The sequence below is a fragment of the Pristiophorus japonicus genome, chromosome 6 (genome assembly GCF_044704955.1).
Source record: "Pristiophorus japonicus isolate sPriJap1 chromosome 6, sPriJap1.hap1, whole genome shotgun sequence".
Taxonomy (NCBI): domain Eukaryota; kingdom Metazoa; phylum Chordata; class Chondrichthyes; family Pristiophoridae; genus Pristiophorus; species Pristiophorus japonicus.
The window spans coordinates 21,521,780-21,770,832 of NC_091982.1; the positions used below are offsets into that span (position 1 = coordinate 21,521,780).

The 249,053-nt window shown below is 44.1% G+C and overlaps 1 protein-coding gene across 2 annotated transcripts; it reads left to right on the forward strand.

The window, feature by feature from the left end:
• Window positions 1-84,562: 84,562 nt before the first annotated feature.
• Window positions 84,563-238,978, forward strand: arhgef9a (Cdc42 guanine nucleotide exchange factor (GEF) 9a). 2 transcript variants are annotated; one of them, XM_070881994.1, is made up of 9 exons: window positions 84,563-84,688; window positions 114,565-114,756; window positions 119,083-119,262; window positions 122,624-122,856; window positions 123,803-123,932; window positions 149,503-149,634; window positions 197,020-197,263; window positions 225,174-225,242; window positions 238,797-238,978. In XM_070881994.1, exons 1-9 carry the CDS (start codon window positions 84,563-84,565, stop codon window positions 238,976-238,978), a joined length of 1,488 nt encoding a protein of 495 aa, XP_070738095.1. The 2 variants fall into 2 exon arrangements, with proteins under 2 accessions (XP_070738095.1, XP_070738096.1); XM_070881995.1 differs by lacking the exon at window positions 149,503-149,634.
• Window positions 238,979-249,053: the final 10,075 nt, after the last annotated feature.

Below are 249,053 nucleotides of genomic sequence, written 5' to 3' on the forward strand. Positions count from 1 at the left end.
GCAGAAAATAACAATTCCAAATGAAGTTGCTGACTGCATGTGATTTTGTTGCTGAAGTTTTCATGCAATCCAAATTTATTTGGAGGAAGCAAAAGAGTACCTGCCAATCATGGTGCTTATGAAACTCTATTCACACTTCTAAAGCAGTTAAACATGCAATTTAGCTTGTATAAATAGTGAATATGTCATCCATCCAGTTCCATAAAGCGTGGTTCGAATGGCACAATGACGAAACCTACTCGTCGAAGTCAGGGATTTAACTTATTGCAGGTGGTCGGTTACTTATTGGCGCAATTAACATCGTTAGGAGACGTTAATGAGGTGTTTGCAAGTTGTTATTAACTTGGCTCCAAACTTAACATGTACAGCACGGGTTTTCCGGGGCTCAGGAAACTGACCAGGAAACAGATGAGAGTTTTGAGCAGCAGTTCAGGTGGTTATTGAAACCTGTCATTGTCCGATCTGAATAAAAGCTGACTTATTGCATCTGGTGTCTCGGTTCCCTCTGGGCAAACCTTTGGCAGAGAGTTTGTGTATGGATACAGCTTTTTTCAACCTTGGAGGCTTCCAAAGTGACAAGATCAGGATGGGAGGTGCATTGGATGTGTTTGACAGCACATCAGAAGAGGACGGCCATCACCATCCATGGCAGCAATGATATGCTTTGGTGGGATCAACATGTGCACAGGAGGGAGATGCACAGGAGAGGAGCTGAGGTCACAGGAGGCACAACTCCCGTCATAGTTCACAGACAGAGGCTCAGCTTCCTTGATTTCTTGGAAGAGCAGTGCTTCCACAGACTGAGGAAGTCTTGTCACGTGGTGGCAGACTCCCTGCTGGACCTGGTGGTCATGCATTACTAATGGATGCAGAAGTGTCTACCGCCTTAAACGCCTTCACCTCTGGCTCCTTCCAGCGTGCTACCAGAGACATATCTATGTTGGCTGAACATAAATGCATAAGGCAGGTCACTGATGGATTGTTTGCCAGAGTCTACAATTATGCAAATTTCCCATGATAGCCAGAATGAGCGAATTCACCTTGCTGGTTGGATTCCCACAGGTACAAGGTGCCATCGACTGCACACACATGGCAATCCGAGCACCGCCACAGCAAACAGAAATACTTATAAACCACAAGGAATATTCGTCCATCAATGTGCAGCTGGTATGCAACCATATAAAGAGGTTCATGCAGGTGTGCACCAGATTCCGTGGGAGCTGTCACGATGCCTCCATACTGCGGCAGTCCAACATTCCAGACCTTTTCATTCCAGGAAACAGATTTAAGGGCTGGCTCATAGGAAACAAGGGATACCCACTTCAAACATGGCTCATGACGCCTATGAGAAACCCCACCAATGGATCGCAGGAGCGCTACAACCAGAGTCACATGACCACCAGGCGTGTCACTGACCAAACCATTGGAATGTTGAGGAAGCTTCAGGTGCCCAGATAAATCTAGGGTACTCGCCAGCGAGGGTCTCCAGAATGATAGTGGTATGCTGCACCCTATACAACATTGCGTAGCAGAGAGATTGTAGGTGGAAGAGGACGAAGAGACTCATCACACATCTTTGGATGAGGAGAACATAGAGGAGAATGAGGGGGATGATGATGAGGAGGATGGGCCACTCATTGCCAAACCAGCTACTTACATTGCTGCCCAGGGGATGCCCTAATATCACAACATAGAAACATAGAAACATAGAAAATAGGTGCAGGAGTAGGCCATTCGGCCCTTCTAGCCTGCACCGCCATTCAATGAGTTCATGGCTGAACATGCAACTTCAGTACCCCATTCCTGCTTTCTCACCATACCCCTTGATCCCCCTAGCAGTAAGGACTATATCTAACTCCTTTTTGAATATATTTAGTGAATTGGCCTCAACAACTTTCTGTGGTAGAGAATTCCACAGGTTCACCACTCTCTGGGTGAAGAAATTCCTCCTCATCTCAGTCCTAAATGGCTTCCCCCTTATCCTTAGACTGTGTCCCCTGGTTCTGGACTTACCCAACATTGGGAACATTCTTCATCTAACCTGTCTAACCCCGTCAGAATTTTAAACATTTCTATGAGGTCCCCTCTCATTCTTCTGAACTCCAGTGAATACAAGCCCAGTTGATCCAGTCTTTCTTGATAGGTCAGTCCCACCATCCCAGGAATCAGTCTGGTGAACCTTCGCTGCACTCCCTCAATAGCAAGAATGTCCTTCCTCAAGTTAGGAGACCAAAACTGTACACAATACTCCAGGTGTGGCCTCACCAAGGCCCTTTACAACTGTAGCAACACCTCCCTGCCCCTGTACTCAAATCCCCTCGCTATGAAGGCCAACATGCCATTTGCTTTCTTAACCGCCTGCTGTACCTGCATGCCAACCTTCAATGACTGATGTACCATGACACCCAGGTCTCGTTGCACCTCCCCTTTTCCTAATCTGTCACCATTCAGATAATAGTCTGTCTCTCTGTTTTTACCACCAAAGTGGATAACCTCACATTTATCCACATTATACTTCATCTGCCATGCATTTGCCCACTCACCTAACCTATCCAAGTCGCTCTGCAGCCTCACTGCAGCCTCATAGCATCCTCCTCGCAGCTCACACTGCCACCCAACTTAGTGTCATCCGCAAATTTGGAGATACTACATTTAATCCCCTCATCTAAATCATTAATGTACAGTGTAAACAGCTGGGGCCCCAGCACAGAACCTTGTGGTACCCCACTAGTCACTGCCTGCCATTCTGAAAAGTCCCCATTTACTCCTACTCTTTGCTTCCTGTCTGACAACCAGTTCTCAATCCATGTCAGCACACTACCCCCAATCCCATGTGCTTTAACTTTGCACATTAATCTCTTGTGTGGGACCTTGTCGAAAGCCTTCTGAAAGTCCAAATATACCACATCAACTGGTTCTCCCTTGTCCACTCTACTGGAAACATCCTCAAAAAATTCCAGAAGATTTGTCAAGCATGATTTCCCTTTCACAAATCCATGCTGACTTGGACCTATCATATTACCTCTTTCCAAATGCACTGCTATGACATCCTTAATAATTTATTCCATCATTTTACCCACTACCGATGTCAGGCTGACCGGTCTATAATTCCCTGTTTTCTCTCTCCCTCCTTTTTTAAAAAGTGGGGTTACATTGGCTACCCTCCACTCCATAGGAACTGATCCAGAGTCAATGGAATGTTGGAAAATGACTGTCAATGCATCCACTATTTCCAAGGCCACCTCCTTAAGTACTCTGGGATGCAGTCCATCAGGCCCTGGGGATTTATCGGCCTTCAATCCCATCAATTTCCCCAACACAATTTCCCGACTAATAAGGATTTCCCTCAGTTCCTCCTCCTTACTAGACCCTCCGACCCCTTTTATATCCGGAAGGTTGTTTGTGTCCTCCTCAGTGAATACCAAACCAAAGTACTTGTTCAATTGGTCCGCAATTTCTTTGTTCCCCGTTATGACTTCCCCTGATTCTGACTGCAGGGGACCTACGTTTGTCTTTACTAACCTTTTTCTCTTTACATATCTATAGAAACTTTTGCAACGGTTCACCTAGTGCAAAACATAAGAAATTAAATCCTGCAGTCCGCTGCCCCCACCCCCCAGTGACGTGTTGCAAGGCCATGGATATAGAATCTGTCATCCTGTTCAAGGCAGCAGACAACTCCTGCATGACCGTGGTCATGGCCTACATGGACTCATTTGAGTCCTGCTAGAAGCTCCATGGAGGTGGCCACTCTATCCTTGGCAGACATTCTCACAATTCCCTACGCCACCAATCCACTAGTGATCGAGTTGGACAACTCCATCCTCTCCACTATAGTTGCGAGTGTGCATGGCACACCTGTCAGTACCTGACTTAGTTACTGATACACCTCTAGCATTCTCCTTCTCAACGATAGCCCCCGGGTTCAACATCTGTGTCTGGCTGAGGATTGTGCCTCCCGATGCGGACTTCTCACAGCTGCCTCTGCCACCAGTGTCTGCTCGTGCTCACTTGTGAGTTGTGAATCACCAGATGAAAACCCAACTAACTGTCTAAATGGACCCACCCAAGTGTGAGTATCTGTGTGGTGCATGGCTGTACATCCTGTGATGGTGCACCCTCAGAAGGAATGAGGTCATCTGAGGAATCATCCTCTTGGATGTCCTATGGCATTTGCTGTATGTGTGAAGGCCCTAGAAGACAAAAAAAGGGATATGATTTCGTCGTGGCAAAGTCACAACCTTACACTCACCATACTCAGTCTTCTCAAAGTTCAGTCATTGATGAAATAAAGTCAGCATGTGTGTGTCAGAGTTATTTATATTTTGTCACTAGCTACCTGTGAGCTCCCTGTCTCTCTATCTCCGACAAAAAGACGCAGATGTGCCATTTATCACCATGGCATCCTCCTCTGAATCTGTGTGCTGGGCTATTTGTGGTGGCCCACCTCCAATCCTTTCCCTCTCCCTTGCACTTTGCTCTCTCTTCTCCTACAAGGGTGAAAAAATAGACCTGTGAGTGAGTGATGGCCAGGTGGATGCAGTGCATTTGGTAAGGGTGACTATGAGACACGTGCATCACGTTGCATAAGGATTGTGGCGAGTGTCAACGGTGGAATAGTTAAATGGGGAGGTAATGAAGTGCAGAGAATGAAGGGTGCATGCTGCTGAAAGATGTATGGATGTGAGGAGTGATGGAATGGAGAATGTTTAGCAAGACAGAGTGGAGGATGAGTGGAGGCGGGAGGGGGGGCAGAGGTGGGTGGCTTATAGCACTGGATATAGTTGAATCAGCAAATGTACTCACTTTTCCTGACATGGTTAGGTCATTAAATCGCTTCCTACATTACATCCATGACTTGGGCACAATGCTCCTCCTGTTGACCTCCTGAGCTACCTCTAACCATGCCTTCTTGGTGAGTGCTCCAGGTTTCTTCCTCCCACTGCTGGGGAAAGGTATGTCTCTTCTGCTTCTGACTGCGCTCAGCAGTAATTCCAGCGATGCATCATTGAATCTGGCTGCTGCCCTTGCTCTATGTGCACCATCCATCCTGAACACCTCCAATTTCCATCTGTACATTGTCATATATAGATATATTATATATATATAAATATATAGAGCTAAAATCGTGTCATGCGGCTGCGCATCACGTCCATCCTGAACACCTCTGATTCCCATTTGTGCCCTGTCCCTTTTCAATACAGCTGAGATTGTGTCACGTGGGTTCACCCACTGTGCAGCTTGGAGATGCAAAACCTGGAAATCAAGATTAATTGGTTCAATTGAGTTGCGATCGCTGATTGGACCCGCACAGTTGACTTCTGTTTTTTTGCCCATCCCCTGTTCGGAAGCCGCCATCAGATTAATATCTGGGCCCATGTCCTCATTTTTATAATATTTCGATTTGATATCATTTATAGGTAAGTAGCTATATTTGTGACAATTTGAGAAGTAGAGAAGTGGAGCTGATTGGAACACAGGAGTTTCTCAGTAGTACAGGCTGAGGAGCGCGGAGACACAAAACTGAGATGCTACAGCACCACCACTGGCAGGAGACTGTAAATGTCATTATAATTGCAGACTTTGGAATATATAATAGGAAAAAAGTTGAAACAAAAGTGAGATAAGTTTGGACACTAGAGCATTTTGTAGATAAAAAGATAACAGATTTTTAAAATATTGTATAACCATATATAGATCGATTATAAATTTTACTGATGCTGGCTCTGGAGAATGGAACAGTTTCCATTTCGGATAACCAGAGTCAGCACCAAATATTCTCAGGTCAAGTATAGCTTACCTAGATGTATAATGTGTTTTTACCCCCACCTCAGTTCCATCCATTAAATCCAAATCTGAGGTGAAAGAACAATGTGCGCATATTAATTTGTTTTACATCACTGCATTTGCAGGGCTATTCAGTGAGGCCTTGCACACATACATTTTAGTAGAGCAGATGTGCTAAACTGAGTTGCTTCAGGGTAATTTACCTACTGTGTGTTCATTTTATAATGGATACTCACAGGACCCAGGAAGTGCAGTGCAGTTACCTCAACACTAAATTATGAACAGAAATGATCAAATACTCAGTGAAACAATCACATTGGTGCTGCTGGGATCACAAAATTGTCAACTTTAAATAGCAACATATCAGAGTTCATTATGGAGCTATGAGCATAAATAGGCAGTCTGAAGTTTTCATTCTTTATATTTGTGAGTCAAAGAAAAATTTTGAGGCTCTTTCCTCAGGAGATTAAATAACATGCTACATTCCTTGATGGGGCAGATTATAGATAGTTTCTGGCAGAAATGATCTCACTAGGTCAAATTATCTTTTCTTGTCTTTGTTTGTTCTCTTAAACTCTCTTTGTTAATTAGAAGAAGACTTTTGTTTATTTCATCTTGTCTTCTTCTGGAACCACTTTTATGTAGCACATGCAGAAAGGTGCCTTCACAGATACAACGTATTAAGGACAGAGAGATGTTAGAGAAATAATGTGGCTATAGCAGCCAATTACAAGCAGAGGTAAATATGTTGGACTGGATTTTTGGCTTTTGAGAGTTTGGGCAGTAATGGCAGTAGGGCGGTCCTGATACCGCCTGGAAAAGGTTTGCGCCTGATCTGCAAAATTCAGCAAAAAATGAGGTTCCATGATCGGGTAGCAAAATCAAACATTACACAAGGAAGTTTTTGCACCCCAGCCGAAAATCGTGGTGTTAAAAAAGTTTTGCTGATTTAAGCACCTTCAATGTTGCTCAGTGCTCTGCAACATAACCTTGTACATTGTATGGTTTTATTTTGGTGGGGGGAGTTTTTGTAACTTTGTTGCAGTAAAATTTATGATTTATCCTTTGCCACTGGTGTCTGGTGTATCATTCCAACATGCACTGGAGGTGTGTCTTTATGGGGGCACATAGCGTGTCCAGTATTAGCTCCATCTCTCAGTTTCCTCCATTTAGGAGAGCCGGTCCATTATGAGCTAGTGATGTGATCTGGCAGTATCGCCATGCTGTCTCCCCCCGTGGATGGTGTGGCTATCCAATGGGGGCCTCGCCAGGCTCCTCTACGTCATACTTATGCTTGACAAATCGTCATAATCATGCTTGACAAATCTTCTGGAATTTTTTGAGGATGTTTCTAGTAGAGTGGACAAGGGAGAACCAGTTGATGTGGTATATTTGGAATTTCAGAAGGCTTTCGACAAGGTCCCACACAAGAGATTAATGTGCAAAGTTAAAGCACATGGGATTGGGGGTAGTGTGCTGACGTGGATTGAGAACTGGTTGTCAGACTGAAAGCAAAGAGTAGGAGTAAATGGGTACTTTTCAGAATGGCAGGCAGTGACTAGTGGGGTACCGCAAGGTTCTGTGCTGGGGCCCCAGCTGTTTACATTGTACATTAATGATTTAGACGAGGGGATTAAATGTAGTATCTCCAAATTTGCGGATGGCACTAAGTTGGGTGGCAGTGCGAGCTGCGAGGAGGATGCTATGAGGCTGCAGAGTGACTTGGATAGCTTAGGTGAGTGGGTAAATGCATGGCAGATGAAGTATAATGTGGATAAATGTGAGGTTATCCACTTTGGTGGTAAAAACAAAGAGACAGACTATTATCTGAATGGTGACAGATTAGGAAAAGGGGAGGTGCAACGAGACCTGGGTGTCATGGTACATCAGTCATTGAAGGTTGGCATGCAGGTACAGCAGGTGGTTAAGAAAGCAAATGGCATGTTGGCCTTCATAGCGAGGGGATTTGAGTACAGGGGCAGGGAGGTGTTGCTACAGTTGTACAGGGCCTTGGTGAGGCCACACCTGGAGTATTGTGTACAGTTTTGGTCTCCTAACCTGAGGAAGGACATTCTTGCTATTGAGGGAGTGCAGCGAAGGTTCACCAGACTGATTCCTGGGATGGTGGGACTGACCGATCAAGAAAGACTGGATCAACTGGGCTTATATTCACTGGAGTTCAGAAGAATGAGAGGGGACCTCATAGAAACGTTAAAAATTCTGATGGGTTCAGACAGGTTAGATGCAGGAAGAATGTTCCCAATGTTGGGGAAGTCCAGAACCAGGGGTCACAATCTAAGGATAAGGGGTAAGCCATTTAGGACCGAGATGAGGAGAAACTTCTTCACCCAGAGAGTGGTGAACCTGTGGAATTCTCTACCACAGAAAGTTGTTGAGGCCAATTCACTAAATATATTCAAAAAGGAGTTAGATGAAGTCCTTACTACTAGGGGGATCACGGGGTATGGTGAGAAAGCAGGAATGGGGTACTGAAGTTGCATGTTCAGCCATGAACTCATTGAATGGCGGTGCAGGCTCGAAGGGCCGAATGGCCTACTCCTGCACCTATTTTCTATGTTTCTATGTTTCTATGTTTCTATACTCTCCTGAGGTGGGCCTGCAATCCCCACTGGCAATGCCTGGTCCCCCATGATGGCCAAGTTGTGCAACATGCAGCACACTACGACAAATTCAGAGGAGTCTTGAAGGCTGCCTCCAGAGTGGTCCAGGCATCTTAGGTTGCTGAGAGAAGTAAGGATAGAAATTAGAGGTGCTGGGGACAATCTTCCAATCCTCTTTAGATACAGGCGGGTTGCCAAAGGACTGGAGGATTGCAAGTGCTACACCCTTGTTCCAAAATGGGGAGAAGGATAAGCCTGGCAAATACAGACCAATCAGTTTAACGTTGGTGATGGGGAAGCTTTTAGAAACATTAATCGGGGAGAAAATTATCAGTTGGACAAGCATGGACCAGGGGCCAGCACGAATTTAAGGGCAAATTGTTTGGACTAACTTGATTGACTTTGTTGATAAGGTAACAGAGAGGGTTACCTCATCAACAAGGCAGTGCAGTAGATGTTGTGTATGTGGACTTTCAAAATGTGCTTGATAAAGCACCACATATTGGGCTTGTTGGGAAAATTGAAGCCTATGGGATAAAAATGGGGAGTAGCAGCATGGGTACAAAATTGGCTAAGGGATAGAAAACAGAGTTGTGGTGAATGGCTGTTTTTGGACTGGAGGGAAGTATACAGTGGAGTTCTGCAAGGTTCAGTACTAGGATCACTGCTGTTTTTGATATACATTAATGACTTCGTCTTGAGGCTACAGGGGCACAATTTTGAAATTTGCAAAACGTGGAAGTTTAGTAAACAGTGAGGATGATACTAATAGACTACAAGCAGATATAGGCAGGCTGGTGGAATGGGTGGACACATGGCAGATGAAATTCAACACAGAAAAGTGTGAGGTGATGTTCTGGTAGGAAGAATGATGAGAGACAATACATGTAAAATGGTACAATTTTAAAGGGGGTGCAAAAAGAGAGAAACCTGGGGATGCTTGTGCACAAATGACAGGACAGGGGGAGGTGGGACCAGTACAAACTGGACGGTCTGCACCTGGGCAGGACCGGAACCAATGTCCTAGGGGGAGTGTTTGCTAGTGCTATTGGGGAGGATTTAAACTAATATGGCAGGGGGATGGGAACCCTAGTTGGTTCCTCGACATATTGGTTGGCATGCAGGTACAGCAGGCGGTTAAGAAAGCAAATGGCATGTTGGCCTTCATAGCGAGGGGATTTGAGTACAGGGGAAGGAAGGTGTTGCTACAGTTGTACAGGGCCTTGGTGAAGCCACACCTGGAGTATTGTGTACAGTTTTGGTCTCCTAACCTGAGGAAGGACATTCTTGCTATTGAGGGAGTGCAGCGAAGGTTCACCAGACTGATTCCAGGGATGGCGGGACTGACCGATCAAGAAAGACTGGATCAATTGGGCTTGTATTCACTGGAGTTCAGAAGAATGAGAGGGGACCTCATAGAAACGTTTAAAATTCTGATGGGGTTAGACAGGTTAGATGCAGGAATAATGTTCCCAATATTGGGGAAGTCCAGAACCAGGAGACACAGTCTAAGGATAAGGGGTAAGCCATTTAGGACCGAGATGAGGAGGAATTTCTTCACCCAGAGAGTGGTGAACCTGTGGAATTCTCTACCACAGAAAGTTGTTGAAGCCAATTCACTAAATATATTCAAAAAGGAGTTAGATGAAGTCCTTACTACTAGGGGGATCAAGGGGTTTGGTGAGAAAGCAGGAATGGGGTACTGAAGTTGCATGTTCAGCCATGAACTCATTGAATGGTGGTGCAGGCTAGAAGGGCCGAATGGCCTACTCCTGCACCTATTTTCTATGTTTCTATGTTTCTATGTTAACAAAGTAGTTAATAAAGCATATGGGATCCTGGGCATTATAAAAGTCAGGAAGTTATGCTAAACCTTTATAAAACACTAGTTCGGCCCCAGCTGGAGTATTGTGCCCAATTCAATGCACCACACTTTAGGAAGCACAGATGCTTTGGAAAGGGTACAGAAGAAATTTACTGGAATGGTTCTAGGGATGAGGGATTACAGTTACATGGAGAGACTGGAGAAACTAGGGCTGTTTCCTTAGAGCAGAGAAGGCTAAGAGAAGATCTGGTAGAGGTGTTTAAAATTATGAATGGTTTTTGTAGAGTAAATAAAGAGAAACTGTTTTCAAGGACTGAAGGGTCGCTAACCAGAGGGCATAGGTTTAAAGTGATTGGCACAAGAACCAAAGGCATAACAAGGAAAACCTTTTTATGCAACGAGTGATTAGGATTTGGAATGCGCTGCCTGATCGGCTGGTGGATACAAATTCAATAGCAGCCTTCAAAAGGGAATTGGATTAATAATTGAAGGAGAAAACATTGCAGGGATATATGGAAAGGGTGGGACTAACTGGATTGCTTTTCGAAACAGCTGGCGCAGAATCGATGGGCCGAATAGCCTCCTTCTGTGCTGTACTATTCTTCGATTTGGATGAAGAGAAGGGCGAGAACCAGTAAGAACTTTTGGAAACCAGGGAAGTGCAGAATCATCGCAGAAGGAGAGTTCCCACCCACTGCCAACCAAATATATATTGGGACATGACAGAAAGCAATGCCTTCAGAGGCTGCAGGTCACCAGGATCTGCCAGTAGCAGTGAAGGTGACAGCTAACTTACATTTTTTTCCCGCTAGGAGGCCAGTAGCATCAGTCAGTCTGTAGTGATTCGCTACATAAAACAGATAACGTGTTGTTTGCCAGCGCAGACAGTTACATCACTTTTCCCATGGACGACACGGATGGCAGAATTGCCAAACGTCCAAGGTGACATTGATGTTACCTGATAGCCCTACAGACTACTGCACACTGGAGTGCCCAGTACATGATTTGCAAGGGTTTTTAATCCATCAATGCTCGCTATGCATGCTACCATTTTCACCAAATTCTAAAGTTGAATATAAGTCTCCATGGCAGCTGTAATGATGTCTTCATTTTATGCCAGTCCACCATGCCACCATTATTTGCAGGTACCCAGCAAGCCAAGGGCTGAATCCTCAGAGACCAAATATGCCTGCTGATATCATGGCTTATGATTCAGATCAACATAGTCTGCTGCATTCCCCATAATTTTGCAATTTAAAGAGGCAGTTACGTGGAGCAGCTGGAGCAAGAGCTGCTGAGAAACGGCTAGAGGATGTCACTTAGGAACCTGACGAGTTCGAACACAACAGCACAAGCACCTTTGGCAGCTGCACAATACACTCAACAAACACTTACTATTAATTCTCTCATGGAGCCTTCCCATTACCAATCCTCCCTGAAGCTTCCCCACCCCTGCAATACATCACAATGCACAACATTTCCATTGCCACCTGCATATCTGCCAGGAAGACCATATCACTGCTCGTACTCCTTACCCTTTGTCCTTTTATATAAGTTATAAATCCTTCAATCCAGTATCCATTCTAGGTCACCACACCACATCAGACCTCTTTGGCACTGCGTGATCTTGCAAGCCTATATTAAATGAATGCATAACTGAACATGATGTAAATGCATTTTTTCTTGTATCACTATGATCTGCATGTATAGCAGAGCAAAAAATAAGTATACATTTTCTTTATTACAAGCACCTTAAAAGTGAACATAAGCCATCCTCTTTTTTCCTCACATTGAGCTTGTTCTGGATGTCTGAATGTACACTTCTTTCTACTATTCAATTGTTCAATCTCGCCATATTGGGCGGGAGTGTGGGAGCGGCACCAGGGCCTTGTGCCCCGATCTCCTGCACCCGGAGATCGTGATGTCATAGCCATGTGCATCGTCTCGGACCTGAAATTCCCTTCCGTCCCCTGCAGCAGCACCGGGTGAAAACACCGGCAGCTGCAGGAGGCGTGGATCCGACGGCCGGCCGCTACAGGGGTTATGATTAAAAGCAAGGTGGCCGAGGCAAGTTTAAAAAAAACGTCTCTTTGTTGTTGCCGTTTTCTTTGCGGGTTCCTGCCCACGTTCGTTCAGGCCAGCACTCGTCTTGAGTGCCAGGCTGATCGCCCAGGATCACCACGGCCTTGATGGTCCAGGTAGGTGACTTTTTAAATTGCAGAGCCTGCAGCAATGGCCCTTCCCTTTAAAGAAGGAAGTGGAGCATTTGATTTTAGCGCTACGCTTCATTCCTGGAGCCCGAAAGCCACTTTTTATGAAACCAGGAAGCATTAGCGCCTGGAACTAAGTTTCCCGGCTTTCAAAAGCTCCCATAACCAAATGGGGCGATGATGAATTTCATCCCCTAGATGTTGCTTAATTTGTCCCCTACTGCCATTAGCTCTGTGGAGCAGGCGGAAGACCCCTTTGAGGATGATGGTAGCCAAAGTTTTCCCTTACTTGGAAAAAAAAAAGCATGATTTTTCTTTCCGAGTTTTCCCTCCTTTCCTAAAGGTGCTCACTAATTCTGGGTGGGAATCAACGAAACCATCTTCTGACCACCCGAAGTATGAAGCCGGGGAAATTTTAACTTCAGGGCCTTATGTCGCAATCAGGCGAGGGGAGAGGCCCCTGGCAGAGGAGGCCCCAGGTATCTTTTTAAGCCAGAAAGAGCATCTTGGCCCACAAGGAATGTTAAAAAATTAAAATAAGGCACTTATCTAGGTCTCCTTTGGCCAGAATCCCTTCTACCACCAGCTTTTGCTGATGGGTAGGAGACTTTGCTGGCCTTAGTCAGGCCTATGGTTAAAATAGCTTGCGTGTTCTGATTACATCATCATTCTATGAATATCAACAGTCCTCTTGGATCTCATCAAAATACCCATATTTCATGTATTAATCTAGACAGGGAGTATCATGTTGGCAAACAACTTGATCATGGGGGAGTGATACAAGAACATAAGAACATAAGAATTAGGAACAGGAGTAGGCCATCTAGCCCCTCGAGCCTGCTCCGCCATTCAACAAGATCATGGCTGATCTGGCCGTGGACTCGGCTCCACTTACCCGCCTGCTCCCCATAACCCTTAATTCCCTTATTGGTTAAAAATCTGTCTCTGTGATTTGAATACATTCAATGAGCTAGCCTCAACTGCTTCCTTGGGCAGAGAATTCCACAGATTCACAACCCTCTGGGAGAAGAAATTCCTTCTCAACTCGGTTTTAAATTGGCTCCCCCATATTTTGAGGCTGTGCCCCCTAGTTCTAGTCTCACCGACCTGTGCAAACAACCTCTCTGCCTTGATCTTGTCTATCCCTTTCATTATTTTCAATGTTTCTAGAAGATCACCCCTCATCCTTCTGAACTCCAACGAGGTAAAGACCCAGTCTACTCAATCTATCATCATAAGGTAACCCCCTCATCTCCGGAGTCAGCCTAGTGAATCGTCTCTGTACCCCCTCCAAAGCTAGTATATCCTTCCTTAAGAAATGTGACCAAAACTGCACGCAGTACTCTAGGTGCGGCCTCACCAATACCCTATACAGTTGCAGCAGGACCTCCCTGCTTTTGTACTCCATTCCTCTCGCAATGAAGGCCAACATTCCATTCGCCTTCCTGATTACCTGCTGCACCTGCAAACTAACTTTTTGGGATTCATGCACAAGGATAGGACTGCTCCTGGGCACGGCCAAGGGTGCCATCAGCCGGTCCAGGCAGCGGGCGGTCGAGGGGGTCGTTCAACCTGACTGCCTGCCTCTCTTCCGCTCTTACATCCGGTCCAGGGTGTCCTTGGAGATGGAGCACGCGGTGTCCACCGGTACGCTCGCGGCCTTCCGCGAGAGGTGGGCACCGGAGGGACTGGAGTGCATCATCACGCCCGGCAACCAAATTTTAATTTGATTTTACGTTTTAAAGTTTAATTTGTTTTAATTGCCAGTGCTTTTAGTGTCCCCTTCCCTTTTATAGGGGGCACTGGAAAAATGTGATTTTAGCGCCCAAAAAAAAACCAAAAAAAGGAAAAAAGGGCCTTGTAAATGTCTGGTGTGTCACCCAGGTCGGGTGGCACGGTTTAATGTTTTATGTTTTGCAGGTGAACTCCAAAAAGAGTTTCATGCACAAGGACCCCCAGGTCCCTCTGCACCGCAGCATGTTGTAATTTCTCCCCATTCAAATAATATTCCCTTTTACTGTTTTTTTTTTCCAAGGTGGATGACCTCACATTTTCCGACATTGTATTCCATCTGCCAAACCTTAGCCCATTCGCTTAACCTATCTAAATCTCTTTGCAGATTCTCTGTGCCCTCTACACAACACGCTTTCCCACTAATCTTTGTGTCATCTGCAAATTTTGTTACACTACACTCTGTCCCCTCTTCCAGGTCATCTATGTGTATTGTAAACAGTTGTGGTCCCAGCACCGATCCCTGTGGCACACCACTAACCACCGATTTCCAACCCGAAAAGGACCCATTTATCCCGACTTTCTGCTTTCTGTTAGCCAGCCAATTCTTGATCCATGCTAATACATTTCCGCTGACTCCTCTGACTATCACGGACAATCGTGCTTTTCACCCAACATTCACAAACTGCATTTTTCAGCAGCGGTTATTTATAACAATCAGAAGCAGAAATCCGAGCTCTCTTCTCGCTTTCTCGGCTGAGGTTAATTGTAGTACCTATTGCCCCAAGATAAATCAAATAACTCAGTGCAGACCATAAATTGAATGTGGGACCTTTTTGTTTGAATGGCATAGTGTTACAGGATGCAGTGCCTTTTCCCCTCGGCCATTGTTTGCAAATGCAATATGTAATTTACATTGCACCCTTTCAACATTCGAGAAGGATGAGACTTGCATTAATGCTTAGCATCAAAAATATTCACAGATACGTCTCACCCTTTAACGTCAAATACTTAATTCACATTGAGAACAGGTGAGATTTGTTTCTGGTTTTTGCCTTAAAAGGTCACTTGAATAGAATTGGAATTGCAGATAGTCTAAAAAAAACTGTTTTTTTTTTTGTTGTTCTAAAAATAGACAGCTACTGAAACTCAGCAGGGGTCTTCCTTGTGCAGCCTGCACTGTGACACTCATCTCTATTGATGTGCAGATTTGTGACGCAGTCTTGCTGCCGTGTCCAAAAAACCTGTTAGATATTTTTGTGAGGAATGGCATATATTACGCTAACACCCGATAAGCTTAACACTGAGCAGCTCCTTTATTAGTCACACACCCAATTACAAATTCCTTTTTTTTTCCACTGAAAATGTTTGCACTCCACTATGGTGGCCACAAAAATTTGTGAAAAGGTGATTAAAATTGCAAAAGGTTTTTGCTTGCTGAATAGAAAGGACTGTGAATTCAGATAGAGTACACTAATTGAGTTGCACTGACATTTCCATGGGCATTTTCGGCTTCCCTCTGCATAATGTAATTTTAATGCCAATAATTTTGACTGCTAATAATGTTTTAAACAGACGAGAGTTAGATTTTCTGTCCTTGTTAATTATGCCTGAGCTGCAGAGAATTTCAGCACAAGTGGCAGGTTTATAGACTCCTTTCCAACATTTTCCCTCATGATGGAATGATTTAAAAAGCAGCTGTATGCTGTAATGGGGGAACTGTAGGTTCTTTCTGGATGAATGAGCGAGCATTAGCCGTATGGCCCTTCATTCTTATTTATGTGTTGATCTTGTTATTAAGACATTCTGTATGAGTGAATTTGAGGCTATGCTGAAATGTGGTACAGCTGTGCATTGTTGATTTGCTTTGTGCATATTTTCAGCGATTGGAATACTGCTATTTCCACTTCAATACTTCAAATTTACTCCTTAACAGCATGTTTCCGCTCTCCCCTGCCCCCTCCACTGGCACCATTTATTTTCTGTTGGCTTTATTTGTTTTCCTGGATGTCACAAAATCTAGCCATTCCCCCCACCCCCGCCACCCCAAGGTCACCTTGGGGTTCAACTAAACCAAAATTACTCTAAAAATGGTTCCAAAATGTATGGAATGTATTATGAATTTACCTACTAGATGAATGAGTGTTATCTCTTTCCGTCTCTAAAAATCCAGCCCAGACTAATGAGATTAAAGTCCCCTTGTCTACTATAATAATAATAGCTTTTATTTATATAGCTCCTTTAACATAGTAAAACATCCCAAGGCACTTCACAAGACAAAACAGATAAATTTGAGACCGAGCCACAAAAGAAGAAATTAAGACAGATGACCAAAAGCTTGTTTAAAGAGGTAGGTTTTAAGGAGCGTCTTAAAGGAGGAAAGAGAGGTAGAGAGGCTGAGAGGTTTAGGGAGGGAGTTCCAGAGCTTAGGGTCCAGGCAGTTAAAGGCATGTCCACCAATAGTTGAGCAATGATAATGAGGGAGGTTCAAGAGGCCAGAATTTGAGGAGCACAGACATTTTGTGGGGTTGTGGGATTACAGAGATAGGGAGGGGCAAGGCCATGGAGTGATCTGGAAACAAGGATGAGAATTTTGAATTTGAGGCATTGTTTAACCGGGAGCCAATGTAGGTCAGAAAGCACAGGGGTGATGGGTGATTGTGACTTGGTGCGAGTTAGTACACGGGCTGCTGAGTTTTGGATGACCTCAAGTTTACGTAGTGTAGAATGTGGAAGGCCGGCCAGGAGCGAGTTGGAGTAGTCCAGTCTAGAGGTAACAAAGGCATGAATGAGGGTTTCAGCAGCAGAAGAGCTGAGGCAGGGGCGGAGGCGGGCAATGTTACGGAGGTGGAAAAAGGCAGTTTTAGTTATGTCGTGGATATGTGGCTGGAAACTCAATTCAGGGTCAAATGTGACACCTAGGTTGCGAACATCCTCAGACTGATGCTAGGGAGAGGGATGGAGTCAGTGATTAGGGAACGCAGTTTGTGGCGGGGAACAAAGATAATGGCTTCAGTCTTCCCAATATTTAATTAGAGAACATTTCTGTTCATCCAGTACAGGATGTCAGACAAGCAATCTGACAATTTAGATATCAAGCAGGGGTCGAGAGAAGTGGTGGAAAGATAGAGCTGGGTGTCGTATGCGTACTTGTGGAAACTGTGTTTTCAGATGATATCTCCAAGGGGCAGCATGTAGATGAGAAATAAAAGGGGGCCAAGGATAGACCCTTGGGGGACACCAGAGGTAAAGATGCAGGAGTGGGAAGAGAAGCCATTGCAGGAGATTTTCTGGCTACGATTAGACAGATAAGATTGGCCATAGCGGTCAATGTGAATGATTGACAAAATATTTACAGCATAGAAACAGGCCATTCAGGCCAACAGGTCCATGCCGGTGTTTATGCTCCACATGAGCCTTCTCCCACCCTTTTTCATCTCACCCCATCAACATATCCTTCTATTCCTTTCTTCCTCAGGTACTTATCTAGCTTCCGCTTAAATACAGCTATGCTATTCGCTTCAACTACATCTTGTGGTAGCGAGTTCCATATTCTAACCACTCTCTAGGTGAAAATGTTTCTCCTGAATTCCCTCTTCGATTTATTAGTGACTGTCTTATATTTACGGCCCCTAGTGCTGGTCTCGCCCGCAAGTGGAAATATCTTCTCTACGTCTACCCTATTAAACCCTTTCATAATCTTAAAGACCTCCATCAAGTCACCCTCCAGTCTTCTCTTTTCTAGAGAATAGAGCCCCAACCTGTTCAATCTTTCCTGATATAACGTCTCAATTCTAGTATCATTCTATAAATAAGAAACATAAAGAATAGCAGGAGTAGGCCATTTGGCCCCTCGAGCCTGCTTCGCCATTCAATAAGATCATGGCTGATCTGATCTTGGCCTCAACTCCACTTCCCTGCCCGCTCCCCATAACCCTTGATTCTCTTATCATTCAAAAATCTGTCTAGCTTTACCTTAAATATATTCAATGACCCAGCCTCCACAGCTCTCTGCGGTAGAGAATTCCAAAGATTCACGACCCTCTGAGAGAAGAAATTCCTCCTCATTTCCATTTTAAATGGGCGACCCATTATTTTGAAACTAAACCCCCTAGTTATAGATTCCCTCATGACGAGAAACATTTTCTCTGCACCTACCCTGTCAAGCCCCCCTCAGAATCTTATACATTTCAATAAGATCACCTCTCATTCTTCTAAACTCCAATGAGTACAGGCCCAACCTGCTCAACCTTTCTTCATATGACAACCCCTTCATCTCAGGAATCAACCTAGTGAACCTTCTCTGAACTGCCTCCAATGCAAGCCTATCCTTTCTTAAATAAGGAGACCATAACTAGGTATGGTCTCACAGTTGTAGCAGGACTTCCCTACTTTTATACTCCATCCACCTTGCAATAAAGACCAACATTCCATTTGCCTTCCTAATTACTTGCTGTACCTGAATGCTAACTTTTTGTGTTTCATGTACAAGGACCCCCAGATCCCGCTGTACCTCAGCATTTTGTAATCTCTCCCCATTTAAATAATAATTTGCTTTTTTATTTTTCCTATCAAAATGGATAACCTCACATTTTCCCACATTATGCTCCATCTGCCAAATTTGTGCCCCCTCATTTAGCCTATCTATATCCCTTTGCAGATTCTTTGCAGCCTCCTCACAACTTGCTTTCCCCACCAATCTTTGTATCATCAGCAAATTTGGATACATGAAATCTTTTTTGTACCTTCCTCCAGTGTCTCTATGTTCTTTTTATAATATGGAAACCAGTGGGCCGAAATTGCCCCATGCTGGTTTTGGGACACTTAATTCGAGTTAAGTGATTTTTTTTCCTCCCCGCGGTAAGCGGACGTAAAAGCCCCGGAATTGGGCACTTTAACTTAAAAAAGTCATCCGCACGCTCTCAGGACAGGAGGATGACGCGGATATGCCATGTCACGCTGACGCATCGCAACATCCCTCCCCTTCTCTTAAAGGGGAAGGACGCTATGAACCATGGAGCTGGCTCCATAGCGCCCACTGGGCCACCAGTGAGGGTTTCGGCCGGGCCAGTGACCCTGTTGGAAACCCAGCCGAACTAGTGGCCGCCATTTCAGAATCCAAAAAGGTCATTTTAATTTAACCCACTCAGCGGAAAGCTAACCTGATTGGGTCAGCCATCCATTTTACACCCCGCTCGATTTCACTCTCCTGCATTCATGGGCAGTCACTCAGTCTTATTCATTTAGGTGAAAATGAGCTCCTATATCATTGATGTAAATTAGAAACAGCAGGGATCCCAACACTGAGCCCTGAGTCATCCCACTCAGTACTTCCTCCCTCCGTGACATCAGCCCTCTAACTCGTACCCGTTGTGTTCAACCCTTCAGCCAATTTCTTATTAATACACAAGGTTTGTTTTGTAAGCCCATAGCTTTGAGTTTAAATAGAAATTGTAAGTGTTGAATTTCATCAAGTGACTTTTGGAAGTAAAAGTACACAACATCATAGGGTTTACCACAGTTGACTTGGACTGTCATTTCCTCAATGAAATCAATAAGATTGTTCAGACAAAACCTTCCGCATCTAAAACCATGGAGCAATTAAGTGCTGTGCTATCAGCCCTGCTATAACCTTCACATTGAATCTGAGTCCAGCCAGGATTAGAATTGAAACAAGTGCAGTGTGGGGAGAAAAAAAGAATAGTGAATATATAGTAGGGAATTTCAAAATGTTAACATAATCTTAGGGCTCAGATGACAACTGAGATTGGGACCTTGAAGCTTAAGTTTTCTTTAAATTACATCTACTGTTAACATTGTCTATTCTCGCTGTTAAGTCTTCAAATAATAGCGTCAAGTGAAGTAAATGTGGCCATGGTAAGGCAAACCCTGGCCTCCCGAGCAGCAATGTGGTCGGGTGCTGATGCCCTGTGTCCTGTGCAGCATCAGGTGATTGTGGAGATGGCTGGTGTGGTTGGTGTGCCTGGTGATGCTGGTGTGCCTGGTGATTGATGCTGGTGTTGGGGCTGATCGTGGTGGGATTCTGAGGACCAAGGTGAGAGAGTTTCAAGGGCACCCATGCTGATGGAATAGATGGCAGAAGACAGAAGTGATCTATCAATGGTGGGAGAGGTAATGAGATAAGACTAGGTGGAGACGTGTGTAAAGATGAAGCATCCTGAATCTGTAGTGGAAATGCAGTTTAACAAAGCTAGTGGTTAAGGGCACATATCTCAATTAGCTGGGAGCTTTGACTTGGCATTTAAAGCTGACAACTCATCAGCTGATTCAATGGCTTCTGACTTCCCGTCACAGCTTCACAGACGAGATCTAGGCACAGCGGAAAACTGGTGGGCGACCTGTCAAATCCAAAAAGCTGGAAAAAAACATTGATAAGTGGCTGTAAAAAAGCCACTAATGATTTTAATTGCCTCCCCCGCTGCATTGTGTCGGATCTGCTCAGCGCTGACAGACCCAACATTTGGTAAAGGTGCATGGCAGCGGGGTCCTGACCCGCTGGTGAAAAAAAAAGCGCTATCCCACCTGACCCGCCACCGATTGCGCCCACTGATCCCCGCAAAATCCAGACCTGTTATTGCTTTTCAACATACCTTGCAATTTTGTATAATGTATCCAAAGTTTTAGCTCCGAGTTGGCATCAACAAGTGCATGTTATAAGCATTGTGCCATAAAAAATATATGATATCAACCATATGACTCTTTAAAATGGTAATAAACGGTTAGTTTATTAATTTGCTTTGATATTCCCAGTTTGGTGAAAACTGTCAGAAATGACTATCTTTAGCAATAAGTTAGGTAATCTTTAGAGAGGTGCTCTCCTCATATGATGGTAAAGTTTATATCATAAATATCCTTTTGGGACTACAGTTGGAAAATGAAGTCCTCATAGAAACATAGAAAATAGGTGCAGGAGTAGGCCATTTGGTCCTTCGAGCCTGCACCGCCATTCAATATGATCATGGCTGATCATTCAACTTCAATACCCCACTCCCACCTTCTCTCCATACCCACTGATCCCCTTAGCCGTAAGGGCCACATCTAACTCCCTCTTGAATATATCCAACGAACTGGACTCAACAACTTTCTGTGGCAGAGAATTCCACAGGTTCACCACTCTCTGGGTGAAAAAGTTTCTCCTCATCTTGGTCCTAAATGGCTTACCCCTTATCCTTAGACTGTGACCCCTGTTTCTGGACTTCCCCAACATCGGGAACATTCTTCCTGCATCTAACCTGTCCAGTCCCGTCACAATTTTATGTTTCTATGAGATCCCCTCTCATTTTTCTAAATTCCAGTGAGTATAAGCCTAGCCAATCCAGACTTTCTTCATATGTCAGTCCTGCCATCCCGGGAATTAGTCTGGTGAACCTTCGCTGCAATTCCTCAATAGCAAGCACGTCCTTCCTCAAATTAGAAGAGCAAAACTGCACATTTTACTCAAGGTGTGGTCTCGCCAAGGCCCGGTACAACTGCAGTAAGACCTCCCTGCTCCTATACTCAAATCCTCTTGCTATGAAGGCCAGCATGCCATTTGCTTTCTTTACTGCTTGCTGTACCTGCATGCCTACCTTCAGTGACTGATGTACCATGACACCCAGGTCTCGTTGCACTTCCCCTTTTACTAATCTGTCACCATTCAGATAATAATATGCCTTCCTGTTTTTGCCACCAACGTGGATAACCTCACATTTATCCACATTATATTGCACCTAGCATGCATTTGCCCATTCACCTAACCTGTCCAAGTCACCCTGCAGCCTCTTGGCATCCTCCTCACAGCTCACCCAGCTTAGTGTCATCTGCAAACTTGGAGATATTACATTCAATTCCTTCGTCCAAATCATTAATGTATATTGTAAATAGCTGGGGTCCCAGCACTGAATCTTGCGGCACCCCACTAGTCACTGCCTGCCACTCTGAAAAGGACTCGTTTATTCCCACTCTTTGCTTCCTGTCTGACAACTAGTTCTCTAACCACATCAATACATTACCCCCAATACCACGTTTTGCACACTAATCTCGTGTGGGGCCTTGCCTTTTGAAAGTCCAAATACACCACATCCACTGGTTCTCCCTTATCCAGTCGACTAGTTACATCCTCCAAAAACTCTAGAAGATTTGTCAAGCATGATTTCGCTTTCATAAATCCATGCTGACTTGGACCGATCCTGTCACTGCTTTCCAAATGCGCTGCTATTACATCTTTAATAATTGATTTCAGCATTTTCCCCACCACCGATGTCAGGCTAACTGGTCTATAATTCTGTTTTCTCTCTCCCTTCTTTTTTAAAAAGTGGGGTTACTTTAGCTACCCTCCAATCCATAGATACTGATCCAGAGTCCATGGAATTTACTATTTCTAGGGCCACTTCCTTAAGTATTCTGGGATGCAGACTATCAGGCCCTGGGGATTTATCGGCCTTCAGTCCCATCAGTTTCCCTAACACCATTTTCTGACTAATAAGCATTTCCCTCAGTTCCTTCTCACTAGACCCTCGGTCCCCTAGTATTTTCGGGAGGTTATTCGTGTCTTCCTTAGTGAAGACAGAACTAAAGTATTTGTTCAATTGGTCTGCCATTTCCTTGTTCCCCATTATAAATTCACCTGATTCTGACTGCAAGGGACATACATTAGTCTTCACTAATCTTTTTCTCTTCACATATCTATAGAAGCTTTTGCAGTCAGTTTTTATGTTCCCTGCAAGCTTACTCTCATACTCTATTTTCCCCCTCCTAATTAAACCCTTAGTCCTCCTCTGCTGAATTCTAAATTTCTCCCAGTCCTCAGGTGGACTCTTTATTGAGTTGCTTTGAAGAAGTTTTGTTGGAACTCCTCCAATGGCCTAGTGAGTACTGCTCTGTGTAGTATTAAACCAAGTTATTAGGTTTTATCCCCACTCTATGCGGAGTTGACTCATCTCAGCCAGGGCAGAAATTGTGGCACCAGCATCCTTGGGCTAGGTAGGGTGTGGAAAGATCAGTTTGGATTCCAGCTCATGAACAGGTCAATCCTGTCTGAAAAGTGCACTTGTGTAGATGTTGAGTGAGCATAGGTATGCGCTCTACAATTGAATAACTTGCTGTCGTTCAGAGCTGCATTTTACTCTACTGTATCACTCATAGGACTACTGCCAAATCCTTATCCTATGTCGATCCTTTGAGATTTTTTCCTCCCACCAGCAGGGATCTCGACTGCTTGCCTCTTGATGGATTAAACTGTTTAAATGATGGGGCCTGGGTTCGGGAACCTTGATGATTTCCCTCCCTTCCTGCTACTGTACCACTGACCCACAGTACGAACAGGTGATACTGATTCTGAAGTGAAAAGAAGATCGATGAAGAGGCTAAGTTCCTGGTCCTGCCTACCTCTCTCATGTCCACCTAATGCCGACTGGTTGGTGCATGCAGAGCCATTTGCACAGTTTATTTTCATCTTCAGGAGGTTTATGCCCTGTTTAACTGAAGCTCCTACCCACTTGATTTACCAGCTGTGAATTGGGGGCCTGCTTTGCAGAATGGAGTTACCACCAGAATCCCACTCTGCACATATAATTGACCTTGACCCAGGAATGTGGGTTGGAGTCACAACAGGATTGGGGTGGACCACGGCATGTGTAAGTAAGTCCTGGTTAACCCTCCTCCAGCAGTGATGCCACCTCAGAGGAACATCCAGCACTCACTGTCTAAGCATAGACATGAAGAATGGTCACTTGGGGGATGTATAGGAGGGATGCCAGTGCCTGTGGAATTGGAACCTCAGCAAGAGTCGGCTTTCAGAGGAGAATGGAAGAAAATTGGAGACAGTTGGCAAAATAAAACTTTCATGGATTTATTGCTTTGCACCACTATAGTACTGCATTTTCAAGTACTAACTATGCACTTGCAGAGGAACACTTTGTTGGTACACCACATGGAAGCAGACTTTCCTGGAACATTTTTTCAGAAGGTGCTCGTAGCATACTGCTGATGTCAGCACTCAAGACATAGGCTGCACCTCTTATAAAAATACTTCTCATTAATTTTAAATGCTGCTGTTTTTCCCTTAACAAACATGTCTTTTGTGATATTGATGCAGAGAATTTTCTAGAGTCTGAACTAGCCAAATATATGCTGCAGTAGCTTTAAATGTACAGAGAAAGATAAAAGAAAGAAATGTTTGTATCTATTTAATGTTGGCAAAAAAATGAATGAACTTCTTGAAGTACCATTAGTAATGTTATGAAGGCAAACATACCAGCCTGCTTTATACAAGGTCAGAAGTGGGGATGTTCGCTGATGATTGCACAATGTTCAGTCCCATTCGCAACTCCTCTGATAATAAAGCAGTCCATGCCCACATGCAGCAAGACCCAGCCGACATTCAGGCTTGGGCTGATAAGTGGCAAGTAACATTCACGCCACACAAGTGCCACACAATTATATGCACAAGGCAATGACCATCTCCAACAAGCAAGAGTCTAAACAGCTCCCCTTGATATTCAATGTCTTTACCATCACCGAATCCCCCATCAACATCCTGGGGGTCACCATTGACCAGAAACTTAACTGGACTAGCCTCATAAATACTGTGACAACAAGAGCAGGTCTGAGCCTGGGTATTCTGTGGTGAGTGTCTCACCTCCTGACTCCCCAAAGCTTTTCCACCATCTACAAGGCATAAGTCAGGAGTGTGATGGAATACTCTCCACTTGCTTGGATGTGTGTAGCTCTAACAACATTTAAGAACTCAACACCATCCAGGACAAAGCAACCCACTTAATTGGCACCCCATCCACCACCTTCAACATTCACTCCCTCCATCACCAGCGCACCATAGCTGCAGTGTGTACCATCTAGAAGATGCACTGCAGCATCTTGCCAAGGCTTTTTCGGCAGCACCTCCCAAACCCGCGACCTCTACCACCTAGGAGGACAATGGCAGCAGGCACATGGGAACATCATCACCTGCAAGTTCCGCTCCTAGTCACACAACATCCTGACATGGAAATATATTGTCCTTTCTTCATTGTCGCTGGGTCAAAATCTTGGAACTCCCTCCCTAACACCACTGTGGGAGTTCTTTCACTACAAGGACTGCAGTGGTTCAAGAAGGTGGCTCACCACCACTTTCTCAAGGGCAATTAAGGATGGGCAATACATCCCGGAACGAATTAAAAAAACTATGTTCAAGTCCTAAGCTGAACCTTAATGCAGAAGTCTTATCAACTGAGCTAGCTAGTACTCGACCAATCCCAATTAAGTTTACAATTAAGTTTCAATATCTATACTTTATTAAAAATCTTATGTCTGCATGCACTGGACTTCCTGCTCTCCTGTTATTGTCACACTCCTTCAGAAATTCCTATATCCACATTTATTACGGGCTTTCCTTATGTATATTTATCAGATTGTATGATTTGACCACAGGGGTCCCACAATTCTTTCAAAAAACTCTTTGAATTTTTTTCACTGCCATTTTTTCGCCAATAACTGAAATTTCTAGGTGGTGAAATTGGTCCTTAGCGATAGTGCAGAATGTGGAATAATTAATCCACAGGCCATTTTACACCCTGATGTCCTTTTCCGTTGATGAGGGTTTTTAAAAAAAATAAAGTTTAAAAACAAGGTCCCATGGCACCATTTATAGAAGATATGGCCAGTTCTTCCAGTATCCCTCAACCAACATCATTTACAAAAAAAAGCGCAGATTTTCTGGTCCTTTATCTTGTTATTTGTGAGACCTTGCTGTGCATAAATTAGTTGCTCTGTGTGTCTACAATGACAACAGTGACTACTCTTCAAAAATAGTTAATTGGCTATGAAATGCTTTGGGCTGTCCTGAGGATGTAAAAGAAGCTATATAAATGCAAGTTCTTTCTTTTATCACCCATGCCTGATCAGCGATGCCTTTCTGCAGGTTGGGATTTTGCCCTGAAGGTAGCCTTTTGTTGCATCAGCAGAAAAGTTGTCTCAAGTAGATGGAAATTGAAGAAGCAGATGCAGTGACAGACGTGCACAACCTATATGCCAACCTGGGTAATAGTAAGTGATGGTGTGTCATGTAGCTGGGTTGCTCTAAATTTGGTTTGGGTACGAGATTAGCTGCCCAGCGATCACGAGTTCATAATCGCACCTTTGGCAAGTTACCTGGTCATTTGTGAGCTTGCACCTTAAAAAGTGATCATGAAAGGTGCTGGATATTTGTTCTAAAAAAAGCTGGTTTATTATTGTCCTTCAGGGAAGGGAACCTTCCACCCCTACGCAGTTTGGTCTACATGTAACTCCAGTCCCACACAAAATGGTTTTAGTGCTCTCTGAGCAATTAGGGATGAGCAGTGAGTGCTGCCAATATTTAACCCTCAACCAACATCACTGAAATAAATGATCTGGTCATTACCTCATTGCTGTTTGTGGGATCTTGCTGTGCGCAAATTGGCTGCCGCATTTCCTTACATTACAACAGTGACTGCACTTCAAAAATACTTCATTGACTGTAAAGCACTTTGGGAATTTCTGAGGTCATGAAAGGTGCTATATAAATGCAATTTCTTTCTTTCATGCCATGACAGTGTTGCTCAGATCCTGAGAACAATTTAAAAAAACAAATTATGGCCTTGCAAGATATGAGTATGGACAGCTTTCACTTATACTTTGCATCTTGAAGGTGTGCCCTCTTGAAGTATGGGTAAATGTGAGGGCTTGGCTTTTGTGAGATGTGCAGGTGGAACAGGCAGCTCACTGAATTAGCTAATCTTTGGGCTATCAGTGAGATACATCGCACTGTTGGGTAGTGTTTTCTTGCCAGATTTTTTTTTGTGTGTCATCTTATGCATCATTTCCAGGACCTGTCGGTAGTGTACACAATATTGATCCTGCTGTCAGCAATAGTGAACTGATGTCCACTGGAGAGCGTGCCCTGAAGTGACAAATATCTGAAATTGATTTTGGAGCTTGATAAAGGCGGCTATAAATATTTGTCTCCAAATGCAGGCCAGACCCCTTTAATTTACATCTGCTGGCCAGAATTTCTGCTTCTCCCAGCAGGTTTGTTCCCTGCACAAGGGCAAGGCTGTATTGGCAGCTATGAATAATTATTTAAATAAGCTGAAGCAGAAAACTTGGCACAATCAGTTCACTGCTCCACTGGTGGATGATGGCACAAAAGCTGCAATTACACCGAAGTAGAATTTTGGGCTCATGGTTCATTGAAACTTACACAAGTTCTTGGCTATTTCACAACATAGGGTGCTGAGTGACAGGATGGAAAAAGTATTTTCATACAGCTAGAAGGAAAAATCATTCCTCTTTAGGAGGAGCGAGATTTGACATATTCAGTCTTATCGTTCGGGAATGTATCTTGCCGCAGCCCCCAGCAGCTCAGTTGGTAAGGGCAGCAGATAACTAAGTGACACACACTGGAAGGGAGCAGAATAAGTTCATGTTTTTTTTAATTCATTCATGGGATTGTGGGCATTGCTGGCAAAGCCAGAATTTATTGCCCATCCCTAATTGTTCTTGAGAAAGTCTGTGATGAATAAGCCGCTTTCAGCTGGAGTAGCATTCAGTTCAGGATGCTATTATTATCCTCCGCATCTTTCACCAGGGATGGGAAAATCCTGCTGCTGAATATTATACAATGACCTGTGCCGGAATGTGCAAAGGTGTGCATGTTACGAACCTACAAACAATGACGGACAGGTAAAGACCATTTGGTCCATCGAGCCTGTCCACCCAATTGTGGTACCTTGTGCATCACAACGTATACGCTCCGCCCCACCCAAAACCATGTGATCTCCTAGGAGAGGCAAAAAAAGCAGCTAAAAACCCAGGCCAATTTGGGAAAAAAGTCTGGGAAATTCCTCTCCGACCCATCTAGGCGATTGAAACTAGTCCAGGAGATCACTCTGGCCATTAAATTCCCTGCAGTACAGTACCTATCTTCTGTGAGAGGTGATCTCTGCCTCAGCCAGAAGCAACTCTAGCTTTTGCTTGAAGGAATTCAGTGAGTCTGCATCCACCACATGAAATGGCAGCTTGTTCCAGAGGTCCACTATTCTCTGGGAAAAGAACCACTTCCTGACATCGAACCTAGATTTAGCCTCATACAACTTAAAAATTTGTGAACCCTGGTCCTGCCTAACCTATTTAATTGAAATAAAATGGTCAGCTGGAACACTGTCTATTCCCTTCATTATCTTATAAACCTCAATCGCATCCCCCCAAAGTCTACGCTGCTCTAAGGTATAGAGTGCCAACACTTACCTTGATAACTAAGATTCTTTAGACTTGGAATTACTCTAGTGGCCCTCTTCTGCACCCTTTCCAGAGGCTCAATATCACCCACCATGTAAGGAGACCAAAACTGGACACAGTATTCCAAGTGCAGACTGACGAAGGTCTTGTACTCATCTTATACTCAATTGTCCTATGGAGACACCCCAGACACTCTATTTGCTCCAACGAATCGCTGCACTGCATTGCTCATGTACCTTTCTCTTCTTAGGCAGTCCCTCGGGGTCGAAGATGACTTGCTTCCACACTATGTGACTGATGAATCCAATGCGGGACTTACAGTCTCTGTCACAGGTGGGGCAGACGGTGGTTGAAGGGACGGGTGGGGTGGGGTTCTTGGGTTGTCGTGCGCTCCTGCCGCTGTTTGCGCTTGGCTTCCGCTTGCTCCCGGCAAAGAGACGAGGCGTTTTGTGCCTTCCTGGATGCTTTTTCTCCATTTTGAGCGGTCTTGGGTCAGGGATTCCCAGGTGTCGGTGGGGATGTTGCACTTTTTCAAGGAGGCTTTGAGGGTGTCCTTGAAGCATTTCCTCTGCCCACCTGGGGCTCGCTTGCCATGTCGGAGCTCTGAGTAGAGCGCTTGTTTTTGGAGTCTAGTATTAGACATGCAGATGATGTGGCCTGTCCATCGGAGCTGATCGAGTGTGGTCAGTGTTTCAATGCTAGGGATGTTGGCCTAAGCGAGAACACAGACGTTAATGCGCCTATCCTGCCAATGGATTATCAGGATCTTGCAGAGGCAGCATTGGTGGTACTTCTCCAGTGCTTTGAGGTGACTGCTGTACATAGTCCATGTCCCTGAACCATATAGGAGGGTGGGTATCCCTACTACTCTGTAGACCATGAGCTTGGTGCCGGTCTGGACATCCTGGTCTTCAAACACCATCTTCCACAGGTGACAGAAGGCTGTCCTGGCACATTGAGGACGGTGTTGGACTTAGTCATCGACGTCTGCCCTTATTGACAGTAAGCTCCTGAGGTATGGAAAATGGCCACGTTGTCCAAGACCTCGTCATGGATCTTGATAATTGAAGCGGGGGGGATGGGGGGGGGGGGCGCGGAGTCATATTGTGTGGCGGGAGCAGGTTGGTAGAGAACCTTTGTCTTACGGATGTTTAGTGTAAGGCCCCTATTCTCATACGCTTTGGTGAAGGTGCTGATGATGGTTTGGAGTTTGACCTCAGTGTGCGCAAACACAAGCGCTGTCTGAATATTGTAATTCAATGACAGAGGATGGGACAAACTTGGATCTGGACTGGAGGCGACGGAGATTGAACAGTTTCCCATTTGTTCTGTAGACTAGCTCCACTCCAGTGGGAAGCTTGCTGAGGAAGATCAAGAAGAGTGTGATGACACAGCCTTGCTTGACCCCGGTCCGCACGTGTATTGGGTCTGTGGTGGATCCGTTGGTCAGAATCACGGCTTGCATGTCATCATGAATCAGGCGGAGGATCATGACGAATTTTTGAAGGCAGCCGAATTTGAGGAGGATACTCCATAATCTTTCCCAGTTGACAGTGTCGAAAGCCTTTGTGAGATCAAAGGCGGCCATGTACAGAGGCTGGTACTGCTCCCTGCATTTTTCTTGAATTTGACGTGTGAAGATGATCATATCCATTGTGCCCCTTAGTGGGCGGAATTCGCATTGCGACTTTGAGAGGAGCTCTTCAGCAACGGGGAGAAGGCGATTCAGGAGGATCCTTGTGATGACTTTCCCTGTGACAGACAGCAGGGAAACTCCTCTGTAATTGCTGCAGCCGGACTGGTCACCTTTCTTGAAGATGGTCACATTTACAGCATGTCTGAGATCCCCTGGCATGCTCTCCTCCTTCCAAATAAGAGAAATCAGTTCATGGATTCGTGCCAATAGTGCTTCTCTGCCATGCTTTAGTGCTTTGGCAGGGATTCTATCTCCTGAGGCCTTGTTGTTCTTCAGTTGTCGGATGGTCTTTTCAACCTCATGCGGTCTGGGGTTATGCTGAGGTGGTGGTGGGTAGCATGCTGCGGGATGGAGTTGAGGACACCAACATCGACGACAGTCTTGTTTAAGGAGATCTTCGAAGTGCCCCTTCCAGCGGGCACTGACTGCCTCTCTATCCTTGATGAGTACCTCTCTGTTTTTGGCCAGTAGTGGGGTAGGACCATGGGTGCTTGGGCCGTAGGTGGTCTGGACTGCGCTAAAGAATCCACGCATGTCATGGTTGTCGGCTAGTTGCTGGATCTCCTGCACTTTTTCCAGCCACCATCTGTTCTTTAAGTCGTGAGTTTTATGTTGGACCTCCGCCTTCAGATGTCTATAAAGCTGCTTTCTTACTCTCGAGTTGTGTTGCTGTTTCCAGTTCAAGGCCTCCATAATTAGCACCTGTGAAGAGATGCTTGCGGCTTATTAGCTCATGGTTTTCTTGGTAGTTCTCGTCGAACCAGTTTTGTTGTTTCCTGCTGGAGTGAACCAAGCATCTCTTCACAGGTGCTAATTATGGAGGCCTTGAGGGCAGACGAGGCATTATGGGGGCTTATGCACTGATGACCAGAGCACACTTGTTCCAGGCTAGGGTGAACCAAAGGGTCCTGAGGCATTCATTTATCCCACAAGAGGCTCCCAACTAGCTCATTTTTTATAGCGAAGCCTACCCCATGAAGGTGGCATTCTTCTTCTGGTTTACCTTTCCAGAAGGTGTAACCACCGCCTTGTTCCTTGAGCTGGCCTTCCCCTGCCCACTGAGTCTTGCTTAGGGCGGCGATGCCTATGTCAAATCGTCTGAATTCCTGGGCAATGATAGCAGTACAATGTTCCGGTCTGTCGCTGTTGGGGTTGTCCATGAGGGTCCTGACGTTCCAGGTCCGGAACTTCATTTTAAAGTGAAGGACAGGACAGCGAGGTCAGGACCCAGGAGCAAGGTCCAGACCTTCATGTATCTTTAAGGGTATATGCACTAAAACGCCCAAATTTCTTTCTATCTTCACCATCTTTAATGCCTTTCCCTGGAGGGTGTAGAATGTTGAGCATTTGCCCCGCCCACTGCACTTATAAGTTATACACATTTTCCAGTTTTGTGCCCAATCTCTCAATACATGAAGATCTGCCTGAATCAGATGAGTCTCTTCTACAGTTCTAACACTTGCACAGATCTTGGCATCATCTGTAAATTTGAAAATTGTGCCCCCTAACCCCAAAATCCAGATTATTAATAAAAATAGTAAAACACAACGGTCCCAACACAGATTCCTGTGGGACACCACTGGTGACCGGTCTCCAAACAGATCCAAATCCCTCTAACTATTCTTTGCCTGCGTCCTGCCACCCAGTTCTGAATCCAACGCAATATATTTCCACTAATAACAGAGGCTCTGATCTTAGAGAAGCCTCTTACGTGGTACCTTGTCAAAAGCTTTTGGGAAATCCAAGTGGACAATGTCTACTGGGCTTCCTCATCCAGCAACTTTGTAACTTTTTCAAAAAATAGAATTAGACGTGAGAGACATGATCTCTTTTTTATGAAGCCATGTTGGGTGCCCTTAATATGTTCCTCCCTATCCAAGTATTCATGTATTGCATCCCTTATGATTCTTTCAAGCATCTTCCCTATTACTGATGTTAAACTGATGGGCCTATAGTTACCCGGGCCTGCCTGGTCACCTTTTTTAAAAATGGGGACTACATTAGCCTCCTTCCAATCTGTAGGAACCATTCCACAGTGCAGTGAGCTATAAAAATACATGCCAGGGGCTCGCACAGTACATGTCCCATCTCCCAGGGGACCCTTGGGTGGATATCATCCGGCCCGGTTGTTGTATCTATTTTCAAATTCTTAATTCTTTCTAAAACAATTTGCTTATCTATGTTAATGTTACTAGTAGTAAAACTAGTATTATTACATTCTAATATTTGAGCATCATCGTCCAGGGTAAAGACTGATGCAAAGTACTCATTTAATATTTCTGCCATACTCAGTCATTTGTAACCTGTCCTTGGAACACCCTTCGGTGGCCCAATACAGTCCTTTGATAGTTCTCTGACTCTTCACATAACTGAAAAAGCTCTTCCCATGACTGCCACAATTGTCTACAATCCTTTTTTCCATTAGCCTTTTTGCTGATCTAATAGCAGCCTTTGTTTTCTTTATTTGTTCCTTGTATTCAACCCTATTTATTTGAATGTTAAATGTCTTAATTTCTAGGAACATTTTTGCTTACATCTTATTTGTTTTGTAGATAGCCAATCAGCCACCTTGGCTTTTTTCTCATCACATTTCCCTTCTTTTTATTTTGGGTACTTGTTTGTTTACCATATTTTTAATCTTGTTACATAGAAACATAGAAATATAGAAAATAGGTGCAGGAGTAGGCCATTCGGCCATTCTAGCCTGCACCGCCATTCAATGAGTTCATGGCTGAACATGCAACTTCAGTACCCCATTCCTGCTTTCTCACCATACCCCTTGATCCCCCTAGTAGTAAGGACTACATCTAACTCCTTTTTGAATATATTTAGTGAATTGGCCTCAACAAATTTCTGTGGTAGAGAATTCCACAGGTTCACCACTCTCTGGGTGAAGAAATTCCTCCTCATCTCGGTACTAAATGGCTTACCCCTTATCCTTAGACTGTGTCCCCTGGTTCTGGACTTCCCCAACACAGATAAATGTTGGATGAGGAGAGGACTCTGCTGTGATGTGCTCTGCTGTTGAATAGACTGATGAAATTCACTGTGGACTATACACATGAAGAATGACCACTTGAGAGAGATCCTGGAGGGTGTTGAGGAAATACATCTTGAATAGAGTCAGTACCATCAGTAGTGGAGGAGGGAGATGTTGTGTTCAGAATAACTCCACAAGACTGTCTACTGTAAGCTCAAACTGTTGTGACCTTGGTCTCTTTAATGTAACTCCAGAGTAAGGAAGCTGCATGGTAGACTGCCTTTTATACCTGCTTGCCCGGGGTGTGCAGATGAACCTTGGGTCTCCAACAGGTGCGCCCTCTGGTGGCAAGTCTTACACACTAGTAAAGTATACATACATAACAGGAGAAAATTGAGAGAGGGAAATCTTTTTTTTTAAATGCCTTAAATATGGAGTAGAACTTCCTGTGATCACCAGGGAACTGGATGAATTGTACCTTCTAAGCCCTTAAGGAACTTGAGTATGTAAACCCACTCCAAAGCATGGATAATTGTTTACATCCGATCCACAAAACCACTATGGAACATAGTACTATCACATCTATAAATTCACCAAAGTATGCACTTTCTAAATCACTGAGCAATTTAGATACTTTGACCCACCAGCAAACAACTGATTGTTGGCATTTGGTGACATCCCTGGTCTAATGAATTCGTATTTGCAGCACTGAGTGAAAAAAGCAGAAATGCTTTGCAAGATGGGGTAACCTAGGCAACCCAAAGGAGAGCTTAGCATATCTCCATGCTAAGTTCCATTATATAAAGACACTGTCCAGCTATTTATCTGTCATTCCAGCTCCAAGAGCAATTGGAAGATTCATTCTTGAGGCTGATATATATCATATCTCTATGGATAATGTAGAATATACATTGGCTCTTCCGGGAGTAGGGACATGTATGTAGCACTGGAAATAATCACCTCAAACAGGTGGAAGCTCATTTTAATTTTAATTTGAGTGGGGACATCCTGTGCGCTATTGCCCAGTATTTAGCTGCGTGGGAAATAGGGGATGACTTTCCGTGGGATCATTCCCACTCATCCACTGTAACTTCAGTGGAACGACCATGGAAATCCTGGAAAAATGGTGTAAATGATGCTTATGCTATTTGTTATGTATGCAACACCTTGTAACCAGCATTTTGCCATCACCATAGGGTGCATCGGTTGAAGTCCCAAGGGATCCCAGCATCCCTTGGGAGCACTGCATATAAGCAGGCCTCCCATGCTGTGCCAGGACTCTGGAGTCAGAATAAAGAGACTAAGGTCACACTTACTCAAGTCTACAGTACTCAGTCACATTGCTTTATTTGAGACAAGACAACTGGCAACGAGTAATAGATAATGAACCATCACGCGAAAATGCAGAGAACTGCTGGGATCCTGGAGAAATTCTCAGAAGGTGATGATTGGGAAGCCTTTGTGGAGTGACTTAACCAATACTTCGTGGCAAACAAGCTGGAAAGGAATGAGAACGCTGCCAAACAACAACCTATGGCATCATGAAGAGTCTTCTTGCTCCGGTGAAACCAACAACCAAATCGTAAGAAGAACTGTGTACGCTGTTCCGGGAGCACCTAAATCCGAAGAAGAGTGTTCTGATGGCAAGGTATCGATTTTATACATGTCAACGGTCTGAAGGCCAGGAAGTGGCGAGCTATGTCGCCGAACTAAGGCGCCTTGCAGGACATTGCGAATTCATTGGATTCCTGGAGCAAATGCGAAGAGACTGTTTTATGCTTGGCATTGGCCATGAGGTTATCCTTCGCAAACTATTGACTGTTGAATCAACGAACCTGAGCAAAGCCATAATGATAGCCCAGGCATTTATGTCCACCAGCGATAACACCAAACAAATATCACAGCATAAAGATGCATTGGCAAGTACTGTACACAAAGAAACATCGTTTTCAGGCACGAAGGCATATGGCAGAACGTACACGCCTGCAGCTGCACGACCTCAGATGACTCAGAGTCCGCCATCAAGTGTGAATGCGAGGCAATCAATACCTTGTTGGCGCTGCGGAGGTGATCATCGAGCCCATCAATGCCGCTTCAAACACTATGCATGCAAAGACTGTAGAACAATGGGACACCTCCAGCGAATGTGCAGACGAGCTGCAAACCCTGCAAACCACCAAGTTGCAGAGGAAAACCGATGCATGGCAGATCAAACTGAACTAGAGACTCAAACCGAGGAGGCAGAAGTGTAGCGGGTATACACCTTCACCACGAAATGTCCACCGATCATGTTAAAAGTTGAACTGAACGGAATTCCAGTATCCATGGAATTGGACACGGGTGCGAGTCAGTCTATCATGAGCAAAAAGGCCTTCGAGAGGCTGTGGTGCAACAAGGCACAAAGGCCCAAGCTGAGAACTTACACTAAAGAGCTGATCCCTATAATTGACAGTGCAGCAGTAAAAGTCTCCTATGATGGAGCGGTGCACGAACTACCACTATGGATTGTACCAGTAGATGGCCCCACACTGTTCGGCAGAAGCTGGCTGGGAAACATCCCTGGAACTGGGACGACATCCGAGCACTTTCGGCCATCGACAACGTCTCATGTGCCCAGGTTTTGAGCAAGTTCCCGTCATTGTTTGAGCCAGGCATCGGAAATGTCTCTGGGGCGAAGGTGCAGATCCACTTGGTTCCTGGTACACGACCAATCCACCACAAGGCACATGTGCTGCCATACATAATGCGAGAGAAAGTGGAGATCGAGCTGGACAGGCTGCAAGGAGAGGGCATCATCGCGCCGGTCTGAGTTCAACGAGTGGGCCAGTCCGATTGTTCGGTTTCTCAAGGGTGATGGCACGGTCAGAATTTGTGGGGACTATAAAGTAACGATTAACCGTTTTTCGCTGCAGGACCAGTACCCGCTACCCAAGGCAGACGACCTATTTGCAACGCTGGCAGGAGAGAAGACATTCACCAAGTTGGACCTGACCTCGGCCTACATGACGCAAGAGCTGGCAGAATCTTCGAAAGGCCTCACTTGCATCAACACGCACCAAGGTCTGTTCATCTACAATAGAAACATGGAAACATAGAAAATAAGTGCAGGAGTAGGCCATTCGGCCCTTCGAGCTTGCACCATCTTCAATAAGATCATGGCTGATGATTCCCTCAGTACCCCTTTCCTGCTTTCTCTCCATACCCCTTGATCCCTTTAGCTGTAAGGGCCATATCTAACTCCCTCTTGAATATATCCAATGAACTGGCATCAACAACTCTCTGCGGCAGGGAATTCTACAGGTTAACAACTCTCTGAGTGAAGAAGTTTCTCCTTATCTCAGTCCTAAATGGCCTACCCCTTATTCTAAGACTGTGTCCCCTGCTTCTGGACTTCCCCAACATCGGGAACAATCTACCTGCTTCTAACCTGTCCCGTCCCATCAAAATCTTGTATGTTTCTATGAGATCCCCTCTCATCCTTCTAAACTCCAAAGTATAAAGGGCCAGTTGATCCAATCTCTCCTCATTTGTCACTCCGGCCATCCCGGGAATCAGTCTGGTGAACCTTCGCTGCACTCCCTCAATAGCAAGAACGTCCTTCCTCAGATTAGGAGACCAACATTGAACACAATATTCCAGGTGAGGCCTCACCAAGGCCCTGTACAACTGAAGTAAGACCTCCCTGCTCCTATACTCAAATCCCCTAGCTATGAAGGCAAACATACCACATGCCTTCTTTACTGCCTGCTGCACCTGTATGCCAACTTTCAATGACTGATGAACCATGACCTCCAGGTTTCGTTGCACCTCCCCTTTTCCTAATCTACCACCATTCAGATTATATTCTGTCTTCACGTTTTTGCCCCCAAAGTGGATAACCTCACATTTATCCACATTATACTGCATTTGCCATGCATTTGCCCACTCACCTAACCTGTCTAAGTCACCCTGCAGCCTCTTAGCGTCCCCCTCACAGCTCACACCGCCACCCAGTTTAATGTCATCTGCAAACTTGGAGATATTAAACTCAATTCCTTCATCCAAATCATTGATGTATATTGTAAAGAGCTGGAGTCCCAGCACTGAGCCCTGCGGCACTCCACTAGATGCCTGTTTGGAATTCGATCGGCCGCGGATATTTTTCAAAGGAACATGGAGAGTCTGCTAAAGTCAGTTCCATGCACCGTGGTTCTCCAGGACGACATATTGATCACAGGTTGGGACACCATCGAATACTTGCAGAACCTGGAAGAGATTCTAAGTCGGCTAGATTGTGTGGGACTCAGGCTGAAGCGCTCGAAGTTTTTTTTCCTGGCGCCACAGATCGAGTTTTTAGGGAGAATAATCGGGGCAGATGGCATCAGACCCACCAACGCCAAGACAGAGGCCATCAAGTACACGCCGAGACCACAGAACTGCGGTCGTTTCTGGAACTCCTCAATTATTTTGGTAATTTCCTTCACGGGTTAAGCACCTTGCTAGAATCTCTACATGTGTTGCTACGCAAGGGAGATGACTGGGTATGGGGGAAATCACAAGAGACTGCTTTTGTGAGAGCCTGAAATCTGTAATGTTCCAACAAACTGCTTGTTCTGTATGACCCATGTAAATGTTTAGTGCTAGCTTGCGATGCGACTTCGTACAGGGTCGGGTGTGTGTTACAACAAGCAAACAAATCGGGAACATTGCAACCGGTCGCTTATGTATCCGTGAGTTTGTCCAAGGCCAAAAGGGCCTACAGCATGATTGAAAAAGAAGCTCTGGAATGCGTTTACGGGGTGAAAAAAATTCACCAGTATCCGTTTGGGCTTAAGTTCGAGTTAGAAACTGACTATAAGCCACTCATATCGCTATTCTCAGAGAGCAAAGGTATTAATACCAATGCCTCTGCTCACATCCAAAGCTGGGCGCTCATGCTGTCTGCATATAACTATGTAATTCGCCACAGGCCAGGCACAGAAAACTGCACTGATGCTCTCAGTCAGCTACCATTGCCCACCACCGGGACAGAAATGGCACAGCCTGCAGACTTGCTCTTGGTGATGGATGCATTTGAAAACGACCAGCCAGGATCCTTTACTATCCCTTGTAAAAAACGGTGTCCTCCATGGGAACTGGTCCAGCGTCCCAGCGGAGATGCACAAAGAGATCAAGCAGTTTCAGCGGCGCAAAGACTAAATGTCCATACAGGCGGACTGTCTTTTGTGGGGTAATCATGTGTGTTGTGTTCCTAACACACATGAGATTGCACACAGGTAGGTTAAAGTAACAGTGACTGTTACTGCTGCCTGCTCTCTACCTGATCATGCAGGTTGGGGTGAACCAGTGAGAGTCTGGTTTTAAGTGTCCTTTTCATGAGTAGCTCAGCCGGGGGCACCCCTGTGAGCGAGTGGGGTCTCGTGCAGTAGCTGAGCAGTACTCGGGACAGGCGGGTTTGGAGTGAGCCTTCTGTGACTCGTTTGTGGCTCTGTTTGATTGTTTGTACTGCCCGCTCTGCCTGTCCATTGGAGGCTGGTTTAAACGGGGCCGAGGTGACATTTTGATCCCATTGCGGGTCATGAATTCTTTAAATTCGGCAAAGGTGAAACATGGCCTGTTGTCACTGACCAGTATGTCAGGCAGGTCGTGGGTGTCAAACATGGCCCTCAGGCTTTCAATGGTGGCGGTGGCGGTGCTTCCCGACATTATTTCACATTCAATCCATTTTGAAAAAGCATCCACCACCACCAGGAACATTTTACCAAGAAACGGGCCCGCATAGTTGACATGGATCCTCGACCATGTTCTGGAGGGCCAGGACCACAAGCTTAGTGGTGCCTCTCTGGGCGCGTTGCTCAACTGAGCGCACACGCCGCATTGCCGTACACAGGACACTAAGTCAGAGTCAATGTCGGGCTACCACACGTGGGATCTGGCTATCGCTTTCATCATTACTATACCCGGGTGTGCGCCGTGGACGTCCGAGATGAACGTCTCCCTGCCCTTTTTGGGTAGTACTACGCGGTTACCCCACAACAGGCAGTCCTTTCGCCGCTGGAACAGCTTGATTAGCTCTTGCATTTCAACGGGGATGCTGGCCCAGCTCTCATGCAGACACAGTTTTTTTACTAGGGACAGCAGAGGATCTTGGCTGGTCCAAGTCCTAATCTGGCAGGCCGTGACAGATGATTTATCATTTTCAAACGCTTCCATGACCATCAACAAGTCTGCGGGCTGCGCCACCATCAATAAGTTTGCAGGCTGCGCCATTTCCACCCCCGTGGTGGGCAATGGTAGCCGACTGAGAGCATCCGCACAGCTCTCGGTGCCTGGCCTGTGACGGATGGTATAGTTATACGCTGATAGCGCAAATGCCCACCTTTGTATGCGGGCTGAGGCATTAGTATTTATCCCCTTGTTTTCAGCGAACAAGGATATGAGGGGCATGTGATCAGTTTCCAGCTTAAATTTGAGGCCAAACAGGTACTGATGCATTTTCTTTACCCCAAACACATACACTAATGCCTCTTTCTTAATCATGCTGTAGGCTCTCTCGGCCTTAGACAAGCTCCTGGAGGCATAGGCGACAGGTTTCAACTTCCCCGCAACGTTAGCTTGTTGTAATACACACCCGACTCCGTACAACGACGCATAACATGCTAGCACGAGTCTTACACGGGTTATACAATACAAGTAGCTTGTTGGAGCATAAAATGTTTCTGGCTTTCTCAAAAGCAATTACTTGTTTTTTTTCCCCATACCCAGTTGTCACCTTTACGCAATAACACATGTAGGGGCTCTAAGAGGGTGTTTAACCCCGGTAGGAAGTTACCAAAATAGTTGAGGAGTCCCAGGAACGACCGCAACTCCGTGATGTTCTGTGGCCTGGGCACGTTCCTGATAGCCTCTGTCTTGATGTCTGTGGGCCGAATGCCGTCCTCCACGATCTTTCGCCCCAAAAACTCCACTTCTGTTGCCATGAAGACGCATTTCGACCTCTTCAGCCACAGCCCTATGCGATCCAGTCGCTGGATGACCTCCTCCAGGTATTGTAGATGCTCAACAGTGTCCCGACCCGTGACTAAAATGTCATCCTGAAAAACCACCGTGCGTGGTACCAAATTGAGTAGGGCCTTCATGTTGCTCTGGAAGATCGCTGCAGCCAACCGAATTCCAAACGGGCATCTGTTGTAAATGAACAGTCCCTTGTGCGTGTTGATGCAGGTGAGGCCCTTCGAAAACTCCTCCAGCTCCTGCGTCATGTAGGCCGAAGTCAGGTCGAGCTTGGTGAACATCTTGCCTCTTGCCAGCGTCGCAAATAGGTTGTCTGCCTTAGGTAGCGGGTATTGGTCCTGTAGCGAGAAAGGATTAATAGTTACTTTATAATAACCGCAGTTCCTGACCATGCCATCACTTTTGAGTACTGGAACAATCGGTCTGGCCCACTCGCTGAATTCCACTAGGGAGATGATGCCCTCATGTTGAAGCCTGTGCAGCTCGATTTCCACTCTCTCCCTCATCATGTGAGGTATCGCTCGCGTCTTGTGGTGAATGGGTCGTGCCTCTGGGACCAAGTGGATCCGCACCTTCGCCCCGGAAAAGTTTCCATTGCCTGGCTCAAAAAGGAAAGGAAATTTGTTAAGAACCTGGGTACACGAGGCCTCATCGACATGTGATAGCACTCGGATGTCATCCCAGTTCCAGCGGATTTTGCCCAGCCAGCTCTTTCCAAGCAGTGTGGGGCCATCGCCCGGGACAATGCAGAGTAGCAGTTCGTGCACCATGCCCTCGTAGGTGACCTTGACCATGGCGCTGCCCAGCACAGTGATAAGCTCTTTGGTGTACGTTCTCAGTTTCGTGTGGATGGGCCTCAGGGCTGGTCTGAGTGCCTTTTTGCACCACAGTCTCTCAAACATCTTTTTACTCATGATGGATTGGCTAGCACCAGTGTCCAGTTCCATAGCTATGGGTAAGCCATTCAATTTTACGTTTAGCATTATAGGTGGATATTTCATCGAAAATGTGTGCACCCCATGTACTTCAGCATCTGCCTCCTCTCTCTGAGGCTCGAAATTGCTTTGATCCACCATGGACCGATCTTCCTCTGCCACGTGGTGGTTAGCAATCTTCCTCTGCCACATGATGGTTGGAGGTGCCCCATTGTTCCACAGCTCTTGCAAACATACCCTTTGAAGCAGCATGAATAGGCTGAATAGAAGCCTCCATAACGCCAACAAGGTGTGAATTGCCTTGCATTCATCCTTTGTTGCAGAATTTGAGTCATCTGGGTCACCTGAGGCCTGCTGGCAGTTGCAGACTCGTGGTTTATGCCCTGTACATTTCTGCTCGCAAACACAGTTCCAGTTAATTTATGAACATTGCTAGCCCTTGTGTGATGAGAGATTTGTTTGGTGTTATCACTGGTGGACATAAACGCCTGTGCTATCGCAATGGCCTTGCTGAGGGTCGGTGTCTCTACAGCCAAAGGTTTTCGTAGGATCGTCTTGTGGCCAATGCCCAGTACATAAACATCTCTGAGCATTTGCTCCAGGTAGCCATCGAACTCGCATTGTCCTGCAAGTCACCTTAGCTTGGCAACGTAGCTCGCCACTTCCTGACCTTGGCTGGTACTTATAGAACCGATACCTCGCCATCAGCACCCTCTCCCTTGGGTTAAGATGCTCCGGAACCAGTGTACTTAGCTCCTCATACGACTTATCTGTGGGTTTCACCGGAGCCAGAAGATTCTTCATGAGGCTGTAGGTCGGTGCCCCGCAAACCGTGAGGAGGACCGCTCTCCTTTTTGCAGTGCTTCCTTCTCCGTCCAGCTTGTTGGCTACAAAGTACTGGTCTACCCATTCGACATAGGCTTCCCAGTCCTCACCCTCCGAGAACTTCTCCAGAATGCCCACAGTTTGCTGCATCTTTGCGTTGGATTCATGTACTCATCGGCAGTTGTTGTGTTCCTAACACAGATGAGACTGCACACAGGGACGTTAAATTAACTGTAACCTCAGTCTTTATTAAGACACTCTAGAGCGAGTAACAGGCCTTAGGGGCTGGCTTAGATACAGTGCTCCCAAGGGATGCTGGGATCCCTTGGGACTTCAGGGGATACGCTCCCTGGTGGCGGAACATGGGAGTGCATGCTTTACAGATACACATCAGTGTGGTTTTGCCTAAGAAAGGCAGGGAATCGTTCATACGTGATCTACACAGTACGCATCCAGGAATAGTAATGATGAACGTTATAGCCAGATCCCATGTGTGGTAGCTCAGCATCGACTCAGATTTGGAGTCTTCCGTGCGCCAATGCAACACTTGCTCTCAACTGAGCAATGAACCCAGAGAGGCACCGCTAAGTTTGTGGTCATGGCCCTCCAAACCGTGGTCTCATATCCACGTTGACTTCGCTGGCACGCTTCTAGGCAAAATGTTTTTGGTTGTTGTGGGTGCTTATTCAAAATGGATTGAGTATGTAATAATGTCTGTGAACACATCCACTGCCACCATCAAAGCCTCCGAGCCATGTTTGCTACACACGGCCTGCCTGATGTCCTTGTCAGCGACAATGGGCCGTGCTTCACCAGCGCTGAATTCAAGAAATTCATGACCCGTAATGGGATCGAGCACATCACATCTGCCCCATTCAAGCCCGCATCTCACGGCAATCCAAACCATCAAGCAAAGCTTGAAACGCGTGTCGGAAGGCTCCCTACAGACCCACCTGTCCCGAGTCCTGCTCAGCTATCGGACAAGACCCCACTCACTCACTGGGGTTCCCTCTGCCGAACTGCTCATGAAAAGGGCACTCAAAACAGGGCTGTCTGTAGTCCACCCTGATCTCCATGATCATGTCGCGGGCAGGCGGCCTCAACAAAGCATGTACCATGATTGCGCAAATTTGTCACGCGATATTGAAGTCAATGACCCTGTATTTGTACGCAACTATGGACATGGTCCCAAACGGCTTGCAGGCACCGTCATAGCCAAAGAAGGGAGTAGGGTGTTTGAGGTCAAACTTGCAAATGGACTAACTTGCAGAAAGCATTTGGACCAAACCAAACTGCGATTCACAGACAGCCATGAGCAACCTGAAGAGGACACCACCAACTTCGACCCTCCGATACACACACAAGTGGCAACCGACATCACGGTTGACCACTAAGCTGAACCCATCATCCCCAGCAGGCCTAGCAAGGCCCAGCCAACTCACCTGCACCTGTGTTTGTACTGAGATGAATGACGAGGGAGCGGAAAGCCCCAGATCGTCTCGCCCTGTAAATAAGTGTACTATTGACTTTTGGGGGAGTGATGTTATGTGTGCAACACCTTGTAACCAGCATTCTACCACCACCAGAGGGCGCATCTGTTGGAATCCCAAGGGATCCCAGCATCCCTTGGGAGCACTGCATATAAGCGGGCCTCCCATGCTGTGCCAGCACTCTGGAGTCAGAATAAAGAGACTAAGGTCACACTTACTCAAGTCTACAGTACTCAGTCACATTGCTTTATTTGAGACATAACACTATTTTTCCATGATTTCCACAGCTGTCTGTCGAAGTTAGGGCAACAAGCAAGACAACCCATGTGGAAATTTACCCCCAATTTCCAAAGGATTAATTTGCATCCAGTGTTGCCACGGGATCAGTCGTGATAGTAGCTAATTTAAATGGCACAGGCAAATGATTGGGCTGAAAATTGCGGCCTCGCCGGGTCCATATGAAGTGCGCACGAACCCGGCGAGGGCTCGCAAAAGCCGGTGCTCGGCGTGCAATGCGCATGAACCGAGAACCGGCTTTTCCGATCTGTGAAGATTTCTCTGCATCCTACGCATCCCCGGGAGAAGGACATCCGTGCGGCAGAGATTGGGCTATTTGCCCAACCCATGTCCAGCGAATATCCTTCAAACTTTTATGCCTGGTAAAAGCAGGCGCATAGCTTACTTTTACCAGCGTAAGAGTTTTAAAACATATAAAAATTAAATTTAAACACTCATTTTTATATTAAAAGTCCTGCCCATTAAAGTAAGTTTATTTTTAACCCTATTAAAACACATTAAAAAAAAAATCCCCCAAATATTTTTTTTTTCTAAAACATTTAATTACATTTAATTTCAATTAATTTGAAATATGTGAGGTGTCATTTATTTATTATACTGTGTTTCAGTGTTTTAGGGGTTTTTCTCATTGATAGTAATGAGAGCCAGTACAAACTGAGCTCCCATTTTTATCAGAGAATACTGCATAGTGATTGGCAGTCAAGCCCACGTGATTCCAACTTGTACGTACGTACGTACAAGCATGAAAGACATCTCCCATGCGCTGCACAGTGAATCTAGGCCTCAGACCGGAATCCTACATTCATACATGACCACCAAGTACTTTCGTAGATTTTTTCCAGGTTGCAGACATCCGTTTGAAGGAAGCCTCCAACTGCAATTTCCCCCACCAATGAATCTAAAAAAATTATGTTAATTCTTGACCTTTTTGATGATTTGTTTTATTTATTTTTCTGGGCCTTTGTGCCAAATGTTCCAATCATAGCATGACACATTAACAATGACATTGTATGAAAGAAGGCATGCCAGGGTGATCAACAGGTAGCATCATAATAATGCGGAAATGAATAACAATAATTGTTGGCTGCACTCACCAAGATGTCACCAACCATATCTGCAGGCCCTGGCACACCGATGTATTAATGACCATGAGCAACTGTCTTCACGGGATCCAGGCCAGCAAAGAACTAGATGCAGAACAGTGCCATCTGCTGCAAGACTACTTGTAGTTAACATGCCACCCAAGACAGTCAGCTGTAGCCTGAAAATTAGCTCTACTTCTTACAGGTATGCGTCAAATGCTGACCTCTAGGACTGGTGACAAGGAATGGTTACCCTCCTTGCTAGCACATTATTTCTGCATCACCACGTCTTCTGAGTCGTCAAACAGCAGATGGGGGTTAGGTGCTAGTCTAGTGAATCACTTGGCTGCAATCTTGTGTCTGGAGCTTTGGTTTTCTTATCCATCATTCATGACTGTCACTTTTTGTTCCCTTCCTCTACACATTGGCAATGGATTAAGATGCCTTCTTTGTCCCATAGAGGAGGGAATACATATACTTCTGCAACTTGGCAGATTGATCAATCCCAAGCAGCACTGTGCAGAGGGCATGGGTACAATGCCGTAAAGAAATCAATGAAGGCGGAACATTCAGTTTTGCAGAGAGACTCGAAAACTGGGTTTGTCTCATGAGAACAGAGAAGGTTAAGGGGAGATTTGATAGAGGTGTTCAAAATCATGAAGAGATTTGATGGAGAGACTGTCTCCAGTGGCAGAAGGGTCGGTAACCAAAGCACACAGATTTAAGGTAATTGACAGAAGAACCAGAGATGACATGAGGAAAAAATAATTACGTAGCAAGTTGTTATGATCTGGAATGCACTGCCTGAAAAGTGATGGAAGCAAATTCAATAGTAACTTTCAAAAGGGAATTGGATAACTACTTGAAGGGGAAAAATGTGCAAAAGAAAAGGAAAGGAAAGGAAAGGAAAGGAAAGGAAGGAAAGGAAGGAAGGAAGGAAGGAAGGAAGGAAAGACTTGCATTTATAAAACGCCTTTCATGACCACCAGACGTCTCAAAGCACTTTACAGCCAATGAAGTACTTTTTTGGAGTGTAGTCACTGTTGTAATGTGGGAAACGCAGCAGCCAATTTGAGCACAGCAAGCTCCCACAATCAGCAATGTGATAATGATCAGATAATCTGTTTTGTTATGTGGATTAAGGAATAAATATTGGCCGGGACATTGGAGATAACTCCCCTGCTCTTCTTCGAAATAGTGCCATGGGATCATTTACGTCCACCTGAGAGGGCAGACTGGACCTCGGTTTAAGTTCTCATCCAAAAAAATGGCATTTCCAACAGTGCCGCAGTCCCTCAGTGCTGTACTGGAGTGTCAGCCTAGATTTATGTGCTCAAGTTCCTGGAGTGGGACTTGAACCCACAACCTTCTAACTCAGAGATGAGCATGCTACCCACTGAGCCACAGTTGACACTATTAGGAAAGAGCACAAAGAGCCAGCTGAGAGTTACTCCAGTTCTGCTTAGGCCAGCGTATGTGGCCTCTGCAGAAAAACCTTCCCTAGAGGTAAGGAAATCGGCGCAGCAGATGCCTGGACACACTAAAAAAATTGAAAAACACGTAGCAGCAACTTACCTCCAACCCTGCCCAAAAGGCTCTCCGATCCCATTCTCGATCCCTGGTTCGCACAGAGCACACACACACACACACACACACACACACACAGAGTGTTTTTCAATTCTTTTAATGTATTGGGAACTGGCTGTGTGCTTCATTCTTCAGCCTCAGCTCACATTGTGTCCCTGGTTACCATGGCAGCCCAGTCTTTTTGGCACAGATCAAGGCTCCACCCCCAAAACTAAAGGTCAGGTTAGGCCACGCCAAAATGAAGAAATTCAACGGGGAAACTTAGAATATTTTTTTTTGCCGTACTTAGGCCCCCAAAAAATCGGGCATAACTCGTCAAGTACGGCAAAAAAATGCTTTGGGGAAAATTGATCCCCAAGAGTCCCCATTTTGCTACATTATGCATTGTCCAGCACCTCTCTTGCCCAGCTCCACCTCCAGTAGAAGCTTACAGAGGACACCTCTCTGCCAACTTTTGCCATAACCAGTACCTGAATGTTTCTGTCTGTACAATATCCTAATAGAGCACCCTGTCACATGGGTTTCAGGAAATTACATGCCACTGATTTCACCTGATCAATGCATACTTCTGCTACTTTAGGGGAAGGCATCACGTAACAAGAGAAAGTATGGCCCCAGAGATTTAGGTAGTCAGTTTGAGGAGTGTGTACTGACTGGGTTAACTAATGAGCATGAGAAAGCAGGTAAAGGAGGTACGTTCGGAGCATCCATCCACAGCTGATGAGGGCAGGGATGCATATCTCCAAGGCCCAACTTTTAAAAGAAAATGTTTTCGGACCACTAGGGATTGTTGGATTCATCAGAAGGCGTGCTTAGGAATTTTTAACACTCATCTGTGGGCTTCTCTTGCATGGCATAGAAAGTGTTCAATTAGTCTTTTTTAAATATTCATTCTCGGGATGTGGATGTCGTTGGCATGGCCAACATTTATTGCCCATCCCTAGTTGGTGGTGGTGGGCCTGCTTCTTGAACCACTGGTACAACGGAGTGGTTTGCTAGGTCACTTCAGAGGACAGCTAAGAGTCAACCATGTTGGTGTGGAACTGGAGTCACATATAGACATGATACGTAAGGATGGCAGGTTTCCTTCTACTCATGGACATTAGTGAACCAGTTGAATTTTTTACAGCAATCTGACAGCTTCATAGTCATGTTTAGTGATACCAGCTTTTAATTTACTTCCAAATTTTAAAAGATGAAATCCAATGGTGGGATTTGAACTCACATTTTGCCCGTTTATAAGTCCAGGCCTCTGGATTACTAGTTACACAATATTTACAGTGCAGGAGCAGGCCATTTGGCCCAACATGTCTATGCTGGTGTTTATGTTGCACATGAGCCTCCCCTCACTTTATTTCATCTCACCCTATCAACATATCAAGACAGTGGCTAGTTAAGTAACATAACCATTACACTGATTTACCCCAGTCTTGGAGCAAATGACACATCAAAGGACTTCTGCAGCTCAGTTTCTCATGACAGCTCTATTATGTCAGTCTTTACATATCTCACGAATGTTCAGACTTCGATACAGGTCTTGGGCTGCAATTTCAAACTCTCCATGCTAGCTGATCAGCTGATTGAAATGGATAGAGCCATTTGTAGGGACTTCAGCAATGTCATTGGTGCAATGGGACTGCAGATCCCAGATCAGAGGGCACGTGACCCAGCGACCAGAAACAGAGGCAGTCTGGACATAGGAATGCATGATATTGGCCTAGAAATTTGCGTGTGCCCATTTTTGGGAATGATTCCTGCACCTAAATGATAAGGTCTAATGCACTCTCGATATTATACCTCAACTCCTCCTGGCTTCATACTCAGTTAAGTATATTTTTTAAATTTACCTTTTTTTGCAGCCTAACAGGTGGTCCCTTTAAGGGCTGCCTGTTAGGTCGTATGTAGGCCTAGTTTTCCTGAGTGTAGCCAGCACCATCTGCCTCAGGTGAAACCAATGGCGACAGTGGTAACTGCATCTTTATTAAACTTACAGGTATTTAAGCCTGTCTTGTGATTATAACATGAGCAGACTTCAAGACAGTCTGATTACCCTTTCCTTACACTGACATACTCTTTCTTTTTAAAAAAAATCACCATTTAAGATAGCCATCCTGGTACCTCAACCAAGTGACCATTTACAAATGCAAATTGAGACTCTGGGGTCCAGAATTTCCACATGGGTGAAATCCGAAGTAGAAAAATGGTGGAACATAATTTGTGCCTGTCTGCTGAGAATTAGGCTGATCCCACCACAGTTTCCAGGCAGTCTGCTTGCCAGAATGATGGTGAGGTGTCAGCATTGTGGATGGCAACTGTTGAGAGCTCACCATTTGAGAGGGGCCATGGGAATTGAGTGCTACTATAGGATTTAAAGACCAATGGCAGCTTAAAGGGGCCACAGCATACAATATTTTTTTGGTTGCAAAACAACAAGCTTACTTCTTTGAAGAAGGCCTGTGAAGTCTGGTTGAGGTACCAAAAGCCTCAATTTCACAGTTTTGCAATGGAGGGACACATTTTCTGATGTAGAGCAATGTGGGACTGAAAGGAAAAAAGCACAGCAGCAGTGGAAGGAGATAGCCACAACAGTTGGTTCCCAATATAACACTGCATGCATGGCAACTCAGTGCTGGAAAACATATAATGATCTCATCAGCTTTGCCATGGTAATGAGAAGCCACATCTTTTTAAGAAAACACTGTTCCAAGTATGCCCTTACCTGGTCTACAAACACGCTTGCACGCACACACACGCACATACACGCGTACATGCACACATATATATACACATGTACACACATATGCACACACACGTGTACACACAAATATGTACACACACACGTACATATGCGCACATAGACACGCACACAAATGTACACACGCACACACATGCGCACGTGTGCACGTACACACACATGAATATACACATGTGCACACGTGCACGCACGCATACGTGTACACACACATGCACACGTGCACGTGCACTCACGCGCACACACACGCATACGTATACATGCACACACACATGTACACACACACATGTACACACACGTACAAATTGTGCATGCACACACGTGTACACACACACATGCACACGTACACACACACACGCACACACACGTACACGCACTTAAACATGCGCATGTACACACACACGTGTACACACACACGTGCACATATGCACGTACACACGTGCACATATGCATGTACACATATACACACACACGCACATACACAAGTCCTGCTTATTATTTTCTCTGCATAGCTCAGGAACCAAATGAAACCATGCCTCAGGTTCAAGTTTCCATTTTGTCACACCAGAGTGAAAGAAAAAAATTCCTCCAAAGTTATAATTGGCCTGGTTCTGCACATCACGTTTCAGTTCTGAATTTATCTCTGGATCCAATAATAATTTTTTTTAAATACTGTGGTGTGTGCTTCTCTTTATTCTCTTTAATAATCTTCACTATAACACTTGAGTGGTCTCACAGCTGTGCAAGTATGAATCTAATTCTACTCTCATGAAACTGGAATGAAAAATGTGTTTGTAAAACAACAGAAAGGGAAATCAGTGCCATCGATGGTCTTGTGGTTAAAGGCACTAAGGACATAAAGAGCAATTCCTACACCTTCAGATCCCTGTCCGTGCTGATGTAGCTGATTTCCTCTCAGGCAGCAGCTGAGGTTCTACATATGCACTTTAATGGCCCTAACCAAGGGATGTCAGGTGAGGACAGTTTTGGGCTTGGTTGCAATGCCTCAAGGTCGAGTGGTCAGCTTACATTCACTGTTTAGGCTCACACATTAGTAAGCATAAGTTTATTCCCCAACCTAGCTTAGTATATTTTCAGCAAACAATGCTCATTTCTTGTGTGTGTGTGAATGAAACATGCAACAAGTGTTATAAATTGAATGGTAGTCTGGAACAAAATTAATTTTCTGTTCATGAGTTAAAGTATAGCTCACCTGTAAATTTGTCCCATCTGAATTTTAGTACAGCTTTTATAAAGAAAAATTGTATGAGGCCATAATTCATTTACTTCATTTTTTTAAATTACCTCCAATTTTAGTAACTTCTTCTCTGAAAGCACTCACTCTCGCTGGGCTATAGTTCCACAGGTGTCAGTTGCCTTCCATTGCCTCACCTACTGGCCAGTCTTCAGGCAGAAGTATAGACAGTGAGGCTAAAGAACAGCAAATGGGCATCATAACCAATCCCATTCCGATCCCCACAAGGTGTTTCACCCATACACATTTTCCTGCAGGAATTATTGGGTAGAAATCAGGTGTGTGAAACCTGACTGAATTTCTTCTGCTCACTAGCCTAAGGGGACTGAAGCCAATTATATTTTCATGACTGCTGCCCCAGCTGAGATTAGATGATTTAGTTCAGACCCTGAATCAAACTTGGGACCTTCTGGTCCATCTGACTCAGATACAGGCTGCTTTACTAATTGGGTCATCACGGGAGCTTATCAAGCTTGTACAGCAAGCAAAAGCAGCTGTGGTGATGTTTCCTCAACTAAATTTTAGTTTGCAGAGGTGTTTCTGGCAATACATTTTTCACAAGATCACAGCACTCGAAGAGTTAACGTGGTGATGATTGTTTTGCATTCTGGAAGCAAGCAAACAAACTGAAATATTCCAGTGACATTTATCTGTTATCTTTCAAAAGGTACTTTGCATTTTTCCATTTGCCCATACTGTTAACTAGTCCCATCAACCACCCCCCTCTCCTAATGTTAGCTGATATGTGACGACTAAATATTCATGGCATTAGCTTTTCATACATGATTGGCAGCTGCATCCCTGCTTGCTTGGTCACTGAGTGATTAGCATGCGACGCCCGCCTCAGCTGTTGCCTCACACTGTGAGATACTGCTCACGGGGCTGTTATTCAGAAACTGGCACTCTCTCTTTCTTATCTACATACAGTGTGACGTGTAATCTCTGCCGAATGGGTTTTTGCAAGGAATTTAGTGCAAATGAAGCACTTGAGACTGATACTGCAATCAGCTGGAATGGAATGAATTAGAAGGGGAAGAAGAAATCTCATCTGGCATGGTGGATCTGCTGGACAATTTTAGTTCAGAGCCCAGGTTGACATCACAGAGTCTGCCAGATCCGCATCTTGAGTACTACAGTCTCCTGCATTGCACCATGACCTTGGATATACAGACCATTGTTGTATTTGCCATTATCGTAGTGTTGGTGCTGGTGAATGTAATTTTAATGTTCCTGCTCGGCACACGTTAATGGATGACTCTTGAGCTATTGGGTGACACAGCGCTTCGGAGGGACAGCTACAGTATGGCCCTGCAGTGATATGAATGACGTTGGTATATTATCTACCTAATCTTTTGTCGTGTCTTGTCTTTAATATGCCTGTAAGTCTAGTTATTTGTTGGCTAGATCTTGTGTAATTTTTTGAAAGAGAATAGAAAAGCTCTTTTGTGGCATTTTTCTAGCATTAGAAGCTGTGCTCTGCAGAAATTTCTAGCAAGCAATTATTGATGCTTTGTGTATTACTGAAGGCTTGTGTGTGTGTGTATGTGAGTGTGTGCAGTTTTTGAGCAGTTGTGGCTGGAAGATTATTCATTTTGGTATTTATGCAGGAAGAAAAAAGAATAGAAATTATAGGCCGTTCCCAAGAAAGATCTTTTGTGAAACTGGCAATGCCATTTGCACCGATGAATTTGCTGGTGGATCGATGGCCTTTTAAACAGCATGTTTAAATGTGAAGGATAGCATGTTTTTCTTTGCTTTAAAAAAATAGTTAACGGCGGTGGGGGAGGGAAATGATCTTTTTGGAGCTTGTTATGTACAATATGGCAGATTTGATTCTGTCATGAGTTGGGGGTACTCTGAAATTACAAATGCTGGCCTTGTCTTTTGTGCTGAGTGGGTGTAGGGATAATGTTTCAGACCTGAGAGGGTTAATAAACCTTTTGCAGATTAAGTCAAAGCCTGAGGCAAACCTCTCATTGCAGTGTTAATCAAAATGTTTTCAATTGTTGCTATTTCAGTAAAACAACATGGCACAGCTTTGCTAATCTGGCTTTCGTCATTTTTGAAATCGTGGATGAAAATTCAGACCTTATTTTGTGTCATTTCCTATGTATTTTGACTAAATTATTCTGGTAGAATTTATAATGATCTGCATTTTCCTTCAGCCATTTTTAATGTTTGAGCTGCAAATGTGATTCAACAATCTGGCAAGCTTGTATCCTTCGAAGATTTTAAAATTGTTTGTCGTTTAATAGTATTTTAAATGGAATAAGGGGTGTCAAATTATGCACAGGCTTTTTGTAGCCCACCTCCATGCACACTTTGCCTCCCCAGTACTGATGAACAATACATACACAATTCACCTTCAGGGCTATTACTGGGATCCCTGTGACTGAAGGGACCTGAGACGTGTTTAAAAATACCATCTAGTCAGAGCAAGGAGGAGGACCAGTCGTGATTCCTGGGAGCTGTAAAGAGATGTCAAGAAGCAAAAGGCAGGCCCTCTGCCCTGCTATCCTCGAACTGTGATGAAAGATAAGAGCATCAAATTTGGGAACATAAATAGAACGTGCATGTGAAAGAATATTTTAGCTAAGTAAATCTCATCCAATCTTGCCATAGTTTCTTGCAGACTTTCCTCCTGTGTCGTGATGGGAATTATTGCTTTGAAATTAGGTACCAATAGCATCTGTTGTAACAAAATACATTATTTGGATTTTCTTAGCGCGAGCACTATTACGACAAAATTCCAGATTGGTAGGTGTGGCATTCAGGTTGTCAATTTCTCCCACAAATGTTTTCAAATTAATTTTGCAATCAACTGATTGGAGGCATGACTCAACCATTGTAGCACCCATATTCCCTCTTCCCAAAATAGGACCTCTTTTTTTCCCCTTGGAGTGCTCTGTCCAAAAGACTGGTATAGAACTGGCAGAATTCACCTAAATGAGGTAACTGAGTTTGGGACTCGTAACCTTCTAGGTGCAAGAGATGAAACATTTAACCCTTTCTGGACTCTGAAAATTTTGCTTCTTTTTTTTTAGAAGTTCAATATTTTTGAAAAAAGTAAAAATATATAAAGATAGAAACTACTGGTAGTAATGTGTTTGACCAAATGCTTAACTCACTTTACTAAAATTTCTCTCTTTACTATGTTAGTGCAATTTTAAATGGACTAATGCTTCCAATAAAACAGCAGAGGGGAATTTAATACAGCATTACAGTATTTGCATTAAGAAATCAAAATTGTGAAGGAAAAGATTATTCTATTATTTTCCTGACAATTTTCTAGACACCACTCCTCCGTTCCTGATGGCGCTATCTGTTGCTAGGCTACAGTTCAATGAGCTTGATCATCTGCTAATATCTCATGCCAGTGTCCTTTCTCCATATATTCGTCCATACATGGGGATAGATTTTTTTCTATGTGGTCTTGTGAAACGGCTGCCAATTATGGAAAGTACCCAATTTAATTTCCATTGATTTCAGTGGGCATGAAAATCAATGGTTTCTGCAATGGGCGCTGATCTGCAATGCCAGTTTTATGTTCAACCAGCAAGTTGAAAATCTGCCCCGTTGATTCTTGCAGGCTGTTTCACCATGAGGGCATCATTCACATATATTTAATTCCAGGAGGGATGACTGGAAAGTGATTGAGTACTCTGGATGATTTTACCCTACTTAAACCTGGAGATACTGCTGAAAATTACAGTCCTAAATTACTGCTTCAGCTGATAGCACGTACAACCCTCTGAGGTCTCTGCACTCCTCTAATTCTGGCCACTTGCGTATCATCGAGTTCCATCGCTCCACCATTGGCGACCATGCCTTCAGCTGCTTATATCCTAAGCTCTGGAATTCCCTCCCTAAACTCCTCCGCCTGTCCCTCCTCCTTTAAATTACTTTTTAAAACCTACCACTTTTACCAAGCTTATGGTCATCTGTCCTAATATCTCCTTATGTGGCTCGGTGTCAACTTATGTCTGATAACACACCTGTGATACGCCTTGGGACGTTTTTACTACGTTAAAGGTGTTATATAAATGTTATTGTTGTTAATTGTACTTAATTCAGCACAGACTGAGGATGAACCTGGGACTTCCTTGAACAGGATAGCTTTACTATTCACTGTTTAAGCATGCTGAGCATTTGAGGAACTCCATTTTTAATGTTTTATGATAATAGCATCTACCCAACATTATATGAAACCATAAATATTCAGCAAGAATTTCTAGTTAAGGTGTCTTCACCGTGGAAGAAACTTACAGATTTTGAAGCTATTATATTGTTTTTGATGTCTGTGAATTGCCCTTCAGTGTTATTTCATTAACTACAATACCCATTAGGTTGGCTAAAGCACAAAGTAGAAATTCATTGTCTTATTTGTTTTTGGAATGGTAGCCAATTGAGCATATTTGATAGGCTGGGGGCTACTTGAGTTTTGACCCTGTATTTGAGACAAATTGTTTCAGAAAAACTTAAAGGATTGAGATGATACATGTTTTCTAATTCTACTGTAACATGCTCTTTTTAAATGTCCAACTGATTTTTCAGTGAGTAATGTTTGTAAGAAATGTATACTTAACAAGTTCCCGTGTGAAGTATATTGCAGCATACAGCCCGATTTATTTAATGTGCCTTTATATATTTTAATAATGTGTTGTTATAGCTCTCTTAATGGCCCTGTGGGTAAAGGCATTACGTACTATAGCACTAAACCATACAAACCAGAATGTCCCAGGATTGGTTCTCAGTTTATAGTGTGTTAACTACATTACAACAGCGACTACACTTCAAAAGTACTTCATCGGCTGCAAAGCGCTTTGGGACACCCTGAGGTCATGAGAGGCGTTATATAAATGCAAGTTTTTTTTAATTTTAACTGACTTCAGTTAGAGCTGTAATTGCAGCATTGAGATTAGTCTCAATGCTTTGGGGTAGACAAGGGAGAAGAAAAATAGGTTAAGGATCCTGCTCCTGAGTGTATAAGCACCAATCAGTGCAGAGGTGTTGGAGAGTAACTGTTACACCAGTGGTACTTTTTAGGGTTCAGTGCATTCCCAATCTGAGGTCTGTCATCATCTGATTATTGCCTCCGTCTGTTTCGGCTAACCAGCATGGCTCACAGTCTGCAATCCAGGCATTTGCAGCATGAAAGTTCATGAAGAGGGTCTTGGTTGACTTTTCACTTCTTTGTGACTGTGTGCTCACTTTTTGAGAGAGCAGCAGGGGCATTTAGTAACTACCCATACCACAAGGGACTGGCTGGCAGATCCTGTTGGTGGAAACTAGACAAGAGGCAGGGCAGGGTGGAGCTTCTCTCTCTCTCTCTTTATGTTGCTGTAAATAGATGCAAACTTAGAGGGAATTGCACTAAAAGAAAATAGATATGTGCATGCTTAAGGAGTCAACATGTCCATCCACCAGGATCATGTGGTGGGGGAGCAGAACTTGCCTGAGTAAGGCTGAATGACAAAACTAGTATGGGACAGTAAATCTTATTTTATGGTGGAAATAGATTCTGGGCCAAACCTGCTGGAGTGGGGATTCCCGTGACGTGTGCCGTTAGTTAGACTTTTTTCTGTACCCTTCAACTCAAAATGTTTTTGCGCTGTAACTTGATGGAAGTGCGAGCTTATGACTGAGCAATGGTGCATCTAGGATCTTAGTGAATGAAGGGACCAACAGTATATCTCCTTAACCAATGAGATTTAAGGATCGAGTAAGAAACAGAGCAACGATGGAGAAGGAGGGTGAATTAGAATGGGTGAGTTAGAGGCAAATCAGGTACAGAAATAGAAATAAAGAGGGGGAAAGGAAGATTGGATTAAGAGAGAGGAAGGAAAAGTAAGAAAAAAATAAAAACATGAAACATTTGACATTTTTAAAATCTCTAACAACAATTCACTACATGCAGGAATGTGATAGAAAAGTTTAAATTGTTCCCTTTCTGGGCCAGGGAGGTTGCTTGCCATTGCATTAACAATTATTATGTTGTTAAAAGGGTCCATATGCTATTAAGTTCCAGCCATAATTTTCTGCAGTGAGTTTAACGGGCAATTAATGTGCAAATCCAATAAGTTCTTAAAAATAATGAAATGCGGTGGCTAAGAACGAGATGCCTTATGTGAAGCAAACGCCAGAGTGGCGTAAATCAACCAGCAAGTTCTGGAGATTCGCAACTTATGGCATATCTCTTAATCCTCTGAACTTTTTGCGCATTAATATAAGCATGCGTTGTTCCATTACTTTTCCAGCAAGATCCAGCCAAATGCTTTAATGTAACGTGGGGTGAACCACAATTACCTTGCCATTAAGTCAGGCCTGTCAATGATAGAGAAAATGCACAGTTATTACCTGACCACTTCAAACCTATGATTTAATGATCTAAAGCTGGAATGTGTATGTCTGGACAGCAGGCGAGGGCAAATTCATGCTTGACTGTGACGCTATCTGTGACCAAAAGCCTGCCAAGGCTGACTCACACGTGAAGAATGAGTGGGACGCTATAGGCCACCAGCACCCTCTCCAGCAACAGTCGCTGTCGTAAAAAGCAAAGGGGAGAGAATTTGAAAAATAAAAGACAAGCTGCCACTGTTTAAGGAACAAAGAGGAATAACATTCACATTGAGACCTTTATGTTAGGTACACTGGTAGATATTGCATAATGAAGTGCTAAGTTCAGCCATTTCAATTAACAATTAGAAGATTAGCATTTATGATGGTGGAAATGTCACCATCAATCTTGAATTTCTGTGTATGGGCTATGTAAATATCTACTTCAATAAAAATTATCTGCATTAATTCCTGATGTGGAGCACAGCCAAAGTTGTCAACACCAGCGAAATATAAGGGGTGAGATTTATAATCAAAAAGCAGATCACAAATCCTTTTAAACACACATTTTAAGAGTGAGATATGTATATATATTGCATAAAGTGAGAAAGATAACTTTATGACTTTTTGATCATTTCTACTTAATAACTTCATATTTTCATGCATAAGAGTAACTTGCAGGTGCTTGGTGATAATCATTGCATCCTAAACTACTTCACTTAGCTTATGGGTACTGTCTCTCTGATCTTTAACTGAACACTCACTTTTTGGATTATCTGGAATTTTCTGAAATATAAAATGGATGAGGCTAGTTTTTTTAAGCCTTTTATCCACTTTGTTTCTGCGTATTATGATACAAAGGTATTAGTTGACAATTTCTCTCTTCTCATTAAAGTGTTGAAGATAATGGTGCCAGCCTTCGGTATCTCATTCAAGTAGCCATTCTTCATATTAAGGTTTTCAGTAAACTTTCATCATGGGCATGACAAGCGTCCAAATTCACGCCATGTTCCCATCCTAGTTTGCTTCTATCTGGCCACTCATCCGCCCATGATTTTGGCATAAATCCAATTTAAGGCCTGCGGTATTGGATCAAAGCAATAAATACCGTTACAGCATCTGACATCAAATATGAATTATTTGTTAACAGAGAAATCAAGTTTCTATTAAATAAATAGAAAAATATCCATGTGCTGAAAGTAGCAGTATTATGAGCTTTATTTATTTATTTATTAGTTAAAGATATAAGGGCCTAGACATTCGACCATGCAGCACCTGTTTTTCAGGCACTAAACAATCACCTAAGCCTCCAATATGGCAGACAGGAAGTGCACTCTCATTGCGGGCCAGAAGTGCAATACCCACAATATTGGTATTGGCAAAAAAAAAATCGGCATCCAGGGCCCACAATTGAAACAAGCATTAGGTCCTTTGCATATGCAAATAATGGGCCTAATGCCTATTTGAAGCCATCTCTACAATACTGGCATGCCCTGATCATAGCCGGCACCAAGATAGCTTTGTAAGGAAAACCAAGTCTACAAGTGACCTAACAGGTGGTCCTTAAATGGACCAATGCAGGCAGCAATCAACAAGGTAAGCACTTAAAATATACTTACGTATAGACAGTTTCTTGACCGATAAGGGAATAAAGGGTTATGGGGAGCATGCAGGGAAGTGGACCCGAGTCCATAATCAGATCAGCCATGATCGTATTAAATGGTGGAGCAGGCTTGAGGGGCCGTATAGCCTACTCCTGCTCCTATTTCTTATGTTATATTTACCTGAATATAGGGCCCACATTTGGACCCCACATTAAACAATGCGGGCCATTACCAATCACCGTGCCTGGATACTGACCCCCCACCTCCCCTTCCTCTCCCAATCACAACCGCTAATCTCCACCAATCACCACTGTTAAACCCCTGATCACTTCCGCTATCCCTCGCCATCCCAGCCTCTGCCATCCCTGATCACCGCTACCCTCCTAACTCGTTTGCCCGAGGTATAATAGCATGTGTGCCTCGGGCCTATTCATTTAGGCACTGGGGCTGTTCTTAGAATTTTTAAGAAAAGGAAAAAGGCTTGAGTCACGCCACACTTTTTCATTGGTTAACTATACCTATTCACCTTCTCACCACACCCCTCAATCTCATCTCTCTTCAGAAATGCATCCAATTTATACAGTTTGTTTCAATGGCCTTCCTTAGTAAACAATTCCACAACTCTATTAACCAACGCTTAGCATCACCTCCATCAAGTGGCAATTTGCACACCATTTCACATTGATGTTTTTGGAACTAGCGAGCTTTCCTCATATTAATTTATTTCCCATTTCAAATTGATATCTACCTTGTTTGCGGTTTAATTTTTATAAATTCACACATTATATTTTGTCAATGGAAGAAGAAATGAATATCCATTGGATAGAATACATGTTCCACTTATGTTATGACTATTACTTGTTTTTAAATTATAAGATCAGTAGGAAATGAATAATATTCCACAGCTCTTGAATTTATACTCAATGCTTTGAACTCAATACCAATTCTCCATTCAATGAATTTCACAATAACAAGAAAGTTATGGGTGAGTTCCCTCATAGTCATCCAGACACAAAAACCTGCACATCCCTATCACAGTATCCAACTGTTCCTTAAGTGATTCCAAGGTTTTTGCCTCAACTGTTCGAACCAGAAATCCATTCCATGTTTTAATTCCTCATTGTTTAAACAACATTCTGATATTGGTCCTCGAATTTGGCATTTGCCAGTTTCAGTCTGTACCCTTTGTCTTATTATCATGGTTTAAGTTAAAGTAGTAATCTATTAGTATCCTTTTATACCTTTTACTATCATTTATACCTCTATAAGGTCAGTTCTTAGTCACCCTTTTCAAGGCTGAAGAGCCCTAGTTTCTCTAGTTTTGCCTCATAACAGTCCTCTGGAATCAGGCTTCAGGCGTCAATGTCTGATAATATAAGGCAATGGTAGTAAATCACATGACTCTAATAGTAAATTACATTTGGAGACAAAGTGAGCTGTGAGGATTGAATTTGAGAACAATGCTGAACTTTTCCCTGTGGTCATCAAGGTGCAAGCTGTATATGTGCGGTGGTAGTTGTGTTGCTGACCACTGATCAGTTTTGGAAGGCCCAATGGCTGATACTATCACACAATAGCTTACTCCAGCTAAAATCCAATTGGGATCAGCCATAATTAGAGTAGAACATGTTTTGCATCAACTGGGAGAAATTGTGGGCTTTTAAAAATTATACCTACCTGATATTTTCACATAGCTGGGGAGAGGGGGGAATGACACCACAATAAAGGAGATCATATTTTGATTGTAAAAGCTCCATCAATCTGCATTTAAACATATTTTGAAGAATAAACTTTTGCAATCATGATATGATAACTGATTACTTGGATAGCTATTGAATCAGTACTCAAAAGATTCATACAGCATGAAAATATTAGAAAAAATTGTGTTGATACTATATGGATTTTCTATTACTTGCATTTCCATCTTTAAATAGTGATTTCAATCAGCTATAGTCTCATTGAGCTACTTTCATCTTCTTCCACCCTGTATCCTCACAACATTGAAACCCAAGGACTGATTCTGCAGTCGCAGTGGAGAGCACATAGCTGAAAATTAGCGAGAGGGACTTTCTATCCATAATTTTAATAGATGGAAAAACACAGGATATGCATCTAAGATTTTCTGCATTGCCCTCTTGCTTCTCGGTGGAAGCATGGGACTGCAGAATCATTCCACGTGACTCATCACATGTCCCACTCCAACTCAAGACCGCCGAACTATGGAGCACTGTGCCTACCACAGTCTCTTCTTCCTCGTACCATCTTGAGGCTTTTAAAATCATAGCTTGGTGACACCTCCTCACTGCTTCCTGATTTATCTCATCTCTTAAAGGTCAAATTATTACTAATGTTGTTATTGTTCAGATGTTTAATGTGCTCATATCAAATTCTTTGCTGATATTTTAATGGTGGCATTTACACATTTATTTTAGATGGGTTAACACCTCTGTTAAAATAGCAGAGAAAGGAATCTGGGACAAATGCATTAAGTGCTTGTATAAATTGTTGCCTTCTACCTCATAGTCTTTTCAATCAGCACTATTAACTATGGCCTTTTGCCTTGGTTTCTCAATAAGATTTTAAAAATCATGAATTATGAAACTTGTTCCACGTTCAAAAATAAATTCAAAATTGATATGATCAATTCAGAATGATTAGTCTTCAAACAAAGCACAGAACAGACATTTGTAAAGAATACAAAGATATTGGAAACGTTATTCAAAACCTTGATGTTAGACACAGTTGAACTGACAGCATATTCTTCTAAAGCTCATTGTTATTTCATGAAACATCATCTAGCACAGGTGCAAAGTGAGGAACAATAGCACTTACAGAAAAAAAATCTATAGCATTTTACTTCATAAAATCATAAGCCTATTTAAGAACAGGAAAAGACTATTCGGCTCAACAAGATTGGCCCCTGTTCACAATCCAGCTGCACCTCTGTGTATTTACATCATAATCCTCAATCTCCTTTTTCCAGAGAAACACATATCACATTTAGTGATTTTTGATCATTTTTTACATGGAAAGGATTTTGGGATTGTGTTATGCTTAAGGATCGTATTGTGAAACAATTCAGTGGCGGGAAAATTTGTGTGCGTCAATAGTATTGCCGGTATCACTGACAACTCAAGTTAATGGCCGACGAAAATGGTTGCAATACTACTTGTGAAAAATTCGTGCTGGGTTTGGCCATGTTGAGCGCAGTATTAACCTACCATGCTATGCCGTCCTGGTGGCATTAGTGGAGGGCTTCAACACAAAGTTCCCGTCCACAGTCGGCGTTGCAGCTTCTTACAGCATCTGGGAGCGAGGCTGTGGAGTTGGGCAATTAAAGGGGCGATGAATTAAAGGGCAATGCATTCAGAACTAATAAAAATTACAATGCAGTGAAAAAATGCAGCTTTCAGCCCTGGCTGCCTTTCAATAAAAAATTTACTATTGAATAGACATCGCAAATTGGATTCTTCAGCACTTAAAGCTGAATTTCCTTCCGAACCTCAAAAAATGGGAAAAGTGCTTCAACACTGATACAAGTGGCTCAGCAAGCCAGGGAAGGAGCACCCAAAGTCTCGCATGCAGCACTCCAGCTTTGTGCAGGGGGTCAATACTGCAAGAGAGGTCCTCTATCCATACGGGCCAGGAGGCCCTCCAGAGAGAGCGATGTGGGACCATATCACCAAGGCCGTCACTGCCAGCAGTCTCACCCTCACCACCTGGCTGCAGTGCCCAAAGAAGCTTCATGACCTCAAAAACCATCTCCTACCAACTGCATCACTTGTCTCACACATTTCTCAATGCACGACTTCCCCACCCCCCCCCCCCAATCACTCACCTACCAATAATCTGTACCAATCACGAGGCACATCTCCCAATCCGAGCACTACCATACCCACCTGGAGGAGACTGTGCTGGCCATTCTTGGCAGGAGTATAGCTGAGCCCGTGGCCAGCGATGGGGTTGAAAGGATACTAGATGCTGGTATCCTCATATGTTATCCTTCTTCTCGCATGCACCTCTTGCTTTCCCTCCCTCCCCTCACCACAACTCCACCCTTGTGCCTTCCTCATTTCAAACACCCAAGAAATGCAGCTTGTCTAGCCAGTGGTTGACCAAGAAGAGAGAGAGGAGAGCAAAGAATACAATTGATTTGACACTCATAGCCACCAGCTTCTCAAGGTCGACCAGCAAGGCCATTTGCAGTGTCCCCCACTGAAAATTAGCAGCCTTCTTCCAACCATGCTGCAGCCTCTGGCGCACTGCGTCACATCAGTCGGCTAGGCAAAGGCACACACAAGACAATCACGAAGATAGTGATGAGTAGATTTCTTGATGACCTATTGGATGGATAGATGCATAAAGTTGGATTGGGAATTTTACTTTATGGGGGCGGCTTTTATTTCAGCATTGTGGCCAAGAGGTTGTTGTGATGGTCAGTAACAGAGGGAAGGTAAGGTGTGGGACTAATGTTGAAAAAGGAGAATTGGGGTTATGGTCACTGCATCCTTCCATCTGCTTCTTCCTCTTCTATATCTTCCTCTTCGCTCTACAAGTGGATGCTGTAAATCTGAAATGACAACACAATGCTGGAAATACTCAGTTGGTCAGGCAGCATCTCAACTGGAGATGTGAACTCTATTTCTCTCTCCACGGATGTTGCCTGACCTCTTCAGTATTTGCAATACTGTTTTCGTTTTCTCAAAGGCCTTCCTTTACCATCCAAGGTCTTGCAAGCATCCATCAGTACTCCCCACACATTTAGAAAACTTTTAGTATCTATTGCAGCAAGCCACTACGTTAATAAAATCAAAACAACCCAGTCCAACAGGTTAAATGCAAGCTTACTTGAAAGACGTCCCTTTAGAGGTGTTGACAGCACTTCTGTCAGTCTGTTTGCACACTGGATTTCCCTGGCGTGATTATGATGCAGCGCTGAATTCCGTGCTAGGGTCGAAGTTGGCCGTGGTGACGTTAAGTCGGCATTACAGGCTGATTGACATCACCAATCCACCATTTTTTTGAAGAGTGCTAATAAGTACCAGCAGCACTACCGAGACGACGAAAATGGAGGACACTGCGGGACCTGCCACCAGCTCGTGAAATAGTCTGCCGCTCTTTCACCATTTTCTGACAATATCAAATGGTGTAAAGCCCTTGAATTTTTCTCCCAATCAATGATACAATGATGATCATTGAACGATCTTCCGAGAACTTTGCATTCCTCCAATTCTGGACTCTTGTGCATCCCCAATGTAGTTTGCCTCCCCACTGGTGGATGTGCCTTCAGCTGTCTAGATCCTAAATTATGGATTGATGTGTTAACCAGACAGTGTTGGACAGGCTACGGGCAGCAGAATTTTGGATGAGCTGAAGCGTATGGAAGGTGAAGACTGGGAGGTGGCCAGGAGAACATTGAAATAGTTAAGTCTGGAGATGCAAAGACATGGTTTAAGTAAAAGATGGCCTAAGGCAAATGTGAAGATGGGTGATGCTAACGAGGTGGAAGTGGCAGTAGCAATCTTTGGGATGAACATTATATGAGATTGAAAGCTGATGCCAAAGACAGTAGTCTGGGACGATGAATAGGGAGAGGGATGGGATTGGTGGTGATGGTATGGAGTTCATGGCAGGGGCCAAAAATGGTTGCTTCATTCTTCCCAATGTTCACCTGAAGGAAATATGACAGCATAGAGACAGTGGAGTGGTCAAGAGAGTTGATGGAGAGGTAGAGTTGGGTGTAGTCAGTGTACATGTGGAATCTTACTTCATGTCTGGAGATGATGTCACCAAGGTGTTGCATGTAAATGAGACAGAACAAGGGGGCCGAAGGCTGATTCTGGTGATAATGGTGTGGAGTGGGGAGAGAAGGTATTGCTGTAGATGCTCTGGCTATGTTTGGATAAATACTAGAGGAAACCAAGCAAGAGCAATCCAACTGAGCTGGACAGCAGAGGAGAGAGGTTGGAGGAGGATGCTGTGCTTGACTGTGTCAAAGGCTGCAGACAGATCAAGGAGGATGAGGAGGTTAAGGCACCATGCTCACAATCCCAGAGGATGTTAATTATTATTAATTTTTATATGCACTCTAAGGTTCTGGCTTGTTTTGGGTCACCAGCATTGCTGGCAAGCTGTTGATCCAAACCAACATAAACAGAAGAGGGACATAGATCATAATCCTAGCTACAAAAGACACCTTTAGGTAGTGCTTACATTATGCTGTGTGTGATGGTTTTGTCACTGTGTGCATCCCAGTGTGTATGAGTGAATGAGATGATGATGAGGGGGACAAGATATACCACAGGATAACTAGCCCTGAGCTTTACCAGGCCATACTCCCCCAACACCCTGACAGCCCATCATGTCTAGCATGGCCTCTTCAAAGGCAAATAAGGGCTTAAAGGTTCTGGGCCCTCCTCCAGTTGGGGACTGTGCTCTTTTGTGATGCTGAAGTTTGAAGAGCACATACAAAGGTTAATTATGCAATTTTGTGCTGGCAGTGGGGAGCATTTGTAGATAGGATTGTAGCCCTATCATTGGCTCATACTCCTGTAGAGTGTGGCTTCCCCACTGTGAGATTGTGGAATTAATCCTGGGGGCTGGATTTTTGGCTTTGCTCATTTCGGGACGGTAATGGCGGCGGGGCGGTAAAGTTTGCGCCTGGGAACAGTTTGCAGCCCCGAGTGTGGGTCGAAGCGCCAAGGGAGCTGTTGGAGCGCCAAGAGAGGATTATCTTAATGCCTTGGATGGAGATGCAGTAAAAGAAAAGAAAGGCTTGCATTTATATAGCACCTTTCACGCCCTCAGGATAACTTAAATTGATTTACACCAATGATGTACTTTTGAAGTGTAGTGACTTGCAATGTAGAAAACACGATAGCCAATTTCACACAAGTTTCCACAAACAGCAATGTGATAATGACCTGATAATCTGTTTTAGTGATGTTGACTGAGGGTTAAATATTAGCCAGGATACCAGGGATAACTCCCCTGCTCTTCTTTGAAATAGTGCCATGGGATCTTTTACATCCACCTGAGAGAGCAAATAGGGGCTCGGTTTAATGTCTCATCTGAAAGATGGCACCTCCAACAGTGCAGCACTCTCTCAGTACTGCACTGGAGTGCCAGCCTAGATTTTTCTGCTCAAGTCTTTGGAGTGGGACTTGACCCCGCAACTTTCTGACTCAGAGGCGAGTGTGATACCCACTGAGCCATGGCTGAAAAGAGAAACAAGTTATGAGGCATGCATACTTGAGACCACAAGTAAGCGTAGGGAGCTGTTGCTTAGCCTCAACTAGGCAGTTTTGTTCACTTCTGCCATCTTCTTGTGCATTTGGATTCACATCTTCTGAGTGTTTCACCCTGTCAGCTATCTGCAACCAAACCTGTTACACCATTCTTTTCTACTGAGTCAGCCTTTCACTGTCAAAGAGGACAGCCTCCTTTTTGTTTAGAGTGAATTAAAGTGCACCATTAGTGAATTTGGTGATGCATGGGCAAAAAACCTCTATTGTGCATGGATTTTGCTGCTCAAACCCCTTCCCTCACTTTGCAGGCAAGAATGCAGCAAAGTAAATTACTGTGATCCTGGTGCTAGTGCTCCATCAAGCCAATGGGAATTTGCAGAGAATAGGTAATATATACAAGTCCTGAATATTGAAAGCAAATTGCCATGCAAGTGCAGGCAATGGAAGCACTCGCTTTGTACTATCTGTATTTGCCTCTTTTGTGTATGATCTGGAATTTCCAAGATCTAATTACCTTCCGACCCTGCTTTTACTGCCTCCTTCAATGGTCTTGCCTTCTAACTTATTCCACAACCCGACTACTCTTTGGTAAAATAAACTTCCACTTGTCTTCTGTTTACTTATAACTTCCTAATTGTTAAAGAAAAGAAAAATATTCCGGATGCTGGAAATCTGAAATAAAACCAGAAAATGCTGGAAACACTCAGCAGGTCAAGCAGCATCCGTGGAGAGAGAAACAGAGTTAACATTTCAGGTCGATATTTTTCCGAATATTGGAAACAATGACGAAAGGTCATCGACCTGAAACGTTAACTTGGCTTCTCCCTTCACAGATGCTGCCTGACCTGCTGAGTATTTCCAGAATTTTCTGTTTTTATTCCTCATTGTTAACTTGAGTTCCCTGATATATGAACCCTTTACCATAATCAACAATTTATCTGTATCTTTTTATTGGCAAATCCCTTCATAAACTCAGAAGCTTCAATGAAGTTAGCTCACAGCCTCCTCTTTTCTGAAAATAAACCTAGGTCAGCTTCCATAATCTTTCTTCAGAACTTATATAATTGAAACTGGAATTCCTGATAAAGATGGTGGGCAAAATGCCAAATTACATTGTTTTTAGGCTATGTTGAACAATTTTTGTTTTTTTTAATCGTTTCTGATACCAAAATCTAAATATTAAACAGTCTCTTTTGAACTCATCCAATTTAAATAGCTTTGTGTGCTCAAAGATGCTAATCTAGTCCAACTACAATCAGACGGTCTTTTCTAGTTATCCTCCTTGAGCCATGATTAATGATCCTCAGGGATTGTTCTTTCTATTTTACTTGATTTTTCTTTCCTTGTACAATGGAACAACTTATACTTAGCCATGATGCCTCTGAAACTTATAAGAAAAATCAAGCCAAGACCAAGTATAATGGGATGAAGAGATGGTGCACAGAAGAAGGAAAGCTTAGCAGATACAGTTGGAGAGAACTGTGAGGTTGAAGACCAAAAAGCCATTCTGCATTGATATCCATTAAATAGGTACATGTCTATTATTATCAGGCTGCACTAAGCAATGAAGTATCAGCCTCAAAAAGGTCTGGTTTGAAAGTGCATAGGATATAGTGGGCTACCAGGGAAGCAAATTGCAATGGTTTGAGCCACAAAGCATGGCAGCCTTGGCACTACCTCAAATTTGTGGGTGTTTGAAATCATAATTGTTACTTTCTAACCCTCTGAGATTGGCACAGGGTTGTCTTCCAGGGTAATACACAGATGACCTAAACATTTTCCTTCATCTGTAACATGGTTCAATACTCACAGGATTTATACACTGAGAAAAGTCTGCAGTATACTTACTGTACATCACTGTCAATCCCATGAGTAGAGAGTAGTGCTCAGTGTAAAGTGCACTCATAATTATCTGTTTGCAATGGCCAAGTGGCAGATGGCTAAATCTATGCTCATCATGTTGTTATAATCATAGCTCTGTATTCCCAGTGGTAAGGAATTCGATCAAACTTTCTTCCAAATGTCTGTTTGGATCGATGTCTAGTGCTTTCCTTGACTCTTATATGGTCTTGCTTAATGAGGGAAGATGAAACAAAAGGGACAATTTAACTCTACCTGTCCGGTGAAAACCAGACGGGCAGGCAGTTAATGTCGACCGGGAGGCATACCCGTCAACATCCCACTCCTTTCTCGTCATCGTCAAATTTAACCTGCTCTCCCGAGCAGGCAGCAAGGATAATCGCCTGAAACTGGCGCCATTCTTCTTTTAAGTATACAGATCGAGTTCCAATAAAGTAATCGGGGCCTGACTGCTATTTTAACCGAGGGCCTAAGTAGGGAAACTATTGTGGCTTTCCCGCTAGGTGAAAATAGCAAGAAGAGTCGGGCCAACGAGACGTTTTTAATATTTTTTATACATTCCTTATGTGGCCAGGAGGCTAGAAATGCTCCTCCGTGCCCCACAGAAAAGTTCATGCCTCCCCTGCCCCGAGCTCCTGTCCATCCCGATCACAAGGCCTTCCTTAATCACCTACCCTCGCACCAGGGTCAGTAACTTCGGTCCAGACCAATGGCACCATGCAGCCTGACATCCGCTCCTGCCTGCTGGCCAGCTGCCACTTCCCATAGGTTTCAGGCGGGCAAACGGACCGGGGACACCACCCCCCCACCACCTCGCTGAGTTAAAATCACCTGAGCCTCATGCTGCCACAGGTAGGATGGCTTTTTGCTCGCCTCAGCCCCCGCCTGCCTGATTCCCACTCAGTTAAAATTGAGGCTAAAATAAAGATAACTAGCTTGTTGACAATGTCAGAGCAGTGCAGAGAATAATCTAAGTCCTATTGATCTTTTTCTCTCCTGAACTCATTGATTCCTCACAGGTGTTATTCACGCTGTACCTTTCCCAAGTAGCCATTATTCATGTATGAGGCTTGGCAATAAAGCCGTGGTTTTCAGAGACATCAATGGTAGCACAGGGAGGGTCAGAAATTCGTGTGGCTGGCCGATTTGCAATGCACCTGATTATTCAGTGGGAGATTTGGGGAAGTAAATGGTCCCTTGCTCCTGGCATGCAAAAGGCTGATTTAACTTAAATAATTCAAATTGTGCTGACTGGTTCTTTCAACTTTAGTGAAGCTCCATCCATAATGTGCACATCACCCATATAAGTGGGATGCATTCAGAATCTTGACACCTGTCATGCTCAAGTAGACTTCTTCAAGGTAGCTTCACATTGTACAATTATGAAAAGTCTTTTTTTTTGCATTTTTGATAAATATTGCTGCATTTTGCTCTGTACATTAGTTGGTTTTGCTGGATAGGACACTATTTTTGCACTTTATTTTCTAATCATTCACAGGAGTTGGGCATTGCTGGCAGGGTCAGCATTTCTTGCCTATCCCTAATTGCCCTTGAACAACTGAGTAGCTTGCTAGGCCATTTCAGAGGGCAGTTAAGAGTCAACTACATTGCTGTGGGTCTGGAGTCACATATGGGCCAGACCGGGTAAGGATGGCAGATTTCCTTCCCTAAAGGACATTAGTGAATCAAATGTTTTTTTTACAACAATCGGTAGTTTCATAAGGTTTAATTTTGGCCCACCCATTTTTCGGCACACTTACCGGAGATGCACCGCTTTGCTCCATTTGGAAGTGCGGCGAAAAAATTCCTCCCCACTTTGGCCGCTGTCCAGCCTCCTCCCTGTGGTTGCACAGCATGGCCAGTCGAGTCGGGGGTGGAGCCAGCGTCTTGAAAACAGTGCCGGGACATCTGCACATGCGCAGTGGAGTGTCCGCGCATGCACAGTAGCTCCTCGCCCCAGCCTCTCTGTGTCTTGCTGCAGCCACTGTGTGGGACCCGATGCCAGCCAAATGTTGTTGAGAGTAGGGGTAGTTGACTTGAAGCTTTAATCATCTAGAAATCGCACGGGGAGGCCACTCAGCCAGGGCTAGGGGCGGGCGGGCAGGAGAACTTAGAAATCATCCAGGCAGGAGCACTATAAGTTCTCCTGCCCGCCCGCCCGCCCCTAGCCCTGGCTGAGTGGCCTCCCCGTGCGATTAATCTCCTAGAAATCGCACCGGGAGGCTTCTCGGCCAGGGCTAGGGGTGGGCAGGCGGGAGAACTGTTAGTGCTCCTGCCTGGATGATTTCTAACAGTTCTCCCGCCCGCCCACCCCTAGCCCTGGCCAAGTGGCCTCCCGGTGTGATCGATTAAGTATAATCATTACAAACAAATAGTTGTTTAAATTAGTTGTGAGATTGGGGCCATTTAATTCAACTATCTTTTACTTCTTTTGTTTTTGTAGTTTAAGCTTCCATGAATGCTTCTGTTGTATAGTAAATTAACTTTGCGAAGTTTGTCATATGATGTCCTGTATAGCTGTTTGATCCTATTCACATTCTTTAGTTATTAAGTTTCTTTATTAGTGACCAAATTAAATTTTAGTCTTTTGAAACTCACTAGGCCAGGGCTAGGGGCAGGAAGCCAGCAGAACTGATAGAACTCCTGCCTGGGTGATTTCTATCAGTTCTGCTGGCTTCCCGCGCCTATCCCAGGCCGGATGGCCTCCGATGTACCTACCTGCACTGATTTCTTAACTCTCCGCAAGAGTTTTCTGAAATGGCCACATACGCTGGCCTAAGTTGATTTGGAGTAACTATTAGCTGGCCAAAGTTGCCTAAATGAGCATAACCGGCATAGGTGGCTGGTAACGCCCCGTTTTGAGAAAAAAAAACTAAAAAAAATCATGACTAACTCACTTACACTGGTACAAATTGAATGTGCAAAATGGGAATTTTTAAGCTATGCCAGAAAAACCATGCTACTCCAAAAAAAAACGGAGCAACTCCTGACCAAAATTGAGCCCATGGTCACAATTACTGATACATTTTATTTCTGCCAGTACTTGCCTTCATAACCTTTGGTTGCTTCCATTTAATAACAACGTACAAAGTGGTAAGATTGCGAATTCCTTTGGGGATTCCACCAGTGCAGGATGATTTAAATAATGAAGACAAGCTGATGATGGGCCGACATGTACATGTCCAATAATAGGTGGTGTTTTGCCTGCATCTATTTGTCTTGGGATCTGCATTTATAGAGCGTATTACATTAATCTGGACGTGAAAAGGGGCTATCATGATGTGCAGAAGAAGAACCAGGGACCTGGTTGTGCTTTGCCTCAACTTGTTGCTATGGCACACCCAGAAGGGCAGTAAAAGACAGGAAGTAATAGGGAGATCATAATGCTCTTTCAGAACAAGGTATGAGCTGAAGCATTCACAATATGATTGACTTCAGCTCTGCTTCAGGAACTGAGCAGATATGCGGAGATGAATTTCATGACTGACCTGCAGCTGGTATTTGCGCTCCTATGTCCGTATTTCCCATTGCTTCTCCCATATGCCTGCCCAAGAGTTCCAGGTTTTCTTCCTGATACAGGGTGAGAGACTAGAAGCTGTGGCTTCTACTTGAAGAAGGAAATAGAGAATGAAAAGGCACCTTTGACTGCCATCATATGAAATCTAGGCATGAGAAAGCATTTGTTAAGGGAGATGATAACAGGTGCGCAAAATTAACAAATACATATATGAGTCATTTGTTCCTTCCCTTCTGTGAGTGAAGGAACCCTTACAGGGCAAGGAAAAGCATGTGGAGATTATTGAGGTAACCTGTCTTCTTCTCCAGTGGCAAAAGACATTTCATTTCTTCCACTACTTTACATCCAGCAGATTGTGCTCTGGGTTTTTCCTTTAACAAAGTCCCATGTTATGTAGGCAGGTTATGAGCCTGACTCACAACTCCCTACCAGAAGAACTGACTAGATACAATGGGGGTTTGCAACTCCACTCCAATTGGATGCAAGTACCTTGATGGATATCAGACCAGTGTTTAGAGACTGGAACCCTCGTCTTCACTCATTGGGGCAGTTTGAAGTGGGGCCCAAACCCCAAACCTTCCAACTAAGCGGCAGGAATACTACCACTGAGCTAAAACTCACTTTGTGGTACCCTATTCAAATGTGAAAAATACTTATTACAATGAATTGTTATATGGTGTGATTATCTCCGCTGACCTTGTTTAATCTGGTGAGGTCATTGAACTGGCAGCCATGCAGAAGTTGATAGAGATTACACTCAATATCAAGGCCACTTCCTTCCACTGGGTATACACCAACATTAGTGCCTTCGATCAGGCCAACATCCCCAGCATTGAAGTACTGACCACACTTGATCAGCTCCGCTGGGCAGGCCACAGAATTCGCAAGCCAGACACGAGACTCCCAAAGCAAGTGCTCTACTCGGAACTCCTTCACGGCAAACAAGCCAAAGGTGGGCAGCGGAAACGTTACAAGGACACCCTCAAAGTCTCCCTGATAAAGTGCAACATCCCCACTGACACCTGGGAGTCCCTGGTCAAAGACTGCCCTAAGTGGAGGAAGCGCATCCAGGAGGGCGCTGAGCACCTCGAGTCTCGTCGCCGAGAGCATGCAGAAATCGTGCGGGTAGCGGAAAGAGCATGCGGCAAACCAGTCCCACCCACCCCTTCCCTCAATGACTATCTACCCAACCTGTGACAGAGACTGTGGTTCTCGTATTGGACTGTACAGTCACCTAAGAACTCGTATTAAGAGTGGAAGCAAGTCTTCCTCGATTCCGAGGGACTGCCTATGATGATACACCATACTTTTGGTTGGCCTCCCATCCTTAAATATCTGCTGCCTCCTCTGCTTTATTTTGAAAAATAATCAGAAAACTTGAGGTTGTGAAAATCCTAGAAACCTCAGGCAAAAATGTTTGCTATCTGCAATTCAATTCCTTTCTGTCAGATAATACCTGCCCTGCCACTTTTAGCTGCTGCAACCATTTAAATGCAGCAGTACCTGATTCCCCTCCCTTCCCTCCACCCCCAAAGGTGAGCCCCCAACAGAGGGCATGAAAAGTGCTGGGAACTTGAACTTGACATTAAAATGAACTGACCTTGGAATATGTGACAGGGCGAGGGCTAGCTCGCACTGGCAGGCTAATGTGTAGTCCTGATGCACTTCTGGTGCCAAAGCTGTCATGGGGAAAAATCCAGCAAAATTTGTTAAGCTGGGCCATTGACTACAAACCTATTTAAAGGATCAGCCTGCAGCTGTGATACCAGCTTTTCAACTGATTTTTGCAGGGGGGTGGGGAGAATGTTTGTTGTTTTTTTGCTAGGGTCAGCTGTGGATAAGGAGGGCTTGTGGCTTAGGTTTTGGTCAGCCAATTGTTTGCTACCAAACTACTAAATTACAACAGGGATATTTCTATGGGAATTACTCTTTACATTTATGTTATTTGAAAGAGGAGGAGAAAAAAGTGAAACCAGGCACATCAGATTAGACCAGAGAAGAATTGTGACGGCCTGCGATTCCCATCCTAACTGTATAGAGGCAAAAGTCGACTTACACGGGCTTTTCAGAGGTTTGTGATATCCAAGAGGTCCTTAGGCCAAATGTGGCCTGTGAGCTTGTTTGGTCAAGCTGGCAATGTTCCTGCCAGTTCCCTTCTTCTTTGCATTAGTGGATGAAGCTGATTTCAGTGCCAACAATACTCATTTAATGTTCCTAGGCTGAAAGACTGGAGTGGTGGATTTTGACTCATCAGTGAGCAACATTTATTCGACCTCCAGGCCCAGAAATTTTAAAGAGCTGAAGCATTCTCTCCCACTCCCTTTAGTGGCCCCAGCCAGATCACTTCGGTGTTCACTGAGAAAACTTCTGAAGTGGGTCTAATAATCTTCCTAAGGATATACTGCAATGTGAAAGGGGGAGAGAGAGAAAAATGGAGAGGAGAGGAGAGCAAAGAGAGCACCAGAGGACATAGAATATACACCACAGAAACAGGCCATTCGGCCCAACCAGTCCATGCTGGCATTTATGCTCTACTCGAGCCACCTCCCATCCTTCCTCATCTAACTCTATCAGCATAATTCTCTATTCCCTTCTCCCTCATATGCTTATCTAACTTCCCCTTGAATGTTATCTATACTATGTGCCTCAACAACTTCTTGTAGTAGTGAGTTCCACATTTTCGCCACTCCCTGGGTAAAGAAGTTTCTTCTGAATTCTCTATTTGATTTCTTAGTGATTATTTTATATTGATCTGACACGCATCCCGACTAAATCGCAAAAAAAAAATATCAATCGCACCCACCTCATGCAGTCATTCCTTTCTTAGTGTCCCGGGACAGCTCTGCATGCCAACTTTCTCTGGCGGGGTCACTATGGGGTCCTACGGGTGTCACGCAAACCAAAGTTTGCTTCCGTGTTGATACCGGGGGCGTTGCACATCGGCGCGACACTCCTGGGCGATATCCCTCACCGCCATCGGTACCGGCACACTGAAGTTGGCAAGTGGCACGAATGTCGACGCTCGCGGCTGCAAACCCTTTAGCACCCCTGTAGTGCCCCTCGCGAGGAGCGCTATCCAACCACATTTTTTCACCTCCGTGCCTACTCTATCAAACCCTTTCATAATTTTAATGATCCCTATTAGATCACCTCTCAGCCTTCTCTTTTCAAGAGAAAAGAGCCCCAGCCTGTTCATGCTTTCCTGATAGGTATAACCTTACATTTCTGGTATCACCTTTATAAATCTTTTTTGCCCCCTCTCCAGTGCCTCTATATCCTGGAGTATTGTGTACAGTTTTGGTCTCCGAACCTGAGGAAGGACATTCTTGCTATTGAGGGAGTGCAGCGAAGGTTCACCAGACTGATTCCTGGGATGGCGGGACTGACCTATCAAGAAAGACTGGATCAACTGGGCTTGTATTCACTGGAGTTTGGAAGAATGAGAGGGGACCTCATAGAAACGTTTAAAATTCTGATGGGTTTAGACAGGTTAGATGCAGGAAGAATGTTCCCAATGTTGGGGAAGTCCAGAACCAGGGGTCACAGTCTAAGGATAAGGGGTAAGCCATTTAGGACCGAGATGAGGAGAAACTTCTTCACCCAGAGAGTGGTGAACCTGTGGAATTCTCTACCACAGAAAGTTGTTGAGGCCAATTCACTAAATATATTCAAGAAGGAGTTCGATGAAGTCCTTACTACTAGGGGGATCACGGGGTATGGCGAGAAAGCAGGAATGGGGTACTGAAGTTGCATGTTCAGCCATGAACTCATTGAATGGCGGTGCAGGCTAGAAGGGCCGAATGGCCTACTCCTGCACCTATTTTCTATTTTTCTATGTTTCTATCCTTTTTGTAAGATAGTGACCAGAACTACTACGACAACTTGTATTTATATAGCGCCTTTAACGTAGTAAAACGTCCCAAGGCACTTCAGCGGAGTATTATGAGACAAAAAAAATTTGACACCGAGCCACATAAGGAGAAATTAGGGCAGGTGACTAAAAGCTTGGTCAAAGAGGTAGGTTTTAAGGAGCGTCTTGAAGGAGGAAAGAGAAGTAGAGAGGCGGAGAGGTTTAGACAGGGAGTTCCAGAGCTTAGGGCCTAGGCAACAGAAGGCACGGCCATCAATGGTTGTACGATTATAATCATGGATGCTCAAGAGGACAGAATTAAAGGAGTGCAGACATTTCGGGGGGTTGTGGGGTTGGTGGGGATGACAGAGATAGGGAGGGGCGAGACCATGGAGGGATTTGAAAACAAGGATGACAATTTTGAAATCAAGGCGTTGCTTAACTGGGAGCCAATGTAGGTTAGGGAGCACAGGGGTGATGGGTGAGCGGGACTTGTTGCGAGTTAGGACATGAGCAGCCAAGTTTTGGTTCATCTCTAGAGTACATGGAGTAGAATGGGGGAGGCCAGCCAGGTGTGCGTTGGAATAGTCAAGACTAGAGGTAACAGAAGCATGGATGAGAGCTTCAACAGCAGATGAGCTGAGGCAAGGGCGGAGACGAGCAAGGTTACAGAGATGGAAATAGGTGGTCTTAGTTATGCTGCGGATATGTGGTCGAAAGCTCATTTCAGGGTCAAATATGACACCAAGATTGTGCACTGTCTGGTTCAGCCTCAAACAGAAGTTGGGGAGAGGGATGGAGTCAGTGACTTGGGAACGGAGTTTGTGGCGGGAACTGGCTTCAATCGGAGAAAATTTCTGCTCATCCAGAGCTAGATGGCAAGCAGTCTGATAACTTAGAGACTGGAGAGGTCAAGAGAAGTGGTAGTGCGATAGAGCTGGGCGTCATCAGCGTACATGTGGAAACTGACAGTGTTTCCAGATGATGTTGCCAAGGGGCAACAAGTAGATGAAAAATAGGAGGGGGCCAAGTATAGATCCTTTGGGGGACACCAGAGGTAATGATGCAGGGGTGGGAAGAGAAGTCGTTGCAGGTGATTCTCTAGCAACGATTAGATAGATAAGAATGGAACCAGTCGAGTGCAGTCCCACCCAGCTGGATGACGGTGGAGAGGCGTTGGAGAAGGATAGAGTAGTCGACTGTGTCAAAGGCTGTAGACAAGTCAAGAAGGATGCGGAGAGATAGTTTGCCCTTGTCACAGTCACAAAGCATATCATTTGTGACTTTGGTGAGAGTCGTTTCGGTACTGTGATAGATGCAGAAACCGGATAGGAGGGATTCAAACATGGAATTGCGGGAAAGATGGGCACGGATTTGGGAGATGACAACACGTTCAAGGACTTTGGAGAGGAAACGGGAGTTGGAGATGGGGCGGTAGTTTACAAGGATGGAGGGGTCAAGGGTTGTTTTTTTTGAGGAGAGGTGTGATGGTGGCAGATTTGAGGGAGAGGGCGACAGTACCTGAGGAGAGAGAACCGTTAACAATGTCAGCTAACATGGGAACCAGAAAAGGAAGTTGTGTGGTCAGTAATTTGGTTGGAATAGGGTCAAGGGAGCAGGAAGTGGGTCTCATGGACATGATTAGTTCGGACAGGTCACGAGGGGAGATCGGAGAGAAATTGGAGAAAGATGTGAGGTCAGGGCTAGGGCAGGGGAGATCCTTCAAGGAAATTTGGCCCGATGGGCTAGGGGAAGGAAGGAAAGAGGCAAAGGCGGCCAAACGGATGGTGTCAATTTTCGAGACAAAGAAGTCCAAGAGCTCCTCACACTTATTGTCGGAGGAGAGGGGTTTAAAAAGACGGTTACCTGTGGAGAATAGAAGTCATGGTTTATCTTTACATTCCAGAATGATTCTGGATTAATGAGCAAGTTTGGCAGACGAGAGCAGGACCCGTTAATGCTTTATGTGGTCCAGCCAGATCTAACGGTGAATGGCTAAACCAATTATCCACCTTATCCATTCAAGTCTGCGTCCCTTGGGCTTAAGGGAGTGAAGATCATGGCTGTAGCAGGGGGAACGGCCAGGATGAGAGAGAGTAATTGTTCCAACAGGGACTAGGGCATCAAAGGTGATGGTGAGGGTGTGATTGAGCAGATCGGTGGCTGCAGAAATGTCATGGCGAATGGAGGGCCAAAGGCTGGACAGTTGGGAGTTCTTAAGTACGATTGTAAGAGAGTCGGGAGAAAGCTTTTCGAGGGGCGGACACAGAAGGAGGTAGGATTGGGGGGTGGGGGGTGGAAGGCGATACGAGGAAGTGGTCAGAGATGGCCTCATCTGCGATTGACACGATGGGATTAGTGAGGCCACGAGAGATGGCAAGGCACGAGAGATGGCAAGGTCGAGGGACTGGCCGTGAATAAGGGTTGGGGAGTTTACATGGAGGGAGAGATTAAGGGAAGGTAGGACGGTAGTGAACTCAGAGGAGAGAGAGCATGATGAATTGGATATGGAAATCACCAAGGATGAGAAGTCGTTCGGTGCAGAGGCTGAAGGAGGAAAGGAGTGAAGAGATATCAGTAATAACATTTTGATGGTACTTGGGTGGGCGGTAGAGATGAGAATTTTAAGTGAGAGGGGTGGAATAAGGTGAGATGCTCAAAGGAGAAGAAAGTGCCGGAGGAGTAGGGAGACAGACCAAGGTGTGATTTGCTGATGAGAGCCACACCGCCAGCACAGCGGTCTGAGCGGAGCAAGTGGTGTAAGGTATAATCAGGCGGGGAGGCTTCAATTAAGTGTAACGTGTCATCTCCCCTCAACCAAGTTTCCATCAGGGCCATGATGTCGATGTCATCATCCACGATAACCTCATGATGGGAAGGGCCTTGTTCGCAAGCAAACGGACATTCTGGAGCGAGATGCAGAGTAGGTCGGTGATGGCTGCCCCAGTGCAGCATCTACAGGGTCAGCGCTGGGGGGGGGGGGGGGGTGTTAAACGGGGAGGAAATTGGCAAAATTAGCCCCCAGTGGGTGCGCACAGTACTCCAAGTTTTATCTAACCAAGGTTCGATACAAGTTTAGCATAATTTCTCTACTTTTCAATTCTATCCCTCTAAAAATAAACCCTAGTGCTTGGTTTGCTTTTTTTTTAATGGCTTTATTAACCTACGTCGCTACTTTTAGTGATTTATGTATTTGTATCCCAGATCCCTTTGCTCCTCTACCCCATTTAATTTCGTATTTTCTAAGTAATATGTGACCTCCTTATTTTTTTACCAAAATGTAATACCCCATACTTATCTGTGTTGAAATTCATGTCAAAAGGACAGAGAGAGAGAGAGCAAGTAGGACCAGAGGTAAGGCAAAGACAAGAGCAGCAGGATGAAAGAGGGGACAGAGAGTAGATGCCAGAAGAGGGAGAAAGGAAAAGAGAGAGGGGACAGAAGAGGAGAGAGCGAGAGCGAGAGAGAGAGAGAGAGAGAGAGAGAGAGGCGTAAGAAGATAGAGTAAGAATGAAAAGAGGAGAACGAATGAACCAGGCTTTGGGAGGGGAAAGATGAGGATGAGAGCAAAAGAGGTGCAGAATGTGTGAAAGAAAGACGGGGAAGGATTAGGGGTAAAAGGATAGTGTAGTTTTTTCTGTATCGGATGTCTTGCCTTTTTATGTATGGGTGCTCGCATTATTGTACAATCATGTGCAGCCCACTCACTGGTTTTGACAAATGTATCAGGCTCGCAGCTCCAAAATGTTGGGCATCCCTGGCATAGGCTAGGGTTCACTAGAGGAGTGGCGATAGAATTTGTACTGCATGCTGTAGGGCCACACTGCTGTTAAGGCCACTTCAGCCCTGACTTTTTAAGCTTCAGTCTTATTCCAGGCTGCTACAGGCTGCCAAGCAGGTATGATGCATTATTACCAAAGTAAGCAACTTCATCACTTTCCCCATGGCCAACTGTTAATAACATTTTTTGAAATTGCAGGATTCCCCAAAATGCAAGACAACATTGATTGTACCCACATAGCACACAATAATTGTATTAATTAACTCCATTAATCTGAACAGGACCAAGCAGGCCAATGCTTACTTCCCAGGCAGCAGACATGATGTCTTTATTATAAGGAAATCCACTATGCTGCCATCATTTGACCCAGAAAGAAATGTGAAAGACTGGCTCCTAGGGGAACAAGGCTGCTCTCTGCAGCTGTCTAACTCATGACCCCTCTATTGCAGCCTGTACACCTGCTGAGCATGAGTATAATGAGATGCATCCATCTATTAATATCATCATTGTGCATACTATTGGCATATTAAAGCAGAGTCTCAGATATCTAGACAGATCAGGGGATGTACTGTAATATAGCTTGATTAAAGCTTCCCATATTAATGCATGCTGTACAACTTTTACAATTCAACAAGGCATCACCATGGAGTACCTGAAAGAGGAAAGTATTTTACTAAAGAGCATGCAAAAGATGTAGAGGGACTATTGATGTCCGTATTTGCAACTTAAGAAAATGCGTCCTGTGTTAGAACTTCTGCCACTGAAACTCTAGTTTGTATCTTCATCATCTCAAACCTTAACTTCTCCCATGCCTTTCTAACTGGCCTTCCCACATAAACTGTCACAAGCTTCCACTTATGCAAAATGCCACAGCCCTCATTCTAACCTGCACTAAATCCCACATTCCCATCATCTTGTCTGTACTCCTCCAATGGCACTTCTTTGGGGGCACTGCTCTTCCCTCCTCTTACCTGGAAAAGCACAGGCACTACATTATTGACAATGACTTCTCTGCTTACAATGTCATCTGTAATATACTCCAGCAGTCCATTCTTAATTATCTATATATCACACCTTGGTGAAATTATCCAAGGTTCACTGGCTCCCTGTGTCCCATCAAGCCGACCAGAGTTTTCTTCAATGGTTCCTTCAATTTCCCTTCCTAGTCTCTCTATTCCATTCCTCTTTCCCCATGTTCGGTGTCCATTATATCCCTTTCCTCCTTATTGTAAAATGATCTTAGTCACCTTCCTGTATGTGAGGAGCATTATATAAATACAAGTTGTTATTATCATTGTGGGTGCTTCATTACTTTGTTTATCTAGTAATGTCATTGAACATTTTTCTGCAATGGTTCCAGATATGTTGTGTCATGGAGGTAGCATTCATACTCATGGCCACCTCCTCCCATTCCAAAGAGGGACCGCCTCCTCCTTTACAAGGACAATCTCATGCTACCATTGGAGAATAGGCCACTTTATGGCCAACTCTGCTCCTTTTAGACATTGGCCTAGAAATTGGATACCTCTGTGCCCATTTTGGGGGCTCTAAATGGGAGCCTAAGCATCTAATATGGCAGGTCAGAAGCACATGCTCATTGGGAACCAGAAGTGCACCGCCCGCCATATTGCTGTTTGCAAAAAAATAGGCTTCCAGGGCACATCCAATGAAACAGATATTAGGCTCTTTACATATTCAAATAAGGAGCCTAATGTCTAATTGAGGCCTCCTCTGCAATATTGGCCGGCTGATTCAGGAAGACCAGGTCTACATGTGGCCTAACAGGCAGTCCTTAAAGGGACTATTGCAGGCTGCAATCAACAAGGCAAGTGTTCAGTATATACTTACCTGAAAATGGAGCTGGGAGGAGCAGGAGCACTCCCCCAGACTCCACACTGAAACCATGCAGGCCACTGCTTCTACCACACTCCCCCACCCCCGATCGCGAGCTTGAATTTCCCCAACCGCCACTATTACCCTCCCCATTCACTGCTGACTGCCATCCTCCCTCCCTCCCGATTGTTGACACTGCTACCCTCCCTCCCGTTCCTTCCCGGTCCCCTTTAAGGACTTACCCGAGGGCCATTGCAGCAGCCAATGTTTGAGTCCTCTGTTCCGGCGAGCTTTCTGGTGATGCCCATTTAGTCGCCACAGCTCGCTGGCTTGATGATAACGAGGCCTGAGGCAAAATATTGTATGTGCCTTGGGTCTATCATTCAGGACCAGGGATCGATCCCGGCCACCCCATATTGGGGTTTTTAACGAATTTTAAGATTACTGTTTCTACCAAAAGCTTTTCGATTTGAAAATTAACAAATCACAAACCCTTAATTTTAAAATAACGAAGGAAATTGATAAAGTAGTTTGAGGTAGATTAGGAAAAAGGGAGGTGCAACAAGACCTGGGTGTCATGGTACATCAGTCATTGAAAGTTGGCATGCAGGTACAGCAGGCGGTGAAGAAGGCAAATGGTATGTTGGCCTTCATAGCTTGGGGATTTGAGTATAGGAGCAGGGAGGTCTTACTGCAGTTGTACAGGGCCTGGAATATTGTGTTCAGTTTTGGTCTCCTAATCTGAGGAAGGACATTCTTGCTATTGAGGGAGTGCAGCGAAGGTTCACCAGATTGATTCCTGGGATGGCAGGACAGACATATGAGGAGAGACTGGATCGACTGGGCCTGTATTCACTGGAGTTTAGAAGGATGAGAGGACTGACAGGACTAGACAGATTAGATGCAGGAAGAATGTTCCCGCTGTTGGGGAACACAGTCTAAGGATAAGGGGTAAGTCATTTAGGACTGCGATGAGGAGAAACTTCTTCACTCAGAGAGTTGTTAAACTGTGGAATTCCCTACCACAGAGAGTTGTTGATGCCAGTTGATTAGATATATTCAAGAGGGAGTGAGATATGGCCCTTACAGCTAAAGGGATCAAGGGGTATGGAGAGAAAGCAGGAAAGGGGTACTGAGGTGAATGATCATCCATGATCTTATTGAATGGTGGTGCAGGCTCGAAGGGCCAAATGGCCTACTCCTGCACCTATTTTCTATGTTTCTATGTTTGTATGTAACCCCCTCCTGGTGGCGTTAGTCCCGGCATCAGTCCCGAATGCAGCGTCCAGTAGCAGCAATGAATCTCCCAACAGATTCTGGAAGTGAGAATATGATTTCGGTAGGCATGTGGGTTATTAAAAGGGCAATAGATTCTCATTTGCTTAAAAGGGCAATGCCTTCTGAAATGATAAAAATAAAAATGAAGTGAAAAAAATGCAGTTTTCAGCCCTTACAGCTTTACCGCCTTTTTAAAAAAAAAATTAACATTTGAAAAACAAATTCTCAGATGGGAATCTTCAGCTCTTTAAAGCTGAATTCCCTTCCGCACCTCAAAAAATGGGAAAAGTATTTTAGCACGAACACAAATGGTTCAGCAAGCCAGGGAAGGGACGCCCAGAGTTGTGCACGCAGCACTCCAGCTTTGTGCCAGGGGGTTAACACTGCAAGAGCGATCTTCTACCCACTGGGGCCTGGATGTCCTCCAGGCAGAAGGATGTGGGACCAAATCACGGAGACCATCACTGCCAGCAGTGTCATCCTCACCACCTGGCTCCAGTGCCCAAAGAAGCTTCATGACCTCAGACCACTGGTCGAGGTCAGTGAATGCACCTTCAACAGCCGTCTCCTACCAACAGCATCACCAGCCTCATAAGCTTCTTAATGCATGACTCCAAACCCCGCCCCCTCACCAATCACTCACCTACCAACAATCTCTACCAATCACAAGGTACACCTCATATTCCTAGCTTCACCTCATCCCCTTGGAGGAGACTGTGCTGCCATTCTTGGCAGGAGCATGACTGAGGCCTTGTCCAGCGATGGGGATGAAAGGATGTAAGATGCTGGTATCCTCATATGTTATCCTCCTTCTCGCATGCACCTCTTGCTTTCTCATCCTTATCTCACCACAACTCCATCCTTGTGCCTTTCTCTTTTCACACACCCAGGAAATACAGCCTGCCCAGCCAGTGGGTGACCAAGAAGAGGGAGAGGAGAAAGAAGAAGAAGAAGAAAAAACAACAACACCGTCACTCAGTTTCACACTCTGACACCAGTTCCTCAGGGTTGACCAGCAAGGCTATTTGCAGTGTCCCCCAATAAAAGTCAGCAGCCTACCACCAGTCACTGGGGTAGCACTGCGTGACATCAATAGGGTAGGCAAAGACACACACACAAGACAGTTACTAAGGGAATGTAGAAGGGTGATGAGTTGATTTCTTGATGTCACATTGGATGTATAGATGTATAAAGTTGGATTGGAACATTTGCTTTGTGATGGCTTTTATTTCAACATCGTGGCCAAGAGCATTCTGTGATGGTCAGTAACAGAGGGAACGTAAGGTGTGGGACAAATGTTGAAAAGGGAATTGGGGTTGTGGTCAATGGGACTGCAGGCGGATGAATCCATTCTGGATAACCCAGTCAGAAAGGGGCTTTCTGCATTACATTCTTCCTTCGGCTTCCTTCTCTTCTTCTTCTTACTCTTTGGCTTCTTCCTCTTCTGCCTCTTCCTCTTCCCTCTGCGAGCAGATGCTGTAAATTTGAAATAAAAGCATAAAATGCTGGAAATAATCAGCAAGTCAGGCAGCATCTCGACGTGAGACATGAACTCTGTTTCTAACTTGATGGATGTGGGCTGACCTGCTGAGTATTTGCAGCATTTTCTGTCTTCTCACAGATCTTCTGTCACCATCTGAGGCTTTACAAGCATCCACAGCGCTCCCTGCACACTTAAAAAATCTTTTAATATGTACTTCAACAAAATAAAAAATACCAGTCCAAAATGTCCAAATGAAAACTTACCTGAAAGGTGTGTGTGTCCCTTTAAGAGGTACTGACAGCGCCTCTGTGAGTCTGCTGAATGATGGGTTTCCATGGCGAGCTTAACATTAAGGTCCAAGTCCGCCGAGGTGACGTTAAGTTGTCGTGACATTACCCTCTGCCCAAGTTAAATTTCCACAGCCATTGCTTTTACTGGCACCGCTGCCGGCCCTCGGGAAAGGCCGAAGCTGCGGGACTTGCCACCAGCTGGCGAAAGAGCGGCGGCCATCGTGTTTTTGCAAAATGTTGACATTAACGGGTGACGTAAAACGCCCAAATTTTTAGCCTTTAGACTTTTGGAATAGACTAGCAGCTAATGACTAAAAACTCAGTTTAAACATCCAAAAGGGAAATAGATCAATTCCTGGCTCAGCTAATATTTGAGTGGTTATGGTATACATTTGGCTTAGACAGAACAAACTGGATGAATTTAATGGCCTATTTTTGTTTCTAGAAACAAAAGTTTTTATGACACTTTTCTCACCTTCCCTCCCCATGCTGGGACACCAGCTTCCCTCCAATACTTCACTTAAGTGGTCAATATTCATGTTAAACCGTGGCAGATTATTTAACCATGTCAGCTTCCCACTAGATGTTCACATACACACTCTTTCATCAGGGATTGCTGGATAATAATCAGGAGCAGTAACCTTTTTCATTTTTTTCTCCTTTCTAGTCCAGGAGACAAATTGGAGCATCCTCATTAACAACAAAACTGAGATTAACGAATTCAATACAGAGCCTTATGTATTGCCATCCCTGCTCTGAGTATAATTACATTCCTGCATGGACAGTTTAAATTTCCTAACTCTCGTTTCTTTTCTAACGGAATGTAATAAATCATTTTTGTTGAACGTCTCGGCCATATTTAGTTATATGTCTTTTTCACAAAAGAAGAATCTTTCTTGGCAGTAATTGTCTTTTCCTCTGTTGGGTTCTATTCACATTTTGTCAACTTTACCCAATCACTACATCATATAATTATCTAGCCAATCAACTGCCAAATAGAGTGTGATCGTATACCAGAGATTGTGTGTGAGATGGTTTATATTCATTTGTGATGATAATAACTTTAATCTCTTGTTATTTTTTTCTCCTCTTTTCTGTGTTTATTTTTAGCTGATCAGTGGCGGTTACATTGTCAGTGCTGAGGCAGTATGGGATCACGTCACAATGGCCGACCGTGAGTTGGCATTCAAAGCGGGCGACGTTATTAAAGTCCTCGATGCCTCTAACAAGGATTGGTGGTGGGGACAGATTGACGATGAAGAAGGCTGGTTTCCGGCCAGTTTTGTGAGGGTAAGTGAAGGAGAAAGAGACATTTTCCATTTATGGTTGATTGCTGCTTTCACGCGAAATTAACCACAACAGTGGCACACACTCACATTTTGTGAACAAAACTAAAAAAATGTCAGCGATAAACGGAACAATACTGCAAATGTTGAAAATGTGAAATAAAAACTGAAGATGCTGGAAATACACATCATCTGTAAAAAGAATTTAAAAAAATGTTTTTAAAAAAGGAAACATTTTAGAGGGAGACCCTTTTCAATTCTGATGAAGGGTCTATATTCCAAACTTTAGCCTTTCTTTTGTGTTCACAGATGCTGTATCATTTCAGTTTTTATCTCTTAAAAACCAAGGTCTGGCAATATTGTACCTACATTGTCATGATACAAAACAATAAATGTATCTTAAAACTAAGTAAATATTTAGGCTCACTAGTCACTTTCCTGGGGCAGTGTACAGAGGAAGTCAAGACAAAGGTTCTTTAATTATGCTTTACACTGAAGTGCTGTGCACCTGAAATACATTTATGATGGGTGGTGGATGGCAAAGTGGAACTTTCATTGACCAAATGCAGTAATCATTTTGCCACTTAATATATTGTGCAACATTTAAAAGGTTCAGGTCAGTCAACAGCAGTTCTCTACTGATTGGAAGAGTGGAAACAAATTAAGTTGTAGACTACTCCTAAACCTTACTGTTAATGACAGTGTCGAAGCTGGCCATAAGTGGATGCTTGTCACTAGATGTGCTGGACAGGCTACCTTTGTGACTTTTCTTTGGGTGACATTGGCTGTTACTAGTGGTGCAACTGAAAATTGAAAAATGCATTGAATGTAATTCAATGAGGCTGTCGCACAGACAGTCCTGAATCTGCGTGACAGTCCCATTTCGACCTGAATCTTTGGGGCTAGATGATGCAAATTAAGTCTGCAGTGTGTGCATCTTGCAAATGGAGGCAAAGCCCAAATAATTTTAATCTTGTAGATCTCTTACAGATTAATTGATGCAGAAAAATAGATCCTAGGAAGTTATGTTAGTACACTTTTGTATAGTTCCCTATCATAAAGAGTTGGTCTCAGCAGAGGTATTTTGCACAGTTGTTGTAGTAGATACTAGGCCAAGTGGAATAACACCAATCTTTCAACTCTGGGATCTCCAGTCAAGTCCCGCCTAGACTGATGGGATAAAAGTCTCTTCTGTATGGATCTTTTGTGAAATTAATTTGGGCAATCCAGTTTCTAAGGCATGGGCGCTCAGCACAAAACTGCCTATAATAGGGAGCTAAATTAGCAATTTTGCTTACAAAGCAAATGGCTAGTAGAACTAGAAAATTGTCAGGAGTGGGTGCTTTCTTGGGTTGGATCAATTTGATGGGATAGTTTTATTCTGCAGCTAACCATGCTGTGCTAATTAGGGAGTTATACAGCTGTTATATCAGAAGTAATGGTATTTCAGTATTGTAACAAATATTACAGAAAGAATGGTTTACCTATTAATGAAATTTAGAAGCCACTGCTTCAGAAATGTTCCTATATCAATGAGTATTTAGTGGGGTCCTAGGAGACTTGAAAGCAAGTAACTGTTCTATGGCTCATTGTCGCCATATTTACACACATATTTAATTTGATTGAACTTACTGTTTGAATATAACCATAGACAAATAATAAAAAATAAAATGCTCCAACAGCTGGGACTGGCAAATGTATTTTACTTCACAGGAGCATAAATGTTCATATAAGAGGAGAGATTGTCTCTCTGTTGGATTTGATTTTCTATTATAATGCTCAATAAATTAAATCCCTCTGTTTTCTACATAAGAACATAAGAATTAGGAACAGGAGTAGGCCATCTAGCCCCTCGAGCCTGCTCCGCCATTCAACAAGATCATGGCTGATCTGGCCGTGGACTCAGCTCCACTTACCCGCCCGCTCCCCGTAACCCTTAATTCCCTTATTGGTTAAAAATCTATCTATCTGTGACTTGAATATATTCAATGAGCTAGCCTCAACTGCTTCCTTGGGCAGAGAATTCCACAGATTCACAACCTTCTGGGAGAAGAAATTCCTTCTCAACTCGGTTTTAAATTGGCTCCCTCGTATTTTGAGGCTGTGCCCCCTAGTTCTAGTCTCCCCTACCAGTGGAAACAACCTCTCTGCCTCTATCTTGTCTATCCCTTTCATTATTTTAAATGTTTCTATAAGATCACCCCTCATCCTTCTGAACTCCAACGAGTAAAGACCCAGTCTACTCAATCTATCATCATAAGGTAACCCCCTCATCTCCGGAATCAGCCTAGTGAATCATCTCTGTACCCCCTCCAAAGCCAGTATATCCTTCCTTAAGTAAGGTGACCAAAACTGCACGCAGTACTCCAGGTGCGGCCTCACCAATACCCTATACAGTTGCAGAAGGACCTCCCTGCTTTTGTATTCCATCCCTCTCGCAATGAAGGCCAACATTCCATTCGCCTTCCTGATTACCTGCTGCACCTGCAAACTAACTTTTTGGGTTTCATGCACAAGGTCCCTCTGCACCTCAGCATATTGTAATTTCTCCCCATTCAAATAATATTTCCTTTTACTGTTTTTTTTCCAAAGGTGGATGACCTCACACTTTCCGACATTGTATTCCATTTGCCAAACCTTAGCCCATTCGCTGAACCTATCCAAATCTCTTTGCAGCCTCTCTGTGTCCTCTACACAACCCGCTTTCCCACTAATCTTTGTGTCATCTGTTTTGTGTCATTCTGTTTTAATGTAATTGTTAACCTGAAGACTGAATGCTTAAGCAGTATGTTACTTGAGGAAATTAAATCAATGTGTTTCTAATTCTTTGTATTAAACAGAAAAAAATATTTCTTTAGAAAATTACGCATTTTCTTTTCTTAAAGATAAACATTTTCTTTTGTAGACCTGAATAGGTTGGATCTCAAAAAGTTACAAAAGAGAACCTATTTTTAAAATTCAGAAAGCAGAGTGATAGCCCAAGGCTCATAGTGCAGGACACCAACAATGTTGAAAACATTCACCCGGAACGTACGGGGTCTATGATGGCCTATACATATTATACCATCGTAAATGCCGTGAATGTTCCCGCAAGTTCCAGATTTCCATGTGTGCAAAAACCCGGAACTTGCGATCTGCCAAGTTTCTCCTTGACGTATTGTCCGAATCTGCTGTAAATTCACTCTCGCTGGCGCAGTTTGGCTATTTGCCCAAATGCTGCCCAGTGAATACCCACAAAATCTTTAGAGCTGATAAAAGCAGGCATAAGGCCTTATTTTACCAGCGTAAGGGTTAAAATAAATATTAAAATTAATTTTTTTTAATGATTTAAAAATTCACTTACATATAAATTAGTTTAGTTAAATTGTGGCCCATTTAAAAACATTTACATTTATTTTTCAAAAAATTAAAATTTTATTTTAATAGTTTAATTAAAGGGTATTTTAATTAATTTTGAACCGGTTATCATTTATTTTTATTTCAGCGGTGGGAAATTTTATTTATTTGGGGATTTCTATTATGCTTATGGGGATTCCGTACATAAATGAAATCTCCATAAGCATAATAGGAATCCCCCCTTTGTCAATGGTTGGCCTGGTCCACGTGATCCCAGGGACGCTTGCGAACTGTCTGCGCCACTGAGATCCATGGGCCTTTACACAGACATATGTTTGCAGGCCCAGGAGCGCAAGAGTCCGAAGCTCCAGAGACACAAGGTAAGTTCGTAGTTTTCTTGCGGTTCGGAGGCATATGTGGGCGGCAAGCCTCCAACCGCAATTTCCAGGCCAATAAAAGAGATTAAGCATAATTCAGGAAGAGTTTAGATGATTATTTTAAAAGTCTGAAGATTGTAAAGAATCAAAAAAAACATTCTCGCTGCAGATCTTAACCACTTCAAAAATTACAGGGTCAATCTGACAAAATTAATGAGAAAAGTTGATACCAGCTCCCCAGGTGTCGGCTAAAGGCACTAAGTAGCTAAGTCCCAAGCTTGATTCCCAGTCTGTGTTGAATTCATTGATCTTGGTAAAGATGCTATAATTTGCCTCAATGCCTCGACTATAATTGCATCCATTTCTTTTGATACTATTCGTGAATGGTGGGAAATATACTCACCTTCACTATCCAGAATCCCTTGTTAGGTGTGTGCATTATAAACTGAAAATTCTGGAAATACTCAGCAGGTCAGGCAGCATCTGTGGAAAGAGAAACAGAATTATCGTTTCAGGTCGATGACTTCTCGTCAGGCCATCGACCTGAAACGTTAACTCTGTTTCTCTCTCAATAGATGCTGCCTGACCTGCTGAGTATTTTCACCATTTGCTGTTTATATTTCAGATTTCCAATATCTGCAGTATTTTGCCTTTGTAAAAGGAGTGTGCATGTCTGGCAAGATAGATTTGAGCACAGATATTAGTCCTAGCAGTCAAATAGCCCACTCACAGTCCAGATGTACGCATAAAGAATGGACACATTTTTTCAGATGATTAATTGTTGATAAATGGAACTGTCCACCGACAAAGATGTGCACCTTTGGGAGAAGAGGAGGTAATGGTAGAAAACTAGCAGAAAAAGGAGGGAATAAAAAGAAAAATCAGTATTCTATTATTGTAAAAGGCCATTGCCAGTTGACAGATAAAGTAACAGCATTTGTGATGGTTACAAAAACACATCAAAAATAAAAACTGCTGTCAATTAAAATGTTACAGAATTTAGGAAAGCATTCAAAGTTGCTAACAATTGCTTAAGACTGTTTTTATGGTCATTCCTTGCTAACAAGCTCCCAATTTTTTGTACAGCGCACATCCATTACGGGCTAAAAATAACTCCTGGTTTCACCATCTACAACACAATTCTGTACCTGTTGTTTCTGATCGTGAATCTGGTTATTTTGGTGATGTATAAAGCTTTTAAAAATTGAATCATTAAAAATATGACAGGGTTTTGATTGATGTTACCACAAGAAATGTGAACACAGAAATGAGGACTAATATGAGTTAATGACACCAGGCAGTTTTGTGAGATCAGTAGACTCCAGTGAAGATAAGCCTGAATTTTGCTGAACGCATATATTGCAAACAAAAAGGTGCAATGTGGCACCTCATGAGGTTGTCTGTTCATTTTGTAAATTCACTTAAAAGTGACCTCCTACTCATAAATAACAGATATATAAATAATAAAAAAGAGAAAGAAAACTTATTAAGAGCTTGTTAACCTTAGTGCTTTTTTCAACTGAGACAATTGAGAGAGGGTGAGGTTCTCTAGTCAGACCTGGTGTTAATTTACTCCCAGATGTAAAACTGTTCAAGGGGGTAATTTTTCTTCTACATATAAAATGCAAGAAAAATTATTTTAGTAAATTGTCATAATAAACCAATGACAGTACAGTTAATTCACACACAGGAAACCATAGCTCCAAGACTGTGGGCAAGTCAGTCATTATCTACATACTTAACCCCACCTGGCTCTATGGCGTTTCGTTTGAATCATAGAACGGTTACAGCACAGTAGGAGGCCAATCAGCTCGCCGAGCCCGTGCCAGCTCTCTGCAAGAGCACTTCAGGCAGTCCCACTCCCCCGCCCTTTCCCCATAGCTCTGTAATTTTTTTCCTTCAGGTACTTATCTAATTCGCTTTTGAAAGCCATAATTGAATCTGCTTGCACCACCCTTTCAGGCAGTGCATTCCAGATCCTAACCACTCGCTGCATAAAAATGTTTTTCCTCATGTCCCCTTTGGTTCTTTCAATCATCTTAAATCTGTGTCCTCTGGTTCTTGAGCCTTCTGCCAATGGGAACAATTTCTCTCTATCTACACTGTCTAGACCCCTCATGATTTTGAACACCTCTGTCAAATCTCTTCTCAATCTTAGCTGCTCTAAGGAGAACAACCCCTGCTTCTCCAGTCTATCCATGTTAAAAAAAAAAGTCCCTCATCCCAAGAACCATTCTTGTAAATCTTTTCTGCACCTTCTCTAAAGCCTTCACATCCTTCCTAAAGTGCAATGCGCAGAATTAGACACAATACTCCAGTTGTGGCGACCCAGTGTTTTATAAAGGTTCATCATAACTTTTTTGCTTTTATACTCTATGCCTCTATTTATAAAGTGCAGGATCCTATATGATTTTCTAACTGCTTTCTCAATCTGCCCTACCACCTTCAATGATTTGTGCACACATACTCCCAGGTCTCTCTGTTCCTACATCCCCTTTAGATTTGTACCCTTTAGTTTATATTGCCTCTCCTAGTTCTTCCTACCAAAATGTATCACTTCACACTTTTCTGCATTGAACTTCATCTGCAACGTGTCTGCCCATTCCACCAGCCTGCCTATGTCCTCTTGAAGTCTATACCTATCCTCCTCACTGTTCACTATACTTCTAAGTTTTGTGTCATCCGCAAATTTTGAAATAGTGTCCTGCACACCCAAGTCCAAATCATTAATATATATCAAGAAAAGCAGTGGTCCTAATACCGACCCATGGGGAACACCACTGTATACCCTCTCCCAGACCAAAAAACAACCGTTCACCACTACTCTCTGTTTCCTGTCACTTAGCTAGTTTCACATTCATGCTGCCACTGTCCCTTTTATTCCATGGGCTTCAGCTTTGCTGGCAAACCTATTATGTGGCACTTTGTCAAAAGCCTTTTGGAAGTCCTTGTCCACTACATTAACTGCATTGCCCTCATCAATCCTCTCTGTTACCTCATCAAAAAATTCAATCAAGTTAGTAAAACATGATTTGCCTTTAATTTTGTTCCAGATTATCATTTCTAAAAGCTTCCCCAACACCGAGGTTAAGCTGACTGGCCAGTAGTTGCTAGGTTTATCCTTGCACCGTTTTTTGAAGCAGGATGTAACATTTGCAATTTTCCAGTCTTCTGGCACCACCTGCATATCCAAGGAAGATTGGAAGATTATGGCCAGTACCTCCGCAATTTCCATCTTTACTTCCCTCAGCACCTTAGGATACATCCCATCTGGTCCTGGTGACTTATCTACTTTAAGTGCAGCCAGCCTTTCTAGTACCCCCTCTTTATCAATTTTTAGCCCATCCAGTATCTCAACTACGTCCGCTTTCACTACGAGTCTGGCAGTATCTTCTTTCTTGGTAAAGACAGATGAAAGTACTCATTTAGAACTTCAGCCATGTCCATTACCTCTATGCATAGGTCTCCTTTTTGGTTCCTAATCGGCCCCATCCCTCCTCTTACTACCAGCTTACTATTTATATGCCTATAGGAGACTTCTAGATTCCTTATTATGTTAGCTTGACCTGATGTACATCAGATGCTGGTGTATTTTCTTTGCTGGGCAAAGCTACACCTTCACCTTCGGCATAGTATTGCATTTAAGTACAAATTTCTGCTGGGAGCTCACATATTGTAACTATCAGCCACATAAATTGTCATTAGCATACTGACGCACAAAGTCATGCACTTTCACAAATAATGCAAGCACTTACCATGCCTTAACTCTGCATTCATCACACTTTTGTACATTTCTGCTGAAAGTTTAACTTGACTGTAATCAATATTAAAGGACTATGCAGCTTATCCTGTGGAGATGCAATCCAATCCATACACACAATTCCTTACTCACTCATTGGAGGTGATATATATGTTGAGCCTAGCAACCCAACCTGATTCGCCTGATGGTAAAGAATTTAGAATACACCCACTAATCATGGAGGCTCTTTGTCTTGTTATGTCTTTAGTAAATGTGAAGCTTGGATTCTTAGACCGTAGCTCCAGATCCAAAATCTGAACTGATTTCGATGGTGAGCTCACTCAAAACATTTACTGTTTCTGTGGTAGTACATTTTGATAGGGAGAGTAAGGAGGACACATACTCCATCGAAAATAAGGCCACGATTTTTCCTACTGGGTCAGCAGCGAGGAGACCATGTCCACATTCATTTTGACAGTTGTGCTGTCAGTGTTCTACAGCACTGAGGTGCTGCAAACAGAGGTGCAGGGCTGCACCCAGGCTCTCCCAAGAATCACAGCATGCAGGGAGGTTCTCTTCCCTTCCAATGGGCAGAAGAGACCTCCTCAGGAGACCAACTCAGTCTGGTTGCACATTTCACAGGAGGGCACAAGCAGGGATGTCCTCAGGAGGCCAGTGGTGCAAACCTTTCAATGATCTCAGTAGATCACAAAAGTTACTGCAAAGCCACACTCGACCTCATCCTGCTGTGCCACTCGTCACAACGCCATCACTCTGCCTTCCCTACCCTACTCCTCCACATCCTTACTCACATCAACTTACCTTGCACCTCCACCCATCCCTCGTTCTCCATCTCACTAGCCACACCCCACACTCCCCCTTGTCCTTGTCCAATCATGCCAACTAACCACAGACAAAAATAAGCATTTGGGTCTTTTAGGCAATGTTCATGTAGAGTTTCTGCTAATGTGTTGTCAAAACATTTAAATCTTTATTTTCAACACTTTGCATTCTTGGGCAGATTTGTGTGCATCTTTGGAAGTGGCTTAGTGAGTTGTAATAAATGTTGAGACATAAGAATCCCCGCAATGGAGATGAGTGTGAAAGGAATGGCTTGGGCATTGTAGGGATGCTTTATGGTGCTGCTGGTGGTGCCAACCTGGCACATCATGTGGCAGTCAGGGTGTACAGCATCAAGTGAAGGAAATGTGGCCATGGTGAGGCCATCCCTGGTGTCCCGGGCAGCAATGTGGTCGGGTGCTGATGCCCTGTGTCCTGTGCAGCATCAGGTGATTGCGGAGAAGATTGATGTTGTTGTTGATGATGCTGGTGTGTTTACTGATGTTGGTGTTGGGGCTGATCATGGTGGGATTCTGAGGACCAAGGTGAGATTTTCTCAAGGGCACTGATGCTGATGGAATAGATGGCAGCTGAAGTTGAGATAACAGAAACGGTCTGTCAATGGTGAGAGAGGTTGCTCCAAGAAGGCGATACTGGATTGAGAGTTCACTACAAACACTTCAAGCCTCCATAAAGCTGAAAAATGTATTCCAAATCCCGAAGGTTTCAGCTTCTTTGATTAGAAATTGAACAGCTGTGAAAGGCTCAACGGCAGCGGCTGTGAGAGGCAGCGGCAGTCTGAGAGGTGGGAGTTCCTGGCGTTGGTGAGGCCTATAAAGGCCCACCGGCAGCGAGAGGCGGCGGCAGTCCGAGAGGCGGGAGTTCCTGGCGTTGGTGAGGCCTATAAAGGCCCAGCGGCAGCGAGAGGCGGCGGCAGTCCGAGAGGCGGGAGTTCCTGGCGTTGGTGAGGCCTATAAAGGCCCTGCGGCAGCGAGAGGCGGGAGTTCCTGCCGTTGGTGAGGCCTATAAAGGCCTAGCGGCAGCGAGAGGCGGCGGCAGTCCAAGAGGCGGGAGTTCCTGGCGTTGGTGAGGCCTATAAAGGCCCAGCGGCAGCGAGAGGCGTGACCTGTGCAGCTGCAGCGGGGAGAGAAGACAAAAAAGAAGGAGAAAGAAATCAAAAGGTGACGTCACAGCCAAGAGGGTAAGTGATTGGCTGGTGATTGGTGAGTAGTTTTTCTTTTTTCTCTTCTATAACAGTGAGTAAACTTTAACATTGTTGTTGCCAATTTAAGTGTTTCTAAGGGTTAAGTCATGGCAGGAGAGCTCCGTCGGGTGTTATGCTCCTCCTGTACCATGTGGAAACTCAGGGACGACTCCAGTGTTCCTGACGACTATGTGTGCAGGAAGTGTATCCATCTCCAGCTCCTGACGGTCCGCGTTGCGGAGTTGGAGCTGAGGGTGGATTCACTCTGGAGCATCCACGATGCTGAGAATGACGTGAGTATCACGTGTAGCGAGTTGGTTGTACCGCAGGGAAAGGGTCCACAGCCAGATAGGGAATGGAAGACCAACAGGAAGAGCAGTAAAAGGAAGGTAGTGCAGGAGTCCCCTGTGGTCATCTCCCTGCAAAACAGATACACTGCTTTGGGTACTGTTGAGGGGGATGACTCATCAGGGGAGGGCAGCAGCAGCCAAGTTCATGGCACCACGGCTGGCTCTGTTGCACAGGAGGGCAGAAAAAAGAGTGGGAGAGCGATAGTGATAGGGGATTCAATTGTAAGGGGAATAGATAGGCGTTTCTGCGGCCGCAACCGAGACTGCAGGATGGTATGTTTCCTCCCTGGTGCAAGGGTCAAGAATGTCTCGGAGCAGGTGCAGGACATTCGAAAAAGGAAGGGAGATCAGCCAGTTGTCGTGGTGCACATTGGTACCAACGACATAGGTAAAACAAGGGATGAGGTCCTACGAAATGAATTTAAGGAGCTAGGAGCTAAATTAAAAAGTAGGACCTCAAAATTAGTAATCTCGGGATTGCTACCAGTGCCACGTGATAGTCAGAGTAGGAATCGCAGGATAGCACAGATGAATACATGGCTTGAGCAGTGGTGCAGCAGGGAGGGATTCAAATTCCTGGGGCATTGGAACCGGTTCTGGGGGAGGTGGGACCAGAACAAACCAGACGGTCTGCACCTGGGCAGGACCGGAACCAATGTCCTAGGGGGAGTGTTTGCTAGTGCTGTTGGGGAGGAGTTAAACTAATATGGCAGGGGGATGGGAACCAATGCAGGGAGACAGAGGGAAACAAAAAGGAGGCAAAAGCAAAAGACAGAAAGGAGATGAGGAAAAGTGGAGGGCAGAGAAACCCAAGGCAAAGAACAAAAAGGGCCATTGTACAGCAAAATTCTAAAAGGACAAAGGGTGTTAAAAAAACAAGCCTGAAGGCTTTGTGTCTTAATGCAAGGAGTATCAGCAATAAGGTGGATGAATTAACTGTGCAAATAGATGTTAACAAATATGATGTGATTGGGATTACGGAGACGTGGCTCCAGGATGATCAGGGCTGGGAACTCAACATCCAGGGGTATTCAACATTCAGGAAAGATAGAATAAAAGGAAAAGGAGGTGGGGTAGCATTGCTTGTTAAGGAGGTAATCAAGGCAATAGTTCGGAAGGTCATTAGCTTGGATGATGTGGAATCTATATGGGTAGAGCTGCAGAACACCAAAGGGCAAAAAGCGTTAGTGGGAGTTGTGTACAGACCTCCAAACAGTAGTAGTGATGTTGGGGAGGGCATCAAACATGAAATTAGGGCTGCGTGCAATAAAGGTGCAGCAGTTATAATGGGTGACTTTAATATGCACATAGATTGGGCTAACCAAACTGGAAGCAATACGGTGGAGGAGGATTTCCTGGAGTGCATAAGGGATGGTTTTTTAGACCAATATGTCGAGGAACCAACTAGGGGGGAGGCCATCTTAGACTGGGTGTTGTGTAATGAGAGAGGATTAATTAGCAATCTCGTTGTGCGAGGCCCCTTAGGGAAGAGTGACCATAATATGGTGGAATTCTGCAATGGATGGAGAATGAAACAGTTAATTCAGAGACCATGGTCCAGAACTTAAAGAAGGCTAACTTTGAAGGTATGAGGCATGAATTGGCTTGGATAGATTGGCGAATGATACTTAAGGGGTTGATTGTGGATGGGCAATGGCAGACATTTAGAGACCGCATGGATGAACTACAACAATTGTACATTCCTGTCTGGCGTAAAAATAAAAAAGGGAAGGTGGCTCAACCTTGGCTATCAAGGGAAATCAGGGATAGTATTAAAGCCAAGGAAGTGGCATACAAATTGGCCAGAAATAGCAGCGAATCCGGGGACTGGGAGAAATTTAGAACTCAGCAGAGGAGGACAAAGGGTTTGATTAGGGCAGGGAAAATGGAGTACGAGAAGAAGCTTGCAGGGAACATTAAGATGGATTGCAAAAGTTTCTATAGATATGTAAAGAGAAAAATGTTAGTAAAGACAAACGTAGGTCCCCTGCAGTCAGAATCAGGGGAAGTCATAACGGGGAACAAAGAAATAGCAGACCAATTGAACAAGTACTTTGGTTCGGTATTCACTAAGGAGGACACAAATAACCTTCCGGATATAAAAGGGGTCGGAGGGTCTAGTAAGGAGGAGGAACTGAGGGAAATCCTTATTAGTCGGGAAATTGTGTTGGGGAAATTGATGGGATTGAAAGCCGATAAATCCCCAGGGCCTGATGGACTGCATCCCAGAGTACTTAAGGAGGTGGCCTTGGAAATAGTGGATGCATTGACAGTAATTTTCCAACATTCCATTGACTCTGGATCAGTTCCTATGGAGTGGAGGGAAGCCAATGTAACCCCACTTTTTAAAAAAAGGAGGGAGAGAGATAACAGTGAATTATAGACCGGTCAGCCTGACATCGGTAGTGGGTAAAATGATGGAATCAATTATTAAGGATGTCATAGCAGTGCATTTGGAAAGAGGTGATATGATAGGTCCAAGTCAGCATGGATTTGTGAAAGGGAAATCATGCTTGACAAATCTTCTGGAATTTTTTGAGGATGTTTCCAGTAGAGTGGACAAGGGAGAACCAGTTGATGTGGTATATTTGGACTTTCAGAAGGCTTTCGACAAGGTCCCACACAAGAGATTAATGTGCAAAGTTAAAGCACATGGGATTGGGGGTAGTGTGCTGACATGGATTGAGAACTGGTTGGCAGACAGGAAGCAAAGAGTAGGAGTAAATGGGTACTTTTCAGAATGGCAGGCAGTGACTAGTGGGGTACCGCAAGGTTCTGTGCTGGGGCCCCAGCTGTTTACACTGTACATTAATGATTTAGACGAGGGGATTAAATGTAGTATCTCCAAATTTGCAGATGACACTAAGTTGGGTGGCAGTGTGAGCTGCGAGGAGGAGCTATGAGGCTGCAGAGCGACTTGGATAGGTTAGGTGAGTGGGCAAATGCATGGCAGATGAAGTATAATGTGGATAAATGTGAGGTTATCCACTTTGGTGGTAAAAACAGAGAGACAGACTATTATCTGAATGGTGACAGATTAGGAAAGAGACCTGGGTGTCATGGTACATCAGTCATTGAAGGTTGGCATGCAGGTACAGAGGGCGGTTAAGAAAGAAAATGACATGTTGGACTTCATAGCGAGGGGATTTGAGTACAGGGGCAGGGAGGTGTTGCTACAGTTGTACAGGGCCTTGGTGAGGCCACACCTGGAGTATTGTGTACAGTTTTGGTCTCCTAACCTGAGGAAGGACATTCTTGCTATTGAGGGAGTGTAGCGAAGATTCACCAGACTGATTCCCGGGATGGCGGGACTGACCTTTCAAGAAAGACTGGATCAACTGGGCTTGTATTCACTGGAGTTCAGAAGAATGAGAGGGGACCTCATAGAAACGTTTAAAATTCTGACGGGGTTAGACAGGTTAGATGCAGGAAGAATGTTCCCAATGTTGGGGAAGTCCAGAACCAGGGGACACAGTCTAAGGATAAGGGGGAAGCCATTTAGGACCGAGATGAGGAGGAATTTCTTCACCCAGAGAGTGGTGAACCTGTGGAATTCTCTACCACAGAAAGTTGTTGAGGCCAATTCACTAAACATACTCAAAAAGGAGTTAGATGAAGTCCTTACTACTAGGGGGATCAAGGGGTATGGTGAGAAAGCAGGAATGGGGTACTGAAGTTGCATGTTCAGCCATGAACTCATTGAATGGTGGTGCAGGCTAGAAGGGCCGAATGGCCTACTCCTGCACCTATTTTCTATGTTTCTATGTTTCTCTGTTTCTATAAATTGTAGCTTTTATACCACTTCTGCAGCTGTCAATTAGTCAAACCAATCCAGAGTTGTTGAGAACCCGACCCACTTACCTGATGTGATACCTGAGGGACCTGAACCTCATAAGAAACTTGGGAAAAATCCTTTAGACCTGGTAAAATGCTGCCAAAATAGCTCTAAGCAGCTTCTTAACTAGGACAATTGCCTGACAGGCCGCTTAGTGCCAGGTCTGCAAACCGCAGCCAGAGCCGGCACTTGGGAAATTCACAAGGAGGCGGGTTCAGAGCCCCGCTGTCAATCACGGCCATTTTGATAGTGGACCCGTCTCCAAACTCGGACTCGCAGTGCTGGTAAAATTCTGGCCTCAGTGTCTAAATGGGGGTAGAGGAATAGGGGGATCTGGGGGTACAGATACAGAAATCACTAAAAAATAGCCACGCAGATTAATAAGGCCGTAATAAAAGCAAATCCAGCACTGGGGTTCATTTCTAGAGGGATAGAATTGAAAAGCGGAGATGTTATGTTAAACTTGTATAGAACCTTTGTTAGATCACACTCCGAGTACTGAGAACAGTTCTGGTCTCCCTATTATAAAAAGGATATAGAGGCACGGGAGAAGGTGCAAAAAAGATTAATTGGAATGATACCACAACTGAGAGGGTATACCTGTCAGGATAGATTGGATAGGCTGGGCTCATTTCGCTGGAAAAGAGAAGACTGAGGGGTGGTCTGATAGGTCTTCAAGACTATGAAAAGGTTTGATAGGGTAGACAAAGAAGATGTTTCCACTTGTGGGTGAGACCAGAACTAGGGGCTATAAATATAAGATAGTCACTAATAAATCCAATAGGGAACTCAGGAGAAACTTCTTTTCCCTAACTCATGGTAGCGAGTTAGAATGTGGAACTCGCTACCATGAAGAGTAGTTGAGGTGAATAGCATCGATGCATTCAAGTGGAAGCTAGATAAGCATATGAGGGAGAAAAGAATAGAAGGATATGTTGATGGAGTTCGATGAAGAGGATGGGAGAAGGCTCACGTGGAGCATAGATACCAGCATGGCTGATGGGTCGAATGGCTTGTTTCTGCACTGTAAATAGTTTGTAACTATATCCTAATAATAGCCAGTATCTTCAGGAGATGATCAAAGTCCTGCAGATTGAAGTGCCAGTATCCTTGTCTGCATGTGGCCCTCAACCAAAAGATTGATCTAAAATATTTTGACACCGAAAGTACTCAACCCATACTTTACAGAAGGTTTCCTTACTCTACTAACCCAACAAGGTGCTCTCCCAGTGGTTTCAATAGAGCTGGTGGAAGGCTGTGGTTGCTCATGTGGCTTGAGATGACCATGACTGACGGCTCCTGGGTGCTTCAACCTAAGAAGGCCCAGCTGCAGACTGCTGTGTTTCGGCTTCTGCTAGGCCAGCTGACTTTTCGGCACCATACTTGGGTATTGGTTGAGAGTGTGGCGAAGGAGCAAATGTGCTGGCATCTTGAGAGAGATCAACACATACCAACTCCCACTGCGCCACTGTCACTCTAATGGAGTTGGGGTTCATTACTTTCACTGATCTGCGGGAGAGCAGAGTGCGGCAGACGAGTGCCTCCTTGAAAGCCCCAATCTACTTACTCCATCGAGCTCTCCAAGGTGGACATCTGTCTATCCAAGGTGAAACACAGATTTAAGCCCAGAGTCTGTATGGCAGCCGTTTGAGCTTCCATCAAAGCTGAAATGCATGTAAACATGGATTCCTGTTGTAAAAGTCTGGCTGCAGCGTCCTTGGAGGTGGCCATACTCTCCAAGGTAGGGTGCTGATCAATGTTCCCTTTAATTATTGTTTTGTGTGCGTGGCCCCTTTAAGCCACTGCGCAGCCTAGTCAAAATACCGCACACATGCAGCCGCGCAGTTTAAATGGAACGTTCGTGCTGATGCGATGCAAGATGACACCACTCAGGCTGGAAGCAGGCTCCTCCATTCCTTCAGCCAAAACCTTGTAGTGTGTGAGGCAAGCATTTTACTTCTCATTGCTAGGAACCTGATGTCTATATCTCTGTCCTACTCAGCAGAGCTGGGAGAGGAACTCGCCTTCTAGTGAGCTGTCCCTTCCACCATTACCTGCTCCTGCACACCACATGTTTGCGCTCCTCTAATTCTGCCCTTTTAAGCATCCCTGTTAATAATTGCTCAACCATCGGTGGCCGTGCCTTCTATTGCCTAGGCCCCAAGGCCTGGAACTCCCTGCCTAAACCTCTCCGACTCTCTACCTCTCTTTCCTCCTTCAAGACGCTCCTTAAAACCTACTTCTTTTACCAAGCTTTTGGACACCTGCACTAATTTCTACTTATGCGGCTTGGTGTGAAATTTTTATCGCATAATACTCCTGTGAAGTGCCTTGAGACGTTTCACTACCTTAAAGGCGCTATATAAATCTAAGTTGTTGTTGTTAACACATGCAGACCCCTCTACCTCACACTGTCTAATCCAGCCGTGTGCCTTTCTTTGTGCTGGATTGATGGAATATGTGATGGTGCCTCCTCAGAAGGATTCTCCTCCTCTGGGGTGTCTTCTTCAGGGGCTTTGGTCGTTGAGAAAGACCTAGAGGAAAAAGAAAAGGGACAAGACTTAGAATGGCATAGGGAGGCTGTACATTTGCAGAAGTCATATATCACAATGGAATTTGATGTAGTCAAGCTGACTGCATTTTTTCAGTGTTTAATGAAGGGGTACAAGTGACTATCAAAGGCCCTGTTCAGTGAAGCCCTCAGCCTCAAAATGGCTGATGCTCACAGCCCTGGCAGCCCCACCAATTTCGATGGCTCACGAGGTTAGCTGTTTCTCCCTCAGTCTTGCTCCTCTCACGATTATTGCACACCATTTTGAGAGGGCAAGAGTTAGTGAGTGGCTCCCGAAAGGAGAGTGCAGATGTGTAGGGCTTGTGCTTGGACTGTTTATCCTGAGAGGGAAAAGAAGCAAGATGCAAGTAGGATGAGGAGGTATTGAATGAGAAGCAAATGTGCGGAGTGTGAAGCGAGGAAGGAATATTGAGAGAAGTTGCTGATTCTACAAAGGTGATCAAGTGAGAGGGGAATGGTGTTAATGACTGATGTGAGGGGAGCAAGGAAGTAGTGAGTGTGTGTTTGTAATGAGACTGAGAGGTATGTTGTTCTGGGTGGTGAAGGAAGTGATGGAGGGAAGGGAATTTTTGATAGTGATGGGGGAGTGGGGTGAAGGACTATTACTATGCGTTCTAGAGAGAGGGGGATAAATGAAGAGCAGTACTCACCCTTGCTACTCTAGTGAGGTCATTGAAACACTTCCTATATCGTTTCCAGGGCCTGGGGGGTGACACTCTTGGGGATGTCGACCTGTGAAATCTCTCTGGAGGACAGAGTGGTTGGGAACCATCTTGACATTGCTGACAAAGAGGAGTTCACTCTTCCTCCTCAACTCTTCCAGAAGCACCTCCAGGGAGGCACCCGCATCCTACTCATTTCTCAGAATATTCTTCTTCTAGCATCCTTGCAAACAAAACAAGCTATAAGGGAATGCAACCACGCTTTAAGAGGTGAATTCCTGCTTTAAATAGACCTCTGGCTGAGCCCTGGTAGTGGGCAGATTTGCCATCGGGTCGGCCCAATTCAGTGGGAATCCCGCAGGTGAGATAATAAGGCCCAAGAGTTAATATACTGTTTTTGGATGCAGCAAGTGAGTTTTAAACTGAAACCAAAATGCACCTACTAAAAACTGGCCCAGAGTTAAAATAAGGGTCACACTCCTGGACTGCCAGTGTGCAAATTTAGCACACAATCATTGACTAGATTGTACTGGTACCCAAGTTTGCAGTGAACTTTGTATATCAGCAAAGCTGGCCAAGGGCAGAAAGGCCGGAGTATAAATGAGAAAGGAAATCAAGGTAGCAAGTCACAGAACTTTCTGGATCATATAATATGAAAGTAATCACAGGTCCTGTAGCTGAGGGATTCATACCCGAGAGAAATGTTGAGTATAATTTCACAGTGTTATTCCCAGCTAATTTACTATAATCGCTGATTTGTAAATTAATTTAGTTTGATTTGTCCCTGGTTAATGGACTCATTCAGTCAGTTTTATCCTTAATTAACCGATTTATTTGGTTACTGTGACACCTAGCTAGTGAACTACATTTGCTGAAATGATCATTGGGTCAATAGCCAATGAATCACAGGACTCATTTGGTGCAGGAGCACTCATCATTTAACCAGGAGGCCACGTTCAGTCCACCTCCACCTCAGCCATGACCCTCAGCAGACCTACTAACTAAAACATCTCTAGGACTCCAGCAAGGGAAAGTCAAAATATTGGAGCTCCAATCTCACATGCACCAAATTTTCTGTGGCAGCATTTTTGGATCTAGGAGGAAGCCATAATACAGGCATATGCAAGTTTCATCTGAGTGAATAGTTATGGGAATCAGGTCCCATGCTGAATTTCATAACTTCAGGCAGGGTTCTGCTCCCAACATATATCTTGCCCCTACAAGCTGGGTGCATGACAGGGGAAAGTGCTTTGCAGTGTCTCTATAGCAAGGTTGCAATTGTGTCATTAAATCCTGAAGTTTAAATTTTTGCCAGTGAGCATTTCTCTACTTGTGCATTGAATATCTTGCATTCACTCTGTATCTTTGCCTCTTTTGTTAAAGTCTTCAGTTTCCTAAGACAGGCTTTGCTGGAGCCTGGGAAATTATTGTTGTCGTACAATATGCAGTTCACAAAGTCAGGAGGAAGGGAATTCCTTTGATTGTTCCCATTGCGATTCATTTTATGGATGAGTCCCAGATTAGGCCTCAAAATGCCAAGAAATGTGTCTAACCCACTGCATCATTCCATTCCTATATTTTTATATTGGTTTAAAAGTATGTACATACTCAAACCACAAAGGCTGACCGGGCTCACTGTTATAACACTGTCCTGAGGCCCATTACTTCTTTAAGAAAACTCTTAAAATAAATGTCAGCAGCTGGCGTAAAGGGGGAGGTTACACTCCTTGAGGATGACTAATATAATTGGCTTGTGTTTCAGCTAGTCCTTCTGGACAAAGTTACAGGATTCTATGTGTGATACCACCGTTGGGATTACTATTTTAATTAGGTAACAATCTGCATGAATTAGCTGACACAGTAAAATCACAAAATAGACAATTATCTAATGATGGTGATGCAGTACAGTTATCCAAATAGAATGTTGGATTATTCATCCTACAGACAGCAATGCATTTTCTTGTTTTTTTTTTACTTAAAAAGCAAAGGTGAAGGACCAAAGTCCAAAGTGCAGAAAACTACCGAGGTTAGAAAGAGTAAAGGAGAAGTTGAGATAAATCAGGAGGTAGTGATTAGTTGACACCAAGCTTGGCTTTTAAAGTCTGAAGATTGTAGGAGGAGGGGAAGACTGAAGAAATAAGATGTTCTACAGTTTGGAAAGCCTGTAAAAAGAATGAGTTAGACTATGATCATACGTCATGCTCTTTGAAGTTCTTAGCACCAATAAATCCCTGAGTAATCGGGCAGTGGTGCCAAAATCATGAACACAGACCTGTGAAAGAGCTTTACAAAATCTGAGTTGACGTGAAAACATTGGGTAAAATCAAGGATTAGTTATATATTTGCTGCCATTTTTAGACTCAATTGACGCTAGACTTTACAGTTTTGTGTGTACACAAAGATTTCATAAAATTCTGGAAACTGGTGAGAACTTGACATTAGATCCATTTTGGAACAAAGAAGAAACTCGTTGCCATATAAAGCATAATAAATTAGTTCCCTTGATGGTTCAGTATGTAAATACTCAACACAGTCAGGTACTAAAGAAACAAGAAGAAAAAAGATTTGCATTTATATAGTGCTTTTCATAACCTCAGGATGTCCCAAAGCGCTTTACAGCCAATGAAGTACTTTTGAAGTGTAGTCACTGTTGTAATGTAGGAAACGCAGCAGCCAATTTACACACAGCAAGGTCCCACATACAGCGATATGATAATGACCAGATAATCTGTTTTAGTTATGCTGGTTGAGGGATAAATATTGGTTAGGACACTGGGGAGAAGTCCCTCGTTCTTCTTCAAAATACTGTGGTGCCATATGGGATCTTTACGTCCACTTCAGAGGATAGACGGGGCCTTAGTTTAATGTCTCATCTGAAAGATGACACCTCCAACAGTTATAGCATTCCCTCAGTATTGAACTGAAGTGTCAGCCTAGATTTTGCTCACGTCTCTGGACTGGGTCTTTCGAACTCACGACCTTCTGCCTCTGAGGTGAGAATGCTACCACTGAGCCACAGCAATGAAGACTAAGAAGAACTCAGGATTAACTGATCTCAGCCAGGAGTATGACCGGGACTGTATTGCCTCTGAGTAAGGGAAACATAGAAACATAGAAAATAGGTACAGGAGCAGGCCATTCAGTGCTTCGAGCCTGCACCACCATTCACTATGATCATGGTTGATCATGCAACTTCAGTACCTCACTCCTGCCTTCTCTCCATACCCCCTGATCCCTTTAGCCATAAGGGCCACATCTAACTCCCTTTTCAATATATCCAATGAACTGGACTCAACAACTTTCTGTGGCAGAAAATTCCACAGGTTCACAATCTCTGGGTGAAAAGGTTTCTCATCATCTCGGTCCGAGATGGTTTACCCCTTATCCTTAGACTGTGACCTCTGGTTCTGGACTTCCCCAACATCGGAAACATTCTTCCTGCATCTAACCTGTCCAATCCCGTCAGAATTTTATATGCCTCCATGAGATCCCCTCTCATTCTTCTAAATTCCAGTGAATATAAGCCTAGTCGATCCAGTCTTTCTTCATATGTCAGTCCTGCCATCCTGGCAATTAGTCTGGTGAACCTTTGTTGCACTCCCTCAATAGCAAGAATGTCCTTCCTCCGATTAGGAGACCAAAACTGCATACAATACCAAGGCCCTGTACAATTGCAGTAAGACCTCCCTGCTCCATACTCAAATCCTCTCGCTATGAAGGCCAACATGCTATTTGCTTTCTTTACTGCCTGCTGTACCTGCATGCCTACTTTCAATGACATCCAGGTCTCGTTGCACCTGCCCTTTTACTAATCTGGCACCATTCAGATAATAATCTGCCTTCCTGTTTTTGCTACCAAAGTGGATAACCTCACATTTATCCACATTATACTGCATCTGCCATGCATTTGCCCACTCACCTAACCTGTCCAAGTCACCCTGCAGCCTCTTAGCATCCTCCTCACAGCTCACACTGCCACCCAGCTTAGTGACATCTGAAAACTTGGAGATATTACATTCAATTCCTTCATCTAAATCTTTAATATATATTGTAAATATATAGGAAAAAAAACAGCCAGGGTTCCCACTCCAGATCAATATGCAGTGAGCCCTGCTAGCAAATGCCTCTGTGCACATTGGATAAGGACAGGATCAGATTCAATCGTAATGCTTGTACTGTTCAATAATGCTGAAATTGCTTGTATCGTTCTGCACATGAATAATGGCAATTTGAGTAAGATACTGAAGAGCTATAACAGCCCATGGAACCATAAACCAGCAAAAGCCAATGACTTCAATGAAGAGAGAAAATTGAAAATAATCAGTCAGCTAGATTCACAATGTTGATTTGTCATGTCTGAGGACTGAGTTGTGAGGAAAAATTAGAATAGCTGAGAATTTTCAGCCTTAAAAAGAAGCAGGCAAAATTATATTTTATAGAAATATTTAAGACACTAAGTGAAATAAAAAAGATTAATCTGGAGCATTTTTAAAATTTAAACCTCAACTGCAGGATAAAAGAACATAAGTACAACCTGATAAAAGTCAAGTTAAGTGCAGGGCTAATGTCAGGTGGCAGCTCTTCATATCAAGAGTGATTAATAGTATTGTATAATGGCTTTCCAGCTATGGCAGTGGAAGCAAAACCTGGAGGTGCATATTGCAACAAATGAGAATCTTTGCACGTTAGATGCTGGTGATGGGAAGGGCATAGATTTGCAAAGAATTTACAGCACAGAAACAGGCCATTTGGCCTAATTGAACTCCTTGCACCTTCCTTCATCTAACCCTATCAACATAACCTTCTATTCTTTTCTCCCTCATGTGTTTACCTAGCTTTCCCTTAAAGGTATCTGCTATTCACCTCAACTACTCCCTGTGGTCGCAAGTTCCACATTTGAACCACTCTCTGGGTTAAGAAGTTTCTCCTGAATTCTTTGTTGGATTTATTAGTGACTTTTTTATATCTATAGGGTTCTATGGAAGGGTGTAGATGGATAAAATGGCATCTCTCATCTGTTCTATCATTGTGTTGGAATGAGTCTGTAAAAACTATTCAACCTCGAGGAATATCAAAGCTAAACCTGATCTATTTCTCACCTGACATCCACATACTGTGCACTTTTTAGCACGGGTTACTGGATTGCATTTCGAATTAGGAATTTTGGGTAATTTTTCCCACCTAGCTCAGGCACTAAGGCCAATTTTAGCACCCTATGTACTGCACTGGCTGAGATCAGTTAATTCAGCATAGAATCAAATTCAGCGGCAGGCATCAAATCTCGGACCTCCAGGCTCGTATAGTGATGCTGCGCTGAGTGATGCCTAAACCCATGTCATTGGGTAGTTAACGTAAATTTTTAGAATGTAAGAAATTATTTTCTTAGTGATCCAGTTCACGAAAATAAATTGTAATAATATAGAGCACAATGAAGATGAAGGACAAAATCATAGATTCGGTCTCTGTATGTAGCAGGGCAAGTGGAAAATTGTAATTATCTGTATTAATTCCAGTTATTGTTCCTTTTGATTTGCAGCCAAACATGTGACATCGGGAATTTTGCTGCCATGTGAATGCATCTTTCTTTTATACTATTTTGTAATGAAAACAGTGTGAAATATGCCACCCACTTTTTAAAATAGTTGCTGTTGCAATTTGTGGACATTTTGAATACATTGCCTGTTTAGAGGGAGCTGCAAAAACCTGCATTTGACTGAAATGCCAAGACAACGATAATGAATAAGAACGTGGTTGCTTTGAATTTACATTGTGTTTTATATTAGTAAATAACGTATTTATGTATTCATATGAAATTCCATTGATCTGCTGCTTGAATACAGGTATTAACCCACAACAAAGGAGTTTCACATGAATGCATTAACATGCTTGACATTAATATCTCGCAATATAATTTAGAACTGTTCATATTTTAAACCAAAACAATATATAGGAATGAAAAATAGAATCTGTAATGTGTTGTGAAATAAGTTACCAAGGAAAGGCCTTGAAACAGTCAGTACAAATGAATTCAAGAAAGTATTGGATGTGTATGGTGGGAGATAGGATTGTTGGTCATAATGACCTATTCTTGTTTCTAAAAATTCTTATGAATGCAAAGTATTACAAAATATTTACAGAAACAGGCAGTTCGGCCCAACAGATCCATGCTTGTTTTTATGCTCCATACGAGCCTATGCCCACGCTTCTTCACCTAATCCCATCAACAATTCTTCTCTTCCTTTCTCCCTCGTGCTTTTTTAGCTTCCCCTTAAATACATCTATGCTATTCATTTCAACCACCCCCTGTAGTAGTGAGTTTCACATTCTAACCACTCTCTGGGTGAAGAAGTTTCTCCTGAATTCCCTATTAGATTTATTAGTGAATATCTCATATTTATAGCCACTAGTTCTGAACTCGCCCACAAGTAGAAACAGCTTCTCTACATCTACCCTATCAAACCCTTTCATAATCTTAAAGACCTCAATCAGGTCACATCTCAGCCTTCTCTTTTCTAGAGAAATGAGCCCCAGCCTGTTCAATCTTTCCTGATAGATATAACCTCTCAGTTCTGGTATCATTCTAGTAAATAATTTTTGCACCTTCTCCAGCTCCTCTATATCCTTTTTATAATATAGAGACCAGAACTGTTCACAGTAGTCCTAATATGGTCTCACCAAGGTTCTATACACATTTAAAACGGCATCTCTGCTTTTCAATTCTATGGGGGAGAAATTTGTTATCGTCCCGTTTGGGGGTGGTACCTTTTGAAAGCCAGGAATCTTAGCGCCAGGCGCAAATGTTTCCCTGCTCTCAAAGAATTGGCTTTAGTGTTCCGGGAAGGAAGTGGAGTGCTAAGTCAAGTGCTCTGCTTCCTTCTTGGAGCACTAAAGTTTGTGTGCGGGGCAAAAACTCCAGCAGCGCTGCACACTGGGCCATTGCAGTGCTGCCGCGTACAAAGGGCCCTTCCCTCCCTTAAAGGGAACGGCCTTTGCTGCAGGCTCTGCAATTTAAAATAGACATACCTGGACCACCAAAGGAGCGGCGAACACGCGCGATCAGCCCAGCATTCAAGCAGAGTGCTTGGCTGAAAGATCGTGGGCAGGAACCTGCGAAAAAAACGGCAACAGCAAAGGCAAGATTTTTTTAAACTTACCTCGGCCACCTCGCCTTTAACCATCGCCCCGGTGGTGTCTGGCCGCCCGATGCACGTCTCCTGCAGCTGCCGGTGTTTTCGCGAAAATGAATTTCGGGTCCAGGGTGCTAACGGGGCACTGTGCACGACGATGACGTCCCGATCTCCGCGCGCAGGAGATCGGGGTGCTTATGGCGGAGTCGATGTCAGCGCCGCAGCCAGTCGCAAAGGCATTTGTGCCCCATAAGCGCCCCCCTGGGGGCACTTATGGACGGTGCAAATGCTCTCAATTTCTCGCCCTATCCCTCTAGAAAAGAACCTCAGTGCTTGTTTTTTTTTATTGCCTTATTAACCTGCATCAATACTTTTAGTGGTATCTGTATCTGTTTCTCTAAGCCATTTAGATGCTTAGAGGGGACTTTTAATGTTCTGGCGCACTGGGTGCGGGGAGGTTCGTTTGTGCGCGGGAAACCCGGAAGTTTTAATTCCACAGCATGGTGTGACGTCACTGACAGGTTCCCTGACCAGATGTCAGCTTGATTGACAGGCTGGCATCCAGTTGGGTGGGAACACTGGAGAAGAGGCTGCAGCCCTAGGTAAGTGCAACCCCCAGCTCCGGGGTGGTCTGAACCCTGATGGGGGGGGGGGGGGGGAGTTGGGGTGAGCCTGGGGTGGTGTGGTCTAATCCCCAATTCCCGACCCCAGCGATGGGAGGTTGGATTTTTATGAAGGGTGCTGATGATGGGGGAGCATGAATGGCCGGGGGGAAGCACTCCTGTCCTCTCGGCCCACAAGGATTGCTCCCTGAGCATGTCCTCGCCTCACCACAACTACAGGTTTTCCTGAGGTCCGGGAACCCTGGACGGACACAGTTAAACCAGCAAAGCAGGCTAAATCCGAAGCTTTCAATCTCATTTTCATATTTAAACCTCCCACCTGACCCCAACCGCCCATTTTTAGGGGTTAAAATTCAACCCTTATTTTCTAAGGAGTATGTGGCCTCCTTATTCTTCCTACCAAAATGTACCATTTATCTACATTGAAGTTAATTTGCCAATTACATGCCCATTCTGCAAATTTATTAATGCCACCGCATATTTTATCACAGTTCCCTTGCATTAACTACAATTAATTAAGTGTCATCCGCAAAATTTGCAATTATGCTTCTGATTCCCAAGTCCAAATAGTTTATTTAAATGATGAACAACAATGGTCCCAACACTGATCCTTGTGGAACACCACTTCCCATCATTTGCCAATCTGGGTAACTACGTTTAACCCCTACTCTCTATTTTTTTTTTTTTTAAATGCTTTCTATTCATTCTGCTACTTATCCCCTGATTCCACATCTTCTGAGCTTAGTCACTATGTGGTTCCTGATCAAAAGCTTTTGGAAATCCAAATATATTACATCTACTGCATTACCCTTTCTGTTACTTCTTCAACGAATTCAATGAGGTTATTCAAGGATTACCTTCCCTTTTGGAATCTGTGCTGACTACTCTTTATTATATTTTCACTTTCTAGCTGTTTTTTCTATTTTATCTTTGAGTAAGGATTCCATTATCTTTCCTACCACACTAATGTTAAGCTAATTGTTCTACAGTTCCCTGGACTTGTTCTATCTCCCTTTTTATGTATCGGAATCACATTAGCTGTCTGCCAGTCCTCTGGCACTATTCCATTTTCCAATTAATTTATATATATATATGTAATGGTGACTCTGTTATCTCTTTGCTAACTTATTTTAACATGCATGGATGCAATCCATCAGACCAGAGGTGTTATCCTTTCTAAGTTTGATAAGTTTATCAATTATCTCCTCCCATTTTATCTTAAATGTCTTTATTTCTTTTATGATCTCCTCTTCTCATGTCATGCCCATCATGTTAGTCTCCCTGGTAAGTACCGAAGGACGGTAATTATTTAATATTTCTGCTATTTCACTGTCATTACCTTGAGTTTATTGTGTTTAGTGGACCTATCCCTATTTTGATTTTGATTTTGCTATTGATGTGCCTTTAGAATACTTTATGCCTTCTATTTATATTTCTTGATCATTAAATTTTGTAGTTTATCTGCTTTCCTAATTGTTTATTTGACTTCTTTCCTAAGATTTTCATATTCGCTTTTGTCATCATCTCCATTCTTGTCTATGTATGCCTTTTTCTTTAATTTCAATTTTGCCTTTATTTCTTTAATCATCCATTGTGTATCATTACTGGCTAGTTTGTTCTTACTTTTTAGTGGAACATATGTCTCTTGGACTCTACTGATCACCGTTTTAAATGTTTCCCACTGCTGTTCAGAGATAGTGGTTGTAATCTACCAAAATTCCCTGGATTCTGGAGAGATCCCAGCAGATTGGAAAACCGCAAATGTAACACCCCTATTTAAGAAAGGAGGGAGACAGAAAACAGGAAAGTATAGACCAGTTAAGCTAGCATCTGTCATTGGGAAAATACTGGAGTCCATTATAAAGGAAGTGGTAGCAGAACATTTAGAAAATCATAATGCACTCAAAAATAGTCAACATGGTTTTATGAAAGGAAAATTATGTTTGACAAATTTTCTGGAGTTCTTTGAGGATGTAGCAAGCAGCGTGGATAAAGGAGAACCAGTGGATGTCGTGTATTTGAATTTCCAAAAGGCATTCGATAAGGAGCCACATAAAAGGTTATTATACAAGATGAGAGCACATGGGGTTGGGGGTAATATATTAGCATGGATAGAGTATTGGCTGACTAACAGAAAACAGAGAGTCAGGATAAATGGGTCATTTTTGAATTGCCAACCTATAACTAGTGGGGTGCCACAGGGATCAGTGCTGGGGCCTCAACTATTTACAATTTATATTAGTGACTTGGATGAAGGGACCGGGTGTAATGTAGCCACATTTGCTGATGATACAAAGATAGGTGGGAAAGCAAGTTGTAAGGAGGACGCAAGGAATCTGCAAAGGGATATAGACAGGCTAACTGAGTGGGCATAAATTTGGCAGATGGAGTATAATGTGGGAAAATATGAGGTTATGCACTTTGGTAGGCAAAATGAAAAAGCAAATTATTATTTAAATGGGCCTATTGGAATGTAGAAGAATGAGAGGTGATCTTATTGAAACATATAAGATACAGAGGAGGCTTGATAAGGTAGATGCAGAGAGAATGTTTTGTTGGGCTTTTTACATACTGGGTAAGAAAGGAGGTCTGCACACATTGTAAAAACTCCATTCCATATACTCCTTTCACTACCTCTTCTTGCCAGTTTATTTGGAATCAGGGGGGAAAATCTTCACTGGCTGGGGTCATACCTAGCACAAAGGAAGATGGTTGTGGTTGTTGGAGATCAATCATCCCAGCCCCAGGATATCGCTCCAGGAGTTCCTCAGGGCAGTGTCCTAGGCCCAACCATCTTCAGCAGCTTCATCAATGTCCTTCCCTCTAACATAAGGTCAGAAGTGGTGATGATTGCCCACTGTTCAGTTCCATTTGCAACTCCTTAGAAAATGAAGCAGTCCATGCCCGCATGCAGCAAGACCTGGACGACATTCAGGCTTAGGCTGATAAGTGACAAGTACCTTTTGCGCCACACTTCTGCCAGGCAATGAGCATCTCCAACAAGCAAGAGTCTAAAAACTCCCCTTGACATTCAACGGTATTACCATCGGCAAATCCCCACCATCAACATCCTGGGGGTCACCATTAACCAGAAACTTAACGGGACCAGCCACATAAATACTGTGGCTACAAGGACAGATCAGAGACTGGGTATTGTGCAGTGAGTGCCTCACTTCATGACTTCCCAAAGCCTTTCCATCATCTACAAGGCACAAGTCAGGAGTGCGATGGAATACTCTCCACTTGCCTGGATGAGTGCAGCTCCAACAACACTCAAGAAGCTCAACACCATCCAGGACAAAGCAGCCCGCTTGATTGGCACCCCATCCACCACCTTAAACATTCACACCCTCCACCACTGCTGCACCATGGCTGTAGTGTGTACCATCTATAAGATGCACTGCAGCAACACGTCACTACTTCTTCGGCAGCACCTCCCAAACCAGTGACCTCCAGCACCTAGAAGGATAAGTGCAGAGGGCACATGGGAGCACCATCACCTGCAAGTTTCCCTCCAAGTTACACACCATCCTGACTTGGAAATATCTCGCTGTTCCTTCATCGTCGCTAGGTCAAAATCCTGGAATTCCCTCCCTAACAGCACTGCGGGAGTACTTTCACCACACGGACTGCAGCGGTTCAAGAAGGCACCTCACCAACGCCTTCTCAAGGGCAATTAGGGATGGGCAATGACTGCTGGCCTTGCTAGCGATGCCCACATCCCGGAACAAATAAAAAAAAGTTAAAATCTCCCGTGATTATTATTCTATGTCCTTTACTCATTTCACAAATTTGCTTACATATTTCTTCCTCCACCTCCTTTCCACTATTAGATGGTCTGTAGTATACCCTTATTAGCATGATCGTTCCCTTCTTATCTTTTATTTCAGTTCTTATGGATTCTATTTTTAACCTTCTGTTAGTTATATCCCTTTTTTCCACTGCCATTATGCTATCTCTAATTAGTACAGCTACTCCACCCCCTTCGTTCTTCCGTATCCTTTCTGATTATGCTACAACCTGCAATATTTTCTTTCCAGTCCTGTTCATTATGTGGCCATGTTTCAGCTATTCCTAGCAATTAGTTGGAAAGAATTATTATCGCTTCTCATTTAACAAGTCAGTGACACAGTAGAGGTCACTATAGATTGTGGGATTGAAATGAAGGACCCACATGGGTTATTATTATTTGTAATAATTCTTTCACGTTACAGCCCATGTATCCAGATTTAAAGTACAGATTTTATTTCAATGTTTGGAACAAGTGTATGCTTTTTTCTACATACCCATTTGGATTCTCCTAATATTGTTGATATAGAGTTATTATTTTAAATGTTCTTTGCTCGGCATAAAAGATAACCAGCAAATAAAGCTACTTTACCACTAGTGTCAAATTCAAGAATACATGGGTGAAATGTTCTGCACTTATTGCCAGAAGGAGCAGATTAGAATGATTGGTTAGTTGTTCCAATTTTCTATTTTGTTCTAATGTAGCAGTGGAAGTATTTCCTCTACAATAGACAGGAACGGGCGGGTAAGTGGAGCTGAGTCCACGGCCAGATCAGCCATGATCTTGTTGAATGGCGGAGCAGGCTCGAGGGGCTCGATGGCCTACTCCTGTTCCTAATTCTTATGTTCTTATGTTCTTATGTTCTTATGACATGCTACAATTGCCTCCAGTGCCTCCTGGACCAGAGATAGAAAAATCAGTCCGAGTTGCTGCTGCTGATTTCTATCCAATGATGCCATCTAGAAAGTGTAGACATTGCACAGTGACAAGATCAGGTTTGAGTGCAAAACTCCTCTGTGGATGAGTCGCCGGCCTGGCGATGTTCATTATCTAGGCTCACATGAGGAATGGCCAATTTTAGCGAGGATTTGGTGGACTGATGGTGCCCTTGGCAGCATCTCTGCACCTACAGGAAAGAAGGGCAACAAAAATGGCTTCCTTTGTGCTGTATCTTTGCACCTCAATGTTATCAGATACCTATGTCAAAATTACCTCTTGTGAAAGTAATGATAATAGTAATTATTTTCTACCATAGTCCTGAAAGTTCAAATAACAATCACTTACAAGTTAGCTTCTTGGGATTTATTTTCCCCTAAAGTTATTTAAATGAAGTTATTAAGCTGTGGTATTATCCATTTTAGAGCCACTAAAATAAATTGATGTCAGCCAATTATCCATACTCTGTTTTTCTTTGTTTAATGGCAGCTTTGGGTGAACCAGGAAGACACTGTAGATGAAGCCAGTAGTGAGATTCAAAATGGGCATCTGGACCCAAACTCCGACTGCCTGTGCCTCGGCAGAAGTATCCAGAACAGAGACCAGATGAGGGCAAATGTCATCAATGAAATTATGAGCACAGAACGACACTACATTAAACATCTGAAGGACATCTGTGAGGTAATAATAACATAACTACAGCTCTAAGTTCCCTCATACTGAAATTATAAATAACATGAAAGTTCTGATTGCTACACATTTGTTCTTGAAAACGTTCATTGTTATTCTTCATCAAGAGGTTCAGATTATTTAATTATTAATAAATTATGTATCTGCAGCTAAAACTTAAAGCTGTAGTATATTAAAGAATTGGAAGGGGTGATTTGCCTCGAGTCTTCACTTCAGTGCTACCATGACTTTAGCAGAACTTCAATGGAACTTGTGTAAACGGGGTTCCAACAAATTTCTGCTGAAGTTACGGTTGCACAGCGGGAAAAGCCTGAAGGAAATTCTCCCCCTTGGAGTTAAGTGTTATTTATGAAATTTCATCATCTTTTAATAAAAATCTAAGGCATCAATGAATATTTTGAAAAGAGACCTAATTGTAATCCTTACTCTGATACTACTTGCAAGCAGAAATCATTAGTTTTAAAATTTGTATGTGCTACTTCATATCTTGTGGCATTGCTCGTGGACAAAATTTAAATGAGATTGAGTAAGCCTCAGCAGCTGACCTCTTTTTACTCGGCCTGCCCCTAAATTAGTCCTAAGATTGTCCAGGGGTCATGAACTTGAGTAGGCCCAGACCTGCAACTTATTTAAAATTCGAGTTAGAACTTTTAATTAAAAAAAAATGTTTGTTACATTAACTTATTCAATTAAACTTACAGTGACAATTTTTAAATGTTCAAAGTTTTTTAAATGTAATTCTTTAAGAACTTTAAGGGTGCTCCTGATCAACCTCTGTAACTAAAGGGGAAGAGCTATGGAAACCAATACGTTGTCTATATCTAAAATTAAAATATTTTTACTTGTATATATTGTGCTTACTACTGTGCTAATGCTAAACCTCAAACTTTAAAAAAAACGAATATCGTCCAGCTTTTAAAGAAAAAATGTACATTTTATTAATGGAATTTATTTTTGAAATTATATATTACTACAGAAACTGTGTAAAAGTGTTAACAATAAAGTGAACAATCACATAGGAATGTGTATAAATCTATTGGTACCATGGAAATGTGAATCCAAACTTACTGGGTATCGTAGAATCATACTGCACAGAAGGAGGCCATTCAGCCCATCGTTCTTGGGCCAAATTTTTAAAAGAGCTATCCAATTAGTCCCACTGCCCTGCTCTTTCCCCTTAGCCCTGCAAATATTTGCTTTTGAAGTATATATCCAGTTCCCTTTTGAAAATCACTGTTGAGTCTGCTTCTACCACCCAATGCATTCCAGGTACAGTGATTTAATAACATTCCAGGTACAGTGATCTAATAACATTCCAGGTACAGTGATCTAATAACATTCCAGGTACAGTGATCTAATAACATTCCAGGTACAGTGATCTAATAACATTCCAGGTACAGTGATCTAATAACATTCCAGGTACACTGATCTAATAACATTACAATTGAGATGCTCACTGGAGGTAGCTTAAAATATAAGATGTTCGAACTCAGCAATCACCATATGTATGGAGTGATTGTTCTTATCCCTGAGAGTTGAAACACAGGTGATTTGTGTTTGCCTATAACTCCCTCAGTGCATCCATTGCTCAATATCATTTACACCAATGGGTCAGAATCTTCCCAGCCCTTGGAGCTGGGACCGCTGTCAAAATGTCTGTGATTGACAGCGGGGCGGAAGTTCACTCTGAACCCACCTCCTTGTCAGTTTTTCAACTGTTGGATCTGCTTGCGGATCGCAGACCTGACACTAAGCAGTGGGCCAGTCAGTTAAGATGCTCGAGAGATAATTTAAAGGTATTTCAAAGGATTTTACCCTGGCACTTGCCATTTTACCAAGTGTTCAACGAGTTTGCTGTCCCTCGGGTTTCACACCAGGTAAGTGTGTCGGGTTCTCAATGACTCTCCATTGCTTTGGTTAGCTGACAGCTGCAGAAGTAGTACAAATGCTACCATTTCATTGCTGTTCACTTTCCAATGTCAGAAGCTGAAGCCTTCAGGATTTGGAAGAAACTTTTGAAGTATACAGTTTGGAAGTGTTTGCAGTGAACTTTCTATCCACCGTCACCTCCTTGGAACAACCTCTCTCACCATTGACAGATCGCTTCTGTCATCTCAACCTCACAGCATCAGTGCGCTTGAAAAAATCTCACCTTGTTCCTCAGAATCCCACCACGATCAGCTCCAACATCAACATCACTAAACACACCAGCATCACCAATGACAATACCAACCTGCTCCGCAATCACCTGATGCTGCACCGGACACAAGGCATCAGCACCTGATCATGTTGCTGCCCGGAACGGCAGGGATGTCCTCACCATTGCCACAGTTACCTCATTTGTCGCTGTACACCCTGACTGCCACATGATGCGCCAGGTTGGCACCAACCCACACTAGCTCCATAAATCATCCCTCCAATGCCCAAGCCATTCCTTTCACACTCATCACCATTGTGGGGGGTACCCTTATGTGTGACCATTCACTACAACTCACTGAGCCACTTCCAAATCTGTCCAAGAACATAAAGTGTTCAAAATAAAGATTTCAATGTTTGACAACACATTAGCAGAAACTCTACATGAACATTGGCTAAAACATCCAAGTGCCTAACCTTGCATTCTATTAGTTGGTATGATTGGACTTGGATGAAGGTGAGCGTGAGGGGTAGCCAGTGAGATGGGGAAGTGATAATGTAGATAGAGAGAGACAGGGATGAGTGGAGGTGCAAAGTATTTTGGTGTGAGTAAGGATGTGCAGGGGTAGGGTAGGGAAGGCAGAGTGATGGGGATGCGATGAGTGGCACAGCAGGATGAGGTTGAGTGTGACTTTGCAGTAACATTTCGTGATCTACTGAGATCATTGAAAGGTTTGCACCACTGCAGCCAGGTCCTCCTGAGGACATCCCTACTTGTGCCCTCCTTTGCAATGTGGCACCAGGCAGCCTTGGTGTCCTGGGGAGATCTCTTCTACCCATTGGAAGGGAAGAGAACCTCCCTGCATACTGTGACTCACTCTACAAGCATCAAGAAGGAGTCCTGGGAGAGCCTGGGTGCAGCCCTGCACCTTTGTCAGTATTTGCAGCACCTCAACGCTGCAGAACACTGACGGTGCAACTGTCAAAATCAATGTGATCATGGTCCCTTTAAGGAAACCGGCTGATAACGCCTCATCAGATGATATCATCAGACCCGCTTCCTGTTAATTGGTTGGGAAGCTCGCAGGGTAGGCTTAACAAGCCCCATCAATGTAAAATCAGATCACCAGAGCTCCATGAAAGTGGGAGTGGTGTCAAGCCTGCCATTTACCTCGGGCACACTTAGCCCGTCTCGGTAAGTTAAACCACTGCCGTCAACTCTACTGATGATTCAGTTGGTAAGGACTGTATCAATGAATCATAGGGATTAAAAAATCTCAAGGTGAACTGGTTTCATAACGGTGGCATTAGGACTGCTACAATTGGCCTTGAAGCCAGTGACCTATCTGATTACTATCCAGGAGCCCTCTGTTAGAAATTGTGCATGTGTGTACGTATATGTCTACTTGCTTTTAATTAGAGTGCAATAAAGTCTGCCTGAATGTCACTATGTTAAAGATGGTGACTTTTAAATATTGTTTTGTTTGTTGTAATGATTTTTAAAAATGAATATTGATAGAGCAACTCACTCCTTTTTAAAAAATTTGAGTCAATTTTTGTGCACATCAAAGTGACATGCCAATATCCTGTACTGGAGAATGGAACATGATACTTAGTGCCAGCATCAGTCAATTCCAGATCAGACATACCATGGACTAGATGCAGGTTAAAGCGATATTCTGCTTCACCAATGGGAGTAAGAATTCCTCTACTTACTATATGAAGTAGTAGCAAGTGCCTTTGTAAAGATGTCCTTTGTTTGGTAGACCCGTGTTCTGGTCACAATAGCTGGTGGCAGCAGAGCAAAAAGGACAATTGGAGACTTTTGGGCTGACTTAAATTACTGTTACACAAAATGCAGTGGCATTTAAATGCTTTGCAAACTTCCTTTATCCATGACTTCATTCAACTTGCAGCTCTTCCTTGGCTCCCAATAGGCATGAATTACAAGGAGCATGCTGTACCTGTAAATAGATTATTATGCCACTGTTCAATTTACTGCAAATGTTTTATCCAAAATGTTATTCATTCTATGAAATCTACTTGGATGGGCAAAAAATAGATCAATAGATAGTGAATATTTGACTTGCTATTAATTATTCATTATTATGATTAAATTTGCTACTGCATGTAAATGAAGTTTGCCACAGGCAGCTTAATGTACTTTTTTTCTTATTTTAGGGATACCTTAGGCAATGCAGGAAACGCAGAGACATGTTTAGTGATGAACAGTTGAAAGTCATATTCGGAAATATTGAAGACATTTATAGATTTCAGATGAGCTTCGTCAGAGACCTGGAGAAGCAGTACAACAAGGAAGATCCCCATCTGAGTGAAATTGGGCCCTGCTTCTTAGAGCATGTAAATTAAAATCCTGTTAAATTAGATTATCATTTCACATCATCTGCATTTCTGCGTGTAATTGTTGTGCTCCTGTGTGCTGGTCTGCTATGCTACTACAGTAAAAAAAATCACAAGGGTGTTGTAATTTTGCTGTGCTTTATTAATAATTAATGCGTATGAAATGCCTCTGTCTGCTATCCTAATGAAAGCATTAACCCCTTAATGGGTCTTTGTTAAAACAATAGACAAAGGAATTTCAAATGAATGCATTTGTTAGTAATTTTGCACACCACAATTTCTACCCACAGCATATTGAGTTCTATTTTTGTTTAACATTGTTGCCGTTACTTGTAAACCATCAATGGCATTATTGCACCATTTTTTTAAAAATTATTCTACTATTTCAAACATCAAAAATATTGAATCATAAAAATATAGCACAGAATGTGGTCATTAGTCTCATCGCACCAATGCCAGTGCTAATTCTTCAATTGAAGCTATTCATTCTATGTCCATTTTTCTAGCCTTTTTCTGTATCTTTATATATTCTTCCTTTTCAAATGCTTAGCTAATTCCATCTCTATCATATACTGAATAACCACTTGTCGTAAAGCATTACATTTTTTAATAATTCTATGTAAAAAAAAAATCTTCGAATGTCCTTAATTGTTCTGGTCATAATCCTGAAGCTATTTCCAATCCCTTGTTATTGATTTCCTAGTAAGTGGAAACAATAACTGATTTAAGCTTAAGCTGATTTGTGCGAGAGAGTAAATGTGCCTGGATGGAGTACATGGACAAACATTGAGTGGAAGGATTGTATGCCTCGAAGGAAGCATGTCCAATTTGATGTCCATTAATTGAAATGGACAGAAAATCAGATGGGCTCTGTTATCTCCCCACCTGATGTTCCTCTCTGTGCTCCACCCAGGTGATGACTTACACCCGAGTGCAACAAATGAAAATCTGCCCATAGTATTACAATAGCTTGCGAATCAACAACTGAAAAGAATCCCCAACTCAAAGCAGGAAAATTGCAATGCTAGACACAGCTCAGGGGCTTGGATCAAAGTTGTTGGAAAGATTGTTGGTTCCTGTACTTGAATGCAAAGAAAGAAATAACTTGCATTAATTTAGCACCTTTTATGACCTCAGGATGTTGCAAAGCGCTTTACAGCGAATGAATGTGTTTTGAAATGTCATCATCATCATCATCATCATCATCAAAGGCAGTCCCTTGGAATCGAGGAAGACTTGCTTCCACTCTAAAAATGAGACCTTAGGTGACTGAACAGTCCAATTTGAGAACCACAGTCCTTGTCACAGGTGGGACAGACAGTCATTGAGGGAAAGGGTGGGTGGGACTGGTTTGCCGCACACTCTTTCCATTGCCTGTGCTTGATTTCTGCATGCTCTCGTCGATGAGACTCGAGGTGCTCAGCGCTCTCCCGGATGCACTTCCTCCACTTAGGGCGGTTCTTAGCCAGGGACTCCCAGGTGTCGGTGGGGATGCCGCACTTTATCAGGGAGACTTTGAGGGTGTCTTTGTCACGTTTCCTCTGCCCACCTTTGACTCGTTTGCCGTGAAGAAGTTCCGAGTAGAGCGCTTGCTTTGGGAGTCTCGTGTCTGGCATGTGAACAATGTGGCCTGCCCAGCGGAGCTGATCGAGTGTGGCCAATGCTTCAATGCTGGGGATGTTGGCCTGGACGAGGACGCTAACGTTGGTGCATCTGTCCTCCCAGGGGATTTGCAGGATCTTGCGGAGACATCGTTGGTGGTATTTCTCCAGCGACTTGAGGTGTCTACTGTACATGGTCCATGTCTCTGAGCCATACAGGAGGGTGGGCATTCCTATAGCCCTGTAAACCATGAGCTTGGTGACAGATTTGAAGGCCTGGACTTCAAACACTTTTTTCCCTCGGGCGGCCGAAGGCTGCTCTGGCGCACTGGAGACAATGTTGAATCTCGTCGTCAATGTCTGCCCTTGTTGATAAGAGGCTCCCGAGATATGGGAAATGGTCCACGTTGTCCAGGGCCGCGCCATGGATCTTGATGACTGGGGGGCAGTGCTTTGCGGCGGGGATAGGTTAGTGGAGGACCTTTGTCTTACGGATATTTAGTGCAAGGCCGATTCTTTCGTACGCCTCAGTGAATATGTTGACTATGACTTGAAGTTCAGCCTCTGTATGTGTGCAGACACAGGCATCGTCCGTGTTGCAGTCACTGTTGCAACATAGGGAAACACAGCAGCCAATTTGCGCACAGCAAGGTCCCAAAAACAGCAAGGTGATAATGAGTAGATTATCTGTTACAGTGATGTTGGCTTATGGGGTAAATATTGGCCAGAACGCCAGGGACAACTAACCTGTTCTTCAAATTAGTGCCATGGGATTTTTAATGTTCCACTGAGACAGCAGAAGAGGCCTCGGTTTAACGTCTCATCCAAAAGACAGCACCTCCGACAGTGCAGCATTCTCTTAGTACTGCCCTGAGGTGTCAGCCTAGATTTTGTGCTGAAGTCTCTGGAGTTCGACTTGAACCCACAACCTTCTGACTTAGAGTCAACTAAAGCTACGGCTAACATCATCATCATCATAGGCAGTCCCTCGAATCGAGGATGACTTGCTTCCACATCAAAAAGTTCATTGGTGTTTCAATGGGGGACCTAAAATTCCAGGACCTGAACTAAATCTTGAAGGGTGGAAGGTGCCTGTGCGAGGATTTTTTTAACGTGTGGTGGCCGTTTCACTCCAACCACCACACGGGCTTGACAGAGCTAGGTCTTGGTCCAGTGGCAAGGATTAACCAAGACGACTGGAGACCAGCTCTGCTGCATGGACCTAGTGCGCACACATATCGCAGTGTGGGCTGGCCCGTTCTGCCCCTGGGCCCTCGCCTCTTCTGGGCCCCGAATTCGCGCCTCTCCTGAGCCCCAATCACATCCCTCTACAGTCTCTCGCCGCTCCTTTGCCCCAACCTTGCTGCTCCTGCAGTACCTGTCCACGCTCCAATCACTGACCTGGATCTTGGTGATGTCCCTTTTCACTGCCGTTGCTCTCCTGCTCCAGCACGTGCTGCTTCCTGGAGTGGTAGGCTGCCACAATGCTCCTTCCGTTCCCCGGCCTGCTCCGATAGTGCTCGCAGGCCGGGGGCCGCACCGAGGGAGAGTGTGGTTCTCTCTAAGATTTGCGTAAGGATATAAAGATTAGACATAAAGGATTGAAATGTACTGGTTTGATTTATTATGAACACAACCCCCTAAAAGTCAACCAGTCATCTGTGCTGCTCATTCTAACGTATTATTCTGTCAGCTCAGAAAGTTGATTAATTGGCTTCGCCTGTACATCTGATACATATCTTTGTTGTACTTATTTATAGCAAGACGGATTTTGGATTTATTCTGAATACTGTAATAATCATCTAGACGCATGCATGGAGCTCTCGAAGCTGATGAAGGATGGCAGGTATCAGCATTTTTTTGAGGCCTGTCGTCTACTTCAGCAAATGATTGACATTGCCATCGATGGCTTTCTCCTCACCCCTGTGCAGAAGATCTGCAAATACCCACTACAGCTCGCAGAATTACTCAAGTATACAGCACTGGAACATAGGTAAGAATTGAAAGCAAATGTTTTGATGCCCATTTTCATTCATTTTAGAATATCACACTGTTAATTGCGTTTCTGAACTTAGCATCAATCAGCCTCAGAAAAGGAGGCCAGGCATGGAGTACCTGTGGTACCATATCTCAATGAGAATTGGGGCCTTCAAGGAAGGAAAAGGTAGAAAATTGGGGAAAAAAATATAGTTTTGGATGGGCTGCTGATAAAGCGGGTTACTTTATCCTGGTTGGTGTTGAGCTTCGTGAGTGTTGTCTGTGTACACAAGTTAAATAATTAAATTGAAACATTTCAATATAAGTGGAGTGGTCAGTTCTGCTGTGCACAATTCAACTAATGGTCACTGCACTCGTGTGACATTTTCACACATTTTCACACCAGCCATCATGTGGTCTCAATCAATAAGATTGCCACTTCAGAGCTAATTAGTGCTAAATTAGGCAAAGTTTTATGTTGTTTCCATGCATGCTAAGCACTGGATTAAGACAGCAGACTTTCATCCTATCATTCTAAACTGGATTCAGGCTATGTTCTTTGAGGTGAAAGGCCAGTGTCTAATCCAGGATTCGACCCAATCCCCAACTTCCAGTTCTTGACTTGATGGAACCTTGTGTTGCTGCTACTGTTGGATGGAGGCATAATAATACATCAGCTGTCCCTCTGGCCCATCATACTGGCTCTTTGAAAGAGCTACTAAATTCGTCCCATTCCCCTGCTCTTTCCCCATAATCATGCAATTGTTTTCCTTTTCAAATATATTTATCCAATTCCCTTTGGAAATTTACTATTCAATCTGCTACCACCACCCTTTTCGGGGAATGCATTCCAGATCATCATAACTCGCTCCGTAAAAACCAGTTCTCCTCATTTCTCCTCTGGTTCCTTTGCCAATTAGTTTCAAGAAGAGATATCAAAACCATGTTTCCTTCTGTTCCAGTGACTATAGATACGTTGCTGCAGCTCTAGCAGTCATGAGGAATGTGACTCAACAAATCAATGAACGCAAAAGAAGACTGGAAAATATTGACAAGATGGCTCAATGGCAAGCTTCAGTCCTTGACTGGGAGGTGAGCCTTTCACTGTAGGCTGTGATATGGTTCAATACTAATGTTTAATTTAGCATCTTAACTCATAAAGTTTTATATCGTACACAAGTTAAATAATTACATTGAAGCAATTTCAGCCATGCAACACAAATCATTAGTGTTTTTAATTATCTTTAATATGAAAATACTGCAATTGTTATGGAGCTAGTCTAAAAATGGTTATAACTATAATAATAACATGATATATATTTTCAAGCCATTTTTCTTTACTTTTTTTAATCTTCCATATTACTTTCTTCATTAGCTTCCATGGGTAGTTCTTGCAATCAAATGAGCAAAATCACAAGAGAATGTCTATCTATTCAGATCGCCTTCCTGAATCATATGATTATTTTTGGTTCCCATTATCCCCAACCTTCAGTTTTCTTTTCTTCTTCTTTGACATTAATCATATTTATACAGCGGAAACGTTACAAGGACACCCTCAAAGCCTCCCTGGTGAAGTGTGACATCACCACCGCCCTAAGTGGAGAAAATGCATTCGGGAGGGCGTTGAGCTCTTCGAATCTCAACGCCGTGAGCGTGAAGAGGTCAGGCACAGGCAACGGAAGGAGCGTGCGTCAAATCAGTCCCATCCCCCCCCTTTTCCCGACAAATATCTGTCCCACCTGTGACAGGGTCTGTGGCTCTCGTGTTGGACTGTTCAGCCACCAAAGAACTCACTTTAGGAGTGGAAGCAAGTCTTCCTCGATTCCGAGGGACTACCTATGATGATGATGACTGTTCTCACAAGTGAATAAATCCCTTTCTCCCGGCAAGTACTATGTGTCTTGTAGGCTATAGCATTTTTTAAATAAAATGCTAAGTTGTCTCAAAATTTGTATCAATGACTACAAATACTTCTGCCCTTTCCATATATCACAAACTTCAATTCACAGCTTCCTGTTTTGCAGTCCCTTTGCTTTTACTTCCCCCAACCTTGGTGATGTCCTGTACTAATGCGCTGCAGTGAAATCACACATCTACAGCAATCCCAATTTCACAAAGGTTTCTGGAATTAAAACTAACTTCACACTGTCTAAATTCTGCCCAAATTTCACCGACATTTTTAGTGCCAAATCAAAAAAGAGATCCTGGTTGTTTAAAAAACTGGTAAGTTTGATAATGGCTGGAAAAGAAAATCACCCAGTAGTCAAGCCCAAAAAATGTTCACTTGCTTTAGAGAAAATATATGAGAACTTATTTAGAATGAAATAGTTTTGCTTAGATACATTATTGCAGATTTTCATTCTTGGGGTCAAATCTTTCATGCCATTGTAGGGACACTGGATAAGCGAGTGGCAACAGCCCATAATAGTCAAGCTGAGTCAGCATGGTTTTATGAAAGGGAAATCAAGTTCGACAAATTTGCTGGAGTTCTTTGAGGATGTAATGAGCAGGATGGATAAGGGGGAACCAGTGGATGTGGTGTATTTCCAGGGTGGATTTCGAGAAGGCATTCGATAAGGTGCCATATAAAAGGTCATTACACAAGATAATAGCTCATGGGGTTGGGAGTAATATATTAGCATGGATAGAGGATTGGTTAACTAACAAAAAACAGAATCGGGATAAATAGGTCATTTTCAGGTTGGCAAACTGTAACTAGTGGGATGCCACAGGGATCAGTGCTGGGGCCTCAACTATTTATAATCTATATTAATGACTTGGATGAAGGGACCGAGTGTACTGCAGCCAAATTTACTGATAGGTGGAAAAGCAAGTTGTGAGGAGGACATAAAGAATCTGCAAAGGGAAAAAGATAGGCTAATTGAGTGGGCAAAGATTTGGCAGATGGAGCATAATGTGGGAAAATGTGAGGTTATGCACTTTGGTAGGAAAAATAAAAAAGCTCATTATTACTTAAATGGAGAGAGATTACAAAATGTTGTGGTACAGAGGGATCTGGGGATCTTCATATTTGAAACACAAAATGTTAACATGCAGGTACAACTGGTAATTAGGAAGGCAAATGGAATGTTAGCCTTTATTGTAAGGAGGATGGAGTATAAAAGTAGGGAAGTCCTGTTACAACTGAACGGGGCGTTACTGAGACCATACCTGGAGATCTGCGTACAATTTTGGTCTCCTTATTTAAGGAGGGATATACTTGCATTGGAGGCAGTTCAGAGAAGGTTCACGAGGTTGATTCCTGAGATGAAGGGGTTGTCTTATGAAGAAAGGTTGAGCAGGTTGTGCCTATACTCATTGGAGTGTAGAAGAATGAGAGGTGATCTTATTGAAACGTATAAGATTCTGAGGAGGCTTGAAGGGTAGATGCAGAGAGAATGTTTCACCGCGTGGGGGAATCTAGAACTAGGGGGCATAGTTTCAGGATAAGGGTCACCCATTTATAATGGAAATGAGGTGGAATTTCTTCACTAAGAGGGTCGTGAATCTTTGGAATTCTTTACCTCAGAGAGCTGTGGAGGTTGGATCATTGAATATATTTAAGATGGAGCTAGACATATTTTTGAAAGGTAAGCGAGTCAAGGGTTATGGAGAACGGACGGGCAAGTGGTGTTGAGGCCAAGATCAGATCAATCATGATCTTATTGAATGGCAGAGCAGGTTCGAGGGGCCAAATGGCCTACTCCTGCTCCATTTCTTATCTTCTCGTGTTCTTATATGTGCTTATGTACCATGAGGAAGGTTTCCATTCTTAGTTTAAATCAAGACCTCATGACTGACTAAGTAGATTAATGGATGGGTTAAGACCAGTCAAGATAGGAGGTATTGCAACTGACTTTTATCTCAGGTATCAGTATAACAAATACTTTTTCTGCAACTAATGTCGTCTCCATGTCAAGCCATTACACACACTAAAGTGAACACCTGGAGGTTAATCCTATATTTATGGACAGCACAGCAAAGATGACCTTAGTGTCACTGACCATAAAGGCTTAAATTTTAATGGGAAATGCGTTAGGAGTGGGGGGTCCCAGAAGCGGTCGGGAAACTCTGGAGCACGGGAATTTAGTGTCAGGGCCTGATTTGCACGGGAAACCTCTGTTTCCCACTTGCAGCCAACCACATTGAGAGGCTGTCTGGCTGTAGGTAGGTAGGCCTGCAGCACTAGGCCGCAGAGAGAAGGGAGGGAGGAATCACATGGGGGGCAGATGGAGGAGCATGTCGAGGGTCTGTGCTTAGGGAATGATCGCGGCCAGAGGAACGGGCTGGGGGGATGGTTAGGGAGCAATCTGTGGCCGGAAGAGTTGCAAAGGGGGTGTCGGCAAAGATTGGGCCCGGGGCAACAGGGTTTGGTTGGCAACAATCTAGGGCCAGAGCACCATATTGGGGGCCGGAACAACAGATCGTGGGCTGGAGGTGTGGGGGGGGCGGCGGGTAGGAAAACAACATCGAGGGCTAAGGAGCAAGGGGTGGGGGGATCGGAGGCCTCGAGAGGGTGATCAGAGGCCTCATGGTGGGGGGGCTCCGATTGCGCAGGGTGGATTAGGTAGGGACGCTGGATCCAGGGGGTAAATGTAAAGGTACTTACCTCTTGGATCCAGCAGTCCTCGCCTTAGTTTTGCTGACGGGTTTCATGAGGCCTGCCAAACCCGGCCAGCCACTGTTAAATTCAAATGGAAGTTAAATCAGAAGCATCCAGCCTCATTATAATATTTAAATAGACAACCCGCCTCTTGGAACTTGATTACATAGGGTATATAGCATAGAAACAGGCCATTCAGCCCAACCTATCCATGCCAGCATTTATACCTCACTCGAGCCTACTCCCCTCTTTCCTCATCTAATTCTATCAGTATAATCCTCTATTCCCTTCTCCCTCATATGCTTGTCTAACCTTTCCTTAAGTGCATCTATACTATTTGCTTCAACCACTCCCTGTGTTCCACATTCTCACCATTCTTTGGGTAAAGAAGTTTCTTCTGAATTAGCTATTGGAATTGGGTTGGTTGCCCGCCAGCAGCTTGTGCTCCCCCCATCCTGACTCCGTTAGAATAGGAAGTGGGCGGGTCGGAGGTGGGTTCTGGTCGGGATTCAGATTTTCAACACACTAACTTCCCACACAATCCCAACCACCTTTTTTTTTGTGTTAAAATCTCCCCCCCCACCCCCCCCCCCACCCAAAGTTTCCACTTTGTTAATCATCAAATGACAATAGTTTCCCTGAAGTATGAAGAACAGATTTTGCCAGTCATGCCAGGGACTGAGATACTGTTAGGCATATTTCGTACCAGTGTGACACTCCCATATCGTGGGAAGATTCAGTGCCATTATGCATATAGTTAAAATAACTTGCCAGTCAGCTTTTAATAGACATGTCACCGATAGGAATTAGGCCTTGTTACATGCAATTGTGGAGATTGTCTCATCCAGGCTGATGATTTTTTTTAAACTTTTTTTTACTAATCTGTTCTGCTCCCCTCCTGAAGATGTTGACTCGTACAGTTACACAGGTGCTGATCTTATCTTCTGGTACCTTTGCCATTTATGTATGAGCCATGATAATGAGTGTTGACAGGCTTTTTGACTATGAGGCTGGGACATTCCCGCTGTCCTCACCTAATGTTCACAGCTGTGTTCTTGTTGTTTCGCCCGATCTGGGAGCACGGAATGTACCAGTTGAGCCACTGCTCAATTGCCATCAGCTAACAGCACAGACTGGGAATAGAACCTAGGACCTTCCTGGCCAACATACCTCAGCTACTCACTCAATAAACTCGAGCCCAGACTAACGGGAGTTCAGCTGAGTGCAATGTGATGAAGATTTCCTCGAAGATCTTATGTGAGATATGTTTGGGGAATCTCAATGCAGCTCTTAATTAGCATGGGTCTACAGATCAAAATAACCCCTCAGTGACATAGAAACATAGAAACATAGAAAATAGGTGCAGGAGTAGGCCATTCGGCCCTTCTAGCCTGCACCGCCATTCAATGAGTTCATGGCTGAACATGCAACTTTAGTACCCCATTCCTGCTTTCTCGCCATACCCCTTGATCCCCCGAGTAGTAAGGACTTCATCTAACTCCTTTTAAATATATTTAGTGAATTGGCCTCAACAACTTTCTGTGGTAAAGAATTCCACAGGTTCACCACTCTCTGGGTGAAGAAGTTTCTCCTCATCTCGGTCCAAAATGGCTTACCCCTTATCCTTAGACTGTGACCCCTGGTTCTGGACTTTCCCAACATTGGGAACATTCTTCCTGCATCTAACCTGTCTAACCCCGTCAGAATTTTAAACGTTTCTATGAGGTCCCCTCTCATTCTTCCGAACTCCAGTGAATACAAGCCCAGTTGATCCAGTCTTTCTTGATAGGTCAGTCCCGCCATCCCAGGAATCAGTTTGGTGAACCTTCGCTGCACTCCCTCAATAGCAAGAATGTCCTTCCTCAGGTTAGGAGTCCAAAACTGTACACAATACTCCAGTTGTGGCCTCACCAATGCCCTGTACAACTGTAGCAACACCTCCCTGCCCCTGTATTCAAATCCCCTCGCTATGAAGGCCAACATGCCATTTGCTTTCTTAACCGCCTGCTGTACCTGCATGCCAACTTTCCATGACTGATGTACCATGACACCCAGGTCTCGTTGCACCTCCCCTTTTCCTAATCTGTCACCATTCAGATAATAGTCTGTCTCTCTGTTTTTACCACCAAAGTGGATAACCTCACATTTATCCACATTATACTTCATCTGCCATGCATTTGCCCACTCACCTAACCTATCCAAGTCGCTCTGCAGCCTCATAGCATCCTCCTCGCAGCTCACACTGCCACCCAACTTAGTGTCATCCGCAAATTTGGAGATACTACATTTAATCTCCTCGTCTAAATCATTAATGTACAGTGTAAACAACTGGGGCCCCAGCCCAGAACCTTGTGGTACCCCACTAGTCACTGCCTGCCATTCTGAAAAGTCCCCATTTACTCCCACTCTTTGCTTCCTGTCTGACAACCAGTTCTCAATCCATGTCAGCACACTACCCCCAATCCCATGTGCTTTAACTTTGCACATTAATCTCTTGTGTGGGACGTTGTCGAAAGCCTTCTGAATGTCCAAATATACCACATTAACTGGTTCTCCCTTGTCCACGCTACTGGAAACATCCTCAAAAAATTCCAGAAGATTTGTCAAGCATGATTTCCCTTTCACAAATCCATGCTGACTTGGACCTATCATGTCACCTCTTTCCAAATGCGCTGCTATGACATCCTTAATAATTGATTCCATCATTTTACCCACTACCGATGTCAGGCTGACCGGTCTATAATTACCTGTTTTCTCTCTCCCTCCTTTTTTAAAAAGTGGGCTTACATTGGCTACCCTCCACTCAATAGGAACTGATCCAGAGTCAATGGAATGTTGGAAAATGACTGTCAATGCATCCGCTATTTCCAAGGCCACCTCCTTAAGTACCCTGGGATGCAGTCCATCAGGCCCTGGGGATTTATCGGCCTTCAATCCCATCAATTTCCCCAACACAATTTCCCAACTAATAAGGATGTCCCTCAGTTCCTCCTCCTTACTAGACCCTCTGACCCCTTTTATATCCGGAAGGTTGTTTGTGTCCTCCTTAGTGAATACCGAACCAAAGTACTTGTTCAATTGGTCTGCCATTTCTTTGTTCCCCGTTATGACTTCCCCTGATTCTGACTGCAGGGGACCTACGTTTGTCTTTACTAACATTTTTCTCTTTACATATCTATAGAAACTTTTGCAATCCGTCTTAATGTTCCCTGCAAGCTTCTTCTCGTACTCCATTTTCCCTGCCCTAATCAAACCCTTTGTCCTCCTCTGCTGAGTTCTAAATTTCTCCCAGTCTCTGGGTTCGCTGCTATTTCTGGCCAATTTGTATGCCACTTCCTTGGCTTTAATACTATCCCTGATTTCCCTTGATAGCCATGGTTGAGCCACCTTCCCTTTTTTATTTTTACGCCAGACAGGAATGTACAATTGTTGTAGTTCATCCATGCGGTCTCTAAATGTCTGCCATTGCCGATCCACAGTCAACCCCTTAAGTATCATTCACCAATCTATCCTAGCCAATTAATGCCTCATACCTTCAAAGTTATCCTTCTTTAAGGTCTGGACCATGGTCTCTGAATTAACTGTTTCATTCTCCATCCTAAAGCAGAATTCCACCATATTATGGTCACTCTTCCCCAAGGGGCCTCGCACAACGAGATTGCTAATTAATCCTCTCTCATTACACAACACCCAGTCTAAGATGGCCTCCCCCCTAGTTGGTTCCTCGACATATTGGTCTAGAAAACCATCCCTCATGCAGTCCAGGAAATCCTCCTCCACCGTATTGCTTCCAGTTTGGTTAGCCCAATCTATGTGCATATTAAAGTCACCCATTATAACTGCTGCACCTTTATTGCACGCAGCCCTAATTTCATGTTTGATGCCCTCCCCAACATCACTACTACTGTTTGGAGGTCTGTACACAACTCCCATTAACGTTTTTTGCCCTTTGGTGTTCTGCAGCTCTACCCATATAGATTCCACATCATCCAAGCTAATGTCCTTCCTAACTATTGCATTAATGTCCTCCTTAACCAGCAATGCTGCCCCACCTCCTTTTCCTTTTATTCTATCTTTCCTGAATGTTGAATACCCCTGGATGTTGAGTTCCCAGCCCTGATCATCCTGGAGCCACGTCTCTGTAATCCCAATCACATCATATTTGTTAACATCTATTTGCACAGTTAATTCATCCACCTTATTACGGATACCCCTTGCATTAAGATACAAAGCCTTCAGGCTTGTTTTTTTAACACCCATTCTCCTTTTAGAATTTTGCTGTACAATGGCCCTTTTTGTTCTTTGCCTTGGGTTTCTCTGCCCTCCACTTTTCCTCATCTCCTTTCTGTCTTTTGCTTTTGTCTCCTTTTTGTTTCCCTCTGTCTCCCTGCATTGGTTCCCATCCCCCTGCCATATTAGTTTAACTCCTCCCCAACAGCACTAGCAAACACTCCCCCTAGGACATTGGTTCTGGTCCTGTCCAGGTGCAGATGGTCCTGTTTGTACTGGTCCCACCTCCCCCAGAACCGGTTCCAATGCCCCAGGAATTTGAATCCCTCCCTGCTGCACCACTGCTCAAGACACATATTCATCTGCGCTATCCTGCGATTCCTACTCTGACTAGCACGTGGCACTGGTAGCAATCCCGAGATTACTACTTTTGAGGTCCTACTTTTTAATTTAGCTCCTAGCTCCTTAAATTCGTTTCGTAGGACCTCATCCCTTGTTTTACCTATGTCGTTGGTACCAATGTGCACCACGACAACTGGCTGTTCTCCCTCCCTTTTCAGAATGTCCTGCACCCGCTCCGAGACATCCTTGACCCTTGCACCAAGGAGGCAACATACCATCCTGCAGTCTCGGTTGCGGCCGCAGAAACGCCTATCTATTCCCTTACAATTGAATCCCCTATCACTATCGCTCTCCCACTCTTTTTCCTGCCCTCCTGTGCAACAGAGCCAGCCATGGTGCCATGAACTTGGCTGCTGCTGCCCTCCCCTGATGAGTCATCCCCCCCAACAGTACCCAAAGCAGTGTATCTGTTTTGCAGGGGAATGACCACAGGGGACCCCTGCACTACCTTCCTTGCACTGCTCTTCCTGCTGATCTTCCATTCCCTAACTGGCTGTGCACCCTTTCCCTGCGGTACGACCAACTCGCTACACGTGCTACTCACGTCATTCTCAGCATCGTGGATGCTCCAGAGTGAATCCACCCTCAGCTCCAATTCCACAACGCGGACCGTCAGGAGCTGGAGGCGGATACACTTCCCGCACACGTAGTCGTCAGGAACACTGGTGTCGTCCCTGAGTTCCCACATGGTACAGGATAGATTGGTAATGTCACTCAGGACAATAGATTGGTAATGTCACTCAGAGTCCATTGGATGCCAGTTGTGGGAAATGCCAGGGAAAAAAATCACACTGCTACACATCTTCTGAGCTTGTGGCAGGGGAGAGAAAGGGAGGCGTAATTTTAGGCTGGAACAGAAGGAACTTTACTCTGCTTCTAACCATGGTATATGTGACCTGGAATGCTGACACTGGGAGCTCAAAATGGGGAAGTGTTTCATTTATCAGCACTATCAGAACAAAATATTGACAGAATTTTTATAATGGGGAGAATCATTAAATAGAACACTGTGCCTTCCCAAGTTACACCATTTAGTGCTATGGAATATAATAGATAAAGCAAATAGAATGCTGCACTATATTATATCAAGTAAATACAGTATGGGCTAGACTTTCGGCACATCATCGCCCATTTATCGCCCATATAAGAGCTAAGATGCAGGCTATCGACGATATTTGCTGAAAAGTGTAAACAAGTGCCCGATTATAGCCCATTTATCGCCAGCCCAACTTTCGGCACTGCTGAATGAGCTGCATTGCCCAGCCGACTTTAAAAACTATATATAGGCATCATCCTCGTGCAAGGCCGAGAATAGTGCTCATAATGAAAACTTGCGTCCGATTATGGCCCAGATTATCGTCAAACGCTACTTTCAGCATTTCGCCCAAAAGGTCACTGGCCCAAAAATAGGCTGAAGAATAGCTGCAGTAACTTGGCACTACTCGGCACTACAGGGAGGATCTGTAGTAAAAGGCTGTCAGGAGAATCAATTTGTGAGTGATGTTAAGGGCCTTTTTGACTCTTGTCATTCATCTAATCACTTTGTATTTGTAATTAAGGGCATTTATAGCGATTTAGAGTGATGGGGCCTGTAATTTCTCAACCAGTATTGATCACTAATCGCATGCTGCAGAATACAGATGGGACACTAAAATGAGAAAAGTTACATTGCTGTAATGTCAGAGTTAATATTAATCATGGATTTTTTTCCCCGCTGGTCCACAGCACAAGTAGAAGCAGAACTAGGGTATGTTATTCCATGAGGAAGGAAATGGAGTTTACCTCAGTTGGCTGATAGATTTTATTTTATAAAGCAACAAGGGCTAGAATAAAAGAAAGGTTCTATAATGTTATTGATGGGACCAGGTCCCCTGTTCTCTCTGTCAACCTCCGTGAGAAAAGTTATTTGCCTGAAAAAAAAACGCGCATGCGCAGAACTGCCGTTGCGATGGACACCAGCCTTGCACGACTGAATACATCGCTAAGGCCCATTTCACATCGCTAAGGCTATCACCCAAATTAAAAAGGCAAAACTAGCAGTTATTAAAATGTGCGATATTCCAGCGATCCTGAAAAATAAAAAAAGCGCTAAGGCTGGAAATGGCCGATAGCGACCATCGTGAAAAATCTAGCCCTATAAGTTGTAGGGTGTTGTACTGAAATTGTACAGTGCTCTAGTCAGATGGCATATTAAGCACGTGCCCACTTTTGGTCACTAAGACACAAAACAAATATTCAAGCTCTGGAGGCAATATTAAAGATCCATGGGCTCATCACTACTGTCAGAGGATTGATTTATGAGTACAAACTGGAAAAACTTTGGATTTTTAGCTTGAAATGAGTCAACTGAGAGGGAATATGTAAGATATTAAGTGGTATATAAAAGTTAAATTTAGAGCCCTACCTTAAGGTATTTGTTGAATAAAACACGAGGCACATGTTCAAATTGGCAAAAGACAAATTCAAGACTGATGTCCAGCAATTCTTCACACAAAGAGTGATTATCCCTTGAATTGGACTTTCAGGTAGGGTAGTAGTGACAAATACCCTGGAATAATTTAAGGAACAGATTTATGATTTGGCAATATAGATTTTTTTCCAGTTGGATAAGTTAGAGAAAGCATCCCAGAGTATGGGATCGAGATAGCTGAAGGTAGAGTCGACAGAGAATACAAATGAGGCTAGAGTCAGGAGAGCTGAGGGTGCACATTGGCATTAGGGCTGGAGGAGGGTGCAAAGGGAGGGGTGAAGCCTTGGAGGGATTTATAAATGAGAACAAGGATTTTGAATTAAGTTTGGAATCATTTGCACGCAACAGAGCTTGGACAAATTGTAATTGATGTCTTTCTGATCTTGTGAAATGATGCACCAGGAAAACCTAAACATTGAATTGCACGGTGTATGGAGAATTTAGAGGCTTAATTGCAAGGTTAAAATTCATTCATGACAAACTGGGCATTTTGGTTATTTGGGATGAACTTGGGGTAACTGCAATCTTTACATTTTGGATGTTTTTTTCCAGCTTCAAAGAGTAGCCTACAGAAGACTTCAAAATATATATAAAAAGGGATTAAAAGATGAACTCCACTTCTGTTGCCTTTGGGTAGTGCAGAACTGACATGATTGCCATGGGAACAGTTAAGGCTGTTACTCGGATCACATTGTTTCCACAATCTCCCCAGGGAAAACAGATGACCTTTATGATGTAAATGCTGCAGTCTCCTGATAAACAGAAAACCTCCATATCTAACACAAATTGGCTTCATTTTTTTCTGTGCACTATTTTAGCACCTTGGTTCACTCATTCACTTAAATTTCTGTTTGTCTTACTTTAACACAGTCATTACCTGTTTAAAATAAATAGGTTAATAACTGTATTAAAATAACAGATAGCAATTTAACACAAACATTTTAAGCAAGACATTAAAAATAGTGTGCACAAGAAATTACACCACAAGGTGTGTTTACAATTCTTTCATTAAAGTTTGCTAAACCTTTCCACAGCGTTGAGCTTATTGTGTAGTAACAGTACATTTCCAAATTCCCCTGAGTTTTCTTTATTTCAGTTGTACTCATCGAGGTGTGGGATGTTAATCTTTCACCACTGTTGTTTTCACATAGGCTTAGGGCCTTGAAAAAAAGGCTTGCATTTATATAGCACCTTTCACAACCTCAGGCCGTCCCATAGCACCTAATAGCCAATTAAGTACTTTTGAAGTGTAGTCAATGTTGTAATGTAGGTTTCATTTGGAGAGCAACTCTTTGGCCAGTTGTGTTCCCAGAGCCAAGAGGCAAGACGTTCCAATTTTCACTTTACAACTTGCAACTGATATACCATTCAGTGGATTTGTAGTTAGATAATTTCATAGTAAAGAAGTCTTACTACAATTATGCAGGGCATTGGTGAGGTCACACCTGGAGTAATGTGCATAGTTCTGGCCTCCTTACCAAAAGGAAAGACACACTTGCCTTAGAGGGAGAACAATGAAGGTTCACTGCACGCACTGATTCGTGGGATGAGGAGATTATCCGATGAGGAGAGACTGAGTAGACAATGCCTATATTCCTTGGAGTTTAGAAGAATGAGAGGTGATCTAATTGAAACATATAAAATTCTTAAAGGGCTTGACAGGGAAAATTTTCCCCTGGCTGGGGAATCTAGAACACAAGGTCACAGTCTCAGAATAAGGGGTTGGCCCTTTAGGACTGAGGTGAGGAGAAATTTCTTCACTGTTGAATCATTAGAATTCCCTACCCCAGAGAGCTGTGGATCCTCAGTCGTTGTTATTGTGTTCCGAACACAGATGAGGCTGCACACAGGGAGGTTAAAGTAACAGTGACCTTCAGTCTTTATTAAGACACTCCAGAATAAGGAACAGGCCTTAGGGACCAGCTTATATACAGTGCTCCCAAGGGATGCTGGGATCCCTTGGGACTTCAGAGGATGTGCTCCCTGGTGGTGGAACAAGGGAGTGCATGCTTTACAGATACACAACATCACTCCCCCCCCCCCCCCCCCCCCCGCCAAAGTCAAAGTGAAAACTATTTACAAGGTGAGGCGGTCGGGAGCCTTTCTTTCCCTGGTGGACCGCCTCGGTATAAATGTCTCTTCTGGTGTGTTGGCTGTGCCCTCGCTGGGCTGGCGTGTTGATGGCCCTGCAGGGCTGCTGGGTGAGCCTGGCCTTGCTGGGCATGATGAGTTTGATTTCCTGGTTCGGAGTGGTGTCGTTGATCCTTTGGGTGTGTGTTGTGGGCTCGATAAAGGTGGTGTCTGCTGTGGGTTGTTCAGGGCAGTCTGCGAACCGCAGCCTCGTTTGGTCCAGGTGCTTTCTGCAAATTTGTCCATTGTCTAGTTTGACTACAAACACCCTACTCCCTTCTTTAGCTATCACCGTGCCCACGATCCACTTGGGACCATGTCCATAGTTTAGCACATACACAGGGTCATTCAGATCAATTTCCCGTCACACAGTGGCACAACCATCGTTTACATTTTGTTGCTGCCACCTGCTCTCTACCTGATCATGCAGGTTGGGGTGAACCAGCAAGAGTCTGGTTTTAAGTGTCCTTTTCATGAGTAGCTCAGCCGGGGGCACCCCTGTGAGTGAGTGGGGTCTTGTGCGGTAGCTGAGCAGTACTCGCGTCAGGCTGGTTTGGAGTGAGCCTTCTGTGACTCGTTTAAGGCTTTGTTTGATTGTTTGTACTGCCCGCTCTGCCTGCCCATTGGAGGCTGGTTTAAACAGGGCCGAGGTGACATGTTTGATCCCATTGCGGGTCATGAAGTCTTTAAATTCGGCATTGGTGAAACATGGCCCGTTGTCACTGACCAGTATGTCAGGCAGGCCGTGGGTGGCAAACATGGCCCTCAGGCTTTCAATGGTGGTGGTGGCGGTGCTTCCCGACATTATTTCACATTCAATCCATTTTGAAAAAGCATCCACCACCACCAGGAACATTTTACCGAGAAACGGGCCCACATAGTCGACATGGATCCTCGACCATGGTCTGGAGGGCCAGGACCACAAACTTAATGGTGTCTCTCTGGGCGCGTTGCTCAACTGAGCACACATGCTGCATTGCCGTACAGAGGACTCTAAGTCAGAGTCGATACCGGGCCACCACACGTGGGATCTGGCTATCGCTTTCATCATTACTATACCCGGGTGTGTGCTGTGGAGATCTGAGATGGACGTCTCCCTGTCCTTTTTGGGTAACACTATGCGGTTACCCCACAACAGGCAGTCAGCCTGAATGGACAGCTCGTCCTTTCGATGCTGGAACAGCTTGATTAGCTCTTGCATTTCAACGGGGATGCTGGCCCAGCTCCCATGCAGTACACAGTTTTTTACTAGGGACAGCAGAGGATCTTGGCTGGTCCAAGTCCTAATCTGGCGGGCCGTGACAGATGATTTATCATTTTCAAACGCTTCCATGACCATCAACAAGTCTGCGGGCTGCACCACCATCAACAAGTTTGCAGGCTGCGCCCTTTCCACCCGAGTGGTGGGCAATGGTAGCCGACTGAGAGCATCCGCACAGTTCTCGGTGCCTGGCCTGTGGCGGATGGTATAGTTATACGCTGATAGCGCGAGTGCCCACCTTTGTATGCGGACTGAGGCATTAGTATTTATCCCCTTGTTTTCAGCAAACAGAGATATGAGGGGCTTGTGATTGGCCTCAAATTTGAGCTGGAAACCAAACAGGTACTGATGCATTTGCTTTACCCCGAACACATACACTAATGCCTCTTTCTCAATCATGCTGTAGGCTCTCTCGATCTTAGACAAGCTCCTGGAAGCATAGGCGACAGATTGCAACTTCCCCGCAACGTTAGCTTGTTGTAATACACACCCGACTCCGCACGATGACGCATCACATGCTAGCACGAGTCTTTCACACGGGTTATTCAATACAAGCAGCTTGTTGGAGCATAAAATGTTTCTGGCTTTCTCAAAAGCAATTATTTGTTTTTTTTCCCCATACCCAGTTCTCACCTTTACACAATAACACATGTAGGGTCTCTAAGAGGGTGCTTAACCCCGGTCGGAAATTACCAAAATAGTTGAGGAGTCCCAGGAACAACCGCAGCTCCGTGACATTCTGTGGCCTGGGCGCGTTCCTGATAGCCTCTGTGTTGGCGTCTGTGGGCCGAATGCCATCCGTCATGATCTTTCTCCCCAAAAACTCCACTTCTGTTGCCATGAAGACGCATTTCTACCTCTTCAGCTGCAGCCCTACATGATCCAGTCGCTGGAGGACCTCCTCCAGGTTTAGTAGGTGCTCGACAGTGTCCCAACCCGTGACCAATACGTCGTCCTGAAAAACCACTGTGCGTGGTACCGACTTGAGTCGGCTCTCCATGTTTCTCTGGAAGATCACTGCAGCCGACCGAATTCCAAACGGGCATCTGTTGTAGATGAACAGTCCCTTGTGCATGTTGATGCAGGTGAGGCCCTTCGAAGACTCCTCCAGCTCCTGCATCATGTCGGCCGAAGTCAGGTCGAGCTTGGTGAATGTCTTGCCTCCTGCCAGCGTCGCAAATAGGTCGTCTGCCTTAGGTAGCGGGTAGTGGTCCTATAGCGAGAAACAATTAATGGTTACTTTATAATCGCCGCAAATCCTGACCCTGCCATCACTTTTGAGTACTGGAACAATCGGGCTGGCCCACTCGTTGAATTCCACTCGGGAGATGATGCCCTCGCGTTGCAGCCTGTCCAGCCCGATTTCCACTCTCTCCCTCATCATGTGAGGTCTTGTGGTGAATGGGTCATGCCTCTGGGACCAATTGGATCCGCACCTTCGCCCCAGAAAAGTTTCCAATGCCTGGCTCAAAAAGGGAAGGAAATGTGTTAAGAACCTGGGTACATGAGGTCTCATCGACATGTGATAGCGATCGGATGTCATCCCAGTTCCAGCGGATTTTGCCCAGCCAGCTCTTTCCAAGCAGTGTGGGGCCATCCAGAGTGGCAGTTTGTGCACCATGCCCTCGTAGGTGACCTTGAGCATGGCACTGCCCAGGACAGTGATAAGCTCTTTGGTGTACATCCTCAGTTTCGTGTGGATGGGGCTCAGGGCTGGTCTGAATGCCTTGTTGCACCACAGTTTCTCAAACATCTTTTTACTCATGATGGATTGGCTAGCGCCAGTGTCCAGTTCCATGGCTACGGGTAAGCCATTCAATTTTACATTTATAGGTGGACATTTTGTCGAAAATTTGTGTACCCCCTGTACTTCAGCATCTGCCTCCTCTCTCTGAGACTCGAAATTGCTTTGATCCACCATGGACCGATCTTCCTCTGCCACGTGGTGGTTAGCAGGTTTTGCAGAGCTTGCAGCTCGTCTGCAAGCTCATTGGAGGTGCCCCATTGTTCCACAGCTCTTGCAAACATACCCTTTGAAACGGCATGAATAGGCTGAATGGAAGTCTCCACAACGCCAACAAGGTGTGAATTGCCTTGCATTCATCATTTGTTGCGGACTCTGAGTCATCTGGGTCACCTGAGGCCTGCTGGCAGTTGCAGACTCGTGGTTTCTGCCCTGTACATTTCTGCTCGCAAACACAGTTCCAGTTAATTTATGAACATTGCTAGCACTTGTGTGCTGAGAGATTTGTTTGGTGTTATCACTGATGGACATAAACGCCTGTACTATCGCAATGGCTTTACTGAGGGTCGGTGTCGCTACAGTCAAAAGTTTTCGTAGGATGGTCTCGTGACCAATGCCCTGTACAAAAAAGTCTCTGAGCATTTGCTCCAGGTAGCCATCAAACTCACATTGTCCTGCAAGTTGCCTTAGCTCGGTGATGTAGCTCGCCATTTCCTGACCTTCAGATCGCTGGCACGTGCAGAACCGATACCTCGCCATCAGCACGCTCTCCCTCTGGTTAAGATACTCCGGAACCAGTATACACAGCTCCTCATACGACTTCTCTGTAGGTTTCACCAGAGCCAGAAGATTCTTCATGAGGCTGTAGGTCGGTGCCCCGCAGACAGTGAGGAGAATCGCTCTTCTTTTTGCAGCGCTTCCTTCTTCGTCCAGCTAGTTGGCTACAAAGTACTGGTCTAGCCGTTCGACATAGGCTTCCCAGTCCTCACCCTCCGAGAACTTCTCCAGGATGCCCACAGTTTGCTTCATCTTTGCGTTGGATTCGTATACTCGTCGCCAATTATTGTGTTCTGAACACAGATGAGACTGCACACAGGGAGGTTAAAGTAACAGTGACCTCAGTCTTTATTAAGACACTCCAGAGTGAGGAACAGGCTTAACGGGCCGGCTTATATACAGTGCTCCCAAGGAATGCTGGGATCCCTTGGGACTTCAGGGGATGCACTCCCTGGTGGTGGAACATGGGAGTACACGCTTTACAGATACACAACAGTTGTATATTCAAAACAGAGGTCGAGAAATTTTGGGGAATTATACTCAGTCGCTAGAACACCAGATGTATCAGATGTTTATCCACTGGGCCACTGCACAAATAAAGTGTAGTCTTCTTAATTCAAAGTTGCTAATCTTCAATTATCTGTTCATTTGCATTGAAATTATTGAAAATGCCTCCCATGCTGTGTTATTAAAACGTTGATGGAAGGTATGAGAGATATCATGGTTTGAAGGACTGGGTAATTATAATTTTTTTGAATAAAATGTGACCTTGAATTATCAAGAGTAGACTGTAAAACAGGTTTTGTTCACGGAAAAATAAACATCAAAATGTCTGACTGTACATATGTTATACTAGCAGTGTCTCATAAGAAGCTTTCCTGTATTTTGAATAAATAAAGAATGATTTCCATTATTATAAAAACATAGAACAATACTTGTATGAAATTAACCCTATAATTACATTTTTGGATTATATTTTTCCCATTTTTGGTGTTTATATCTGGCCACATTAGGGCATTATTATTCTTCTTAAAGGCTTAAAAATTGTTCTCAATACTAAATCAAAAATCAGTACTAATAACAGGGTTTGAAATTACATAGTCACAGTCTTTGTGGCTGTTTTTGTGTCTAGATTGTTAAAGTAATGCTAACATTAACTCTTGTTTTGTAATAACAAAACTGTTATTTAATTATTACATTTTACAAGTCATTTCACTTATTAATTCATTAAAGAAAGTATTTAAACCTAAGCTTACATAAAGGACACTATAAAGGCATGAGGGCAGAGTTGGCTAAAGTGGACTGGGAAAATAGATTAAAGTATAGGACGGTTGATGAGCAGTGGCAGACATTTAAGGAAATATTTCATAACTCTCAACAAAAATATATCCCAATGAGAAGGAAAGACTGTAAGAGAAGGAATAGTGGATAATCAAGGGGCTATAGAGAGGGAGGAACTTTATACAATCACTATCACTATCACTAATGAAGTAGTACTCGGTAAAGTAATGGGACTAAAGGTGGACAAGTCCCCTGGACCTGATAGCTTACATTCTAGCGTCTTAAAAGAAGTGGCTGCAGAGATAGTGGATGCATTGGTTGTAATCTATCAAAATTCCCTGGATTCTGGGGCTGTCCCAGCGGATTGGAAAACCGCAGATGTAACACCCCTATTTAAAAAAAAAAAAGGAGGCAGACAAAAAGCAGGAAACGAGAGACCAGTAAGGCTAACATCTGTTGTTGGGAAAATGCTGGAGTCCATTATTAAGGAAGCAGTAGCGGGACATTTTGAAAAGCATGATTCAATCAAGCAGAGTCAGCATGGTTTTATGAAAGGGAAATCATGTTTGACAAATTTGCTGCAGTTCTTTGAGGATGTAACAAGCAGGGTGGATAAAGAGGAACCATTGGATTTGGTGTATTTGGATTTCCAGAAGGCATTCGATAAGGTGCCACATAAAAGATTACTGCACAAAATAAAAGTTCACGGAGTTGGGGGTAATATATTAGCATGGATAGAGAATTGACTAACTAACAGAAAACAGAGAGTAGAGATAAATGGGTCATTTTCCAGTTGGCAAACAGTAACTAGTGGGGTGCCACAGGGATCGGTGCTGGGTCCTCAACTATTTACAATCTATATTAATGACTTGGATGAAGGGACCGAGTGTAATGTAGCCAAGTTTGCTGATGATACAAAGATGGGTGGGAAAGCAAATTGTGAGGAGGACACAACAAATCTGCAGAGGGATATAGACAGGCTAAGTGAGTGGGCAAAAATTTGTCAGATTGAGTATAATGTGGGAAAATGTGAGATTATCCACTTTGGCAGCAAAAATAGAAAAGCAAATTACTATTTAAATGGAGAAAAATTGCATAGTGCTGTAGTACAGAGGGACTTGGGGGTACTTGTACACGAAACACAAAAAGTTAGCATGCAGGTACAGTATGTAATCAGGAAGGTAAATGGAATGTTGGCCTTTATTGCAAGGGGGATAGAGTATAAAAGTAGAGAAGTCCTGCTACAATTATACAGCGTATTGGTGAGGCCACACCTAGAGTACTGCGTACAGTTTTGGTCTCCGTATTTAAGAAAGGATATTCTTGCATTGGAGACTGTTCAGAGAAGGTTCACTAGGTTGATTCCAGAGATGGGGGGGTTGATTTATGAAGAAAGGTTGAGTAGGTTGGGCCTGTACTCATTGGAGTTCAGAAGAATGAGAGGTGATCTTATCGAAACATATAAGATAATGAGGGGGCTAGACAAGGTGAATACAGAGAGGATATTTTCACTCATAGGGGAAACTAAGACTAGGGGACATAGTCTCAGAATAAGGGGCCGCCCATTTAAAACTGAGATGAGGAGGAATTTCTTCTCTCAGAGGGTTGTAAATCTGTGGAATTCTCTGCCGCAGACTGCTGTGGAGGCTGGGTCATTGAATATAGTTAAGGTGGAGATAGACAGATATTTGAGTGATAAGGGAATAAAAGGCGATGGGGAGCAGTCAGGGCGTGGAGCTGACTCCATGGTCAAACCAACCATGATCTTATTAAATGGCGGAGTAGGCTCGAGAGGCCAGATGGCCTACTCCTGTTCTATTTCTTCTGTTCTTATGTTCAAACATACAAAGACTTGAGAATCACCTAAAGGGGTGTGGAAATGTTACTTGTAAAGGTTATTTGTTTTAATCAACTTTCTGCATTTTTCTTTGTGTAAATTTCATAAAGACACAGTTTAAAATGTTTTTCCCCGGTGTTGCTTAATCGACAGCTTTCACTTTAAATTGGGTTCCTGAATCTTCAACAATATTTATCAAATTATCAAATGTTACATGAAATACTGAGGGGGTGGGGGGTTCAGGGATGACACACAATTGCTGCATATGTGGGATAATTTGTGCAACTTCTGATTTCTAGAAGGAAGTTTTTCCCCCAAAGCGTAATAAGGTTGTGCAATAAATTACCAGCGAGGCCACTGAAGCAGACAGTATAAATGGAAGATCAGAAAGACAAGTGCAGATGAGAGAAGTCTTTCGACCCGTCTAGCTCATCCTTCTGTACAAACCACGGTGTCCTTATCATAGTGTCTAACTGACTCCTGAATTACTCCAGTGTTTTTGCCTCTATTACCCTATCTGTAAGGCGATTTTAGGTATTAATCACGCTGTGCTTTATGACATCAGTTCTGACTGTGTTTTTTACCAATTTGTATTTCTGTTGCTGCAGTTGTTTCTTAAATTAAAGCAGAGCTCTGGATTAATCCTTTTTATTCCATTCAATGGGGTAAAACGTCATGCTGGGTGGTAGAGAAAAACAGGTGATAGAGAATCGGTAGCCCGTTTTGAGCTCTGTCTAATTTTCTTCTCCACTGAATTTATACCCCAGTATATATTACATCTTTATAAGGTCCCCTCTCAATTACTTCCTTCCAAGGCAAAAAAGCCTGAGTTTTTCTAATCCTTGCTCATAACTCAGTCCTTGTCTACACCACCTCCTGGATTTGATGTTTCTCTTGTGCCTTGGTGATCAGAACTGACATCAGTGCTCATGGTGTGGCCTGACCAGAGTACATACAGCTTCAGCATGATGGCCTCAGAATTATACTCTACTGATTTAACAGTAGACAATTGGATGCATTGCCAAAGTGAGAATGGATTGAAGATATGGTGAAACAGCATTGATTGATGAAATAGGGGGCGCACTGTGTGCCCAGTGGCTGCCTGATGGCTATACCCTGCTGTGAAAGATTCTTGGCGTAGAAATTAGTCAGTACCCGGTTTTGGGCGAGAAGACGGTAACATGGCCATAACAGGTGGCCATACCTGGAGGCCCGAGCCCGGCCTGAAATTGAGTCTCAGGATTCATGTAAAATACCTGGGCGAGCTGACAGTGGCTGCCTCACCTCTATAGGCAGCCCACTCTTCTGCATGAACGAGTTTCAGGCCATCTGCCTCACCGTCAGTGGCCTTAGATGAGTGCCAGTGATGGGGGTGGTGGTGGTGAGAGAAGGACAATTGGAGAGGGTCAGCTCCTCACCAGCAGTGGATGTGAGGACTGCTATAGAGCCAGGAGGAACAACCCTCCTGGCTCCACATTAAGCTTTTTTAACATTTACTGAAATAAAAAAATTACATTGACTGAACTCACCTTTTCGGTGACAGCTGGTTCCCAGGCTGCAATCCAGGTCAGGTGAAGCTGATCTAAGAGGTCCTAAAACAGCTGTTTAATTCCTCATTTACATACATATGGCCTGTTTCAAAAAATGCTGCAATCCAATTTCCAGTCTGATGATTTTCAGGAATCCTTATTGGTCCCCGACATTAGGCCTTGTTGCAGGTAAAATGGTTACGACAACTAGGTCCAATTTCTATCCCGATATATATTAATGGATGTATAGAATTGAATTGGATTAGATTGGTTAGGTTACTGATATAACACTTCCATAACCTTCCCAGCACTTCAATTTTAGACAAATCCTCAGGGTTCGTAAGTCATAAGCACCAACCAATTCTGCATAATATTTCATTCAGAAATATTATTGCAGCCTTATAAGAGTTAAGTCTATTGGAACATAAACGTTTAAAACCCTTACTTTTATAAGTAATGTGACCTGCCAAGAACTCTGAACTCTTGCTTACAACTCCATCCTCTCACTAAATGCTCAATCAAGTTTAACCAGATGGTGCATCATCGTCATCATCATCATCATCATAGGCAGTCCCTCGGAATCGAAGAAGACTTGCTTCCACTCCTAAAGTGAGTTCTTTGGTGGCTGAACAGTCCAATACGAGAGCCACAGACTCTGTCACAGGTGGGACAGATAGTCGTTGAGGGAAGGGGTGGGTGGGACTGGTTTGCCGCACGCTCTTTCCGCTCTCCGCGCTTGATTTCTGCATGCTCTCGGCGTTGAGACTCGAGGTGCTCAGCGCCCTCTCGGATGCACTTCCTCCACTTAGGGCGGTCTTGGCCAGGGACTCCCAGGTGTCAGTGGGGATGTCGCACTTTATCAGGGAGGCTTTGAGGATGTCCTTGTAGCGTTTCCGCTGCCCACCTTTGGCTCGTTTCTCGTGAAGGAGCTCCGACTAGAGCACTTGCTTTGGGAGTCTCATGTCTGGCATGCGGATTGCCTGCCTGGCCTGTCCATTGGAGCTGATCGAGTGTGGTCAGTGCTTCAATGCTGGGGATGTTGGCCTGAATGAGGACACTGATGTTGGTGCGTCTGTCCTCCCAGGGGATTTGTAGGATCTTGTGGAGACATAGTTGGTGATATTTCTCCAGCAACTTGAGGTGTCTACTGTACATGGTCCATGTCTCTGAGCCATACAGGAGGGCAGATATTACTACAGCCCTATAGACCATGAGCTTGGTGGCAATTTTGAGGGACTGGTCTTCAAACATTCTTTTCCTCAGACGGCCGAAGGTTGCACTGGCGCACTGGAGGCGGTGTTGGATCTCGTCGTCGATGCCTGCTCTTGTTGATAGGAGACTCCCGAGATATGGGAAGTGGTCCATGGTGTCCAGGGCCGCGCCGTAGATCCTGATGACTGGGGGGCAGTGTTGTGCAGTGAAGACAGGCTGGTGGAGGACATTTGTCTTACAAATGTTTAGCATGAGGCCCTTGCTTTCGTACGCCTCAATAAATACGTTGACTATCCTGTAGTGCAGCCTCTGTCTGTGCGCAGACACAGGCATCGTCCGCGTACTGTAGCTTGACGACTGAGGTTGGGGTGATCTTGGATCTAGCCTGGAGACGGTGCAGGTTGAACAGGTTCCCACTGGTTCTGTAGTTTAGTTCCACTCCAGCGCAGAGCTTGTTGACTGTGAGGTAGAGCATGGTGGCGAGAAAGATTGAGAAGAGGGTTGGGGCGATGACGCAACCCTGTCTGACCGCGGTCCGTACGTGGATTGGGTCTGTGATGGATCACAGCTTGCATGTCGTTGTGGAGCAGGTGGAGGATGGTGATGAACTTTTGGTGGCATCTGAAATGGAGGAGGATGCTCCATAGACCCTCGCGGTTGACCATGTCAAAGGCCTCTGTAAGGTCGAAGAAGGCCATGTATAAGGGCTGGCGCTGTTCCCTGCATTTTTCCTGTAGCTGTCGCGCTGCAAAAATCATGTCCGTTGTGCCCCGTAGGAGAGAAAATCTGCACTGTGACTCCGGGAGGAACTCCTTGGCCCCGGGAAGAAGACGGTTGAGGAGGACTCTCGCGACGACTTTCCCAGTGGCTGATAGCAGGGAGATTCCTCTGTCATTGCCGCAGTCAGACATGTCCCCTTTTTTAAAGATGGTCACGGTTACTGCATCTCTGAGTTCCCCCGGCATGCTCTCCTCCCTCCAAATGAGAGAATGAGATCGTGTATTTGCGCCAGCAGTGGCCTCTCCGCCATACTTCAATGTCTCAGCAGGGATTCCGTCCGCACCCGTAGCCTTGTTGTTTTTAAGCTGTCTTATGGCTTTTTCTACTACGTGCAGTGTTGGGGTCTCACTGAGGTGGTGGCGGGTAGCATTGTGCGGGATGGAGTCGAGAACACTCGAGTCAAAGGCAGAGTCTCGATTGAGGTTGTGAGCACAATCTCATTCTCTTCCCATCACCAAAATGTCTTACTTCTACCTGTGCAGAGCTGCTTGCCATTGCCCTTATCACATCCCTCCATCACTCAAACCCTTATCTCTGCTTCATCATATTACCCCAAAACCCAACATTACTGTCGCACTTTGCCAGCCTCTCGAGCCCCAATTTGTCCAAAGCTTCACAGCCCACATCCTGCCCTGCACTAAGTCTTACTCACCTATCACCTCTTTTCTCAGTGACCTCCACAGGCTCTCTGTCTCCCAATAAACCAAATTCAAACCTTTGTTTACAAGTTTTCCATAACATAACCACATCCTAGCCCTACGTCCCAGCCAGTTCCATAAAATCTTCCAAATTTGGGTCTGTATCATCATCAGAGGCAGCCCCTCGGAATCGAGGAAGACTTGCTTCCACTCCCAAAGTGAATTCTCTGATGGCTGAACAGTCCAATACGAGAGCCACAGACCCTGTTACAGGTGGAACAGACATTCGTCGAGGGAAGGGGTCGGTGGGGCTGGTTTGCCGCACGTTCCTTCTGCTGCCTGCGCTTGACCTCTCCACACTCTTTGTGTTGAGACTCGAAGAGCTCAACGCCCTCCTGGATGCACTTTCTCCGCCTCAGGCAGTCTTCGGCCAGGGTCTCCCAGGTGTCCGTGGTGATGTCGCACTTTACCAGGGAGGCATTGAGGGTGTCCTTGAGGCTGCCCACCTTTGGCTCGTTTACCATGAAGGAGCTCCGCATAAAGCATTTGCTTAGGGAGTCTCGTATCTGACATGCAAACAATGTGGCCTGCCCAGCGAAGCTGATCGAGTGTGGTCAGTGGTTCAATACTGGAGATGTTAGCCTGGTCGAGGACACTGATATTGGTGCGCCTGTCCTCCCAAGGGATTTGCAGGATCTTGCGGAGACATCGTTGGTAATATATCTCCAGCGACTTGAGATGCCTTCTATACATCGTCCATGCCTCAGATCCATACAGGAGGGCGGATATTATTACAGCCCTGTAGACCATGAGCTTGGTGGTAGATTTGAGGGTCTGGTCTTCAAACACTCTTTCCCTCAGATGGCCGGAGGCTGCACTGGCGCACTGGAGGCGATGCTGAATCTCCGCATCAATGTCTGCCTTTGTTGATAAGAGGCTCTCGAGATATGGGAAATGGTCCATGTTGTCGAGGGCCGCGCCGTGAATCTTGATGATTGGAGGGCAGTGCTGTGCGGCGGGGACAGGCTGGTGGAGGACCTTTGTCTTACGGTTGTTAGCGTAAGGTCCATGCTTTCATATGCCTCATTGAATACAGTGACTATATCCTGGAGTTCAGCATCAGAATGTGCGCAGATGCAGGCGTCGTCCGGTTGGGGTGATCTTGGACCTGGCCTGGAGACGGTGCAGGTTGAACAGCTTCCCACTGGTTCTGTAGTTTAGTTCCACTCCAGCGGGGAGCTTGTTGATTGTGAGGTGGAGCATGGCGGTGAGGAAGATTGAGAAGAGGGTTGGAGCGATGACTGAGTCCTGTTTGACCCCGGTCCGGACGTGACTTGGGTCTGTAATGGATCTGTTGGCAAGGATCATGGCCTGCATGTCATCGTGAAGCAGGCGAAGGATGTTGACAAACTTCTGGGGGCATCCGAAACGGAGGAGGACGCTCCATAGACCCTCGCGGTTGAGAGTGTCAAAGGTCTTCTGTATATCCTCTTGCTGGCATTCTTTTCTTGGTGGCAGAACTTTCAGCTGTCTTGGCCCCACTCTCTGGAGTTCTCCCCTCACAAAACCTCTTTGCCCTGCTGCTTCCTCGCTTTTAAAAAACTCTTCAAAACCTATCTTTTAGACCATGCCTGTAGCCAACTCTTCTAAATCCTCGACTGTTAAGTTCATCTCTCCCCATGAGAAATATTTTGGGATATTTTATTGCATTAATCACTTAATACAAATACAGGTTGTTATTTGAGAGATGTATTTTTTATATTTTAAGGGTGACGATGTTCTGGACAGGAGCTCCGAGTTGATCTACTCTGGGGAAATGACATGGATTTACCAGCCCTATGGACGGAACCAGCAGAGGACCTTCTTCCTATTTGACCATCAATTGGTGATGTGTAAAAAGGTAAGACAATCTGGCTGTGGACCTCTATGTTTGTGGTTATCTGGTTGATGTGAGATCTTAAGATAGGTTTGAATAAAGAAGACTTTTTGACTATTTGATCTCACCCTTTCAAAATATCAGACCTATCACCTTCCCAATACAGCATCTAGTTAGCTAATATCAGCTGGGGCAACAGCTGAAATGCTACAATTGGCCTCAGTGTCTAACAGCTCGTGAGGCATAAAAGATATCCAGTGCTGCTGCTTTCTGTCCATCAATCCCTGCTGATGAATGGCCCTCTGAGTGAGGTGACAGTCAGCTGCTGGTATTTGAGGGACTGAGCCCAATGAAGAGTCTGTGTCTTCAGGAGAAAAGGGGAGGAAATTGGGGGCAAGAAAGGACAATATTAACTGCAAATTATTAAAACACATCTCTAGAAAGTCTGCAAAATATAGAAGTTTGAAGCAAAAGCAAAATACTGCAGATGCTGGAATCTGAAATAAAAAATGAAAATGCTGGAAAGCTCAATGGGTCAGGCAGCATCTGCGGAGAGAGAAACAGAGTTAACGTTTCAGGTTGATGACCCTTCGTCAGAACTGGCAATAGTTCAAAATGTAACAGATTCTTAAGGAAATGCAGGGACACTGAAAGGGGGAAGGGAGGAAAGAACAAAAGGGAAGGTCTGTGATAGGGTGGAAGGCAGAAGAGATTTGAGAGACAAAGGGGATGATGGGCCGAATTGAGATGGTGATAGCAAATTAGGAAACAAAAGCTGAGTCTAGATCGGGTGTGAATAATGGAATAAATGTCAGCTGTCATGGAAAACAGAGAGAAACAAAATAAAAATAAAAAGCGGGGGGGGGGGAATTTTTGTAAAAAAAAAAGCGAGGAAAGGGAACAAAATGTGGGCGGAGGTTATGGTCTGAAATTGTTGAACTCGATGTTGAGTTCAGAATGCTGTAAAATGCTTAAATGAAAGATGGAAAGATAGAAGTTTGAAGTCCTTGTTTAATAATTCAGGAATATTAACCCAGAAATGTGTTGTCATCTCCCAAATCAATGCCTACCTTTCCTGTAACTCACTGTTTGAAGCTCTATAAATTTCCACCCCTGCTACAGCACTGAAACAGCCCTAACCACTGTTACAGTGGTGCACTACAATAGTGGTGTTTCTCCTAGTGCAGCCTCTGGGTCAATTTACTGCTGACCTCCTATTGGTCAACAGGCCCCGCAATCTTGATCAATGTGATGATGGGTATAGAAATAGCAGACCATTGCTCAAAGATCATAAATTCTGCATTGGTAGTGCTCTCCCAGTGGCCCAGTAACAGTATCAAAGGGCCAAAAAAAAACTTATCAAATTGATCTTTCCCTATCCTCCTCTGGAAGTGCTAATTCTTCCTGAGGTATGGTTCCACAGACACCAGTTAATCTCCAGCCTGCTTCCCAAGTGGTCACTCTTCATTTGTGAGCCTAGACGGTGAATGTTGGCAGCCTGTTTGACTGTGAAGGGCATCACAGCCAAGCCTGCTCATGACTTCATCTGATGTCTATACATGCTCACTTTCCAGCAGGGCTAACTGGATAGCAATCAGGAGTAGTTCATGTTTTCCACCGCTCTAACTCAGGGGTGCAGACGTCAATTGCACCATGCCAATTGATGCCCATGTTGGGATCTGCACAAAGCTGACATCAAAACTAGAAATTTATGAACTGTAGGTAAAGAAAAATCTTGCAACAGGTATATGCAAGGTACTTTATAAGATGTAAAGTAGTACTGTTTTGAGCTGTAATAGAATGACTAGCCTCAGTTGAATTCCAGAAGAATCTGCAATTGCACTCGTTGGATATCATAGGGTAAAATTTACAATCAATTAAACTATTGAGTGAATGCTTAATATACTAATATTTCACTCTTTCTGCTATGTTAATGAAGGTCTTATTCCATTTATTTATTTTTTTAATTTTAAGCAGGTTGACATCTCCATTAGAATAGCAAAGAAGGTGATGTAATATGTGAATTAAGCATTTATACGATAACATTGCCAAACTCAATTTCTGCCCTGTATTCTCTGCCTTGGGACATTTTACACGGTTAAAGGCACTTTATAACTGTGAGTTGTTGTTGTAATTGCTCAGCCTTGAGATACTCTCAGACACTACGACACCGATCAGCTTTTCGTCTGGCGACCCTTAACAATTGTCAATGGGAGATGCCAAACCGTTTCGCCGCTGTGAATTTGCGGTAAATGCAGTGTTGGAACAAGGATAATCATCTTTGCTCAGTTCAAACCCGAACTAGAATGGGACGTCTAAAAGTGGACTGCGTACACGCACAAAACGGCCCATCTTCAGATTAAAACTGTTTTCCATTTGCACAATTGAGCTCATTTCACACATATGCATCTTTTGAAAAATACATTTTTTATACTTGCCAAAATTGGACTGTTCAGAAAAAACTAATTGGTGGTTATCCTAGTCCAAACAACCATTAATTGTTTGTCTTTTTATAATATCAGCTGGATTCAAGTTAAAGCTCTGCATAGACCTGCACCAGCTTGGCAAAATCACTAGAATCAGAATAGGATTGAAGCGGCGTCATGTATGACTACTGGGAAAGAATGCAGGGTTGTAAACATTGCTGATGTAGAAAGAAAAGCAAAGAGATCACAGTTCTTTATCAATGAGGAAGGCCTTTCAGGCCACCTTAATCCATCGAGCAACCCTACACTCCCTCCCATTGCTGTAACTAGTTGTTCCTTAAATCATTCCAGGGTTTTTGCCTCCATCACTCTGCGCAGAAGACAATTCCAAGTGTTGATCTGTCTTTGTGGGAAGAAGAACCTCCTGATATCAGTCCTAAAGTTATTTTTTTACTAGTTTGAACCTTGTCCCTTTCTAACCGTTTAACTTATAGTTGTATTTTATAGTCTCTTGAACACTCTTAAGTTGAACTAACTCTATTTATTCTGTAGATCTCAATCAGCCATGTGCAGGAAAATAGCATTCCTCATACATCCAAGCAGGTTTCTTAAATACAACTCCATGGCGCTAGACCTCCTAGCTAGAGGGCACTATACATTATATCATTACACCTTTCTTTTCATAAGAAGCAAAATGAATTAAAGTGAGCTTCGATATAAACTGGTAATTAATTTCTTATGAATACATGTAATAAAAATTACAAGTTTAACAAATAACAACAAAACCCTTGTCCTATTGATTCTTTATCCAAATGTCCATTTCTGTACATAGTGCTCCAGGTATTCTATACAGAATTTCTTATTTCTGTACATAGTACTCCAGGTATTTTGGTGTTGTGCAGATTCTGTTGCTTTGCCTCAAACTGGTAGTTTCAGTGGTGTTCTGTGCACTGATTGCTTTCATCCCTCTATTCGTGCTCTGAGGGGGAATATCAGGCGACATATCCTTGTTTTCACAGGTTGTCATTGAAGTACTTGTTTGACATGGTTCTTTTCTTTGTTGACGTTGACATCCTGTATGATTCTTGGTTTGAGTAGTTCATTTGCGATTGGGATGTTTGTCTTTGTGCGGCGACCGAGTAAGTGTTGTGCTGGTGAACTATCAAGGCCTAAAGTTGATATATTTCGTCAGATGAGAAGGTTCATGTAGAAGTCACCACAGTCTTTCTTTGTCTTCTTGATTAAACGCTTTGCAAGCTTAACCGTGTTCTCAACCTTTCCGTTGCTTTGTGGATATTCTGGTGAGCTTGTTGTGTGATCAAATCCATATTTTCTGACAAAGTTTATGAACTGTTGTGAGTTGAAGAGAGATTCATTGTCGGATTGAACCTTGTCTGGAATCCCATGGTTAGAGAAGTGTTTCTTGAGGTTTTTGATGATGAGTGTGGCATCTTTCTTTCCATTGCAGATTGTCTATCTCGAAATAGTCCGAATGGTAGTCCACTGTGCATAAGTAGTCTTTGCCATCGAGTGTGAATATGTCACAACCAATCTTTTCCCATGGTCTCTGAGAGAGGTCATAATTTATCAATGGCTCTTTTGGTTGGCTCGATTGATAGATGTTGCATATTTCACACTTTGAAACATAGTCTTTTATGTCACGGTTCAGTCCTGGCCAGTAAACAGATTCTCTGGCACACCAAGAGTGCTCTTGATGCCAGTGTGAGCAGCATAAAGTCGCTGATGAATATTGGATCTCAGGGTTTTTGGTATGACACAGCGATAGCCTTTGAAGACTATGTCATCCTATGTTGTGAGTTCATCACGAACTTTGAAGTATGCATGTGTTTCAGGTGGGCATTCATGTGTCGCTTCTGGCCATCCCATTGTGATTCATTGTATGACTGGTTGTAGTGTGGAGTCGCTTGCAGTTACACGTTGTATGTTAGTTAGTCCTTGTTTGGAGAGAATGAGAAAGTTTACCATGTGGATGCATTCCACTACAATTTCAGTTGGTGATCGCTCCACGTTTTTGAGGTATGCACGCGAGAGGGTGTCTGCTTGGTACATTTCTTTTCCTGGTTAATACTTTATTTCAACATCATATTGGTTGAACCAAATGAGCAGGCGTTGTAACCACTTGGGTGCTGCAGATAACGGCTTGCATCATATGGCAACCAAAGGCTTAAGGTCTGTCCATAGCGTGATATTGCAACCATATACATATTGATAGTTTTGTTCCATTCCAAAGACTTGAACGAGCAACTCCTTTTTGATTTGAGAGTATCGCTGGAGTGAGCGCTTGCTTGTGTATGCATTTGGTTTTCCCTGTTGCAGAAGGACAAACCCAAGACCTTTGCTCAAAGCATCTTCTCGACCTTCAGTTGCAAGTTTGGTGTCAAAGTACTTGAGCACCGGGAAAGCTGTCACGTGTTGTTTGATAGCTTTTGGTACTTTGTTTGGGTGACATTATAACTGGTGTTGCTGATTCATTAGGTTCAAGGTGAACTGTCCCTGGCATGTGTCCAAGTCCCTTAAACATATCTGGATACGTATTGTTGACATCAGTTTTTTGACACTAGCGAAATGTTTGCCTTGTTCGTAGTTTGCGATTCGCGTCGTTCATTTATCACCGCAATATTCTGATGCTGCACTTGTATCAGTTGTAGCTGTTGAGCAGTGCAATGAGCCAATCAGTGGTGCACTTTGGCCCTCAAATGATCACAAAGGGGACAATGTACTTTTGCTTGTTCTTTGTATTTTCCAGTACATTACAAGTCCCTACCACTGGAATGGTTGCATGGTTGTCATATAGAGACAGTGTTGTCTTAGATTCTTTTACCTTTAAGCCTTTAGGTAAGTATCTAAGAGGTAGCACATTGCATGTGGCCCCACAATCTATTTGCATTTTTACCATTTGACCTTTAATGGAGAAGGTAGCCATAATCTTGTTAGGATACTTTCTGTCAGCTTTGTCCTTGGTTATGCGATCAACTTTACGAAGCTTTTTTACAGTCCTGACTTCAAAATCTGTATTATCACTGTCTTCATATAGTGCATTAACTTTTGACTTGCCCTTATATTTATGCTTATGTGTAGACCTGCCTTGATCCACTCTGCCTGCACTTTAGAGAAAAGTGATTTTGTTTGCCACAACTTATGCAGGTCTTCCCATATGCTGGGCATTTAGCTTTGGACAGCCCATGTCTTTTGCCACAATATCTACAATTGTTCATGAACTCTTTGTCTGGGAATTCTTTTTTTGTGGGTCGGGGTTTCTGTCTGACAGCTTTGACATCTTCAGAGTCTGTTTTGGTGAGCTTCATGGAATTCATTTGCACAACTGTGGTCTCTGTAGCTTTACAGAGCATCACACATTCATCTAGTGTTAGGCTTGATTCTTGCAACAGCCTCTTATGCAGAGTGTTATCAGATATTCCGCAGCAGACTATACTGTCTCTGATGAAATCATTTCTCAAACTGCCTGAATCTCATGATGATGCCAGCTCCCTCACTTTCATGAGATATCTGTCAAAACGCCGGTCCCCTTATACACAGTTGTTACACTGGTACCGTTCAGAGATGATGTTGGTTTTACCTTTACAGTGCTCTTCCCACAGCTTCAAAATAATCTCAATTTCCTGCTTGTCTTCCTCTGATTTGTAAGGAAGACTATTATGGATATCTAGGGCAACTCTGCCAATGGCAGTGATAAATGTTGCAACTCTAATTTTACCTGTTTTTTTCACAATATTCGTGATAATTTCATAGCTGTCCCACAGCTGTTTGAATTTTTTCCAGTTGGCTTTCAAATCACCAGTTACCTGCAATGGAGGTGGGAGGGGAATGTGAGTGGGAGTTGGTATCGTGGTGGTCATGATAGCTCGCTACAGTTTAGGACTTTGAGTATGTCATATAAATGTATACAGTTCAAATAACCAGAAGATTAGAACAGTTTAATAGTAAAATATTGTGGCCATGTATTTGTAGAAATACTTTTTCAATCCAAGCTCTACAATAGCTTATGCTATCTTAAGTTTACAATAGTAATAGCTCTAGATTACTTTAAAAGTTTATGACTATTTATCGTCCTTCATGGATCCACGCATGATGTGTACGAAGCACGCTCTGCACTGCACTGCTTAACGCCGATTTTGATCAGCTCAAAAAAGTCTTACAGTTCCAATATTTCAATCATTGATGTGAAAGATTGGAAGTCTCTGCTTCTGACACCGTGTATTTTATAGTCTCCGAACACTCTTTGGTCAACTTAACTCCATTTATTCAGTAGCTCTCAATCAGCCATGTGCAGTTAAAATGCCATTCCTCACACAGCCAGGCAGGTTCCTTAAATACAACTCCAGGGCTCTAGGCCTCCTAGCTAGAGGGCGCTATACATTATATTGTTACAATAGTATTCCAGATTTACCCGTTCAACATCATTTATCATCGTATATGTCTCTATTAATTCACCTCTCAGATGCATAGTTTTCAGGCTGAAAAGCATGGGGCTGAAATTCAGCCCCGCCTGAAACAGGTCACGCCTATCAATCCTGAAGTGTTTTTTCTGCCGCGTCGGATGAGGTTGCCTCTTTCACGAAATTCAGCTCTTTGTCCGTTTTTTTGAAGTGGCCCAGAAGACGGTCATAATGGGGGGCGAAAGTGGGGCGTTAAACACTCTAGTGGGGTGGAAGTGAACTGAGTCACCGCCGCTGTCAAAAATCAGCCGAGCGGTGATGACATCATTACCCGTGTGCGTCACCACGTCTCTCCCCTTCACTTAAAGGGGAGAGCCTGCGCTAATTTTTGGGTTAGGTCCACTGGGCCACCAGGGAGGGTTTCGGCTGGGCCAGCGGCCTGTTGGCAGCCCGGCCAAACCTGGGGGCATAATTGGCCGGCCGACTTGGCCCGCACACAGAAAACAAGGCGCACTGAGAGAAAAAGCTGTCGGGGGCACCGCTTGGTGGATGGAAGATCTTTAAAGCTGAATTTCGCTGGATGTGCGGGAGATCGGTGGTGCGCGCTTTGATTATGCACTTCGGACCGGTCGGCAGTGGTGGGGCAGAAGTGAGGACCGCCAGAAAAATCCCCAGGCTGAATTTCGCTGCAGGCGGCAATTGGACCGGGAGTCAGCGGCCGCTCGATTCACCCGCTTGGCCGCCGCTTTCCGGTGGTAAGCGGCCTTTTTGGGGAGCTGAATTTTGGCCCCCATGACTCTCTGGATTTTCCTCATAACTCGGGCTCCTTTGAGAATAGAGGTATGAGCCTGTGGCTCTGCTCTGTGTTGCCTCCCTTGTTTTTCAGTGACCAGAACAATATATCAAGCTGTGTGTCAAGAAGACCTTGTGAGCTCAAAGTAATGATGGCCTTATTTAAAAGTAAATGCCCCACTGTTCCAACAGAACTTTTAGCTTCCCATTCAGAATTCAAAGACTTGTAAATTGGTTCCATTTACAATTCATCCAGTTCCAATTTCTGTCGACTAACTGACTTCCAGTTCAATTTATCTGACTTGATTTCCTCTAACTGATTTTCCTTGTGAAGGTGAACTAATTTAGATTTATGTTGTTAAACTGTATTACTTGTTCCGGCTGAATTTCACACAAGTCGAAAATGATATGTGTTTTCTAGAAGTTGTTCTCAGTGTATCGGTGGAGGTCATTTTTGTCTCGAGCATAAGGTGTTATATTTGTGGAAAGTGTTTAGATGCTCACGCAGTGTGTCACAGAATGTTAAGTGTGAGTTCTCCCTTATGCTCTCAGCTGGGGCCATGCTATACTTCACCCAACAATACTGCTATCTGCTCGTCTGAACTTTTCCTCTTAAACTGCAAATACATGCATTTTTTTTCTGCTCTGTACATTCTCCCTGTTGAAATCAAGACTCTTCACAGTTTCCGACTCGAACTTGTTCTTTTCCCAAGACCTCAAAACTGTAGAAATCTGCTTTGTCCTTCAGCCTGTCCTCCTACAGTCTTCAAGCTATGAAAATCCAAATTTTGGCATTACATAGAAGCATAGAAACATAGAAATTAGGTGCAGGAGCAGGCCATTCGGCCCTTCGAGCCTGCACCACCATTCAATAAGATCATGGCTGATCATTTAACCTCAGTACCCCTTTCCTGCTTTCTCTCCATACCCCTTGATCCCTTTAGCCGTAAGGGCCATATCTAACTCCCTTTTGAATATATCTAACGAACTGGCCTCAACAACTTTTTGCGGTAGAGAATTCCACAGGTTAACCACTCTCTGAGTAAAGAAGTTTCTCCTCATCTTGGTCCTAAATGGCTTACCTCTTATTCTTAGACTGTGACCCCTGGTTCTGGAACTCCCCAGCAACGGGAACCTTCTTCCTGCTTCTAACCTGTCTAATCCCATCAGAATTTTTTATGTTTCTATGAGATCCCCTCTCATTCTTCTAAACTCCAGCGGATACAAGCTCAGTTGATCCAGTCTCTCCTCATATGTCAGTCCTGCCATCCCGGGAATCAATCTGGTGAACCTTCGCTGTACTCCCTCAATAGCATTATCTGAACACTATTTCCTGATTTAACTCATGTTCTCGTTTATGTTTTCAATATTGGTGGCATCCTGCTTTAAGAAACTTGTCTTTTCACCTTGATTTTCAAATATATATAACATTTCTCAGGTTTCCCACACAATTTCTTGATTGAGACAGCACTTTTGCTTTGCATTGGTGTTAAAGTTGTAATGTAAATACAGAGTCAGGCCAGATTCAGCTCTGGAGCACAAGGTGAGTTAGGTCAAGCTCTGACTCGGTATTTGTGCTTTTCTTTGCTTTCCTTTACTCTAGCTTCTTATTATTGATGTGAAGTGAAGCTGCTTCTTACTGATGCTACAGTTGTCTTCAGGCCAGATCCAAGACCGCCCCAACTTCTGCCGTCGAGCTACAGTACACGGGCGACGCTTGTGTCTGCGCACATTCAGAGACTGAACTCCAAGTCATAGTCAACATCTTCACTGAGGCATATGAAAACGTAGGGCCTTACACTAAACATCCATTAGACAAAGGCCTTCCACCAACCTGACCCGCCACACGGTGCGGCCCTGGACAATGTGGACCACTTTCCATACCTCAGAAGCCTATTATCAGCAAGGGCAGACATCGACAACAAGGTTCAACACCGCCTCCAGTGCGCTAGCGTAGCCTTCGGCCGCCTGAGGAAGAGAGTGTTCGAAGATTAGGCCCTCAAATCTGGCACCAAATGGTCTACAGGGCTGTAGTGATACCCGCCCTCCTGTATGGCTCAAAGACGTGGACCATAGTCAGTAGACACCTCAAATCGCTGGAGAAATACCACCAATGATGTCCCTGCAAGATCCTGCAAATCCCCTAGGAGGACAGACGCACCATCGTTAGCGTCCTCGATCAGGCCAACATCCCTAACACCGAAGCACTGACTACACTCGACCAGCTCCGTTGGGCGGGTCACATTGTTCGCATGCCTGGCACAAGATTTGCAAAGCAAGCGCTCTACTCGGAACTCCGACACAGCAAGTGAGCCCCAAGTGGTCAGAGGAAATGTTTCAAGGACACCCTCAAAGCCTCCTTTTTAAATGCAACATCCCCACCGCTAACCTGGGAGTCCCTGGCCAAAGACCGCCCTAAGTGGAGGAAGAGCATCCGGGAGGGCGCTGAGCACCTCGAGTCTCATCGCCGAGAGCATGCAAGCGCAGGCAGCGGAAGGAGCAAGCAGCAAACCAGTCTCCCCACCTACCCTTTCCTTCAACGACTGTCTGTCCCACCTGTGACAGAGACTGTAATTTCCGTATTGGACTGTTCAGTCGCCTAAGAACTCACTTTTAGAGTGGAAGCAAATCTTCCTCGATTTTGAGGGAACTGCCTATCATGATGATAAGTTGTGGTATAAATTTAGCCTGAGTAACCAAAAGAGTGACCTGATCTCAGGCTTCTGCTATTTGCTGTCTGGAATTGACCTCGAGGGGATGAATGAGAGTGGCCCAAGATGACTCACTCTCTGCTTCTCCCTACTTTCCCTGTTGCCATGTAACTGTTGCCAAGCACATTTTCTCATGGTAACCCAAAAGAAGCAGCTGATTCTGAAATCATTGGTATAAATTTGTAGCCAATCGCTGTGTGGCACACTTTGGCACAACAGCAGCATGGTATACCAATGTCCTGCCACAAAACATATTAAAATACAACATTTGCTTTGAAATCAAACATCTGCCAGACTGGAAAAAAAATATAGGACATACTTCTATTATAAAGGACGAGATTTGAACTGCGCAGCAGAATTCAGCAATTGTTTGATCTATACTTATCTGCTCTAGTAGTTCAATCTAAGTACTTACCTTAACCCAAAAATCAGTTTTAAAAATCCTTAATTAAGGTCGTTAAAAGCCTCCTTTAAAGGTTAATGCACTATCGATCAGCACAATAGTATTTGCATTATAAGAGGCACTCTATAAAGTCAGACAGGCCTCAGTAGGAACATTCTGTCTCTGTTTAATAATGTGGCAGAAGTCTGCAGCAAGTTCAGTACTGAAATAGGGGCCAAAGAATTGATTGCAGCACAAGGTGCAGGCATTGTGCTTCAATTAACTTGCAGTGCCTTTGTTCAGTGTGGAATCTGTTAGAAACTGTCTTATAACCATTACCAGAATGATTGCATTTCGTACCTCCTTTTGCAACTGCAGTTGAAATGTTCTTCAAAAGTAGGACCCTACTGTGGATTAGTGCATACTGGCCAGCTAAATCAAATGTATAAAATGTGTTGCCTAATCTGTGGTCGTGCCTAGGGAAAAGAACATCACAAAATCATTGAATCTTGAATTATACTGTGATAACTAGAAAGAAAAGGGTATTGTACAGAGAATAATACTCAGTCTGCACCTTACACTCATTAAGTGTTTTTTTAAGCTTGCAATAGCTTCCCCAACATTCATACAAAGTATTTTTAGCACAGAAACAGTCCATTTGGACCAACAGGTCCATGCTGGTATTTATGCTCCACACGAGCCTCCTCCAACCCTCTTCATCTAACCCCATCAACATATCCTTCGATCTTTTCTCCCTCATATGCTTATCTAGCTTCCCCTTGAATGCATCTATGCTATTCACCTCAACTACTACTTACGGTAGTGAGTTCCATATTCTAACCACTCTCTGGGTAAAGAAATTTCTCCTGAATTCCCTTTTGGATTTATTAGTGACTATCTCATATTTATGGCTTCTAATTCTGGTCTTGCCTGTAGGTCTATGTCTACCCTATCAAACCCTCTCATAATTTTAAATATCTCGAATAAGTCACCCCTTAGTCTTCTCATTTCTAGAGAAAAGAGCCCCAGCCTGTTCAATCCTTCCCGATAGATGTTTATATTTACATTTATATTTATTAGATTTGTCTAAATTGTTTAATTAATTGGGGATTCCATTGCATGTCATCAGGGGATTCCGCTCTGAAATTACTGAAATGGAATCCTCCTTTGCGATTGGATGACCTGGCCCATGAGATCCCAGGGATGCTTCCAAACCACCTACGTACCTGGAATCCATGGGCCTTTATGCAGGGGTATGTATGGAGGCCCAAGACCTGAACTCTCCGTAGCTTTGGAGTCAGGAGGTAAGTTCGTAGATGTTTCGTAGCTCAGAGGCAGCTTCCATCCCCCAAACTCAGAGCCAATCATTTCTGCACCTTCTTCAGTGCTTCTGTGTTCTTTTTATAACATGGAGATGAGAACTGTACGGAGTACTCTTAGTATGGTCTAACCAAGGTTCGATACAAGATTAACATAACTTCCCTGCTTTTCAATTCTATCCCTCTAGAAATGAACCCCAGTGCATTATTTGCTTTTCTTATAGCCTTATTAATCTGCATTGCTACTTTTAGTGATCTGTGTATCTATACCCATTCCCTCTGTTCCTCTACCCCATTTAGACATTTATTTTCCAAGGAGTATGTGGCCTCCTTATTCTTCCTACCAAAATGTATTACTTCACACTAATCTATGTTGAACTTCATTTGCAAATTACATGCCCATTCTGCAAGTTTATTAATGTCTTCCTGTATTTTGTTGCAGTCCTCCGCTGTGTTAACTATACCCCCCCAATTTGATGTCATCCGCAAATTTTGAAATTGTACTTCAGACTCCCGAGTCCAAATTTCTTGGGTAAATGGTGAACAACAGTGATCCCAGAACTGATCCCTGTGGAACACCTCTTCCCACTATTTGCCAGTCTGAGTAACTACCTTCAAGCCTTACTCTCCGTTTTCTGTTTTGTAGCCAGCTTGCTATCCATTCTGCTGCCTGTCCCCTGACAACATGTGCCCTCCCTCACTCGAACAGCAACTCTCAGACCTTTTAGCAATGGGGAGGCATGACAGCCAAGTACAACCCTGTCCAAATTCTACAGGGGTCATTTGAACTTTTCTCATCGGGCCAAAATCTTCAATCGATACCGATGGAAAAGAAAAGCGGGCGAGGTGTAAATCTAACTGGTGATTCGTTATCAACAATTTTTCACCCAGCAATAAAAATTCAAATTACCCCCATCATCCATAAATGTGTCAGCCATGGCTCAGTTGGTAGCATCCTCGCCTCTGAGTCAGAAGGTTGTGGGTTCAAGCCCCACCCAGGGAGTTGAGTACAAAAATCTACTGAGGAAGTGCCACACTGCCGGAGGTGCCATCTTTCAGATAAGATGTTCAACTGTGGATGGTCTATTCTCTCAGGTGGGTGCAAAAGATCCTATGGCACTTCTTCAAAGAAGAGCAGAGGGAGTTATCCCCAGTGTGCTGGCCAATATTTATCCCTCATTCAACATCACTAAAACAGATTGCCTGGTCATTAACATATTGCTGTTTGTGAAAGCTTGCTGTGCACAAATTGGCTGCTGCGTTTCCTACATTACAACAGTGACTACACTTCAAAAAGTATTTAATTGGCTGCAAAGCGCTTTGGGACATCTGGTGATCATGAAAGGCGCTATATAAATGCAAGTCTTTTTTTCTTTATGTGCATTTTCCAGCAGGGGTCATGGAATAATGATCAATAATTAGGAATTCTAATTCAGTTTTGTCCTCTCGAGCTGTTACAGTGGCTCAGGAGATAGATGTACTCTTTGCTGTATAGCTGTTCAACAGAAAGATCTGTGATTCAATCCCTGCAAGTTGTGGAATTGAATTTAATAAATCTGGTCATTACTGAACCAGCATCAAAAATTGACCATGAAAATGGTTTGACTTTCATTAAACCCAACTGGCCCACTGATGGCTTCCAGGGAAGAAAATCTGTCACCCATCCCTTGTCTGGCTTACAAATGACTCCAGTTCCACATTATGTGGTTGACTCTTAATCCCCTCAGGACAATATGGATGAGCAATAAATGTTGCCCACATCCCAAAAACTTTGCACATTTCGGGGCGGTAATGGCAGCGGGGTGGTAATGTTTACACCCGGGAAAAGTTTGCGCCTCAGTCAGCAAAATTCGGCAGCTGGGACCTGAGTGTGGGGAGCACTCAGAGAGAGGCCAGGGGAGAAAAAAAACCTGACAGAAAAAACATCAACAACATTCCCAGTAAATACCTCATGCCACCACGACATAAATCGCAAAAATAAAATCGCACTTACCTGAGGTCGACATTACTACTGTAGCCGCTACAGCTCGCACCACATGCTTTCACAGGCGGTCCCAGCAGGCCGCTCTATGGAACACTATGGATCGGGCAGGAGCCAAAAATCGAGCCGGTGCCACAATCATGGGCGTTGCACACCGGCTCACCCCTTCCGGGCGGTAATGCTCTGCGCCCTGCCAAAACCAGCACCGAAAATGCCGGCAGGGCGCTGGAAGCTGGCCAACCACCCAGAAGAGCTTACAGTCATCATTGTCGCCCCTCCGGGGCAAAAACATAGGCAGCAACAAGCTGAAAATCCAACCCAATATTTTTCACATTACGTCGGTAAATTTTGTCTGAGCTAACACACAATGCCAGAGAGTTTAAACAGCTCATGGTAAGTAAATTTAAATAAATTTTAACACCAGTTATAGAAAATATATAAATATGGAAAACTAAACAAAGAAGCTTTGGTAGTAGAGAATTTTCTTCCCAGTAGCTGTTCTCGAACATCAGCACAGAACAACACCTGATTTGCCATTTGCATTGTCATCAGCTAAGAACTACGTATAAATGACTTCACGGGTGCTATTTCTAGTAGATTAAGCGCACTAATATTTTCTCCTCATGCTCCAGGGAAAAAGAAATGTTAGTGGCAGTGCAGCTTGATCAAAAGAAATAGGAAAACTACAAAAACTAACATTAGAGAGCAACTCAGCTTAGAGCTTTTGAGGTAACTGGACAGCTTAATGATAGAATTCTCTCCCAAAAAGGTAGCTTCAGAGACCTCAACAAACCTGTAAAGATTTCATCACATTACAGATCTACTTCAGGAAATGTTGTCTGAGCTAACAGACAGTGTTGCCGAGTTTTTAATTACTGAGTGAGACAAATTATTTAATATTTTAAAATGAGAATTCTCTGCAAAGTCTGACAGTAACATCTCAAGGCATAAAAATTATCAAAAGCACATATTGAATATCTGAAGCTAAAAAGGAACTTCTGCAATTCCACAGCAAGTCAGCATCTGAAAGAACAAGAAGTTAATATTTCAAGACAAGATTCAGATAAATTGATGCCTCACATTGAAAATGTATTTGGGGATAACATTGGGGAAGAAATGAAGGACAGATGCTCATTTCCAATCCCTACTGTTAAAGTAATTAATCCACAGAATAGTTTATTTTTCTGTTTGGAATTGGAATGTCATTGCTGGAAAAAAGGAATGATTCAGGATCCTAGCTTTTTGCTTGAGTCAAGAGTATGTATTCAGGTGTATAATAATGAAATAGGAAATCTAGAAGTAAATAGGAAGCGATTTATTGCACTCGAATATTTTGCTTGAGTCAGCACGATATTTTGATCTGATAATTCTGTCACAGAAGTGGGTTATTTAACATTAAATATTAACATTGAGACATTACAAAAAATTGTATTACTATATTTGTCAGGTTTTCTCATCTGCAGATGCTGAAAATAATATGCATGTTTCCAAAAATATTTTCTTTTCCTTTTTTTCTTCCTCCTATCTCTGCTACTGAAAGTGTTGTCTCGTGTTTGGTACTGTGCAACAGGTGCCATTTAATCTTCAGTACCTCACACATGTGGCCATTTGTATGCATCAGCCTGGGCAGTGAGACCATGACTGCAGAGGTTATTACAGCTGCAGCTGATTCTGTTTAATTTGATGTCCACACATGTACACACTCCACAAGAGATCACAGGTTAGTGATCTGCAGTAAGATTTTTCCCATTTCCTAGCTGACGCCAATTACAGCAACCCAGTTGAAGCAGTTCCAGTAATTCGTACAAGAACATTGCAAAAATCAGAAGGGAGGTTAAGCATGGCTTCTTTGACATTTGTGTCTTTCACAGATTACAGATCTGTGGGCTTATCCTGCCAATTACACATGTTGATGGCTGTAAAACATAGATCGGCCCTGTTATGGATTCTTGTAGTGCAATTTTACTAAGCAAATCAAATACAAGACTTTCTGATTGAATATTTGAGTTTTACATTTAATTGGTTTTTATACAATCCTTGTTGAGATACGTGTCTTGCTTTATGGAGCTGTAAATCATCTTTTAACCCTGCCCGCCCAGCAGAAACCTAGTAGATGGGCAAAGCTTCTGCCTGCTGCTTTCAAGGCCAATGGTGTAAGAAGGGCCAGAACTGAGGGCAGAGACTCCCAACACCCTGAGCTCCCGTGACCCCGGATCTCATCGGTAGTGGTTCGCCTGTTGGAAACGGGCAAAGCAGACTTCAGCCTTGGACCCCTGAAGGAATTTTAATTTATTAAGAATTATTTAAAAAATGGCCTACAGTGCCCCCCCCCATTATAAAGGGGAAAGATCCAAGTTATTTTTCAGGGCACATCCCTCTCACCCCTACCCCCGGAACTGACAAGTTACATCTGACTTTTAAAAAATTCATTCATGGGATGTGGTCAGCATTTATTGCCCATCCCTAATTGCCCTTGAGAAGGTGGTAGTGATCCACCTTATACAACTGAGTGGTTTACTTAGCCATTTCAGAAGGCAGTTAAGAGTCAATCACATTGCTGTGGGTCTGGAGTCATATATAGGCCAGACTGGGTAAAGACAGCAGAATCCCTTCCCTAAAGGACATTCACCATGTTGGAGCTGGAGGGTATCCGAGATGTGCCCAAATGTATGCATTTAGGGAAGCCAAGTTTTATTCATTGCAGCAGATACAGAGAAAATGACAAAAGGGTACATTTTTGTCTTTAGGAGAGGCAGCACAGACCTTTACGGCCGCGAGTGTATATTGCGAGTTGGGGCGTATGATTCACCCACGTCTTTTCAGGAATACAGAAGATTTGCTCCAAGGCTGAAATCAGGTGTTAAAATACTAAGCAAGTTAATGAGGAGCATATTTTTGTCTTTTGCAGAACAGCATTTTAATTGCCCTTATTTGTAGAAACTAAGAAATTCACATCGAGGTGCTGGGTATAATTGGCACATACCTTAGCTGGCAAAATATAGCTATCAGTCTTCTCTGATTTTCAGGAATAATTTATTCACCAGAATTACAATAAAACTACATTCATATATGTTTATGGTGTTCTTATTTACATCTGTTTAAGAAGTTTTAAAATGCCTACTCAAAGGAAGTGACATAGATTTACAGATTAAAGGTGTGAAGAATTATTTATAAATTGTAACACAATTTTCCTCGGACGGTTTTCTCTCCTCAATTCCTCTCCTAAAGTGTTGATTCCTTGCTGGACTGTGGTTCCACAGGCTCTAGATCTCCTCTACTACCTCAACCATTAATCCTGATAGAATGTTGGTATTCAACCATGGTGGGTATCACAGTCAAACTTAATCCTTTCATTATATAATCTCTGCATGCACTTCTGGCAGAGGTCCCTGGATAGCTAACAGGAGCTGAGATCTTGGTTGCTATTCGCCTCCCGAGTCTGTGGCATTGAGGCCAATTGCAGTGTCCCTGCAAGCACTCTAGCTGAGATCTACTCAGCACAGATGAGGGATTCTGTCGTGTCCTTACACCTTACTATAGAATCACACGAGGCATGTACTGCAGACAAGGTCACTACGTGACCGGAACCTTTATTTCCAGGATCAAGAAGTGATGACCCTGCGTGGGACCTCAGAAGCGGGTATTGGTCCTGTAGTGACACTCGGTTGATGGTGGCCTTGTAGTCGCCACAAATCCTGACCGAGCCATCCGCTTTAAGGACAGGAACGATGGGGCTTGCCCAGTCACTGAATTCAACAGGCGAAATTATGCCCTCTCTTAGCAGCCTGTCCAACTCGCTCTCAATTCTCTCACGCATCACATATGGCACGGCTCTGGTTTTGTGGTGCACTGGTCTGGCATCCGGGGTGATGCGTATCACTACTTTGGTGCCCTTAAAAGTCCCGACACCTGGTTGAAAAAGTGACTCGAATTTCTGTAGGACCTGTGAGCATGAACTTCGCTCCACAGATGAAATGGCGTGCACATCCCCCCCCCATTTCCAGTTCATCTCGGCTAACCAGCTGCTCCCCAAGAGCGTGGGACCATTCCCCGGGACAATCCAGAGTGGCAGCCGGTTCTCCGATCCATTGTGTGTGACCACCAAGTTTGCACTGCCTAGCACTGGGATGATCTCTCTGGTGTACATCCGTAACTGCGTGTCAATGCGTTCCAGTTTGGGCCTGTTAGCTTTGAGTGGCCATAGTTTTTCAAATTGTGGGGCACTCATAAGTGACTGGCTGGCTCCTGTGTCCAGCTCCATGCGTACCGGGATGCCATTTAATAGAACTTTCATCATCATAGGTGGCGTTTTGGTATACGAGCTGTGGATGTCTGCCACATGAACCCGCTGGACTTCAGCGTCCATAGCTTTGCCCCAAGCATCAACCTGTCTTGCAGACCCCTCATCTGGTTCCTCTGCCTCGTAAACTAGCCTCGCTATGGGCGTTCTGCACATTCTGGCCAAATGTCCACTAAAGTTACAGTTTCTACACATAACTTGTTGAAACCTACAGGTTCTCGCAGCATGTCTGCCACCGCACCTCCAGCATGAGCTGAGATAATTGTGAACAAAAGAACTGTTACCAGGCATTCCTCTTTGTCTCTTTGATTACTCCTGAGCACTCTGTTGGTGAGTGTCAATGGTCCCATCCTGAGACGCATTATCCCTTGTGATGGTGTGAATTGATAATCCCGCTGCCATGGTCTCTGTTGCTGGCCCACCCTAGAGCCTGTTGCCGCCTGAGCGGTGTCGAATTGCCCTTACCTGCCTGCGGGGTTCTGAGTCACGTTTACAATGTTAACTCCCTGGTCCATCGCCACGTTGGAACCAGGGCTGCGAGCGTAAATTATCTTGGTCTCCTCTTCCCCTGCCATGATGGTCTGAGCTATCAATGCTGCCCTTTCCAAAGTCAAGTCCTTGGTCTCAATTAGCTTCCTGAAAATCCCAGCATGACCAATGCCCTCAATGAAGAAATCCCTTAACATCTCCCCCCTGCAGACGTCTGTGAACTTAGAGGCTGGCCAAACGCCGATGGTCCGCAACGAAGTACGATATGCTTTGTCCATCCCGACGCCGGTGTGTATAGAACTGGCGCCAGGCCATGTGTATGCTGCTCGCCGGTTTGAGGTGCTCACCGATCAATGTGCTGAGCTCTTCAAAGGACTTGTCCGCTGGCTTCTCGGGTGCGAGCAGGTCTTTCATCAGCGCATACGTCTTGGATCCACAGCTGGTCAGTAGATGCGCCCTCCGCTTGTCAGCTGCTTCCTCTCCCAGCCAGTCCTTCGTGACAAAGCTCTGCTGGAGCCTCTCAATGAAATCGTCCCAGTCCTCACCAACACAGTACCGTTCCTCTGTGCTACCGGTGGCCATCCTCGTGGGTCGTTGATTCCTGTTTCTCGTCGCCAAATGTAGTGTCCTTACACCTTACTATAGAATCACATAAGGCATGTACTGCAGACAAGGTCACTACGTGACCTGAACCTTTATTTCCAGGACCAAGAAGTGATGACCCTGCATGGGACCTCCCTTTATATACCTGGATGCACAGGTGAGGAGTGTATCCCACAAGTTCACCCCCTGTGGTCAAGGTGTGCATTTCTTGGGTGTATACAGTATGCAGTGTTTTTACATGAAGGTTACAGTTACATAAAAGTTACATACATGACAGATTCAACCCAGAGCTTTCCTGGTCTGTGTATCATAGTGGCTCACTGGATAAACCTGCTGGGTTACTTGGGGAGCCAAATAATTTCTGATGCCAAATACTGTTCTTAGTCCAATGACTAGATTTTTCTCAACTTGGCTTCTGCCGAGAGTAGCAGATGCACAGTGCAGACTGCAACAAATCTAATTAATCCTTTGTCAAATTCACTTAATTAGAAAAGAGCTGGATTAACATTCGGTGACGACTGGGAGTGAAAGTTATCAGGATAAGTACAGAGACAGTTTAATGGATACTCTGCAGAAAATGTCTTCTGTGCGGTTGGGGGACATCAAAAATATCCTTGAAAATGTAACAGGTCAAGATGAACAGTATAGGTTTGAATATCAGGTATATAATCTAAGAATTTTCTTTGCTTTATTTGAGATGTTAAGGAGAAATTTCATAGGACTTTATCTTCCCTCAGGGCTCTAAATAAGTTGGACATGATGCATGGTAGGAGAAAATGTGCACTGTCACCGGAAGAAGCAGGATTGGTCAACAAGCAACTTGGTCTTAATTTTCTTGCTCCAGGAGCATAGCCTCACTAAACTGACCTTATGGATACAGCTCTATTTGAACAGTGCCAATTGGCCCTTAATCAACTCTCTGCTAATCTAAGAATTTGTTCCACATATCACTAACCTTTGAGGAAGATTATTTTCTTAGCTCTAACCTTGCTCGATGCTTCTGAATCTTGTACTAGTACCAGTCTGTCCAATGCTCATCATTCAAGATAAATAGCTTGTATATTTCCATCTTATAAGAACATAAGGACGTAAGAAATAGGAGCATGAGTAGGCCATTTGGCACCTCGAGCCTGCTCCGCCATTCAATACAATCATGGCTGATCCGATCATGGACTCGGGTCCACTTCCCTGTCCGCTCTCCATAACCCCTTATTCCCTTATCATTTAAGAAACTGTCTATTTCTGTCTTAAATTTATTCAATATCCCAGCTTCCACAGCTCTCTGAGGCAGCGAATTCCACAGATCCACAACCTTCTGAGAAAATAAATTTCTCTTCATCTCAGTTTTAAATGGATGGCCCCTTATTCTAAGATCATGCCCTCTAGTTCTAGTCTCCCCCATCAGTAGAAACATCCTCTCTGCATCCACCTTGTCAAGCCCCCTCATAATCTTACACCTTTCGACATCACCTCTCATTCTTCTGAACTCTGATGAGTAGAGGCCCAACCTACTCAACCTTTGCTCATAAGTCAACCCCCTCATCTCCAGAATCAACCTAGTGAACCTTCTCTGAACTGCCTCCAAAGCAAGTATATCCTTTCTTAAATATGTAAACCAAAACTGTACGCGGTATTCCAGGTGTGGCCTCATCATTACCCTGTATAACTGTAGCAAGACTGCCCTGCTTTTATACTCCATCCCCTTTGCAATAAAGGCCAAGATTCCATTGGCCTTCCTGATCACTTGCTGTACCTGCATACTATCCTTTTGTGTTTCATGCAGAAGTACCCCCAGGTCCCACTGTACTGCAGCACTTTGCAATTTTCTCCATTTAAATAATAACTTGCTCTATGAGTTTTTTGCCAAAGTGCATGAACTCACACTTTCCAACATTATACTCAATCTGTCAAATTTTTGCCCACTCACTTAGCCTGTCTATGTCCTTTTGCAGATTTTTTGTGCCCTCCTCACACATTACTTTTCCTCCCATCTTTATTTCGTCAGCAAACTTGGCTACGTTACACTCGGTCCCTTCCTCCAAATCTATAATATAGATTGTAAATAGTTGGGAGCCCAGCACTGATCCCTGTGGCACCCCACTAGTTACTGCTTGCCAACCCGAGAATGAACCATTTATCCCGACTCTCTGTTTTCTGTTCGTTAGCCAATTCTCTATCCATGCTAATATATTACCCCCAACCCTGTGAACTTTTATCTTGTGCAGTAACCTTTTATGTGGCACCTTGTCCAATGCCTTCTGGAAGTCCAAATACACCACATCCACTGGTTCCCCTTTATCCACCCTGTTCGTTACATCCTCAAAGAATTCTAGCAAATTTGTCAAATATGACTTCCCTTTCATAAATCCATGCTGACTCTGCCTGACCGAATTTTGCTTTTCCAAATGTCCTGCTATTGCAACTTTAATAATGGGCTCCAAAATTTTACTAACCACAGATGTTAGGCTTGCTGGTCTATAGTTTCTTGATTTTTGTCTGCCTCCTTTTTTAAATATGGGTGTTACATTTGCAGTTTTCCAATCTGCTGGGACCTTATTGGACTGCTGGGACTGAATTGGAATTCAGAAGAATGTAAGTTATCTTAAATGACTTGCATTATTTTGAATGACTTGTTAATTTGCTTTTGGTGGTGTTGGTTGAAGGAAAAACATAGGCTTGGACATCAAGAGAACACTCTGCTCTTCTTTGAATTGTGCCATGGGATATTTTACTTCAAGCACCAAAACAGGCAGATAGGACCTCGGTTTAATGTTTCATCCAAAGAACTGCATCTTTGACAATGCCGCAATCCCTGTAGTGTCAGCCTACATTATGTGTTCAAGTTCTGGAGTGGTGGTTGAACCCATAATCCTCTGACTCAGAGGAAAAAGCTTTCTCAACTGAGCTAAGCTGAGACATTGATGCAAAATAGATTTATATAACGCACATACTATTTTTCCGTACTTTAATGTTGCTGCTTCTTGCTATTTTCAGAAGCATTCCAGTACAGTGTGACTTCCTTATCATGTAATCACTGCAGCTTTACAAGAAAATAATTTGCAGTAGATTATAGGGACATCCCATGTACTTGTAAGTATTAATACCTTATCATTAGCAAATGAACCATGGTAAACAAATCCATGAAATTTGTAACAAACATGTTAGTTTACTATAAATTGTCAAAGTTAGCACAGATAATTTAGGTACTGCTATAAATTGCATGTACAGATAGTATACTCACAGATGAAAAAAAATTTCCCCCAATTTTCTCCTGAAGGCATTGGCCATTGCTCCTCGTGACAGAAACCCTCTGGTATCTCGCACAAATAGTTATTCTTAGTGTGTGACCTTTGGTGGGAAGTGTTGCCAGGCTGTTTAATCATGGAGGGCATCATGGTGAACATAGGAACAGGAATAGACCATTCAGCCCTTCAAGCCTCTTCCACCATTCAATTAGATCATGGCTGATCTGTATCTTAACTCCATCTGCCTGTCTTATTTCCCTTAATACCCTTGCCTAACAAAAATCTATCAATCTCAGTTTTGAAATATTCAATTGACTTTTGGGGAGAGAGTTCCACCAGAGGAAATAGTTTCTCTCTATTTACCCTATAAAATCATTGAATCATCTTAAACACCTCAGCGCAAGCAATGGATAGCGTTTAAAGAATGAATACATCATTTACAACAAATATACATTCTTTTAAGGCCCAAAAACTCCACAGGAAAAGTGGTCCAACCGTGGCTAACAAGAGAAGTTAAAGATAGTATTAGAAAAAAGGAAGAGGCTTATAATGTTGTCAAAAAGAGTAGTAAGCCTGAGGATTGGGAGGATTTTAGAATTCAGCAAAGGAGAACCAAGAAATTGATAAGGAAAGAGGAAAAAGAATATGAGAGTAAATTAGCAAGAGACATAAAAACAGATTGTAAATGTTTCTATAGGCATGTAAATGAGAAGAGATTAGTGAAAGTAAACGTGGGTCCATTAGAGGCAGAGACAGGAGAAATTATAATGGGCAATAAGGAAATGGCAGAGACATTAAACAAATACTTTGTATCTGTCTTCACAGTAGAAGACATGGAAAACATTCGAGAAATAATGGGGAACCAAGGGTCTAGAGAGAATGAGGAATTGAAAGAAATCAGAATAAGTAAAGATGTAAGCCTAGCAATTGGCCTACTTTGCGCCTCCTGTTATCGCCTTTGGGGAGGTTGCGTTGATGGTAACCCCAAGCGCCATGATCACCTGCACTCAGAGATTGTGACATCATCATCCTGCGTATCGCCGCAGCAGCGCCCCAGACCCGAACCTCAGTTCCACCGGCCGCTGCAGGTGTTGTTCCAGAGGCCAGGCGCTTTGATAGCGCTGTTTACAGGGGATGTTGTTGGGGGAAAGAAAAGTGTTTTCCAATGCATAATCGCCATTTGTTAGAATTTTCGTCAGCTGCAATCAATCAGCCCGGCACTCTGCTAGAGTGCGTGGGGCTGATCGGGCCAGATCTTGGCTGCCGTTGTTGACGAGGTAACTCAGCGCGACACAGAGCCTGCGGCGATGGCCCTTCCCTTTATAGGAGGGAAGGAACTGCGGAAAACGTCAGCGCTGCATGGGATATTGTGCAGCGCTGCACCTCTGCCGCCCCTCGTGCGTGGTTTAGCGGTCCAAAGGGAAGTGGTAGCGCTTAATTTAGCACTCCACTTCCTTCCTGGAGCACTAACATCTAATTTAGAGAAAACTGAGAATCATTAGCACCTGGAGCTAATTTTTCCAGATTTCAAAAGTTAACGCCCCGATACCGAATTTTTCTCTCACAGTACTGGAGAAATTAATGGGACTAAGTGGCGACAAATCCCCATGACTTGATGACCTGCATCCTAGGGTTTTAAAAGAGGTCGCTGCAGAGACAGTGGATGCACTGGTATAAATCTTTCAGAATTCCCTAGATTCTAGAACAGTCCCCAAGGATTGGAAGGTCGCAAATATAACCCCACTATATAAGAAAGGAGGAAGAGAAAAGACAGAGAACTATAGACCAGTTAGCCTGACATCAGTAGTAGGCAAAATGCTAGTATCTATTATTAGGGACGTGGTAACATGGCACTTAAAAAATTGTAATATGATTAGGCAGAGTCAGCATGGATTTATGAAAGTAAAATCGTGTTTGACAAATCTGTTAGAGTGTTTTGAAGATGTAACTACTAGGATGGCTAAGGGGGAACCAGTGGTTGTGGTGTATTTAGATTTTCAAAAAGCATTTGATAAGGTGCCACAAAAGAGGTTATTACACAAAATTAGGACTCATGGGATGGGGGATAATATATTAGCATAGATTGAGGATTGGTTAATGGTCAGAAAACAGAGAGTAGGAACGAACGGGACTTTTTCAGGTTGGCAGGCTGTAACTAGCAGGGTACTGCAAGAATCAGTGAAGGTCACTGTGGCGCTGGCCTTCTGTGCTTCAGGCTCCTTCCAGGCTGCATCAGGGGACAAATGCAGCATCTCTCAATAGGCTGCACATCGCTGCATTCGCAACGTCACAAAGACTCTCTACACCCGCAGAATGGACTTCATAACATTTCCAATGAGCAGGGAGTACCAGAATGAGCGGGCATGTAGGTTTGCCAGCATTGCAGGCATCCCGAGGGTTCAAGGAGCCACTGACTGTACACACGTGGCCTTGCGAGCACCATTCGAGAACGCCGAGGTATTCAGAAACCAAAAGAAATACTACTTCCTGAATGTGCATCTAGTGTGCAACCACACTCAGCGCATCCTCGCAGTGAATGTTCGCTAATCCAGGGAGTGCACATGATGCGTTCATCCTGCGTGAGAGCACTGTGCCACGAATGTTTCAGCGCAGATGGCTGCTCTGGGACAAAGGATATAGTCTAGCTACCTGGCTAATGACACCCGTCCGCAACCCCACTTCACAAGAGGAGCATCGCTACAATGACAGCCATGCGGCCACCTGCAACATCATTGAGCAGACAATAGGGGTGCTGAAGCAACGTTTCTGATGCCTGGACCGCTCTGGAGCCATCCTTCAATACTCCCCTCAACAGGTGTCGCTATCCATTGTGGTGTGCTGCATGCTGCACAACTTGGCCATAATGAGGGACCAGCCATTGCCAGTGGGGATTGCAGCCCCACCTCAGGAGGAGAAAGAGGGACAGTTTGAGCGTCGTCGAGGAGGCGGAGCGGGTAGATCGAGGTGGCCTACAAAAGGCCCAGGAATCAGGAGGCTTGGGAGTTCGAGCGTCGTCGAGGAGGTGTGCAGGTGCAGCTGCAGCAGGGAGGCAAAAAGAAGTGGAAAGAAATCAAAAGGTGTCGTCACAGCCAAGGGGGTAAGTGATTGGCTGGTGATTGGTAAGTAGTTTTTCTTTTTCTTTCTTTATCAGTAAGATTTAGCATTGCTGTTGCCAAATTAAGTTAATCTAAGGGTTAAGTCATGGCAGGATAGCTCGGACACGTGTTATGCTCCTCCTGTACTATGTGGGAAGTCAGGGACGCTTCCGGTGTCCCTGATGACTATGTGGGTGGGAAGTGTATCCGCCTCCAGCTCCCGACAGACCGCATTGCGGCACTGGAGCTGCGGGTGAATTCACTCTGGAACAAACACGATGCTGAGAATGATGTAAATAGCACGTTTAGCTAGTTGGTCTTACCGCAGGTAAAGGGTACACAGCCAGATAGGAGATGGGTGACCAACAGGAAGAGCAGTGCAAGGAAGGTAGTGCAGTAGCCCCTGCGGTCATCCCCTTGCAAAACAGATACACCGCTTTGGATACTGTTGAGGGGGATGACTCATCAGGGGAGAGCAGCAGCAGCCAAGTTCATGGCACCGTGGCTGGCTCTGCTGCACAGGAGGGCAGGAAAAAGAGTGAGAGAACTATATGATAGGGGATTCGATTGTAAGGGGAATAGATAGGCATTTCTGCGGCCACAACCGAGACTCCAGGATGGTATGTTGCTTCCCTGGTGCAAGGGTCAAGGATGTCTTGGAGCAGGTGCAGGACATTCTGAAAAGGGAGGGTGAACAGCCAGTTGTCGTGGTACATATAGGTACCAACGATATTGGTAAAAAATGGGATGAGGTCCTACGAGATGAATTTAGGGAGCGAGGAGCTAAATTAAAAAATAGCACCTCAAAAGTAGTAATCTCAGGATTGCTACCAGTGCCACATGCTAGTCAGAGTAGGAATCGCAGGATAGCTCAGATGAATACGTGGCTTGAGGAGTGGTGCAAAAGGGAGGGATTCAAATGCCTGGGACATTGGAACTGGTTCTGGGGGAGGTGGGATCAGTACAAACTGGACGGTCTGTACCTGGGCAGGACCAGAACCAATGTCCTAGGGGGAGTGTTTGCTAGTGCTGTTGGGGAGGAGTTAAACTAATGTGGCAGGGGAATGGGAACCTATGCAGGGAAACAGAGGGAAATAAAATGGAGGCAGAAGCAAAAGATAGAAAGGAGAATAGTAAAAGTGGAGGGCGGAGAAACCCAGGGCAAAAAACAAAAAGGGCCATATTACAGCAAAATTCTAAAGGGGCAAAGTGTGTTAAAAAGACAAACCTGAAGGCTCTATGCCTCAATGTGAGGGGTATTCGGAATAAGGTCGACAAATTAACTTCGGTGATAGCAGTTAATGGATATGATGTAATTGGCATCACGGAGACATGGTTCCAGGGTGACCAAGGCTGGGAACTCAACATCCAGGGGTATTCAACATTTAGGAAGGATAGACAGGGAGGAAAAGGAGGAGGGGTGGCGCTGCTGGTTAAAGAGGAAATTAATGCAATAGTAAGGAGGGACATTAGCCTGGATGATGTGGAATCGGTATGGGTGGAGCTGCAGAAAGGCAGAAAATGCTAGTGGGAGTTGTGTACAGACCACCAAACAGTAGTAGTGAGGTTGGGGACAGCATCAAACAAGAAATAAGGGATGTGTGCAATAAAGGTACAGCAGTTATCATGGGCGACTTTAATCTACATATTGATTGGCCTAACGAAACTGGTAGCAATGCGATGGAGGAGGATTTCCTGGAGTGTCTTAGGGATGGTTTTCTCGACCAATATGTCGAGGAACCTACTAGAGAGCTTGCCATCCTAGACTGGGTGATGTGTAATGAGAAGAGACTAATTAGCAATCTTGTTGTGCGAGGCCCCTTGGGGAAGAGTGACCATAATATGGTAGAATTCTTCTTTAAGGTGGAGAGTGACACAGTTAATTCGGAAACTAGGGTCCTGAACTTAAGGAAAGGTAACTTCGACGGTATGAGGTGTGAATTGGCTAGAATAGACTGGCAAAGGATACTTAAAGGGTTGACAGTGGATAGGCAATGGCAAACATTTAAAGATTACATGGATGAACTTCAGCAATTGTTCATCCCTGTCTGGAGTAAAAATAAAATGGGAAAGGTGGCTCAACCGTGGCTAACAAGGGAAATTGAAGAAGTGTTAAAACCAAGGAAGAGGCATATAAATTGGCCAGAAAAAGTAACAAACCTGAGGACTGGGAGAAATTTAGAATTCCGCAGAGGAGGACTAAGGATTTAATTAAGAGGGAGAAAATAGAGTACGTGAGGAAGCTTTCAGGGAACATAAAAACTGATTGCAAAAGCTTCTATAAATATGTGAAGAGAAAAAGATTAGTGAAGACAAACGTAGGTCCCTTGTAGTCAGATTCAGGTGAATTTATAATGGGGAACAAAGAAATGGCGGACCAATTGAACAAATACTTCGGTTCTGGTCTTCATGAAGGAAGATACAAATAACCTTCCGAATGTACTAGGGGACAGTGGGTCTAGTGAGAAGGAGGAATTGAAGGATATCCTTATTAGGCAGGAAAATGTGTTATGGAAATTGATGGGGTTGAAGGCTGATAAATCCTTGGGGCCGGATAGTCTGCACCCCAGAGTACGTAGGGAAGTGGCCCTAGAAATAGTGGATGCATTGGTGATCATTTTCCAACAGTCTATCGACTCTGGATCAGTTCCTAGGGACTGGAGGGTAGCTAATGTAACACCACTTTTTAAAAAAGGAGGGAAAGAGAAAACAGGTAATTATAGACCGGTTAGCCTGACATTAGTAGTGGAAGCAGAGAGTCGGGATAAACGGGTTCTTTTCAGAATGGCAGGCAGTGACTAGTGGAGTGCTGGGACCCCAGCTCTTTACAACATACATTAACGATTTAGATGAAGGAATCGAGTGTGATATCTCCAAGTTTGCAGATGAAACTAAACTGGGTGGCGGTGTGAGCTGTGAGGAGGACGCTAAGAGGCTGCAGGGTGACTTGGACAGGTTAGGTGAGTGGGCAAATGCATGGCAGATGCAGTATAATGTGGATAAATGTGAGCTTATCCATTTGGAGGGGCAAAAGCACGAAGGCAGAATATTATCTGAATGGCGGCAGATTAGGAAAAGGGGAGGTGCAACGAGGCCTGGGTGTCATGGTTCATCAGTCATTGAAAGTTGGCATGCAGGTACAGCAGGCGATGAAGAAGACAAATGGTATGTTGGCCTTCATAGCTAGGGGATTTGAGTATAGGAGCAGGGAGGTCTTACTGCAGTTGTACAGGGCCTTGGTGAGGCCTCACCTGGAATATTGTGTTCAGTTTTGGTCTCCTAATCGGAGGAAGGACGTTCTTGCTATTGAGGGAGTGCAGCGAAGGTTCACCAGACTGATTCCAGGAATGGCTGGACTGACATATGAGGAGAGACTGGATCTCTGGGCCTTTATTCACTGGAGTTTAGAAGGATGAGAGGGAATCTCATGGAAACATATAAGATTCTGATGGGACTGGACAGATTAGATGCGGGAAGAATGTTCCCGATGTTGGGGAAGTCCAGAACCAGGGGACATAGTTTTAGGATAAGGGGTAGGCCATTTAGGACCGAGATGAGGAGAAACTTCTTCACTCAGAGTTGTTAACCTGTGGAATTCCCTGCCGCAGAGAGTTGTTGATGCCAGTTCATTGGATATATTCAAGAGGGAGTTAGATATGGCCCTTATGGCTAAAGAGATGAAGGGATATGGAGAGAAAGCAGGAAATGGGTTATTGAGGAAATGATCAGCCACGATCTTATTGAATGGTGGTGCAGGCTCAAAGGGCCGAATGGCCTACTCCATCTATTTTTCTATGTTTCTATGTTTCTATGAGACTGGCGAATCTCCGAATGGCTAGCTGCACCAGGAGGAGCAGCAGCAGTCATGAAGGAGGCACCGTGGCAATGCCGTCGATGCAAGAGCCACATGTCAGCTTCTCATAAAACATCAGTTCTCTTGAATGGAGGAAGATGAGGGATGCAGCTAATACTGACCATGCTATGTGCTAAGATAATGGCACATCTCTGTGAAACTCCACATTCATACACAAGACGGCAATGCAAAATGGTCGAAGTTACATTTTATTGACAACATCAAAAGAGTCATCATCATCATCATAGGCAGTCCCTCTAAAAGTGAGTTCTTATGTGACTGAACAGTCCAATACGGGAATTACAGTCTCTGTCACAAGTGGGACAGACAGTCGTTGAAGGAAAAGATGGGTGGGGAGTCTGGTTTGCCGCACGCTCCTTCCGCTTCCTATGCTTGCTTTCTGCATGCTCTCGGCGATGAGACTTGAGGTGCTGTTTTGGATCGATAATAATAGACCCAGGTTCGGGATCTGGATGAATGTTAAATAAGAGACAAGACAAATGAAGTAAAGATAAAACACCGTTTACTGAGAGAAAAGAAACATAATACAGCTCATGGCCTTCAGCCCGTCGGGAACTCCGCAACGACGGTTGGTCAGGAGCCTTGGGGGTCCCAGCATCGCTCGCAAATCACGGTCCAAGGTGAAGTTCAAAGAGCTACTGGACATGTCCGTTCCTTTATACTATTGAACAAACATGGGTGCATATGGCTTATGGCCAATTCCTAATCTGTAAGGCCCCAGCTGCTCTTCCACAAAGCATGAGACCTCGAGGCACCGACCGTCCCATAAACAAGCTGGTGTGCGCCTCAAGGTCCCTCTCTCTCTCTCTCTCTCTCTCTGCATCAACAACATTCCACGAGGCATGGAGCAGAAACATACTGTAAATGTCGAAATATCATCATTAACCCTATGTGATTAACCCTATACAATACAGGTGCTCAACACCCTCCCGGATGCTCTTCCTCCACTTAGGGTGGTCTTTAGCCAGGTATTCCCAGATGTCAGTGGGAATGTTGCATTTTATCAAGGAGACTTTGAGGGTGTCCTTGAAACGCTTCCTTTGCCCACCTGGGGCTCGCTTGCCGTGTAGGAATTCTGAATAGAGTGCTTGCTTTGGGAGTTTTGTGACAGGCATGTGAACAATGTAGCCTGCCCAACGGAGCTGGTCGAGTGTGGTCAGTGCTTCAATGTTGGGGATGTTGGCCTGATCAAGAACACTAATGGTGCATCTGTCCTCCCAGGAGACTTGCAGGATCTTGCGGAGACATCGTTGGTGGTTCTTCTCCAGCGATTTGAGGTGTCTACTGTATATGGTCCACATCTCTGAGCCATACAGGAGGGCGGGTATCACTTCAGCCCTGTGGACCATGAGCTTGGTGCCAGATTTGAGGGCCTGATCTTCTAACACTCTCTTCCTCAGGCGGCCGAAAGCTGCGCTGGCGCATAGGAGACGGTGTTGAACCTTGTCGTCGATGTCTGCCCTTGCTGATAATAGGCTCCCGAGGTATGGAAAGTGGTCCACGTTGTCCAGGGCCGCACCGTGGATCTTGGTGACTGGGGGGCAGTGCTGTGTGGTGAGGACAGGCTGGTGGAGGACCTTTGTCTTACAGATGTTTAGTGTAAGGCCCATGCTTTCGTACGCCTCAGTGAAGATGTTGACTATAACTTCAGTCTCGGAATGTGTGCAGACTCAAGTGTCATCCACGCACTGTGGTTCGACAACAGAGGATGGGACAGTCTTGGATCTGGCCTGGAGGAGACAAAGGTTGAACAGATTTCCACTGGTTCTGTAGTTTAGTTCCACTCCAGCGGGGAGCTGGAGTAGCCGTAAACAACACAACAAAACCCCTCACCAGCAATTAATAAAAAATCTTATTAAGTCCCATTGAAACACAATTAACTTAAACAATGTCTGGACAAAGGCCCCTTCCATTAGAAATCCCATGCAACAACATATTTACAACCATTACTTACACGATGAGGACATCTGTCCATGGTGGCCAAAGTCTTTAGTCAGACTTCCTCTGACATTTGCCACCCTTTTCCTTACCTCCCCCTCCCATACCTAGTGCTCCTTCTTAATGTTGCCTCAATGCCTGCAGCAAGGTTGCTTGAGGTCTGCTGTGTGTGTGGGGGGGGGAGTCAGTGCAAATGGCCTAGCAGGACGCTCTGGACCAGCTCTGGGCCTGGAAAGCCCAGCTGCGGACTCCACCAGCATCGACGGCAGCAGTCTGGGATGGCTCGGGTATAGACCGCGGCAGGTGCAAAGGCGGAGTGGCAATGGTGGGAGCCGGAATGCTGTCATCTTGAGCAAGGACAGCACCTTCCATTTCCAACGGCCCACTGCCACTCCCCCGGGGCAGAGCCTCAGCATCTGGAGCAATATGTGTGAGCACACATTGCGAGCCAGCTTCGGCACTGTCACTTCCCTGTTGGACTGTGGGGAACACAGAGAGGATGGCAGCAGGCAGTGTTTGCATGGCATCGCTCTGAGACTTACTCAGAGCAGACTGAGCCTGAAACGCAGCAGTCTGCGAGTTCATACCAGCAATCATTAACAGCATCACATCACGAAGTCCTTGCGTGGCTTCGGCCTGTGCTGTGGTAACTGCTGCCATGTCAACCATGGCATGTGCCATCACCTTTGGCACTTCGCTATCGCTGGTTGAGTCCATCTCCCTCTGTAAGTGGGCAAGGTTAGGCTTGTTGGACTGCTGAGAGGCACGGGCAATGCTTGAGGCAGCCTCCCCCAACCTTAGAGCAAGTGCATCCATGCTCTACGGGACCCTTTCCAATACACCCATGAGCTTGCGGTGCCTTTGCATGGACTCCCTGGACATAGCCTCTAAGTCCAGGTCCACGTCTGACTGCATCTGAGCAGGACTCAGGGGCCGATTCACTCTCCATGGGGCAGGCCCCCGAGCTTCCCCTTCGCACTTTGTGTTGCTGCAGCCCAGAAATTCTGGCTCTTCCACCAATGTGGTGTCCCCACTCGGGTGGAAATGATGGAGTGTCCCGCTCAGTCAACAAACTGCCATCCCCTTCCTCATCATCTCCTCCCTCGGCCGATGTTGACAGCTCACAGGCAGGCTCCCGCGCTTCTGGCTCATCATCTGTAAGCACAAAGCAACAGAAGTGTGGCTAGCAGCAGGGGAGGGGGCAGGGAGGGAAGAAGAAGCTGGCATTGGACATTTAAATGTAAAGTGGGTAGGGCATTTGTTATCAAGAGTCACGGATCTCACAGAAATCCCAAACGTCGTTCACATATCGCCACTGTCTAGCTTCACTGGCTGCTACTGTGGCAACTGCTGTGCCCATGAGGGCAGACACTCACTCCTCCACCTCAGTGAGGTCCTGTATATCAGGCTCCCCTCCTCCAGTGTGCCGCTGCTCTCCCCGATTGTGAACCAGTTTCGCCTGCAAAAAAAACACAAGAATTTGTGAGTGAGTGTGCAGCTCATCGTGTACCACATGTGCCTTCAATAGTAGAATAGCTCCTACTGTCTGGAAGTATGCAAATGTCGATCTGCGTGGCTGTGCATAGTGCATATGGGAATGGTGGGGTGCGTTGAGAGCCACCTAGAATTAAGGATGAGGCTGAAAGTTTGCAAACGCATATCAAGAGTGAAAGGGTAGTGTGAGGAGGGGTGAGACTGAGTAGGGAACACGAAGGTGCGCAATGCTTGGATGTGCAGGGCATGGCTGGTGAACTGAGCCTCAACTTTTCAGGTGGCTTCACCAACAAAGACCATGGCCTGTAACACATAGAGAAGGAGCAGGTACTGCAAAGACTTTACATTGTGTGAGACAGTGAGCTTCACATTATGGTATTGGTACATTAACATACCAAATCACCCTGACGACCCTAGTGAGGTCATTTGAACTTCTTGCAATATTGTGTCGCAGTTCGCACTACCGCATTTCTTGTGCAAATGTGTTGGGTCACCTCCCTGCAAAGCCTGCGGAAAACTCGTGGGATGGGCCTCCTTCCTCCTGGAGGCTGAAGCACATCCCACCTCATTTCAGTTGCCTCTATTAAGGCGTGAATGGCCGTGGCTGAGAAGTGGTGTGCACGCTGGCGACCTTCCTGCTCCTCCATTTTCCTGCTCGGCTCAGAGTGCACAGTTGGAACTGTGCATGTGCATACTTATCGTGACATGCCCTTTAAGAATCGTCTGGCCCCGGATCTTCAATGGCCTTCAGAGGGTGCGCATTTCGTCTTCTAGTTTAGCGCAGAGATTTTCGGTTGGAGTGCCCGAGGAGAGTTGTGGAACGCCTGATTTAGCACCCCCTTTCCCTCTTGGTGCGATTCAACCAAAGTTTCTCGGTAGGAGGAGCGTTTAACTTACCACCCCACCTCGAGTAATGCCTCAAAATGAGTTGCACCAAATTTCCAGCCCAAGAAGTCTTACTACAATTATACCACACGCCACACCTAGAGTAATGTTCTGGTCTCCTTACCTAAAGAAAGACATACTTGCCTTGGCGAGAGTGCAACAAAGGTTCACCAGATTGGTTCCTATGATGAGGGGATGCCCTATGAGGAGAGATTGAGTAGACTAGGCCTATATTCCCTAGAGTTTAGAAGAATGAGAGTAGATCTCATTGAAACATATAAAATTCTTAAGGGACTTAACAGGGATAATGCTGAGAAAAAATGTTTCCCCTGGCTGGGGATTCTAGAACATGGGGTCACAGTCTCCAAATAAGGGGTCGGCCATTTAGGACTGAGGTGAGTAGAAATGTCTTCACTCAAAGGGTTATGAATCTTTGGAATTCTCCATCTCCTACGGTGGATGCTCAATCGTTGAGTATATTCAAGATAGAGGTCGATACATTTTTTGGAACTAAGGGAATTAAGGGATGTAGGGATAATGCGGGAAGGTGGAGTTGATGTAGGAGATCAGCCATGATCTTTTTGAATGGCGAAGCAGACTTGAAGGGCCAAATGGCCTATTCCACCTCCTGTTTCTTATGTTCTTATATTAATTAGATTACCTCAATCTTCTATATTCAACATAATACAAGCCTGGTCTATGAAACCTGTCCTCATAATTTAATCCTTTTAGTCCCAGTATCATTCTGGTGAATCTATACTGCGCCCGCTCCAAGACCAGTATATCCTTTCTGAGTTACGGTGCCCAGAACTGAATACAATGAGGTATAAACAGAGCTCTATACCGCTTAACTTCCACCCCCTTTGCATTCCATCCCTCTTGAGATAAAAGCCAACATTCCATTAGCCTTTTAAAATTATCTTTTATACCTTGTGAACATACGAAAAGGGACAGGAAAAGACCAGCTGGTGCATTGAGCCTGCCCCATCTCTGCATTCTTTATAACTCCGCCTACCATCACTACCCTCCTCCGAACAGTAGTCATTAAATCTCCCCCCATTGTTGTTGTATTTTCATTTGATTTAATTTGTGTTTCCTACCTCAAGTAGTTCTGTAAAAGTACTCTCTAATCCCCCTTGGCTCTCCCTCCATCCCTACCTTCAGCTTCTCCTTAAAACATAACCTTTTTGACCAAGCTTTTACCTACCCCTCGAAAACACTCATTTGGCTTAGTATCCATTTCCTGTGGGAATCCTGTTTTTCAAGTGTATTAGACACATGTCTTGTGCATTGAATGGTACATCCACTTAAGCAAAGGTGTCATCAATTGCAGACAGCCTATGTTTGTATCCAGTGGCCTCCTGTTGTGAAGTGAACAAATGTGGATATTCGACGAGGGGAGAACTGAGCTTATCTGTGATGCCGTCCATAATACAATATTCTGCCAGAATGATCACAAAGATAATTACAAATGAGGGAGGCCAAATTGGCTCATCAAGCTTCCGTAGCATCCCACAGTATTCATACATATTCATACATGGCGATTAGCCACTTGGGTGAAGTGACAAGAGGGGGTGTGAACCTATGGAATTATTTGTCCAAGCATTCGCAGAGGAGGAGAAAGGATTGATAATATACAAAGTAAAATAATGAAATATCCTGTCTGAGTATAATTCTTTTTGTGTTTTGAGTGCTGCATTCATAGTAAAACAAATTTTGGAAACCCAGTTAGTTTTTCTATATTTATTAAGTCTATCAATGTTACATTTCTGTGAAGTAATGCACTTGACAGTGCTATTATTTGTAGCAATTGGAGGTACAATTCCTCTGCTCAAGATGGAGCCTGCACTGTTATTCCTAATCAGATCTTGGAACTACAAAGAACAGTTTTGATAGCCTCCAGCTTGATTTCAATTTTGATTAAATTGGTCTGAATCAAGTTACTTCACTAGAAATTGCTACTCATTTATAGCATATCATTGCAGAGGTTAATAGGGAGCCAGTAATCTGATTAAGGGACGATGTATGCACAAGGTGCCCAGAACAATTTTCACACACTCCCAAAAGCATTTTACTGATGTCAAAGGAAATGTAATACTGTACCATGCCAGCTGAACCACTTTTTATTTAGATCTAGCAGTTTAAAATCAAATTTTAAAATGGCTAAAGAATATGAGGGGTTTGAAATTCTGATTGAACCTGTGTCACGATGAGTTGCTTTTTAATAATAACAGAACATAAGAACATAAGAATTAGAAACAGGAATAGGCCATCTAGCCCCTCGAGCCTGCTCCACCATTCAACAAGATCATGGCTGATCTGGCCATGGACTCAGCTCCACTTACCCGCCCGCTCCCCATAACCCTTAATTCCCTTATTGGTTAAAAATCTATCGATCTGTGATTTGAATACATTCAATGAGCTAGCCTCAACTGCTTCCTTGGGCAGAGAATTCCACAGATTCACAACCCTCTGGGAGAAGAAATTCCTTCTCAACTCGATTTTAAATTGGCTCCCCCGTATTTTGAGGCTGTGCCCCCTAGTTCTAGTCTCCCCGACCAGTGGAAATAACCTCTGCCTATATCTTGTCTATCCCTTTCATTATTTTAAATGTTTCTATAAGATCACCCCTCATCCTTCTGAACTCCAACGAGTAAAGACCCAGTCTGCTCAATCTATCATCATAAGGTAACCCTCTCATCTCCGGAATCAGCCTAGTGAATCGTCTCTGTAACCCCTCCAAAGCTACTATTTCCTTCCTTAAATAAGGTGACCAAAACTGCATGCAGTACTCCAGGTGCGGCCTCACTAATACCCTATACAGTTGCAGCAGGACCTCCCTGCTTTTGTACTCCATCCCTCTCGCAATGAAGGCCAACATTGCATTCGCCTTCCTGATTACCTGCTGCACCTGCAAACTAACTTTTTGGAATTCATGCACAAGGAGCCAAACCCCGGAACCTCCCTCGGGGGCCGGCGCCTCACAACTTGAGCCGCCTCGGGGAAATCCCCTCCGTGCCTTTCAGTTCCGCGCGGAGGGGTTTCCTGTACGGGCTGCTTCTGCACACCCTCAACTTTGCCATCCTCGCCGGCCGTCCGGACACGCCATGGCGTACCATCTTGCCGTCCGGAGGAGGCGGGGGTCCCCGATGGAGGGCCCTCTACGCAGGGGTCCTCCCACTATTCATCGGGGACTTGGCCTGGAGGGTGGTGCACGGAGCAGTGCCGTGCAACAAATTTTTAAGCCGGTTCACGGACTCCCAGGCCGCCTGCAATTTCTGCGGTCTGGAAGAGTCCGTGTTCCATGTTTTTATGGAGTGCACAAGGTTGCAGCCCCTGTTTTATTATTTGAAGGGGCTGCTCCTGAAATTCTGGCTGCACTTCAGTCCCACTCTCCTGATCTTTGGGCACCCTGTGCGGAGGGGAGCGGGTAGGTCCGAAGGCCTCCTCGTAGGACTGCTCCTGGGCACGGCCAAGGGTGCCATCAGCCGGTCCAGGCAGCAGGCGGTCGAGGGGGTCGTTCAACCTGACTGCCTGCCTCTCTTCCGCTCTTACATCCGGTCCAGGGTGTCCTTGGAGATGGAGCAAGCGGTGTCCACCGGTACGCTCGCGGCCTTCCGCGAGAGGTGGGCACCGGAGGGACTGGAGTGCATCATCACGCCCGGCAACCAAATTTTAATTTGATTTTACGTTTTTAAGTTTAATTTGTTTTAATTGCCGGTGCTTTTAGTGTCCCCCTTCCCTTTTATAGGGGGCACTGAAAAATTTGATTTTAGCGCCCCAAAAAAAAAACCAAAAACCCAAAAATAAAAGGGGCCTTGAAAATGTCTGCTGTGTCACCCAGGTCGGGATGGCATGGTTTTAATGTTTTATGTTTTTGCAGGTTAACTCAAAAGAGTTTCATGCACAAGGAGCCAAACCCCGGAACCTCCCTCGGGGGCCGGCGCCTCACAACTTGAGCCGCCTCGGGGAAATCCCCTCCGTGCCTTTCAGTTCCGCGCGGAGGGGTTTCCTGTACGGGCTGCTCCTGCACACTCAACTTTGCCATCCTCGCCGGCCGTCCGGACACGCCATGGCGTACCATCTTGCCGTCCGGAGGAGGCGGGGGTCCCCGATGGAGGGCACTCTACGCAGGGGTCCTCCCACTATTCATCGGGGACTTGGCCTGGAGGGTGGTGCACGGAGCAGTGCCGTGCAACAAATTTTTAAGCCGGTTCACGGACTCCCAGGCCGCCTGCAATTTCTGCGGTCTGGAAGAGTCCGTGTTCCATGTTTTTATGGAATGCACAAGGTTGCAGCCCCTGTTTTATTATTTGAAGGGGCTGCTCCTGAAATTCTGGCTGCACTTCAGTCCCACTCTCCTGATCTTTGGGCACCCTGTGCGGAGGGGAGCGGGTAGGTCCGAAGGCCTCCTCGTAGGACTGCTCCTGGGCACGGCCAAGGGTGCCATCAGCCGGTCCAGGCAGCGGGCGGTCGAGGGGGTCGTTCAACCTGACTGCCTGCCTCTCTTCCGCTCTTACATCCGGTCCAGGGTGTCCTTGGAGATGGAGCACGCGGTGTCCACCGGTACGCTCGCGGCCTTCCGCGAGAGGTGGGCACCGGAGGGACTGGAGTGCATCATCACGCCCGGCAACCAAATTTTAATTTGATTTTACGTTTTAAAGTTTAATTTGTTTTAATTGCCAGTGCTTTTAGTGTCCCCTTCCCTTTTATAGGGGGCACTGGAAAAATGTGATTTTAGCGCCCCAAAAAAAACCAAAAAAAAAATGAAAAACACAAAAAAAAACAAAAAAAGGAAAAAAGGGCCTTGTAAATGTCTGGTGTGTCACCCAGGTCGGGTGGCATGGTTTAATGTTTTATGTTTTTGCAGGTAGACTCCAAAAAGAGTTTCATGCACAAGGACCCCCAGGTCCCTCTGCACCGCAGCATGTTGTAATTTCTTCCCATTCAAATAATATTCCCTTTTACTGTTTTCTTTTTCCAAGGTGGATGACCTCACATTTTCCGACATTGTATTCCATCTGCCAAACCTTAGCCCATTCGTTTAACCTAACTGAATCTCTTTACAGCCTCTCTGTGTCCTCTACACAACCCGCTTTCCCACTAATCTTTGTGTCATCTCCAAATTTTGTTACACTACACTCTGTCCCCTCTTCCAGGTCATCTATGTATATTGTAAACAGTTGTGGTCCCAGCACCGATCCCTGTGGCACACCACTAACCACCGATTTCCAACCCGAAAAGGACCCATTTATCCCGACTTTCTGCTTTCTGTTAGCCAGCCAATTCTCGATCCATGCTAATACATTTCCTCTGACTCCGCGTACCTTTATCTTTTGCAGTAACCTTTTGTGTGGCACCTTATCGAATGCCTTTTGGAAATCTAAATACACCACATCCGTCGGATACACCTCTATCCACCATGCTCGTTATATCCTCAAAGAATTCCAGTAAATTAGTTAAGCATGATTTCCCCTTCATGAATCCATGTTGCGTCTGCTTGATTGCACTATTCCTATCTAGATGTCTCGCTATTTCTTCCTTAATGATAGCTTCAAGCATTTTCCCCACTACAGATGTTAAACTAACCGGCCTATAGTTACCTGCCTTTTGTCTGCCCCCTTTTTTAAACAGAAGTGTTACATTAGCTGCTTTCCAATCCGCTGGTACCTCCCCAGAGTCCAGAGAATTTTGGTAGATTATAACGAATGCATCTGCTATAACTTCCGCCATCTCTTTTAATACCCTGGGATGCATTTCATCTGGACCAGGGGACTTGTCTACCTTGAGTCCCATTAGCCTATCCAGCACTACCCCCCTAGTGATAGTGATTATCTCAAGGTCCTCCCTTCCCACATTCCCGTGACCAGCAATTTTTGGCATGGTTTTTGTGTCTTCCACTGTGAAGACCGAAGCAAAATAATTGTTTAAGGTCTCAGCCATTTCCACATTTCCCATTATTAAATCCCCCTTCTCATCTTCTAAGGGACCAACATTTACTTCAGTCACTCTTTACCGTTTTATATATCGGTAAAAGCTTTTACTATCTGTTTTTATGTTTTGCGCAAGTTTACTTTCGTAATCTATCTTTCCTTTCTTTATTGCTTTCTTAGTCATTCTTTGCTGTCGTTTAAAATTTTCCCAATCTTCTAGTTTCCCACTAACCTTAGCCACCTTATACGCATTGGTTTTTAATTTGATACTCTCCTTTATTTCCTTGGTTATCCACGGCTGTTTATCACTTCTCTTACCGCCCTTCTTTTTCACTGGAATATATTTTTGTTGAGCACTATGAAAGAGTTCCTTAAAAGTCCTCCACTGTTCCTCAATTGTGCTACCGTTTACTCTGTGTTTCCATTCTACTTTAGCCAACTCTGCCCTCATCCCACTGTAGTCCCCTTTGTTTAAGCATAGTACGCTCGTTTGAGACACTACTTCCTCACCCTCAATCTGTATTACAAATTCAACCATACTGTGATCACTCATTCCGAGAGGATCTTTTACTAGGAGATCGTTTATTATTCCTGTCTCATTACACAGGACCAGATCTAAGATAGCTTGCTCCCTTGTAGGTTCTGTAACATACTGTTCTAAGAAATAATCCCGTATTCATTCTCTGAATTCCTCCTCAAGGCTACCCCGTGCGATTTGATTTGACCAATCGATATGTAGGTTAAAATCCCCCATGATTACTGCCGTTCCTTTTTCACATGCCTCCATTATTCCCTTGATTATTGCCCGCCCCACCATGAAGTTATTATTTGGGGGCCTATAAACTATGCCCACCAGTGACTTTTTCCCCTTACTATCTCTAATCTCCACCCACAATGATTCAACGTTTTGTTCATTAGAGCCAATATCGTCTCACACAACTGTCCTGATATCATCCTTTATTAACAGAGCTACCCCACCTCCTTTCCCTTCTTGTCTATCTTTCTGAATTGTCAGATACTCCTGTATGTTTAATTCCCAATCTTGGCCACCCTGCAACCACGTTTCTGTAATGGCCACCAAATCATACCCATTTGTAATGATTTGTGCCGTCAACTCATTTACTTTATTTCGAATGCTGCGTGCGTTTAGGTAGAGTGTTGTAATACTAGATTTTAAACCATGATTTTTAGTTTTGACCCCTCCTGCAGCCCCTTTATATTTCTTCAGAGGCTGTGCAAATGACTCAGTGCTATACATGCCATATTATATATATATATATATATGTGTGATTGCATACATGTCCATCTGCAATTGTGCAAGCAAGCAGCTATGATAGGGGAAATTTTAACCTAAAGAAACAAGTTGGTTTGGAGTGTAGAGGTAGTTAAATTATTAAAAATCGGATTCACGACCTGAATCTGCACACGTCCGGTTTTAATGGAGGCCAGACGGGAAGCAGAATGGGGGTGTCAATTTAAATATTCTAATGAGGTTGGAAGCCTCGTTTTTTTAACCTCTGTTTTGTTTTTAACTGCATGTGGATGAGCTTTGCACATTTTGTAAAACCGGCAGTTACAGTAAGGCGGCGACTGCTGGATCCAGGAGGTAAGTGCCATATTTACCGACCTCCTGGATCCAGGGTCTCTACCTAACCCAACTCCCGCAATCAGAGATCCCTCCTACAAGGCCTTCGATAACCCCCCCCCCTCCAGGCCTCTCCCCACCTTCACACCCCCGCACCAATGATGCTGTGGCCGGCCACGATCTTCTCTGTCCCCCCCCCCCACTGATCCTTCGGTGGCTGGCCACGAACTTTCCTTCACCCACCATCACACACACCCGCCCCCCCCCACCCCGCCCCCACCCCGCCAACCCGATCCTTTTAATGGCCCGGCCCCCAATCTTCTGCCCGACGACCACCCCACCCCCCCCCCAATCCCCACCACCCGATCCTTTTAACACCCTCTCTTCTCTGTGCAGCCTAGTGCCGCAGGCCTGCCCACTTGCAGCCAGCCTCTCAATCTGGCTGGTTGCGGGCAGGAAACTAGTGGGGTACCGCAAGGTTCTGTGCTGGGGCCCCAGCTGTTTACATTGTACATTAATGATTTAGACGAGGGGATTAAATGTAGTATCTCCAAATTTGCGGATGACACTAAGTTGGGTGGCAGTGTGAGCTGCGAGGAGGATGCTATGAGGCTGCCGAGTGACTTGGATAGGTTAGGTGAGTGGGCAAATGCATGGCAGATGAAGTATAATGTGGATAAATGTGAGGTTATCCACTTTGGTGGTAAAAACAGAGAGACAGACTATTATCTGAATGGTGACAGATTAGGAAAAGGGGAGGTGCAACGAGACCTGGATGTCATGGTACATCAGTCATTGAAGGTTAGCATGCAGGTACAGCAGGCAATTAAGAAAGCAAATGGCAGGTTGGCCTTCATAGTGAGGGGATTTGAGTACAGGGGCAGGGAGGTGTTATTACAGCTGTACAGGGCCTTGGTGAGGCCACACCTGGAGTATTGTGTCCAGTTTTGGTCTCCTAACTTGTGAAAGGACATTCTTGCTATTGAGGGAGTGCAGCGAAGGTTCACCAGACTGATTCCTGGGATGGCGGGACTGACATATCAAGAAAGACTGGATCAACTGGGCTTGTATTCACTGGAGTTCAGAAGAATGAGAGGGGATCTCATAGAAACGTTTAAAATTCTGACGGGTTTAGACAGGTTAGATGCAGGAAGAATGTTCCCAATGTTGGGGAAGTCCAGAACCAGGGGTCACAGTCTAAGGATAATGGGTAAGCCATTTAGGACCGAGATGAGGAGAAACTTCTTCACCCAGACAGTGGTGAACCTGTGGAATTCTCTACCACAGAAAGTTGTTGAGGCCAATTCACTAAATATATTCAAAAAGGAGTTAGATGTAGTCCTTACTACTGGTGGGATCAAGGGGTATGGCGAGAAAGCAGGAATGGGGTACTGAGGTTGCATGTTCAGCCATGAACTCATTCAATGTCGGTGCAGGCTCGAAAGGCTGAATGGCCGACTACTGCACCTATTTTCTATGTTTCTATCTGCCACAGGACCAGTCTCGCAGCTATGTCCTTCAGGACTCAGCCAGCTTGGTCTGTATTGGTGCTACCGAGCCACTCTTGGTGATGGACGCAGAGTAGATTCTGTCTACTAGATTCTTTAATTCCACTGGAGCAGATAAGAATAGTTACAGTATGATAAAGGGATTCGATAGGGTAGATAACGACAAACTATTATCTCCATTAAGTCTATGGTTCTGTTCTTTGTTTTTCTCCCAAAATGTACTACCTCACACTTAGCCACATTAACTTGCACCTGTCACATGGCTACCCACCCCACTAACTGTCTGTCTTCCTGAAGTCTTTTGCTATCCTCCTACTTTTCTGTCTTCAGCAAATTTTACATTATGCTCCCTATATCCAAGCAACACCCATTTACCATAACTATTTCTTCATCAACCAACATTCTATCCACATTTCCTCTTGTACCATATGCCTGAATCTTTTGAACATGCCTTTTGTGAGACGGCTTATGGAAGGCCTTTTGAAAACCCATATACACGACATTTACTGCGTTCCTCTATCTATCCAATTGGTCAGTTCTTCAAAAAACTATTACATTTGTCAAACATGACTTGCCTTTAAGAAATATCCTCTGACTCTTGGGCGTAGGGGAAAATGATTCAGAGCAGTTTCACCCCAGTTCTTTGTGCCCATGAAGCCACAGCACAAAACGATCCCTAATTTAGCATTAAATTGGCATTCTCACCAGCAACTGGAAATGTGACGTTTCACTGACAATATAGTATTTCAGTTATCTCAATCGGGCAAAACGCATCTCATTTCCAAATTTTACAAAACAAGATAAGAAATAAATAATTTTAAAAATAAAAATTATTCAAATTTCAGTTAACTTAGGGGGGAAACCGTTCTCTTTTTATTGAAGAAAAACTTATAAATATCTAATATTCTAACCGTAAAATATTCTGTGCATTTGACTTTTTTGTTGAGTTTATTAAATCCTGCCTTTGAGGCTGTATAAAGAGAGATTATGAACTCTTTATGTAGATGTGATTACAGTCTATTTATAGCAGTAATGCTAAATTTATAATCAGAGGTGAATCTAGCTCTTCTGTAGAATAATGCCAGCATAATGCAGCACTGTAATGCCCTGCCCTGTCCAGGCTCACACATGAAGAATGGCCACTCAGGTGAGGTACTGAAGTGTGCCCATGGGACTGTAGCCCAGCAAATGGTCAGCACCTTCAGGAGAGGAGAAATTGGGCAAGAAAAGCATAAGACCCAATGGCCCAAAGATTAAAGGCACTACCTGGTGTAGATCTGAGCCTTATAAACTAGAAGGTGCAACTTTAAAGTATGAATGGATGTTAAGTAAAAACAGTCTCATGATTGAATCAGCTGCTAAAATTCACCTGTTTAGGTTTACACATGAAGACCTGTGGGATCACACCACAGCAGGAGTTAATAACTTTAGGGGGAGACTTGGGAACAAAAAGATTATTTTGCTTTTTATTTTAGTGTTTCTATCCATTAGGAAGGGAAAGGGAGATTGGCCATATTTTTAATGGCAGATCATAGATATTAAATTGCCAGCGACTGGTTAGTACATAGTTTAAGCACATTGGGAGCGATGTTCACCACCTTCACCTGGCGTGAAGGCCTCATAATGGGCTCGGTAGCCTTCATCATCATCATCATCATAGGCAGTCCCTTGGAGTCGATGATGTCTTGCTTCAACTGTAAAAGTGAGTTCTCAGGTGACTGTACAGTCCAATTTGGGACCTACAGTCTCTGTCACAGGTGGAGCAGAAAAGGATGGTCAGGAAGCCTGGGTTGACGTATGCTCCTTCCGCTGTCTACACTTGGTTTCTGCTTGTTCTTGGCGATGGGACTCGAGATGCTCAGCGCCCTCCCGGATGCTCTTCCTCCACTTTGGGCAGTCGTGGGCCAGGGATTCCCAGGTGTCGGTGGGGATGTTACACTTTGTCAAAGAGGCCTTGAGGGTGTCCTTGAAGCGTTTCCTCTGTCCACCTGGGGCTCGCCTGCCATGTCGAAGCTCCGCGTAGAGCACTTGCTTTGGGCATCTCGTGTCGGGCACGCGGGCAATGTGGCCCGCCCAACGGAGCTGATCGAGTGTGGTCAATGCTTCGATGCTGGGGATGTTGGCCTGAGCGAGAACATTGACGTTAACACCGCTGGCTCCATTTGAAAGAGGCTCACTGCCAGGTTCCCAAAGCGTCCACCTACTTCCAGCAATTGGCCACTATTAATATGGAAATCAGAGTTCTAGGACATAAATAATACACTGATTGCCAGTTTTGGTTGGAATTGGTTGAGCATTCATTCAGTTCCGCAGGCGAAGGAACTGAAGAGGCCCACCAAACCCCAGAGGAGCACTTATGTGTCAAATTTAGTGTTCCTCCGGGGTGCACAAAAATAATCGGGGTCGCTGCTGCCCCGGGACCTCCACTCTCTACGATTGTGTACCTCACCCCCACTCTCCCACACTTTACCTTGCTAGCAGAAGCCACGGCCCGATCTTGAGGCCTCTTGAGGAAGCTGCATCGGGACACCTGATTGGCATCCCAGAGCTTACATGCCAAATTTAAATACGGCTGGGGCCTCAAAATCGAGGCGGCCTCTTCATGGCCGGAGGAGGTGGCCGGCAAAAAGTCAAAATTAACTCCATTGTGAGAGGAACAAACTTTAGCCCCTCAGTTATGAAAATTATCAAAGCTGTCGTGGCAAAACCAGCAGTTGATCTTGGAGCGCATAGGATACTATCGCGTATAATAGTCATTGGCAAGTCTCATAACAAGATTGGGTAGTTGGCAGATCCACTGTTTACTAGTGCACTCTCTCCATTTGTGTCTCTGGCCTTTTTCTGTTTTCTACCACAGAACTCTAAAACAGGAGCCTTGCCCCTGCCAATTTTTAAAAAGCCAGACAATGGACCTGAAAATCGGGTGGGTGTGCAGGGGGTGGATGATCTGACGAGGGCAGTTTTATCCCACCACCCCTCCCATCCAAAATGAAAGTGCTGCGCTTTGATTCAGCAAGACAACCATTACAAGGGCCAATGGTTTACGGTGACTAAGTGAATCAAATTACGTGGATTCCAGGATTTTTCACCAGTGTTTGGGTTTGCATTTTGTGTAGTTTTTCCATTTTCTTTTCTATACTCCACACAATTGGTATTGTGTGAAACCTGTTGACCAGCTCTTCTTCAGCCTGCTCTGTCGGGCTCATTCCCTATCACACTGTATGCTATGACGGCAATGCCTTTTAACCAGGGAACAACTATATATATTTTTTTTAAATTAAAAGAATGTTTGCACATTCACTGGCCAGTTTAAAAGCTGGGGAATATTTCCTGCATCCGCTGTGTGTAATAGAATTATAATCCTATTGATAAAGAACAACTTTATTACACATAGCTCACAAAGGAAACCTTCCTACTTATTGATTTATTTGTGTGGCTGCATGGGAATTGGTTATTAACTTAAATGGCATATAATCCTCAGAATTAAACTGGAATAGAAAATTGATATTATTCTGTCTTACAGTAAATGGTTGATATTGCAGTTAACTTGCAAAGAGCCTTGAATTTTTCAGTGCCAAATCAATGGTGCAACCTCTAGCTTGGGTGACATTATAGACAGCTTTGCAGTTATGATTTTTTTAAACCTGGATTAGTAGACAGCTCCTGCAATAATCAAGCTTTGAAAACCAAAGCCTGCCATCACTATTTACTCCATCTTCTCTTCTACCCTTTTTGCCATTGGTGCTTTTAAAGGATATATTCATTCACACTTTATGGGCATCGCTGGCACGGTGTGGGTGAGCATTGTTCTTTGTAGTGATCTGATGCAACTGAGTGGCATGCTAGACCACTTCTGAGCATAGTTAAGAGTCAGTCATGTTGGTATGGCACTGGAGAAACATATAAGGCAGACTGGATAAGGATGACAAATTTCCATCCTTCAAGGACATTAGTGAATCAGTTGGATTTGTATGGAAATTTTACAGGGCATTTTTACAGGTCACAACTTTTTAGTTTTAATTTTTTAAACTGAGTTAAAATTTTCAAACTGCCAAGGTTGAATTTGAAATGGAATATTAATCCAGGCTTCCAGATTACTAGCTCAGTAACAGACAGCCTACTCTACTGTACCCCTACACAGTGCTGTCCTGCACTGTGGGATTTGGCCTATCACCTCAATTTAAAACAAATTAGACTCTCATTAAGGCAAATTATTTGGAGTAGCATAACATCCTGCAACAATTCCCATGAATTACTATGTAGTATGATTTGGTGCCACATTTTTGCATAAAAATTCCCAGCGGCAGTGAAACTAATGGGTTCTGAGCGAAAACAAATCTCTTCTCCCAACAATCACCAATGTTTGCAGTAATGGATCTGCACTATGCTTCCTGTTCTAACACTTGTTGTTTCTTAATTTCTTTCCTCAAGGATTTAATACGACGGGACATACTTTACTACAAATGCAGAATTGATATGGACAAGTATGAAATGAATGACGTTGGTGATGGGAGAGATGATGAATTTAATGTTAACGCCAAGAATGCCTTCAAACTTAAGAACAAGGAAACAGAGGAAGTGCACTTATTCTGTGTAAAGAAGCCAGAGGAGAAGCAAAGGTGGTTGCGAGCACTTCATGAAGAGAGGAAAATGGTTCAAGAAGATGAAAAGATAGGCAAGATCATTTGCTATTTCTCTTCCCCTGCTATATTTATAGTAATAACAGGCTAAGAACCATTTCAGTTTGTTGAAATTCTGCAGAGCACAAATGTTCTATTGGTGAAGAAAATGAAGGATTCTGCATGGGTGGGAACAGATTATAAGGACTGACTCAGTTGAAATAGTTGTCACAAATTGTAAAAGCAAAGCCTAAGCTCTGGGAGTGGGTTACTGTTCATAGCTGCTTTTAGATTGATAGTGGGACACTGGAAGAATGGTGGTTTAGGAAAGATCCACAACTTTCAAGTGTCGCTCTCCCCTTTATAATTTACCATTGTGCTGCTGATTATTATAGGGTTCATTGATAGCAAAGGATTCATTTTTCATTACTTCCAACAGCAGATCTATCAACACAAGAGAAGATGGATTCCAGGGGGTATTAAACCTCAAAATTTGTCTTCTTTATGATTGTCAGATGTGATCAGTGATAGATGTATTCTACTTCTGCCACTGATGGCACATTATCAAAAAAAAATTGCCTTGTAATTCTCACCCAATTTTTTTAATGTATGGGTTGCTCTAGCACACTCCTTGCTGTAACTTCAACAGGAGTGCATTATGAGGGCTGGAAGTTAGACTGGGGTCTGGATATACTGCCTTAAGTCAGGGATTTCGGGATAGCCTGTTGTGGGCAGAACCTCGAACAAAGCCATCGACGTAAGGGCTGGGGTGTTCCCAATGTTGGGAGTTCCCAGGTCCCTGGTGGGCTAAAGTACCAGGAGTCATCATCATCATTATCATAGGCAGTCCATCGAAATCAAGGAAGACTTGCTTCCACTCTAAAAATGAGTTCTTCGATGACTGAACAGTCCAATACGGGAATTACAGTCTCTGTCGCAGGTGGGACTGACAGTCGTTGAAGGAAAGGGTGATTGGGAAGATTGGTTTGCAGCACGCTCCTTCCGCTGCCTGTGCTTGCTTTCTGCATGCTCTAGGCGACGAGGCTCGAGGTGCTCAGTGCCCTCCCGGATGCTGTTCCTCCACTTAGGGCGGTCTTTGGCCAGCGACTCCAAGGTATTGGTGGGGATGTTGCATTTTATCAAGGAGGGTTTGAGGATGTCCTTGAAATATTTCCTCTGCCCACCTGGGGCTCACTTGCTGTGTAGGAGTTCCGAGTAAAGCGCTTGCTTTGGGAGTCTTGTGTCAGGCATGCGAACAATGTGGCCCATGCAACGGAGCTGGTTGAGTGTGGTCAGTGCTTCAATGCTGGGGATGTTGGCCTGATCGAGGACGCTAACTTTCGTGCTTCTGTCCTCCCAGGGGATTTGCAGGATCTTGTGGAGACATCGTTAGTGGTATTTCTCCAGCGATTTGAGGTGTCTACAGTATACTGTCCATGTCTCTGAGCCATACAGGATGGCAGGTATCACTACAACCCTGTAGACCATGAGCTTGGTGGCAGATTTGAGGGCCAGGTATAGCATCCCTACCACCAATGGAAGTAGTGCCCAACTGGGATTGTAGCCACTTCGGTAGGTGCGCACCCTAGATGTGACCCTAGTGGCATGAATGCCTGTCAATGGCATGGTTATTAAAGGATTTTCTCCTGACCCTGCAAACCAGGCACTAAGGCCACCATTCATCCCCTGTGTAGATTTTCAGTTCTGTTGTATCAGCCATGGCTCTGTGAATAGCACACTCGCCTCTGAGTCAGAAGGTTGTGGGTTCAAGGGACTTGTGCGCATAACTCTAGGCTGACATCCAGTGCAGTACTGAGGGAGTGCTGCCCTGTCGGAGGTGCTGTCATTTGGATGAGACGTTAAACCGAGGGCACGCCTGCTGTCTCAGGTGGACGTAAAAGATCCCATGGCACTATTTTGAAGAAGAGCAAGGAACCTATCCCCGGTATCCTGGCCAATATTTATCCCTCAATCAGCATAACAACAGATTATCTGGTCATTATCACATTGCTGTTTGTGGGAGCTCGCTATGCACAAATTGGCTGTCATGTTTCCCACATTACAAAAGTGACTACACTTCAAAAGCACTTCATTGGCGGTAAAGCGCTTTGAGATGTCCAACAGTCGTGAAAGGCGCTACATAAATCCAAGTCTTTCTTTCTTTCTTTATAATGTTACCAAAAAGAGTAGTAAGCCTGAGGATTGGGAGGATTTTAGAATTCAGCAAAGGAGGACAAAGAAATTGTTAAGAAAAGAGAAAAATAAATATGAGAGTAAATTAGCAAGAGACATAAAAACAGATTGTAAATGTTTCTATAGATATGTCAAAAGGAAGAGATTAGTGAAAGTAAATGTGGGCCCATTAGAGGCAGAGACAGGAGAAATTATAATGGGCAATAAGGAAATGGCAGAGACATTAAACAAATACTTTGGGCCTGAAATTGATGGCCTTACCACCCACTGCCGCTGACTGCCCCCGACATTCCTCTTGAAGTTGCGGCCAGTACCATTTTCTTTTGGTGTGGAGTGGGCAGGAGGGAAGAACCGCCCGCTAACGTCAGCGAATGGCCGAGTGGCGCAACTGACCTCCTGCCCGCCAAGATGCCATATTGATGCGGGCGGGAGTTGGCGCCAGAACAGGGAAGAACCGCTGGCTGGAGGCTGTTCTATCCCCGACGGTGAGTATGAAGAGTTGGAAAAAAAAGGTTCATAAACACTTTTAAAATGTTTTATTTACAGCGACTTACCTGCATGGAGTTCCCTGAAGGTGTTCCGATGTTTCTTTTTACTCTTTTCCTTTTCAGGTCTTCGACCCTCCGTGGGCCCGACTCCATTCTTGGTGACACTTGGGCGGCAAGCACCTTTGTCGCTGAGATTGGGAGCTCCCGCCGGCTGCTGCCCAGATTGGTGACATAAGTCCCTCTTTTGCTGCCCGTCACCTTTTCAAGGACCTTTTACGATGAAAACCCTGCCCAAAGTACCGTCAGGTACCTTGGCGGCCATCGGCGGTCCTTTGGGTGGCACTTGGGCAGGCGGGGGCCTTCACCAATTTTGACCCCTCTATATCTGTCTTTCTTTTTATTAAAGTTATTGGAGCAATGCCTTGCGCCATTGTGCTTGATAACAATGCAGAAAAGTTAACTTTAATAGAGAGTTTATTAAACAATGATTAATGAATCAGTGTTGCTGCACATAGAAGATTTAAAGAAAAAACTTACAATGATATATTACCTTTTACCTTTAATTGGGAATCAGGACTTCCCAAGCCAATAGATTAATGGTTTTTGCATATCTCTTCAATTGAGTGGCAATATAGTAAAAGGAATGAATGATGCTCACAAGCTGGCACTGAAAGTATGCCAGGCATAGATTATATATAGCAAACAGACAAATTTAATATGAATAGTTTAAGCACAGTATACTGGTGGTTCATTCTTTTGAACATTTGTCCCAGAATTATAGAATAGAATCATAAAATAGAATCATAGGACAGAAGGAGGTCATTCAGCCTGTCGAGCCCGTGCTGGCTTTCTGCAAGAACAAGATCCTGTCTGACTCAATGACAGAATTCCTGGAGGTTTTGCTTATTGTTATGTTATATGTTGATATGCACATTCACTTGGATTATTATGTGGAGGCTAAAGTCAAATTGAGAGAGCAAAGGTTGTTGCCTTCTGCTAGTGCTGGAGGATCTGGATTTTGAAGGGAATTGGACAGATGCACAATTTTCAGTGAAGTATACATCGTTTCCGATGTAGTAGATTCCATACTTGCTTTCATCCATCATGAAAGCATGACAGTTGAATCAGATCTTGACCTCACCTGCCATACATATACACAGGGGTCATTGGATAGCAATCATGATCATGATCTTAAACTGCCTGAAGACATGCTGTAACTCCTGCCTTAGCTCAGATCAGCTAACTCAGTACAGACCTCGAATTGAACATGTATATAAAGCTTGGATCAGAATGTTTTGCATCTGAACACCATAGCAGAGACTGAGTTGATAATCTGATACTCCAGTGCAGCAATGAGGGAGTACTGCATTGTTGGAGATGCTGTTTTGCTTGCTTTGGTGACTCAGGTAAATTCTAAAGATGGTATGGCTCTGTTCAAAGAAAAGCAAGAAGCTTTCTCAGGCTCAAGGCCAATATTACGCCTGCAACCAATACCACCAAAAACAGCTTAACCAATTATTCATTTCATTGTTGTATGTGGGAAATTAATAGCACAGAATAGTTGTCACATTTGCCTATATATAAAGGTGCTATATAAATGCAAATATTACTACTACATCAACATCATCATCATAAGCAGCCCCTCAGAATCGAGGAAGACTTGCTTCCAATCTTAACATGAGCTCTTAGGTGGCTGAACAGTCCAATACGAGAACCACAGTCTCTGCCACAGGTGGGACAGATAGTCGTTGAGGGAAGGTGTCGCTGGGACTGGTTTGCCGCACGCTCTTTCCCCAGCCTGCACTTGATTTCTGCATGCTCTCGGTGATGAGACTCGAGGTGCTCAGTGCCCTCCCAGATATACTTCCTCCACTTAGGGCGGTCTTTGGCCAGGGACTCCCAGGTGTCAGTGGGGATGTTGCACTTTATCAGGGAGGCTTTGAGACGACAACATCTTGGCTGGCTGACAAGTGTGAAAAAATTCTTTATCCCATGACCTTTTTTGTTTGGCTTCTCACGTGTCAATTGAGATGAGTGTACTGTACAATAACATTTTCAATATATAGGGATAAAAACTCTGTTGTGCCAGCTCTTGACTCCTTAAATGGACACAAATTCATAGGCTGGGCACCTGCAATTTCCTAGTACACGTTCCCAGTGTGTGCCAGGAGCAGGAGCCAGTGTAGTGGAACTTTGACCTCATAGTTGCTAACTTAGAACTGTTTATTTATGGGAAGCAGATTACTGTAAAATAGATAGATGTTAAGACACTGAAATGCTACTTTTTATTAATGAATGATCTCATTAGACATATTATTGGTTAAACACTTTATCTAATGTGTACAGTACGTGATATTAAGCCCATTTTTTTGACGTTGATACCTCTGCCATGTAAATGCTGAGCAGTGGGTTTTGTGCTTAGACATATTGCACACAGCCAACCAGATGTTTTCAGGCCAATCCCAATTGCATATTCATGGAAAACTCCTGACTTGGATTGGAGCTCCGGCTGGGAGCTCACACAGAGAACTGGGAGGAATTTCTGGCACACCACAACAGTCATTTAAAGGGGTGGCTTTGAACCATTGAAAAATTCATCTGAGCCTGAAGTTCTCTGTTGAAATATGGAGCAACAGCAGCCATGAACATCCTGCTTCATGGATGCAGCTGTGGTGCTGCTGCTTCAGGAAGTGGTGAAAGGCGGATTATTCTTGTTGGCACTCCAAGACATCCTCCTTACAAGAAAGTGTTCAGTCTGTGTCGGAGGAGGTGGTAGAAAGGGTGAATGCAGTGACCAACAACCAGAAGCTCTGAGAGTAAAGGAGAAAGATTTTTCTCAAGAGAAAATTTGCCACAACTCTGCTACCTAGCAATTTGCTATATCAAGTAGATGAGCAACCGATGTATACCTTAAAGTGTTGCCGCTCAACCTACTGCACTTTGACTGTAGTGCATTCAAAGCACTCAGACAGCCTTGTAGCTTTTATATAGCTTAATATGCAGGCCCGCGCTGTAGCAAGCATATTATCCAGCTGAAACTTAAAACTGAAACTTTTGTTGCACTTAAAACTGTATTGTGTGTCCACTGCAAACAATATTCCAAGCAAGCCTAGGTAGATGATGCTTGCTCATTGACTTACACACATGCTAGGATGCCAGATGGACACTAGCATCTCATTTTATTTGCTCTTCAAACACCCAGCAGCTCAAACCTACTTCTCTGCCTTCTGGACAAGACAGGACATAACAGGATGAAGCATAGCCACGTAGGAAAAGATCTTTCAAAATAGCAATTCATCGCAATTTCAAATCTGAGTCACTTTAAAGAAACAATGCTGGAAATTGTAGGGACTGACAGCACTGAGGAATTGGAGTAGGGTAAAGTTTCCCAAACTCAGAGCTAATACCATCCACTGCCTGCTACCTTTTTCTCTGCTACTCACTCACTGAGTCACTCATTCATTCACTCCCACAGAGCCATACACTCCAAGTACCACACACACATTGCCATTTAAGCAGCGTGCAAATGTATGTCATTGAGCCAGCATTCAAACATATCTTCTGTTTCGATAGATGCCTACCCAAGAACCAGCTCAAGCTCTCATTGAACCTCACTCCACTTTTCTCAAGCACCACCCGAGGGAATAGTCAACTTGAAGAGTCAGTGCCAGATGAATCACAAAGTATGCTTGAGCAGGATTGTATGATGGTGTCAGTAAAGGTATAAGATCCTGCTGCAGCCACAAAGCCTAAGGGTTCAGACCTCATGGGGTCTATATATAAAAGAAGGTTGCTATCTGAGCATGGTTATCTTCTGTAGTCAGTTGAGACTGTGCAAACACACTGCAAGGTTTGTCATTGACTGAAGAGGAGTTCACTAATCACATGTGCAATCATGCAGCACAATTTATTGGAACTGCATACCATCATGAAGAGCATGGCAAGTGGAGGGGGGGGTGGGGCTAAGTTAAATGAGGCAACGTCATGCCGGCAGCCCTGCGCGTGCACGTTGAAGCGCGCGCGCCCGCACGCGCAGTAGCCCAGAAACATTGGCACTTGGCCATTTTTAAAGGGACTTAAAGAAAAGTGTTGATTTGTCTCGTGGACCCCGATCCCGTGGCTGAATGGCCTCAGCTTCCCTCGCAGCTTGAAGGCTGCTTGCTTGCTGTGTCTTTGGCCGCCGTCAGTCACTGCTGCCGCCCCTATCCTGTGGCTGAATGGCCTCAGCTTCCCTCGCAGCTCGAAGGCTGCTTGCTTGCTGTGTCTTCGGCTGCCGTCGAGCCACTGACGCCACCCCTGTCTCCTACAGGGAAGGAAGGCCTGCCTGAAGCACCGCAGCTCGAAGGCTGCTTGCTGCCGTTGTTGGGCTGCCGTCGAGTCACTGACGCCGCCCCTGTCTCCAACATGGAAGACCTGCCTGAAGCACCGCAGCTCGAAGGCTGCTGCTGCTTCACACAGGTAGGAATATTCAATATTTTGTATTTGCTTTGTTTATAATTTTTTATTCAGGATGGCTCTTTATTTGTATAAGTAAGACTGTTGAATGCTTGTAGAATTTAATTACTTCCCTTCTCCCCTCGTTCCCTACACCTGATTTGTAAAGTGGAGGCAAGGTTTTTCTGAGCGTACAAAAATCTAGACTTACTCCATTCTAAGTTAGTTTGGAGTAAGTTTTCACTGCCTAAACTTTCAAAACAGGCGTAAGTGGCTGGACACGCCCCCTTTTGAAAAAAAAATCTGTTGCAAAATGAAACTGTTCTAACTGACTAGAACTGGAGCAAACTAAATGCCAAGAATTGCAATTTCTAAGATATTCCATTCTAAACCAGTTGCTCCAAAAAAATAGGAGCAACTCAGGCCGAAACTTGACCCCATTGTCCATATCCTTGCAGCCTTAGTGCACCTCCTCCTTCACCTGCTTCACGGTTTAGGTTCCATGAATGGCAAAGTTGTATAGCATGCAGCAGACAAGATCATTTTCATAAGGTAACAAGGTAATTTGGTGGAACTGAAATATAAGGTGATTCATTTAGCATCAGAAGCCTATAGTATGTTCAATAATGATTCTGATGGTTGCATCAGTCTCATAGTATCTACAGAAAATGCTGGAATACTCAGCAGGTCAGACAGCATGGATGGAGTAGGAAACAGAGTTAATGTTTCAGGTCAGTGACCCTTTATCAGAACAGTTCTGATGAAGGGACTGATGAAGGGTCTACGACATCCACATCCACAGTTTTTTTTACTTTTCTTTCTATTTATGTTCACTTGGTACTTATGTATATTGCAAGAATGTCTGAGCCATGCTTGAAAAGATGTCTGAAGAGGCATTCTCCCAGTTTGCCTTAATCTTTAAATAAACCAGGAACAGAAGTTTTCTTTAAAATAAATGAGTCATAGCTGTTGCATTAATGTGCATGATCCTGTGTTCCAAGTCACTGATCATCTTCACATTTATGTGATTCATGAACACCATATGTATGGCCCCAGATCGCTATGTGGGTGCCATCAATAATGCCCTGATAAAGGCCCTGAAAACCTACAGCTGTTCTAACATACACTTGTTGTAATTTTGGCAAAAGCCTGTTCGAACAGACTGGAATCTATGCCAGAACCCAAACACGCAGGCCTTTCATAGAAGTTTCCCCTGTAGCCAGTTAGGAGCAGAACCGCCGCTTGATTCAAGAATGGCCATCGATGTCGATGGGAGCTTGGAGCATTTTTTTAAATCATTCACGGGATGTGGGTGTCACTGTCAAGGCCAGTATTTATTGCCCATCTCTAATTGCCCTTGAGAAGGTGGTGGTGTATGAACCGCTTGAACCTTGAACCGCTGCAGTCCTGGTGGTGAAGGTACTCCCACAATGCTGTTAGGGAGGAAGTTGCAGGATTTTGAGCGAACAACAATGAAGGAACTGTGATATAGTTTCAAGTCAGGATGGTGTGTGACTTGAAGAGGAATTTGGAGGTGGTGGTGTTCCCATGCTGCCCTTGTCCTTCTAGGTGGTAGAGGTCGCAGGTTTGTGAAGTTCTGTTGAAAAAGGCTTGGTGAGTTACTGCAATGCATTTCAGTTCCCATATCCTGGGCCATTAGTAGGACCCGCTATATGGCTGACAGAGATAGGCCTGATCTGCCCAGGTGTTGTTTTTAACCAGGATTAGACATGGGTCCCTTCTGGGGGTCCGGGCCGGAATTGTGGCCTGCACATACGAGGACTTAAAAATGTTTTTGGTAGGTGAGCAACAATTGTTCTATAGGGAACAGCTAATTAATGTTTTCCAAGGAATCCAGAAACCTCCAGATGGGCACTATGCCACCAGATTTTCCAGCTGCTTCAGTGGGTCAGATATGCCTGCTATTGCTGATCAAATCAGGGATCCTCCCCAGAGGTGCCCGACACCATCGCGGATTTTCAGAGCCTTAGGAATAGAAATTGGAGCAGGCCAAAAACCTGCTGGTGCCACTGCGGGCTGAAGTTAACAGCTATCTGAAGTTAGCAGCCACTCGAAATAATACCGCAGGCAGCACCCTTTCTGGTGCTAAACAACCAAATTTCTAGCCCCATCACTCACCTACCAACAATCTCTACCAAACACGAGGCACACCTCCCATTCCTAGCTTCACCTCACCCCCTTGGAGGAGACGGTGCTGGCCATTCTTGGCACGGGCATGGCTGAGCCCTTGGCCAGCAGCGGGGCTGAAAGGATACAAGATGCCAGTATCCTCATACATTATTCTCCTTCTCACATCCCACTTCCCCCTTATCCCATAATATCTCCTGATTTACAAAATGCACATGGTGTAAGTATGCACCTCTTGTTTTCCTGCCCCCGCCCCTCAACACAACTCTACCCTTGTGCCTTCTTCATTTCACACACCCAAGAAATGTAGCCTGCCCAGCCAGTGGTTGACCAGGAAGAGGGAGCGGAGAGTAAAGAAGAAGAAACATTGTCACTCGATTTGACATTCCCCAGCCACCACGAGGTTGACCAGCAAGGCCATCTGCAGTTCCCCCCACTGAAAGTCAGCAGTCTTCCACAAACCATACTACAGCCCGACACGAGACTCCCAAAGCAAGCGCTCTACTCGGAGCTCCGGCATGGCAAGCGAGCCCCAGGTGGGCAGAGGAAACTTTTCAAGGACACCCTCAAAGCCTACTTGATAAAGTGCATCCCCACTGACATCTAGGAACCCCTGGCCCAAGAACGTCCAAAGTGGAGGAAGAGCATTCGGGAGGGCGCTAAGCACCTTGCGTCTCGTTGCCAAGAGCATGTGGAAATCAAGCGCAGACAGTAGAAGGAGCGTACGGCAAACCAGGCTCCCCACCCACCCTTTCCTTCAACCACTGTCTGTCCCACCTGTGACAGAGACTGTAACTCCCGCAGTGGACTGTACAGTCACCTGAGAACTCACTTTTAGAGTGGAAGCAAGTTTTCCTCAAGTTCAAGGGATTGCCTATGATGGTGATGACTGCGTGACATCGGTAGGATAGGCAAAGGCACACACAAGACAGTCACTAAGGGAATGCATAAGGGTGATTAGTTGACTTCTTGATGTCATATTGGATAGATAGATGTATAAAGTTGGATTGGAAAGTTTGCTTTGTGGTGGCTTTTATTTCAGCATTGTGGCCAAGAAGACGCTGTGATGGTCAGTAACAGAGGGAAATAAGGTGTGGGACTAATATTGAAAGAGGAATTGGGGTTGCAGTCATTGGTACCGCAGGAAGATGATTCCATCCTGAATATCACGGCCAGAAAGGGGCTGTCTGTGTTTCATCCTTCCTTCCACTTCCTCCTCCTCTGCATCTTCCTCTTCGGCTTCTTCTTCTTCCCTTGGCGAGCGGATGCTGGAAATTTGAAATAAAAGCAGAAAATTCTGGAAATATTCAACAGGTTAGGCAGCATCTTGACCTGAGATGTGAACGCTCTTTCTCGTTCCAAAGATGCTGCCTGATCTGAGTATTTCCAGCATTTTCTGTCTTCTCAGAGGCCTTCCTTTACCATCCGAAGCCTTACAATCGTCCAACAGCACTCCCTGCGCAATTTAAAAACTTATAAAATCTATTGCAGCAAGCCACTATTTCAGTAAAATATATTTTTTTTAAGTCCAAGGGCTAGATTTTCGGTTGTCTAACACCTCAATTAACGGCCAGAGGGGGCGTTAATGGGAGCATAAGAGGTCACTGACCTGGAGCTTGGCGTTTAGTGCCCCGAACAAAAATTCATTAAAGGTTCACCGGGGGTGCAAACCAGTAGTGCTTGGCTGCTGATGATCAGTGTGATCCCGGCAGTCCTGGTGCAACGGCCATGCTTGCGTCCTGGTCGGTAAACTAGGTGCGGCCGCCTCATTTAGTGACCGCCAAGAACAACGTTGGGAAAAACATTCAGTGCAGGCTTGCAGAATCATCAACTGGTGGCTATTTAAAGGGATGAGGAAGCTTCCCTTGGAGGTCACAGTCAGTGCAAGGTTTAAACACAGCACGATGGTGAGCCTCCGAGTTTGTAAAACTTTAATGGGGGCAATACTAGTTCACCAGCATCGCATTCTACATGCTCTAGCAAGGCGTCGTGAACAGAGAAGGACTGTTGGCCATGTCGGTGGCCGAAGGAGGAGCGCCCCTAGATATCGGGATTGCAGGGCCACCACAGGACTAGGAGGAGGACCCAGGAGCCTACCGACGCCCCGAATACACAGCAACATGATGAGCACCAGTAGCATCCACGGAGGTGGCAGCGTGTCAGTGTTGGCAATGGCGGAGCTATTCGGCAGCGGCTCATAAGGGAATGCTTCGCTTAACTGGAGTGAGCTGAGGGATACAGCTAATAATAACCGCGTATTGTGGCACGATACTGCCTCCTCTCTGTTACAAGTTAACAGTCATATACCAGAGGTGGAAGGAAACGTTCAATGTTACATTTCATTGGAAACACAACCCTCAAACAACCCCAAAAACCCCACCCCCCCTCAAAGAAAACACAATGTGGAACCCGCCCCTTTAAATAATACAAGAGATGAATAACATTTACATCTTTCTTTACATAGGACCCATGACCATATCTTTCATCAGTGGGTCTTGCATAGGCATTTCCCACCCCTCTGCCTCATCCCCCTCCCTCACCTACTGCTTCTCCTCAATGGGTCCTCAGTGCCTGTAGCAAGGCCACTTGAGGCCTGCTGTGTGTGTGAGGGAGATGGGACAGATGGCCTAGCATGATGCCCTGGACTAGCTGTGCACCTGGAAGTCCCGGCTGCTGACAGCCCCACCTGAGAACTCTCAGCAAATATATATTCCAATGAGAAAGAAAGATTCTAAGAGAAGGATGAACAATCCGTGGCTAACTAAGGAAGTAAAGGATGGTATCAAATTGAAAACAAAGGCATACAATGTTGCAAAGATTAGTGGTAGGCCAGATGATTTGGGAAATTTTTAGAAATCAGCAAAGGATGACTAAAAAAATAATAAAGAGAGAGAAGATAGATTATGAGAGTAACCTCACAAGAAATCTAAAAACAGACAGTAAGAGCTTCAACAGATATATACAAAAGAGAGTAGTTAAAATAAACATTGGTCCCTTAGAGGATGAGACTGGGGAATTAATAATGGGAAATAGGGAAATGGCAGAGACTTTGAACAAATATTTTGTATCAGTCTTCACGGTAGAAGACACTAAAAGCATCCCAATAATAGATAATCAAGGGGTCAAAGAGAGGGGGCAACTTAAAACAATCACCATTATTATGGAAAACGTACTAGGGAGACTAATGGGACTAAAGGTGGACAAGCCCCCTGGACCTGATGGCATGCATCCCAGGGTCTTAAAATAAGTGGCTGGAGAGATAGCGGATGCATTGGTTGTAATCTTCTAAAATTTCCTAGATTCTGGAAAACCGCAAATGTAACATTTCTATTCAAGAAAGGAGGGAGACAGAAAGCAGGAAACTATAGGCCAGTTAGCCTAACATCTGTCATTGGGAAAATGCTGGAATCCATTATGAAGGAAGTAGTAGCAGGACATTTAGAAAATCATAATACAATCAAACATAGTCATGCTTTTAAGAAAGGGAAATCGTGTTTGACAAATTTATTAGAGTTCTTTGAGGATGTAATGAGCAGGGTGGATAAAGGGGAACCAGTAGATGGATTTCCAAAAGGCATTTAATAAGGTGCCACATAAAAGGTTACTGCACAAGATACGAGCTCATGGTGTTGGGGGTAATATATTAGCATGGATATAGGATTGGCTAATTAATAGAAAACAGGGAGTCAGGATAAATGGCTCATTTTCAGGTTGACAAACTGTTACATGTGGGATGCCACAGGGATCAGTGCTGGGACCTCAACTATTTACAATCTAGATTAATGACTTGGATGAAGGGACCGAGTGTATTGCAGCCAAATTTGCTGACGATACAAAGATAAGTGGGAAAGCACGTTGTGAGGAGAACACAAAGAGTCTGCAAAGGGATTTAGATCCCGATTTTACCCAGTGATTTTTCTAGCGCTGAAGATCAGTTAAAAGTTTCCCCAATGTTGGGGCACCGGCACCAACCACCAGCACCAGGATGTTTGGCGCCATATATTCTGGCGCTGGTGTACATTAAAAAGCAGTTTACGCACCCTTTCTGGCCATAAGACCACTTTCCCCAATAAAGTTTTTTTTTGAAACCGTGCACAGACACATGCAACACCATTTGAAATATCTTTACCTACACTGAAAGAAATCGGTGCTGGGCCGCTCCTACCCCTGGTCGAAGAGCCTCCATGGCTGTTCTCTATCAACTTAATGCAGTTAGAAATTATGCAGCTTAAATAAAACTTACATTTAATGCTTCTCCTCGTTTGAGAGAACTGCAGGCAGACAAATTAAACAGAAATCTTCACCACTCGCCTTTTCCATCGAAGTTCCAAGTGGCAAAAGATTTCCAAAGATACTCCAAAAGTGGAGGGAAGCCTTCTTATTGCAAACGGCAGCCAAAATCAGCACAGAAACAGGAGGCATCCTTCAATAAACACCCAGGGCAGCCTTTCCCTATTCTTCTATGCAGCCGACTTGACCCGTTGCTATCTCAGGCTCCACACAAGACAGTGCAACACACTCCAGGCACATAGGAAAGCATCAGTGATTTATAATAAAGACTGGACATTAAATTATCTTTTTAAATAATCCCCCTAAAATTTTCAATCTATTAATACAGTGTTGCATTGCTTAGGTGGACCTAAATAAACAATAATATATTTGAAGGGATATTTAATTAGCGTAAAAATGTATTTATAAAGGAGAATAGGGTCTGATCAACCTCATAAGTATGTTAGCCTTGTATTGAAGCCTACCTCCACTCTTGCCTTAGCCTATCTGCTGAAGCCCTAACCTGTACCTTTTTCATGTCCCGACAACTATTGCAATGTTCTTGCAATGGGCTTGCATCCTCCGCCTTCCTTAAACTTAAGCTCATCCAAACCTCTGCTGCATATATCCTATCCCACATCAAGTCCCGCTGACCCATTACCCCTGTACTCACTGCGCTACATTGGCTCCTGGTCCAACAATGCCTCCAATTTAAAATTCTCAGTCCCCTCCTGCCCCTGTTGATGCCGCTACCCCTGTGCAGGCCCGTTGTTGCAGACTTCTGCTTCCTCGCTCCCCTCCCCCACCCACCCCAAGGTTTATTCTGTGTTTTTTCCGACGGCGCATTTCTTGTTGTTGGCTTACGACAGGGACAGAGCTAGCATGTGTCAATGTGGAAGGCCTGGGTTCCTCTTTGTGATCATCCTCAGCCTGTGGATCAACCCTTGATTTTGGTGTGGAGTTATAAACGTTCCTGGCAGCAATGACAGCCTGGGTAAGGGCCCCACCCCCGCCCCCCTATTGCTGGTACCACCTCTGTCATCTGTCCCGAAAGTCTTGCTACCTCTAATGACAGTCCCACAGTTTCTCCCCTCACCTCACACATTCCTCCAGCCAGTGTTGCTACTTCATCTCTTAGCCCTGCTAATTCTACCATCACCCCACCGAATGTTTCCAGGAGCAATCTCGATTGTTGAATGTTCTCCCCACTCATCCCCACGAGATGTCCTATGTTCTCTGCATCCTGTGTTTCTGCTTCAGCTCTCCCTTTCACCCTCCTCTGATGTCTCACAAGTGCGGCTTGCTGCGACACACTGGGACCCGCAGCCTCAGATGGCACAACCTAGAAATGTCCCGTCAATTGATTCGCTCAAGAAAGGGCTTGGAATCCTCGAGGGGTTCACCATCTCCAAATCCAGTGTAACCCTCTCGCTGTCAAAGTCTTCCTGCTGCCCTTCATTCTCCTGATGTAGAATAACTGGAATGGCAGTTTCCTGAACATACTTCAGGTGCACCATCTGTCTCCTCCTGATGTGCAACATCTGCAAAACATAACAGGGATGCTTGGTTAGCAGCAGGGAGGAAGGAGAAGCATTGGCAGCACAGGCAGTATGTAACATTTAGCCAACCCAGACTGTGCAATTTTCAGGGCTTACCCTCTCTTGGAAAACTAGGCCCAGCTTCCGCATTGATGGTTGGTCTTCTCCTGTAAGATTTAATCATTGACGCTATCCTCTGCTCCATGGCTGTTAGTTGCAGCCGACTTGCCGGACCTCCTCCAGTTTGGGACCATTCTCAGTTGATCTGTGAATCATGTTCTGCAAAGATGAAAATGAAACTTTTAAGAGAGGGTCCTTCTGAACACACACACACGCACGCACGCACGCGCATCGCATTTACAGATGTTATTGCAGTGCAGAAATATAAATAGAATTAAAAATGAAAATAAATTTAAATGTAAATTATTACTTAAAGTCACTGCTTGTCCAAGATCCTTCTTTTCGAGCTGTGCATCGGTTCTTGGGGTAATGGATATTGTATTAAACTCTACTGCGACCTGGTCCCAAACTTTTGCGAGTACAGAGGGTTTAATTTTCTTTTTACCGAAGCTCCCTTTGTTTTCAAGAACTTCCTATCTACTCTCAATTCATTCTACCAGGGGCTCAATTTCTTCCGTGAGAAATCTCTTGGCCCTTACAGCTTCCCCTTCTATGTCTCCGTCTCTGCCCCTTTCACATTCTGTGCGCCCTTCCCTTGCGTCCATCTTTTGATTGAAGCTGTATTTCCCACCTGCAAAGCCACCTCTGCCACCAATGGATTCTCACTGGTGATCCAGACAGACCCTACATGTGCTGATTTTTAAAAAATCTGCGCATGCACACTCTTTTTTTAAGCGTATGCGCGGTGCATTTTAGGCGCACACTGTTAGCTCCACCCCCCAGATGGACACAGGTAGCGCCGGCGCCATATTTCGGTTTCGTTTACCGGAAACCTATGTTTTTTTTTTCCCGGTGCTGACAGGGTTGAAAGAAACATGCGTACAGGTAAGTGGACACTATAATTTTTGATTGGGGAAAATAGGAGCCATAGATAGGTTAAGTGAGTGAGCAAAAATTAGGCAGATGGAGTATAATGTGGGAAAATGTGAGGTTATCCACTTTGGTAGGAAGTATAGAAAAGCAAAATATTATTTAAATGTAGAGAGACTACATAATGCTGCGGTACAGAGGGATGTGGGCGTCCTCGTACATGAAACACGAAAAGTTGGTATGCAGGTACAGCAAGTAATTAGGAAAGTAAATGGAATGTTGGCCTTTATTGCAAGGGGAATGGAGTATAAAAGTAGGGGAGTCTTGCTACAACTGTACAGGGTATTGGTGAGACTGCACCTAACAAAAAAAAACATGCGCCATTCACAATCACCAAACATCTCAAACGCTTTACAGCCAATGAAGTACTTTTGAAGTACCTAGAGAACTGCATACAATTTTGGTCTCCTTATTTAAGGAGGGATATATTTGTATTGGAGGCAGTTCAGAGAAGGTTAACTAGGTTGATTCCTGGGATGAAGGGGTTGTCTTATGAGGAAAGGTTGAGCGGGTTGGGCCTGTACTCATTGGAGTTTCGAAGGATGAGAGGTGATCTTATTGAAACATATAACATTCTGAGGATATTTGACAGGGTAGATGCTGAAAGGATGTTTTCCCCTTGTGGGGAATCTAGAACTAGGGGACTTAGTTTCAGAAGAAGGAGTTGCTCATTTAAGACGGCGATGAGGAGGAATTTCTTCTCTCAGAGGGTCGTGAATCTTTGGAATTCTCTACGCCAGAGAGCTGTGGAAGCTGTCATTGAATATATTCAAGGCTGGAATATTCAAGACTGGAACAAATTCTTGAACTATAGGGGAGTCAAGGGTTATGGGGAACAGGCAAGAAAGTGGAGTTGAGGCCAAGATAAGATCAGCCATGATCTTATTGAATGGCGGACAGGCTGGGGGGGGGGGCCGTATGGCCTACACCTGCTCCTATTTCTTATGTTTTTATGTTCTTGGATTTGCCTTGTTCATTGCTATTCCGTTGTGATTTGACATATGAGCTAGATATTTCTGCCCATTCTAGCCAGTGAAGTCCAGAATTTATCAATTCTCGATCTCTTTCACCTTCGCCTTTAACAACTTTTTCACTATTTTAATATACTTGTAGCATCCATTATTCCTTCCATTGTGCAATACCTTGCATTTGTTAGTAACTGATTCCATTGCTCTCCTACAGATTTCATAAACTCATTTGCAGGTTCCTTGACACTTCCTCCTACCCATCTGTTCCACCTCCTCTTAATTTAACATCATTTACAAATTTGACCAGTTTGCATTGGAGTTCTGAATCCAATTTGTAAAAATATATTCGGAACAGTAGCCATGCAGCTTTACCTTCTTGGAAGTTTTACCTGCATTTATATAAATCTTTAGAAGATTAAGCTAGATAGAGATCATGATAGTGGAAATTGTATGCAGTCTGTTGGAAGGAATGGGCTTGGTGGACCAAACAGTCTTATCTCATTTCATGCCATCTTATGCAACAATAAGTGGCCAACAGGCTCACGTGAATGTCTTAACTTGATATCACTGGGGCTGCTGCCATTTATATTTTGGTGTTTCTTTTTATTGGTCCATTCTTCATTACACTGTGATTTTATTATTTATGTTATGTGAATCATCCTGATAATATTTCTGTCATATCGACTGTGAGTGAGAAGAAATGCCTGCCAAAAAAGGGAATAATTGGATGGAGAGAAAGCAACACATGACTCATGTTTTTATTAGATCTGTGTTGGGAACCAGAAATAACTTGATGTCTGATTTTTCACAGTTTGGAATGATGTTTTCTTCAGATTAAATTCTGGAATATTCACTTATAGATGTAAAGAAATTCAAATGAGAAACAGCAGTGATTGCTTATTTCACACGTTGGTGTCAGATTGTAGGCAAGCCTTAATCTTCATTCCTGTGTGCATTCAGTCACAGCAAGACAGATGCTTCATAGGGAAACCCAATGATGTGAAAGTAACAGTCTTAAATAAGTTATTTGTTTCCTAACTTTGCTCCTTTTTCTGCCCTTCACTGCTAAAGGCATTGAGGTTTGCAAGGGTATGCTTCCAAATGCACCATTGCCAAACTAACCTTCCCCCACTTCTGGCTACAGACTAGATTGCTGATCTAAGCAGAGGTAGCTCAATGTAAACCTGCATTTAGAACTCCATGTTAGAAACTTGTCTTTCGAATGGTCTAGAGTTTATGGGCCGAAAATTGGTGAAGGGCAAGGGCCGCCCAAAGGTTCGCCGATGGCCGCCGAGAAACCTGACGGTACTCTGGGCGCGGTTTTCGGCAAAAAAAGTCCTTGAAAGTGCGGTGGGCGGCAAAAGAGGGACTTACGCCATCAATCTGGGTGGCAGCGGGAGGGAGCTCTCATTCTCGGCGGCAAAGGTGCTTGCCGCCCAAGTGCCGCCGAGGATGGAGTCGGGACCACGAAGGTTTGAAGAGCTGCAAATAAAATGCATTAAAAAAAAAACATCGGAAGACATTCAAGGGACCCCCCCCATCAAGTTAAGTCGCTATAAAGAAACATTTTTAAAATGTTTACTAACCTTTTCTTTCAGCGCTTCATACTCACCGTCAGGGATAGACTAGCCCTCCTCACAGATGTCCACCCCCATTCTGGCGCCGACTCCCGCTGACTCCCACCCGCACCAATCTGGCAGCTCAGCGGGCGGGACATCAGTTGTGCCACTTGGCCGTCCGCTGACGTTCTCGACGGTTCTCCCCTCCCGTCCGCTACAGACCAAATCGAAACTGGTACTGGGCGCAACTTGAGGAGGAATGTCGGCAGCAGAGGGCGACAGTCGGCAGCAGTGGGCAGTAAGGCCATCAATTTCAGCCCCATAGAATGATACAGCACAGAAGGAGGCTACTCGGCCCATCATGCCTGTGCCAGCGCTTTGAAAGAGCTACCCAATTAGTCTCATTCCCCTGCTTTTGCCCCATAGCCCTGTAATTTTTTTCACTCTAAGTATCTATCCAATTCCCTTTTGCAAGCTATTGTTGAATCTGATTCCACCACCATTTCAGACAGATCACAACTCGCTGCGTTATAAAAAAAACTCCTCGTCTCGACTCTGGTTCGTTTGTCAATTACCTTAAATCTATGTCCTCTGGATACAGACCCGTTTTCCACTGGAAACAGGTTTTCCTTATTTACTCTTCATGATTTTGAATGCCTCTATTACATCTCCCCTAACCGTCTCTGCTGTAAGGAGAACAGCTCCAGCTTATTTAGTAAAAAATAGACAATGCTGGAAATACTCAGCAAGTCAGGCATCATTTGTGGAGAAAGAAACAGAGTTTCTTTAGTCTCACCACATAACTGAAGTTACATATTGGGTTAAAATGACTCCATTCCGTTCTGATGAAGGATGCTGAACTTGAAAATCAAAACCTGTCTTTTCTCTCTTTACAGTAGTTCACTGACCTGGTTTGCATTTCCTGCATCTTATATTTTTATTTCTCTTGTCCTGGGAAAAAGAGAAGGAATTGATTGAATCACAACTCAGTCAACATCCTAGTCAGGCAGGCTAAAGATGGAGCCTCGGCGATATCAGGAGCAGCTTGCCTGCCAAGCACCACAAGTGTTGGAGAGTGAAGCAGCAAATGGCTGCCAAATTGTATACGTACAACTGCCTAATAGATATTCATGGGGACAGGGATTACAGTGCGAATGACAATAAGAGGTGCCTGGAGTTGTGGAGGAGTTAACACACAGATATCAACTGTTGTCTAGAAACTGCCAAGAAAATTGTAACGTATGTATATCTGGGTTTACCTGCCACTAGGGGGAGCGACCATCGGAGGTCATTGCGTCACAGACACACACGTGCAGCCCTTGTGTATAAAGAAAGCCTCCATGTTTAATCCTCACTTTGAGAGCTAATAAAGTAGAGTCAGGTCGCACCTGATTGAGTTCACAGTACTAAGCCTATTGAGTTATTGCATACGCAACATTTGGCGACGAGGCACAATACGAACTTTCACGCACAAAACAAAAAAATGAGCACCGTTGGAATCCTGGAGCGATTCGTGGAGGGAGAAGACTGGGAGGATTTTGCAGATCACCTCGACCAGTACTTCATGGCTAACAAGATGGATGAAGACACTGACGCAGTTAGACGCAGGGGGATTTTCCTCACGGTTTGTGGTCCAAAAATCAATGACCTCATTAAAAAAATCTGCTCTCACCTGCACGTCCTATGAGGAATTGTGTGCTCTGGTTCGGGACCATCTCAAACCTAAAGAATGCATCATTATCTCGAGATAGCACTTTTACAAGCATGTTCGTTCTGAGGGCCAGGTTGTGGCAGAATTTGTTGCCGACTTGAGACGGCTCGTTGGGCCGTGTAAGTTTGGAACCGCTTTGGAAGACATGCTGCGTGACGTCTTTGTAATACGCATAAACCACGAGGTGATCCTGTGGAAGCTGCTGGCTGCAGAGACGCTGGATCTGAGCAGGGCCATCACGATCGCCCAGGCTTGCCTGACCACGGTCGATAGTACAAAGCAGATATCCTCACGGAACTCCACGGTAAGTACTGTGCACCAGATTCTGTTGGCGGTTGGCAGAGCTGCACCTGGCAGGGCCTACCCGACTGTGTTTGCAAAACCTGGAGCTGCTCGAAGTCCGCCATTGGGCATGAATCCGATTTCATCCTGTTGGCATTGTGGGGCCAATCATCAATTCATCAGTGCCGTTTCAGACAGTATATTTGTAGAAGCTGTGCGAAAATGGGGCACCTTCAGCGAATGTGTCCGCAGCTCAGCAAGTGTGCTGTGATACACCATGTGGATGATGATGGCCGATCTGGAGCGGATCCGGCAATGCAACCCGAGATACCCAAGAAGGAAGTGTATAGTGTACATTCGTTCCTGACAAAGAGCCAACCGATAATGATTGAAGTAAAACTGAATGGCATGCGGGTATCTATGGAATTAGACACGGGTGCGAGTCAGTCAATTATAAGCCGGAGGACTTTCGAAAAGCTGTGGGACACCAAGGCCGTGAAACCCAAGCTGAGTCCAGTAAATGCAAAATTGCGTACCTACACCAAAGAGCTCAGACCAGTGATTGGCAGTGCAGCAGTCAAGGTGTCGTACGATGGGGCGGTTCATGATCTATCACTGTGGAGCATTCTAGGCAATGGTCCAACGCTGTTTGGCAGGAGTTAGCTCGAAAAAATAAAGTGGAACTGAAACGATATTAAAGCTTTGTCATCGGTGGATGACGCTTTGTGTGCTCAAGTGCTGAGCAAATTTCCCCTGCTGTTTGAACCGGTCATCGGCAACTTCACGGGAGCTAAGGTGCAGGTCCACCTGGACTCAGATGCAAGATCCGTCCATCACAAAGCCCGGGCGGTCCTGTACATGATGAGGGAGAAGGTCAAAATCGAACTGGACAGACTCCAACTTGAAGGGGTCATTTCACCGGTTGAGTTTAATGAATGGGCTAGTCCCATTGTTGCTGTGCTGAAGAGTGATGGCACTGTCAGGATTTGTGGAGATGACAAGGTCACGATCAACCGAATTTCGAAACAGGATCAGTACCTGTTACCAAAAGCTGATGACCAGTTTGCAACACTAACAAGGGGAAAGTCATTCACCAAATTGGATCTGATGTCGGCCTATATGACACAGGAGCTTGTCGAATCATCGAAGAAACTTACATGCATCAATATGCATAAAGGGCTGTTCATTTACAACAGGTGTTGTTTCGGAATTCGCTCGGCTGCAGCCATATTTCAGAGAAACATGGAGAGTTTACTGAAGTCCGTCCCTAGAACCGTGGTGTTCCAAGACGACATTCTGGTCGCAGGTCCTGACACTGCCGAAGACCTGCACAACCTGGAAGAGGTTCTACGTTGTCTGGACAAAGTGGGGCTCAGGCTGAAACGTTCAAAGTGCATCTTTATGGCACTGGAAGTCGAATTCATAGGAAGGAAGATTGCTGCAGACGGCATCAGGCCTACGGACTCGAAAACAGAGGCCATCAAAAATGCACCCAGACCCCAGAATGTGACGGAGCTGTGTTCGTTCCTTGGTCTTCTCAACTACTTCGGTAATTTCTTACCTAAATTGAGCACATTATTAGAGCCACTGCACATGCTGCTCAGAAAAGGCGACAACTGGGTTTGGAGTGTATCTCAAGACAGGGCCTTCAAGAAGGCGAGAAATCTGCTTTGTTCCAACAAATTGCTGGTACATTTTGACCCATGCAGGCGTTTAGTATTGGCCTGTGTCGCTTCATCACGTGTGGTTGGCTGCGTGCTCCAACAATCCCATGTGTCAGGCATATGCGTCGAGAAGCATGACTAAAGCGGCAAGAGCCTACGGCATGGTAGAGAAAGACACTTTATCCTGCATATATGAGGTTAAAAAGATGCACCAGTATCTGTTTGGACTTCGTTTCGAGCTTGGAACCGATCACAAGCCGCTCATATTTTTGTTTTCAGAGCATAGAGGTATCAATACCAATGCATCGCCCCGCATCCAGAGGTGGGTGCTGACATTATCTGCCTATGATTATGTCATTCGCCATAGACCTGACACCGAGAATTGTGCCGATGTATTGAGCTGTTTACTGTTGCCCACGCTAGAGGTGGAAAGGCCACAGCCCGCAGGTCTACTGTTGGTCATGGATGCCTTTGAGAGTGAAGGGTCGCCTGTCACTGCTCAACATGTTAGGACCTGGACCAGCCAGGATCCGATCTTATCACTTGTAAAAAGTTGTGTCCTTAGTACTGATTGGTCGGCCATTCCCAGGGAAGTGTGTGATGAGACCAAACTTTACAACCATTGAAAAGATGAACTATCCATTCAATCTGATTGTTTTCTATGGGGTAATCGTGTTGTTGTGCCAAAGAAAGGCAGGGAGAGATTTGTACAGGATTTACACAGTACCCATCCTGGTATTGTGATGATGAAGGCCATTGCCAGGTCTCACGTTTGGTGGCCTGGCAGACTGAATCTCCGCTAAGTCTGTGGTCATGGCCATCCAAACCACGGTTGAGGATCCACATCGACTATGCTGGTCCTTTCCTGGGCAAAATGTTTTTGGTGGTGGTGGATGCGTATTCCAAATGGATAGAATGTGTAATCATGTCATCCAGCACATCCACAGCCACCATTGAGAGCCTTCAGTGCAACACTGCAGAGAGGCACCATGATGAATGAAGGAAATGCTTGAGAGCAAGCAGGCACTTGCAACCACTGTGTTGTCAGACATGACTACAGCTGTTACAGAGACATTACATGAGCTTACACCTTGCTATTTGAATGCAAGTCTTTCTTTTTTTTTACACCTCGAGGCTCAAGGATTGTATTGCCCAACCTTAGAGAACAGAAGAAGAAAAAGAAAAAACTTGTATTTCATAATGATAGCCTCAGAGTTAAACTTAATCTTGTCCTTCTCTGGCATTCATGCATTTTCCAGTAGTGGTCATTGGATAGCGGTCGAAAGCAGAAACTCTAGCTTATTCTTTCACATCTCTGAGGCTGTGATCAGCTAATTCAGGACAATCTGATCATTGATGTTGTGACCTTCCTAGAGTATATGGCTCAGTCCTCACCAATCTACCTGTCGCAGATGCATCTGTCCATGACAACATTGGTAGCAGTGAACACCGCACAGTCATTGTGGAGACGATGTCCCATCTTCACACTGAGGACAACCTCCATCATGGTGTGTGGCACTACCACTGTGCTAAATGGGATAGATTCAGAACAGATCTAACAGCTCAAAACTGGGCATCCATGAGGTGTGGTGAGACATCAGCCGCAGCAAAATTGTATTTCACCACAATCTGTAACATCATGGCCCAGTATATCCCTCACTCTACCATCAAAGCCAGGGGACCAGCTCTGGTTCAATAACAAGTGAAGAAGAGCATGCCAGGAGCAGTACAGACATGCCTAAAAATGAGGTGCCAACCTGGGGAAGCTGCAATACAGGACTACATGCATGCTAAACAACGGAAGCAGCATGCTATCGACTGGTCTAAGTGAACCCACAATCAACGGATCAGGTCAAAGCTGTGCAGTCCAGCCACATCCAGTCGTGAATGGTGGTGGACCATTAAACAATGAATAGGAGGAGGAGGCTCTATGAATATCCCCAACCTCACTGCAATAGACAAGGCTTGAAGCATTTGCAACCATCTTCAGCCAGAAATGCTGAGTGGATGATCCATATCGGCCTCCGCCTCAGTCCCCACTCTCACAGAATCCAGTCTTCAGCCAATTCGATTCACTCCACCTGATATCAAGAAACAGCTGAGTGCACTGGATACAGCAAAGGCTATGGGCCTCGACAACATCCCGGCTGTCGTGCTGAAGAACTGTGCTCCAGAACTATCCGTGCCTCTAGTCAAGCTGTTCCAGTACAGCTACAACACTGGCATCTATCCAACAATGTGGAAAACTGCCCAGGTATGTCCTGGCCACAAAAAGTAGGACAAATCCAATCAGTCAATTACCACCCCATCAGTCTACTCTCAATCATCAGCAAAGTGATGGAAGGTGTCGTCGACAGTGCTATCAACTGACATTTACTCACCAATAACCTGCTCACCGATGCCCAGTCCTAGGACACTGATACACTGGGACACTGGGACACTGAGACATGGAGACACAGAGACACTGGGACACTGGGACACGGAGACAAAGAGGCCACTTGGCTGCACACCTCATTACAGCCTTGGTCCAAACATGGACAAAGCTGAATTCCAGAGGTGAAGTGAGGTGAGAGTGACTGCCCTCGACATCAAGGCAGCATTTGACCGAGTATGGCATCAAGGAGCCGTAGTAAAACTGAAGTCAGTGGGAATCAGGGGAAAACTCGACACTGGCTGGAGTCATACCTAGCACAAAAGAAGATGGTTGTGGTGGTTGGAGGTAAATTATCACAGTCCCAGGACATCACTGCAGGAGTTCCGTAGGGCTGCATCCTAGGCTCAACCATCTTCAGCTGTTTCATCAATGACCTTCCCTCCATCATAAGGTCAGAAGTGGGGAAATTCGCTGATGATTGCACAGTGTTCAGTGCTATTTGCAACTCCTCAGACAATGAGGGATGGAGTACAAAAGCAGGGAGGTCCTTCTGCAACTGTATAGGGTATTGATGAGGCCGCACCTGGAGTACTGCATGCAGTTTTGGTCACCTTACTTAAGGAACGATATACTAGCTTTGGAGGGGGTACAGAGACGATTCACGAGGCTGATTCCGGGGATGAGGAGATTACCTTATGATGATAGATTGAGTAGACTGGGTCTTTACTCGTTGGAGTTCAGAAGGATGATCTTATAGAAACATTTAAAATAATGAAAGGGATAGACAAGATAGAGGCAGAGAAGTTGTTTCCACTGGTCGGGGAGACTAGAACTAGGGGGCACAACCTCAAAATACGGGGGAGCCAATTTAAAACCGAGTTGAGAAGGAATTTCTTCTCGTAGAGGGTTGTGAATCTATGGAATTCTCTGCCCAAGGAAGCAGTTGAGGCTAGCTCATTGAATGTATTCAAGTCACAGATAGATAGATTTTTAACCAATAATGGAATTAAGGGTTACGGGGAGCGGGCGGGTAAGTGGAGCTGAGTCCACGGCCAGATCAGCCATGATCTTGTTGAATGGCGGAGCAGGCTCGAGGGGCTAGATGGCCTACTCCTGTTCCTAATTCTTATGTTCTTATGTTCTTATGTTCTTATGAAGCAGTCCATTCCTACATGCAGCAAGACCTGGACGACATTGAGACTTGGGCTGCTAAGTGGCAAGTAAAATTCGTGCCATACAAGTGACGGACAATGAATATCTCCAACAAGTGAGAATCTAACCACCTCCCCTTGATATTCAACGGCATTACCATTGCTGAATCCCAAACCATCAACATCCTGGGGGTCACCATTGACCAGAAACTTAACTGGACCAGCCACATTAATACTGTGGCACCAAGTGCGGGTCAGAGGCTAGGTATTCTACAGCAAGTGTCTCACCCCCTGACTCCCCAAGGCTTTTCCACCATTTACAAGGCACAAGCCAGGAGTGTGATGGAATACTGTCCACTTGCCTGGATATGTGCAGCTCCAACAACACTCAAGAAGCTTGACACTATCCAGGACAAAGCAGCCCGCTTGATTGGCACCCCATCCACCATCTTAAACATTCATTCTCTCCACCATCGGCGCACCGTGGCTGCAGTGTGTACCATCTACAAGATGCACAACAGCAACTCGCCAAAGTATCTTTGGCAGCATGTCCCAAACCCATGACCTCTACTACCTAGAAGGGCAGTGGGCGCATGGGAACACCATCACCTGCAAGCTCCTCTCTAAGTTACACACCATCGTGACTTGGAAATATATCACCATTCCTTCATCATTGCTGGGTCAAAATCCTGGAACTCCCTCCATAACAGCACTGTGGGAGTTCCTTCACTAGACTGACTGCAGCGGTTCAAGAAGGCGGCTCATCACCACCTTCTCAAGGGTAATTAGGGATGGGCAATAAATGCTGGCCTTGCCAGCGATGCCCACATCACATGAACACTTTTTCTTTTAAGTTCCATACCACCATCAGAGCAATGCAAAGCCAAGTTTTCAAACTTTAAAAAATAAATGTTTAGAAGGAGCCCAGGCACTATACTAAGCTATATTCATGTTTCTAACGATAGAAAAGAATAACTCTCCAATAGCGCTCTTCTAACATTAGACATTTCCGCAGCTGTCAGAGGCTAGGAAGCAGGTCTCTTCCTTTTACAATCCTGAACCTGTGTCATCCTGTTCTATTACATCATTGTATCAGAAAGTATTGTTCCAGGCTTAACTTCTCTATCCCTAACAGTATTGCTTTAACAGGAGTCTTAGATGCCTAAAATAAATGCAACAGGTTTCAGTTGTGAAGAATAGAAAACGGTGCCAATTGTTGTCCTCGAATATGTCAGGTTATAATATTGGTATCATAGGCTACTGTTATATTAGCACTTTCACTTTGATGCTAAGAGGTTTCTGAGGGACATTAATGCAGAAGTGTCAGTATAATTCAAGAGTTATGTCAGGGATTTGTTTCCACTGAAGCATGGCCCACTCTAATAAGCAGTCTTGCATTGCTTGGCCTTTTTGAATGTGACCATGCTGTCTGTTGGGCTAAAGTACATAATTCAGGTAGAGTAGAGGAAGCTGTATCGTGCATCGACACTTGACTTGAAAATGCTTAATATGTCAGCAGCCATGGTTCCCAACCATCAGCATGTATTTGGAAAATTATCCCTGCCCATGTCGGAAATCACAGACAATGTTCCATTCCCCAGGACTAACATTCTACAGAATATTAAAACATACTGCTTTATTCATATTTCTTAGCTCTGGAACTATATGGGAATCATTTTGTATATTGACTTTGAAAAAAATTATAGAGTTTATTAGTGTAGATCTTAATTGGATTCTATTGTATTAATGTACTTGTTTGGGATTAGTTGCTTCTGTGGGTTAGAACATTGTCCTTTCCTTTCTGGGATCTGAGTTTGAATCCTGTCCAACATGAAAAAAATGAACCTTTTGCTATTTTTAAGGGACTAACTTAAACAAGTTTGGGCAATTTCAACCTAGTTCCTACTGAGCATAAGTTCATAACTCAAAAGTGCCCACCATTTATCAATAAATTGGCAGCCTCTCATAGAGCGGGTACATGACTTGCTGTGCAGGAAAAGGATGTGACATGTTGATGCAATAGGGCAAAATAATTATTTCACCAGCATTGAGATCACTCACCTTGATGAACACAAAATTACTTTAAAAATGCCTCATTTGAGTCTACGAGTCTCTCATTTATTGTACTGCTTTTCAGGGTTTGAAATTTCGGAGTATCAGAAGAGACAAGCTGCAATGACCGTAAGAAAAGTCAGCAAACAAAAAGGTGAGCATGTATCCTTGTACTTATCTATCTTCCCACAGACAGTGTCGCAGAAGAAGAGTTAACTGCTGGGATAAGAATACAGCAAGAAGAGTACCGCTGATAGTTTAGTGAGTAAAGGCACTGCCCAATGTACAACTTAAACCACACTGCTCAGAAGATCCCAGGTTTGATTCCTAGAGGTATAAATTGCCCACCGCCCGAAACGGGACATTCCCACCCCATTTCTGTGTTTTTTACCGCAGCTGTAGTTCAGGTCGACTCTTTCGCGAAATTCCGCTCTTTGTTTTTTTTTTGTTTTGGTCCAGAAGTCGGTGTAAATGGGGACAGTGACTACACCTAAGGGGCAAAGACACAGCGGTGTCAGCAGATGAGGGGTGGAAGTTCGGGACGGTGCGGAGTCACCGCCGCGATGACGTTATCACGGCGCCGCGTCACCACGGCTCTCCCCTTCAATTAAGGGGGAGAGCCTTTGCAATTGTTAAACTTCGGCCTAGCGCGCCACCAGGGAGGGTTTCGGCCGGGCCAGTGGCCTAGCAACCAGCAGAAGAGATACTAGAGGGCTACTGTCATTCATGGAATTGTACACCGCAAAAATGAATGAAAAAGTGCTTGAAGATTTTGGGGAAGAAATACAATACTGCAATGGGTTTAATTGCTGGAGTGAGAAGTCTAGAGTGAGATACAAACATGAGGTATACTTTTCCGACCTTGTGCTGTCAGCAGGGGACTTCATGTGCTGGAAGCATATAATGAAACTTCAGGGTCCACACTGCACGTAATTTTCTGATTATTAGTGGTTCGAAAATAATGTGCAATGCATGCCAAAACATCTGATCATCGTCATCATGCCAAAACATCCGATATGCCCATGGACAGAAGACTATCCATGCATCTGTTGCCTACAGTGTCCGAAGCACAAATATTCCAGAAAATACCCAAGGGTTTAGGGCAAATGTTAACAATGGCAAACTAAAAGTCCCCCGATGACTTGCTTATTTAGAGCAGCTGAGCCAGACAGACCAGGAACAACACAAGTTTAATCCACAGTCTATGATGAAATAGTTGATTTTGGCTGAGGTAGCAGCAGAACCATTACAATCTGTCTCGGTGCCCCTAGGCTAGGCATGCCAAAAGTCAGCTGTGGTTTCTGCTCCTGATCACTATTCAGAGACCTCTGTGTGCAGTGTGCATCTTTTTTTTGGGAGGGGTCCAGACTTACGTCTGATATACATGGAAACTCTTCACCAAATTTCAAAGTATTCAAATGAATCCACTGAGGCATCCACATGAGTAGAATGCATAATATCTCTGTATAGGAACACACCCCACTTACCCAAGTCCAGAGAGCTTAGACGCGAGCTTAAAGACTGCCAAGCTTATTGCTGGAGTTTAACCAGCTAATCGCAGATACTAGAAGATTCCCACAACATGTTCAACCATGACCACCCTACTCATTGGGGCATTGATGTGCAGGGTTATAGAATCATAGAAATTTACTACATGGAATGAGGCCATTCGGCCCATCGTGTCCGCGCTGGCCAACAAAGAGTGATCCAGCTCTTGGTCAGTAGTCTTGTAGGTTACTGCACTTCAAGTGCATATCAAAGTTCTTTTTAAAAGCTATGAGGGTTTCTTCCTCTACCATTCTTTCAGGCAGTGAGTTCCAGATCCCCACCACCCTCTGGGTGAAAAAAATTCCCCTCTAAAACTCCTACCAATTACTTTAAATCTATGCCCCCTGGTTGTTGACACCTCTGCTAAGGGAAATAGGTCCTTCCTATCCACTCTATCTAGGCCCCCCATCATTTATATACATCAATAAGATCTCCCCTTAGTCTCCACTATTCCAAAGAAAACAACCCCAGCCTATCCAATCTTTCCTCCTAGCTAAAATTCTCCAGTCGAGGCAACATCCTCGTAAATCTCCTCTGTACCCTCTCCAGTGCCATCACATCTTTCCTGTACTGTGATGACCATAACTGTACGCAGTACTCTAGAGGTTATCTGGAGCAAACAAGAACAATCTCAACCCCCATTGATGGATCTTCCTCTCTAGATCCTACTAATGAGCTAGGAGGGCAGGTCTATCATCGACACTGCCTTGGAGTTTTGTGGACTTACCGAGGTCAGTATTACATTATTGATTCAACCACGGTGATTGGATTTGATTGCAAACTTATATACTATGTTATCTTTGGGCTATTTTGACCCCAAAGACATCCAGTTTAGCACTGCCCCAGGGAGAATATTCATTATTTGGTCATTAGACAATAGGCAAATGCATGTTTGAGCCCTCCATAGTACTAGGAATTGCATGTGTGTGCATGTTGGGTAATTACAGGATTAGGCTCGATTGTGATGCCCCCTGAGGAAGATAATCTGCCAAGATCCACTGTCTGGACTTGCATTTCAAAATTAGCCATGTGGGCAAGGGACAGGCACCTGTGGAACCACAACAAGGCACAATTAGCTCATTCAGGAAACTGAGGAGAAAAAAATAATAATAACAACTTGTATTTATTTAGTGCCTTTCACATCGTAAAATGTCCCAAGGTGCTTCACAGGAGGATTATAAGACAAAAAATTTGACACTGAGCAATATAAGGAGAAATTAAGGCAGCTGACCAAAAGCTTGGTCAAAGAGGTAGGATTTAATGAGCGTCTTAAAGGAGGAAAGAGAAGTAGAGAGGCGGAGAGGTTTAGGCGGGGAATTCCAACGTTTAGGGCCTAGGCAATAGAAGGCACGGCCACCAATGGTTGAGCGATTATAATCAGGGATGCCCAAGAGGACAGAATTAGAATAGCGCAGATATCTTGGAGGGGGGTTGTGGGGCTGGAGGAGATTACAGAGATAGGGAGGGGCGAGACCATGGAGGGATTTGAAAACAAGTATGAGAATTTTGAAATTGAGGCATTGCTTAATCGGGAGCCAATATAGGTCAGTGAGCATAAAGGTGATGGGTGAACGTGATTTGGTGCGAGTTAGGACATGGGCAGCTGAATTTTGGATGACCTCAAGTGTATGTAGGGTAGAACGTGGGAAACCAGCCAGAAGTGGATTGGATTAGTCAAGTTTAGAGGTAACAAAGGCATAGATGAGGGTTTTAGCAGCGGATGAGCTGAGGCAAGGGCGGAGACGGGCGATATTACGGAGATGGAAATAGGCGGTCTTAGTTATTCAGAGTCAAATATGACACCAAGGTTGCGAACAGTGTGTTACAGCCTCAGACAAATTGTTAGGGAGAGGGATGGAGTCAGTGGTGGGGACCGAAAACAATGGCTTTGGTCTTCCCAATATTTACCTGGAAAAAATTTTAGCTCATCCAGAAGTCAGACAAGCAATCTGACAATTTAGAGACCGTGGAGGGTTTGAAAGAAGTGCTGGTGAGGTGGAGCTGGGTGTCATCAGCGAACATGTGGAAACTGATGCTGTGTTTTCAGATGATGTCACCAAGGGGCAGCATGGAGATGAGAAATAGGAGAGGGCCAAGTATACAACCTTGGGGGACACCAGAGGTAATGATGTGGGAATGGGAAGAGGAGCCATTGTAGATGATTCTTTGGCTACGATTAGATAGATAAGAATGGAACCAGTCGAGTGCAGTCGCACCCAGCTGGACGACTGTGGAGAGGCATTAGAGGAGGATGGAGTGGTCAATCGTGTCAAAGGCTGCAGACAGGTCAAGAAGGCATCTGTTTATAAACAAAGACCTTTGTGCTTGTATATGCAGGTGAGGGCCTGCGACGATTCCTCCAGTTCCTGCGTCATGTAGGCTGAAGTCAGATTCAGCTTCGTGAACGCCTTTCCTCCTGCCAGCGTTGCAAAGAGGTCGTCGGCCTTTGATAGTGGTTATTGGTTCTGCGGGAGAAACAATTGATAGTTACTTTGTAATCGCCACAGATTCTGACGGTGTCGTCTCCCTTGAGGACTGGGACAATAGGACTGGCCCACTCGCTGAACTCGATCGGTGAATGATGACCTCTCTTTGCAGCTGGTCTAGCTCAATCTCTACCCTTTCTCTCATCATGTACGGTACTGCTCTTGCCTTGTGATGGATGGGTTGCACCCCCAGAATTAGGTGGATCTGCACTTTTGCTCCTTGGAATTTCCCGATGCCTGGTTCGAATAGCGAAGGAAATTTGTTTAAGACCTGGCAACACGAAGTTTCATCAGCGGGCGATAGTGCTCGGACGTCGTCCCAGTTCCAGCGTATCTTTCCCAGCCAGCTCCTGCCGAGCAGCGTGGGACCATCGCCCGGTACCACCCAGAGTGGTAGCTTGTGCACTGTTCCATCGTAGGAGACCTTTATGGTAACACTGCCAATTACAGGAATCAGTTCTTTCGTGTAAATTCTTAGTTTCGTGCGAACTGGAGTTAAGACTGGCCTTGAGGCCTTGTTGCACCACAATCTTTCGAAAGTCTTTTTGCCCATGATAAACTGGCTCGCGCCGGTGTCCAGCTCCATTGACACTGGGAGTCCATTTAGTTCAATATTCAGCATTATTCATGGTGAATGTGTGCACCCCATGTACCTCTGCCTCCTCTATTTGAGGCTCTGGTTCACTGTGATCCTCCATGGATCTGTCCTCCTCTGCAACATGGTGGTTTGCAGGTTTAACAGGCTTTGCAGCTCGCCTGCACACTCATTGAGGTGCCCCATTGTTCCACAGCCCTTGCAAACATACTCTTTGAATCGGCATGGTCACCCTGCAGTGCCAACAAGGTGTTAATGGCCTTTCATTCATCACCCTTGATGGTGGACTCTGAGTCATCTGCGGACGTGCAGCTGCAGGTATGTGTGACTTGTCCTGTATGTTACGATTCGAAAACAACATCAAATTGTTCACAGTACTTGTAGCAGCACTTGTGTGCTGAGAGATTTGCTTCGTATTGTCACTGGTGGCAATGAACGCCTCGGCTATCGCTATGGCCTTACTCAAGGTTGGGGTCTCTCCAGTCAAAAATTTGTGAAGTATGGTTACGTGGCCAATGCCAAGTACGAAAAAGTCTCTGAGCATGTGCTCCAAATGTCCTTCAAATTAGCAATGTCCTGCAAGGCGTCTTAGCTCGGCGACATAACTCGCCACTTCCTGGCCTTTAGACCTTTTGTAGGTGTAGAACCGGTACCTCACCACCAGAACGCTTTCCTTCGGGTTCAAATTCTCTCGGACCAGTGTGCACAAATCGTCGTATGATTTCTCCGTGGGTTTTGCTGGAGTGAGCAGATTCTTCACGTGGCCATACGTTGGTGCCCCACAGACGGTGAGGAGGATCGCCCTTCGTTTGGCAGCGCTCTCTTCCCCATCTAGCTCATTGACTACGAAGTATTGGTCGAGTCGCTCCACAAAAGGTTCCCAATCATCTCCCTCCGAGAATTTCTCCAGGATGCCCACTGTTCTCTGCATCTTTGGGTTCGCTATCTGTATCTCGTCGCCAGTTGTTGTGTATGGAGAAAGAGTCAGACTGAACACTGTGAGCTCAATGTAAAGTGTGACCTTAGTCTTTTATTGCAGGTCTCCAGAGTGCCTCTCCAACCTGTGAAGCCTCATAAAATACCTGTGCTCCCAAGGGATTATGGGATCCCTTGGGACTCCAGGGGATGAAGCCTCTGGTGACTGTACAGAGTAAATACAAGTCCATATATATAACACCAAGGTCAAAGTCAGAGGTCACATGGAGGGACAAAGCCAACATAAACAGGATGGAGTTGGCACGGTGCACCCAACCGCTGTCCAAATTCAGAGACATGTGTAGCAGGGGAGTGAAGTCCAGAAGTTATTTGAAGTGTCGAGAGTGCGAGGTTGGAGATAGTTGCCCTAGGAATCAGAGGCGGTAGAGGTGCAGAAAGATGATGGCAAAATTGATGCAAGTTGGAGATCAAAGCGGCGGAGAAAATGTAAAACCACAAAGCAGCGACCAGCAAACTGAAAAACCAGTAGAACGAGTCACTGTACAGTAAGTGAAACTGCAACTGCGAGCCAGAAGCCAGCAAAGCTGAACAACCAGTAGAACCAGTTCAGCAGAGACACAGCCGCAGTTTCAAAGTTATTAAAAAAAAATCTTTTAGCAGCAGAGGTAGAGACACAGCAGTTAAATCTCAGAGTGTAATTCATTGCAGTCCAGTGCTGATCCAGTGTAGTTCAAAGCAGAAACATAGTCTAGATGTTCAGAGAAGTCCAGGAGGTCAGAAACCAATTTGAGAAAAGAATTAAACCTTGAAGCGACTGAACAGTAGAGCAGAGACACCATAGCTGAGTCAAACCGTGTAGTCAGTAGAGCAGTGTAACATAGAAACATAGAAACATAGAAAATAGATGTAGGAGTAGGCCATTCGGCCCTTCAAGGCCTGCACCGCCATTCAATGAGTTCATGGCTGAACATTCAACTTCAGTACCCCATTCCTGCTTTCTCGCCATACCCCTTGATCCCCCGAGTAGTAAGGACCTCATCTAACTCCTTTTTGAATATATTTAGTGAATTGGCCTCAACAACTTTCTGTGGTAGAGAATTCCACAGGTTCACCACTCTCTGGGTGAAGAAGTTCCTCCGCATCTCGGTCCTAAATGGCTTACCCCTTATCCTCAGACTGTGTCCCCTGGTTCTGGACTTCCCCAACATTGGGAACATTCTTCCTGCATCTAACCTGTCTAACCCCGTCAGAATTTTAAATGTTTCTATGAGGTCCCCTCTCATTCTTCTGAACTCCAGTGAATACAAGCCCAGTTGATCCAGTCTTTCTTGATAGGTCAGTCCCGCCATCCCGGGAATCAGTCTGGTGAACCTTCGCTGCACTCCCTCAATAGCAAGAATGTCCTTCCTCAGGTTAGGAGACCAAAACTGTACACAATACTCCAGGTGTGGCCTCACCAATGCCCTGTACAACTGTAGCAACACCTCCCTGCCCCTGTACTCAAATCCCCTTGCTATGAAGGCCAACATGCCATTTGCTTTCTTAACCGCCTGCTGCACCTGCATGCCAACCTTCAATGACTGATGTACCATGACACCCAGGTCTCTTTGCACCTCCCCTTTTCCTAATCTGTCACCATTCAGATAATAGTCTGTCTCTCTGTTTTTACCACCAAAGTGGATAACCTCACATTTATCCACATTATACTTCATCTGCCATGCTTTTGCCCACTCACCTAACCTATCCAAGTCGCTCTGCAGCCTCACAGCATCCTCCTCGCAGCTCACACTGCCACCCAACTTAGTGTCATCCACAAATTTGGAGATACTACATTTAATCCCCTCATCTAAATCATTAATGTACAGTGTAAACAGCTGGGGCCCCAGCACAGAACCTTGCGGTACCCCACTAGTCACTGTCTGCCATTCTGAAAAGTACCCATTTACTCCTACTCTTTGCTTCCTGTCTGACAACCAGTTCTCAATCCATGTCAGTACACTACCCCCAATCCCATGTGCTCTAACTTTGCACATCAATCTCTTGTGTGGGACCTTGTCGAACGCCTTCTGAAAGTCCAAATATACCACATCAACTGGTTCTCCCTTATCCACTCTACTGGAAACATCCTCAAAAAATTCCAGAAGATTTGTCAAGCATGATTTCCCTTTCACAAATCCATGCTGACTTGGACCTATCATGTCACCTCTTTCCAAATGCACTGCTATGACATCCTTAATAATTGATTCCATCATTTTACCCACTACCGATGTCAGGCTGACCGGTCTATAATTCCCTGTTTTCTCTCTCCCTCCTTTTTTAAAAAGTGGGGTTACATTGGCTACCCTCCACTCCATAGGAACTGATCCAGAGTCAATGGAATGTTGGAAAATGACTGTCAACGCATCCACTATTTCCAAGGCCACCTCCTTAAGTACTCTGGGATGCAGTCCATCAGGCCCTGGGGATTTATCGGCCTTCAATCCCATCAATTTCCCCAACACAATTTCCCGGCTAATAAGGATTTCCCTCAGTTCCTCCTCCTTACTAGACCCCCCGACCACATTTATAACCGGAAGGTTGTTCGTGTCCTCCTTCGTGAATACCGAACCAAAGTACTTGTTCAATTGGTCCGCCATTTCTTTGTTCCCCATTATGACTTCCCCTGATTCTGACTGCAGCGGACCTACGTTTGTCTTTACTAACCTTTTTCTCTTTACATATCTACAGAAACTTTTGCAATCCGTCTTAATGTTCCCTGCAAGCTTCTTCTCATACTCCATTTTCCCTGCCCTAATCAAACCCTTTGTCCTCCTCTGCTGAGTTCTAAATTTCTCCCAGTCCTCAGGTTCGCTGCTATTTCTGGCCAATTTGTATGCCACTTCCTTGGCTTTAATACTATCCCTGATTTCCCTTGATAGCCACGGTTGAGCCACCTTACCTTTTTTATTTTTATGCCAGACAGGAATGTACAATTGTTGTAGTTCATCCATGCGGTCTCTAAATGTCTGCCATTGCCCATCCACAGTCAACCCCTTAAGTATCATTCGCCAATCCATCCCAGCCAATTCATGCCTCATACCTTCAAAGTTAGCCTTCTTTAAGTTCTGGACCATGGTCTCTGAATTAACTGTTTCATTCTCCATTCCAATGCAGAATTCCACCATATTATGGTCACTCTTCCCCAAGGGGCCTCGCACATTGAGATTGCTAATTAATCCTCACTCATTACATAACACCCAGTCTAAGATGGCCTCCCCCCTAGTTGGTTCCTCGACATATTGGTCTAAAAAACCATCCCTTATGCACTCCAGAAAATCCTCCTCCACCGTATTGCTTCCAGTTTGGTTAGCCCAATCTATGTGCATATTAAAGTCACCCATTATAACTGCTGCACCTTTATTGCACGCACCCCTAATTTCATGTTTGATGCCCTCCCCAACATCACTACTACTGTTTGGAGGTCTGTACACAACTCCCACTAACGTTTTTTGCCCTTTGGTGTTCTGCAGCTCTACCCATATAGATTCCACATCATCCAAGCTAATGTCCTTCCTAACTATTGCATTAATCTCCTCCTTAACCAGCAATGCTACCCCACCTCCTTTTCCTTTTATTCTATCCTTCCTGACTGTTGAATACCCCTGGATGTTGAGTTCCCAGCCCTGATCATCCTGGAGCCACGTCTCCGTAATCCCAATCACATCATATTTGTTAACATCTATTTGCACAGTTAATTCATCCACCTTATTGCGGATACTCCTTGCATTAAGACACAAAGCCTTTAGGCTTGTTTTTTTAACACCCTCTGTCCTTTTAGAATTTTGCTGTACAATGGCCCTTTTTGTTCTTTGCCTTGGGTTTCTCTGCCCTCCACTTTTCCTCATCTCCTTTCTGTCTTTTGTTTTTGCCTCCTTTTTGTTTCCCTCTATCTCCCTGCATTGGTTCCCATCCCCCTGCCATATTAGTTTAACTCCTCCCCAACAGCACTAACAAACACTCCCCCGAGGACATTGGTTCCGATTCTGCCCAGGTGCAGACCGTCCGGATTGTACTGGTCCCACCTCCCCCAGAACCGGTTCCAATGCCCCAGGAATTTGAATCCCTCCCTGCTGCACCATTGCTCAAGCCACGTATTCATCTGAGCTATCCTGCGATTCCTACTCTGACTAGCACGTGGCACTGGTAGCAATCCCGAGATTACTACTTTTGAGGTGCTACTTTTTAATTTAGCTCCTAGCTCCTTAAATTCATTTCGTAGGAACTCATCCCTTTTTTTACCTATGTCATTGGTACCAACGTGCACCACGACAACTGGCTGTTCTCCCTCCCTTTTTAGAATGTCCTGCACCCGCTCCGAGACATCCTTGACCCTTGCACCAGGGAGGCAACATACCATCCTGGAGTCTCGGTTGCGGCCGCAGAAACGCCTATCTATTCCCCTTACAATTGAATCCCCTATCACTATCGCTCGCCCACTCTTTTTCCTGCCCTCCTGTGCAACGGTGCCATGAACTTGGCTGCTGCTGCCCGCTCCTGATGAGTCATCCCCCTCAACAGCACTCAAAGCAGTGTATCTGTTTTGCAGTGGGATGACCACAGGGGATCCCTGCACTACTCTTCCTGCTGGTCTTCCATTTCCTCGCTGGCTGGGACCCTTCTCCTGCGGTAAGACCAACTCGCTACACGTGATACTCACGTCATTCTCAGCATCGTGGATGCTCCAGAGTGAATCCACCCTCAGCTCCAACTCCGCAACGCGGACCGTCAGTAGCCGGAGGTGGACACACTTCCCGCACATGTAGTCGTCAGGGACACTGGTGTTGTCCCCGTGTTCCCACATGGTACAGGAGGAGCATATCACGTGACCGAGCTGTCCTGCCATGACTTAACCCTTAGATACACTTAAATTGCCGACAACAATGTTAAAAGTTACTGATTAATAAAGAAAAAGAAAAACTACTCACCAATCAGCAGCCAATCACTTACCACGTTGGCTGTGACGTCACCTTTTGATTTCTTTCTACTTCTTTTTTGACTTCTCTCAGCTGGAGCTGCACCGGTACCCGGACTGCTGAGCCTTTTATAGGCCGCTGTCTCTCTCGACTCCCGCCTCTCTCGACGCTCCCCGGACTGCTGAGCCTTTTATAGGCCGCTGCCTCTCTCGACGCTCCCCGGACTGCTGAGCCTTTTATAGGCCGCTGCCTCTCTCGACTCCCGCGTCTCTCGATGCTCCCCGGACTGCTGAGCCTTTTATAGGCCGCTGACTCTCTCGACTCCCGCCTCTCTCGATGCTCCCCGGACTGCTGAACCTTTTATAGGCCGCTGCCTCTCTCGACTCCCGCCTCTCTCTGTTGGCAGAGGAATCCAGGTGATGGAAGTCAAGTTTCAGCGGAATTTCAGCAGTTGAAAGAGCTCCGTGAGAACAAAGACATGCTGGATCAGGGGATAGGCAGTGGACTCTGCAGGGGTAGCTTTAAACTTGTGGTTTGAACTTGTATGTTTGGGCTGAAATGCCTTCACTATCAGTGCCAGGCTATCTTAAGCAATGGAAGAAAGGAGATTGGCGGAAGAAAGGGCAAAGGGTGACAATGGATGACCAAGGATACAGTTGAAGAGAACAGCAGATCAGCAAGGAGCTGCCAGCCCAGGAGCCATCTTGGATTCAAATAATAAACATTATTTTAATATAACAATAAATGTAATCTATTTCAGTAGTGTTAGAGCCAATTGGAGAAACTAAGGAAGAATTGATCTGTGACTAGATCAATGATAAAAGTTGTCAAGATCTGGCTAATCTGGGGCTAAGTAGCAATTCCTCCACTAAAGTTGCCCTGTAATAGACTTGTTAATATTTATCCATGTGACATGGTTCTGGGCCATTCTTCATTCATCCCTCTTACATGCTAACTAGCTGATAAACCACACCACAATCATGATGTCCTGGATTTGCATAATACAGTCTACTTTACTTACTGTATTTTATACTAAAGTGGATGAGACTTTGGAAGAAATGTTTCCCCCTAAGTTCAAGTGGAAACCTGATTTGTTGTGTATTCAAATAATAAGGATTATTTGATAATAACACTAAATGTCATCAGTAGGGTTGGCATTCTGGAAGATTGAGATAAAATATTTATCTGAATCTCTCTTCCGATCCCATAATATAGATCTGCATTTTAAAAGTGTTTATCACTAGGTTGGTGCTATTTTTAGAATGCATTTGTTCAGCAAATAGGCCAATGTGGATATAAATAACCACAACATACAGAATAGCTGGAAAAGGCTGACTTTTAAAATAATCTTCACAGCCCTACATAGAAATGCTGGATGACACAAGACAACTAACAGATGTTTTACTGTTGGCATTTGTGTAACTGAAGGTTTGAACCAGCCACAAGATAATCCCCCTAAGGGAACGAGTATCATGCAGATGTAAGCAGACTGGTTTCACTTACGTCTTGCTAATTGATTTCCTCCCTTTCGATATGATGTACTTTCACACTGACATATATCCCAAGAATAACAACAACAACTTGTAATTATATAGCAAAACGTCCCAAGGCACTTCACAGGAGTATTATGCAATAAAAATTAGGGCAGGTGCTTGGTCAGAGGTAGGTTTTAAGGAGCGACTTGAAGGAGGAAACAGAGGTAGAAAGGCTGAGGGGTTTAGGCAGGGAGTTCCAGAACTTGGGGCCTAGTCAACAGAAGGCACAGCCACCACTGGTTGAGCGATTATAATCAGGGATGCTCAAAAGGGCAGAATTAGAGGAATGCAGACATCTTGGGGTTTGTGGGGCTGGAGGAGATTACAGAGATAGGGAGGGGCGAGCCATGGTGGGATTTGAAAACAAGGACAATGATACGGAGGTCGAAATAGATGGTCTTAGTTATCTCATTGAAACATGTAAGATTCTGAGGGGGATTGACAGGGTAGATGCCGAGGTTGTTTCCCCTAGCTGCAGAATTTTGAACTTCGGGCCAAAGTATCAGCTTTAGGGATCAGCCATTTAAGGCTGAGATGAGGAGGAATTTCTTTACTCAGAGAGTTGTGAATCTTTGGAATTCTTGACCCCAGAGGGCTGTGGATGCTGAGTCTTTGAGAATATTGAGGACTGAGATAGATACATTTTTGGACTCGAGGGGAATCGAGGGATATGGAGATCAGGGGGCAGGAAAGTAGAGTTGAGGTCAATGCTCAGCCATGATCTTATTGAATGGTGGAGCAGGTTCGAAGGGCCATATGACCTTCTCTTGCTCCTAATTCTTATTCTTATTCTTATTTTCTATGTATAGTACTTTTCCCTACAAATTTGGGGAATAGTTTATACAAAAATCATACTCTGGACTTTGCATTTGCCTTGAAATGCAAAGTAATGTCCTTGCATGTACACTGGAGCCAATATTATTGCTATTTATGAGGATAATGTCATGCTATATTTAATTGCAGAACAATCTGATAAAGATTTATGATTGATTCAGCCTTGTAGCAGTTCAGGAGAGAATAGGAAACCCAAAGCAGTGATTTCAGATCCACAGGACAGCTTCAGGGCTGTAAAGGCAAACTTAGGATAGACATCCAGAAGTATTTCTGTACACAGATAAGGATCAACAGCTAGAATGGAATAAGGTCAGGACATTGGACTCATTTAAGGAATGATTAGATTCTGTAATGGAAAGATGCTGGGATTGGTATTTTGTAAGGTTAAATATATCTTGTGATTCCCTGCAGTGAATTGATTGAACAGCACTGTAGTTTTCTCTATATGCAAAATTATTCATTAAGGCTTACTTGCATTACATTCACATTTCCCAAGTTTAGCATTACTGCAAAAGCAAAACCACTTTGCACTGATGTTAAACTTGGGAGTGTAACTTGGTGTGAAGTCCCAAGTGAACCCGGAAGCAAAATGGAGTGAGAGTCCCTCCTCCAGAGAGTCTCGCTCTGCTTTGTTCTGGCAGCAGGTGGGGCCCTCACACTAGATTCAGGTTGCATTTACATTATAACTGTTTGAAGTGAAACCACTGTGCACTGACCTTACTGTTGTGTAAATTTGCTTAGCCAGCTACTTTAATGTGGTATTGAGAAGAGAATTCAATAGAACATGTAAAATTGTCTAATGACATTTTCTTTTCATTTTAGGAGTGAACTACACAAGGTCATTGCCTCCTTCATACCCAGCACCTCCTGACCCTGTCCATCAGAGAAACTTCATGCTCACTGATGGCATACCTCAGGGGTCAATGTATGAACTATCGGAGCCCAAACGCAGCCAGTCTCCCTTCTGGCAGAACTTCAGTAGGTTAACGCCATTTAAAAAGTAACAGGCCATGTTGTTATGGGAGGACCTAACTCTTGACGTTTACTCTTGGCAGTTAAAAACAAAATGTGGACCAACAAACAATGTTTGGATCATGGATCTAGATGATTAACCATCTGCTGACGCCTTCCCTGCCGAGCCTTGGTTCAAAACAACATTTTAGCGAATTATTTCTTAATGTCGGTTCAACTATTCAAAAAAAAACATAAAGTATATAACAACAGAAAGTCAGAAAGGAAAACTGAAATTCAGACTGAACCTTCATCCCATTATTTCATTTGTGATTATGTGAATTTAGGTGTGCTCTTCAGTGCACTGTAATGCAGCTGTACATACACATGCACACACACACATATATATTTATATATATATGTGGGTACATACATATATATATATGTATGTATATATCTGCTTCTGTTATTCTAAAAGCTTATTACATATGTACTGGAGTGTGAATGTTTTATTGCTTGATTAGTTCTACATAAGCTACTACAGGCATTTTAATGACTAAAAATGTAGCCACGCTTTTGATGATTTATTATATATCCATGCGCTGATATGATATGTTGTACCGAGTGAACAATCCCAAACTCCATTTGAAGAGGTAAGAGTTTGAGAACACTGGACTATTAGTCATTGTGTTAAGACATAAGTCACAGCATTTTAAGTACTAGCTGTGGAGTTTGTAATTATTCAGAAGGTAAGAGTTAATTGACAGGATCACTCCTTTACTGTCTCTGTACTTAGTTGGTTAAGAGCCAATTCTGTTCCTCAATACAGCAAAATTGTTCAACACAACGGATATATAAGTATTACCTTTTGACCAGAGAATCAATTGTTTAATATAATTAACATTCATTGTTATGTTTTAATCCACATTTGATACAGTATTATACTTAACAGTTAATAAGGCTCAATAACTGATCCAATTGTATTTTAACTCTTTAAATTGAGTTGGAAGGCATAATGTAACACCAACAAGTATTTGCAGTAGTCAGTTTATCCTTTCTCACCTTGTGCATCCTTGGACATTTGCCGGTGCTTCCACAGGAATGGCATTAACCATCTGATCGATCCCGTGTGGTTGCTCTACGACATCTCTGGACTATTTTAACTGAAGTGTTTGCAATTCAGTGGAATTCTGTGGATTGAACAATGCACTGCACAATAGATCACAAACTATGTTATGGAGGAACCATTACAGATTAAGGAGTTAAGTTATCTTTTAAATATTGTCCTACAAAACTGTTTTGTGCCACAAGTGATGTAAACATTTGTTTTGTGATGTGCTAAAATTTCATTATTTTGCATTTCCAATGCATATGATGAAATCATACATAGTATAAAAAATGGTAAAATAGCCAATCTTTTGAAATAATAATGGACATTTTTATAGAACTACAGAGCTACTTTTCCAATAATCATAGCTAGATATTATTTTCTAACAATCTAAATAATTAAATATTTATTAAACTAGTGCCAAAAAATATAGAAGTAAAGTCAACAAAGAAAAACCTAGTTATTATATGATTCAATACACAGGCACTTAGCTATATAAGGGTCATTCACCACCAACTGACAGATTGTTCATTCTGTGCTGTCACTATATAAAGGTTGTAGGTGCCCTGTAAGTAAAGTAATTAGCTAAAGTCCTGTTTAATCAAAAATGTATTTTCTCAAATTGAAGATACGGTCCATCAGGTATATGTTATTGCTATCCATTTAGGGAGTTTAGTGGCTTGCATTTCTTTTATTTCTACTTATCGAATTATTAATGCCCTAATTATTTAGTTTCATGTAATTGTTGTGGTATTTGGCCAATCATATTCAAGCTCTTTGCTCAGGTAAATTATAGAATGATGTGCCATATAAACTAGTGATTGACTGGTACATAGTTCCACCAGTCCAGTTTTCTGGGGTTTTCAGTACCTGCCTATATTGGGAAGGGTACCAAGTACTGTCCAATCATCAGTTGGACCAAGTGTGAAACTACAGATCACAATTGGTGATTGACATTGTAACACACACCAGCAGAGTATGTGACCTATACAAAGAATAAGGCCAAGGCTTCTGTGCTGCTGTAATCTGAAGGCAGGCCGAGCTTATCAATGACATTTTTGTACAGCACAGTCAAGTGACTGCATAGGATGACCCAGTCAGTGCCTATGCATTCATATTTAAGGCATCCTTTTTTGTCACTTGACCAGGGTACTGGATAGGAGGTTTCTCAGGGGAATATTGGTCAGAACACTGATCTTGCTAGCTCATGCTCTTTGCAATAAGTAACTAAGGGATCTGCAATGTCTAGTAGGCCAGATGGGATCTTAATTCAAGATCTTGAACAAAGTATAGCACCCCCACCACCCCCCATCCCCACCAATGTACCACAACTCAGTGGTCTCAGTGTCAGACTGGAATGGCAGTGTGAATGGACAGAAAGCCAATGTGGTCCATGACCCCACAAGTTTCCCAGTATAGGGATAAGAGAGTGCTATTGCTGAACCATCTAGCACTACTATGATAGTTAGCAGAGTGAATGTATCACTTATCATGCTTACATGGATGGGGAGAGGATACCACTGATGAATTAATGGGTATTGATAAGCTATCTTTGCATATTTTTGCTAAATGTATTCACCACTCTAAGAAGGAGTAACAATAGGTATCTGTTACCCTGCTGCAGAGGGTAGCTGAATAGGGTTTGGGCTCCCTCAGTGGTAAAATCATGACGTGGTGCAATTCTCTGCCATACAGCCCAGAAGGTCCCAGGTTTGATTCTTCATTTGTGCTGAATGACATGATTTGGGTCAGCAGTAGGAGTGCAAAGTTGATCTCAGCAGCAATGGGCTAAGAAGACAAAATTATTAGCCAAGGGTTCCCACTCCTAATCATTATCCAGTAATACCTGCTAGAAGGTGCACAAATGCAATGATCTGGTAAGGGCAGATTCATCTGCTGACACTCACTGTCCAGGCTCATATATGAAGAATAGCTTTTTGGAAAGGCACTGAAGTGTTGCCAATAGCCATGGAATTTTGGTCCATCAACAAGACGCAGAGTCTTCAGGGAGAAGGAATGAAAGTTAAGGATTTTTTTTTTAAATGATGAAGGTTGTTGTTCTTTGGTTGATATGAAATGAAATGAGATTATGGTTCCTACACCCTGCTGACTTTACCTCACTATAAGTGTAACCATCTAACTTAAAAGACTGTTTATGAGGTTAACTAAAATCAGAAGGATTTTTATCTTGGATCAAATTGTCTCAAAGCAAAGTATTCCATGCTTGTAAGCATATTAACTGATGCCAATACAAACCAGGTTATTGTACCAGTCTATCACTAATGCAACCCCTCAATTTTGCCTTATTGTGTTCACGCAATGGAGCAAAATTGCATCACACAAACGGGTGGTAGCAGCTTCCCATTTCATATTGTATTCCTCATTTGCCATGTCATTTGTCACGTAGAAGTAACGCTCTGTACAACCTTTCCACTATGAAAATGGTGCACGTGGCATTCACACACACATGCACATATAAATCAGTGTACAATGATGTTATGCAGCTTTGTGCCAATATTGCCACACATTCTGTGTGGCAGCAGAGTTCCTGTTGTTAAGAAAATACTTCAACTTCACTTGCTCAGGAGTGGCCCCACTTTCCAGTTCATATGGAACTAAGGTAAACAGTCAAATCTTGTTTTTTAATTTATAATCTCATATAGGAAAAGTCTCATAATTGAAGACAGGGCATCATTATTTCAATATGTCAGTGCAGCGCTTTTAAAAATGAATTCTGAGAACTGCCAGTGCACATAAGACCGAGCACGTGAAGCATTAATGCACAAACTAAGGAGCAAGTTCTGGGGGTGGGGGTGCGGGGGCCAAAAAGACTTTTAAAAGGCTACAGTCAGCATTTAAAGAAATATGAAAAGAATTGAGAAACTCAGGCATACGAATTATCATTAAATGGATTTCCTACCTGTGAAAAAAGAAAAGTTACAAAGGAATGCTGGTTACAAGGGGCAGGAACAATTCTTTAACATCCATACAATGTCGGTTAGAATTATTGCATCTAGCAAAACCAATGCTTCAGTTTTGATCTCTTGCCTTTCTATTGAAGGCTGCATAGTAACAGGCACTGGATTTGTAAATGAGGTTTAATTATCAATTCAAGTGTTTTGATGGAAGGTGGTCTGAGGGAAACCATCTCCTTGCACTGGCAAATAAAGTCACAACAACAGCAATGTCCAATTACATAGTTATAATAATATGATATAAGCAGCCTCTACTGACTTAATAAGAAATAAATAGGACTTTCTTGTTATTGATGTGCATGCCCAAATGTATCTTGCTCAATATAGAAATTTGGTTCTCAGCATCATATTGCAACACGCCATGCAACGGGTGCTCAATTGTGTAACAAGACAGTCCTGTTGAAGCCAGTAGTGTAACATTCATTAGTTAGAATGAAGTCTTTAAGTAAACATTATAATTTAGCTTGAGCCTGTAAAATATCAGCATTGTGCTCAGAATTTAATTTCTAGATATGTAGAAATTAGTCGTAAAGGGATTATCTGATGGTCTCGCACTGTTTATTTTGTAAAATTGCTGTTTGAATTTGAAAAGCAATGCATGCATGATGCCATTGGAAGTTATGCATGGTCTCACTGCCGTTTTTTGCAACACAAATGGCATTCATTGATAATTTTTAGGGAATGATACACCAGTCAATAAAACGTAAGTGCAAATCCTGACTTCTTGTTACAAGAGAAACTGTAGCATGGTAAACTCACCAGTAAGACATGACTGTGTTAGAAACTAGTTGCTAATGATTTAGATTAGCTTGAGATTCCTAAATGAATCATGCTGTAGAGAGTAGGATAATAATGGCAGATTGAGATCCAGCCTATTAGCTCCGGCAGACCAGAGCTTAGATATTCACTTTCCTAGATAGAAATGGCCAATATTATAAGTGAAGGGGTCACAAATGGGCTTTGTCAGTTTGTGGATGTAGATAGATAGAATTAAACATTATCATTCATGAGAATAATTTGCTCCTGAATAGGGATTCACCTCAGTTTTACTCATCCATGTAGAATAAAAGCGGGATATCCCCTGTAATGCATGAATATATCTCCAGCTCACTGTCAGTTATCCTAACTCTACTGTGACTATGAGTAGTACTTACCAGTTTAGATGCACTTGTATCATTGATTCTCTCACATAAAGGCATACATAAAATAATTATATATCCATTTTAACAATAACTTCATTATAAAGACATTCATACCTACAATGTGTTGAAAGACATAATTTAGATCTCCACTTGGCATAGCAACACGATTCTATGGAGAACTGGCAAATTGTTGATTTTGCCAACTTGGGAGTCTTATTTGCTGCAGCTGCTTTTCTCAGCGGTGCAGTTTAAAGTTGGAACATTCTGAGTAAACCAGGATAGTTAAAGGGTATGCCTGTAGCTCACTCACATTATATAACCATATTACATCTGGAACTTAAGAAAAGTACAGGTAGCTTTTATTTGATGAAATCTAAATCAGCTTACTTGCTATTTGTCGCAAATTGTACAGATTTTCTGCCATATTTATATTAAGTTGAACCTTAAAGTTGCTCCAAGTAATATGTTAGATACCATTTAGTTAAAATCAAACCTTTTGATTTAACTAATAAATATGTTCATAAAGGATTCCTTTGTCTGCCATTTAATAAGAATTTAGCCCCGAGTTAATGTTTTGTTAAAAGAGCAGACAGAAAAAATGTATGACTATGTAAACAAAATGTTTATTAATATTGCACAGTGCAGCTTCAACCCCTATATTAAAATGTCACAGTTAACAAACATATCATTACTTGGAAAAAATTAATGGTGAAGTATTTGCAAATATAGTTTCTCTGTAATAGCCTAAATGGTAATATCCTTATTCTTTATACTGCAAGAGATTTTTTTAAACAAAAGGATATTTTCTCTATATTAGAGTTATAAAATGCCATTAAAAGAAGTGTAGACAATGAAATAATTAGTTATAATAATTACTTTATACAGCATAGTGTTCTGACGTTTGATGGATGTATTTCTTGATGGATAACGTCTGATGATGTCAAATGGACTGATTGGCTATAACACTGGAAAATATTTCTCCAATGGCTTAGTAGCCCTGTGTAATACTGAGTCCTACAGACCAGAAGGTCACTGGATTGATTGCTGATCTTATCTGGGCCAGCAATTGAAGTGCTACATTTGGCCTCAGTACCCCTGTGTTTGGAAGGGGCAAAGCAGCCAGAGTTCCTGCTCATAGTGAAAAATTACATATATGTGAATGAGAACTGGATTGGGCCTGGCGGGTGTGAGGGTGGCCTGCACAGCCAATTCATCTGCTGACATCCACTGTCGAACACATCAGAATGGCCACTTGGACAAAGTACTGGAGGGCTGGTGGGGCTGTTGACACCCATGGGACTTTATCCCAAAGGTTAGCACCTTTAGGAGGGAGAAAAGGGGAGAAAAATACCACTGGAAAGTTTGAAACTGGGCTAAATTTCACAATTTAGTAACCCCAGCTCATAGCTTTAGGAGCACTTATGAAGAATTCCTGCACAGAGGTCAATGTACCAATATTTGGTCCACATAATTTTCCATCTGTTTAAAAAAAAAAGTCACTCATGTAGCCCTTAAATAACATTTTCTTTATTAATAACTAAATTGTTGTTTTCCCAACGCAATGGAGAATAACAGTTAACAGTTGCACAGCGATGTAACTCTCCATTTCATTGTAAGATATTTATATATTTTTTAAGAGAGTTTAAGATCATTTCCAAGAGAATAGAATGACTTATGTAATCAGTTAAAGTAATCTAAGCACCCACCAACAAATAAGCATTAAATGGCTTGCTTTTAAAAATACTTTTACAGTTTTCAGCTCCTAGGAAGACCAGCAACACAGCCAGAAAGCCAATAGAGTGATGGTGTTAACAAAATCACCGGAGCACTGGGGACTAGTGATGGAGTGGATTAGACACTTGCCTTCTACCTCTTCGGCCTGGGTTTAACATCAGCCTAGTCTGTTGGAATGGAGGTCTCCTCTGTCTATTGGCTGTAAGGATCCTACATGAAATCAATTTGTGAATTCTCAGTCCATTTATTGTATTCACAGCACAAAACTGTCCCTAATTTGCATTAAATGGCACAAAAATGTTGGTATGGGACAGTGGAGGCTGTTGTTCTGAGGTTGCAGCTGAGGCATTTTGTTAGGCAGATTAAAGGGAGCTTTACTCTGCATCTAACCATGTTATACCTGACCTGAGCATTATTGGTGCTGATAAGTTATTTAGTAATCCCAGTTATCGGGGTTGATTTTAGCACCAAGCAGGTTTCTGGTGGGAAGCCGTGGAAGTCAGATAATTTCTCGCCAGCCTTTGGCAGAATGAGGCAATGCCGATTTTAACTGCTGGGCCTCATTAACATGCTATCAGCTGACCAGAAGTAGACCAGATGGTGCAGCTGCAGGCCTGAGAAAAGTCAGACAGTCCTTACCTACTCACCCACACTCATAAGTGTGGGGACAAGGGTTCTGGGGACATTGCATGGTTGGGAACAGGGGGAGTCTAGGGCAAGGAGGGCCTCAACTTTCTTTTTGAGACCCAGAGTGCTGTTCCTGTTGGAGCCACAAAGAAAAGTTAAAAAATTACCTTGAATGGCCTGTTTTGCTTCTGTTACTCTTCTGACAGGCCTGAAAAGCACTGCGGCTTCCCCACTCAAATAACACACCAAATTGCAGTCAGGGTCTGATTGCATTGTCAAACTTCAATCTGCATATTTAAAGAAGAACCCTGCCAGCTTAGCCAACGTCCAGTAGTGCCAGTAAAAAAACAGCAACAGCGGGATCAGGATGGGACAACGGCAGATAAGTCGGCAGTGGATTTTAGCTTACTCGCCCAGTTCCACCGGGCAGGTAGGGTTAAAATTCCCCGCATCGTTTCCTATTATTGAAAACATTATATTGACTTTCTTGAACAATAGTAACAAGTTCAATATAAGAAGATTCTCATCATACTTTTTACACAATCAACATTAAAAGGAATAATTGAATGGTATATTTAAAAATGTACTTTTTGGTTATATTATCAGAGCTGGTTATAATGTTCCTCTTGACCAAAGGTCATAATTGGGAATAATTCACTTTTGATCAAATCAATATCGACACAGGAAGAAAAATGGTGAATTGAAAATATTGCTTCACCAGTGAATGGGGGATGTTGGGATTCGAATATTTCTGGGGTAGCTTAGCCCAGTGTTGCTTGGTCTTGACGTGAACTCTAATTGTGATGGGTATTGACTCTCAGGCTTCCCTAATGGGATCTGTTTCAGTGATTGTAACCCAAGTACAAATCTGGCTAAACTCACAACTCTGCATTAGTCACAAGTCTGAGTTGCATCCTGTTTTTAAATCAATTTGACTGAAAAATCAGATGGAGGAACAAATTAAAACACATTGCAGACCAAGATTTCTTTAACTATGCATCATCAAAATACAATGAAGTGTTCATCTGCCTGACTGAGAAGTGTGTGTAAAAAAAAACAAATGAATACATTCCAGACTTCTTCTACTTGAAACACTCTCAATTTTTAGAATTCACTTGCATCTCAACAGGTTGCTTTAACTATAATTGGGGATACTAAGGCAGAACTAAAGTGAATATGTTGGGGAGGAAGAGGCACGCCTTACTGTGTTCATTCATACTGCCCAATGGGTCAAATTTAAAGTGTTATTTACAAACATGTTTACAGGGTGATCAGTCCTCCAGGGGATAGCATGGTTTAACAGGACAAAAAATATCAAGGACGAACATAACCTAATCATTCTTTGCTGACCGAAAATGATGTTGATTTTTGCTTTTGCTAAAATTTCAGTTGAGGTGAATGGCGGCTGGGTTCTGCATAAAAAGAAGTTTTTCTTCCTGTAATGATGTAAATCATGTTAAGTGTTATGATTTGCCTGGAGTAATATAATTCCTTCTTTTTATTGAGAAAAGGACATTCTGAGTTGCATTAACTCCAATGTACTTTCCATGGCGGTGCGCAAGTTGGTTGTTCTAGTAAAGTACTATGGTCTGCTGGACACCATTCTCAAGAAGTTAGCATATGTGCATTGTTTTTGAAAAGCAGCGCTCTCTCTGACAAGGTCAAGCCGTAAAATGGCTTCTAGAGGAAAGGGAAACCTATCAGTTTTTTAAGAGCAGTTGCCTGCAAGTACTAATAAAAACGGATGCCAAATTGCAGTCTTTACCAGACTTGTGATTTAAAAAATCCTAAGTTAATCAAGCTAAATGTCTAATAATGACAGAAATTATTTGTTCCTCACTGCTGCACTAGTGGATTCTCACTACATTTTCCTGTCTCTTAAGCAAAAGGTTTTTTTTAAGATTTAAGAAGCCTCAAACTACACCTGTATAAAAAAAACTAAAGTTAACATACTAGAGCTGATTTCCTGGGCCAGCACTGCTAGTGGGAAGCCTTGACTGCGACAGTGCTTATCAAGAAACCCCAGATGCGCAACCCGCAATTTTTTGACGTTTGAAACTAGTAGCTGCGCCACCCCACCCACCGCTGGCAGAACGAACTTCAGACAAATTCCCCCCACATTATGTATAGTTACAAAAGTATATATGTAAGCTTGGTGCTGTAATGTTGAAAAAGAAAAAAAAATGTTCTTTCTATTTTGTTTATCGAATTTAGACATAAGAATTTTGTAACTTTTGTGAATGTTTGTCAATGTTGTTCTACATGCATTAAAAGCCGTCTTGTAATTAAAAAAGGTAACAGCTGATGTCCAAAGGTTTTTTTAAAGCTTTGTCGCTACTCGTAAAATGGAACATTTGCCAATTGCATGGAAATTGTGCAGAATACAACTGGTTCTGTTTCAAAATCATTTTTAATTTGGTCTTTATAAAGATTATAAATATGTCCATGATGGGGCCCACAGTTGTCTGTAATTGTGAACTCAATGTGAGATTAGGCAGCTGCAATACAGTTTGAAAATATCAATACACCCATCTTTTGAAAT

Coding starts and splice junctions, on each gene's coding strand:
- arhgef9a (XM_070881994.1), top strand. CDS start 84,563: ATGGCCGACCGTGAGTTGGCATTCAAAGCGGGCGACGTTATTAAAGTC. Junction 122,857..123,802: donor TATACAGCACTGGAACATAG/GTAAGAATTGAA, acceptor CTTCTGTTCCAG/TGACTATAGATACGTTGCTG. Junction 123,933..149,502: donor CTTCAGTCCTTGACTGGGAG/GTGAGCCTTTCA, acceptor TTATATTTTAAG/GGTGACGATGTTCTGGACAG.